The sequence below is a fragment of the Balaenoptera physalus genome (genome assembly GCF_965194825.1).
Source record: "Balaenoptera physalus genome assembly, chromosome: 10".
NCBI lineage: Eukaryota > Metazoa > Chordata > Mammalia > Artiodactyla > Balaenopteridae > Balaenoptera > Balaenoptera physalus.
The window spans coordinates 90,075,945-90,288,526 of record NC_138889.1 but is presented as its reverse complement, the minus strand read 5'-3'; the positions used below and the strand labels follow the sequence as shown (position 1 = coordinate 90,288,526).

The window sequence follows — 212,582 nt, the reverse complement described above, 5'->3', positions numbered from 1 at the left end:
CTGATTTCATTCCCCTGCCCCAAGCTCCTGAGATCACCTAAATCTCATCTCATGCTGTTATCATATTAGCCAACACCTTATCCCATTAAAGTCAGTGCAGTGAAAATTATATCCCCTAGCCAATCCCAACCCTGCCAAATAGAAAGAATGAAGTCTTTACTGCTGGGCCTCTTTCTGTTCCTCAGAAGCCTGTTGGAGATGGACACTAAAATGTTTCCTTGGCCCAACACCCTTCTGAACATGTTCATTTCACCCAGTTCTTATAAGTGGATGGTCCACCGCTTGTTAGTATTATAATTCTTTAAACACCGCCACCCCTTAAAAAATAAGTATATGTAAAGATAATCCCACGTAAGCTCTGATGGAGATATTTTAATTAAATTCCTTTAGTATGTTACTGCTAAACAGTGTTAAATAATTCCTGTAACCACAACAAATAATAGAAATATCTCATTTTCATAACCACCATTTCCTTCACCTCAAGAATTCAAAAAATCCCATTGATACTTCTTTCAGTTTTCTTCAGATACTTTCTACAAAGTCCTTGCTAGTGGATGTCTCCATTTTAATAGTGTGGAAACTAACGCCAAGAGAGTTATTTAAAAGAACATCCCGTCAGTTGTGAGTTAATCTCTGACTTCCTTCCTGGTCTTCAAGCAAGCTCCCAGATCCCTTAGTGATACTAATTCTTTTTGGCAGAATTATGTTTTTCAAACTTCTCTCTTTGGAAATGCTTTCTTAGGGGTGGTCTTGGCTTTAATCTGAGTGGGCTGCAGGGAACGAGGGCAGACACTTAATCATCTATAAGATCAGTACTCTTCGGGAGTGTGAAAAATCCCTAAATTTGCCTTGCATTATCCAGTTGGAAAAGCAGTCACCTGTGGACAGGAACTAATTAAAAACTTTGTATATCAGCAGTTAGTGCAGTGCCCTAGTAAATCAGGGATTATAAGGGAAAATCTCCCTGAGGCTTGCTCTCTCCATTTACTTACTTATTCTGGAACTCGGGTGTACATAGGCTAGTTAATCATACTACTCAGATCATAACCTCTCTTTAGACCATGTAAGGCAGCTTTGTTATTTTATTTCATTTTGATTTAATTTTATTTTTCCTTTATCTCCAAATCCCACTCCCATTCCTCCAACTTCTTTCCACAGAATCTCTCTCTAATATGTTTGATAAATATCCTTGAATATAGTTTTTTTTAAAGTATTCTATTGTTTTGTTTATGTGTTAAACTTTACATGTATGATGCTCAAAAATGTTTTCTGTTTCTTTCTTTTTTTACTGAGTGTTGTGATTGTTAAAATCTTGGATACTACTCCTTGACATTTGGTATTATCTGAATTTCTAATTTTTGTCGATCTAATGGGTATAAAGTGATAACTCATTGTGGTACTATATTTGCATTTCTTGGGTTACTAATAAAGATAAATAGCTCTTTATAAGCTTGTTATGTGATGTCAAAAGACAAAACTAAAACAATTTAGTAACAGGTGTGATGTCCTTTAGTCAAGGGAAAACAATTCATAAGCAGTAGACCACTCTTCCTGCGGGATTTTGGGCAAGAGTGAGTTTTATAGAGCATTAGAAGTGGCAATGCGGAAATGGCATGATTGGCTGGTGTTGCATATCTGACCTTACTGAGAAAGATCAAGGAGAAAGGAAATAACTATAGAGTTATAGAGTTGGCTTGGCATTTGGGATTGGCTGACTGGATATAGTCTGTTTCTGGTCAAGTGGAACATTTATAGGAACACAAAATTTAGGTTTGCTGATATGGCACCCCAGACAGGAGCAGCTCCATCTTGAGCCTAGAAATGTATTTCAATAGTGAAGAGCCCATTTTTAGCTTTTGCCTATTTTTGATTGCATTCTCTGCCATTTTCCTATTGTTTTGCTGTATTTTCTTGTACATTCCAGTTATTAACCCTAGTCAGTTTTAAAACCAATATCTTCTCCCAGTCTGTCACCTGTCCAAGAACATTGTATATAGTTGTGTCATTTTGAACAGAGGTCTTATGTTTTGATGTAGTCAGATCCATCCTTCTTAAGAAACACTGCTCCATGGAGGTTCCTTAAAAAACTAAAAATAGAACTACCATACGACCCAGCAATCCCACTACTGGGCATATACCCTGAGAAAACCATAGTTCAAAAAGAGTCATGTACCAAAATGTTCATTGCAGCTCTATTTACAATAGCCAGGACATGGAAGCAACCTAAGTGTCCATCAACAGATGAATGGATAAAGAAGATGTGGCACATATATACAATGGAGTATTACTCAGCCATAAAAAGAAATGAAATGGAGGTATTTGTAGTGAGGTGGATGGAGTTAGAGTCTGTCATACAGAGTGAAGTAAGTCAGAAAGAGAAAAACAAATACTGTATGCTAACACATATATATGGAATCTAAAAAAAACAAAAATGTTTCTGATGAACCTAGGAGCATAAAAAAATCTACAAACGATAAATGCTGGAGAGGGTGTGGAGAAAAGGGAATCCTCTTGCACTGTTGGTGGGAATGTAAATTGATACAACCACTATGGAGAACAGTATGGAGGTTCCTTAAAAAACTAAAAATAGGGCTTCCCTGGTGGTACAGTGGTTGAGAATCCTCCTGCCAATGCAGGAGACACGGGTTTGAGCCCTGGTCTGGGAAGATCCCACATGCTGCGGAGCAACTGGACCCGTGAGCCACAACTACTGAGCCTGAGTGTCTGGAGCCTGTGCTCGGCAACAAGAGAGGCCGCGATGGTGAGAGGCCTGCTCACCGCGATGAAGAGTGGCCCCCGCTCGCCGCAACTAGAGAAAGCCCTTGCACAGAAACGAAGACCCAACACAGCCAAAAATAAATAAATAAATACATACATTTGAAATTACCTTTCTAAAAATAGAACTACCATACGACCCAGCAATCCCACTACTGGGCATATACCCTGAGAAAACCAAAATTCAAAAAGAGTCATGTACCAAAATGTTCATTGCAGCTCTATTTACAATAGCCAGGACATGGAAGCAACCTAAGTGTCCATCAACAGATGAATGGATAAAGAAGATGTGGCACATATATACAATGGAATATTACTCAGCCATAAAAAGAAACAAAATTGAGTTATTTGTAGTGAGGTGGATGGACCTAGAGTCTGTCATACAGAGTGAAGTAAGTCAGAAAGAGAAAAACAAATACCGTATGCTAACACATACATATGGAATCTAAGAAAAAAAAAAAAAAAGGTCATGAAGAACCTAGGGGCAAGACGGGAATAAAGACACAGACCTACTGGAGAATGGATTTGAGGATATGGGGAGGGGGAAGGGTAATCTGAGACAAAGTGAGAGAGTGGCATTGACATATATACACTACCAAACGTAAAATAGATAGCTAGTAGCCGCATAGCACAGGGAGATCAGCTCGGTGCTTTGTGACCACCTAGAGGGGTGGGATAGGGAGGGTGGGAGGGAGGGAGATGCAAGAGGGAAGAGATATGGGAACATATGTATATGTATAACTGATTCACTTTGTTATACAGCAGAAACTAACACAGCATTGTAAAGCAATTATACTCCAATAAAGATGTTAAAAAAAAAAAGAGCATGCAGGATGAGAGGGGTTGTTGTGACTATTTTCAAAGCAACCACTGCAGTCCCTACATTCCATGCTGGCTCTGACAGTCCATATTGTAACCTGAAGCTCAGAGGTAATCCTGCTTCTCAGTTTGGTTTATGGCCTCTCTGAATTCCCCAGTGAGCTCCTACTGTGCTCCAGGATTTAAAACCTTCCCTGCTCTCAGTTTAGCCCTAATAGAAATCCAGCGTTTCTGCTACCTGATGTCTTCTCAGCCTCCTCCTGGTAACCAAATGCCCCAATTTCCCTCCAGGAACCTGGTGCAGACACAGCTGGTTACAACCCAGTTGCCACCCCCCATTTTTCCTTGCTAGTAGAGCCCTGATTTTTCTAGTTGTTTAGATGTTAGTGTCCTCAGTCCGGGGACATGAGCTTTCTTAGAGCTAAACATATGACCTAGTGCTGGCTGATGACACATCTAGGCAAGTCTCATGAGGGGGCTTCTAGAAATATTTTCTTCCTTGAACAAAAGAAAGAGACTCATAAGAAGAAAGCTCTGTCCCTGCCTTCCTACTTTAGGATCTTGTTGTGTGGAACCAGCTGTGGAAGCTACCCTGTGATCCTGAGGGTAAACCCAAAGGAACCAGACCCCTGACATTATTAAACTTCAGATTTCTCCAACCCAGAACTGCCCACCCTGGATTTCTTGTTATGTGAAATAACAAGCCCCTATAAATACGCGAGTCTGTTACCTAGAGTCAAAAGCGTCCCTCCCCCACTCCTCTGAGTCTATACGGTTCTAGTGATGCCTACTCCACCCCTGACTCCAGAAGGGAACACATAACCCATAACTAAGCAATCAGCACACGCATGCACCTGACCACAGTGGTTACTTCAAAGATGGGCCAGCGACTCTGGCACAGCCAGTGAGGGGTAATGCAGTTTTCCCTGGGACTTTTGGAAAGAGGAATTCACTCTTTTCTCGCTGGACTTAAACACTGACAGGCTACAGCAGCTAGAGTTGCCATGGCTGTTTTGTTACCATTTCACTGACTTGAAGAGTCAACTCAGAGAGGCAGACTCAAGAGAAGAAAGGAAAACTGATCTTGGTAAAAATCATTCGAGTCCTGGATCCAGCCATGCCTGAAGCCCTAATTGTGCATTTTTCAGTTTATTTGACCCACCCTTTTTGGAATAAGCTGTCCTGATGGGACTTTTTCATTTGCAAGGAAAAACTCCTACCTGAGGAAGTATGGATAATCATTATGAAACCATCCACCAAGCTACCACTTTGACTTGAGGGTACTCTCTGGAACTTTAGTCTTAAATCTCTGTTCTTCATCCAAGCTCGTTCACTCCTAGAGATATTTTCTACCACCTGTAGTTATATTGTCTAGCCATTAAGAGTAAGGTCTTGGGACTGGGCCTGGCCCTGACTTCAAATCCAGCTCTGCTACTGATTAGATCTGTGACTTTGGGCAGGTCTTTCAAACTTCTGTGTTCTTTAGCTTTGGCATGTTTGTTTAAAATTAGAATTATAATGGTTCCTGCCTCCTAGGGTTATTGTGAGAATAAAAACAGAAAAATGCATGCAAATTGCTTAGTCGGCGTAATGCCTGGCCCATAGGCACTTACAAATTTTTTTAAAATGAAAAACCTAACCTAGTAAGATAGGCAGAGTAATGACTCCATGAAGATGACCATGTCCCAAACCTCAGAACCTGTGAATACGTTGTTTCATGGCAAAGGGTAATTAAGGTCACAGATGGAACTAAGATTGCTAATCAGGTGTCCTTACAATAGAAAGATTAACCTGGATGATCCAGGTGGGTCCAATGTAATCACAAGCGTTCTTAAAATTAGAAGAGGCAGGCAGAGGAGTTAGTCAAAGTGATGTGATGTAAGAAGGACTCAATCTGCTGTTTCTGGCTTTGAAGATGGAGGAACGGGCTCTGAGCCAAGGGATGTGGGCGGCCTCTGGAAGCTGGAAAAGGCAAGGAAGCAAGTCCTCCCCTGGAGCCTTCAGAAAGGAATGCAGCCCTGTTGACACCTTAACTTTAGCCGGTGAAACCTTCTACTAAGCTTTTCCTCTACGTCTTCCTGTAGTTGCTACCATGGACTCAGCAATGAATGAGAAAGTCATGGCTCTACACTTATGGAGCTTATGGGGTGCATGTTCTGCGGCACCCAGGGTTTTATGAAATCCTATTTGGTAACAAGCATGGGATTTACCAATGAGATTTAGGAGATGTGAGTCAAGGCAGCTATGTGGAGTAGAGACCTATGAAGAAGGAAAGTAGCAGTGGAATATGGGTTGTTAATTGGAATAAAAGCTGAGATAGTAGATGTTTGGAAGTCCATTTAGGACGGAAGTCTTGGGGTTAGACAGGTCTGGCTCCTCTGTGAGGGGCGGACTCAGGGAGAAGGGAGACATCAGTTTTGGCAGGAGGGCTGTGAGAAGGGGACAGGAGGCATGAAAGCCACGCCTTCTATGTGCCAAGCGCCAATGTCTTCAACCCTCACCACAACCTTCCAAGAGATGTTGTTAGGCCCTTTTCATAGAGGAGAAAATCAAGGCTCATAGAAATTAAGCACTAGTTAAATTAAGAAATTTAATTAAGGTAAATTAAAGTATTAATTAGTTTAAGAAATTTCACCAATAAGTATATGGTGAAATGGAATTTTTAAAAATTAATTAATTTTTTTGCCAGCGAAGAACCACAAATCCTCCCTGTTTCTGTGCAGTGTTGACTTAGTTGTTTCAGTGTTCTTTGTACACTGTGCACCTCACATTATAAATTATTTGGTAGCCAGAACTGTCTGGGCTTACTTACTCAGAACAGAGCACCAGGAAGCTTAATGCTTAAGACCATATTTCATCAAATCTTAGATGCCATCAACTGGAACATGCACCATCCTTTCATAACTCATGGAGAAAGAAAACATGTTAGGAATTGTTAAGACTCCCCGATCGAGAGATGTCAAAATGTGGGAAAAAGAAAAAAAAAATGTGGGAAAATGTGCATCTTGGGAGTCCATGAAGAGTGAAAAAAAATTTTTTATGATGATGTTGATGAAGTGTCAAATTCCAGTTTGCTAATCCACCCCCAGGTTTACTCATGATTTAGGTTTCTTATGTTTTAACTCAGATTGTTTTAAAATATTTTAAGTAAATTCCCTTTGGATAATTCTTTTGAAAGTTTTTCATTGTTCAAAATATGGTGCTATTAAGAAATATCTCCACAAACATTTATAATGAACTATACAGTTTTTTATGTGCTAGACATTGTGCTAAGTGTATTACGTGCACTACCCTTTTTGATTTCACATGATCATCTTATGAACAATTAGGTTTTTATTATTGCCATTTGCAGACAAGACAGTTGAGGCTCATAGAAGTTTAGTTCCTTGTCCAAGGGCACCCAACTAGCAAATGGCAGAGATAAGACTCGAGCCTCTGCCTGGGACTTCAGTGCTTGTGCCCTTAATGGCTGCTTTTCATACAAGCAAAAAGGGTGGGGTGGGGGGAAGCCTCTCTTTTCCTTTATAAAAAAATTCTGCAACCATAACCCTTTGCATCATATAATTAATGTCTGCTTTTTCTCAGTCTTTCTGAGCTGCTTACCCAGTTAGCTCTCCAATAAGTGCTTTTACCTCCCAGTACTCATTTGTTCTTGTTCTCTTACGAATCAGTCTCCAGAATTTTAATCATTCTTGGCTCACTTCTCTGACAACCTTACCAAAGACATGTGCTGGAATTGCAGTCAGAAAAGTGCCCTGAAAACTTAAAAAAAAAAAACTTTTATAGTGTATCTGACCTACACAGGAAATTAGAAAACACCACATACTTAACTGGAAAAATACTTGAAATGAAATGAAAAGTGAGTTTTACTGTTATTTAGATTTTTATTAAAAAAATGTTTATCTTTTATCTAAGGCTCGGGGACACTGGAAATGAAGGAGCTGGAAGCTTGTTTTATAGAACTTTAACGATCTTCTCTTATTATGTTATATTACCATTTCCTAAGCCTGTGGTCAAATACAATAGCTTTATTAAAGCTGTGATTCAGTTAGAAAGGGGAATGAATTTTTCTGCCACAGGAGCACTGGTGAGAGATGAGGGAAGATAGGGCCGTTGGGGGAAAGAAAACTTAACAAAGAAACTACACACCCCACAGAGTCTATTCTTCCCTCTAGGAGCCGAGCTTTCCTGAATCCACAGCTCAACAGCCCCAGGGGTACTTATCTTCTAGTCCATTGGGAGAAGGAAAACAAAACAAAACAGAAAGGAGGCCTGGGGGTGCAGTTTGGACATGAGATAAGGCTGCTTGTGTTCTGTGTAAAGTTCTGACGAATGGGCACTGACAATGATTAACACTCACATTTATCCAGCGTTCACTATGGTCCAGGCACTGCACTATGCCCATGTCTTTGTCATACCATCTAATTCCCTCAACAACCCCATAAGGTGGATACTATTATCATTTGCACTTTACAGGGGAAGAAACAAAGTTAGGCCAAGAGAGTAACCTACCTAAGTTCACACTGTAAAGGGTGGAGCCAGGATCTGAATGGATATTTTGACTCCAGAGCCCAGATGTGCACTTGGCCGTGATGTGACACTACACTGCTAAACACGCACCTGCTTTTGCCAGCAGGCAGGCCATCCACCCTGGATGCTAGTTAGCCATGGGGGTCGGGGAGCCTCTAAGAGAATCGATAACCTCAGTGCAGCCTGAGAAAAGAGGGATTTGGAAGGAAATGGTGATGGGGCCTCCTAACCAAAGCAGCACTGGCTCCCTTTGAAGGGAGAGAAATGGAGCAATTTCAAACAGTCGGGGGGAAGATTAGAGGTCAAGACTAAGCCACCGTAGCTAAGCAATGGAGAAATGCAAGCCCGTCATTGCCAAGGTGACAAAATAGAATATCAGGACACATTCAAAACAGCCTCCCATAATTATTATGGAAATCAACTTTTGCTATTTCTGAGACATTTTTGCCAGCTGCGTGAGGGACATATAACATCATGAACAATTACTGATCAACGAGAGGATGAGGAATTGAGACTTGGGCGACTGTATGACCTTGACCAAGTTACTTAACCTCTCTGAGCTCCAGTCCCCTCATTTGTAAAATGGAGATTTTTTTTTTTTAACATCTTTATTGGCGTATAATTGCTTTACAGTGGTGGGTTAGTCTCTGCTGTGTAACAAAGTGAATCAGCTATACGTATACATATATCCCCATATCCCCTCCCTCTTGCGTCTCCCTCCCACCCTCCCTATCCCACCCCTCTAGGTGGTCACAAAGCACCGAGCTGATCTCCCTGTGCTATAAAATAGAGATATTAATAGCATCTACCTCTTAGCGTTCTCGCAAGGATTAAAAGATGATAATGTAGGCAAAGTGCTTGGCGCCAAGCACAGTGCACAGAAAGTGCCTAAAACATGTGAACTCTCACTTCTGCTCTCCTGTCAGTTCACCTGCTATAAAACTGATTCCCATCTGTCTTGAGGGTGATACATCATTTACCCATGAAGAGGGGGTTTGAATACCAACAAATATGTACTGAGTGTCCTCCGTGTCCCAGGGAGAGTGCTGGATGCTAGAGATACAATAGTGCTCTCTTTGGGCCTGGTTTTTGCAAAAAACAAAAACAAAGCAAAACAGGAGGTATTTTCTTTTCTTTTCTTTCTGTGACCACGTCAAACGGCATGCGGGGATCTTAGTTCCCCGACCAGGGATCGAACCCGTGCCCCGGCAGTGGAAGCTTGGAGGCTAAACCACTGGACGGCGAGGGAAGTCTCAGGGAGGTATTTTCTGATGCTCAGAATACATTAGGGCTCCTGCTACGTACTGCCAATACACCCTATACTGTCCCTTTTTTACTTATTATTTGCAATCCTGACTCCCACCGTCTGTAAGCCTCCCTGAAGAAGGGAAAATTCATGCCTTAAGGCGGAATGTTAGTTGATTAGGGGGAGGGCACCGAGGAGGAGTAAGAGGCCCCCAGGAAAGGGGAAGAGCGGGGGTGAAGTCTCAGAGTCAGGGTAGAAGGAGGTGTGTCCAAGAGCTGACAGCCAGCATGGTCCAGTTTGGCTGGAACTCAGAGAGCATGGGATGACTGGCGTCAGGAGAGGTCAGAGCCAGAGGCGGGATTACAGCGGTTTCACAGTCCTGTTGTGGAAACAGTTTCTCAGGTGAGGTCCAGTAATTGGTAGCAGCCTCAGAGCACTGTTAAAAGTCTGGACATTAGGCCTCAGTGATAGAATCCTCCGAGTGTATGTGTGTGTGTGTGTTTGTATAATTCTACCCAGTCAGGGTTCAGTCAGGGAAAACAAAGACTGCTCAATATGTTCCAGGATTAAAGGGTTATAATACAGGAAATTAAAGTTCTACAAAACTGAGGTGAGGGGAGAGGGGACGGTGGAGCAAAGGTCAGAGAAGCAACCAGAGATGAGATTCGGGACACACTGCCCCAAAATATTGGCACCTTGGCATATTGAAGCTCTAAGCTTAAGGAAGTTGAGAAAACAGCAAAGCAGGAAGGGCATCTGACCTCCTGCACTCTTCTTCCTTGAAACAGATCCTAAAACTCCAGGTGGAAGACACCTTCCCTGTCCCAGGAGTCGTATCGCCAGAGATGGGGACTTGGGGGCCAAGAAATCTGTACAAACAAACCCTGATAAACTCACCCTTATCTTCCTAGTTACTTCGTCCCCATTTACCACCCCTCGCCCAAACCCCTCTGTCTTAGCAGTTCTTCACAAATGTATTGTTTCTTTGTCTAACAGATATAAAAACTTTCTGCTCTGGTCACTTCTTCAAGACCTCATTCTCTTGTGAAGGCTCCCTTGTACATGTAAAAATTCAGTACACTTAGTGTGCTTTTCTCCTGTGACTCTGTCTTTGTCAGTTTAATTTTCAGACCCAGCCAGGGACCTTAAGAGTGTTGAGGGAAACTTTTTCCTCACCTACACAGTCTCTGACCATCTGGTCCCACTGCCCCAAAGCAGGAGCTTGTCAAAGGTCTGCCTGCAGATCTCAAGTCTACCCACGAGTGAGCTGGCAACTATCTCAGGGGCAAAAATGGCTTCTCCTCTCCTGCCCTCCAAATACCTGCTTAAGGGCTTCTCACTGGCCATCCTGAACCTGCAACCAGGCAGGGAAGGGGGTCGGGCTTCTCCTCTCTGAGGTACAGAGAGTGTAAGCAAAACATCTCACTGTACGAGAGATGTACTGTGCTTGATCAAATCTAAGATTTATGTGCCACTGAAAAAGGAAAAGTGCTGCTAATTATACGGACACAGTGTCTTCTTGTCATCAACAGTTTGGCAAATCCCCATTTCAAAGAAAAATGGGTTTGTGTGTTTGGGGCAGGGAAGCGCCTCTTATGATTGATTTTTTTTTTTTTTTAGTGATTCAAGAAAAAGTTAATAACCGCCGGCTGCTGTGAACTCTTATTTCCCAGAAGAATGTGCACCTTAGGGACACTGAGGCAGTGCTACAGCCCTCTCACCATCAGGACTGAGAATGCTCACTGGGTGGCAGCAGAAAACTTGCCTCCTGCCCTGCACTGACCGCCTTCATCTGCCTCTCAGTCTTCCTCGAAGTGGTTGTGAGGAAACTGCAGACAGAGCCAAGAGAGCTAAGTGCCCTTGCTTGCTTCAAGGCCAACCTTAAGGGTGTTTTAAAAACTTTTTATTTTTTGTGAAATACATCACACAAACAAAAAAGTAGGCAAAACCACTATCTAGTCATGAAACGGAATGCTGCTAGCACCCCCAGAAACTCCTCCTTGTATCCAGCGCCAATCAAGACTCTTTCCTTCCTCTCTAAAGACAGCCACTATCCTGACTATCCCCACAGACTAGTTTTATCTACTTTGAAGTTGTGTATAAATAGAATCACACAGTAGGTCCTCTTTGGGGTCTGACTCCTCTCCCCCAACGTCACTTGTGAGATTCATCCGTGTTGTGTCGTTATGGTCCATTCATCCTCATTGCTGTTTAGTATTCCATATTCTGGTATCTGGGCATTATAATATAATGTTGAGCATTTGGGCAATTTCCATTTGGGGGCTATAGTGAATAGTGCTGCCATCAACATTGTGGTGGGAGTCTTTTGTGAAGCTGTGTATGCACTTCTCTTGGGTATTTACTAGGAGTGCGACTGAAGGTGGATCCGGCTTTAGTAGAGTTTGCCCAACTTGAAGCGTTGGGTGCAACATAAGCTTCCTTGGTTCCATCCCTCAGAGATCACAACTTTTTCAGAGAAGCTTCCAGCCAAGGACTTGAACTTTGGAAACATTCTATGCAGAAGAAAGTGCCTTTCTTGAGAGCAGATGAGGAAAGGATGGAGCCGGCACATTCTCTCCAGGCAGAAGAAAGAGTTTGGTGCTGGTGAATATAAAAGCACAGGGCTGCACCTGAAGAACTTTCTGCGGGGAAGCTATCTTTTGGGAGGGTCAGTTCTTCCTTTGCCTTATTCAGCCCCTTGTTACCTGGGCAGATACAAAGTTACCAGCTTTAGGAACCTCTATATGCATCCTTGGATTTTGCATCCATGGCAACGCATGCTTTACATACCATTTTATTTCAAACAACGGGGAATTAAACACTTGATGTGAAGCAATCAGGTTTCAGGTTGGGGGGGGAGGGGGAAAGACTGTGTCTCCAAGTGGCAGCTTGTCAGACAGAATGCCTAATGCAATGAGCTTAAGGCAAGGTGTGGCTAGAGAGAGATTCCTTGCTTTGCGTCATACATAAAAATTCTCTCTCACTGCCCAGTTCCCTCAGCCTTCTCCGCCCTTGCACGCTGATTGCATCTCAGAATGTAAACTGTGTACACGCAAACACACAGACCCACACATAGACACACACACACACACACTCATGCACACCGTCAAACAGAAATTCTGGGATGAAGCAGAAAAGTTAGAAAAAAAAAGCCACCTATCTTCAGAATGTAGGACGTTTTGGTGGCTTACTGGAGGGGCAGTGTAGGGCGTGCTCACTAAATCTCTGGTTAATAAATAAATGAATGAAGGCAGCCAGGAGCTCTTCAGAAGAGGAAGGGTGACATTGGCAATCATGTTTCATTCTGTGCATTAGTTTCCCTATTATGACTCTTAATGACTTAATTCTGTGATTATCTTTATGCCCTAATAAAAGCGCTTTTAACAATTAGGGATTGTCGCTCTGAAGTTGTATTTTAAATTAATTAGGCAGTGTGTTTAACAGCTTCCACTGTCTGTTAATGCCAACACACACGAGAGCAGCAGGTGGGGAGGTACGGTCCTGTTTACAGTGACAAGGCTGCCTGTCTCTTTGGTTTTCTTTCTTTTGACTTTTTGTTTTCTACCCCCTCCCCCCACCACCCCCGCCCCACCATCAACATCAAAAGAGAAAGGATGACAGCCTGGTGGAGCTGGCAGGACAATAAATCAACTTCAATGGTGAAAATCATGTTGAAATCACCAGCATGAGAGTTTCACGTATATGAGCTTTACTGGCTCAACAGACAGGAAGCCATCCTCTTCTCTCCCCAGCATTTGGATCAGGAACAGAAGGTCTCAACGCCTTGCCACTTGAAAGGGAATGTTGCATTTGGGGGCAGGTTTTCGTTTTTCTAATAAACAGGCATCAACACACACGCACCCACAAATGTGTGAATGCCTAATATTTAGAAAGTCAAGTCTGGCAGGTGGAAATGAGCCCTTTTGACAAATCTCTATTTATTGTGTTATTTCACCATCAAAGGCTAAAATGCTAACTAGCTTTGTGAATAATTTGTGGATGGGAATGTGATCATTTTTCTAAATCAGCTGGTGGGCTCAGTTCTTTGCACTCCCCACCTAAAAATAAATTCTCTGGCTGATTGTGAACATACCAATACTTACTGCAAGTGCAGCAAACTTATGAGGACCATTAAAGTGACAGGGCATTGGAAAATAGTGACGTGAATGCTGATTTGCATTTATGTCATAAAATAACTTGTCGCCTTCAATTTATCACAGTAACTGGTACCAGAGGAGAATGTATGATGCTTATACTTGGTTCAAAGCCACCTTTCCTCACCTCCCAGTCCCTGCCTCTTCCTCTCCTGAAATAGTCATCGGGGCACTTCTGAAGATAAATGATCTTAGAACCTTTTCTATATCACTGGAATTTGGGAAATGAGATGCGTCATTGTAATCAAAGAAATTAAATCTCATGAATAATCCAATGCAGTATGTACTATTATTATCCCCATATCACAGATGAAGAAATTGAGGCACAAAGAAGCAAAATAATTTGCCCAAGGTCAAGGTCATATAAGCAGGAAGTGGTAGAGCCAGGATTTGTGCCCTGGCAGTAGGACCCCAGAGTCCATGATCTTAATCACTGTGCTATACTGTATGGTTCAGACTATAAGGTCCTTCCTAATATAAATATTTGGAGGGGGGCATAAATACCTTGGGAAAGCATACATCCGCAAGACCTTCAAAACCATAAAAACATACTGAGAATGACACATCATAACCATTTCAAACCAAGAGAGAGACCTGGCCAGGCGTAAGTAAGTTATTCCAACTGGGTTTAGAAAAATAACCAGTGGTTTGTGGTTATTACCAATGCAGTTCAGGCATGACTCTCTTGATGACAGGGGAATGCTTTGAATCCTGTGAAACTATTTCTATAAGCCAACCACAGCGGCACATGACAGATAGTTGCATCTTTATTAGGGAAATTCTTCAGGTCTCTCTCCACTTAGCTGTTATCAGAGCATCTATATATTTCAGTTCTATGAATTATAAGTTAGACTTTTCTTACTGATGAATTCTGAAGTATTTCTCAGTTTGGGTCTCCCATGTTTCAGAGAGCAGGTAAGTTCAGCTTCATCTGACTGGCATATGATCACCCCGAAAGAGTGGGATTTTTTTCAGGCATTTTGCGGTATGTAAATTGTGCTGCGTTTGGTGACAGGCAGATCAAGGTTTAAACCCTCCATCACTACAGTGGAACCTGGGCAACTGAGTTTTTACCCCTCTGAAATTCAGTTTCCTCCTCTGTCAAAAGAAGCTGATGATATTTCCCTGAAGAAGAAGTAAGGTAAGGCAAGTGTGCACATTTAGCTAACATTTGTAGGACACTTTACAGATTATGGCAATGAATTCCAAGCTCTGTAGGTACTCTATCAATACATGCAGTGTGCTGAGTGTCTTTCTTTTTAAATATGTGGTAAAATAGACACAACATAAAATTTACCATTTTAAGTGTACAGTGCAGTGGCATTAAGTACATTTCCATTGTTGTGCAATAAATGTATACATGTTTTAATCTTTCCCAACTGAAACTCCTTTACCCATTAAACAAAAACTCCCCACTTCTCCATCCCTCCAGCCCCTGGCAACCATCATTCTACTTTCTGTCTCCATGAATTTGATTATTTTAGGTACCTTACAAAAGAGGAATCACAAAATATTTATATTTTTATGTCTGACTTCTTTTATAAACTTGGCATAGTGTCTTCAAGGTTCGTTCATGTTGTAGCATGTGTCAGAACTTCCTTCCTTTTTAAGGCTAAATATTTTTCTGTGTTGTGTATATGTCACAGTTGCTTTATCCAGTTATCTGTCGATAGGTGTGCAAATATCTGAGTCCCTGCTTTCAGTTTTGGGGGGTATATACCCAGAAGTGAGATTGCTGGATCACATGATAATTTTATGCTTGATTTTTTGAGGCTGGGTATCTTTTGTATTTATTATTTGGAGCAGAAGAGGTGTTGAGATGTACCTTGGGGGATTCTCAGGTGTGCCTGCAGGACGGCTCCACCATCAGTCCCTAAATTAGTTCAAAGACCCACAAGGCAACTCCATAAAAACAAGGGCATGCTGCTTGGTCCTTTAGGCTCTCTGTTGCCTGCCTTTCCTCCTGTTACAGGTGACAGGTTGCCAGAGCAGGAAAAAGTAATCCCAAAGATATTAGTATGCAAACCAGAGCAGGGAACAATATGGTTTAAAACTGTTTCTCTACTGTTTTGCTATGGATATGTGTCTGAATGTGACACATGGCTCACCTCCACCCCACCCCCTCCTCCCTCTGCTGGAAGAGCTAAGGCAGGCACACTGGGGCGTGTTAACCCTTCCCGAACCAGCATCAAGCACTTACTCAAAGCAGCCCACGTTTCAGCAGCCCTGCCTCCGAGCAGAGCAGTAAGCTAGCTGAGAAGCTGCCAGTCACTTGATGACATCAATTGTTTCGTAACTGACAGACACTGAAAAGTCTCATTATCACCAATAATGGGAGCACCTCATCCATACCACACCTGTCACGGCAGTCAGGCTGGGTCTTAGATATACCCAGAAAAGCCAGCTCTAGCATCGCACACAAGGAGAATCCTGCACTCTGGGGATGCCCCGCCCCATCCAGCCCAGTGCCCATAGGTAAGTTCCAGGAGAAGATCAGAAGTCACCAGAAACCAAACTCATTATTCTTTTGATGTTGCTTTTAACCTGTTGCTGATCTTAGCAGAGAGACGAGCTTTTCAGAGGGAAAAGTGTTGACTCAGTGCAAATGGCAGGAGGTTAGGAGGGAGCACTTTGAGCCGTGAAATAGCAGTTGGTCTTTCAGCGGGCACCTGGCAGAGTCGCCTTCTTAAGTCACCCAGACAGGGCTTTCTAGGAAAATCACTTCTGGCTGCGTTGTCAGGGGGTTTGCTCAATAGAAGAAGTCACTGGAATGGTGTGACAAACATGGGCTTTGGCAGCGGTGGACTGGGGTTTGCATCTGCATGAATCATGTCACGTGGAAAAAGTTACTGCACCTCTCCGTGCCTGTTTCCTCATCAATGAAATGAAGAGGATTTTTTAAAAATCTGCTTTGCTTTGGCCACACTAGTGATGTGGGCTTTGGTAGATCAACTTTAAATGAGCTTTAGTTTCCTTATCTGCAAAGTGGGTAGAATAACTCCTATCTCTAAAGGATTATTGTGAAGATGAGATAAAATGTAGGATAAGTAAATGGTCTATAGTAGGTCCTCATAACTGTCAGCTATTACTATTTCAAGCTACCTTCCATCCTTTTGATGGGAGATGGGGCATAAATAATCAGACTGCACATACAGAAAATAAAATCTGGACTCAAACAGAAAAAATTCTGTTGAGTTTGTCACTGCTGTTTCTGCTGGGATGTTGAGTCTGAGGCCATGCTCTAGAAGGCAGAAGCCTTTCATAATCTGATTCTGTCTGTTAGCAGAGTGTCCTGGTTAAGTGAGGCATCTCTGGAGTAAATTATCAGGGATCAAGTCATGGCACATCAACTTCCAAGCCTTATGATTTTGAACAATTTCTTATTCTCTTTGTATTTCCGTTTCCTTATCTGTAAAATGGGCATGAGACTCGTACCTGCCTTAGAGGTCATGATTAGATTAAATGAGTTGATACATGTGAAATGCTTAGAGTGGTACCCTGCACAAGGTAAAGTGTTTAATAAACACTAGCCATTATTATTACCCGGAAGCTTTCCTATGCAGCTGCCATAGTTAGAGGTGGAACTGGCCCACATGACTTAGGAGAGCTGATAGTACATGTCTCTCCCCAACTCTGTTTTCAGTGACAGCACATTGGTAGCTTGAAATTGGCCATGGTGGGAGTATTGACACCATGGAAACTGGCAAACATTACAAATCAACCTGTCTCCCTCTCTCTACCCAAACCCAAATGTTAAACATTTACCAATACACTGCTGGGTACAGGGAAACCCACAATGCCACTAAGCCTGCCTTTCCACAGCTCCACAGCCAGATCAGAACAAGGAGACCAGGCAGGTCGAAGGCCACACTATGCAATCAACCTGATGGGGAGAGGCAGATACCTTTCTTCACCTGCCCCTGCATTCTTCACTCTTATCTAGCTCTGTGACAATGCTTTAGGTGAGATATCTGTTGTCAGAGAATCTTTCCAGACATTATTTCTACTCCCCCTACTTTTTGAATATTCTTAGGATCTTTAATTGTAAGCAACAGAAAAAAACTCTGGTAAACCTAAGGAAGAGATAGCTTGCTTTGGAAGAGACAGGTCCCAGGCAGCTGCAAAAAGTTCTGATAGCAGGAACTCCTCGACTATCTCACCAGCTTGAAGAAATAGGCTTTAAGCTTTTTATTTTTTTCTTGCTTAAGAAGGAAAGTCTTAAGAGGGAGAATCCAGTGGACTGAGTTTAGATCACATACCCACTTGTTGGCTGTATGGGGACATCTAAATTTAGGACTCAGCAAAATTACCCACAACTGGGTAACTTCCCAGAGTAAACCAGATGCTCTTGAAGAAATGGATGCTTGGGTGGCCACAACCATGACAAATGTTCACGCCATCTTCTTAGTCCTCCTGGTGGGAAATGTTTTGTGGTCCCTTTCTGCAAAGGGGATGGTCAGGCCAACTGAACTTCATGTGCATGGTCTTTCACAGGATGTGGGGACAGCAGAGATGAGTGAAAAATCCCCAGGCCCACCAGACTGAAGAAAATAATAACCTCAAGGGAAGAGCTTCCTGCCTTTAGCTTGGATAATCCCAAAGTTTATTGAGTTCAGGAGAGTGCATTTCACAGAGTGATCTCCATGTGGCATTCTCTGGGGAAAGACCCAAGAATTTAATAGGCCCTTTTCACCTCCAATTTCTCTCATTCCTGCCCAGGGTGATTAATGCGATGATTGCTTTGATGACAGCTCCACAGAATCCCCAGGGATCTGTAATCTTGCCGTGGCATCCTGGGATGATGTGTTTCCTCCCAGGTCCCTGTGCATTTCTATGGGCACCAGCTAAGCACTCGGGAAAGTCTTTTGTAAACCTGTCAGAAGTACTGCTGGGTCTTGCTGTGCCTTTTCTAGTTTGAATCTCTTTTTCCTTCTATTTCTCATGGTGATCAATTTCAGGTGGTTTTAATCTCTTTGGTTCGTTCTTTTTTTTTTTTTTTTTAATAAATTTATTTATTTATTTATGGCTGTGTTGGGTCTTCGTTTCTGTGCGAGGGCTTTCTCCAGTTGCTGCGAGCAGGGGCCACTCTTCATCGCGGTGCGCGGGCCTCTCACTGTCACGGCCTCTCTTGTTGCGGAGCACAGGCTCCAGACACGCAGGCTCAGTAGTTGTGGCTCACGGGCCCAGCCGCTCCGCGGCATGTGGGATCCTCCCAGACCAGGGCCCGAACCCGCGTCCCCTGCACCGGCAGGCAGACTCCCAACCACTGCGCCACCAGGGAAGCCCCGTTCTTTTTTTTTTAAACAACTCTGTAGATGATGACCTTATTTCTTTGACTCTGGATGATCTTCTATCACCAGGTTTCTGTGGCTTTTTTTTTTGAGGAATATGCTGAGAGATTTTTTTCAGGAAAGAATCGGTAATGAACCCCCAAATACATATGGAACCTGCTTTTGATAGAGTGGGTCATGGGAAGGGGGTCAGTGAGTAACCTTCTTGTGAGCTATTGATGTGATAATAACACAGACAACACTGGGTGTCTTTAAGGGAATGATTAAACACGGAATATTTTACCACAGAACCACCTTTGAACTGGGTAGAAATGGGTAGAAAAGGAGCCACTTAATCTGTCTGTGCCTTTACTTCTTTCTTGTGTCCTAGCGGTCAGTTCCTAATATTTCCTGTTTCCTTACTATGTGCTAGGTGTTTTTCTAAGTGCTTTACACATATTAACTCATGAAAGTGTAACTAAGCAGGACCCCATGGGGCCTTCCGGGAACAGACCCCCACCCCTACCACGTCTTCCACCTGCCTCTTATCTGTAGAAAAACTTTGGCCTCCTAAGCTTTCCCTGAGTTCAAAGAATAAATTTAACCAGAGAAGTGAGAAAATGAAGAAAGAAAGGAAAACAGTCAAGCAAGACAAAATAATAATAGGTTAGACATCAAAGTCAAGGACATTTAGTTCTTCCTCAAGGGCTATAGATAATATTCTGAGCCATGTCCTTTGAGCTGTTTTGCAGATACTGAAACCCCCACCAGGTGGAAGAAGTTAACAGTATGCTGCCCACAAGTATGTAGACCCCCTTCTGGTTGGAACCAGAAGGTTGAGGATGTTGAGTCCCGATTACCTCATCACCAACCAATCAGAAGAATTTCCACAAGCTGATCACACACCCCACAACCTCCCTCCCTCACCCTGTCTTTATAAACGTTTCCCTGAAAGCCTTCGGGGAATTTGGGCCTTTTACGCACTAGCTGCCTGTACTCCTTGCTTGGTGCCCTGCAATAAACACTGCACTTTCCTTCACCACAACCCAGTGTCAGTAGATTGGCTTTACTGCACTCAGGCAGGCGGACCCAAGTTTGGTTCGGTAACAAAAGGATGGTCTTATTATCCCTATTTTCAGATGAGGAAACTAAAGGTCAAAGAGTATAAGTAACTGCCCAAGGTGATAGAGCCAAAAAATAGAGGAGCCTGTATTGGAACCAAGAACATCTCCCTGTAGAATCCAGCCTTTTACCACCATGCTAGATAATATGGCTAAGGGACAAAGGCCACGTTATGCATTTCCTGCCCTTGGTGCCTGGCACTCAGCAGGCACCTACCTACCTGCGCAGTCTCAGATCCTGCAATTCTCTTTCTGGGACCACTCTCTCCAATTACACTGACCTTCTTTCATTTCAAGCTCCTTTTCTCAGGGTCTCAAACATGCAATTCCTTCTGATTAAAATGCTCTCTGCTCCCTCTTTTCCCCTCTAACGCTGGCTGACTTCCACTCATTGCTCTGGTCTCTGTTTAAATGCCACATCCCTCAACCTCCAATGTGAGGTTGTTCCCTATTAACAATCTCATAGGACCATGTATTTTGCTGTCAGCTCATTTATTACAGTAATGATTTGCTTAATGTCTGTCTCCTCTACCAGACCCTACACTCCAGAAGATCAGAAACCATGTCTCTCTAGTTTACTGACCTGTTCCCACCATCTAATACTGCCTGACCCAAAGTAAGCAGCCAGGAAATATTTGTGGAATAAATAGATGCCCATTGTCTGCTTTCCAAATAGACGAAAGCTTTGAATAAAACAGGGGAACCAAAGATAGGGCTTAGGATGACAACTCTACTGTTTTAGGAATTTGTACCATTATACCTTATATCCAGGGGATGACATTCAAATCACATAAGGAGCAATCAGAACTTACCGTTGGTCTTAGTGTTGGAGCACTGGTCCAAGAGACTGCCCGCTGTTCCAGGTGTCAACCTGTTAGCGGCTAGATCATGGGAAGGTGTGTGGTGTTGTTCAGGAGAAGGGCTGGGTGCTTGGGCAAGTAGGAGAGACACTCTGGGAACTCCTGGCTGTAGGCATTTATCAACCTAGCTAGAAGTATTTCAATAGTCTAATAACCAACATAACTGTACTGATATATACTGCACATATCTGGGCCATGAGTAATCACTTGAAAATAACCCAACAGGGATTTCACATGAAGCACCAACTTCTGAGTTGCTAAATCTAGAGGCATGACAATAATTCATATGTATGAGTCATGCACCCAGGATCACAGCATTTGAAGAGACACACATTTAATGTGGAGTTGGGTCATGACTGTTATATTATAGGGAGAGTTTGGATGGTCTCAGCTGCAAAGAGATGGAGGAGAAGGGAGCCACAGAGCAACTTTTTTTGGACATCTTTTTTATTAGCTTGATGCCTTCAGAAGTCAAAGATGCTTAACCTCTTCATTCATTAGCATTTTGGATGTTGCTAATAGGTCATTAGAGATGGGCGCACTAAACGGTGAAGCCAAATGCACTGACCCTGGAAATGCAAGGTTGAGATTCACGTGTGTTGGCAAAGGCTTTGTTTTCTTCACAAGGTTGGTAGAGTGTGGTCCTCAGTGGTGATGGCTGGATTTTGCATATTTGGGAGCTGTGGTGGTGGCAGGAAGCTGACTGTAGATGGAAAGTAATTTTCCCTGAAGATACTTGACCTTTCTTTAACCCTAAATGTAACGTGCTGAGGCACTAGCTCTTTTTTTTTTTATACTGCAGGTTCTTATTAGGCATCAATTTTATACACATCAGTGTATACATGTCAATCCCAATCGCCCAATTCAGCACACCACCATCCCCACCCCACCGCAGTTTTCCCCCCTTGGTGTCCATATGTCCATTCTCTACATCTGTGTCTCAACTTCTGCCCTGCAAACCGGCTCATCTGTACCATTTTTCTAGGTTCCACATACATGCATTAATATACGATATTTGTTTTTCTCTTTCTGACTTACTTCACTCTGTATGACAGTCTCTAGATCCATCCACTTCTCAACAAATGACTCAGTTTCGATCCTTTTTATGGCTGAGTAATATTCCATTGTATATATGTACCACAACTTCTTTATCCGTTCGTCTGTCGATGGACACTTAGGTTGCTTCCATGACCTGGCTATTGTAAATAGTGCTGCAATGAACATTGGGGTACATGTGTCTTTTTGAATTATGGTTTTCTCTGGGTATATGCCCAGTAGTGGGATTGCTGGGTCATATGGTAATTCTATTTTTAGTTTTTTAAGGAATCTCCATACTGTTCTCCATAGTGGCTCTATCAATTTACATTCCCACCAACAGTGCAAGAGGGTTCCCTTTTCTCCACACCCTCTCCAGCCTTTGCTGTTTGTAGCTTTTCTGATGATGCCCATTCTAACTGGTGTGAGGTGATACCTCATTGTAGCTTTCATGTGCGTTTCTCTAATAAGTAGTTATGTTGAGCAGCTTTTCATGTGCTTCATGGCCGTCTGTATGTCTTCTTTGGAGAAATGTCTATTTAGGTCTTCTGCCCATTTTTGGATTGGGGTGTTTGTTTCTTTAATATTGAGCTGAATGAGCTGTTTATATATTTTGGAGATTAATCCTTTGTCCGTTGATTCGTTTGCAAATATTTTCTCCCATTCTGAGGGTTGTCTTTTCGTCTTGTTTATGGTTTCCTTTGCTGTGCAAAAGCTTTGAAGTTTCATTAGGTCCCATTTGTTTATTTTTGTTTTTATTTCCATTACTCTAGGAGGTGGATCAAAAAAGATCTTGCTGTGATTTATGTCAAAGAGTGTTCTTCCTATGTTTTCCTCTAAGAGTTTTATAGTGTCCAGTCTTATATTTCGGTCTCTAATCCATTTTGAGTTTATTTTTGTGTATGGTGTTAAGGAGTATTCTAATTTCATTCTTTTACATGTAGCTGTCCAGTTTTCCCAGCACCACTTATTGAAGAGACTGTCTTTTCTCCATTGTATATCTTTGCCTCCTTTGTCATAGATTAGTTGACCATAGGTGCGTGGGTTAATCTCTGGGCTTTCTATCTTGTTCCATTGATCTATGTTTCTGTTTATGTGCCAGTACCATATTGTCTTGATTACTGTAGCTTTGTAATATAGTCTGAAGTCAGGGAGTCTGATTCCTCCAGCTCCATTTTTTTCCCTCAAGACTGCTTTGGCTATTCAGGGTCTTTTGTGTCTCCATACAAATTTTAAGATGATTTGTTCTAGCTCCGTAAAAAATGCCATTGGTAATTTGATAGGGATTGCATTGAATCTGTAGATTGCTTTGGGTAGTATACTCATTTTCACAATGTTGATTCTTCCAATACAAGAACATGGCATATCTCTCCATCTGTTGGTATCATCTTTAATTTCTTTCATCAGTGTCTTATAGTTTTCTGCATACAGGTCTTTTGTCTCCCTAGGTAGGTTTATTCCTAGGTATTTTATTCTTTTTGTTGCAATGGTAAATGGGAGTGTTTCCATAATTTCTCTTTCAGATTTTTCATCATTGGCACTAGCTCTTTTGCCTGCAATGTGGCATCACTTTTGGTGGCTCTGATGCTGACTGAAGGCCAATCTGAGGGATAGATGTTCCAGAGGCAAAGACTGCCCTTTGACACTCTAGCACATGTTATTCTTTTTTAACAATCCCTCCTCACTCCCCTTTCCTCTTGTTCCCAATCTTTTCCTTTCTTCTTCCCTTTTAATCATTTTCCTGGCTTATATCTCAAACTTGCTGTGGCAAACAGAACAGAATTTGTTATTGGCTCCTGGGTCACTTGTTTCATGGATTATTTCAGGTCAAATCCTATTAAAGTAAATGTCTCCACTGTGGGGAAATCTCTCTGAATAACCAAATAGGGCATCTAATCCTTAAGTAAGGGCCAGCTTATTGCAAGCAGGATTTGATAGCAGGGTTTAGAAAGAGCTCAGGTGGACTTTGTTTCCAGCAATAAGGCAAACTACATGACCTAAAAACCTTCCCTTGATAAGACACCTGTAAATGTTTGACAAAATATAACAAACAGCTTCTTAAATGCATATCTGAGCTCATAAAAATGTCCAGAAAATTCCCGGGGTTCCAAAACAAAGAGAGAATCAAAATCAGAGTGATAGGTGTGAACTGAAATTCGTGCTGCTCTGATGGGGTGTGTGTGTGTGTGTGTGTGTGTGTGTGTGTGTGTCTGATCTTTGTAATCAAGTGATTTGGGTTTAATGTGTCCCAGCTTTGGGACGGTGGTGGTGTATTTGGATCTTTCCAAGACCTTCACAAAGCTAAGACCCTCAAAGGAAAACTCTATCCTTCCAGCAAAAGGAGATGTGAGAGGGGATTTTAGCCTGAACTCTGGTTGGGGAAAATAACCAGCCTGGGAAGACTCCTCCTGTCATCATACACGTTTAGTACTTAAATTTACACTACCTTCTAGGACCTCGACTCCCAGGCAAAATAAATAATATAAAAGTGAGCCAGTTTTGCCTCTAACCCTGGGGTGCCTGACACAAGGAAATAAAAACTTCTTGGGGAGGACACATGTTCAACCCAAACAAAATGTGAGTGTCGCAGATAAAAGCCTAGATGAACATGAGCTTACCATCCAGAATTACAAAATACAAAGCTTCTGTGAGTCAGATTGCCAGATTTAGGGAAATAAAACAAAACAAGAAATCTAAGTAACTTTGAATTTCAGATAAACAACAAATAATTTTTAATATAAATATATTCCAAATATTGCTTGCAACATACTAAAAACTTATACTAAAACTAAAGTATACTAATACTAAAAAGTTATTCATTGTTTACCTAAAATTTAAAGTTAGCTGGATGTTCTGTATTTTACTTTGCAACCCTATATGTGTAAAAGTCAGGAGACACACAAATGGTAGGATTAAACTATCCCAGAACTCCAAATACTAGAGTAATCAGATGTATACTTTAAAATAGTTGAATATATTAAATGACTGAATACATCTTGAAAATGTGAGAAAAGAAAATATTTTTAAAATGACTTGGAAGTTTTGAAAAAGAACGAAGTACCACTTTGGAAGAGAGGTTGGCAGTTTCTTACAAAATTAAACATACTCTTACCATAAGGCCCAGCAATTACACTTCTTGGTATTTACCCAAAGGAGCTGAAAACTTATGTCCACAAAAAATCCTGCACATGAATGCACACCACAGCTTTATTTGTAATTGCCAAAACGTGGAAGTAACCAAGATATTCTTCAGTAGATGAATGGATAAATAAACTGTTGTATATTCAGGCAATGGAATATTATTCAGCACTAAAAAGAAATGAGCTATCAAGCCATGAAAATACACAGAGGAAACTTAAATGCTTATTACTAAGGGAAAGAAGTTAATCTGAAAAGGCTACATACTATATGATTCCAAATATATGACATTCTGGAATAGGCAAAACTATGGAGACAGTAAAATGATCAGTAGTTGCCAGGGGTTAGGGGGAAGGAGGAATGAGTAGCTGGAATACGGAGGATTTTTAGGATACTGTCTTAAATGATACTGATCAATGATACTGATACTACTCTGTATGATACCATAATGGTGGATATATTTCATTATATATTTGTCCAAATCCATACAATGTACAATGAACTTTAATGTAAACATGGACTGTGGGTGATGCTGATGTGTTAATGTAGGTTCATCAATTGTAACAAATGAACCACTCTGGTTGGAAACTCTGATTTGGAAATGTTGATGATGGGGAGGCTATGCATATGTGGGGCAGGGGGTATATGGGAAATCTCTGTACCATCTGCTCAATTTTGCTGTGAACCTAAAATTGCTCTAAGAAGGAAAGTTAAAAAAAAAAAGAACCAAATAGGATTTTTGGAAATAAAAATAAAGTCATTGAATTTAAAAAGACGAAACAAAACTTCAGAGATTAATGAAATAGTAGTCTGGACATTGTTGGAGAGAGAATTCATGAACTAGAAGATAGATCTGAGGGAATTACCCAGAGGGCAGCACAGAAAGATTAAGAGATGCAGCATATGTAGGGCTTTCCCTGGTGGCGCAGTGGTTAAGAATCCACCTGCCAATGCAGTGGACACGGGTTCGAGCCCTGGGCCAGGAAGATCCCACAAGCCACAGAGCAACTAAGCCTGTGCACCACAACTACTGAGCCTGAGCTCTAGAGCCCGTGAGCCACAACTACTGAGCCCACGTGCTGCAACTACTGAAGCCTGCACACCTAGAGCCCATGCTCCGCAACAAGAGAAGCCACCACAATGAGAAGCCCCGCACCACAACGAAGAGTAGCCTCCACTCGCCGCAACTAGAGAAAGCCCGCACACAGCAACGAAGACCCAACACAGCCACAAATAAATAAACTTATAAAAACAAAAAAAAGAGAGATGGAGCATATGTAAAAGAACTTGGGCATGGAAGATGGTCTAACACACGCTCAATAATATTTCTAGAAGGAGAGAACAGAAAAATATTAAGAGAGATAAAATATTTGAGAGATAAATATTGAGAGATAATGAGTGAGATTTTTTCTAGACTGAAAAAAAAGAACTCATTACATTTAAAAAACACACCATGTTCCTATCAGAAAAGAAGAAAAGTAAATCCAATACATCATAATGAAATTACAGGACATCAAAGACAAAGAGAAGATATTAAAAGAAACCAATTAGAAAAGACTAATATTTTAAAAAGAGGAATAAAAAATGAAAGAAAGACAAAAGGAAAAAGTATAACCTATTCTTTGGAAATAGACAGATTTGTCTTCAAGTCACTGCCCCACCTCTTCAAGCCGTGTGGGAAGTTTACTTTTTGAGCCTTAGTTTCCACACCTGTAAAGAAAATATTCAATCCAGGGTTATCATTGCTAATTCCATAGCAACCATGCAAAATGCCTAACACAAAGTCTTGTTTGTTAATACTTGTTCAGCAAAAGGAGTTATTAATATTATTGACAGAAGTAATTTCCGAGAGGGCAGACAGCAGAAGCAAGAAGAACTACAATCCTGCAGCCTGTGGAATAAAAAACACAATCACAGAAAGAGAGACAAGATGACAAGGCAGAGGGCTATGTACCAGATGAAGGAACAAGATAAAACCCAAGAAAAACAACTAAATGAAGTAGAGATAGGAAACCTTCCAGTAAAAGGATTCAGAAGGATCCTTTCAGAAGGATGCTTTAGAGAAAGAAGAACAAATAAAACCCAAAGTTAGCAGGAGGAAAGAAATCATAAAGATCAGAGTGGAAATAAATGAAATAGAAACAAAGAAAACAATAGCAAAGATCAATAAAACTAAAAGCTGATTCTTTGAGATAAACAAAATTGATAAGCCATTAGCCAGACTCATCAAGAAAAAGAGGCAGAGGACTCAAATCAATAAAATTAGAAATGAAAACGGAGAAGTTACAACAGACACTGCAGAAATACAAAGCATCCTAAGAGACTACTACAAGCAACTCTATGCCACTAAAATGGACAACCTGGAAGAAATGGACAAATTCTTAGAAAGGTATAACCTTCCAAGACTGAACCAGGAAGAAATAGAAAATATGAACAGACAAATCACAAGTAATGAAATTGAAAGTGTGATTAAAAATGTTCCAACAAACAAAAGTCCAGGACCAGATGGCTTCACAGGTGAATTCCATCAACCATTTAGAGACGAGCTAACAGCCATCCTTCTCAAACTCTTCCAAAGAATTGCAGAGGGAGGAACACTCCCAAACTCATTCTATGAGGCCACCATCACCCTGATACCAAAACCAGACAAAGATACTACAAAAAAAGAAAATTACAGACCAATATCACTGATGAATATAGATGCAAAAATCCTCAACAAAATACTAGCAAACAGAATCCAACAACGTATTAAAAGGGTCATACACCATGATCAAGTGGGATTTATCCCAGGGATGCAGGATTCTTCAATATACACAAATCAATCAATGTGATAAACCATATTAACAAATTGAAGAAGAAAAACCATATGATCATCTCAATAGATACAGAAAAAGCTTTTGACAAAATTCAACACCCATTTATGATAAAAACTTATGATAAATTTATGATAAAAAAGAAAGTGGGCATAGAGGGAACCTATCTCAACATAATAAAGACCATATATGACAAACCCACAGCAAACATCATTCTCAATGGTGAAAAACTGAAAGCATTTCCTCTAAGATCAGGAACGAGACAAGAATGTCCACTCCCACTACTATTATTCAGCATAGTTCTGTAAGTCCTAGCCACGGCAATCAGAGAAGAAAAAGAAATAAAAGGAATACAAATTGGAAAAGAAGAAGTAAAACTGTCACTGTTTGCGGATGACATGATACTATACATAGAGAATCCTAAAGATGCCACCAGAAAACTACTAGAGCTAATCAATGAATTTGGTAAAGTTGCAGGATACAAAATTAATGCACAGAAATCTCTTGCATTCCTATACACTAATGATGAAAAATCTGAAAGAGAAATTAAGGAAACACTCCCATTTACCATTGCAACAAAAAGAATAAAATACCTAGGAATATACCTACCTAGGGAGACAAAAGACCTGTATGCAGAAAACTATGACACTGATGAAAAAGAAATTAAAGATGATACTAACAGATGGAGAGATATACCATGTTCTTGGATTGGAAGAATCAATACTGTGAAAATGACTATACTACCCAAAGCAATCTACAGATTCAATGCAATCCCTATCAAATTACCAATGGCATTTTTTATGGCACTAGAACAAAAAATCTTAAAATTTGTATGGTGACCCAAAGACCCCAAATAGCCAAAGCAGTCTTGAGGGAAAAGAAACGGAGCTGGAGGAATCAGACTCCCTGACTTCAGACTATACTATAAAGCTACAGTAATCAAGACAATATGGTACTGGCACAAAAACAGAAACATAGATCAATGGAACAAGATAGAAAGCCCAGAGATAAACCCACGCACCTATGGTCAGCTAATCTATGACAAAGGAGGCAAAGATATACAATGGAGAAAAGACAGTCTCTTCAATAAGTGGTGCTGGGAAAACTGGATGTAAAAGAATGAAATTAGAACACTCCCTAACACCATACACAAAAATAAACTCAAAATGGATTGGAGACCTAAATGTAAGACCGGACACTATAAAACTCTTAGAGGAAAACATAGGAAGAACACTCTTTGACATAAATCACAGCAAGATCTTTTTTGATCCACCTCCTAGAGTAATGGAAATAAAAACAAAAATAAACAAATGGGACCTAATGAAACTTCAAAGCTTTTGCACAGCAAAGGAAACCATAAACAAGCCGAAAAAACAACCCTCAGAATGGGAGAAGATATTTGCAAACGAATCAATGGACAAAGGATTAATCTCCAAAATATATAAACAGCTCATGCTGCTCAAAATTTAAAAAACAAACAACCCAATCAAAAAATGGGCAGAAGACCAAAATAGACATTTCTCCAAAGAAGACATACAGACGGCCATGAAGCACATGAAAAGCTGCTCAACATAACTACTTATTAGAGAAACGCACATGAAAACTACAATGAGGTATCACCTCACACCAGTTAGAATGGGCATCATCAGAAAAGCTACAAACAGCAAAGGCTGGAGAGGGTGTGGAGAAAAGGGAACCCTCTTGCACTGTTGGTGGGAATGTAAATTGATAGAGCCACTATGGAGAACAGTATGGAGATTCCTTAAAAAACTAAAAATAGAATTACCATATGACCCAGCAATCCCACTACTGGGCATATACCCAGAGAAAACCATAATTCAAAAAGACACATGTACCCCAATGTTCATTGCAGCACTATTTACAATAGCCAGGTCATGGAAGCTACCTAAATGCCCATCGACAGACGAACGGATAAAGAAGTTGTGGTACATATATACAATGGAATATTACTCAGCAATAAAAAGGAACAAAATTGGGTCATTTGTTGAGAGGTGGATGGATCTAGAGACTGTCATACAGAGTGAAGTAAGTCAGAAAGAGAAAAACAAATATATATTAACGCATATATGTGGAACCTAGAAAAATGGTACAGATGAACCGGTTTGCAGGGCAGAAATTGAGGCACAGATGTAGAGAACAAACGTATGGACACCAAGTGGGAAAAGTGGCAGGGTGGTGGTGATGGTGGTGTGATGAATTGAGCGATTGGGATTGACATGTATACACTGATGTGTGTAAAATTGATGACTAATGAGAACCTGCTGTATAAAGAAATAAACAAAATAAAAATTTTAAAAAAAGAAGTAATTTCCCCATGACATGAATTTCTATAGCATATGATATGAATTTCTACCTTCCCATGAACACAATGTCAGGATGACTAATATTTAAATGTATGTCATATTGCAGAAAGAAGGTGGCATCCCTGTTGCAAAAAAGCTTAAACCACCATCACGGGACTCCCTCAACCCTCCAAGACAAACTATAGAGATCAAGCCTCTCTGCAGTCTTGTCAGCAGGACGTCTTCAGGAATACTATGAAAATCCCTCTTTTTGTAGTTTCCTTTTCTGAGACTTCCCTAAAATTCAAAGATAAACACAAGGGCAACTTGTAAGACTTCTTTGACTTCCCCACCTTCAGACCAGTTTACAAAATCTGCTGTGTGGCCCCACAGCACTTTCCTCTCTTATACCATTGATTTTGGTATAAAACAAAAACATTTTGTTTCTGCTAGATTATTTTCCATCTTCCCCACTAAACTCTAAGCTCCTTGAAGGCAGGTACCTTACATATCTTGCTCGCCATTGACTCCACATGACCTAGCATATGACCTGAGACTTTTTAAGGAGGCACCAAAAAAGTTACTGAGTCTTCAGGTAGAGAAAAGCGACTGGAAGTTAGGGATGAAATTCATTTGCAGGGTTGCTGTACATAAGAACATAGCATTTTTCTAGAATTGAAAGGGATTCTAGAGAACATCTAGTCTTCCCATTGTTTTTCCAGATGAGGAAAATGAGGAGTTCATCAATTGGTATGAAAATCCAGGGCTATTAAATGGTGGAAATCAGACCCAAACCCAGTTTTACCAGTTTCCAAATGATGCTGCTTACATTCTATCATGTTGCCTCCAGGACGAGGATCACGGTTGTGTAAGTGAAAGAAGACAGGCAAAAAAGGGCAAATATTGTATGATTCCATTTATATGAAATATTGAGACTAGGCAAGTTCATAGAGATAGAAAGTAGATTAGAAGTTATCAGAGGCTGGGGGAAGGGAGGAATGGGGATATATGGCTTAATGATGACAGAGCCTGTTTGGACTGATGAAAAAATTTTGGAAATAGATAGTGGTATGGTTGCACCACATTCATATCACTGAACTGTACACTTAACAATGGTTAAAATGGCAAATTTTGTGATGTGTATATTTTATCACAACTAAAAAGAAAAAGAAAAAAAGATCATGGCTATGGTCATTCCCTACTCTCCTTGCTTCTTCAGGCCATTTTTAAGATGGGGACAAAGACTTTAACAAGCATTTAAAAAATTACTAAGGGAAAGGTGTAAACAGGCAGAGACAAATGCATGATGTAGGACCATCAAATTAAAAGTGACACTTCTCTATTATTAACCCACAATTTCTCAGCAAAGTAAAATCTGTGGGCTGATACTGGAAAAAGTCCAGTTCCATAAGCTATTTAACTTTTTCTGGATAGGGTGTAATATAACTGTTAAAGCCATAAAAGATACCATATGGCATCAAAGAAAGGGAAAAAAAGAGCTCTTTTTTTGTTGTTGTTATTCAGTGAACAATCAGTTCTCTATTCTCCTAAGAAAAATTAAGGTACCATTAAGAGAAAAAATTCAGAAGTGTCAAGAAGACATATCCAGAATGGAAAGAAAGTTGAATAGATAAATAAAATGAGCATTCCTTTAGCTATATTTGATGGAGTCCTGCAGAGAAAAAAATTGCAGCTAGGCAGCATTGAGACATAGTTTATTAATGCAGTTTCTCCCACAGCAGGACACAGAAAGAGAAATTGGTAAAACAGTCACATTAAAAAATTATGACTCCTACATCTGATCTTTATGAATACACAGAAAAGAAACTGTCCCCTTGAGTCGTCCTTGGGCCATGTTGAGGCAGAGATGCAAAGAATTTTTTTTTCCTTCCAAAGCCACGCAACAGTACTATTTGCTCCCACATGGTAGGAACAGACGGAAAGTTATGTCCTACCCACATTTAGGGGATCTCGAAGGTGTTTATAAAAAGACCCTAGGTGAGATTTTGAGCAGTTCTTCCAATTACGTTTTGAAATATACGTCAGTCTTTTGTTTTTAAAGAGCGTAGAAAATTGAAATCTGCTTGTATTCCCTTTGGGGAAAAAATTATAGCAGTGGTGAGCTGGTTATAAATGGAATTTCCCTAGAATTTTAGAGCTGGAAAGGAGCTTACCAATCACCTAATCCAGTATTTTGCGTAGTGTAGACTATGCCGCACTGATGAGTTATTAAATCAGTTTAGAGGGTCACGACTAGCATTGGGAAGTAGAGGAAGATGAGGAATAGAATAAAATTGAATTGAATATAAAAGTGTGTCGTACAGACTGTTTTGTGGAACTTGTTTCAGTTGAGTACAGTGTGTGTGTGTGTATGTGTGTGTGTGTGTGTGCGCCCGTGCGTGCACGGGTGTGCGCGCATGCTGGGTCACAATGTAAAGTGTGTGTCTTACTATGAGTTCTGGTGACAAAAATAGTAAACTTACCAGTCTAATCAAACACCCCCTGTTCCAGGTAAGATACCTGGAGCCAGAGAGGGAAATGACTTTCCCAAGTCACATGACTCAGAAGTAGCCTGAATCTCTTGACTCGCAGTATCCTTTCCACTTGACTCTAATGATCAAAGTATGCTTGGAGGTGGGTGTCAACTCTTGCCCCGTGATTTCCATCCACCTGGGCAGCTGACATTCTATTTCTTTCTGGAGCAATTCCTGTGCTTCTGGGTCAACCGGAGTCCCCACTCTTTCTTTAATACTCCTGCCAACCTTACACCACAGGGATCAGTGGCTCTGTGGGAGGGGGCAGATGTGTGGAGGGACAAATAATCAGTGCCCAGGCTTGGATGACCCATGGCAGCTGGGGAGCTCAGAAGGTGCACAATTCCACAGCTTACTGCTCCCTGGAGCTGATGAGCCATATGAGAAATAGAATCACAGCCTCCCTGTGAAAAAGAGGGGGCTGCATGTGACAACTCACACAGAGGGCAATCTCAGAAAGGAGACAACCAGCTGACAACTGTGGGCTTTAGGTAATTCCTGCCAGACTCATGCACTCTGGCTGGTTTTCCTGAGCCAAAATAGAAGCATGTAGAAGGTGTTCTATGATTGCAGAGATACAGCAGGATTATGAAAGAGGAGCCGTCCCGGGACTCAAAATGCCTCTGGTTTTGACTTAAGAGAAGAAAATGATCTACCCCACGAATAAACAAACACTCCGTATTGCATTTACCCTGCGCCAGGCACTGTTCTGAGAACGTTACAAATAGTTACTCATTTAATCCACATAATCAACCTCTATGCCTTAAGAGGACTTTCCTAGCTGCAGTGGTAGGCAGAAGGTAGAGAGTGTTGAGAGGTGTTAAAATAATTTGTTTTTCTCCCTGATTCGAAGACAGGAGGGCAAGTACTCTTAATAGAGTTTAGAACTATGTCATTGACAAAGTGAATTAATCAACAGTCAAATCCAGGGAATAAAGGTCAACTGCCTACTTTCTCTTGGCAGAAGGAAATTGGAGGAGGATTGTTCTTCTTGCAAAGATTCATCACTTTTTGATGCTTTCCAGAAGTGGTGATGGATTTGCAATGAGCCATCTACTTTAAAAAAAAATCACGCTCGTATATTTGTAGTATAGCTGCCTGTGGTACAGGGGGTCTGCTTGGGTCCTGAAACCACCCACTCGAGCCCACATAGAGATCAAGCCTGTGCCCCTGGCCATATGATCCAGTGTTTTGCATAGGATCATATGCTAGAATAGGGTTCTCAAGCACTTAAAAATTAGTTTATTACTAATTTCAAAAACTGGACCTCATCTTGGACATTTTTAGATTTGGCTTTGATAATGAAAATTAGTAGAAATTTACTGAAGTGTAAGAAAGGCAAGAGTTTTTTGTTTAAGAGCAATAGGAAGTGAGTTTTTTTAAAGTACCTATGTGTGTCCTTATGTTTTATATGTTAACATTTAAATCCCACAATACTCTGATTGAATCTCCATTTCATAGATGAGGGAACTAAATTAAATGACTTGCTGAAAGCAAATAGGTGAGGGACAGAATTCAGAATATAGTCTGCCTGCAGAACCTCTTACTCTTCTACATCATGCTGCAGCCTGAAAGTTCTTTTTCTTTTTCTTCACCTGAAAAATGATTTGGTCCTAGCAGCATTCACTGACCATGGCAAAACGTTAATTGATCTTTCCATGCCACAGACTACCGATTATCCACAAGGAATAGCAACAGTTAAAATCTCTTCTCTGTAATTAAGTCTTGGTTCCCTTAACAACCCCACCGTGTAATTAAACTTATTTCTCGAACAGGCAGATATGGTTCACTAAAGAATCTGAGAAGAGCCATTTAAATTATGCCTCGTTTCTTGCTCTGGGTTAACCATGGTCAAGTCTGGGCCTGAAACTGAAGTTTAGGAGGAATGTGGAGAATGCAGCTGGCCCAGAATTTACCAGTGCAGAAGTTATATGGGAGTCAGGGTATATTTCCTGTGCATCTGTGAAACTTCTAACTTAGCTCTGCCCATGGTTTTCCTCCACGAACATGTCGGGTAAGCATGCACATTGCTGACTATTTATCCTTTTCTTGGAGCAGCCTCTGCTGATTTGGGCAGGAAATCTCATATAGTTATCAATCATCAGAAATGGAAAATGTTTCTTTTTGAAAGATGTAACTATCAGAGGTTTCACATTAACAATGTCTTGAAAAAGATGTATTTGCCATTATCACCACCCTGTATCATGAAAATATTTGGCTTACACTACAAACTTTATGGACTCTTTTTTGAGCTGGCTTAGCAGAGGCACTGAAACATAAGGATGGTGTTAAATCGTTAAATTACACGCTGTGTTGTAATGCACAGTGAGAAGGGAAACCCACAGAGATTTAATACCATCACGAGTCTATAAAACCCTAGGTTTACAAATGCAAGTCAAATAAAAATCTATTAAAGTAGCCAAAAGTTGCTTTGAGTTAAAGGTCATTAAATAAAAAGAACAGGCAAGATCATTTGGACCCACATATCAAATAAAATGCCAAGATAAAACACCAATGGGTCATAAAAAAAAAAAAAAAAGACACACACTGACTGCCTCTCCTCTCCCCTATGGGTCAAAAAGAAGCTTAAGAAAATACAAAGACATTTCCTGTTTCAAGTCACCAAGAAGTAAGGGTCCAAATGCCATATAATAAGTACTACACACATTCCTGGTCTCACAATGGCTGCTCTGAGGGGACCATGCAATTAGTACTTGGGGGTGGGGTGGGGAACAGTACAATCTCTTAAGAGAGCTAGATGAGTCCAGATGTTGGAGATTATGATCTCCTGGATGCAATGGAATTTATGCTGGGAGATTAAAGAGAAGAATTAATTTATGACTTTCTCTACCTGTATGCAGTATGTGCTCAGCTTATCATCTGTACACATCGTGATGCATGGTACTTACAATGCTGAAAATCAGGTGCAACACATGACCAGAGCAGTTAAGTTTAAAGGGGGGGGGGCATTTGTCATATTTTAGTCTATACATCTGGTTCTATCATATTTGACAAATGATTAATATAGGACTGAATTACAGTGAAATCCTTTTATATCACCGTTTTATTTGCCAGGTAATAGAATACTTTCCGTCCATGTCTCTCTCCACCATCCCGCATGTTCTATGCTGAACTCTGAAATTTCCAGCACTAGGGTTCATTTGAGTGAGCAGGAGAGGGAATCTGCTCTTGTCTTTGTTCAATTCTGCAAGTTCCATGGTCACAGCTGGGATATACATGCGTCCTTTGTTTTAAAAGCACATCCACAAGGGAGAAACCCTAGAGCTTATTCTAAAACCAGGCAGGGCATCAGATACCTCAAACAGTTAAAACCACAGGAATTAAATTCTAAATTTTAAACTCCCTTTTATTGAAATATAAGTTTGTTTAGTATATTTACACCACACTTTATGCACATATATACACATAGAAGGCAAATTTTGTCAAATAAAAAAAGTTTTTCTTAATAAAAAATTAAAATAAAAACAAAGTAAAGTGCATGAAACTTTTTTTTTTTTTTCCTTCTGGGGAACATCATCATTGTCAAAACTATGGACGGTTGGGAAGGGGGAGGAAGAAGAAATTCATTATTTGAATCAATGCATACAGCCGGTCCTGCATTTGTAGCCTTCAGGCCGAAATGACAAGCTGTAAGGAACAAGTCAGACAAATTGCCAGCGTCTGCAGGACTCCCTCCATTCTGCAGGTCCTGCTCCCTTTGTCCTATCGGGAGCGGTTCCCCAGCTCTTAACAGTGATCTCACCATCACGGAGCCGGAACAAAGGGAGAACACAGGAAGGGGGCTCCACCAGCCAATGTCATAGCCCTGCTCCGGGGCCACCAGCGCTGCGTTTGGTAGGAAACTGCAGAATTAGCTCAATGGCTCAAACAGAAGTTTTCCTTTTTCGGAAGGGGAATGAGGGGGCCAAGAAATAGGATGTATCTCCCACAGAGACGGCCACCCGGGGGCCAAACTCCGGCAGCAGCCAGTTTCTTTGGATGCAAACTCCGTGCTGGCACAGGGAAGAATCCTTTTATAGGCTGGGTGGAGGAAATGTTACACTTCTCGCCTCGGTGAGTTCATCCTCCCAGAACTTTGAAAGGACACAGCTTGGGACTGAGAGAAAGGGGCAGGTGGGTAAAGCTGAAGTTTTTAGCCGCCTTCGCGCTCGGGTCTCCGGCTGGGCGTTGGCCGGCTGGTCCCGGGCGGTGGCTGAGGCGACGGCCCTTCCCCCATCATCCATTCCCCAGCCAGGGGTCTCTCTCTCTCCTCCTCCTCCGGGGGATGCTAAGTCCCCGGTCGGCGGCCGTACTTAGCCTTACAGTGCAAAATGTGCTTGGCGAGGAAGTCGAGGCGGCGCTGCAGCAGCTGAGCGTGGGGGTCGGCGAGGGCGGCCAGCTCCGGGAAGCGAGGCTCGTGGTGCTGGTAGAGGCGCAGCAGCCGGGCGGCCGCGTCCTGGCCGCGGTGCAGCTCCAGGACGCGCCGCGCAGTCCGCTCGCGGAACACGCACACTGACTGCAGCAGCGGCTCGTTATACTTGTCCCACATGCCCGCCACCCGGTAGCCGTGCACCAAGCCCGCCTCATTGTCCAGAAAGACCAGCGCCCCGCCGGGGCCGCGGTGCAGGTTGCTCGTGGCGCGCTGCATGACCCGCGGGTCCCACTGCAGGCTGAAGAGGTTGCTGACAAGCCGGTCAAAGTTGGCCGTCAGGTAGTCGAAGAGGATCAAGTCGGTCCATTGCACCAGGTCTACCAGCTCCGCCCGGCTGCGGTTGGTCAGCTCGCCCCCGGTGGCGCGCAGGGGCCGCAGATGGCCGTCCTCAGAGCGCCAGGGCGCGGGCACCACCACGTCCGTGAGGTTGGGCAGCCAGCGAGTCAGGCTCACCACGCTGCCCTCGGTCCAGTGAGCGGCACGAAGCTCCTCCTGCACCTGAGCCCACTGCGCGCCCCGAGCCTCCACCCGGGCCAGTGCCAGCGGCGGCACGTGGCGCTGGAGGCCCAGCAAGCGCGCCAGGTAGTAGGACAGGGCCTCGCCCTGTATCTGCTCGGGGTTGATGCCATAGCGCACGCAGGCGCGGGTGCCGTCGGCGAAGCGGGCCAGCCGGTTGGAGCTGCGCCCGCAGCCCCCGCGCTCCAGGGCCACGACCCGGGCGCCGCGCGCCGCCTCCAGCCAAGACGCCGCCTGGGCCTCCGAGAAGCCCCGGGGCACCTGCTCCTCCAGGCCGCGGCTCCAGAAGACGCCCCCGTGCACCGCGGCGCGTTCCTCAGGCCAGGGCCGTCCGGTTGGCACGTGTCGCCTGCGCTCACCCGGGGGCTGCCCAGGCGGGCCATCTGCGCCCGCCGCCAAGGTGAGCAGCGCTCGGAAAGTTTTCAGGGAGCCGCCGCGGGCGTCCCGCGCCAGGGGCGGGGGCAGAGGGAAGCGAGGCGCGGGCTCCCGGCCGCCGCTCCGGGCCGGGCGCCGCGGGAGTCGGTCTTCCGGCGGCCGGGAGGCGGGCAGCTCGGTCCGCGGCGGCAGAAGCCCGCCCCACAGCGCCAGCAGCGAGCCCAGCGCCAGCAGCCAGAGCCCCGCGGTGGCGGAGGCGCCCCGCATCCTCCTGCCCATGCTCCCCCGGCCGCGCCGGTGCCGCCGCCGCTTCAAGCCGAGCCCAGGAGCCCGGGTCCCGGCGGCGACGCGGGCTCGGCAGCTCGTCGGCTCCGGGGCTCCGGGCGCCGCAGCTCCATCGCTGCCGCGGGGCGCTGCGGGGCTCTGCCCGGCACTGAGAACTCGCCTCGCTGCCGCTTCCCAGCTGCTTTTGTATTTCGCTGTGAGACCCTCCGGCGGGCGCGATTCACAGGCGCCCGGACCACGTGGGAGCGACGGAGGATTCCCCCTCCCCCTCCTCCGCCGCCTCTCCCCGCCCCCTTCCCCTCCTCTTCCCTTTAAAGCGGCGATGGCTCCCTCCAGGCGGGAGAAGTGGTTTCAAGCTCAGTCGGGGACTTAGGGGCCGGGAGCAGGAAGCCAGGCAGGCGGCGCCCGCGCGGGGGCGTCGGAGCGGGCGGCACAGAGCTGGAGTCGCGCTGGGTGGGTGAGACGCGCCGCTGGCTCTCGCGGGGGTTGGAGTGGTCGTGGAGTCCCTTCGCCTGGGCGGCTCCTGGCCTCCAGCAAAGTTCAGACTAACCCCCAGCACGCTCCCGGCGCCGCCAGGGGTGGATTGGGGCAGGTCCCTTTGCCTTCTCCGTTTCCGACGGTGGGTGTGATTCACCCTGCCTTATGTAAACCCCTGGGGAGCTCTCCGAGCCACTGAGGAGGTGACTCCAGCCGGGTTAGAAGAACCATCTGCAGCAAACAACTTTGAACCGACACCTCCTTTCCCGAGCACGCTCACCACACTGGTCACTGAGGGCTGTGCGCTTTGAGGTTGGTCGCCCCGCCTTTCCCGAGGGACTCACCGGGAATTCAGCCTCACTGTGCAAGAACCCTTAGGCAGGTTCCATTCAACAAACTGTCCTCGGTTCTGGTCACAGAGCATTAAAATCCACAGATGAGGTCCCGTGCTCACGGAGCTCACATTCTAGGGAGATGTTCAGGTTGCCAGGAGAGCCTTACAACCCAGGATCCGACTTAGTGCGTAGGAGGGGGCCTTAGAGACCGTTTCTCTACGAAACGATACTATTTTGCCCATGAGGAAACTGAGGCACAGAGATGGGATGGGGCTTGCTCAAGATCCCAGAAGTAACAAGTGGAGAAACTAAAATTCAAATTGGGGTCTCTGGGCAGCATGCCACTTGATTTTCCCTCTATCAAGAAAGTTCACTATTTTTATCAAGTTGCCAGCATTCTCGTTTTTTAAAAACTCACTGTCACTTTATGCCCCAAATGTGATTTTCAATTCAACGAATGAAAAACAAAACAAAAAAAAAACAAAAAAGAACAAACCCATATTGCATTTGACTTACTGGTTTAATGGTTTAAGGGAAGAAGTGGTTGTGGGGAGGGGTGGAGGAGCAAATAATAATAATAATAATAATAAAAATAATAAAAAAGAAAAAGTAAACAGCAAACCACATTGTCTTCCAGCCACTTTTGGATTCAATCCACCAGGAAGGCTCTTGGCTAAGAATCGGCTCTCCCTCTTACCTCTGCGTGAGACCCTCTCCCAGATCTAAACCAAGATTTCCCAGGTGAGACACAAGACGAGGGGTGGGGGGTGGAATCCACCTCTGAAAGCAGGAGTTTGAAATTTGTTTCCTTTCATGTGTTTCTTTTATCTTTACCCCCCCGCCCCCATCAAATGCAACTGGGGGTTTTCAACTTCATCAGCTCATTACCTGGCACTGATTATATTTTTTTCTCCAAAGAATGAACATTTTAAGAAACCCTAAGGTTTGTGACTAAGCAGAGGCATCCGGAGAGCACATCTGGGGACTTCCAGAGCTGACCCAGTGTACCCTCAAGTGCTTCCATATTGGCTGAAGTGTGGGGTCTTTGTTGAATCTCTTCTGCACCCCATGGTGGCTGCCTCATGCCTTTTAATAGATCTTATCTGATGATGAAATTACTATTACTATACTACCTTAATTCATTAAAAGGTACCGTCTTCCTGCTCTGTGCAAGCTCCTTACCCCCATCTTTCCCTACAAGGCAGGGACTATATCTTAACAACTTTCTATTTGTCTTACCACCTAATATAGGATATTGCACTAAACAGGTGCTCAATAAATTGAATTTAGTTTTTTGTCTTTTGGTTTAACTTCTGAGAATTTTTTTTTTTTTGGAATGCATTGCTTTCAGCTTGGGTAAACTGTAAGCAAGATCTCCACCTTGTGGGCATTAAGTAGAATATCATCTAACTAGAAAGAAGTATACATTTTCAGCAGGTCGGTTAATTGTTTAAGTTAAAGTCTGAGACTATTACTTGGCTGCCATGGTCCATGCCATCTCCTGGGGGATATGGGGAAATCCAGAGTAGTTGGTGTCTCTGTCTTTGTAGCTGTTAAAAAAACTATAAGTAACTATAAGGTATAGTTCACTGTAAACTTTGTGAAGAGTCTGCCTTGTCTGTTGTTTTATGGCTGCCTGGCACAATGCCTGGTACTTAGTGGGTGTTCAGTAACAATTTGCTCAATAAATCATTGGAATGTTAATAAGATAAAGCTCTGCAAGTAGCATGTATCAAGGTATTTTTTAAAAAACTGCTTACCCCTAAAAGATACAAAATAAGAGCTTTCATACATAAAAGGAAAAAAAGATTGGTGACGGATCCACATAATGTAAGAGAAGGAAGCACATGATTTTCAATCTGGGAGGGATGACTTCAACTCAGATACCTCAAATCCCAGAATCTTCCAATCACATTACCAGCATTGACAAAGAAACTAAAGCCTTAAAGCAGTCAGCAAGGATCTTACACCTCAGAAGATGGACTGACTCTATTGTAGCTCTTAGCCTGTAGCCACAGGACTGAATGCACTGGGTACCAGAACAGGATGCACTGATAGAAACTTGAACAAATGCATTGAAATGCAGAATTACAGAAAACCGCAGAAATAAAAGAGAAACAAAAAACAAACCCAAAGTAGAATGCAGTTTAAATGCATTATATAAGAGATTTTTTTAGGCAGTGTTTAAAAACACTCCTCTGTTTACCCGTAAGATGAAGACACTCCCATTCGTCTTTACTTCCTGGCCTGAGGACACCCCCCACCTACTGCCACCCCCCTGGGGCTCCTTGGGAGGGCACAGGGCACAGTTGTTCACAATGTGTGACCTCAGGCTGGCCCCTCTGGCAGTTGCTTGGGGATGAGGGAAGGTGCTATTCATCTTTCCCTACATAGGAACCTATTTTCACCTGGAGAACTTTCTTCACAGTCCTCAGAACTTCTCCCTGAGCATCAGCTTCCAATTGCTTCACACTCATCCACAGTCCTGTTTGAAGGATGATCTGCTTCCTAGAACAGTGCCTCCTGGGGAAGAGAGAGGAGGTGGAGTTGAGGGTTGGGTGCAGGGCAGCAGGCTGGGAGTTGGGAGATTTTCCAAGTCTGGTATTTCCTCTTGCTGGCTGTTTTCCTTTCTGGCTAGCTATTTCCCTTCTATGAGTTCCAGTTTCCACATCTGAGAAACAAGGATAATAAATCCTACCTCCCTCACAGGATTGTTGTGAAGTTCCTGTGAGACGTTGATAATAACCACAACATTAGTAGCAAATGCTTACTGAGTGCTTATCATGGGCTTGCCACAGGACTGAGCCCTGCACATGTGTTCTCCTTTTTCCCTCCCGACCAGTAGTCTTGTCCCCACTGTACAGATGGGAAAACCGAAACTTAGCCAGTAGCTGGCCTGAAGTCACACAGCAAGTAAATGGGCGGGCTAAGATTCCAGAATGATGGAGGCCAAACTCTTTGCAAATTGTAAACTACTAGGAAGATGTCAGATATAAAAAGTATTGAATTAAATCAAAGTAGATTCAACTCAGATTAAATTTTGCTTTGAAATATTCTCTGTGGTTGCTATCAAGTGAAATGGTTAAGAGTGTGAACCCTCAAGCCAGATTGTCCAGATTTAAAACTTACCAAGTGTGTGACTCTGAGTAACTTACTTGACCTCTCTGTGCCTCAGTGTCCTCATCTATAAAACACAGTAATAATAGTGCTGTTGGTATTATTGATACTAATTACAATAATATAATATCTGATGATTAACAGTAATTAATTAATAGTGAAAAACCTTACAGCTTATTGTGGTGATTAAATTAGTTCCTGTATTTAAAACTCTTGAAAGACTATCCAAGAGTCCACTATTTTTATAGTTTTTTAAAAAAATTGAAGTATAGTTAATTTACAATTTGTTAGTTTCAAGTGTATAGCAAAGTGATTCAGTTATACATGTATATATCTTCTTTTTCAGATTCTTTTCCATTCTAGCTTATTACAAGATACTGAATAGAGTTCCCTGTGCTATACAGTAGGTCCTGGTTGTTTATCTCTATTATACATAGTAACGTGTATCTGTTAATCCCAAACTCCTAGTTTTTATCATTCCCTCTCCTTCCTGTTTCTCTGCTTCATTGCCCAGATGGGGGTCTCCTTCTTTTCCTGTTGCTCTCCTCCACCAAGCCTCACTTGGGTCTTGAGAGGCATGATACAGGTGGCGACCCTGACCAGTGCACCCTCTTTATGCCCCAGATGAGCATCTTCTCTGAAAATTTTGCTCCCTTCCTTCCCAGCTGGACCGTAGCAGGGTTCCCAGTGCAGCTGTTGTTGAAATCCCAGAGCCTCCAGCCAGCCTTGGGCAGCTGCTTTCCTCTCACTACTCTGCCTCATTCAATCCTAACCTTTCCTGGGTCTTCTGAGTTACAAGCCCCTCCCGAAGATAGAGGCCCCCAAATTCACCCTCTAGATGCTTCTACAAAAGGGAAGAGTGGGAAAGACCATGTCAGGGAGAGGAGTACAATATTCCTTGAAACTGGGTATGACTCCTGCTTTAGCTGTTACTAGCTGTGTGACTTCAGGTAGCTTTCGAGTCTCTCTGGACTGCAGTTTCATTATTTGTGTTTCCTTCTTCTCTACTCTGTCTTTGCCTAGGGTACATTATTTTTCTGCTTGGGGATCTTTTTCCTTTTCCTGGCATCTCTCTATTTTTCCACGATCTGGGTCTCCCAAGAATTGTGTAACTGTCTCATCTTTACACACCTGGTTGTCAGGGGCAGGTAATATATACACCTGGCTCTAGGTAAATCTTGCTGGATAGCTAGAAGGAGGTCTGGAAACATACAGTCTTTGCAATCAACCTGTCTGCCTGAATGGGTCCCAGTTTTAAGAACACACTGTGTTTCTGGAAAGAAAGTCTCACCCTTAATTTATGGTGAGACTAACAGTTATATGATTCTCTTTATTCCATGTAGCTCTCTTTTTGACCTGCTTTTGGAAAAGGTTCCTGTAGCCACTGGTGTTGGAGACCAGAATCTAAAGATTGGAGCACTGGTGAATTAATTTAGTAAATTTTAGAGCAGTTGCTGACACAGTCTCTCAGTCATATATCATCATACCCTAGTTACAGGGTATGATGGTAGAAATTCTGGACTGGGCATTTGGGGACATGAATTTCTTTCTCTACTATAACTTAGTTCAACTGACATTTATCGTTCACGTGCCAAAGGCCAAAGAATTGGGCAAAAGTGATGGCGTCAGATTTCCTCTTGTCCTTCACACCTGCATCAGGAAACATTGGTTGTCTTTTCTTCACCCTTCTCTTTCCCTTCCTTCTTCTTGGCAGGTCTCCATCCTTCTCCCTGTGCCTGGTGCTGGAGGGGAGGCTGAATCCTCATTGGGCTAAATCAGTCACAGTACCTTCAACTCCCTTGCCAGTGTTGGGTTTAGGCATAGGTATATGACACCATTCTGGCTGGTGACACCTGAAGGGAAGTCCACAGGGAGGTTTCTGGAAAAGATGTCTTTGCTGTTACAAAAAGACACAGAAAAATATGGCACTTTTCTTCATGGCTCAGGTCTAGATTTGAGGCCTGGAACTGGGGCCGTCATCATATAACTGCAAGGAGAGCTAAGTGGACACATTGAGGGTGGCAGAGCTGAAAGAGGGAAGGAACCTGGGTCCTTGGTGATGTCACCAAGCTCCTGAATTAATCCGCTCTGGAGCCACCCTGCCTCTGGAGTTCCCTGGTGGTTTAATGCACTCTGAGTTGGGGTTTTTATTCTTTGCAGCCAAAAGATTCCTAAATGATATACCTCTCACATGGGAGCTTGCAAACTGGAAAGAGGGCAAACATATAAACAGAACTCTTCCATCACACCTGTGCTGCTGGGAAGGCAGTGTGTTGTCATCTTTTGGTACATGTGCTCGGCAGCCAGGCTGTCTTGCACTTACCAGCTGTGCTGTCTTGGGAAAGTCACTTAACCTGTTAACTCATCCGATAAATGGATGGTGATAACTGCACCTCCCTCGTAATATTATCGTGTGGATGAAATGCACATTAAGCACTTAGTAAGTGCTCAATAAATATTATCGCTTGCTTTAGCTATTATGGAAATGGAAACCACACAAGAGCCCAGAGGAGGGAGCAACTAATCCTACTAGAGAACGTCAGGAAGGCTTCACCAGGGAGGCAGATGTGAAGCTGGTCTTGAAGGGTAACTGGGGGTTTGCAGGTCAGGGTTTGGGGAGGAAGAACAGTGGGGCAAGCAGAGAGAGCAGCACCTGAGCTCATTTCTACATCTTTCAGGAGCTCAATTTCCTCATCCTTAAAAGCACTTGAGTGTGATGGATTAGCTTAATCCTCTTTTGATAAAAGAAACAAATCTCAGGCCCCCCTCCCTAGATTGAGAAACACCAGATGGGAGACTCTCCACGGCCCCTTTATCACTCACCTATCATGTTTCAACCACCCTGGAGAAATTCACTCGACAAACATTTGCCACTGAAGAAAGTGACTCTCGCTGGCTTCGTTGATTTCTTTGTTCATTGCAGCCCAGAGCCTTACCTGCTGTGTAATTAGCAATGCTGCGCTTCCTCAGCTTCCCCAGGCTCTGTGCATCTCATCAGTCAGATAGATGCTGAAGCTTAATTAAGCTTGTAAAGCTTTCTGATTTCCTTAGATGAAAGGTGGCCCATAAGTACCAGGTTTTATTGTGGTGGCTCCTGCCAAGGGTTATTATAAATAGGACTTAGTGCCACGCGGCTGAGCTCTTAGTGTGATAATGTGTCAAGACCAATCGAGGCTGCCGAGAGCAGAGATATTTTCATAATGGTTCCATCATAGGCGGTGGGTGTTCATGGAAGTGGCTGTGAAGAAAAAAGTATTGCAGGCAGTGAAGCCAGACTAGAGGTGCCTGCAAGTGAAATATCGGCAGCTCCTAGGATCTCCATCATAATCATTAGCTGTGTTAGCCTTGGAGCCATTCTTCTGCCATCTCTTCTAGACCAGGCTCAAAGTCGAATAAAAAATGGCGCTTTAACTCCAAATGAAAATATATTCCTTTGCTGCTTTTTAAAATCCATTTACATTAAAATGGTGGCCAGCAGGTAAGTAATTTATAACTGGGGGCTCACTGCAGCATAGATGGGTGTTGTCAGAATAGGGAGCAGCCTAAATGGGAGACAGAGGCACTTCCAGGCCTGGGAAGAGTCACCACTGTTGGATTGAAGATGGGCTGGAGGAATATGCAAAAACAAGGGGTAACTTAGGGACACTTGCTGGTGGGGAATAGTGAATGGAGAGGTAGCTTCGTATTTCAACAGTGAGGTGGGTGAAAAACCAGGTAGAAGTTCTTCAGTAATGCAGCCCTCGTTAAGAATGTGCTAGCTTCCTGGACTCCGGGTTTCATTGCCTAAAATCAGTTTTCGGCATCCCACAGGCAGACAGTCGATAATACCTGATGATGATGATGGTGATGGTGATGGCAATGGTATAACCCCGTTGTTAGCTGAACTTTCCCTGCTCTTTTGAGATCCAGTTAATCTTGACCCAAATTCCTATTCCATGGCCTGGGAGGGTCCAGAAACTTCCCCTCCATTTCTGAGAGTCCCTGGGCCTTTGTTCCTCAAGCATGTCTCTCTGTGTCCACCTCCTGCTTCCATACTTGTTGCTTTGACTTCAACACACAGTAGTGTGGATGTGAAGTTCAATGCCTTATCCACAGCACCCTCCCGCCCTGTCCCAGAATCCACTTGGGCCAAAGATATGAGTTTAGTGACTTTACTGAAGATCTGGGGGGGCTCCCGGGGTGTGTGTGGGTCACGTAATTGCACAAGGCCTTCGTCCATCTACCTCTCCTTTCCCACCTTTCTCTCTCCCCTTTGTGGAGAAACAGGCAAAATTTCCCTCTTCCTTCATGTAACACAGTGCTGCTTCTATTCAGGCCTCTGTAGGATCTCAGCTTCTTCCTTCGGTCCACAGACTGTCAAGGTTTTTCTTGTGATAAAGTCGGGAACAGAATTCTGGTGGACAACACTGAACGATTCTGAGGTACTTTCTACATGCAGTGCAGTGTGTGAGAGCTTTTCACGCACTCGGTCTAGAAGACCTTCCTCCAACCTGCCTCCCCCGCCCCCGGAGGTATTACTCCTCCATTTCATTGATGGGAAAACCAGAGCATCATGAGAAGTAAGACTTCTCATTGGCCTGGGAGACTTCTGCTAAGTAACAGAAGAGGAATTCCAACTCTGGTCTGTCCAAAGACAGAAGTTATGTTAACTACAGTGCCATGTGACCTCTGGGGCTGGGAAGCACCCTGGCCAGTTAACCAAGGGGCCTCTTACAAGGGACTCGTCTCTTCCTTTGTACTGGCAGATTGTCTTACACCAGACATGTTGGAAACAGGTACTTACATCTCTCCTCATCTCTGCTGTGTGACTGAGCCCAGCCCATCTCCTGGGAGACCTGTCATAGCCCAGAAAGCTCCCCGTGGTAAATATCTTATGTGGGGGTATGAGAGGGATTGGAAAAGAAGTAGGCTGGGCTGGCTGACCTGATAGTCCTGAGGACAGCACTCTCTCTGTCTCAGGACCAGAAAAGTCTGAGTTAAGGTTGACAGTGCAAGAACACTCATCACCTGCTATAATTTCTCCTCTGGTTTCACCTCTCCTGAGAACCGACTCAGAGATTGCCACAGGGAATCAGAGAATTGCCTCTCTGGGACTGGGCGTGTTTGTTATGCACCAGGTGCTGAGACTCGATCCCTGGTTCCTTTTCACTTCACCAGATGAAAAAGGAAGGAAAAACCCTCAGAGGCCATTTCTTGCCTGCTTGAGTTTAAAGAATGGCTGCATTTTAGCGACAATGTGGGCCTGAGGAGTAGCAGGAGAAGGGCTGAAGAATAATGATGGTGATATATTCCTATAGCTCCTTGCAGTTTTGCTGAGTTCTTTCCCGTGCCACTCTGGCCGGATTTTTACAACAACCTGCTAGGGAGGGGTAGTTGGGCAGGTGTTAGTGACTGTTCCTATTTTATGAAGGAGAAAACTGAGTTTCAGAGGGTGTGTGATGAGCCCAAGATGCACAGCTAGTTCCTGGCAGACCTGAAACTTGAAAGCACTTTACCTGACTTCCACATAAGAGCTCTTCAATGGCATTCATACCCTGTTTGCTGAGTTTAATCCACATCTGCAGACTCTGTCACTACCTCCGGTTTTCCACATGGTTACATGTCCATGTTGAATGTATGTTACAATGACCGTTAAAACTCTGGTCAGGATGGCAGAAAAAGGAACCCAGGGGCAATTCCCCAAAAGTTGGAAAATTTAAAAGCCCCTCTCCCCTTTAATGGTGCTTTCTATTTCTCTTATTAGCTGCTATGACAGAAAGGAGGAAGAAAAGAAAAACCAGAAGGGTTGGGGAAAAAAGAGAGAGATTATTTTGAAATCATTTTCTTTGCTTGCCTGGTTCTGTTAATAAACAGAGGATTTAATCAATAGGAGTCAGAGAGAGAAAGAGGCTGGTAATCACCGATCATTGGATTATTTGCGGGGCGGGGGGGAAATGATCATAAAAAAACTCTGAGATGGCAAAGAGGAAATGGTGAGAAACAGAAAGTTTTCTCTTGCTTCTCTGCTCCTATGCATGATACCCTTGCTCACACCGGGCAAAACCAAGCCAAGAGACCAGAGTAGGGTGCTTGACCTTGTTGCCTTACCCCACTGAGAGGGTCATTTAGTTGGGGATGATGTTAGATCTACACTGCTGTTTAGGCTCAGAGAGGGTAGCTAGACTACATAGAAGTTTTCCGCCTTGATTTTCTCTTTCGTAAGAAGGGATATTAGTGCTTGCCTCACAGGAATATTGTAAGAATTAAATGAGAGTATGGGATTAAATAAATATAGCAGATGAGAAGTTCCAGTACAGTTTCTGGCATATAGTAGGCACTCAATAAGGATTAAAAACCACACATTCAGCTACACAGAAACATGTCTGGGAGGACATACGAAGTGATTAACAACATTACTCTTTAAGAAAAGGTCTGTGGGTGGGACGCACTTTTACTTTTTATCGTATACATTTTTACTTTATCCTCCCTAGAGCATTTGGGGAAAGTATGCTGTGTACGTATGAATGGGTGTGTGTGGAGACTTAAGTTAAAAGTTAAGCTCAGACATAGAGTAATAAAGAATGTGAGATTTTGGTACCCCTGTCTTTGTGTGATTGTAAAATCTGTGCTCACTATACTTGAACCAGTTGAGGTGGCTTTTGTGGCAAGCGACAGAAATGGACTGGCGAAGTCAAGAAACAGAAATGGCATTTGATAGAAGGATGCTGGAGTAGTTCCCAGCATCAATGGAGGACCTGAAAATTGGGCATTGGAAAGCACCAGAACTCAGAAACACCAGGTAGGTAAGCAGGAGGGCCTTCTCTCAAAGGTGCACGTATACAATGTCTCAGCTCCAGTCACCTCCCATTTGAGTGTTTACATTCCAGGGAGAGGAAATCTGATTGGTCCGTTTGGAGACAGCCGTTTCCACCATTGGCTCACTGGGCCTTTGCCACGTGACAGGGCAGGGAGTATATAAGGGAGCAGTTCTGTGCTGGACCATAATTCTATAGGTACCTACCTCAATAGTCTGTGCTGTTTAATTTTTGAAAAATTATAATCTTGTGTTACTTTTAAAGTAATATTGAGAAACCTCTAACAATTCATAAGATAAGTAGAGCTATACTGTAAGATCCCAACAGAATGTATTTTATGCATCTTTTATAAGGAGCCAATACAAAGCAAAACCAAGCAGCATCATGTGCCTAGTGATACATCAAAGAGTGACACATTGGCTTTGGGTCTGAATAAATGTTGATTATGATGGCAAACACCCACACAACAAAAACAATACTTATCTTTTTGACTCCAACCGTTAGCAGATCCAAAATTTCCATAAATTCGTCTAGCGCTGTCTAGCTTAGGAAGGGAGTTTGAGACCTTTATCAGGGTAAAGAAAAGTAATAGGGCATTTCTGATTTTTTTTTATCACTAGCTGTTATTTTATGGTGTTTGGGAGGCAGGGAATACAAAGTACACAGAAGGTATGCAGGGTCTACTCCTTGTGTGCGTGTGTGTGTGTGTGTGTGTGTGTGTGTGTGAGAGAGAGAGAGAGAGAGAGAGCGAGAAAGAAAGAGAGAGAGAGAGGTAGTATTTCATTGCTCTGGGGCATAATGATTTAGCCAGTCCTGTATAAGGCAAGCTCAAATCCAGACTACATTTTCTATGCTGACCATCTGTGTTTCCCAGGAAAGAGGAGCCCAGCTGTGGGCCCCAAGAGGTTGAGGAAAAAGTGAGAAGCAGGGTGTGTGGCCAGTCCCGGAGGGTCTGGGGGGGATGCTCTGTGTCCTTGTAGTGCCTTCTGGCAACATCAGCCCCACAGAGGCAGGCTTGGTTCTCTCCCCTCCTGACAGCCCCATAAGCATCCTTCCCAGTGTCAATAAGTCTTCTCTGGCCACTCTTCCCTTCCTTGTGATTTTTTTCTTTTCTGAGGGTGTTGCTGGGGGAGATCATCAGAAACTACTTATTTGAACAGAAGCCTCATCTCTAACAAACGGGGATTGACTGATAACGCATACCATTTACCAAGTCTTGCTAATAAGCCCGGTAGCTCACATATCCTCACCAACCCTTTCAGGTGGGTTTTTATAGATGAGGAAACCACGGTTCAGAGAGTTTGAGTGTGTTGCTCAACTGGCACAGCTCTTAGATGGTGGAGCCAGATGCACACCTGGCTAGTGTGTCTCCAGGTCACCTGGTCCTAACGCCTCCTCCATGTTGGAAAGCCAGCTCAGAAGGGCCCAAGACCCGGCAGCTCTGTCACCCATCACTGGCTACTCTAGGACCAGTCACAGAACTGTTGAGCAGTCTCAGTCTTAACTACAACAAATTGGGAATTATGATATAATATTACTCCCAAAGCCAGCACTATAATAACATAATTTTAAGCCAAGGCTTTGAGTTTGCCCTTTTGGGCATATTTGGGAGACCAAGGCCCCAGGACCTGCCAGGACTGCAAACCCAACTGTGAGAGCCCTGCGAGCAGTGCTCTTTCTAAGATGCCCAGGGAAAGCTTTTCTTCTCTCTTCAGCTTCAGACGCTGGGTGTTCTAACCTCTGAAGTTCCTGGAACAGGACCATTAGGCTTGATAGTTTTATTGGAATTAAAAATATTGTGAATTCACAATGGCCTCTGGCCAAAACGGGAATAAAAATGGTATTGCTTTAGACGATACCATTCACTAATTAAACTAGTAGAGAATGAAGCAACAGAAATACAACAGCGACAAAAATGGGAGTTGTGGGCTTCAGAATACTCCCCTAGCAGGCAGTTGAATTTAAATTTCCATTATTTTGAGTGAATGTGGCCCTAAGGAACCATGTAGGGATGGATTTTTATGTGATTTCAGGGCATTCCATCTCTTGTAGGGCAGTAACTTTGATAAAGCTATAGCATGCTTTCTTGAAAAAAAGTATGAAATATATGTATAACTAGGAAAGAATCCAGGAGGACACAGCTAACTGTTAGCAATGGGTTACCTTGGGGAAAGGAAATTTGGAGAGAAAGGACTTTCTTCTTTTTCTTTTAAAATAATTCTGTGTATTTCTGGTGTGTTTAAATTCATGATACTCAACACATATTTTTTGAACAGACTAGAATGATCAAGGGAATGCTTTAGAGTGAATGATTCATGCTTCATGGCATCAGATTATCAAAAGGCAGATTAGATAGGTTACCATTAAGAAGCTGCTCCAAATGGGCCAGGAGTTAAGATGGGAACTGTCTGAGCTTAGATGGTAGCTGTGGAGATGGAAAGGAAGGGAGAGGGACTTGAGAAGCCAGAAGCCGGGATGTGATGGTTAATTTTATGTGTCGACCTGATTGGGCTAAGGCGCGCCCCCTGATTGGGCTAAGGCGCGCCCCAGATGGCTGGTGAAACATTATTTCTGGGTGTGTCTGTGAGGCTGTTTCTGGAAGAGATTAGCATTTGAATCGGTAGACTGAGTACAGAAGGTCACCCTCACCAATGCAGGTGGGAGAACTTGCTTGCTTGAGCTGGGACATCCTTCTTCTCCTGCCCTTGGACATTGGTGCTCCTGGTTCTTGGACCTTTGGACTCAGATGAAGACTTACACCATTGGCCCCCCTGATTCTCAGGCCTTTGGAGTCAGACTGAATTATACCACTGGATTTCCTGGTTCTCCAGTTTGCAGATGGCAGATCATGGGACTTCTTGGCCTGCATAACCGTATGAGCTAATTCCTATAATAATAATATCTTCCTAGAGTAATTTTATATTATATATATATGTAATTTTATAAATTATATATATATATAATTATATCTATCTGTCTCTTATTGGTTCTGTTTCTCTGGAGAACACAGGGGTGTTACCTGAATTGGCTAAAAGCTTGCAAGGTAGTACTGTTTGGATGAAGATGGAGCCTAGATACTGGTGCTGAGCTATGGAGGGACCTAAAGGGGCTAGAATCCTAATTCTCAGTGCATGGGTGGATGGGTGGATGGATGGACAAATGAATGAGTTCCCTCATAGAAGCTCTTTGCTTTCAGGTTTAGGCCAAACTTCTTTAAAAGCCTACTTAGGTCCTGAGGTTAGGTGGTGATTTCTCATACTCTTCCCCTGACCTCAGCTATTCTTCCCCAAACTACGGAGGGTTAAGGCCTTTCTAAGATCTGGACCATTTCTGGATGCCTCATGGGGTCAGTTAGGTCTTTTATGTTCTAACTATGAGGACGCTTTCCCCCATCCCACCAATGGCTTAGACAATAAAGGAGATTAATTTAAAGCCAAGTAATTAGGAGGTCTTCTGAGCTGGTTTGATTTGGGGGCTCACCAGTGTCATCAAGCACCTGGTCTAGTCTTTCAAGCTTTCTGTTCTGCTGTTTGTACAACATCAGCCTGGCTTCCTCTTGGTGGCAAAATGGATGCAACAGTTCCAGGCTTTACCCTCACATTATACAGGAGATAGAAAAAACTTGCTTTCCCCTAGAAGTTCCTTGAAAAATCTCTCTAGTCTCATGGACTCAAATTGGGTCTTTACTGAGTCCCTTAGGCTAGAGAATGCTGATTGGCTGATTGGCTTAAGTTACCTGAGTCAATCACAGTTATAAGGGTGGTGGTGTCAATCCATCTTCCCCTCTTTCGCCCATGGCCATGGCACAATGGGGGAGGGATGGAAGCGATGTTAGGGGGTCATCAAGTTCTAGTTTGGGATAATGGAGCAGGAATGGCCTGTGTTTGTCAGTGTGTGGTGAGTGGTGGATGGAGTTAAAAGAGGAAAATGGACAGAGGAGGGTGGTGGGTTTTCCACATTGGGAAGCAGGACATTTTCCACTGAGAAGCAGGACAGTGAGTGTGGATGTTTGGGTCCAGTCAAGAGCAGTGCCTCTAGAGCTATGGGTAGGGGCTGTAGAGGAGAATGATTATGAGGGTGCCTGAGAAAACTGGGCACGGAGAACTTAGGGTCTAGGGTGCTAGACAAGGGGCTTCCTGGGCTTTGCTTGGCTCTAAGGGAGTGGGTCAGCCGAGGAGATGCCCACTTCCAAAGGCTATGTTGGCATGAGCAGGAAGCTGGCGGATGGCACCCAGTGGCGTGGAGCGGCGTTACCAGGCAGCATGTGGAGGACCGCGGACCCAGAGCAGCTGTAGGGGCACCGGACAAGTTTATGTAGAGCGCCTGGAGTGTATGGCAAGGAGGGCACGCTCCATCACTGTTACAATGAGTATTTTTACTTTTAATTGTTTAAACTGGTGAGAAGCAGTAGCAGAAATGGAAACAGGAGACTGAGTGATTCAGGACTTCTTCCTGCTTGAAAGTGACAGTTTGGTGAACCTTCTTTTTGGACTCTCTCACCTTAGGGCTGGGAAGGCTCAAGAGTGTGATGGCTGGGATTCCTTCCAATCTGGTGTATGGGAGCTTAAGCAGGATCCAATCTGTCTGAGAAATAAAGACCTATGGCATTACTTGTGTGGCACGAGCGAGCCTGGAGCTGCTCATACAGACAGAACTATAAAATCACATGCACACGTACTTTACATACATGATCCCATTTGAGCCTCACAATACCCTACAAGGTAGTCATTGTTATCACTGTCTGACAGGAGAGAAAAGCCCAACCTGGAGGTGTTCGGTCCACAGCCCAAGCTCCAGAGCTAGGATATGGTAGAGATGGTCTTTGGACCCAGCATCCAGCCCCACCACCTTCCCAACCCCGTCTACCTTCCTTACAGAGCTTAATTTGGCGAGCTATCCCCTCCTCCCCCATGAAGCCATGTGATTCAGGGATATGACCTCACCCTCACCTCCAGGGGAGAGGCTGCTTTTTCCCCTTGACCTAGTTCTGACCATTGATATTCTGCTGATGGGATTTGGAGAGAAGTTTTCTTACTTCCAGAGGAGAGCTATAGGAATAGTTTCCCTCTTGTTCCTCCAGATATTATCACATCTGGATGAGACATTCGGAAGTGCTGCAGAGCCACTTGCTACCCACCTCAGGACTAGGCCAGTACTCAAGATGGCAGAGCCAAGATGGAGAGAATCTGGGTCCCTGATGGTGGGGGGAGTCACTAAATAACCCATCGACACCTCCAGATACTGCTAGTTGCCTTCCTAGGGTCCATTCTGCTCGTCTTCCTTAGTCACAGAAAATCTATATTGATGGATGTAGCAATGTACCCAGATATAAAGCCACATTTTCCAGACTCCCTTATCAATGCAAGTAGCTGATAAACTGATAAGTGGCCCTTTGCCCTGCCCCTCTTTATCTTCCTACTTCCTGGGATGTGGACATGAGGGCTAGAGTGTAGTAGCCATTATGTAATCATGAAGCTAACTTGAGGATGGAAGCCATGTGCTAAAGATGGCAGCACAGAAAGTGTGGGTCCCTGCTGACTGTGGAGCTGCCATACCAGCTTTTGACTGTTTATATCTGGGCTGCTTTTCTGTGGGAGAAATATACACTTCTGTTTTATATAAGCCTCTGTTACTCGTGTTTTCTGTTATATACAGCTGAGTCTAATCCCAGCTGAGAAAACTATATAGTTCTGAATTTCCTGCTGGGTGAGAATTAATTTCCTTAATACCTAAACCGTTTGGAGTTGGGGTTGCTTTTGTGTGCAGTCAATAGCTTCCGAACTGTTTCCTCTTCGAAACCTATACTGTTCACATCTGCGCTACGTAGCCACCTATAACATAGGGCTGTGTTCTTCAATTCTCCATTATTCTTGGGGTGAGAGGTCCTCACGTTAGGATACCCACCACTTTCTATGATGTTTCCTGCCTCTGAGTCCCATCTTTGGGTAATAAATAAGTTCCAGAAAGCCCAAACAAAAAGCAAATGTTCTGGCTAGCTGCTACAGGGGCGGTACAGCACTGGTGGGGAACCCAAGTGGTTTCTTTGGCACTGACCTCAGACTCTCAGAGTAATACCTCCCACCTGAGCAGGGTCTGGCTTTCAATAGCCTCCTCTCTATTCCATCACTTTCCCCACTGCCTGTCCCTCCTCGGTTCCTCTGCCCAGACCATGTGGTCTGCCTCCCACACAAATCCTCAGGGAGAAGAGCTTTTAATAACTGGGGAGGCAACTATTGACTCAGGTTTTGTTTGTCTGCCACTAAGTTCACATTTAATAAATGCAGGATTCTTGGCTTAATAGGCTGGTCATCGTCAAAATGGCAAATTAATTATTCAAAGCTGTGCTTGAGATAGACCAGAGATGTAGCCGAGGTGGCCTCTCTTGTTCCTAATTCACAGTGAACTTTGCATTTCTGGCCAGTCAGTATTTATTTAAAGTATAATAGCTATCTTGTTAAACTCAAGTCTATTAAATCTAAGTGAAGGTCAGGGATTCGTACTGGAGGGTGGGGCAGCTTTTAGTCAGTCTGTGCTGAGAACGTCCCAAACCACCCGCTTCATTGCTCCCATCTTGCTGTGTGGTTGCCAAAGCCAGCTCATAAAGTATGGCTAGATTAATCATCGTTCATTATCCAGGGGCAGAACCACCTACCATCCTTAGCCCAAGAGACTTTCCCTTGGATATAAACCTGTAATGTAATGATAATAATGACAACTACCACTTAGCAAGGCCTATTGTATGCCAAGTGCTTTAGATCCATAATCTCCAATTCTCACAGCAATCCCAATCTACAGATGAGGAAATTGAGGCCTAGAGGGGTTAAATAATCTGCCCAAGGTCACACCTTTGTTAAATGGCAGAGCTAATTGACAAAGAGTTATTTTTGTTAATTAGCTCCAGAGTTTGGGGGTTCAAACACAGGTTATTTGGGTTCTAACACCCATCCTTCTCTTGCTGCAGACTCTGACGCCTTGAACATGTCTTTTTGTGTCCCAGCAGAAGGGTTCTGTCCCTTGCCTCTTGGCTCAGAGCCTGATTGCCTGAGCAGTCTGTTTGACCTTCCACCTACTCTCATTCCCCATTGAAGCCTCCCAGACTTGCTCCACCTTTACATGGCATGTGCACTGCCCTCCTCTGCTCTCTGGGTGCCTCTCTGAGGCTGATGTGAGAGGAGGTCATCCTGACCTACCTTTTTGCATCCCTCCTGTTTCCAACCCTATGTGCAGGACTGCAGGATTTGTCACCACATTCTAATGAGAAGGAACAAAATTCCCAAGGAGAAAAAAAAATTTTAATGTATCTGAGCCACTTTTCTAGATTCTCTGTTTGAGTTTTCCCCACCCTGCCTTGTGAGCCCATCTGAGCTCTTTCAATGTGGGCCTTTGGCTTACAGCTGAGACCCAGCAACCCTCAGTGGAGGGAACATAAGGCACGAACAGCCAACTTCCTGGGGACTTCAGTACAGCTCACAACTTAGGATCCAAGATTCCTTGTTTGGACCCATGGCATGATGTTTTTGAGCAACCAGGCCACATGGTTCAAACCAAGGACCTAATAAAAGGATACTCTGTTCAGCTTCTACTGAAGACAGCCACTTGTTTTATTCATCCATTCACTCCACACATATGTGTTGTATGTCTCTCTTGTATCAGGCACTGATGTAAAGCCTGAGGTCTTTGACTTCATGTGAGATAGTCCTGGAATCCCAAGGGTAGGAGAGAGGAAGGAGCATTGACTGGACAGAGAATTGGTAGACCTGGGTTTGACCAACTCTCCCGGTTTGTCTGGAACTTTCCCAGTTTTAGTACTGCATCCCGGACACCCCTCAGCATCCACGGATGGTTGGTTGCCCTAGTTTGAGTGCCAGTTCTGCCGTCTACTAGTCAGTCAGCAAGGGTATACTTCTTGAGGGCCGACTGTGTGCCAGGCAGTGTTCCACTGCTGTGAGAACAGCGGTGAACAAAGTGGAGTCTGTACTCAAGGGGCCCCCTTTCAGTGCCAGTAAATAATACAAGCAAGGGGCTTCCCTGGTGGCGCAGTGGTTGAGAATCTGCCTGCCAATGCAGGGGACAGGGGTTCGAGCCCTGGTCTGGGAAGATCCCACATGCCACGGAGCAACTGGGCCCGTGAGCCACAATTACTGAGCCTGCGCGTCTGGAGCCTGTGCTCCGCAACAAGAGAGGCCACGATAGTGAGAGGCCCGTGCACCGCGGTGAAGAGTGGCCCCCGCTTGCCGCAACTAGAGAAAGCCCTCGCAGAGAAACGAAGACCCAACACGGCCATAAATAAATTAATTAAAAAAAAAATAATACAAGCAAGATTGCTTTTGGTATTTGAGGTCTTTTGTGTTTCCATACAAATTGTAAAATTTTTTGTTCTAGTTCTGTGAAAAATGCCAAAATGGAGCTGGAAGAATCAGGCTCTCTGACTTCAGACTATACTACAGGGCTGCAGTAATCAAGACAGTATGGTACTGGCACAAAAACAGAAATATAGATCAATGGAACAGGATAGAAAGCCCAGAGGTAAACCCACGCACCTATGGTCACCTAATCTATGACAAAGGAGGCCAGGATATACAATGGAGCAAAGACAGCCTCTTCAATAAGTGGTGCTGGGAAAACTGGACAGCTACATGTAAAAGAATGAAATTAGAACACTCCCTAACACCATACATAAAAATAAACTCAAAATGAATTAAAGACCTAAATGTAAGGCCAGACACTGTAAAACTCTTAGAGGAAAACATAGGCAGAACACTCTGACATAAATTGCAGCAAGATCGTGTTTGACCCACTTCCTAGAGTAATGAGAATAAAAACAAAAATAAACAAATGAGACCTAATTAAACTTAAAAGCTTTTGCACAACAAAGGAAACCATAAACAAGACAAAAAGACAACCCTCATAATGGGAGAAAATATTTGCAAATGAAGGAACTGACAAAGGATTAACCTCCAAAATATACAAACAGCTTATGCAGCTCAATATCAAAAAAAACGAACAACCCAATCAAAAAATGGGCCGAAGATGTAAATAGACATTTCTCCAAAGAAGACATACGGATGGCCAACAAACACATGAAAAAATGTTTAACATCACTAATTATTAGAGAAATGCAAGCCAAAACTGCAGTGAGGTATCACCTCACACGGGTCAGAATGGCCATCATCACAAAATCTACAAACAATAAATGCTGGAGAGGGTGTGGAGAAAAGGGAACCCTCTTGCACTGTTGGTGGAACAGCTATAAACTGATATAGCTCCTATGAAGAACCGTATGGAGGTTCCTTAAAAAACTAAAAATAAAAGTACCATGTGACCCAGCAATCCCACCACTGGGCATATACCCAGAGAAAACCATAATTCAGAAAGACACATGCACCCCAATGTTCATTGCAGCACTATTTACAATAGCCAGGACGTGGAAACAACCTAAATGTCCATCAACAGAAGAATAGATAAAGAAGATGTGGTACATATATACAATGGAATATTATTCAGCCATAAAAAAGAATGAAATGCGGTCATTTGTAGAGATGTGGATGGACCTAGAGACTGTCATACAGAATGAAGTAAGTCAGAAAGAAAAAAACAAATATTGTATATTAATGCATATATGTGGAATCTGAAAAAATTGGTAAAGATGATCTTATTTACAAAGCAGAAATAGGGACATAGACGTAGAGAACAAACATATGGATACCAAGGGGGAAAGGGGGAGTGGGATGAATTGGGAGATTGGGGTTGACATATATACACTACTGATACTATGTATAAAATAGATAACTAATGAGAACCTACTGTATAGCACAGGTGACTCTACTCATTGCTCTGTGGTGACCTAAATGGGAAGGAAATCCAAAAAAGAGGATATATGTATACGTATAGCTGATTCACTTTGCTGTACAGTAGCAACTAATGCAACATTGTAAAGCAACTATACTCCAATAAAAATTTTAAAAAAATACAAGTAAGAGCAAATAAGATAAGGTATGTCTAAAAAGATAAAACAGATACTGTTATGTAGGTTGACTGCTTGGTGGGCGGGGCCGTTTTAGATAGGAAGGTCAGAGAAGGCCTCAGTGGCGGGTGACAATGAACAGACACAGGTAGCCATGTACAGATCTTGTGGGGGAAGATTTCCAAGCAGAAGGATCATCAAGGGCAAAGGCCCTGAGATGGGAACAAATCTGGCCAGGTTTGAGATCAGAAGGATGGTCAGAGTGGATGGGTACAGGGGAGGCGGGAGAGGGAAGGAGGAGGATGTTGGAGGATCAGGCTGGGGTCAGGTGATAGAAGGCCGTGGGCTCTGCACTAGGTATGTGCCCTGGGGGAAATCACTGTCAGAGGAGCAATCAAATGTTCAGAGAGGTCAGGTGGAGCTAGAAAACACAGTTCATAGGGTTGAGGCTAGGTTTCCTAGCTTCCCCCACAAACCTGCTTTCTATGTTGGGTTTTCTATCTTGGTAAGAATATCACCATTCACAGAGTTGTCTGGGCTCAGAACTTTAGTGTCATCTGGGTTCCTGCTTTCCCTTCCACCTCTGTCCACATTCAGTTAGTCTCCCAGTCTTGTCAATTCTATCTTCCCCTCAACCTCACACCTATTTCCATCTCTCCATCCTCCCTGACCTGCTCGGCTAAAATGTCTCATCACCCCTTATCTGCAGCAGTTTCCTGACTGATCTTCTTGCCCTTAATTTCTTCCCCATTATGGTATGTGTTGCCAAAGCTCTTTTTCTAAAACATAAATCCTTGCACTCCATGACCTTGCTTAAGACAATAGTACTCAGCATATTTTCCCAAGCTGCAAACTTTCGCAGAAGCAGACTCTGAGGTGAAGATTTGTATACAGGAAGTTTACTGGAGAGTTTTTTTGGGTGTTTTGATATGGTGAATTACATTAACTAATCTTGTAGTGTTGAACTAACCTTGCATTCTTGAGATAAAATCCACTTGGTCATGATGTATTTAGTATATTATATTTATATTTTATTAGTATTATAGTATATATTATATTTATAATTATAGTCTATTATCCTATTCTGTTATATCATATATATTATATTTTATATAGTACTAAATTCAATTTGCTATTGTTTTGTTAAGGATTTTTCCATCTATGTTCACGGTTTTTATATTTTATAATGTGTTTGTCTGGTTTTGGTAAGAATATATAACAGTGGTCTCCTAAAATGAGGAGAGACTGGATTAGGGATAGAAGTGATACAGCAAGGGACTCCTGTTTTTCATTATAAGACTTTTAGCACTGTCTGATTTTTAATTATTTTGCTCTAGTACATGAAAATCAATTTTTTTAAACACTAAAAAACAAAACCAAACCAAAATTCAAACCTATAATTTTCCATGACTTGATACTGGTGTGGGGTTTTTTGTTTGTTTTATTTTTGTTTCTGTTTTGGAGTGAGTGGTAGAGAAAGGCCTTAGGTGGTTGCAGTTGGGCTGGGTAACAGTTGAAAAGTAGGAGTAGGTAGGCCTGGACTTGAGGCAAGGTAATCATTGCCACATATAAAGCCACTTTCTGTGCCAGGAACTGTGCTGGCCCTTTGCATTACCTGATTTAATCCTGACAAGAGCCTGTATCAGTTAACTATGGTTAACATAACAAACCGTCCCCAAACTTAGCGGTTTAAAACAACAACTGTTTATTTTGCAATAAACAGTAATGCAGCAGTCTCCCTTGCCAGAAGCCAGAGAAGGAGATGGATGGATTAAAGAATGCAGAACTTTTGTGCCTGCGTGGCCCTTCCCTTCCTATAACTGAATGCTAAAAAGATGGTTTAAAAGAGGACAATTTGTACTAAGTAGGTGCATGGGCTCATCTTATCTGTTGATGGTACAAGATACAAAAGGTCATCTCTACAAATGTGATCGGCATTCTACCATTTGAACTGGGCAGTTATTCTTTGGTTTCACTTGGGGTCACTCGTGTGACTGAAGTCATCTGCCTGTGTGGCTCAACCAGGATAGAATGGCCCAAGATGGTGACCATCTGGTGGTCACAACATATATGGTGATTAGCTGGGGCTGCTGGCTGGGGTATCTCTGTTCTCCTCTGTGTGGCCTTCGCAGCAAGATATCTTAGGTTTCTTTGATGGTGGTAGCAGTACTACAAGGGCAAGCCCCAGTAGTGCAAACACTGAGGTTCCATTGGCATCCCATTTGATGATATTCCATCCGTCAAAGTAAATCACATGGCAAAGTCTAGTGTCAATATGAGAGGAGGATATGCACGGGCATGGGTACTGGGAGGAGGAATTCATTGGGGGCATTCGATGTAACAATTTGCTGCAGAATGCTTTGAAGCAAGCATTTATTATTATCCTTATTTTATAATGAGGAAACCAAGTTAAATAGCTTGCCCAAGGTCCTCACTCATGTCTGGCAGGGAACTCTTCTCTCTTCAACTCCGAAGCCCACACCTTAACCATTGTAGTGTCTCCGGTGCCCTGTCTTGACACTGACTTCTTTTGCAGGGTCCATTGTCAGATTATCTGATTGACATGGTGTTGAGTCTTCTAGTCTCAGGTCTGCTGCTGGTCTCTTGTGTGTCTGCCCTCGACCTCAGTGGTCCTCCAAGAACACACACACACACACACACACTCACATGCACTCAAAAGAACAGTATAAACATGATTGACTCATGTTCTCCCTTTGCACATATTCCCTTAAAGGTACTACCTTGTACTTCCCACTCTCACTTCCTTTATGTATGAGGCCTGGAGAGAATGAATGCCCCATTACATCTGCAGAGATGACCCTTTGTATCTTGTACCATCAACAGATGAGATAAGTCCATGTACCTACTTGGTACAAATTGTCCTCTTTTTAATCATCCTTTTGGCATTCAATTACAAGAAGAATATGGCCAAGCAGGCAGAAAAGTTCTGCATTCTTTTTTTTTTTTTTTTTTCATGAAATCTGCAGTTTTTTTTTTTTTAAATTTATTTATTTATTTATTTATGGCTGTGTTGGGTCTTTGTTTCTGTGCTCGGGCTTCCTCTAGTTGTGGCAAGCAGGGGCCACTCTTCATCGCGGTGTGCGGGCCTCTCACTATCGCGGCCTCTCTTGTTGCGGAGCACAGGCTCCAGACGTGCAGGCTCAGTAATTGTGGCTCACGGGCCCAGTTGCTCCACGGCATGTGGGATCTTCCCAGACCAGGGCTCGAACCCGTGTCCCCTGCATTGGCAGGCAGATTCTCAACCACTGCGCCACCAGGGAAGCCCAGTTCTGCATTCTTAAAGCATCCATCTCCTTCTCTGGCTTCTGGCAAGGGAGACTGCTGTGATACTTCTCTCCCACCACTTAGCAGACTGATGGAAACAGGGGAAGCTGAGTCCTCTCACCGTCATTGCCATCAGAAATCTTACAGCATCTGACAGACCGAGACAGATGGCCTCTTACTCAGGGAGGCCTGTTTTGTTGACAGCATCCAGCCTGAAGGCCCCGAGCACTATTTCAGAGTTGTTAATGACAACGTGATTGAGAGGGAAAAGGGGTGGTTTGTCAACTTGGCCTTCACAGGACTATTAAAGTGAAGCAGGAGAGAAAGTGTATTTTGTTTTCAACAAGGTTTCCTTTCCGTCCTACGTGATGAACTCCAAAACATGTCACAGAAACATGGCTTCTTATCATTCCTCCTTTTAGGGCACTTTGAAACGTCAGGAGAGGTGCAGCCAAAGAGCTGAGTGTTAATCCTTACTGACGAGCGTGATGCTGCTCTTTCTGAGATTATTGTTTGTGGTTGACAAAATAATGCCCACTCCTCCCCCCTCTCCCGCTCCTCCCCCCACTCCTCCCCCCTCTCCCGCTCCTCCCCCTCTCCCGCTCCTCCCCCTCTCCTGCTCATCCCCCCCCTCCCGCTCACCCCCCCCTCCCACTCCTCCCCCAGCCCCACAAAGATGTCTGCGTCCTAATCCCTGGAATTTGTGAATATGTTACATTGCATGGCAAAGGGAAATTAAGGTTGCAGATGGAAGTAAGTTTGCTAATCAGCTGATTTTAAAACAGGAAGAGTCTCCTAGATTATCCAGGTGGGCCCAGTGTACTCAAAAGGGTTATTAAGTGTGGAAGAAGGAGGTCAAAAGTCATTCATTGAGAAAGTCTCAACTGGCCATTGCTGGCTTTGAATGTGAAAGGGGAGCATAAGCCAAGGAGTGTGGACAGCCTCTAGTAGGCGGAAAACACAGGAAAAGAATTCTTCCCTATAGCATCCAGAAGGAATGCAGCCCTGCTGACACCTTGCTTTTAGCCCAGTGAGACCCATTTTGGACTTCTGACCTCTAGAAGTGTCAGATAATCAACTGGTGTCATTTTAGGCCACCATGTTTTTGTTAATTTGTTACAGCAGCAATAGGAAACAAATACATACTTTTCATTAGCTCCTTGAATAATAGTGTTTAAAGAGCATCCTGGTTGCATTTATGGAAGACTTCAGCATACATGATAGGAACAGAATACATAACTCATGGTGGGGATATTACCCCACTTCTCATGTTTCTGTAGAAAAACTATGGGAGCCACACTACCTTAATACCAGAGAGACTTATCTGGTTGGTGAGGCTGAATAGCAATTACCAAGCATGCTCTGATCAAGTTTAAGTTTATTTGCTCAAGATTTTGTGGGCTGGCAGTTTGGGCAGGACTCGGTTGAGACTGCTCATCTGCGTTCTATGTGGTATTTGTTGGGTTCGCTCCTGTGTTTGTGGTCACTTGGCATGTTGACTGGGTACTGGCTGATGCTAGCTGATGTCATTCACAGGTCTGGCATTTGTCTCAGGTTTCAACTGGGCCATGGTTTTCATCCACATGGCCTTTCCACTGGAGTAGCTAGCATGGGTTTCCCTCCTTAGCGGTTGGGTTCCAAGAAGGAAAATGCAGAACTCTCTATAGGTCTTGGCTCAGAAATTGCGTAGTGTCATTCTGTTACTTTCTATTGGCCAAAAGAAGTCACAGAAGCAGTTCAGATTTAAAAGAGAGCAGAGAAATAAATTGCGCTTCTTGATGGGAGCCGGGCCAACCCCACAGTGCAAAGTAGCATGCGTGCAGGGATGGGAAGAATTTGTAGCTGTATTTTTCAGCCTTCTATACTCTCTGCTGTTCCTTTCCTGGGCTAGGATACCTGAAGGTGGAACGTGTTCTTCCTTCTGCTTCTGCCTCTTCCGTGCAGTGAGCATACCAGGGCAAGCTCTGCCCTTGAGGGGAGTGGCCTGCTGTTGTCCAGCTGCTGCGACCATGGCTAAGTGCAATTTGGAGAAGAAGGAGCAGAGAACTCACTCAGGCTCAGGGTCAATCCCTAGGAACCAGTTTGGCTAGCCAGCAGGACAACTATTATTAGGACATCTGTCTGACTCCTTTGTATATTTCTCAATTGCTTTAGAACTTGGGGTGGGAAGAAGGCATGATTACCTAATAACTCAAGAACTTTGCAATAACCGAGACTTCCCTGGTGGCACAGTGGTTAAGAATCCGCCTGCCAACGCAAGGGAGGCGGGTTCGACCCCTGGTCCAGGAAGATCCCACATGCCACAGGGCAACTAAACCCATGTACCACAACTACTGAGCCAGCGCTCTAGAGCCCATGAGCCACAACTACTGAGCCCCCGTGCCACAGCTACTGAAGCCCGCGCACCTAGAGCCCACGCTCTGCAACAAGAGAAGCCACTGCAATGAGAAGCCCCGCGCACTGCAACAAAGAGTAGCCCCTGCTCGGCGCAACTAGAGAAAGCCTGCGCACAGCCAAAAATAAAATAAATAAATTAATTAATTAAAAATAATCTTGTTTAGAAAAAAAAAAAAGAACTTAGCAATAACCACCTGAAGGAGATAGAGAAATAACCAGTGACAAGCAGGGGAAAGTTCAGTAAGGACAAAACCAGGCCATCGTTCTAAAAGAGAAAGACAAACAAACACTATCAGTATAAGTGGTAGAGGCACAATGGGGAAGGCTTTCACCATCCTTGTGGACTAACTATAAAATGTCCAACATTTAGGATGTTTAAAAAACACTGACAGAATTCTGGAAAGCATTTGCTGGTTTTGTGTTTCCATTCTGGTTAAGTGTTTTTTGCAGGATAGTTGCTATATGGACAGGTCTCTTGAGACAGCAGTGGAGTATGATATAAACTGGCAGATAGACATTCAAACATTTCCATTCTCTCTAGTTCATCTTCTTAATAGAAAACCCACAGGAGTATATATTGAACATACTCATACACAGACACATTTTCACTCTTGTTGTTGATGCAATTTATAATGGGACACATGAAATGAAGGGTCTCTGGGCGTGGGTGAGACTTTTTCAGTTAGCACTGCATCCAGAAGTCGTTCTCTTCCTACAAAAATGGCAGTGAAAAATCAGAGCGTTACATAGATGCTCTTGTTCTATAGCAGTGGCAGCAGGATGGAGAGAAGGCATTGATGTGTGGCTGCAGGCAGCTTTCTGGTTAGAGCAGATGTAAAGAATTAGTGCACCGTGGTGGAATGAACACGTGCTTTGATTAAAGATGGGCCTGGGTTTTCTACTCCTGGATTTACAGATCACTCAGTCTGAAACCTTGGGAAGGTAATTTCATCTTCTTCTGTCTCCATTTCTTTTAGAAAATGAGGCTCATGATACTCAAATTCACATGACTGTTGCAAGGATTAAATAAGATGCATTTATAACGTCTACTCTTATGTTTAGGGCATTGTATTGTTAGTTGTGCCATAGTGACAGCCACTTGGGAACCAAATTTGCAGGATTGATGGAAGGAGTCATGATTCAAGCCCTGGCACGGATCTGTGCAGTAGCTCACAGGAACCCAGATAGCTAGGGTGGTAGAGATGTGCTTGAAGAAAGGTTGAAGAATTCCAGGTTTTATGGAATGCATTTTTAGCAACTACATAGCAGGAGACAACTTTAGAACTAACATATCCCTTTCCGAGAACTCTCAATTAATGGGTCTGGTCTGAAAAGCATGGACCAGTGTGACCGGGCTAAGGGGATAAGAGGTTGATATAGAATAAGACAACAGCAGACTGAGCAGAGCTGAGCACATGTGTATAGTCAGCTCTCTGGGCTGGTTTTGAGCTGTGCCATGTCCATTGCAGAGGCACAGTTTTGCTTTCCACTGGCTACCCTCCAATCGTTCTTCTCATTGACTTGGCAAGGCTGGTTCCTATTCTATAAACCTCAGCTCTAACAGCTCTTGGAATGTTCTAGTGTAACAGGTAAGTAAGCTGACAAAAATAGGGGCAAGGGCACACTCTCCCACTTGAGCCCCTCAGCTGGTCTCTCATCTACTGGGAAAGACCACTTCCTGGCTCAGCTCTTTCACCCATAAACTGGATTCCTGGTGCCTCTCCCAGCTTTTCTTTCTGCAACCTGCAGTAGTAGCAGGAGGAGGGAGAGATTCAAACCATCTTTCTAAAAACCAACCCTCATATTTCTGGCTGCCTTGTTATTATAGTGATGGCTCCTTGGGGAGAGTGACTTGTATGCTGAAAGTAACTGCTGTCCTGTGAACTGTCTTGACTTTCTCTCTCCCAACAGGAGGGGAAGAGCACCTCTCCTTCCGGGGTATGGAGGCAAGAAAGGCTTCTCTCCTCCTAATCCTCTGTCGCGGCTATAGTGGGGCCAGACTTTACATACTAGACCTCAAGTGTGCAAAACCAGAAGGGAACTTCCTTTATTTTAATAACTGATCTCTTTCTACTCTGAAGCCCCCATAAGAGTAGGGGGAAAAGCACAAAAAAACAAACAGATGTGCCAATGAAGAGATCTCAATATCTTCCAGTTCAAAACCATCCCTGTTGGGTAAATATTCTGATGTTCTGTTTCCTGTCAGGTCTGTTTTTCTCTTTTCAAGAAGTTGCTCTCTGCTGTTTCCCAAGGTGGCATCTGAGGTGGAGGGCAGAGAAGCCGTAGCCATCCTCATGGGGTAAGGGAGGAGCCCTTTATCTGCATGTGGTCCTCTGGGCCACTGTTACCTGAGCCTCTGGCCTCACAGCCTTACTGCTTCAGAACAAAGTCTGGTGTATTTTCTCTCAGCCCATGGAATGCAAGCTCAGCCATCTCCCTGCTGCTATCTCCAACCCTCCTGGGATTTCACTGCTTCTGCCGGTTCTAAGACTTGGTCACATCCACCATCAGGCCCCCAGACCTAGCCAGACCTCCCTGTGACCTCTGCTACAGGATTTCCCCATTTTATGCCTCAGTGAACCCCTGTGGGCAGGCTTCTTAGTTCTTAACTCTCAGCTACATTCACCATCCCTCTCACTGGCCTCTGAGAATGTTCCAGATCTTTTGTGCGCTCTGCTGAAGCTAAGAGAGACTTGGGCCCTGTGTATATAGTCGCTCACTTCTGCCTGATGGTACTCATCCCTCGATGCACAGAGCACTCTTTGGAAATGCCAGGTTTCTCTCACAGGCTTGTGGCTCTCTCAGGTGGTACCTGGGGAAGCAGAGCACCAACGATGGCCTTTCTAGATTTCTCCAAACCTGCCTCGATATCCCACTGCATGCTCACACACAACCCAGCCTGGCGGTTTTGATCTGGGTATGGTGGGGAGTCAGGACTCCATGTCTCACTTGCCCATCCTTCTCTCTTCACCCCTCTTCTCAGCTCCTCCCCCCACAGGAAGTGCTTTCTACTCCTCCTTCTGTCGGACTGGAACTTTCTCCACATCATCCTTTGTTCCTTCTCTTTGGCCCTTGCCCTCCCCTCTCCAGGTCCAAAATGGCAGAAAAGACTATAGGGAAAGAAACAAGACTTCCAACAAGGGGAAATACAGAAAAAAAGGGGACTGCCATCCGAAGCTACATGTCTCCAGGCTCGGCGAAGGGCAACAGAATGGGTGGTAACTCACCCTTCACTGAGCTGCTACGGCACCTTTCGTGGATTTTGAAACTAGGAAGACCGTTAGGAATTTTCTACTGTGATCTAGGAGGAAACCCAGAGAAGTGAAGTGACTTGCCCAAGACTACACCACTAACTAGTTGAACTGGGTCTAGTTTTCATTCTGTTTTGCGACACCACCTCCCTATCACCAGTTAATATCAATGCTAAGATATTGTAAATAAACACAGGAAGGAAGTAGCAATAATAATAGCCAGAGGTCCACGTCTATGGATAAGGAGGAATGTATTAGTTAAGCACTCTCCAGAAGAAACAGAAGTAAAAGAATGTGTGAAAAATATTTTCACACATTTTAATACATATATATATAGTATACATACATATACATATATACATATATGTATACATATATGGGGGGAAGGGGGAGAGAGATTTGCATTAAAGAGCCGGGTCATGTGAACGTGGAGCCTTGGGGAATCCGAAATCTGATGGGGTAACCTGGCAGGTTGGAGACCCAAGGAAGAGTTGCAGTTTGAGTTCAAAGGCAGTCTGCTGGCCGAATTTCTTCTTGCTTGGGGAAAGGGGCAGTCTGTTTTATTCAGGCCTTCAATTGACTGGATGAGTCCCACCCCCACTGTGAAGGGAAATCAGCTTTACTCAGAGTCCACTGATTTAAATGTTTTTTTTTTTAAAAAATATTTATTTATTTAGGCTGCACCAGGTCTTAGTTGCAGCACACGGGATCTTTAGTTGCGGCATGTGGGATCTTTTAGTTGTGATGTGGACTTCTTAGTTGCAGCATGCATGAGGGATCTAGTTCCCCAACCAGAAATCGAACCCAGGCCTCTGCCTTGGGAGCATGGAGTCTTACCCACTGGACCACCAGGGAAGTCCCAAACACCCTCACAGAAACATCCAGACCCAAAACACCTTCACAGAAACACCCAGGATCATGTTTAATCAAGTATCTCAGTACTGTGGCCCAGCCAAATGGACACATAAAATTAACAGTCACAAGGGAGTTATGCTTTTCATCACGAACTAGAGAGATATTGACAAAACCCCATCTCAGTGGGTGACGTTTCCAGAGAGTTAGAGATTACATTGGATTTCAGTTTTAAGTGCCTGATGTGGGTAGCACATCGAGAAATGATGTTGAGGAAGTTGTGTGCCTCCACCTGCTTTACTTAAGTCATGTTTATAAGCGGAAAAAACCAGTTCAAGCGCCCTTTGCCTAAAGGGGGAGTTTTTTGGAGTGTCTTTGAAGCCAACCACAGCAACAAAATGGGACCTTGGGAAACGTCTAAGATCAGGAACCAGAACACAAGCCAGACTTTTCCTGAGTCCCTTGCCTCTGATCTCCTCTTCTCCATTCTTCTTGTTCCCTGGAGACTTGCTTCCTCTGCTTCTTGATTCACGTGGCAGCTGGGACATGTTCAACACACAGGTCCAGTTATCCAAGTGAAGTCATACTTCCTTTTTCTAATTCCTGGGGGAGCTTTGATCAACTCAACTTGGGTGAGTTGCCCAACTCTGATTCAATCAATCATGGTAGAGGACTGAGGGGATGGCTCAGTGACTGCCAGCGGCTCACTGCTGTGGACGAGGAGGGAGTTGAGGGTTTCAACCTGAACTGGGGAGATATTGCCAAAAATGATCCACTCCCCCCATCTCAGTGGGTAAGGATTCCAGGGAGTTGAAGATCACATCCATGAGAATTGGGCTGGGGCTGCCTACCTCTCTCTGGCACTCTGCCCACCCTCCCTTTGAAGGATGCTGGCCTCTGTGACACTTCTCAGTAGCTTGTCAGTAGCAAAGAGAGCCTGTGAGGAACACCAGCCTCCCTCTTGCCTTTAGTTGAGGACACGTTAGGGCTTGTAGCTGCTAACACCTGTGAGAAACTGAGAGTTATGCCAGTGCATTGCCTGAAACAGAATCTCATTCACTATTCAGTTCATGGTTCAAGAAACAAAAATAATATTTAATGAGGAAAATCTTCTTTGCTTAATTATGGTGAATGTCCAGGTCGAATCCAAGTGCTTTGCTTAAGATCAACTGCTCAGGGCTATCAAAAAGCATTTAACCAGAGTGGATGGGCTATTAAAACCCAGACTAGTTAAAATGAGGCACCATCCTCTTTCAGTGATTTATTTCCCCATTGGAAGTGGTAATGTTGGAGCCAGAACAATCCTCTTGTGTTTTGCTCTTCTCTGACCTTCTCTTTAGGCTGATGAGGGATCCCCTAATGAAATCAATACTCCAAGTCTCCCAAAGAGTTACCCACAAGTCTCAGGAATCCCGTTTCCATTTGACCAGTGGTTTAGGAAGATGCTGATGTCCAGACTTCTCTCTCAGAGCTTTTTATTTGATTGATCTGGGTGAGACCTGGGCACTGGTATTTTCTTAAGGCTCCCCAGTGAAGCGTTTCTAATATGCAGTAGGGTTTAGAACAACTGGCTTAAATGCTGAACTTAGTCAAAATGCCAAAAGCCGATGCTCTGGGTGCCCTGAGCGTTCCGCCGTGTTGCACTGTTCTTTCTCATAGTTTTCGTTGAATCCAAATTTATATTCTTCCCCGCTGCCTCTTATTCTCAGAGCCCAGAGCTGCCTCCTAAGAGACAGCATGTGCTGTCAAGCTCCAGAAAGGGCAAAGTTGCAATACCGTGCTCCCCTTGTACTTGGCAGTGAATGAAATGGGAACTATCCCGCAAACGTCCCTAGCTCCCCACCACGTGCATTAGCAAAGATCAGTTTCGAAGGCTCAAGAAAGAGATGAGAATTCAGACCCTGGCGTTCAGACCTTTATCCTGTAGGTAAACAGAGGTGCCAGTAAATCACGGACAGAACACAAGTCAGTGGGAGAATAGTTGATTAAACGTCTCTGTAACTTATGTAGCACCTCTCATCCCAGAGGATCTACAAGCACCAGATAGACTGATGTATGTGCCACTACCCAGCCCCTATATATGTCATTTTCTACTCCGTTGCCTCAGGGGGTGTGGAATGTTTATTGCCTTTGTCATATAGTTACTTCGAAACTGCAGTCATGGTTTAGACGGGAGGCAAAGAAAGGAACTTTTCGCTTCCTTGTCCTTTCAGGGAGGAGAAATCAACTACTCACCAGGAACTCAGAAGCAGTCAGAGTAATCTCCCTGCCCTTTTAGGGCAAAATTTCTTTGGTTTGTGAAGTGCTGCCAGTATTAGAGAATTCCCTGCTTATTCTTCTAAAGTTGGCCACAGTAGGGCAGGCATTGAGATTGAGGGGTGAGCTAGGACAAGATCTAAAGTAAGGGTTACCAGGGCAGAAATGTTTTAGGATCTGCTAGAATCATTGTCTAGGAGAGAATCACTTGAAGGGAGGATTACTTACAAGACTTTAGAACTATTCATGATAACTCTGCTCTTTAAACTTTAGTAATACATGGACCCCTTTGAAAGCAGAAAACAATTTCCACTTCCCTCCTAGGGTATCCTACAATTATAGTGCTTTCAAACTTATTGGTACAGCTCTGATATATGTATAAAACCAAAAACCAAGTTATATTCAAGCAAGTTAAATTCAGTTCAGTAAAATTCAGTTCAATACAAGCTAAAACCAAAAAGCCAACGTGATTCAATTTAACAACATTGATTTAATGGGAAGGATGATGTTTTGCTGAAACCAAATTACCTCTCAGATGAGAACATGATATTGACTGCTGCCTCATTAGTTCTTTTAAGTTTCATATTATTATCCTACAGGGTGCCATGACCCAATTTTCCACCATTTCTCTCTATTTGAATGGCAATGGAAACTCCCTTTGTGCAGTACACTATTAATTTATTTGGCTTTAATTTGGGGTGAGCACCAAGTTTCTGTGCTAAGTCTACATATGTGCCACTGGAACAAACAAGGCCGATGGGACGCTATGGCATGAATGATAATGTCGAGTCGTTAGAATGATGCAGAAGATGGTAAAACTAAATTTTAATACTATGATCAAAAGGAAAGCCCCCAATTAAAAAGTCCTCATAAAAATTTTTAAAGACTCTTTTCAGGGTCTGTGGGAACCACGGACCCCATATTAAAAGACATGCGTCCAAAGTCATTAGGTTTAGGCCAATATTGGGTTTAAAGCTGGAATCAGTGAAAAATTCTGGGAGAAAAGCAAAAGAAAATTAAAAGACAGCACGACAATAAAATTCATTCCTAGTTGGAATCATGGACTTGAGTATGGAATCTTGTCATAGGCATGGCAGAGACTGCTGAATGTCCAAGTGTGTCTGCTGTCTCCTTTTCCCTTTTAGTAAGAGGCTCCCCCTTGACCCCATTCCACAGGTGCTCTCAGGGAACTTGGCTAATCAGCTAGAGGCCACATTTCCCAGCCTCCCTTGAAGTTCCTCATGGTCATGTGAGCAGATTCTTGCTAACAGAAATGGGAGCAGAGGGGTGCAACTTCCACCTCACTCCTTTACAGGGAAATTGCTTGCTTTCCGCTCTCTTTGCCCCTTCACTTCGGCAGGTGCTTGGATGTGACACTGCTGGATCAAAACCAGCCAGGCAGCATCACCCTAAGAGGATCCAGAGGAAGAAAGTAGAAGAACCTGGGTCCCAGGATAACCTCATAGAGCACAGTTTTCCATCTTTCCTGCTTACTGCTATTCTGCTGCATCAGAGAGACATACACCTCTTTGTTGTTTATGCCGCCGTATTTTGGGATCTCTTTGTTAAAGCCTCTGAATCTATACTCTAGCTGATACAGAAAGTGATAGCTTAAGATCCTGTTTCATTCACTCAGCAATATATATTATGCACTTATTATGTGCCAGGAATCAGAGAGGAAAGGATTTATTCGAGGCTGTGTATTTAGTTCGTGGTAGAGCTGGGGCAAAAATCAGGTCTTCTGGCTTTCAGCCCAGAACTCTTGCCATTTCATGCTTCCTCCTCATCTGGCTCTGTGGTTAACGCTCCAACCATTACGATTGATTAGGGGAGGGCCAGTGTTCCCAGAACTGAGTGTGACCTGGTAGGCTTTATTCTCGCATGGCTTGTTTGATTCTTGTTTGTTTGGAGTTTATTTTTTTTAAAGGGAAAGATAAGGATAGTCCAAAACAAATTAGAGGAGTTACTAACCCAGAAGAAATGTGTATTCATCACTGCGGGACCATCCCCACCCCCTGTGTATAGAGGGATGTACAGGGAAGCTCACAGTATTCCAGGGATATGACTTGCCAGCAATAACATCGTTAGAGAAAGGCAGAAGCTGGAGTGAATAGAACTAGCCCATGTTGATGCCGGGGAAGAAAACAAACGGCAGTTGGGTTCAATGCCCCACTTCAGTGTTTCAAAATAGAGTCTGAGGGATGAAAAAAGAAAGGAGCAGAAAACATGATTGAACACGATGGCTTCTCTTCTCCCTCCCCTTAAAAATCCTTCTTTATTGCATCATCTCGTTTTGTTTTCCTCAAGGTATGATCATGATCAGAAACTTTCATCTTCATTCACAATTTTATGGTCCATCTTCTTTAAAACAAGATATTTCCATGGCTGACTTGTTTACCATTGATTCTCTAGTGACCAGAACAGTTAGGCTCTCAAAAGCATTGCTGAGTCAATAAAAGAAGGAATGAATAAATGAATGAATGAGTGAGTGAAGAGGAAATGTGACCACACAGAAAATGAGCTATGTAAATCATGAAACATACACAGTTCTGCTTCTTTGGTGACAGGATAAAGATCATATTTTTTCAATAAAGACAAATTGAGTGTTACCTCTTAGAGAAGTGCTATTATTCCAGAATAACCTTCCTGCCTTACTGATCTCAGAATTTTCATTGTTAAATGCCCCTGTGGTGACCATGAGACTGCTCCTTGCAGACCTCTCCTACAGGGAGGTTGTGTGCTGACGCCACACTTCCTATTCCCAGCCAACGACTGGCAGGGCAGGGATACTCGGGCAGACATGTTCCTGGGAGACCCGGGACTCCACTGACAGCTGACTTTGGCTTGGAGACTCCCTGACAGCTTTGAAGAATCCTCCTTGGACTGCATGGTGGTCTAGGATGTTCCCACCCAACTTTCCTTCTCTCGTTCACTCAGGGACGGGCTCACATTGCAATTGATGGCTCTCCCAGCCTTTTTTGACCCTGTTTCCTCCAACAAATCCTTGCATATTTAATCTCATGTTGGAGCCTGATTCTCAAAGGACTCGGGCTAACACAGTCTCTGAGAATAGCTCTGGGGCCTCTGCTGGTGCGGAGGCTGCCTAACCCCAAGCAACATCCAATTTTGAATCCAATGCCCTCTCTCACAGAGCCACCATCCAATTTTGCCTGCCAGAGCCAGATCCAGCTTAAATCTGGAAACCCTAACGGAAAAGCAGAGGTATAAGGCAAACACTACTTATTAGTCCATACTCTAGATTCAGGCACTGACAAGAAGAGTAAATATCAGAAGACGGCTAGGAAGTTTAATAGGGAAAACAAAGACATAAAAATCTCTTATGAGTTCAGAGCCTTCCTCACCATGGGGGACGATGTCAACTTTGACAAGCAGTAGCATGGTTACTGAATTTTTGGAGGCAAAAGAAGAGAGATTGGACAATTCAAATGAGAGTAGCAGCTCTTGGAATGAAGGCACTTAAACATACATATCTGTTGACTTTGTTTAATTACAGAAGTGGGAGGAAATTGGAGAGGGCATGTTAAAAACTAAATTTCATAGTATGCCTTGGAGAAAGACAACGGATGTGAACATTTGTTCCTGAGGAATGGATTTTCCAGTTCCAACCTGCCGCATCCTCTGGAACACTATTAGCCTGGCAAGGCCCTGAAATTTTTCTCTTTTACTAAAGGTAAAGAAAAGTTTTATCAATTTGTAACACAACAAAAGAAAATGTATTCATTATCTATGGCTGCATAACAAATGATCCCCAAATGTAGTGATATAACAATATGTTTTATATCCCAGTTTCTGTGGGTCAGGAATATGGCAAAGCTTAGCTGGTTCTCTGGCTCAAGGTTGGTCATAAATTGCAATCAAGGTATCATCTGGGATGCTGCCATTTTATTTTTAAAATCTTTATTGGAGTATAATTGCTTTACATTGTTGTGTTAGTTTCTGCTATATAACAAAGTGAATCAGCTATGCATGTACATATATCCCCATATCCCCTCCCTCTTGGGTCTCCCTCCCACCCTCCCTATCCCACCCCTCTAGGTGGACGCAAAGCACCGAGCTGATCTCCCTGTGCTACGTGGCTGCTTCCCACTAGTTATCTATTTTACATTTGGTAGTGTATATATGTCAATGCCACTCTCTCACTTCGTCCCAACTTACCCTTCCCTCTCCCCGTGTCCTCAAGTCCATTCTCTATGTCTGCATCTTTATTCCTGTCCTGCCCCTAGGTTCTTCAGAACCTTTTTTTTTTCTTTAGATTCCATATATATGTGTTAGCATACAGTATTTGTTTTTCTCTTTCTGACTTACTTCACTCTGTATGACAGACTCTAGGTCCATCCACCTCACTGCAAATAACTCAGTTTAGTTTCTTTTTATGGCCGAGTAATATGCCATTGTATATATGTGCCACATCTTCTTTATCCATTCATCTGTGGATGGACACTTAGGTTGCTTCCATGCCCTGTCTATTGTAAGTAGTGCTGCACTGAACATTGTGGTACATGACTTTTTTTGAATTATGGTTTTCTCAGGGTATATGCCCAGTAGTGGGATTGCTGGGTGATATGGTAATTTTTTTTTTCAGTTTTTTAAGGAACCTCCATACTGTTCTCCATAGTGGCTGTATCAATTTACATTCCCACCAACAGTGCAATAGGGTTCCCTTTTCTCCACACCCTCTCCAGCATTTATTGTTTGTAGATTTTTTAACGATGGCCATTCTGACTGGTGTGAGGTGATACCTCATTTTAGTTTTGATTTGCATTTCTCTAATGATTAGTGATGTTGAGCATCCTTTCATGTGTTTCTTGGCAATCTGTATACCTTCTTTGGAGAAATGTTTATTTAGGTCTTCTTACCATTTTTGGATTGGGTTGTTTGTTTTTTTGATATTGAGCTGCATGAGCTGCTTGTATATTTTGGAGATTAATCCTTTGTCAGTTGCTTCATTTGCAAATATTTTCTCCCATTCTGAGGGTTGTTTTTTCGTCTTGTTTATTTTCTGAGGGTTGTTTTTTCATCTTGTTTATGGTTTCCTTTGCTGTGCAAAAGCTTTGAAGTTTCATTAGGTCCCATTTGTTTATTCTTGTTTTTTTATTTCCATTTCTCTAGGAGGTGGGTCAAAAACGATCTTGCTGTGATTTATGTCATAGAGTGTTCTGCCTATGTTTACCTCTAAGAGGTTTATAGTGTCTGGCCTTACATTTAGGTCTTTAATCCATTTTGAGTTTATTTTTGTGTATAGTGTCAGGGAGTGTTCTAATTTCATTCTTTTACATGTAGCTGTCCAGTTTTCCCAGCACCACTTATTGAAGAGGTTATCTTTTCTCCATTGTATATTCTTGTCTCCTTAATCAAAGATAACGTGACCATATGTGTGTGGGTTTATCTCTGGGCTTTCTATCCTGTTCCATTGATCTATATGTCTGTTTTTGTGCCAGTAACATACTGTCTTGATTACTGTAACTTTGTAGTATAGTCTTAAGTCAGGGAGCTTGATTCCTCGACCTCTGTTTTTCTTTCTCAAGATTGCTTTGACTATTTGGGGTCTTTTGTGTTTCCATACAAATTGTGAAATTTTTTGTTCTAGTTCTGTGAACAATGCCATTGGTAGTTTGATAGGGATTGCATTGAATCTGTAGATTGCTTTGGGTAGTATAGTCATTCTGACAATGTTGATTCTTCAAGTCCAAGAACATGATATGTCTCTCCATCAGTTTGTATCATCTTTAATTTCTTTCATCAGTGTCTTATAGTTTTCTGCGTACAGGTCTTTTGTCTCTTTAGGTAGGTTTATTCCTAGGTATTTTATTCTTTTTGTTGCAATGGTAAATGGGAGTGTTTCCTTACTTTCTCTTTCATATTTTTCATCATTAGTGTATAGGAATGCAAGAGATTTCTGTGCATTAATTTTGTATCCTGCAACTTTACCAGATTCATTGATTAGCTCTAGTATTTTTCTGGTAGCATCTTTAGGATTCTCTATGTATAGTATCATGTCATTTGCAAACAGTGACAGTTTTACTTCTTCTTTTCTGATTTAGATTCCTTTTATTTCTTTTTCGTCTCCAATTGCTGTGGCTAAAACTTCCAAAAGTATGTTGAATAATAGTGGTGAGAGTGGGCAACCTTGTCTTGTTCCTGATCTTAGTGGAAATGGTTTCAGTTTTTGACCATTGAGAACGATGTTGGCTGTGGGTTTGTCATATATGGCCTTTATTATGTTGAGGTAAGGTCCCTCTATGCCTAATTTCTGGAGAGTTTTTATTATAAATGGGTGATGAATTTTGTCTAAAGATTTTTCTGCATCTATTGAGATGATCATATAGTTTTTCTCCTTCAATTCGTTAATACGGTGTATCACATTGATTGATTTGCGTATGTTGAAGAATCCTTGCATTCCTGGGATAAACTCCACTTGATCGTGGTGTATGATCCTTTTAATGTGCTGTTGGATTCTGTTTGCTAGTATTTTGTTGAGGATTTTTGCATCTATGTTCATCAACGATATTGACCTCTAGTTTTCTTTTTTGTGACATCTTTGTCTGGTTTTGGTATCAGGGTGATGGTGGCCTTGTAGAATGAGTTTGGGAGTGTTCCTCCCTCTGCTATATTTTGGAAGAGTTTGAGAAGGATAGGTGATAGCTCTTATCTAAATGTTTGTTAGAATTCACCTGTGAATCCTTCTGGTCCTGGGCTTTTGTTTGTTGGAAGATTTTTAATCACAGTTTCAATTTCAGTGCTTGTGATTGGTCTGTTTATATTTTCTATTTCTTCCCTGGTTCAGTCTCAGAACTTTGTGCTCTTCTAAGAATTTGTCCATTTCTTTCACGTTGTCCATTTTATTGGCATATACTTGCTTGTAGTAATCTCTCATGATCCTTTGTATTTCTGCAGTGTCAGTTGTTACTTCTCCTTTTTCATTTCTAATTCTGTTGATTTGATTCTTCTCTCTTTTTTTCTTGATGAGTCTGGCTAATGGTGTACCAATTTTGTTTATCTTCTCAAAGAACCAGCTTTTAGTTTTATTGATCTTTGCTATCGTTTCCTTCATTTCTTTTTCATTCATTTCTGGTCTTATTTTTATGATTTCTTTCCTTCTGCTCACTTTGGGGTTTTTTGGTTCTTCTTTCTCTAATTGCTTTAGGTGTAAGGTTAGGTTGTTTATTTGATATTTTTCTTATTTCTTGAAGTAGGATTGTATTGCTATAAAGTTCCCTCTTAAACTGCTTTTGCTGTATCCCAAAGGTTTTGGGCTATCGTGTTTTCATTGCATTTGTTTCTAGGTATTTTTTGATTTCCTCAGTGACCTGTTGATTATTTAGTAGCATATTGTTTAGCCTCCATGTGTTTGTATTTTTTACAGATTTTTTCCTGTAATTGATATCTAGTCTCATAGCATCATGGTCAGAAAAAATACTTGATATGATTTCAATTTTCTTAAATTTACCAAGGCTTGATTTGTGACCCAAAATATGATCTATCCTGGAGAATGTTCCATAAGCACTTGAGAAGAAAGTATATTCTGTTGTTTTTGGATGGAATGTCCTATAAATGTCAATTAAGTCCATCTTGTTTAATGATTCATTTAAAGCTTATGTTCCCTTATTTATTTTCATTTTGGTTGATCTGTCCATTGGTGAAAGTGGGGTGTTAAAGTCCCCTACTATGATTGTGTTATTGTTGATTTCCCCTTTTATGGCTGTTAACATTTGCCTTATGTATTGAGGTGCTCCTATGTTGGGTGCATAAATATTTACAATTGTTATATCTTCTTCTAGGATCGATCCTTTGATCATTATGTAGTGTCCTTCTTTGTCTCTTGTAATCATCTTTATTTTAAAGTCTATTTTATCTGATATGAGAATTGCTACTCCAGCTTTCTTTTGATTTCCATTTGCATGGAATATCTTTTTCCATCCCCTCACTTTCAGTCTGTATGTGTCCCTAGTTCTGAAGTGGGTCTCTTGTAGACAGCATATATACAGGTCTTGTTTTTATATCCATTCAGCCAGTCTCTGTCTTTTGGTGGGAACATTTAATCCATTTACATTTAAGGTACTTATCGATATGTATGTTCCTATTACCATTTTCTTTCTTTTTGTTATTGTAGGTCTTTTCCTTCTCTTGTGTTTCCTTCCTGGAGAAGTTCCTTTAGCATTTCTTGTAAAGCTGGTTTGATGGTACTGAATTCTCTTAGCTTTTGCTTTTCTGTAAAGGTTTTAATTTCTCCATCAAATCTGAATGAGGGAGATTGGTTCAAGATGGCGGAGTAGAAGGACGTGCGCTCACTCCCTCTTGGGAGAGCACCAGAATCACAACTAACTGCTGAACGATCATCAGCAGGAAGACAGTGGAACTCACCAAAAAAGATACCCCACATCCAAAGACAAAGGAGAAGCCAGAATGAGACGGTAGGAGGGGCACAATCACAATAAAATCAAATCCCATAACTGCTGGGTGGGTGACTCACAAACTGGAGAACACTTATACCACAGAAGCCCACCCACTGGAGTGAAGGTTCTGAGCCCCATGTCAGGCTTCCCAACCCGGGGGTCTGGCAACAGGAGGAGGAAGTCCTAAAGAATCAGAATTTGAAGGTTAGTGGGATTTGACTGCAGGACTTCGACAGGACTGGGGGAAACAGAAAATCCACTCTTGGAGGACACACTCAAAGTAGTGTGCGCATCGGGACCAGGGGAAAGAGCAGTGACCCCATAGGAGACTGAACCAGACCTACCTGCTAGTGTTGGAGGGTCTCCTGCAGAGGCAGGGGATGGCTGTGACTCACTGTGAGGACAAGGACACTGGCAGCAGAGTTCTGGGAAGTGCTCCTTGGTGTGAGCCCTCCAAGAGTCTGCCACTGGCCCCACCAGAGAGCCGGGTAAGCTTGTGTTGAGTCACCTCAGGCCAAACAACCAACAGGGAGGGAACCCAGCCCCACCCATCAGCAGACAAGTGTATTAAAGTTTTACTGAGCTCTGCCCACCAGAGCAACACCCAACTCTACCCCAGTCCCTCCAATCAGGAAACTTGCACAAGCCTCTTAGATAGCCTCATCCACTAGAGGGCAGACAGCAGAAGCAAGAAGAACTACAATCCTGCAGCCTGTGGAACAAAAACCACATTCACAGAAAGATAGACAAGATGAAAAGGCAGAGGCCTATGTACCAGATGAAGAAACAAGATAAAACCCAAGAAAAACAACTAAATGAAGTAGAGATAGGAAACCTTCCAGAAAAAGGATTCAGAATAATGATAGTGAAGATGATCCAGGACCTCGGAAAAAGAATGGAGGCAAAGATCGAGAAGATGCAAAAATGTTCAATGAAGACCTAGAAGAATTAAAGAACAAACACCTAGAAGAATTAAAGAACAAACAAAGAGAGATAAACAATACAATAACTGAAATGAAAAATACACTAGAAGGAATCAATAGCAGAATAACTGAGGCAGAAGAACGGATAAGTGACCTGGAAGGCAGAATGGTGGAATTTACTGCCGTGGAACAGAATAAAGAAAAAAGAATGAAAAGAAATGAAGACAGCCTAAGAGGCCTCTGGAACAACATTAAACGCAACAACATTCGCATTATAGGGGCCCCAACAGGAGAAGAGAGAGAGAAAGGACCTGAGAAAATATTTGAAGAGATTATAGTCGAAAATTTCCCTAACATGGGAAAGGAAATAACCCCCCAAGTCCAGGAAGCACAGAGAGTCCCAGGCAGGATAAACCCAAGAGAGACACGTAGTCATCAAGACACAAGACACGCCGAGACACATAGTAATCAAATTGACAAAAATTAAAGGCAAAGGAAAATTATTGAAAGCAACAAGGGAAATATGACAAATAACATACAAGGGAATTCCCATAATGTTAACAGCTGATTTCTCAGAACAAACTCTACAAGCCAGTAGGGAGTAGCATGATATATTTAAAGTGGTGAAAGGGAAGAACCTACAACCAATATTACTCTACCCAGCAAGGATCTCATTCAGATTCAATGGAGAAATCCAAAGCTTTACAGATAAGCAAAAGCTAAGAGAATTCAGCACCACCAAACCAGCTCTACAACAAATGCTAAAGGACCTTCTCTAAGTAGGAAACACAAGAGAAGAAAAGGACCTACAAAAATAAACCCATAACAATTAAGAAAATGGTAATAGGAACATACATATCAATAAGTACCTTCAATGTGAATGGATTAAATGCTCCAACCAAAAGACACAGGCTCGCTGAATGGATACAAAAACAAGACCCATATATGTGCTGTCTACAAGAGACCCACTTCAGAACTAGGGACACATACAGACTGAAAGTGAGGGGATGGAAAAAGATATTCCATGCAAATGGAAATCAAAAGAAAGCTGGAGTAACAATACTCATATCAGATAAAATAGACATAAAATAAAGAATGTTACAAGAGACAAGGAAGGGCACTACATATGATCAAGGGATCAATCCAAGAAGATATAACGATTATAAATATATATGCACCCAACATAGGAGCACCTCAATACATATGGCAACTGCTAACAGCTATAAAAGAGGAAATTGACAGAAACACAATAATAGTGGGGGACTTTAACACCTCACTTACACCAATGGACAGATCATCCAAGCAGGAGATTAATAAGGAAATACAAGCTTTAAATGACATAATAGACCAGATAGATTTAATTGGTATTTATAGGACATTCCATCCAAACACAGTAGATTACACTTTCTTCTAAAGTGTGCATGGAACATTCTCCAGGATAGGTCACATCTTGGGTCACAAACCAAGCCTCAGTAAATTTAAGAAAATTGAAATCATATCAAGCCTCTTTTCTGACCACAACGCTATGAGGTTAGAAATCAATTACAGGGAAAAAAACATAAAAAACACAAACACATGGAGGCTAAACAATACGTTACTAAATAACCAAGAAATCACTGAAGAAATCAAAGAGGAAATGAAAAAATACCTAGAGACAAATGACAACGAAAACACGATGATCCAAAACCTATGGGATGGAGCAAAAGCAGTTTTGAGGGAAGTTTATAGCAATACAAGCCTACCTCAAGACACAAGAAAAATCTAAAATAAACAATCTAACCTTACACCTAAAGGGACTAGAGAAAGAAGAACAAACAAAACCCAAAGTTAGCAGAAGGAAAGAAATCATAAAGATCAGAGCAGAAATAAATGAAATAGAAACAAAGAAAACAATAGCAAAGATCAATGAAACTAAAAGCTGGTTCTTTGAGAAGATAAACAAAATTGATAAACCATTAGCCAGACTCATCAAGAAAAACTCAAATCATTAAAATTAGAAATGAAAAAGGAGAAGTTACAACAGACACCGCAGAAATACAAAGCATCCTAAGAGACTACTACAAGCAACTCTATGCCACTAAAATGGACAACCTGGAAGAAATGGACAAATTCTTTGAAAGGTATAAACTTCCAAGACTGAACCAGGAAGAAATAGAAAATATGAACAGACTTATCACAAGTAATGAAATTGAAACTGTGATTAAAAATCTTCCAACAAACAAAAGTCCAGGACCAGATGGCTTCACAGGTGAATTCTAACAAACATTTAGAGAAGACCTAACACCCATCCTTCTCAAACTCTTCCAACGAATTGCAGAGGAAGGAACACTCCCAAACTCATTCTATGAGGCCACCGTCACCCTGATACCAAAACCAGACAAAGATACTACAAAAAAAGAAAATTACCGACCAATATCACTGATGAATATAGATGCAGAAATCCTCAACAAAATACTAGCAAACAGAATCCAAGAACACATTAAAAGGATCATACACCATGATTAAGTGAGATTTATCCCAGGGATGCAAGGACTCTTCAATATAGGCAAATCAATCAATGTGACACACATATTAACAAATTGAGGAATAAAAACCATATGATCATCTCAATAGATACAGAAAAAGCTTTTGACAAAATTCAACACCGATTTATGACAAAAACTCTCCAGAAAGTGGGCATAGAGGGAACCTACCTCAGCATAATAAAGGCCATATACGTCAAACCCACAGCAAACATCATTCTCAATGGTGAAAACCTGAAAGCATTTCCTCTAAGGTCAGGAACAAGACAAGGATGTCCACTCTCGCCACAATTATTCAACATAGTTTTGGAAGTCCTAGCCATGGCAATCAGAGAAGAAAAAGAAATAAAAGGAATCCAAATTGGAAAAGAAGAAGTAAAACTGTCACTGTTTGCAGATGACATGATACTGTACATAGAGAATCCTAAAGATGCTACCAGAAAACTACTAGAGTTAATCAATGAATCTGGTAAAGTTGCAGGATACAAAATTAATGCACAGAAATCTCTTACATTCCTGTACACTAATGATGAAAAATCTGAAAGAGAAATTAAGGAAACATTCCCATTTACCATTGCAACAAAAAAAATGAAATACCTAGGAATAAACCTACCTAAGGAGACAAAAAACCTGTACGCAGAAAACTATAAGACACTGATGAAAGAAATTAAAGATGATACCAACAGATGGAGAGATATATCATGTTCTTGGATTGGAAGAATCAATATTGTGAAAATGACTATACTACCGAAAGCAATCTACAGATTCAATGCAATCCCTATGAAATTACCAATGGCATTTTTTACAGAACTAGAACAAAAAGTCTTAAAATTCATATGGAGACACAAAAGACCCCAAATAGCCAAAGCAGTCTTGAGGGAAATAAACGGATCTGGAAGAATCAGACTCCCTGATTTCAGACTATACTACAAAGCTACGGTAATCAAGCCAGTATGGTACTGGCACAAAAACAGAAATATAGATCAATGGAACAGGATAGAAAGCCCAGAGATAAACCCACACGCCTATGGTCAACTAATCTATGACAAAGGAGGCAAGGATATACAACGGGGAAAGACAGGTTCTTCAATAAGTGGTGCTGGGAAAACTGGACAGCTACACGTAAAAGAATGAAATTAGAACACTCCCTAACACCATACACAAAAATAAACTCAAAATGGATTAGAGACCTAAATGTAAGACTGGACAGTATAAAACTCTTAGAGGAAAACATAGGAAGAACACTCTTTGACATAAATCACAGCAAGGTCTTTTTTGATCCACCTCCTAGAGTAATGGAAATAAAAACAAAAATAAACAAATGGGACCTAATGAAACTTAAAAGCTTTTGCAGAGCAAAGGAAACCATAAACAAGATGAAAAGACAACCCTCAGAATGGGAGAAAATATTTGCAAACGAATCAACGGACAAAGGATTAATCTCCAAAATATATAAGCAGCTCATGCAGCTCAATATCAAAAAAACAAACAACCCAATCCACAAATGGGAAGAAGACCTAAATAGACATTTCTCCAAAGAAGCTATACAGATTGCCAAGAAACACATGAAAGGATGCTCAACATCACTAAATATTAGAGAAATGCAAATTAAAGCTACAATGAGGTATCACCTCACACCAGTTAGAATGTGCATCATCAGAAAATCTACAAACAACAAATGCTGGAGAGGGTGTGGAGAAAAGGAAACCCTCTTGCACTGTTGGTGGGAATGTAAATTGATACAGCCACTATGGAGAACAGTATAGAGGTTCCTTAAAAATCTAAAAATAGAATTACCATATGACCCAGCAATCCCACTACTAGGCATATACCCAGAGAAAAGCACAATTCAAAAAAGACACATGCACCGCAATGTTCATTGCAGCACTATTTACAATAGCTGGGTCATAGAAGTAACCTAAATGCCCATCAACAGATGAATGGATAGAGAAGATGTGGTACATATATACGATGGAATATTATTCAGCTGTAAAAAGGAACGAAATTAGGTCAGTTTTAGAGACGTGGTTGGATCTAGAGACTGTCATACATAGTGAAGCAAGTCAGAAAGAGAAAAACAAATATCGTATGTTAACGTATATATGTGGAACCTAGAAAAATGTTACAGATGAACCGGTTTCCAGGGCAGAAATAGAGACACAGATGTAGAGAACAAATGTGTGGATACCAAGGGGTGAAAGTAGCAGGGTGGTGGTGGTGGTGTGATGAATTGGGAGATTGGAATTGACATATATACAGTAATATGTATAAAATGGATAACTAATAAGAACCTGCTGTATAAAAAAGTAAATAAAATAAAATTCCAAAGATAAAAAAAAAAATTCTGAATGAGATCCTTGCCAGGTAGAGTAATCTTTGTTGTAGGTTTTTCCCTTTCATCACACTTTCAGTATGTCCTGCCACTCCCTTCTGGCTTGCATAGTTTCTGCTGAAAGATCAGCTCTTAACCTTTTGGGGATTCCCTTGTATGTTATTTGTTGCTTTTCCCTTGCTGCTTTTAATATTTTTTCTTTTCTTTGTACTTAATTTTTGATAGTTTGATTAATATGTCTTAGCGTGTTTCTCCTTGGATTTATCCTATATGGGACTCTCTGTGCTTCCTGGACTTGATTGACTGTTTCCTTTCCCATATTAGGAGAGTTTTCAACTAAAATCTCTTCAAATATTTTCTCAGTTCCTTTCTTGTTCTCTTCTTCTGGGACCCCTATAATTCGAATGTTGGTGCGTTTAATGTTGTCCCAGAGGTCTCTGAGACTGTCCTCAATTCTCTTCATTCTTTTTTCTTTATTCTGCTCTGTGGTAGTTACTTCCACTATTTTATCTTCTAGGTCACTTATCCGTTCTTCTGCCTTAGTTATTCTGCTATTGATTCCTTCTAGAGAATTTTAAATTTCATTTATTGTGTTGTTCATCATTGTTTGTTTGCTCTTTACTTCTTCTAGGTCCTTGTTAAATGTTTCTTGTATTTTCTCCATTCTATTTCCAAGATTTTGGATCATCTTTACTATCATTACTCTGAATTCTGTTTCAGGTAGACTGCCTATTTCCTCTTCATTTGTTTGTTCTGGTGGGTTTTTACCTTGCTCCTTCATCTGCTGTGTATTTCTCTGTCTTCTCATTTTGCTTAACTTATTGTGTTTGGGAATCTTCTTTTTGCAAGCTGCAGATTCGTAGTTCCCATTGTTTTTGGTGTCTGCCCCCAGTGGCTAAGGTTGGTTCAGTGGGTTGTGTAGGCTTCCTGGTGGAGGGGACTGATGCCTGTGTTCTGTTGGATGAGGCTGGATCTTGTCTTTCTGGTGGGCAGGACCGCATCTGGTGGTGTGTTTGCGGTGTCTGTGAACTTATTACGATTTTAGGCAGCCTGCGATGCTACCATTTTGAAACTCAACTGGGGAAGGATCCACTTCCGTGTGGTTGTTGGCAAGAGTCAGTTCTTTGCGGGCTGCTGCTCTGAGGGTCTTGGTTTCTCAGTGGTTGTTGGCTGGAGGACACCTGTCCTGAGCTCCTTGCCAGGTGAGCCTCTCCATGGGGAAGCTCACAGTGGGTGACATTGGAGTCCATCAGAGTGATCAAGTGATTGGGCCCGAGAGAGGCTACGAGCAAGAAAGGAGTCAGAGTCTTTTGTAACCTAATCTTGGAAGTGACATTTCACCTCCTGCCATATCCTATTCATTAGAAGCAAGTTATTAGGTGCAGCTCACACTCAGGGGGAGGAAATTACACAAGGGTGTGAATACCAAGGGGAAGGGATCTTTGGAAGCCATTTCAGAAGCTGACTACCACACAAAACACAACTGAAGCCTAAATAAAAATAAACTTGACTTGAAGGCATAATGGAAGAATGACATGGAAGAAGGAGAAGAAACCACACCTCCAAGGGTGTGATTCTTTGTAGGGTTTTATTGGTTTTTGCAGAGGATGAATGGTTGGTTGGCATTCAAATAGTACTGGGCAAACTTCTCCACCAAAGTATTAATAACAATGGAAGGTTAGAAATGTACCCATGAGTCCCAAGGCTGTCAGTTTGAAACGGAAAATGACCTTAAGTTTTATGCTTTGTTGCTAAAGTTCATATGAATTGTGTATACTAGGCTATAATATATGGGTTTGTTTGAATATAAAAGTATAAGAACTACTTACTAGGAGCAGAGTTGATTTTCCAAGGCAAGGCACCATGTGGATTTAGTTTGAAGAGCCTGACTAAGATCTCATAGCACCAATTTCTTTTCCGTGGGTCATCCCTGCTGAGTCACAGAGGCCCATTTCCTCTGTGACATGGAGAAGTTAACTACTATCATCTGCTGATAGGAGAAACATGAGAGATGTTGCAATGTCTCTTTATTTTCTGTTTTGTTAGGCATCCAGCCTCTCTGCTTACTAATCCTTGTGTGGTCTACACACCAGCCATGTTAAACACCCACTTTTTCTTCCTTGAGTATCGCAGCTCTTTCTCACCTTGGGTTATGTGAACGTGTAATTCTCTCAGCCTGGACTGTCTTTTCCTGCCTTGTCTCCCTGTGTGATTCCTCCTTACCCTTTTATATTCCCCTTAGGGAGTCAGGGGGTGGTCTTGGAGAAAGAGTGACACTTCATCTGAGTTAAGGGCTGCACCTGCCCTGTGTTCCCGGAGCCATCCTTGTGCACCCTCATTTGATTGTTCGGACAAATAAATCTGTAGTGACTATCTAATATTCAACATTTCCTCCTCTTGATGTAAGCTGCTTAAGGACAGACTCTGACTTTTCTCCTTTATACCCCAGCTGTCGTTAGAAAGTATCCACTGTTTGACATATAGTAGATGTTAAAAAAAATGGCTGTAGACTAAATCAATGGTTCTCAAACTTTTTTGTCTTAAGACCTCTTTATGCTCTTAAAATTTATTGAGATCTCTGAAAAGCTTTTGTTTATATAGATTATAGCTATTGATATTTACCAAATTAGAAACTATAACTAAATAATAAAATATATTAAAATTTTTATTAATTCATTTAAAAATAACCACAAACCTATTACATGTTAACTAAATAACAGAATTTTCCCCTGGCTCTTATATTTTAAAAGCCTGGGCCTTTGGAGGAACCTCAATATCTCAAGGCAGAGATAAAAGATTTGGGAGAAACTGTTATGAGTGCAAAGCATCATTTTTCCTCCAGGAGAAATTCTTCTTGTCCAGGAATAGTTGACCTGGGATTAGGGGGTGTGGGTTGAGAAGAAGTGAAAAGATTGTTGATGTTGGTGGAGCCCTAGATAGGAGCTAAGCCCAGAGATAGGAAAGAGTGGTTATACACACCAAGGGGACCAAGCTCCATTCACTGGTACCATGTAAGAGAGTCCTCCAGACTCACCGACAGAGAGGAGGAGAGAGAGGCTGTGTGTGATGGGTCTCACCAAGTGGTACCTTAGATGGCATACTCCAGTGGGCCTGGGAACAGAAGAATGACTGCAGGCACCCAAATGTGTCAAGCAAGTTGTGGCGAGAGCCCCAGACAAGAGGGAAGGTTGCATCCGGTGTGGATCTGAGTTGCTGACTGCTGTGGCTACCAGCCTGGACTATGAAAAAGACCAAAGCATGGACATTTTTGTAGATTTCTTTAGGGTTATATGGTAGGGGTGAGGTAAGCCCTCCAGAGCTTAGCACTTTATAACCCCTTCAGAACCAGGTCACAACCACGGGGAAAAGGGCAGAAGATGTTGAGTTGATGGAGATAAATATCTGCCATTCAGATCCAAACGGAGCTCAAGATAAAAATTAAGCTGGGTTATAGAAAGTAAAATTATATGTCTTCATTATATGAATTTGTGGACAGAGATTTGTCCTTGCTACCACCATTTTACTGATGAGGAAACTGAAACTTCAAGACAGCAAGGCACTCGCCCAAGGATTAAAGCTAAGTGGCTTGGCTGGGATTCAAACACCAGAGTCCTGGTTCCTAAACATGTATTGTTTTGTCTCTCGGAGGACTAAACTCAAGGCTGGAGGTGTTGTGTCCAAGACCACATGACCATTTGGGGTGGACTTAGACATGGAACCACATCTGTTGACTTCTCAGCCTGTGCCCTTTTCTAAGACAATAGGATTCTGTATTTCGAAGGAATGTGGTGAATTCCTACAGTGAGTTCTGTTATATGTGAATTTCTGTTGACTTCTCTAAAGGTCATGAGAAAAATCTGTTGATCAAGCCTGGGTATTTTAATCCTTTCTTTGCAGACTACTAACTTTGAAATCTTAGAAAAGTGATTTAACCTTTCAACTACTTTTTTTTCGGTGAATGGGACTCACAGTATTTGTCTTCCCACTCCTTAAGTGTGCGCTGTGCATAGTGACTTGCTTCCAAAGATTACAGTATGGAAAGGGGAATTTTACAGTGGAGAAACCTCACAAACACTACCTCATCCAGGTGATCAAGGTCAACATCATCAGTGATAAGTCAAGTTGAGAAAGGAACCCTATGTTGTGCTGACTTGGCTTCTGTGGTTTCTTCCGCCAAACTCATAGCCCCAGTTATAATCATGATAAAAGTGCCAGAAAAATCTCAATTTTGGTCTATAGACTACCAGACCAGTTTTCCTCAGGGTCATCAAAAACAAGGAAAGTATGAGAAACTTTCATAGCCAAGAGGAGCCTAAGGAGAAATGATGACTAAAAGTAACATCCCTGGATGGGATCCTAGAACAAAAGAAGGACATTAGGGAAAAACTCAGGAAGTCTGAATAAAGTATGGATTTTAGTTAATAATAACATATGCATACTAAGTCATTAACTATAATAAATGTACCATACTGATGTAAGATGTCAATAATGAGAAATTGGGTGTGGGGCATATAGGAACTCTCTACACTCTCTTTGCAACTTTCTGCAAATCTAAAACTAATCTAAAATTTAAAAGGGTTTATGTAAAAAAAAGGAAAAAAGGTAGGATATTGGTAAATGAGAAAATAACATTGGCAGTAACACGGAGGTATCCTTGAATATGCTTTATTTTATTAAAAGGAAACTAATTCTCAAACTGAAATTTTTATTGTGGTTAAAATACGTGTAACATAAAATTTACCATCTTAACCATTTTTAAGTGTACAGTTCAGTGGAATTAAATACATTCAAAATGTTTGGCAACCATCACCACCATCCATCTCCAGAACTCTTTTCATCTTGTAAAGCTAAAACACTACACCCATTAAACAGGAACTCCCCATTCCTTCCTCCTCCAGCTCCTGGCAACCACCATCCTACTTTCTGTCTCTATGATTTTGACTAGTCTAAGTATCTTATATAAGTGTACTCATATGGTATTTGTCTTTTTACATCTGATTTATTTCACTTAGTATTATGTCCTCAAAGTTCATTCCTGTTGTAGTATATGTCAGAATTTCCTTCCTTTTTAAGGCTGAATAATACTCCATTGTATGTATAATTGGCCCTCCATATCCACGTGTTTCGCATCCACAGATTCAACTAACCACGGATCAAAAATATTTAAGAAAAAATTCCAGAAATTTCCAAAAAACAAAACTTAAATTGCTGCATGCTGACAACTATTTACATAGCTTTTACATTGTATTAGGTATTATAGGTAATCTTGATATGTCTTAAAGTATGTGGGAGGATGTGTGTAGGTTATATGCAAATATATTTTTGTATGTTCAAACTTATTTGTAATTATTTTTAGAAACAAAGCACTAGTGACATACCTGTGGGTCAAGAAACCCGATTTTCAACTACTGAGGTAGATGGTGTCTATAAAATGCTTTTTGGCAACTCAGCCTTCTTGATTCAGATTGTCAGATGGTGCCTGAGGTTCTTTCCTGAATTCAGTCATTATTTAGTACTCAGTGGGAGTTGTAGCTGGACTTAGCTGATCATTAGCACCACAGGAAAACATATAATTTTTAAAAATGTATTTTGATTAACCCAACATATCCAAACTATTATAATTTCAACATGTAACCAATAGAAAAATACTCATGAGGTCTTTTAATTTTTTAAAATATTAAGTCTGAAATCGGTGTGTATTTTGCACTCACAGCACATCTCACTTTGCAGAGGCCACATTTCAAGTGCTCAATAGCCACATGTGCAGTTCTGTACTATCATTTAGCAAAAGAAAGGGCACTATCACACACACACACACGCATACACACACACGATCATGATCTCTGAATTGTTAAAATGAAATTTAGGTGAATAAAGGAACGAATTACCTGTCCTTGTTTTCCTCGGCCTTCGTTGTGAGCATGTTGGAGGACCATGCCAGTTCACATACGCTGTTTCCCAGTTAGACACTGTGGGGTGGGTTGAGTTGCACCATGGTGTCTGGGACAGCCATGCCCCGACCTGAGTTGACGCCTTCCTTCATTGAGCAGATATCATTGAGGACCTACCTTGTGCTAAGCCCTGCTAGATGCTGGGGATACAATGGTGAGAGTAAAAACCAGATGGGTCCCCTGCAGCTTCCAGTCTACACAAATGAAAGGTTAATTACCAAGGAGCTGAGTGCTCTGTGGTGTGTGCTAAGGGTGGGGCAGGTGCAGGCAATGAGGGAGTGTGTTGTCTGTAGAGAATTTAAAAACAGTAATAAAACTGATGGAAAGTTGGTGTGTTTTTTATTATCACCATGAGCCTGCAATTCTAAACGATATTAGTGATAAAACGCTCCTCACAGGAAGACTTTTAAGCACCCAGATTCCCATGCCCCCCTCTAGCCCACTAAATCAGGATTTCCGGGGGGGTGGCTCAGGCCTCTGAATGTTGAAGGAGCTCCCCAGATGCTATGGACTGAATAATGTTCTCCCCAATTACATATGTTGAAGCCTTCATCCACCCCCCAGTGTGTTGGTGTTTGGAGATGGAACCTCTGAGTGAGAATTAGGTTTAGATGAGGGCCTGAGGGTGAGGCCCTCATGATGGGATTAGTGCCCTTACAAGAAGGGACACCAGAGAGCTTGCAAGATTGTAGCCACCTATGAGCTAAGAGGAGAAGCCTCAGAATGAAACCCACCTTGCTGGCACCTTGACCTTGGACCTCCCAGCCTCCAGGATTGTGAGGAAATAAACATATGTTGGTTTAAGCCCATTAGTCTATGGTATTTTGTCATGGCAGTCTGAGGTGAGGAAGACACCAGGTGAGTCTGAAGTTCATCCAGATTTGGGAGCTCTTAAACTAGACCAGGAATAACCAGTAGGGTTCTTCTGCCATGCTGTCTGGGAAGGACTTTGAGCCCTCAAAGGGAATAAGTGCTCTATCTCACAGAATAGTGATGTTTACCAAGGATGGCAAGGTGGTGGCATGGAGTGAGGGGACTGGGGAAAGTATTTGCCACAAGTGCCATGTATTTGCCATCCTCTAATTCCTTAAAGTTTTAACAGCTTCTTTTCTTACTTCCTTGAGTCCTCTTTTTTCCTTCCTGGCATTGTAGTTTTGATAACAATGTTAACAAATCCTCAAAAAACTTTACACCCTTCCCCTTGACTCACTCACGCTCCTTGGATTTCAAAAACAGATACTGAAGAGCCAAGAGTCACTGTCTACATTTGGGCTTTTCCTTTTGGTGTATCTTGTTTTTTTCCATTTCTTCTCTTCAGAGTTCTGGAATAAGCTTGGGAGTGATTCATCAGTCAAATGTTCTAACTTAAAAACAAAAGAATCTCTGGCATTAGAAATAACAGAAGACAATTAAAATGTAATGTCGAATTCCTTATCTTTTTCATTCATTCAGCTATCTTTTTTTAATAACTATTTATAATTTTATTTACGTAGGAATCTGTTCATAACAATTGATGTAAAAATATGCAATATTTTATTCAGCTATCATTTTTGAGCACCTTCTAGGAGTTGGTCTCCATGTTACTGAGCCTTTGGGAGACAGATAAATAGAAGGTAAAATCTCTGCCCTAGGGAAGCTTCAAGTCAAGCAGGGGAGCCAGATTCCATATCAAATAATTATAATGTGTTGAGGCTATAATGGGAGGTCTAAGGGAGCACAAAAGAGAGCCCATTTCTGTCTGGAGGGTGTGATTAAGGGTTTTCTAGAGTGCTAATCATGCTTCTTCCCCCTGTGGATTCAGTAATTCATTAAACAAATAAATCCTGAGCCCCTTCTATGTGTCAAGCTCTGCTCCAGGCATTTAAGATACATAAGTGAACAAAACAAAGATTCCTGCTCTTATCAAGCTTATATTGTAACAGGGGGATCAAATAGATTGAGGCATCAGAAAGAGACCAGCATATCAGATTTATTAGCTGGTAAAACGGTATGGGAAATTGTGGTTTGGACTTGTGTCTGGAGTCAGTTGCTCCTCCTTTCTGCCCAAGTTCCCTTCCTTCCCACTGTCTTCAGGGGAGATAAAACCTGCCTCATCCTGCCCAGCCTCAGTACTGACCTTAAGAAGGGAAGCCATGGGCCCTTACCCAGATGTGCTTATTGCAGGGATGGAGGAAGGGTCCAGTTAGCCTGAAAGAGAGGGTTTTTCCTAATCTTGGCATTCAGATGAACTACTCCTTCTCACTAGGAGAAGAGTGCAGGAATTGGTGGTGGTGGTGATGGGGCTGGGATGGAGAGAAGGACAGAAGTTTCTGCTTTAGGAAGGAAGGCAAGGAGAGGAGAAGGGCTCCTCCTTTACTTTAGATCTGGAAAAAGTACAGAGATAAGGAATTTGATGATAAGGAATTGTTCACCAGGCAGATAAGAAAGAGGGGGTTTCAGTTCAAGGAACATCATATGCTGAAGCATAGGCTCTGTAAATAAAGCCCCTGTAATGTTGCTATTTTTACATTCATGATATGGATGAAGAAACTGCATTGGACATCTCTTGTGCTCCTGGGCCCACTGTTTTTTCCAGCCATTGCTGCAGTGACCAGCTTGGCATAAGATATAACCTACCTGACTATACCTCATCTAGGCCACACCACACTTTTCTTGCTTTCTGCTGTTGAGGAGGAAAAACTGTTCCTCTGCACCCTTAGGTACTGCGTAGGGTGGCCTGCGAATTAAACCAACAAAGACAGATTAATAAGAGAACAATTTTATTTGCCTGTGGAAGCTAACAATAGAAGTAGCTAGCTTGTTAAATGTTTAAAGTTAGAGGCTTATATACCTAAATTATTAGGGGAAAGGGCAGGAGGAGAAACAGCTTCTATGGGAAGAACAAATAGACTTCTTTAGGAAAGACACAGGAATTTTTAGGAGAACAAATGGGAGATAGGAAAGTTTGTGATAATGTTTGTTTATGCAGGTGTGGGTGGTCTTTTCATCTTTTTATGGCCATGAAACTCCCCTGAGAGGGAATTTATGGCAGCCTCAGTTCCCAGAAATTGCTGCTTTTAGTCAAATGAGGGAAACTCTGAGACGCCTTCTTTCTGCATCTGTTGATTCTCAATTGCTTTTAACTCAAAATAATCCTTATGCCAGAGCGGCCTATTTTAGGGTGGCAGATTCTGATCCCCGCCACTGTCTCAGAACTCTCTGACGCAGCTGCATGGGAAGTCTGCAGGAAACCATCTGGCACTCATGCAGGCGTGATCTGGGCGTGGATGATGGATCCCATTGAGAACTGTCTCCTCTTTTGTCCCTTGGGCATTCCACATAGCCCCCAGAAGGTCCCTATATCGCTGGGCCCAGCTGCCCACAGGACTGGCTAACTCTAGAATACCCCTTGGAATGGCTTTTCCTCTTTTCCTGTTGTACTTCTGTCACTTCCCAATCCTTTCCTTAGGTCATTTCTCAAAAATACCTGCAAAAAGCCCTTGGCCAGGCTCTGCTTTCTGGGGGAACCCAATCTAAGATAGAATCTGCAGTTCAAAAAGGGTAGTGATGTTGCCAAGATGCCACAGATAACATATGGTAGAAAAGGAATTCAAACCTGGGCTTCACTCAAAAACAAGTCCTTTTTTCCTCCATCTCTGCATGTTTTCAGTTGCTAAACTCTACTTGCATTCACTGCTTGAGTCTCCTGGGCCAACAGCTAAAATAAAGTAGGAGTGGAAAAGAATGATATTTTGTAAAGTTTGAAAACATGGAATTTACATCTGGTTTCTCTGGAATTTAGAGAGCCTTTGCCATCAACGGTTAAATTTGGAAAGTTTTTCAAAATACTGGTTTGGGAATGGTTTTCTTAAAATTATTTGATTTGAAATCTATTTCATGTGGTTTTCATAACATATAAGTGGTTTTTAAAGACAGTGTAAGCTGTTTGGCTTTAGACTGGTTTTTGAAACCAGACCACTTAGGCAAAATATTTTTGTAACATTTTTATACTATTTAAAAATTAAAGAATTTTTAATCCAAACAATTAAAAACTCTTTAGAAACCTATTTCTCTGAATACCAAGATTTCTGGAGAAGTTTCACACTATTTAACGTCAAAACATTTAGTCAAAATAGCCTGGATCTGAGACAGATTTCAAAGCTGTATACTTTCAAAATGGCTCATCTAGATAACATCCAACACTCTGTGGACTATTTTATTGTCTCAAAACATTGGTTTCCCATCATATAAATAGGATCCTCAGTAGTAACTTCACATTATTGCAAAATCAGCTATACATTTTTTTAATTAAAACATCTGTGTAATGTGGAAATGGATTGAAATGTTTTCTTTATCAGTAATATGGAAATGATTTTGCAAAACTTTCATCCCTGTCCCCCTCTTTCCCTCCCATTGGGTTATAACCGTGGATTGTACATCACTCAATGGAACCAGCACTTCATGGATTCACCTTGTGCTTCTTCTTTTACAAGTATTATTCCTTGTAATTGTCACAACAGTGCTGTGAGGTGTACACTTTTATTATCCCTTTCACAAAAGAACACCCAGGGTCAAAATGTTTCAAGTAACTAGCCTAAAGTCTTAAAGTTACTGAGGGCAGAACAAGTTTCAGGTCTCATCAGTTTGGTCCACGTCTCAAGTTCTTAACCGTGGTACTTCCTGCCTCATGCCCAGTATTCATAACTTTAACTTACTGAACCAGTCTATCTTGTCTGTATAGTTCCCCTCTTTCTAGTTTCTGTTCCAGTAGTAGATCGCAACCAAAGAATTGCCATGTCCCTGCAATCAGTTGCCAGATATATTACAAGTAATCTACCATCAATAACAAATGCTAATTTGAGTAAATTATGATTTACAGTGAGACATTACAGTGGATTCAGGATGATCTATAAAGTAATATTGTTCCCACGCATTTCTATTCATATATGATTCTTGAGTGGGAACAAGGGGGAAATGGTAGAATTAGAGAAAGAAATGCCATCATCCAGATGAACGTAGCATCTTCAGCGTCTTCCAGGATGCTGGAAGATCCAGGAAGAGGCATCTTCAATTCTTGGTCGTTGGCCAAGAATTGAATGTTCTCTTTACACGTGGTTCCTCTAAGTTTAGGCTGGAGCCGACGGGAGGTAATTTAGAGGCTACCTGAGGGACAGAATGTGGAAGAGTGAGGGTTAGGAGTGGGGGAAAGGAAGTGACACTTCTGCATAATAACAGAAAGGAGTACCTTCTTTTCTATGAGAGATCACTTCATAAATAGAGAATTATACGGAAAAATAAAATATTTCTCCTGCCCCTGATAGGATGACTGTACTGACTCTGAAACTGATGTTTGTTTTTGGAAATGTGAGTAGCTGTGTTTGATTTCAACAGTTAAGAGCTGGATGGTAAGGAGAATTATGAGGTGTGTTTCTCACTTACATTCGTAGACAAATGTCAAAAGATAGCTAGCAAAGACATTCTGGAATAATTTGTGGGCTTTAGGGTGGTGGAGGGCAGTGTTGGATCTTGCTGGAGCTCCCCCAAGTCCCGACCCGGACTAAGGGAGCTCAACTTGGGGATATTGACTGCTGGCAGAGGGATGCTCCTGGAACAAGTATCCTGGAACAAGACCAGTTTCTTTGGATGAGGGTAGGGGTTGGGCCAAAGGTTGTTGGAGAAATTTATGGGAGAGACTGACAGGAGGTGCCTTGATAGACCTGAAGACCAGAAAGGGAGCCTGGGAATGGTGGTGTGCTCACGGGCTGCGCCCCGAAAGCCTTCGAGACAGGCCACTTCAGAAAATTGTTCATTTTCTCTTGAATCCATGACATTTGGCCCTTGCAGATCAGAAAAAAACTGCCCTGGATCCCAAATTGGGCCCTAATTAAAATAATTTGTCATGGACAGATATATCCTAACTGCTGGTTAGGGCTCATGAACCAGAATTAAGCCATTTTGCCTCTGACTTGGTATAAACTTGTTCAATTAAGTGAAGAAGGAAGACAATTATACAAATAATTTTGTCTTCAAATATAGTTTTTCCTGAAAAATTCATTTAATTAAAGCAAAGGATTTTTTTTTTTTACTTGAATTTTCCCCAAACTCTTTTGAGGTTGTGTTAATAAAGCCACTGTCTGTGGGAGGAAGTGCTACTGGGGGGGAGGAGGAGTGGGGGAAGGGCGATTGAGAGTCTGGTGTAGTGGGAAAAATTATAATTTAACAAATAAAATGGCTGGCTCCATGTCTGCATTCCAGGGCACAAGCTGATTGACTTTGTTTTCATTTTCACTATATTTATAATTAATTTCACCATAGAAGTGAGTGAGTCTTTTGTGAAGGAAATCATCTTGATAAGCATTGATGAATCTTTTGGATTGAGAAGGGTAATACACCACTGCCCCCGCCCCCCCCCCCCGCCCCCCCGCCGCCACACACACACACCCCGTCCCTGGCTGAGTTTGGATGGGCAATCGAAAGTTGCTCTAGAGATAAAGTCATAAGAGTTAGGGTTTGGGAAGCTGCCAGCTGGAGCAGAGTGGAGAAGATCTCCCGAGAGGAAAAGACCCAAAGATGAAGGAGACAAGAATCCATCCTAGAGGAATTCCCCACAACAGAGAATGATCCGTTTTAGGGGAGAAATGCCCAATATTAACTTTGGACAATGTATGATTATATCAATATGTATTTTCATCTAGGAAATAGAACAAAGTCAAACAATATGAAAGGATCTAGGATAAATCTAAAATGTTGATTTGGGTCCAACACTTCTTAGCAACATGGTCTTGGGCAGGTGAGTTCCTTAACCTTTCTGTGCTTCCACTTCCCCAACTACAAAAGTAGGACAGTGATGGTACCCACTTCACAGAGTTGTTGAGAAAAGTAACTGAGTTCACATCTGCAAGGGGTTAGGAACAGTATTTGGCCTTTAATAAGTACTTTATAAGCCCCATATTTATATTATTATTATTATTATTATTATTAAGCACTTTAGAGGCACTTTGCTTTCTTGTTTTCTTTTTTTTTTTTTTTTTTTTTACAGGAGAAAAGCACGCACATTTTATTCGATGTTAATTTTTACATGACACGGGGGTGGGGGAGAGATGGTTCCTAGAAAAGAGGACTCGGAGAAGTAGATAGTTCTGAGAGCTTGTATACCACGTTTAACAAAGAGGAATAAATTGTGGAGACATGACAAGACAAAGAAAAAGTGTTCTTAGGCTTCCAGGAACTGCAAACTGTGGGAAGGTAATACAGGTATCCCTCTCCCCACTTTTCAAAAGTTCACTGTACGCCACTAGAAGCACTTCTCTTAACTCCATGTTTTCCACCAGCTACTGCCCCATTTCTTTTATCCCTTTTGCAGCAAAATTCATTACAACATTATTTATCTTCTGTCCCTAATTCCTTTCCTCACACTGTCTCTCGAACCAGTGTTTCTCAAACTTTCTTTTCCATTATGGTCGCCCTAAGGAATCTCTTTGGCCTTTCTAAAAAAATCGCCTCCTCCAACACTTGACATTTAATACCACAGATAAACTATAGAGTTGTTTATGTACTGTATATTTATCTACATTTTATACATAAAAAGAGCAAGATTTTTTCATCCCCCAAGAATCCATTTCTCCTCCCTTGGGAGTGCTATCACCCTCACTGAGAATGCATGTCTTAAATCTACTCCAGCCCTTCTTCGCCTCCACTACACAACGGTTCTTGTTCAAGGTCAGATCACTGACCTCTGTGTTGCTAAATCTGTGGTCAATTCTCAGTCCTCATCTTACTAGACTTCCCACCAGCATTTGCCATGGTTGGTCACTCCCTCTTACTTGATACACTTTCTTCAGTGGCTTCTGGCACACCCCATTCTCGTGGTTTTTCTCCTAGTCACTGGTTGCTCCTTCTCAGTTCCTTGCTGGTTCCTCTCTTCTTGTCTTCCTCTTAATGTTGGAGGACCCCAGGGCTTAGTCCTTGATCCTCTTCCTTACCTATACTCACTCCCTGTGTGATTTCATCAGATATCCTGGCTTTATGATCACCAGAGTACCCATGATTCCTTACTTTATGTCTCCACCAAAAGTCTCTCCAGGACTCCATCCTCATATAATAACCGCTTACTTGATTCCTCCACTCGGGTGTTTAATGGACCTCCCCCTACTAACATATGCAGTATTTAACTTTTGAAATTCTTCCTCCAAACTGCTCTATCCGAGTTCTTCTTCTCCATTTTTCTCACACGCCACCAATCCATTAGCAAATTCTGATATCAAAATAAATCCAGAATGCTCCTTGATATTTACCCAAATGAACTGAAATAAACTTACATCCACACAAAAACCAGCATAGGGATGCTTATAGCAGCTTTATTCACAATTTACGAAACTTGGAAGCAACCAAGATCTCCTTCAGTAGGTGAATGGATAAGTAAACTGTGGTACATCCAGACAATGGAACATTATTCAGCACTAAAAGTAAGTGAGCTATTAAACCATGAAAAAATATGGAAGAAGCATAAAGGAATATTACTAAGCGAGAGAAGCCAGTCTGAAAAGGCTACAGACTATATGATTCCAACTATATGACATTCTGGAAAAGGCAAAACTATGGAGACAATGGAAAGATCACTGCTTGCCAGGGGTTGGGGGGAGAGAGGGATGAATAGGCAGAGCACAGAGCACAGAGGATCTTTAGGGCAGTGAAAGTATCATGTATGATACTACAATGGTGGATACTTGTCACTATGTATTTGTCAAAACCCATGAAATGTACAACACCAAGAGTAAACTCTAATGTAAACTATGGACTTTGGGTGGTAATGATGGGTCAATGAAAGTTCATGGTTGTAACAATGTACCCCTGGGGTGCAGGACATTGACAGAGGGGGAGGCTATACATGTTGGGGAAGGGAGTATATGGGAATTCTCTGTGCTTGCTGCCTAATTTTGCTGTGAACCTAAAATTGCTCTGAAAAAATAAAGTCTATAAAAAAAAATTCAGAATCTGCTGGCAGCTTGGTGAGAGCCACAATCTTACTCTCTCTCCTGAATGACAATAATCACCTTCTAACTGGGCTCCCTGCTATGACCTTGTTTCACTATAATCTATGCTCTTCCTAGCGGCTGAAGGTTCCTGCTAGAGCACAAGTCAGATCACATTACTTCTCTGCTCAGCACCCTCCAGTGACTCCCCATCTGACTCAGAGAAAAACCCAAAGTCCTGACTGTGGCTTTCCAGGCCCTCCTTTCTGACCCCCATTCTTTTAGTCTCCCACTTGTTCACTCTGCTCCAGCCACACTGGTCTCCTTGCTGTTCCTCAGACACACCAGGCACGCTCCTGCCTCATGGCCTTTGCACCAGCTGTTCCCTTCCTGGAAGCCTCTTCTTCCCTGTATCCTTGGGACTCCCTCCCTCACCTCTGCAAGCCTTTGCTCAAATGCTGCCTTCTCAAAGGGGCATTCTTGTCTACCTATTTAAAACTGTAACTCTTGCATCCCCTGCATTCTGAGCTCTTCTGCCTGGTCTATTTTATTCATAGCACATCATTATTTAGCATACTGTATTGTTTACTTACTTTCTAATTTGTTGTGTGGACAAAGAATGTCCACTGCCATTTCAGTAAACAAAAGGTGTGGTGGCCATCAAGCCCTCAGCCACTGCAGCCACCCCCAACCGTGTACACTGAAGGGATTCAGGATGGAGAAAAAAAGGATACTGGCCCTAGATAGCTAAGGTGCATATCAAAGGAATAATTTCAGGAAGCCCATCCTGAAATTATACTCTTGTATCTTCCTCCACATAGGGAAGCACTAAATTCATCCACTTTGGATGTTTGATTTTTCTTTAATTGGCAGTAATCTTTTGATGTTTGACTACCTGTTTTGTTTTGTTTGCAAAAGCTCCTATATATCCTGGCTCCTTTCTTAACTCTTTGGAACAGTCCCTCAGAGCTATCTGAGAGGCTGCATCCTAGGCTTAAGTTCTCAGTAAGTCTGCTGGATAAAACAGAATTTTCAGCTTTTAGGTTGTGCATTTCTTTTTCCGTGGACAGTTTTTTTTTATTTGGTCTCCCCTTGACAAAAGAAAAGGTCCATGAAGACAATGATGTCTGTCTGTTTTGTTCTCTGCTCTATCCCAAGTCACTAGAACAGTGCTTGACATGTATTAGGTGCTCAGTCAAAAGTTATGGATAAATGAGAGTCTCCCTACTGCCTCTGATTCCAGGTCCTTCTGCAGTGTATGCTTCCAGGGATGTTCTGGGCACATACGAGCAAATGATTATAATTTAAGCCAGTTCTTGTATTTTGCTGTGCTGTAATTCTGTTGCTTACAACCTTCAGTAAAAGTCTGCTGCATACAACTTTAACAGTACTTGGAACGGCTGAAGTGATGGGATGTTCAGCGTATGGCAAGTGGGATGGAGAGAAGGAGGTGAGTCAGGGAATGCAGAGAAATAATTCCACGGAAGCACAAACTCAGTAAAGAGGTGACCAGAAGAAACATACGGCCCCAAAGAACCCTTGGCGTCATTTGAATAATGGTACATATTCTTATTGCCTGTTCATTTATTATGCTAGTTGAATGAAAAATGAAAGAGCCACCATCCCACGAAGGCTGGAAGACTTGGTGATATCTAGACAGCAGATGTCTTGATAAGAATTGAAGAATTGCCCCGATTCTTCATTTTATTATGTTGATGTAAGTATAACCAGGGACAAGGTCTCAAATAACGATTCTTCAGGCTTCTGTTTTCTTCTTTTTCCTATTGCTTTTATGAGACTATCTCAGTTCTGGTGGCTGGGACCAAAGGTGTTGGGGGCAGAGGATGGGCCATTGTGGGACTGGCTAAAATTCTTCAGGATCCGTCCTGCTGGTCCAGAGACGGGCTCCACTCTCCTCCCCTCGCTGATGCAGTGATTGAAAACACTAGGACTCAGACTTCAAGGCAGGGCTGGCCTTTTCAGCTGATTTTACAGCAGGGCAAGTATGTTTCCTTCTGGCTGAAATGCCTGGGATTGAAGGTCTGGAACATGTATTAGTGGAGTAATGTCTCGGGAGAAAAAGACAATAACATGGAAATACTGACTGCTATGGCAACAGTTGGAATAATAAACAACATTTTTTCCCCCTAGGAAAATCACAGAGTTTGGCCTTGTGGCAACTTTAGGAAGGGAAATAAGTAATACCCCAAGTTAGATCTTGTGTTTGGCTTGATTTTTTTTCCCCCTGGGTTGAAGAAATTTGCTAAGTGCCTTATTGGGCAAATGGAGGATGTTATACGTCATTCAAAACTCATATGTCTTCCTAGAAAATCTTTTAAACAAAAGGAACTCAGAATGTATGAATTGAAAAGTCAAAATCCCTCCTCCCCCTTCTCATTCTTTCTCTTCTGTGGTAACCACTATGCGAGGAATTGTTATAAAATTTCTGTATACATACAAATGTATTACTAACTGGTTTAGTTTTTTTGGGTTGTTTGTTAGTAAGTGGGTGAGACTTGGTAGGGTGCATTCAGCAATTAGTATAATCCTCCCCTCCATTTCTTGCTTCAAACATACTCTAATGATTTCCCTTCTTGGCATCTCAGATGGTCTCATAGCTTTCCAACCACTAGCAAGTATTCAGAAGTCCAGCCCAGTATAAATTAAAACTTTAATTTCTCATCTAATTCAAAGTTTCTTTCCCCACCACCCTACCAGGACACCTGACTCCAGCGAAGTGCTGACTTGATGGGGAAGGAGGCGTGGCTGTGATATGATCCATTCTTTCCAACTTCTTGCACCATGATGTCCTTTGTGGCCTTTGTCTCCTCCAGTGTGGGGAAGAGGGAATTAGAAAAAAAAAAAGGCACAGTCTTATTTGACTGACACTGTTGTAATCTGTAATGCAGATGCCCAAACGCTGGCTCTTCAGAGACCCCCGTGACCCTTACGCACAGGGAAATCAATCTCTTTTATACCATTTGATGAATTTATAGCTCCCCAAACTTGCACCCTACCCTATCCAGCTTCCCTGGTTATTATGGAAATATATCTGTCAAGGTAGGATGATAGAACATGTTTTATTTAGCTTGATTCATGCTTTAAAAATATTTAAACATAGGGTATGTGAGCCTTCCTTTGTACTCTTGGTCTGGGCCCTGGAAATATTAGGGGTGGTCATGATTCAGCCCGCAGGGAAACTCATGCCTCCATGACGTGCTCAACCTTGGAAGTACAGGCAGGTTCCGCTGCTGTCCTCTCTCCTCTCCAGTATCCCAGGGAGCTTCGTCCAGCCTCCCACCTTTCCGCTTCTTCAGGCTAGAGGTAGGCATTTCTCTCTCACTGTCCATACCCCCAAAACTCGGAGGGCTACCTTTCAGGTTCTTTCAGAACCTTTTGCCCTCTACTTTAGGTAGCAGCACCTGGTGGTGAGCTTGTGAGTTGTTCCCAGGACACATTAAGCTGAAGGATGGGATGTAGCTGATCCTCCTGGCAGACAAACTCAGACTCCGTGAGTGGTTCTCTTGGGGAGCATCTCCCTCAGTCTGAAGGGGAAGGGAGGAAAAACATGACTGTGCTTTCTACTCCTATGGATTCCCTTCAGACGATTTTCTCTACTGGATCTCAACCTTTTCTTATATGACCTGGAGGTGGGTGAGCAGGAGCCACAGTGAAGGGCCTCTCCGGGTACCTCCTGGTAAGACCTGCGTGGATGTGTCTAGAACTTCTCTTTAGGATGTGTGTGTACTCATCACCCAGTTGTGTTCAGCTCTGGGCTTTAGCAGAATTCAAAGGCAATGGGAAAACTCCCACCTAGTAATCTGCTACACATACACATCTACTCATTTTTTGATTATTTATTAAGCCCTCAACTTGCCTTTTTCATTTGGATGACTGTTTATATATTTCTTTAATAGCTACATAACATTTCATATGGTACATGTGGCTGTACCATAATTTATTTAACCATTCTCATATTGATAGTTATTTAGGGGGGTTTTTGATACAACAAGGAACGCTGCAATGAATAATCCTTTAACATATATCCTTGTGCCCTTATGTAAATATTCTTAGAAGTGTGATTGCTAATCCAAAGGGTCCACAGATTTTACATTTTGTTAGGAAGCACATTTTGTTTAATAGGTGGAGCCAAATTACCCTTCAAAAAAACTTTAGCAATTTATACTCTTACTAAAGTGTCTTTCCCTAAACCCTTGCCTACATTGAATATTGTCAAGCTAATCTAATCAGTGACAAATTCTATCTCTTTGCTATTTTAATTTGCTTTTCCCAGATCACTAATGAGGTTGAACACCTTTTCATACATTTACTAGCCATTTGTAATTCTGTGAATCATGTTTGTATCTTTTGATGACTTTTTAATGTTTAGAACTCTGTGTTTTTAGTCATAACTGCTTCACTATAAAATATGTGGCAAATATTTTTTCTCTATCTGTTATCCTTAAGATGCTTTAATCATAAATAGATTCTTGAGACCAAAGGATTATTCTGTTGACTTAAGTTAGTATCTCCAGAAAATAGTAATGAATTACATATTAGTCAACAAATTTGCTATAACAAATTATCCTCAAATTTCTGTAGCTTCATTCAATAAGAAGTTTATTTTTCATTCTTTTTTATAAGATTTATTTATTTAATTTATTTATTTTTGGCTGTGTTGGGTCTTTGTTGCTGCACACGGGCTTTCTCTAGTTGCAGTGAGCGGGGGCTACTCTTCCTTGCGGTGCGCGGGCTTCTTATCGCGGTGGCTCCTCTTGTTGCGGAGCCCAGGCTCTAGGTGCACGGACTTCAGTAGTTGTGGCACACGGGCTCAGTAGTTGTGGCTCGCGGGTTCTAGAGTGCAGGCTCAGTAGTTGTGGCACACGGGCTTAGTTGCTCCTCGGCATGGGGGATCTTCCCAGACCAGGGCTCGAACCTGTGTCCCCTGCATTGGCAGGCGGATTCTTAACCACTGCGCCACCAGGGAAGCCCTATTTTTCATTCTTGCAACACTCCAACATGGGTGTTCCTGTTCGGCTCTTTTCAAAGTGACTCACGGTTCCAGGATCCTTCTGCTTTGTGGCTCTGCGCTCCTCTAGATTCTTGAAGTCTTCTCCATTCAGCTGGCAGATGGGGAAGCAGAGAGCAGAGGATTTCACAGGATGTTTTACAGACCAGGTTTGGAAGTGGCATACATCACTTGCCCTCTTATTCCTTTGGCCAGAGCATAATCATATCATAAAGAAGACTAGAAATGAGATCTAGCTATGAGCCTACAGAAGTCTCTGCTACAATAAGTGGAGCACACCGACATCTCAGCAAATAAACTTCTCCAAATCTCACTGTGCTATTGAAGGAAGTCCAGTGACTCTTGAATAGAGGGCATAGGATGATCCCTACCAAAGAGTTTTCAACAGAGTGCTGTTTGAATGTCAAGGATCATGATTCCATTGAAGTCTTATAACTCTTCCTTATGGAACAAAATTCAAAGTCTCTTCAAAGGGACAAGGGATTCCTCTGAATTCTTTTACAAGAGGAAAAGATAATCTCTCTCTCAATCCTAAAACATTTCTGGAGGTTTCCTTGCCCTTGTTAGACTCAGAGGCTTTGCGTGGGGTGTTTGGGTGGAGGGGCCGGGATCAGGCAGCTCCGGCGAGAGCGGAGGCTAGGGGTCATGAGATGGGGAGGCGGTTGGCTGAGAGCTCACAAGCCAAGCTAGAGCTGGATTGGTGGTGAAATAAATGTTTCAGGGTTGGGGGATCACTGTGGAGGCTGGTGAGGGGTGAGCTTTGGGAATGTAATTCTTGTAAGGGGTGACCTTAATAATAGACAGATTAGGGCAGAGGGAGGAGAAAGTTAAGAACAGCCTGGAACATGGATTTCTGACCCATGTTTAAAATGGGAAGGAGAGGGGCAAATGCTAAGGCTGGTGACGGAAACAGCATTCGGAATTGCTTCCTAAAAGTGCCATGTGAATTTCCAGACAAATAAAACATTTTGTAATCTTCAGCAGCCTTGACCCTAGCACAGCTCTTCCACACCTTGGCCATTGTGATGTTCTCTCAACCCAAGACTTTATGTCATTAGGAAGTAGTGCTTCACCACCTGGACGGCCAACCGCCTGCGGGGGTTATCCTGGGGCTGCTGTTTGGTGCAGGGGCCCTGAAAATATTTGGCTACTCAGAGAAGTGATATATAGACATTCATAACTAGAATGGCAGTGAATGACCTGTGGTCTTGTGACCAATGTTCACATTCAATTAGATGGGCTGTTGAAGTCAGCGAGAGTCATGCCCTCTTCTTTTATAAGGGGTAATTAGTCCCAGGACCAAGCAAAAGAAGACAGCAACTTCTCGCCAAACTCCTCAGGCTCCAGTGATGTTCCTGACCTCGGGCAAGTTACCTCCTCTCCCTAGGACTGTTTTACCATCTGAAAAAATAGGGTAGAGTCTGTGGGGGTGACTTACTCTTCCAGCTGTGACTTTCTAGGAACCTAAATACAGTGTGTGAAACCAGAGTCTTCAGGTGAAGGTGGGTTCTGCCCCAGTGTGATCAGGGTGGTTTTCCCGTTGCTGAGCTCACGTATAACCCAGTAGTCTTTATGATGCCCTAGACTGCTCAAGGGCCTTCAAGTCTTCCTATCACTCACATTGGAAGACAAAGGTGTCCCAGGGGGGTGCTTACTGCTCTGTTCTGGTGGCTTCACTCCCCGGTACCCCTCCACATCCCGATCCCAACACATCACTGATTTCTCTCTTGTGGCTTCTCCCTGTTTGAGTCATCCTTTCAAACAAATCCATGTTGGCGGTGCCCTGGCTTTAAATTTTGTCTTCTCTCTATATCATGGGGTGCCCCATTCTCTCTGAAACTACACACCACCAAAGTTCATGGTTAAGTCCTAACCAGTCTTGCAAAGGCTTAGAGTCCCAGGTGTCCCCATGCAGAGAGAAACTGGACAGTTGTTGTGCGTCACAGCACTTGTTCTTGTTTTGCTGTTTGACCAAACTTCAGAGGGTGGCAGATGGTGGTCAAATGACCTTTAGCTCTGAGAGGCCAAGAATCAGCTCTGTGAGAAGGTGTATTTTTTAAAAATCTATTATTTGCTTGGCTGTGCTGCACGGCATGTGGGATCTTAGTTCCTCCTCGACCAGGGTTTGAACCCACACCCCCTGCAGTGGAAGCGTGGAATCTTAACCACTGGACCACCAGGGAAGTACCAAAGTTATCGTAATATTTTCAGGTCTAGGATATTCCTATCATTACAAAAAAAACAAAAAACAAAAAATCATGATGGGGGCTTCCCTGGTGGTGCAGTGGTTGAGAGTCTGCCTGCCAATGCAGGGGACACAGGTTCGAGCCCCGGTCTGGGAAGATCCCACATGCCGCGGAGCAACTGGGCCCGTGAGCCACAGTTACTGAGCCTGCGCGTCTGGAGCCTGTGCTCCGCAACAAGAGAGGCCGCGATAATGAGAGGCCCGCGCACCGTGATGAAGAGTGGCCCCCGCTTGCCGCAACTAGAGAAAGCCCACGCACAGAAACGAAGACCCAGCACAACCATAAATAAATAAATAAACTCCCCCCCCCCAAAAAAAATCATGATGCACTGTTTGGGGCCTTATATGGGGCTGCGAGTAATCAGGATGATGAACACTGAGACTATTTTTCCTTATGCCACCCAGCCCCTTCTAATTCAACAATCAGGAAAGGCTAGTATTATGAAGGGAAGTGTTACATTGGTTAATTAACTTCTTCAGCATGGCTGGCACATGCTGACACCACTCTCCACTCTGACCAGGTCTTAATTTCCTCCACTTCGTAAAGGCACATCTGGGAAAGAAAAATGAACCTACCAACCCAGAGAGACAATTGTGGGAGAGAAGCTCCTTTGTGGCAAGAGAGAATTTTCTAGAAGAACTTTCTCATTCAGGGAACCCACCCTGGGCTGTGGGCTCGATGAGGGCAGGGTCCATGTCTTAGTCACCATCGTTTCTGGTGCACTTTGGGTGTCAGCATCTGGAATGAGCAGGTGAATCCAGGCCTGCCCCACAATGTCCATGATGGACGCTCCCAGGGCTGAGATGCCCTCTTTGGTAAGTAAAGCCCCACAGTGTTTGCCCTACAATTTGGCTCTTACTGTCCTATTCTGTTGTGTTCTAAATCTCGCCCTGTTTCTTACTGTTGGCACTGAACATGGTTTTTGAGATCCAGCCTTATTCCTAGATGTAAATTATGGTTTCTGACTGCTGTGTAAGATTTCGTTATATATTATACCAAACTCTCTAGAGATGGATATCTAGGTTGCCTCCGACAACTAACTCTAGTTCCCAGCCATCCCCATGCTCAAAGTATTTCCTCATACTTGTCTTCTTCTGAAATGCAATCTGACTTTGTTTAGTGTTTACTTGAATGGCTTCAATCACAAATTCATTGCTTTCTTAGTGTGTAAGTTCCCTTCGAGCAGATAATCATAGTCTCTACCTCTTAGGGTGGTTGGTATAGATGAGATTATGTGTGTGAAGTGCTTAGCACATTATCTGGCAAGCAGAAAATTCTCAGTAGGTGGTATAAGCCTTCCAGAGCCTAGAACACATTAGGACTTTAATAAATAGCAATTACAAGAATGAATGTTTAATTACCTCTGGTGACTTGGGGTCTCCTTCCCCATAAAGCTCAGTCCCAGAACACTTGAAACATGAGGTATTCATTCAGGAGATAGTAATTACGATAGTCACCATTAATCCTCCCAAATTGTTCCCCTTTTACAGATGATAAAACTGAAACTCAGAGAGGTTTTGCATCTTGCTTATGATCATTCAGCATAGTTAGTGGCAGAATTGGGGCTTAAACTGTGGTCTAACTCCAAAGCTTCTATTTTTAACCACCCTGCTGTATCACCACCCCTGGGGAAGTGTGCTTAGATTATTACTATTTCCGCATCAATAGCTTTTATTTTCTCTGTGTGCAGATAACAAAGAATTTAAGATTCAATTAGTGTTTACTGAGACCTCACACGTGCCAGGCCCTGCCAGGGCCATGTTTAAGGGACATTTGTGTAAATTACTGAAAGATGCTCCCTGGGTGGATTCAGCAGTGGGCACATGGCTTGGTGAGTAGAAGCCAGGCTGGATTCTGGCCTCTGCTTGTCCCCTACCCTGGGCACCTCTGTGCAGTACACAAACTGCCCAAGTGTATGCCGTACCCCTGGGAACATACTGCTTGTTTCCCCCGTGCCATGCCCCTGAATCTTCCTCTCCACAACAGTCCTACGGGGCAAATACAATTCTGCTGGACAGATGAAGAGACTGAGGTTCAGAGTTGTGACATTTCAAGGTGACATGGTCTCAAGGCGCAGATCCAATGTTCAAATGGGAGTTCTTTGGCTTCAAATCCAGAGACTGGCTAAATATAAAGCAGAGTGATCGAGTGGGGTCCCATGTAGGAAAGGAAAAGAGATTCAGGAATCACTGGGCAGAACCTGCCAAGTTTGACAACTACTGCTGGGATGATCCTCATGCTTTGATGTAGCTGCCCCCCTGGTGAGTGATGGATGTGGTCCCCCATCAGAACTCCAGAGGAGACGAAGTTCCAGGCAGACTGAAACCACCGTCTGGTGAGCTTAGGGCTGTGGAATGTGAGTGCTTGAAGGCTGTTATGAGCTCCTGGAATAGGCTTCAGGTTTCAGGGCGCACACTGCTTCTTCTGCACGAGGGATTAGTAGATATACGTGCAGGTACAGAGTAGCACATGCTCAGCCGAGGGCCAAGAGATCCTGCCAGTGGCTCAGTGTTGGGTAGTGAGGTGAAGATGAGGCCCCTGGAGAAAGCCAGACTGGGCTTGCCCTCCGGCTGGGCACTTACAAGCCAACCTCTCAGAGCTTTGGCGTCCTCATCTCCTCCCTTATTCCTCTGTGACTTTTCTAGTCCTTTGGAGACTGAGTTTATGATCTCCCTGAAGATACACCCATGCCCCAGAGTCAAATCAGGACCTCTGATTTTAGAATGTTCTACAAAATCATTATCTCAAAGAGGTATCTGCCCCCCTCCCATGTTCATAGGAGCATTATTCACAATAGCCAGGATATGGAAACAACCTAAGTGTCCATTGATGGCTGAATGGATAAAGAAAATTTGAGATATATAAATAAGAAAGTAAAGTGTATATAAATGTGGTATTCATATATATATATATATATATATATATATGAATATTTACTATTCAGCCTTTAAAGAGGAGGAAATTCTGTCATTTGCAGCAACATGGATGAACCTGGAGGGCATTAAGCTAAGTGAAATAAGCCAGACAAGGAAAGACAAATAACTCATAGTATCACTGATATGTGGAATCTTAAAAAAAATTGCCAAACTCAATTTGGCAATAGAGGGTAGAGAGGGGCTGGGGGTGGGGGCAATAGGGAGGGGTTGGTTAAAGGGTACAAACTTTCAGTTACAAGATGAATAAGGTCTGAGGATCTAATGTATAAGATGGTGACTAGAGTTGATAACACTGTATTGTATGATTGAAAAGTGCTAAGGGAATCGAACTTAGATGTTTTCTCTCACACACACAAAAGATAAATACGTGAGGTGCTGGGTGTGCTAATTAACTCTACGGCAGGAATCCTTTGCCAATGTATACGTGTATCAAATCATCACATTGTATACTTTAAATATCTTACAATTTTGTCAATTATATCTTGGTGAAGCTGGGGGGAAAAGAATGTTGTTCTAAAGCACTGGGGATTTTTCTGCCAGTGAAGGAGATGTGTATTTGGATGGGCTATTCTCAAGTTACTCTGTAGGTATCCTTCCCTCTGAAGCTGGGGACTCCCTGCCCCCTTCCCCGCCGCCCCCCCCAAACTGTGTTACGTGCTGGAAATATTGTCGTAACCATTCCTACTTCGAGGAAGTTTACATCTAAAGGGAGGCAGACTAATAAATAAGCATTTATAATCCAGCATAATAAGAGCTAAAATAGGCACTGCAACACTGGGGGGAATCAGAGAAGACTTCCTGGAGGAAGTGATATCTAACCTGAGTCCTGAAGGATGAGTGAAAAGCAGAATGGGAAGAGAGTTCCGGGTGGAAGGCACAGTCTGCGCAAAGATCCAGAGCAAGTCAAAGCCAGCTTGTTTGAGGAACAGAAAGATTGGGAAACAAAAGACCCCACAGTGTTGGTTTGTCTGTTTGGCTACATTCATGCTTTTGGACTTTATTCTGGGGGCCACAGGAGGCCTGGAAGGAATTTGAACAGGGATTAACCTGCTCTGAAGTTGAGAAAGACCACTTTTGCCTGATGCAGAAGACAGCGGGGGTGGGGCAGAGACTGCACGCGGGGAGATTTGTTAGAAGGCTGTTCAGATGTAGGATTATTTAAGGAAACCTAAAAATCCAAGTCTAACTGTGCTCCTCAGGAGAAAAGCCTTCCTCCTCCCACCCCAGAGTAGTCACCTCTGGAATCTTTGGAATCTCTATGATCTTGGAGGCCAGTGAGAGCCCATAGTTTTCCGGGCTCCCAGGCCAGTGCTGTGCTCCAAACCTTCCCCATCCGTTTCCCTTCCAAGAATCAGTCCTTTCCCCCAGCAGCTAATCTTTCCTTCCAACATCCCCACGGCCTCCAGACCGATCATGCGTATTTCTTCCTATGCCCTTTAGTTTCCCTTCTGACTCTCCTCTGATTTTCTCTTGACCTCCCCGGGGCAGACACAGAGATAAATCTGTTGGCTTCTTGGTGGGAGAGTTTAGTCTCGTTTCCAGCTCTGGCAGAGGAAGCAGCTTCACTCTGGCCTGGAACCGTGCCGAGGGGCAGTGAAAGAGCTCTGGAGGTCCCTCAGTACCAAGCATGCATCCCCAAGGAGGATGGAGAGAGGATTCTTCTGTAAAATTTTCCTTTAATAAGTGGTTTCAACGCCATCATAAAATAAGACTTTCCATCGCTTTCCTGCCAAATGTGTTTCATTGGTCTCTAGATGTAGCCTGTGTGGTCTTTTCCTATGGGTGGGCTCTCAGAGTCCCCGCCCATTCTATCTTCTGTGATGAAGGGGAGTAATGATACATAGCATGGCAGGGGCAAGAGCGAGTCCTCCCAGGCACAGTTAGCGCGGCAAAGAACTCTGTCTCCTTACTCCCATTGTCACAGATGTGTTTTGCTGGGCACAGCAGAAATGTCAGTGGAAGAGGGAAAGGTCAGTGCAAACTCAGCACCACTCCAGGAAAAGTAGCTCGCAACACGCTGTTCATAATGAGAAGAGGGATGTGTCTCTCTCAAGACATTTGAGACTCAGAGATTGGGAGAGGTGCTCTGGAACAGCTGAAACTGAGTTCCGAAGAGGTGCTCAGAGATCCAAGTGACAGCTGATGGGAGAAGCCCACGCCTTCACAATGGTTGTGATAGAATTCTAACTCAAAGGATATTGCCTTTCCATAGAGACCTTCATTAAGATGGAAAACAAACAATGCTTTCAAATCTGAGCCCTTAATGGATTAAGCTAAAGAGTCCAACAGCAGTTCAATTTCTGAAAGTCAAGCTATTTTAAGAAGCAATATATTATCCCAAAGAATTTTTCAGTGCCATGACAGAACCTGGATGTCCTATGCACTGACTCACTTCATAATTCAATAAACATTTACTGTTCCAATGAGCATTTGTTTCTTCTCCTTTACCACAAATACATCACGGGAGCAGATCTTTCAAATTGCAGGCATTGACTGGTGATGAAACTGCTTCTCACACAGGCAACTCAATGTAGCATGATCCAGGGCGAGTAGCTACACGAATTTAATTGTGTGTCTTGGAAATTGAATGACCAATTCACTGTGTAAAAAGCTTTATTGCAAAATTTAAAACTATCATAGCTTGGTATGAATTATTAACACTTATAAAAAATTAATGCTGACATATAATAATTTTTACTTATAAAATTATTATGACGTCAGCATTAATTTTTATCATTTTCATAAAACTTTATTTAATAATGGTTAATCGCTTTTACTGAGCCAACCTGGCAAAACAGTTAATGAGATAAAATATGTCAAGTGCTTAGCACACGACATTTAAATAAGCAGGCAAGAAATGATGGTCTCATTTTATCATTGGAAAATTATAATTTTTCCAAAAGATAAAGGCATTTTGAAAAAAACTTGATTTTTTCAGAAGAGGAATAAAAATGGTGCAAGTCTAATTGCTAGTCTGATTATCTAGGAATCATAGTATCCATGAAATTCCAGTCTAGATATTCACTGACACTGTCATTTTGATTGGTTTTGCCCTTTCTTCAATGACTAATAGTATTAGCAACAACTACTGCAACTATTATTATTCTAAATATTAATATTAGTAGTAGTAGTGGTCATAACTGTAGTTGGTGTCGTTTATTTCTGCTTGCCCAGTATCCCAGCCCCCTGATTTTGGAAATATCTAGATTATCCTTTGGATAATTACCCTTCCCCATTGGCTTTGGTCTTCGTTGGGATGTCAAAGTGTACACCTTCCTTTGGAAGGTGACTCAAAGATGGTGGAGCTGTTTCATCCTTACAGCAACACGTTGAAGATACCATCCAATGATTCCTGTGACTTACCTGGGGGCTCTTCTGTCTCCTGTTTCCTAGTTCCTTCCAAAGCTTGGCCATTCAATTTATCCTTTGATTCTGTCAACTATCTCAGAGCTACTCAATATATTTTCTTTTTTTTTTTTTTAAGTTAGCCAGAGATGATTTGCTTTGCTTAATAATCAAAAAACCCTAAATAATAAGGTAATATTAGTAATAGTAGCTCTGATTGACATTGTCATTATTTTCAAAGTCATAGTAGTAATAGCTACCATTTACTTGCTGTGCATTATGTTCTAGGGACTATTCAAAGCATTATCTTATTGCATCCTCATAACAATTCAGTGGATATACACTGTTATTTCCTTTTGCATATGAGAAAACTGTAGGTCGGAGAGATTAAGTAATTTGCCCATAGCTAGCAAGCCGTGCTAGCAAATGTGGCATCTCCAACTCTGGCACCAACACCCTCAATCACTATGCTACTTTTCTATTACATGACTCAGATGGGATGTGCCTGGCAATGTGCTAATCACTTTACGTCAATTACCTCTTATTTTTCACAAAAACAATCATGTCTCAGTATGGGTTCTGATTGCAGCCATACAGATGAGGAAACAGGGGCTCAGATGAGTTAAATGCTTTGTGCAAGGTCACTCAGCTACTAACATTCCAGAGCAAAGCTATCCAGCAAGAAAGGTCTGAGCCTGTCGGCAGAGGGATGAAGAAACAGGCCAGGTCTGTCCAGACTTAACCTCACTTGCTGTTAACAGAACAAAAGAAGCTTTAAAAGATGCTGAGAACCAGGCTGCCTTCCGAGGAGTCCCAGGAGGCTTCAGCGGAAAGGGAAAACTTCCTTGTACTGAGATAACTTTGAAACCCTCATTTCTTGGCCAGTTTTGTTTTGTTTTTTTCTCTTTTCTTCTTTGAAATTCCAGGCCTGATTAGATCATGCTCTGGACTTGAGTCGGCCAAGGGCCATGCTTTAAATCACTGTGATCCTGATGACCTTACAAGAACATCTTAAAAGGATAAATCTATTTGTTTTACACTGAGATAATGGAAAATAAAGCAACTTCTGCCCTCTCCAGGAGACCTTGCTTGCCAAATCGGTTTTTATAACATACTTTTACAGTTGATTTATCTGCTCTGAAAAATGAGATTTAAAAACTCAAAAATAAAGAAGCCCTCAGTGGTGCTTGTGCTAAAACCAGTGGTGAAAGCCAAGAATATCATCGTAGACCCTGTTACCAGAATCGGCAGGTTGATGTGTTTCCATACATGGGAACAAAGGCCTCAAATTCCACTGAGTCTGGAGAGACTTTCAGGGGCTGTATTTTCAGGGCTGTGGCAGGAAATGAATGATGTAGAAGGCACTCGTGTGGCTGCCGTTTGGCCTCACCAGCAACACCAAATCCCACCAGCATTTATGGCCCTCGCTCCCAGACTTCTAGGTCCGCGGGTTGGAAATTCAAAATTTGTGCCCCGAAGGTGGATAAGGCCATTTTAACAGAATTATCTGGCTGGGATGATTTTCTAGAGGATGCTGATGGGGATGGCGTAGGGAGTAATCAAAGTGATGACAGAAGAACAAGTCATTTCTGCTTTGCCTTTTGTAGCAGTTATTTCTAGACCAAACCAACTTTTTTCATACATTTCAGAAGCATGGAAGGATGAGATTGTCATTGGACTACACAAGGGCGCGCCTGCCAGCAGGTGGAGGTCATTGGGCACCATCTTGGAAACTGGCTACCACTTAAGACTGGCTACTGTATAAACCTTAAGGACAAAAGCCCTTAACATGGTCCACAGGGACCAGCTTGCCTCACCAGCCTCCACTCCTTGTTGCTCTCTGGGCTCCATTTCACACTGGTCTTTTTTCAGTTCCTTGCATGTAACATGCTCCATCCCAGTCTGCCTTTGCAAGTGTTGTTCCCTCACCTGGAATGTTAATGTATTACTCTGTGTCATCACTACCTCTTCATCCTTTAAAGCTCAGCTCCAACAACACATCCCCCAGGAAGCCGTCCCTGATCCCCTAGACTAGGTCTGGTCTTCTGGTCCCGTGCACTATATTGCTAATAACTGAGTCATCGATTAATTGATTAATCATTAATTAATACTTACAGGAATGTATGGTCTGACTTGTGCTCTCTGGGTCACCAGCAGGGAGCACAGATCATAAAGTCAGACCCAGATTCCAGGTTTCTTCACTCAGAATGCTGGGTTCATACTCTTCATAACCACTTTTTAATCCCTATTCCTAGGGGGAGAAAAATGACCATTATTGTACCTTGTCCTTATACAAGGCTCTTTTCATTAGTTCTAAAAATAGAGTCATGCTGATTTTCCAGACTAAGCATCTAGCCTATATTTTTGCTTCCAGGCCCCCTACATTAACCACAAGAAAGCACTTTCATTAAAGTATGTTATTTTATTCCCTTATCAATTTGATTCCTATTTGTCAGGAAGTACAGAGTTTTAAAAGTTACCAGCAACACTGTTTGTTACAGGTTTTCTTTGGAGATCAAGCCCTGCTGCTAGAATCCATTGCAGGGAAGAGTTGGAGAAAAGAATTCTCTATTTTTCCCGAGTACTGTGGTTTGGCATACTGGATGAGCCACTTGGAGCAGAGCTCTTAGTCTTCTGCTTTTTTTTCACTCAACTCACACACACACACACACACACTCACTCCTTTGATTTATTCGCTAGGATGATGTAAATGGAAATTACAGAATCATATATGCATGTGTGTGTGTGCACGCGCGTGCTGGCGGGGGAAGTAGGGATGTCTGAGCTGAGCCTAAAATGGAATTCAAATATGTCTGTAGAAGTGGCGGGAGGACCACTTGGAGGTGATTTGCAGGAAGGCTTTCCCACCCCTCCCTGGGAAGGAAGGGGGATGAAGTCAGACATGGCCTGTGTCTTACTCCTGTGGAAAGGAGGCTCCTAAGGGAAAGAAAGAGGAACTGTTTGTATTCTACAACAGACTCCGTGACCCTCGAGGGCACAAGCAGGGCCTTTTGGAGGTCTGGGTGACCCTGTGTGACTCTGAGTGGGGAGCGGGGTCATAGCCCCTCTTCGGAGTGGACTGAACTTGGAAGCACAGCAGCTTGGGAGTAGTGGCAGGTAGCACCTTTGTGTGGACATTGGCATTGAACTAGTGTCAGCAGCGTTCAGAGGCCACATGGTGAGCTCTCAGGGGGCTGTAGATGCAGGCGGCATAGGTGGGGAGGGGAAAAACCCAGTGGCTGCAACTGGATGTGATTTGTGATCACCAGGGAGACACCCCCAGGGGACACCAGGACACAAGAGGCTGAGATCTCATGGGGGCTGATGAGCTCTAAGATCTTACGGAAGAAAGAGCCAGTGATGTGTGGGAATGGCTGTTAACAGTGAGCTTTATCTAGCCATCCACCAGAGAGGCTGAGAAACCCTGATCTGTATAGAATAAACCACTGAAGTTGGAGGCTAAGAGAGACCTTAGGTCATATACTCCAACCCTTCACTTTAATGAGGAGGAAGCAGAACCCAGAGAGAAAGGCAAGCTTTCCAAGGGCAGACAGTTAAGCTGGAGATCTGAGTTCTAGCCTTGCTGTCTCTTGGTACCTAAAGGAGTTTGGAGGAACTAGGTAGATCACTGATAGTTCCCTAAGACCACTGAGACTTGGGGGTGGATTGATGCTAAGAGACAAGCAGGACTTAGGTTGGGTGGTTCCATGTCGTGTGGCTGGAGGGACAGAAGAACGCCAGCATGCCCAAAATATCTCCCCTGATGGCACACCCTGGACTCAGAAATGCCCTCCTTCCAGGTCATTCCTTTGGTTTGAAGGCTTGTGCTTAGCAAAGATGCTTTATTGGGAGAGTTGGACCCCATGAGTAAGCATGGGAGGAGTTGGAGAAGGGAACAGCAGAGATGGCAGGCCTGGGTGAGGCCTGGGAGGGGAGGTCCACGGAGATGCAAGAGAGGTGAGCAGATGCTAAAATGCGGAACGGGTGGAAACGAAGGACCATGACAAAAAATGGGCCACTTCTCGTTTTAACTGGGCCCTGAGCCCGTTTCCCATGCTCCCTCCAGGCAGGTTTCAAGTGGTCCGCTGTGCATCAGTCATGTGCTGGAAAATCCCCTTGCCCTACTTAAGTGGTGTCCTAGCCTGACCTCATGCTTGGGTTCTTGAGCCTTGCTTCACTGAAAAGAGAGAGGGAGAGGAGAGGAGAGAGGAAAACAAAAGAAAGAGGGAATAGAGAATGAGAGCAGAGAGAGGCAGAGAGCAGAGGAGGGGGAGATGTACTGAGACACACAGAGAAAGAGCAGACATGGGCCATAAATTGCTTCCAGGGTGTAAGGAATGACAGACACCCACTTTCAAGACCTTCTGGGGCCACTGTTTAAAAGCATCCAGTTGTCTGGCCGCAGGTGGGCCGCTCACCTGACTCCCATTAGAGCTCCTTGACTCTGGAAACTGGCATGATTTATGGGTCCCTCTGGACTCATGGCCAGACAGCCACCCTTCACCCCTCACATCCTCCCTGACCCCGAGTTGCCCTTCTTCTTGCACATGGTGCAGCAGGTGGATTTGAATTTCTAATGACTGCAGACACCTGTGTTTCCCTGAGGCTCTTGCTGTGGTGATGGAGAACAGACCCTGGCTGTACCCAGGAGGGAGAGCTCAGTGGAGGAAATATGAGAGACAGGCTTGATGGAGGCATGACAGGTCACCGAAAATGTGCACCCTGTTAGATTTCATTAACTGTCTACACTTCCCTGGCTGCATTCCACTGGTCACCTGCCCAGAAACACAATTGGAAACACAAATCTTAAAGGAGATCAATTTTCCAATGACATATGATAGGAAAAAAAGGGTCCGGAGCCAAATCACAGATAAACGGGCCCAATCCACCAGAGGGACATTCACGAGGATCCCGGTGTCAGTGCAGCTCTGGTCCAGCCTGACTTATGGCTGGGAGCCCCACTGTGAAGGAGAAGGGGGTAAAGCAGGTTTGCAGAGCCCAAGAGAGGCATGCACCGACTTGGATTAATGGGGGGCCCCTGCCAGATCCCTCCCACCCTCTAAGTCCTTTGGAGAATAGCATGCTTTCCCTGATGACAGCTCTGTTGCTGTTCATAGAAACTCAAGATTGAAAGTTTAAGGCCCATGGTCAAGCCAGCAGTGCAGAGGGAACAGAAGACTTTGTTACAAGTCCTAAATCCCTCCAGATGCAGCGCAATTCACACTGCTCATCTCCAAGCTGCTTAGCAGAGAGTAACCCCTTCATTCCCAGGGAACGTGGTTTGAAAACCCTCTCAGTCAAGTCAAGCTAAGTCCTTGGTGCCAGCTTTCATGGGTCAGCCGTTCCCTGCTGCTGTTGCTGCTTAAGGGGAAGTAGTCACTGCTAAAACCTTCATGACTCTCCTTTAGAGCCTGTTGGAAGAACTTTTCCTCTATCAATAGTCTAGCCTGTGACCTTAGAGGAGGTAATTTCTGCTTTTTTACAGCCTTACTTCTCTAATTGCAGTGCATAGACCAGCATCACTGGCGTTGTTGGGATCAGTGGCATCATTTGGTCCTTGTTAGAAATGCAGAATCTCAGGTCCCTGTCCCAGTCCTACTGGATCAGAAGAATGCCATGTCAGGGGCTCAGCCTTGGGCCCGGTTGCCTGCAAGTTGGATATTCAGAGGTGGCAGTAGTTGGATTGGCTTTGGTAAGCAGCAGTCCAGGCTGTCGTATCGTGTAACCTCTATCTCTACTGCTTTGAACACTCGTGTGCCCATCATGTCAGGTCATGACAAATACTGGCTAACGTCATTTTTGTCTACTTGGATATTCAATGCCTTTCTCATGGTAGCTGCTTTCTTGTCTACCGTGATCACATTTTCTAGTCATCCTTGGTGCTCACTCCCATATGCCCATCCGCATGCCTCCAATCATTCAGTCCTTTTCATTTCAGGCTCCTGATCAGCCAGTGAGGCCATTTGCTACTGTCCATGAGACTTGATATATTCTCACTTCTGGCCACTTCTTCTCCCACACAGAGCAGAGGACGAGGTGCACCACTCAAAGCTCCACCCACTGGAAAGATTCTCCCTCAGCTCTGTCATTCGAGTCCACTCCATGATGCCTGGAAGACACCCGCCATTCATTCTCAGCTTGTACTCACATTTCAAGGTGTCCCGTCTGTAAACCAACCATGAGATTTTTCTCCTTCAGCTCGTTGTTTTGGGAACCTTCCTAACCATCTGGCCATAGGTACCAGCTGAGAGAGTGGTACTGGGCAGTCATGGCAGGTAGCACGGGAGTCTGGGGTTCACGCCCATGAACCTTTATTGTGCTGTCTGGTCCTGCTTGGGATCCATTTGGGGTGTACCATTTCCATCTCAGAATGGCCTGCTATGGGCCTGTGTGATTTCATGACTTGGAGGGTCTGGTGGAACTCAGCTCATGATTACGTGACATTCCAGGGTCAAATGTCCCATGTCCACCAGAGCCCAGAAATACTCTAGGATATGTTCCTCAAAAAGCACATGCTGCAACTGGCATGGCCTTCATCCAGACCCCAGAAGCCTATGTTGTAATTCTCCCACTGGGGTTTGTTATAAGATCCTTACTGTATCTTTTCCCACCGCTGACACTTCCGACACCAGATTGTCTGCCAGATCATATCCTCCAAGTGGCAGAGCTACTTGTACCGTAGCCTGAACTGACTACAGATTCCTTTCTTGCTCCAGGCCCACACAAAGTTGGCTACCTTTCAGATTTCCGAGTATATGTACTGGAGTAGTATTGCTAGATGTGGAATGTGCAGCCTCCAGAACCCAACCTAAAAGGGAATGACAGACATTATACCTCATTCTAAGGGATAAAAAATGCAGCAATTTGTCTTTTACTTTGGACAGTATTTCTCAGCATGATCTTTGGACCCCTGAAAACTTTACCAATGTGCCATGCCCCGCCGTCTTTCTAGGGTTTATCTCCCACCATCTGAAGTAAGCTGTTTCACCAAGGCCTCCAGTGTGCTAGGCAGCTCTTACTCTCCCTGCTCTGTCATTGATAGAATGGATCGATGTGCTATTCTGAAGGATGTGCAGATGGTCCAGATTTCTTCTGACTATATTGTGACAGCAGAAGAATTAACATAGAACTAGGACAATACCGTAAATACATATTATTGTCCATTCCATGTGAATGTAAATTGTTCCTGATTCTCTTCTCTGATTGGGATAGAAAAGAACTCATTGGCTGCATACCATTTGCCCAAGTCCATAATAATCTGCTCTGGCAAAGGTACCATGAATGGCAAGACAGCCACTATTGGAACTACTTCTCGGCTGAGTATGTGATAGTTGACAGTCATTCTAGAGTATCCATCTGGTTTCTGCAGGGACCTGACTGGTGAATTAAATTGAGATGTGGAGATATGAAGAAGACCACCATGACTGCATCAGTAAGATCCTTACGGGTGGCACTAATCTCCAACTTCCCCCAGGAATGTGATATTGTTTTTGGTTCACTATTTGGGGGAACTGAAGTTTCAGAGGGGAAGGCAATTTCAGAGGCTTTTACTCAGTCTTTCCATTATGATAAACCAAGGATCTCATGTAAGAATTTAAGAGCTGAGTATATCAATCCCAATTGTATATTTGGAGACCAGAAAAATCATCACTGGATGGGTGATCCATGGACCCACTGGACCCACTGTAAGTTGGCCTTTGGCCAAAACTCAATATATTAACTTGCTGCCGTATGCCTCAAACAGGTGGCCATTATGACATTTCAGGTCTCCAGATATTGATGTCATCTCAGACTCTGTGTCCAATAACCCTCAAAATGTATGGGTATTTCTCTTTCCCCAGTCATCTGAGTAAATGGTTGTAGGTATTTGAAGGGAAATATTAAGGGAATCATTAGTATATACTTGCCATGGTGTTGCTGTGTACTTCCTTTTGGGGACCCATCCACCTCTGTAGCCAACAGAGTCTGGGTATGAAAACTGGCTCAGGTCCAGGAATTGAGCGAAGTTCATAACTTCTGTTGAGGTGACCACCTTCAGCCTCCTGCTCATTCATTCTTGTCTTTTTTGATTGTATATATTAAGCAGCACCCTCTTTGTCTGCCTGTGTCTTTTGTCCCTAGGGGATCCCATGTTCTACTAACCATATCCACAGCTCCTTGTGGGTCAAGCCCCCTTGGCTGCCCCTCCAATCTTGTTGGTTGTGATGGTAATTGTGGGGCCCCCTCATTTCTGGTGATTAATAACCATCATCTGGACTCTTTTGCTTTGAGGCCTTATCATTCCCATTGCTATTAGTAAGCCAAGTTCTGTGACATATTTCCTAGAGTCAATCCTAGCCTGTAGAGGAAAGCCACCACTTAATGTCTTAGTGATGCTAATATTCATCCCATCAGCATGTTCTTGATGGCCTTCGTGAATAGTGCGTTCTCTAGATCCTTCCATGGAACAAAATTTCTGATGGATCTTCTGTCCTCATGTAATATATCCAATTCAGCATGCCTAGTTCCCTGAGCCATTTAATCCCACTAGTTTCCATGGTACCTTAGGCATTACCACTTGATCAGTATAGGCTATTTTTTTTTTTTTTTTGATTTATTTCGGCTGTGCTGGGTCTTAGTTGTGGCACGTGGGATCTTCATTGCGGCTTGCAGGATCTTTTTTATTTTTAGTTGCAGCATGCGGACTTTTTAGTTGTGGCATGTGGACTCTTAGTTGTGGCATGCATGGGGGATCTAGTTCCCCAACCAGGGATCGAACCCGGGCCCCCTGCATTGGGAGCTTGGAGTGTTACCCACTGGACTGCCAGGTAAGTCCCAGAATGGGCTTTTTTTTTTTCCATGTTTTTAAGAGTTACCTACTAGCAAATTTGCCCATACCCTAGGGTTCTGGCCAAGGCGTTAAATCCACGTTCCTGAAGAGTACTCCAAAGTAAATGAACTTTTGCTTGTCCATTCTTATGTCCTGTACTCCTTAATCAAGCACCCTCAAAATCCAATCCCATGGGTACTCCCCTGGCTCATGCTGGTACGTTCTACCTAATTCTTGCAGCTCCATTGGGATTCGTCTGTTTCCTTATGTTCTAAACTGGGAATATGCTGGAATTTAACCCTATTTTCTGGCCTGGCAGCCAGGACAGGTCTGGGAGAAAGTCCCGAGGAGGACACCTGTTTTTTTGCAATGGGGAGGCCCATGTTGTATCTTCCCACAGGAAGGAGTTCTAGCTCTTAATAGGGACAGATGAGCCATCTCTGAAGGCTCAGAGGATTCAGGGAAGTCACTGGAACCACAATCTTTGGGGGCGTCCATCCAGATGACTCAATCTCATGTTCAGGAGTTCAGGTTTTCCCAGGCAGGGCACTGGTCTTTGCATAGTAGACTGGCCGTGACAAAGCATTCCACTCTCTTTGAACACTGGTGACTATAAATATCAGAACCTGAGTCTGCTTCTCAGTCCACTCTCCTACTGCAGGAACTACCAAAGAGGACCACTGGCTTTCACACTTAGTATTTAAATTTGTTAATTGCCCTTAGCTTCTCATTATCCCTCTGTAGGCATCAAATCAACTCAGTTAGTAACCAGCTGTTTCTACTGTCCTTAAATGTGCTATTCTTCCATAATGTGCAAAAACCTGAATCTTCATACCAGCCCAGGCATTCCCCTCCACCAGGAGGTCCTTCCAAGTAATCACCTGTGAAATTTTTAGCAATTGGGTTGCCATCTTGTGCCAGGATTATCTATACCTCAGGTACCATTTGGGATGGGGCCTTCCTTGCCAGCTGTGTGGCAAGTGATCTAGAACGCAAACTCCCTCTTATCACCTCTTGTTTTTGATTATTCCCAGTATCAGTTGTGTTGGTTGGTCCCTTTAAGAAGCAGACACCAAGCTAAGTTAGGAGTGCAAGACAGAATTCTTGGTTGTAGAGCCTGTGAAAAATAAAGGGGAGAGAGGCAAGAGTAGGCAGGGAGAGCTTTCAAACTGCTGTGCGGGTCTGACATGGTGAAAAGCCAGGGGAAACACAGAAGGATGCGGTAGGAGACCCTCAGACTGGTACAGCATTCAGGATTTCTTGGTCAGCGCTGTAGGGAACTCTAGTGCAAATATTACCTATAGAGAAGTCCTGCACTGGGTAGAAATGGCCAGGCCCCCATACCCTCACCAACTGGGAATAATGTGGCTTGAGTTCAAATGCTGCAATTAGGTCATTTCTGGGTAGGCTTCAGAGGGTCCACGCATATCCTGACATTGTAATCAAAAATCAATATGTGTGTATTTTTCTAGAATCCATAGCTTTTCACTAAATTTTCAAAGAATTCCCTGATGCCCAGAAGGTAGCGTGACAGTGGTGTGAATTCACTTGGTCATCCCAGCATGTTCTCCTGGCCCCTTTCATGTTCCCTCTTTTCTAAAGAGCTGTGTGCCAGCTGCACTGGCCTCCTTTGTGTTCCTCAAGCACTCTAAACTCATTCCCAACTCAGGGCCTTTGTCTTAGCTGTTCCCTCTGCCTGGGATGCCCTTTCCTCAGATGCATTCAGCTTAAATGTCAGCTTCTCAGAGAGGCCTGCTTGGATTCTGCAAACTAAAGTACCTTCCTCCGTCACTCCCAGCATACTTCTCTGTTTCATTTCTAGCACAGAGCTCTTCCATCTGATCTTCTCTTTGAAGTACAGTTGATTTGCAGTATTGTGTTAATTTCTGCTGTACAGCAAAGTGATTCTGTTATACACATACATACATTCTTTTTTATATTCTTTTCCATTATAGTTTATCACAGGATATTGAATATAGTTTCCTGTACTATACAGTAGGACCTTGTTGTTTATCCATCCTATATATAAGAGTTTGCATCTGCTAATCCCCAAATCCCAATCCATCCCTCCCCCCACCGCTTGGCAACCACAGGTCTGTTCTCTGTGTCTGTGAGTCTTTCTGTTTTGTAGATAAGTTCATTTGTGTCATATTTTAGATTCCACATATAAGTGGTATCATGTGGTATGTCTTTCTCTTTCTGACTTACTTCAGGTAGTATGATAATCTCTAGGTCCATCCATGTTGCTGCAAATGGCATTATTTCATTCTTTCAAAATGTTTTCTTAAGAATAAATGCTTGTCTTCTCTGTCCATTAAAATATTTTCCAATATGTCCCCTTCTTACATTTTTTGTAGCTACTTTATAGACCTATAAATATAGATATAATTATTAATAATCCAGACATGCAAAAAAATTCCAGACAGTAACAGATCCCTATTCACTAGCCTCAAAGATAGACAGATGTTAACGTTTGGCTTCAGTTTCTTCAATTTCTCCTTCATTTGTTTTATTTTTTAGCTAAAATTTCATAGTTCACATTTTGTGACACCCTTCCTTTTCAGTGGTAACTCCTGCCTTGAAGGTAGTGTATGTCATTTCTAACTATGTTTTAGTAGTTTAATGATATGTGTTTCTATTCACAAACAACATATGCTAGTTTTTTAACTGAAATATAGTTGATTTACAATATTGTGTTAGTTTCAGGTGTATAGCAAAGTGATTTGGTTATGTATATACATAACTGAATATATATATATATATATATATATATATATATATACATTCTTTTTTTCAATTTTTTTCCATTATAGGTTATTACAAGGTATTAAATATAGTTCCCTGTGCTATACAGTAAATCCTTGTTGTTTATCTATTTTATATATGGTAATATGTATCTGTTAATCCCATACTCCTAATTTATACCTCCCTCTCCTTCCCCTTTGGTAACCATAAGTTTGTTTTCTATGTCTGGAGTCTATTTCTGTTTTGTAAATAAGTTCATTTGTACTATTTTTTAGATTCCACATGTAAGTCATATCATTTAATATTTGTCTTCCTCTCTCTGACTTATTTCACTTAGTATGATAATCTCCAGGTCCATCCATGTTGCTGCAAATGGCATTATTTCATTCTTTTTTATGGCTGAGTAATATTCCATTGTATATATGTACCACATCTTCTTTATCCATTCATCTATTGAAGGACACTTAGGTTGCTTCCATGTCTTGGCTATTGTAAATAGTGCTGCAATGAACATTAGGGTCCATGTATCTTTTCGAATTAGAGTTTTCATCTTTTGTGGATATATGCCCAGGAATGGGATTGCTGGATCATATGGTAGCTCTATTTTTAGTTTTTAAAGGAACCTCCATACTGTTTTCCATAGTGGCTGCACCAATTTACATTCCCACCAACAGTGCAAGAGGGTTCCCTTTTCTCCACACCCTCTCCAGCATTTATAGTTTGTAGATGTTTTTGTGATGGCCATTCTGACAGGTATCAGGTGATACTTCGTAGTTTTGATTTGCGTTTCTCTAATAATTAGCGATGTTGAGCATCTTTTCATGTGGCTGTTGGCCATCTGTATAACACATGCTATTTTTATATATCCCAAGATGTTATATAAATGTGTGCACACTGTATATATCTGTTGGTAATTTGGACCTATTTAAGTATTTAACACTACTGTTGAGCCACAGAATTAACTCTGGAGCTGTCCTACCTGTGGACTTATTGTTATACATGATAATACAATTCCTTATTGTTTCAGCCACATGAATTGGGCTTGTTGTTATGCACAACTGAAAGCTTCTTCCCTGTGATAGGCTCATTGTATTAACATTTCTCACTGTTGAGTCCTTAAGCTGTGGCTGCCCAGAAGTTTTCATTTGGCTGCAGGTTTACCAGGTGTGTAGACAGTTTTGGTTTCTCCTCTACCCCAGGTTGCCCAATTCAGAAATCTTTTGTAGTAGTAATTTATTGCCGTGTAACAAATTTAGCAGTGCAAAACAACACAATTTATTATCTTGCCTAGTTTCTGAGGGTCAGGGATCTGGGAGCAGCTTAGCTGGGTGGCTCTGGCTAAGGGGACTCTTGTGAGGTCGCAGGCAAGTTGCTGGCTGGGGCTGCAGCCATCGGAAGGGCTGGAGAATTGGCTCCCAAGATCCTTCATGGGACTGTTGTCAGGAAGCTTCGGTTCCTTTCTGTGTGAGACTCTCCATAGTTGACTTCTCCCAGAGTGAATGATCTGAGAGAGAGAGAGAGAGTCCTACATAGCACACCACCATGCACCCACCCACATCTACTGGGTTATCAACTGGGAGTCGTCTTTGCTCCCTCACTTTTCTCCTCAATATACACCATAATCACTGATCCCATCCTCTTTACCTCCTTGGTGCCTCTCAGATCAAGCCACTTCTCTCCATCCTGTTGCATACTGGATGTAGGTGCGGAGAGCTGAGTCTGGGGCACAAGTCTGATCCAGTCACTGGCCCTCAAGTTGTTTTCAATGACCCTGTTAGAATCAAGTTCATGGTTTTGAAGGCCTGCCTGCACCTCTAGCCTCCTTATTACCCGGTCTTCCTCATCTCTTGTCCTCTACTCTCCCTTCCCTCTGTGTTTCTTTAGGTCTGAAGTTCAGTGTCACCTTCTCAGGGAAACTTTTCTGACCTTCAGACCAGACTGGATCCCCTGGTTACACGCTTTTGGAATGTTCCATCTTCACTCATGCTGCTCATCACGTGTGTCCAATGTCTCCTTGCTATCTGGTCTGCAAGTCTGCAAGGTGAGCGACCACACAGGTTTTGTTCACGGCTATACTCCAAGGACCTGAGATGATGTCTGGCACATAGCAGACATGCAATACATTGCACTGAATAAGTGAATGGATGATTTTTACTTGGTATTTGTGCTTTCTCCTTTCCTTCCTTCCATGGAAGGAGACAGGTTACTTTATATGCAAATCCTATTTATCCCAATGAACAATGTGGCAAGATTGAACCAGACATTCAAAGCAAGGACCTTTCAGGGGATTTTGTGGGTCCCGTGTGACAAAGACTTGCTCCTTAACCAAGCTGTAGTCAGTCTTGTGTAAGCCTTTTCTTGACTAGACCCCTCCTTGAGCCTTGTCCTCAAGAGAAAGAATCCCACTAAGTCAGTTTAGTGAGACTCTCCCATCACTGATATCTGATCACCCTTGATATCTGATTCAGTTCCTCATCCCCCACCATCTCCTGGTTGATATCTGATCACCCTGACCTGCCTTCAGCAAGAATCCTGTTAAATCAGATTAGCCAGTATCCCCCCTTATTCTTAACGTTTCCTCTTAGTAGTTTTCCATCCACTGACCCCCCCACCCTGCTCCTTGGTGATAAATCCTCACTTTTCGTTGTTTTATTCAGAGTTGAGCCCAATCTCCCCTGCTTCCTGCAGACACCCATTGCTGCAGTCCCTTGAATAAAGTCTTCCTTACAGTCTTTAACAAACATCAGAATAATTTTTTCTTCAGCACTTGGACTGGGTCCGCTCAGGACAGGCCTCTCGATTTGTCTTTGAACAAATGCACACTCTACCCCTAGACTTCCAACTGGAAGCATAAATATACAAGACAATATATTCTTCACACATGCATTGGCTTCAAATCAATATAGGAACGTAACCTAACTTATATCACCAGACCTGTGGAAAAAGGTACCTACTTAGTTTCATTTTGAAATGAAACTCTAAGAGTAGATGTTCATACATAGTTATAACAACAGTCAACCTTGATTGAGCTACCATTATGTATGCCAGCCTCATTTTAATCTCACCAGAATTATAAGGTAGCTATTACCTCTCTTTTATAGATGAAGAAACTGAGACTCAGAGGGGCCAAGGGACTTGCCCAAGTTCATACAGCCTGTAGGTAGTAGAGCCTTGGGCCCAACACCCTGGGGCCTGCTGCCTTTTTTCTGCCACTGTACTCTGCTGCCTTTCCTTGGAGTTATTCTATGTTTTGGTCCCTTCCTCATCCTAAATGGCTCAAATGCATGTAACTGTTGAGTTAGCCACTTGGATTGGGGTCACAATTTTTGCCAGTGTTCTTTGTAAACCTTTGCAGTTCCGTGGCATAGCAGACATTTTGCTTTAAATTGAAGTTTATAAATACACATATGAAAGTCAAGAATAGGTTTGCCCAAGTGATTCAGGAGCACATTGACTATGAAGGCGGGAAGCGTGCCCACTTTCAGCAATTTCCATGATGAATGACATAGAGCAAGAACAATGTGGTTAAAGAAAGAACGACAGACTCACCTACCCCTTTGCCTGGTTCCCAATGGAAAGGGAGTGGAGCTGAGCCAGCCCTGGAGGTGGAACATTGTTGCTTGTTGTGTAGGTGAACAGCCGGGATTCATTAGGGCTGGAGACTTCCATGGCGCGGCCAGTTAGAGCAGGCTCTGGTGGAAGGACCCTTTGTCTTTTCCACAGACCTACCCTTCTCCATCTCTGGCCTTGGTTGACTTGAACTTTGTGTTTCGTACGCTGATGAAAGCCACACTTACTGACCACACTACTGACCAGTGCTCTGGGACGCCTCTCTCAGGCTTGCAGACCTGTACCGCCCCAGCTCTTTCCTCTGGCTTGCCCTCTGTGTGGTTTCTGCTCAGGTGCTGATCTGAAAAAGTTATAGTTTGGAGATTGGGGAGCTGTTGGCATTCACAAGACAGCCTTCTCTGCGGTTTCTTTCTGTGTATTCACATGCAATCAGCCTCCCACGGCATTGAAAAAGGTTCAGGTTTTTTAGAGTGCCTCATCCTTTCATGTGAAAATTAGAGGGGATTGTGACTTGTAATTAAATGGCTGGCCCTACTCCGTCTACTACAGCCAATTGTTGATTTCTGAGTGTTGATTATAAGTAGATAATTCTTAATTCTAGGTATTGTTCCCTACTTCCCAGCATGGCACTTTGCCTCTTTCACCCATAGCCTTTCTAATGATTTATTCCTCCCAGAAGTGGGTGTAGAAAGTGAGGGCAGGAGGGGGAGAGAATCATAATAAAAATAGCTAATGTTTCCTGAGTACTTAGTATATTTTAGGCACTGTTCTGAGCTCTTTACTCCAACCCTATGGGGGCAGGTACCATTATTCTCTCTACTTAACAGGTGAGAAAACTACAGCCATCATAGGTGAAATAACCTGCCCAGGTGTACATATGTAGTAAGTGGTCCAGCTGGATTCAACACTAGGCAGTATGATCCAGAGCAAGAGCTCTTAAGGCAGAAATAGAAAAAAAGGGAGGGAGGGTCCTACAAATACCCATTGTGCAGCTTATAGCCTAGATTCAACAATTGTCTGTCCCAAACCACTTTCCCCAAACCCAACAGGTACTTGGTGAATTTTTCAGTGTTAACTTATGATGATCAGTGATTCTTAAAAAGTTGGGACTTTGCAGATCCGTTTGAGATTTTGAAGAAGGCCATGGCTCCCTCTTACTCCAAAAACTGCATGCAAAATTTTGCATATCATTTCCAGAGCTTCAAAGGCCATGTGAAACTCTCCTCCCAATAGACCCCATGGAACCTGGGTCAAGAATCCTGACTTAGAATAATACTAAACTTTATCAATATGAAAAACTGATTTGACCATAATGGGAAGAGAAGAAGCTAAATTTGGGTAGGAAAATGGAAATTTGTGTAGAGTTGTATGACCTCAGACAAATTACTGACCTTTTTTGTATCGTAGTCATAGCTTCCCTCTTCCTCTGCCAGCCCAAGTTTATTGTCAAGTTCAACAAGGTAATATCTGATCACTGCTTTCAGTTCCCCAGAAGAATGTGTCCCGCTCCTTTCTGAGAATTCTTTTCCAGGTTCCATAGCCCTAGGAAGTTTGCAAACCCAGATTAGTGATAACAAACTAGTAGGGCCCAATTACTCCTGTGGGCATTCCAAAGATAGATGTGAGGGCCTGTTTCCAGCCCCCTTAGCCTGGAGAAGCAAAGACCTGGCACCAGGGACTTCTTTAGGGAGCTGCCAGCCATGTTCATCACCTGGGGCTCCACCCTAGTGGGGTAAATTGCTGTAGGGAGAGGCTGCTGGGTATGACTCAGGGAGGGTGTGTTTGTGTGTGTATGTGTGTAGGTGAGGGGAGACAAGGGAAGAAGGAAGTAGCATTGTCAGCTGATGGGAGAAACAGATTCCTGAGAGGCTCTAATAACCACAGTTATTTGGAAACTAAGTCACCACCTCCCCACTCCCATCACCAAAGGACTAGAGCTGGTTGACCGGCAACAAAGTAAACCTCTCCTCTTCTACCTTCTTCCCTCCACCCCCTAGGTGTGCTGCCCTTTGGCATTTTCCCCCCTTTTAAGGTTACTTTTGGGGCTTGTTTTAAACAAATTTCACCTGGATAGAGAAGTTGAGGGTGAGGGAGAAGGCCCATACCATGGGATTTCCTTGGGATCAGCCTCAGACTGATAATACAGACAATGATTTATATTTATGGAGCACTGAGAATGAGCTAGACCCTGTGCTAAGGGCTTTATGTATATAATCTCATTAAATTCTCCAAACAGTCTACAAAGTAGATTTGATTATTGTTTCCATGTGACAGATGAGAAGAGTGAGATTCAGAGAGTTAGTGGTGAATCAAGGATTTGACTGCTGTTCACAATCTTTGGGCTGCAATGGGCCCCAGAAGCAGGGCTGGGATTTAGGAATTTCTCCCTGAGAGGAGCACCTGTGTCAGGGCTCCTGCCCATTTAGTCTGTCCTGAGTCCTGGGATTCTACCTTCGCCAAGTTTCTCCCATAATTTTTCCCTTCAACTTCCACGACTGGCTCCTTAGTCCAGGCATTACTCCATAGTCCCAGCTGTTCTCTCTAGGCGGGCCTTGGCCTCCTCCATCCCTCAGTCTGGACACCAGGGTGACTTTTCTTCCTGGGACTTGGCTTTGGGCCCAACATCCCCTGCTCCTAAACTGTCAGAGCCCTCCATTAACTGTAGAATAAAATCCAAACACCATGACCACATGCTTTTTTTCTTGCTCTCTGCCATATCCAAGCTATACAGATTGTTTATCCTCTTGAGTTGGCTTTTGTTCTGAGGCATATATATAAAGAGATATAGATAGATAGATAGATCAAGATATATATATATATATATATATATATATATATGTATATATATAAAAACAGTTTTGATATATAGATAGATCAAGATATATCTATATCTCGATCTATCTGTATATGAAAACTATTTAAAATTCATTTTAATGGTATACATTGCCATGGATCCTTTGGGGAAAAGGATAAATATAAATTATAAACATGCAAATACTCACTTATTTCCCAGTGGCACTGGACAAACTCAGCCCTTTTTCTTAGAAAGACCTCCTCACTCCCTCCATGCACTGAGATCCTACCTCTCTCTCAGGTCCCAGATCAAGCTCCCCCAGCTCAGGGAAGCCTCCCAGTGCTCTGGGCCTGAATGATCACTCCTCTCAACTTTGGTTCTTCATCTGAAGGTACAAACTGGGACCAAGCATGGCTTGAAGCCCCAGTGCTTCCCTGAGTTAGACCTGGGTATGAGTCCTACTTTGCCACTTCTAGCTAAATGACCTTGAACAAGTCATGTAATCTCTGAGTCTTGGTTTCTGCATCCATACTGTGTGGACGATGCCATCTACTGTACATGGTGACTATAATGGCTAAATAAAATTCTGTATACACAGCATTTTAAGGAGCAGTATGCCTGTTGGCTAGGACTATGGCTTCTGGACCCAAGCTGCTTGGGTTCAAACCCTGGCTCTGCCACTTACTGCTTGACCTTGGATGAGCTATTGAACTCTCAAGGACTCAGTTTCCCTATCTGTAAGATGGAGATGATAGATTTTTATTTTTTAATTAATTCATTTATTTATTTTTGGCTACGCCTCGTGGCAGGTGGGATCCTAGTTCCCCAACCAGGGATCGAACCCGCACCCCCTGCAGTGGAAGTGGGGAGTCTTAACCACTGGACTGCCAGTGAAGTTCCAGAGATGATAGGTTTATTGTGAGGAATAAATGAGTTAATACATGTAAGGTACTTAGATGCCTGGCACAGAGAAATTGATTAAAAATGTCAGCTATTATCTTGTAAAGCATCCTTCCTCCTTACTTCAACATGTCATTTGCTATCTCTGTACCTAGACTGAACGTCCTCGGAACGGAGGCAATATCCTGTATGTTCTTTTATCCCTGAGCCCAATACCCTGCCTAGCATGTGTGCAGGGGCTTTTATGCTGCTGAACTTATCATAATGGGCGTCATGGGAAGATGAAGAATTTTCCCAGAAGCCTGTAGAGGCAAAGGATAAGATTTCCAAACTGTGGTCACCTGGAGCAAATGCTCCAGGTAGGAAGGAGACTTGGGGATACAGGTGGAGGGGGAGGCAGGTTGGCTGCTTTTCTCCTCGCATCACCAGGGCGCCCCCTCCCCCTCGAAGGCAGGCTTTTAATCTAGCAGACTCAGTGTGCGCAGTGAAGGCAGGCAGTGGACCTCCCATCCCAGGCTCGGGGGGCAGGTGCTTCAGGCCTCACCTGAGCGGCCCCCAGCCCCGTCGACCTGCGCTCCCATTCAGGGTACTGCGGGCTGCTCCCCTCCCCTCCCCTCACCGCGCTGAGGGAGCCCAGCCTGACCTGGGCTGGCCTCCGTGCCCCGCAGCTTCCCTTCCAGCCACAGCCTGGGGCCTCTCCGCGTGGCCACACCTCCCCGGGCCCCGCAAGGGTTAAGGCAGCCGCGGAGAGGAGAGGTTTGGGCTGACGTCGCTCTGGCTGAAGGTGGTTCCCCTCGGATGAGGATGGGAGAGCCTGGCGAGCTGAAACCCGAGCTCCCGCTCGGCCGCGGCTTGGGGAGGTCCGTGTAAGAGCCGCCTGCCCGCCGGCCGGCCTCCCTCGGTCCCTCCCCGGCAGTCGCTCCGGGCACCACCGCGGAACGATGGAGCTGGGCTGGTGGCCGCAGCTGGGGCTCACTTTCCTGCAGCTCCTTCTCATCTCCTCCTTGCCAAGAGGTACTGTGAGTAGCATTCAGGACCCCCAGGAGGGAACTTTTCCCTCTTGGGGTTTGGTAGGGGGCAGGACTGGGGGGTCCCAGGAGACGGTGTTTGTGTGTATGTGGGTGGTGGCTGGGGGGGGGGGGCTTCTTCTCAGTGATAATCTTGGGGGCTTGGCTGGTGATGCTGGAGTGTCTGTCTTTCTCCCTGAGAATGGGACACTGTTTTCTGTCATCCCAACTTGTGGGACTGAACTGCCTCAGGAGGGGTACCAGCTTCAGTTTTATTTGCTGGTTTTTTATTTTAGCTTTTTAAAGCACAAAATTACCTCCGGGAATCTACCCAGTGTCAGGTACCCCCTCTGACATGCAAAAGCTAAATTTCCCACTGGAAAAAGCCCCCTCAGAGGTGAGCTGGGAGGAAAGAGGAGGAGGAGAGCAGGGCTGGCAGCGAGGGTGTTCCTCTGCGGCATCTTGCTTGATGGAATCTTACAGTTACAGCCCTTCAGAACAGATTCCCAGCATGGGAGATGTACTCCTCAGCATATATACACTTCCTTTCTGATAAGAATGAGAAAGAAGAAGGAAAAGCCGAGGTGAAGAGTGCAAGTCGTTTCTGGGGAAGCACAGTGTTTGTTTAGAAAGAGCTGTGGCTTCTGTGTTTTTCACATGTCATTTTCTGAGCCACAAAACCCATGTCAAATGGGCTCCTGGGGCAAGTGAGGCTGAAACGAGACACAGAGGTCCTGGGAGCCTCTTGACTCAGCAGAAGCAAGGAGAGGGCAGGCTTGTCCTCTGATTGCTCCCCGGCAAGCAGGGAAGGAGGACTTCTTAGGATCGTCTGTCCTATGGCTGGAGAGGCCAGGTGTCAGGAGGTAGGGTGAGACCTCAGGAGATAAGGACCGGTTGAAATGTACACACATGATAAAATAGGGCGACTTTGCAGAGGAGCAGGGAGTGTGTGAGCTTTTGCTACTCTCCTTCTGCGGGGGTTACCTGTCACCTGTGCCGGTTACCTGTCACCTGTGCTGTACTTGAGAGGTGGGTGATCCGTTGCTGCACATAGCTGGCAAGTGCCTGAGAGTGAGACAGAGTAAGCGGGAGTGGTGAGGGTGTAAAATGCGATCACCTACTGTAGAAGGGGAGCTGGACCATGGGGCATATCCCTTCATGATGAACAAAAAGCCAAGATATAAAAAAAGAAAAACCCATTTTGGTGAATACGTCCCATCTACCTGTAGCCTGCCAGCCCCAGGTGAAATCTTCCTTGGTGATTTACTCTCAAGCCGGAGAGAGTGTTTCATTTGAATTTTGCCTCACTGGCATCTGGAACAGCCCAAAGACAATAATGTAGGAAGAAGGAGCCCAGGAGGGGGGAGTCTGATAATCTGTAAACCCAGACACTTGCCCCAGGGGGTAAGTTGGTGAATTTTCCTTAAGGCTTATTCCTGTTCCACCTCTGCCTTTTGGAGCCAAACTTCCAGGGCATGGTGGCCTGAGCCCAACTCCAGAGGAACCTGGTTCCTTCTGGAACACCAGGGCTCCGAGGTCTAGTTTGCTCATCCCTGCATCAGCACGCCCCTGCTTCTTTTTTTCTAACGTGGCAGGTAAGATGGCTGAAACCCAGAAAAGTTAAAAACCAAAGCTCAGCTGCCCCTTTTTTCTTGCCCGGGATCCGAAAAACCCAATTATTCCTGAGCTGAGAATCTCTTTTACCTTTTGCTCTGGAAAAGCTTCAGGGAGGGTACGCGGCGTCTGGGCAGCCGAGCTGCTGACTGAACCAGAGAGCAACTTCACGTGTCTCGCAAGGATATTTCATTGTTGAGCATTCGCATTTAGAGGGAACACGGAGGGATGGAGTGGAGAAGGAAAATATTTCTTCAAGTCGTGAGTGAATGAGTCCACTCCCTGCTGGAGTTCTGAATCTGGCCCTGTCAAAGAAAGCTTAGCAGCATATTTCCTCTAATTACTTTTCTAAAAAGAGCATCTGATGAAATGTAAACATCCACGGGGATGGCACAGCAGACGGTTGTTGCTCATCGACTTGGGACACGTGTCTGAGGATGAAAATCCAAACATCGGGCCAAGTGATAACCCAATATAAACAGCATGTGAGGGGAGAAACCCAACTCCACTGACTTCACCAAATAGCAGTAGCTCTGCCAGCAGGATTCTGCCTAAAAGGAACAACTCATTTAAAAGATGTGACTCTGGGGAGTGAAACCTTAATATGAATAACTTCACAAGTGTTGCTTCCAACAGACATTAGCTGGTGGGGAATGAGCATCAAGGCAGCTGGGGAAGATAATTTGAAGCACAGATATTCAGTGGGCAGGAGAAGCCAACCGAGAAAGGGAATGTGGGAAGAAAGCAAGGGGGAAGGAGTGGCAAGAAAAATTAGATGTTGGTTTATAATGGGATGTGTTAGCAAATTCCAAGGAGAGAGCTATGAAAATTGGGCCTTCTTGGCAGGGCTAGATTTTTGTGGGGACCATGAAGAGGGTGTTCCCCAGATATATATATTCTGAGAACTCCTGGCTTCTCCAACAGGGAAATAATTTGAGGGTGGGATCATTGGTTTAGGGAGCTGGGAGTAACTGTAGAGATCATTTAGTTTGAGTACCTCAAATGCAGAGGACAAGGAGAGTAAACATCTGTGAGCATTTATTATGTGCCCAGTGTTTGAGCCAAAGCAGGGTAGGTGCTGTTTCCAGATGAGGTTTACAGAGGGTCTGTAACCTGTCCAAAGATATACAGGCACAGTTCTGAAAAAGGTAAATGTTTGATCTAGCAATTCCACTTCTGGGTATATACACAAAATAAGTCAAAGCAGGAACTCCAGCAGATATTTGTACACCAGTGTCCACTGCAGCATTGTTCCCAATAGCCAAAAGGTGGGAAAAACCCACGTGTCCATCAATGGATAAACAAAATGTGGTACGTACATACAGTGGAATATTATTCAGGCTTAAAAAGGAGTGAAGTTCTGACACAGCCTACAACATGGATGAACCTTGAAAACATTATGCTAAGGGAAAGAAGCCAGACACAAAAGGACAAATCCTGTATGATTCCATTTATATGAAGTACCTAGAGAAGTCAAATTCATAGAGGCAGAAAGTAGAACAGTGGTTACCAGGGGCTGTGGGGAGGAAAGATTGAGGAGTTAGTGTTTAATGGGTGTAGAGTGTCAGTGAGGGACGATGGAAACATTCTGGAGGTGTATAGTGGTGATGGTTACACAAGCCACTGAACTGTACACTTAAAAGTGATTAAAATGGTAAATTTATGTTATTTACATTTTGCTGTAATCATGATAAAAAAGAAAACGCAAGCAGATTAGCGGAGCCTGGCGTGAGCCCAGACTGTCGAATTCCTGAGCTCAAGCTCGTGTGGTACCTGGCTGACTTAAACTCACGTATCTAACAGCATCATATACTGATGCACATGTGATCATGGCATGGCTTCAGGACACACGTGGCGGGGGGAGGGTTCTTGCTAGCTCCAGTTTGGGTGTCACTGCTGCTCTTTTGGGGGTGACTTTGGCAAAGAGGGAGACTGTAGCACCGAAGGATTGGCAGCCTTTGGGTCAAAGGTCTGCAGAAGTAGCTAGTAGGATACGATGCTTAAAAATGTTTTGAACCTGAATGCCTTGAGGTAGGCTGGGTCCCCTCTCTGGCCTGACACCCTGCCTTTTTAATTCACACGTATGTTCTCTGCTAGTCTCTACTGGCATTTGCATTTTTGACCTCCATTCCTGGGAGGGATGGGGCAGAAATGGAGAGTGAAAGAGAGAGAGTGGAAGGCTGTGTACTGAATGGGGGGAAGCATAAGTGAGAATTTCGTAGCAGACAGGACTTTTAAAAGAAGGAACATAAATATATTTTAACTTGTGTGTTTTGTGGAATGTAATCTCACCTCTATGACCACCAACTCTTTGGTAAAATGTTCTACTCTCAGGAATGCCCTTGAGAGTGAGCTTTTGGTGGAAACTGGGGGTGAGGCTGGGTGTTAGGTTTGGGTCAGTAAGCTAGGGACAAAGCACCTCTGGACCCAGAGGCAGATGTGACCTGGAGCATGTAAGTCCCTTAGAAATATCCAGAAGCCTTAGGGAGGGCTTTGGAATGCTCCTGCCAGGGACCATGTGTTTGACTTAAACTTATATGCATCTGGGTTACCCTGGCTAGACAGCAATGGCTGAGATAATGGCGTCTCATGGCATCTGGAGGACCTAATGACTGGCCTTAAGTCAGAAAATTATTTCCATCTGCCCTACTAGGGGTGGCCAATCCCGACGCACGAGAAAACCTCTCTACCTGCCTCCCCTGAGCCCAGCTCTAGACGCTGCAATTGATCTGGGGTATGTGCAAATTGGGAAAAGTGCCATTTCAGTGATAAGTGAGAGAAGGTGGTGCCCTGCTCCTCCCACATGTGGGAGAACCTGTCACCCTCACTTTGTGGATACTTGAAAGTCATAGGAGCCCAGATCCCTTTCCTCTTATTCTATTTTAAAGGGGAGGGAAAAGCAATGTTTACATTTTCTAATTCCTGAATTCCATGGCAGAGGACCCAGAGGGCAGCTGGAGCTTTGAAAGCTACCACATCAGTGGCAGAAAGTCTATCAGAGTCCAAGCCTGGTCTATGTTTAAGGAGTTCTGTTCGTCAGTCATCATGAGATCTGGGCCAAAGCATTAGGTTTATAATGGAGAGAAAGAAGTAAAATGCAGGAAAAAAAATCAAACCTCATATCTATAAACAAAACCACTCACAGAAGGCAGAGAATTAGTGTTGGCTGGAGGTATTCCACTCTCTTAACCAGTGGGACTTTCTACTACTCCCCCCGCACTGTCCAGCCCACCAACAATGACTCCTTTCATTGTTCTCAGTTGTTATTTGTGATACAGACACAGAGCCCATGTGGGCTGAGAGTGGACTAGGTAGGGCTGCACATCAGATTCTTCACCGGTGATGGTGGAAACACCAATGGTGGAAGCCTCCTTACCTAAGGGACCAGATCCCAAATAATCTACTGAGTTTGTGGTAAATACCAGGCACTCTCCTATATGCTTTACATGTATTTATTTAATCCTCACAACACATCTAGAAGCTAATTAGTAGTGTTATTATCCCTAGTTTACATAGGAGGGAACTGAGAGGTATAGTACTTGCCCAGGTCACAGAGTTGGATGTCCATGATTTGAACCCAGACAGCCTGACCCCATTATGCATGCAATGAAACACTACATAACACTGCCACGGTCAGCAGGGGGTCCAACTATGGTAGATCTGCTGGCCGAATCATAAAGACCATGGTGTTAGTAAAGAATTCTGGTTATCCCTTGGATATTCCAGGAGCTGAGAATGGCCTCAGGGAGGTCATGTGCTCACCACTGTGGGGGCAGAGTGGATGTGAGAGATGAGGGAGAGACCTCAGCAGCCCTAGTGGGACCACGTGGAACCCAAGAGGAGCCATTTTCTAAAGGAAACAGGAGTGTTAAGCAGATTGCAAATCCCGCCAATTTCTGGGGTAGCTGTCCACAGGCTCATGCATCTCATTCTGATTAGATGTGGGAAGTGAGAATTTCTTTGTCCCATGGTCAGCCTTTATAATCAAAATCATGTGTCTGCTTGTGGAGGGACAGAATTAAGGATGAGACCTGCTTCAAGCCTGGCCCTGACACTGTGTAGCGCTGCTCCTTTATGGATTTATTCTGTCATGATCGTCACTGTGTAAACTCTTAGGCTATGGAACAGCAGCAGCAGGCCTGGCATGAGTAAGGGGAAGCGTTTTTTCTTTCTTCTTTTTTTTCGGCATAACACAGTTGATGGATATTGCAGGGGATGGAAATGTAGACTCCCGCCATTAATACTCAGATGGGTTTTGAATGAGGATCAGCTGTCTACTAGACACTAATGTCTTGGGTCCTTTGTCAACTGGTTAAGAGAAGTGGCCCCCTCGGCTGAGCAGCAAACGAAGACACATGTTTCTGTCACCCTTCTGCCTCTGGAGTTGGGGAAATGCCTTTGTTCCTGCAGTGTAGGCATCTTTATCACCGCCCTCTCCGAGGCTCTGGCTGTCTCAGAGGGTTGAGTTAGTCCTTTGGCAGCCAGTGTCAGTGTAAGTAGAAGTCTGGTCAGTTGGTTTGGTGATTGGAAACCCAGGGCTGCTGCTGCCAGAACAGAGTGAGGAACACATTCAGGCAACTTCAGCTCATGGGAAGATGCAGCAATTGTCCTCATAAGCTGAATTTATGATTGGTTACAATAAATTTCTAACCAGTTTTTAATGGAAAACCACTGGGCGAAGGAGGGATGTTGGCCTGGTTTGCTTCAAGTCAAATCATTTGAGGACTCTGAGGAACCAAGGTGTCAATGTTTTTCAAACCCAGTTCCATGTCCACTTACTTCATAGGACTCCTTTGAAGACGATCAGTTAATCCCCTGCATCATGGGATCCCACCTCGGAAGTCAACAGTGATGGTAGAGAACACCTGAGATATCCCAGGACAAGTAGCCTGAGCTTGGCTTCCATCTGGTAGCATCTACTATATTTTTCAATATACCACTTGGCTCACCTGGATGCAAGCAGAAGGGAGGGCTTGCCTGGTATAAAGAATCTTTATTCTTGGTCTGGCTTTCTGCCTCCCAGTGGGTGATTGACTGCCTGCTTCTAAGTGATGTTCCGCCTCCTTTCTGTACAAGCCTGGCTCCCCTGACCAATCAATGGTAGAAAACAACAAGTGAGCAGCTCAAGCCTTTATGGAAATGAGATGCAAACTGCAGTACACAAAGAGCAAAAAATATTCAGCCGTAATGGACCCAATGGATTCCTTCTACTGTAAAATAGAGACCCCAAAAGGTCATCGCAAGAGCCATTTCTAACATCAGTCTTTGACACAAATAACCTGACCCTGGAAATCACACATGCCTCATGTATCCACATTCATGTATTTATTCAGCAGACTTTATCAAGCACCTACCAGGTGCCAGGTGTGATCCTAGGTGCTGGAGACAGGATGATGAATAAAAGGCCTTTTCCTTAAGGCACTTTCTTTCTTTTTTTTTTTTTTGACGTCTTTATTGGAGCAAAATTGCTTTACAATGGTGTGTTAATTTCTGCTTTATAACAAAGTGAACCAGCTATACATATACACTTATCCCCATATCCTCTCCCTCTTGCGTCTCCCTCCCACCCTCCCTATCCCACCCCTCTAGGTGGACGCAAAGCACCGAGCTGATCTCCCTGTGCTATGTGGCTGCTTCCCACTAGCTATCTATTTTACATTTGGTAGTGTAAATATGTCCGTGCCACTCTCTCACTTCATCCCAGCTTACCCTTCCCCCTCCCCATGTCCTCAAGTCCATTCTCTATGACTGCATATTTATTCCTGTCCTGCCCCTAGGTTCTTCAGAACCTTTTTGTTTTTTTGTTTTTTTAGATTCCATATATATGTGTTAGCATATGGTATTTGTTTTTCTCTTTCTGAATTACTTCAGTCTGTATGACAGTCTCTAGGTCCATCCACCTCACTACAAACAACTCAATTTCGTTTCTTTTTATGGCTAAGTAGTATTCCATTGTATATATGTAAGGCACTTTCTTTAAGGTTGAGAGAGCTTATGGTCCAGCCTGGTATTTTCCAAAGTAGGTTTCATGGAATACTAATCCTAAAGGATATTCAACAGAAGTAAACAAAACCTAGGACGTCATGATGGAATTAGTTTGGGGGATGTGGGAATTAACTATGTGCAAAGAATATTATAGACTTGGCAAAGCCCTACAATAAAGAAAGCTGTTATTAGCATTTACAAAGTTGTTTGGCCACAGAACCTTTATTCACATAATACCTTATACCATCCAGTGGAACTAGTGCTTCACCATTTGGAAAACTTAGGTCTCTTGCCCATAATGAATAAAACATTGAAGAATATCTTCACCATTATAGAGGATGGGGTAAGAAGGGAATTTGAAAATCTACAAAACATGAGCTTTTCTTCAGACTTCTGCTGAGAGATGGACGGGAAGTCTGATGTCCTAGTCCCTTCACACTTGCTGAGATGTTGAAAGAACTGTGGAGGTGATCCCGACCACATTGCTGTAAGAAAAGTCCTCACCAACATCGACCTGCATAGTTTACCAAGAAAACTCATTTCTTGTCTATAAGTTGTTTATAGTAATGTGGTTGCCCTGGGATCACTGGTCAAACTGAGGTGTGGGTCTGATTAACGTACCACCTATGATGATGTGGCAGTTCTGGGGAGCGATAAGAGCTGTGACTTGACTTCCCGATTACATTGTATCCCTGGTGACAGTCACACTGTCTCCTCTTCAAAAATAAGGAGAATCCAGGACTTCCCTGGTGGCGCAGTGGTTGAGAATCTAACTGCCAATGCAGGGGACAGGGTTCGAGTCCTGGTCTGGGAAGATCCCACATGCTGCGGAGCAACTAAGCCCGTGCGCCACAACTACTGAGCCTGCGCTCTAGAGCACACAAGCCGCAACTACTGAAGCCTGCGTGCCTAGAGCCTGTGCACCGCAACGAAGAGTAGCCCCCGCTCACTGCAACTAGAGGAAGCCCACGTGCAGCAACGAAGACCCAACGCAGCCAAAAATAAAAATAAAATAAATTTTAAAAAAATTAAAAAAAAAAAACCAATAAGGAGACTATTTGGGCATCCTTCTAGTCCCTGGGGGCACTGAGTCCAAGGTCAGTTCATTACCAATTAACCTCTCCCTTCCCCCCTCTAACACACGCGGGTTTGTCTCCAGTGTTTTTTTAATTTACCCCCCTGTCTGCCAGTTCTAGTATAGCTACCATGACCCTGATTTGCACAACCCGGAAGTGGTCTGGGCTGTTTACGCTGGGGCTGTATCCCATAGAGACAGAACGTGAGTTTGAGCTGTTCATCAACCCCTTGTTTGCTGTTTCTGGGAACAGCTTTATTCCTGCCTTTCCTAAATATTGTTCTTGTTGTCACGCGACACGGCTTCTCCCTTGCCCCTAGCATTGCCTGCCTCCTCTCTCTGCCCAGACTTGCTTCAGAACAGTGGCAATGGATAAGGAATAAAACCAGCTGTTCCTTTTAAGGGCTTCCTGCCTAAGCAGACTTGAGTAACCATATCCTTCTCAGCAAAGAGTCAGCCCTTGCTTGCCATATTTATGGATTTAATTTTTGATATAGACGTCTTAGTATGGATGTGTTCAAGTTTGAATACACATGTACACAGAAAAATAAAAGTGTAGATATGGTTATGTATATACTTATGTGTGTATATGTATGGATATGTATAAACATAGGGTGTAGAGTATTATGGTTTAAAATATGGGCCAGGTTTGAATCTTGCCTTTGTCATTTATGGCTGGTTTTCTTGGCAAGTTACTTAACCTCTTTAATGTGGCTGTACCACCTCTTAGCCTGTACACTGAGGATAATAGTGTCTTTATATAGGTTTATTGTAAGTGTTAAATGAGATAACCTATTTATTTATTTACTTATTTATTTATTTATTTTTAAATTTTTATTGGGGTATAGTTGATTTATAATGTGTTAGTTTCAAGTGTACAGCAAAGTGAATCTGTTATACATATACATATATCAACTCTTTTTTAGATTCTTTTCCCAAATAGGCCATTACAGAGTATTGAGTAGAGTTCCCTGTGCTATACAGTAGGTTCTTATTAGTTATCTATTTTATACATAGTAGTGTGTATATGTCAATCCCAATCTTCCAATTTATCCCTCCCCCTCTTTACCCCTGATAACCATAAGTTTATTTTCTACATCTATAAGTCTCTTCCTATTTTGTAGGTAAGTTCATTTGTAGCCTTTTTTTTTAGATTCCACTTATAAGCGATCTCATATGATATGTCTTTCTCTGTCTGACTTACTTCACTCAGTATGACAATCTCTAGGTGGTCCAGTGGTTAAGACTCCACGCTTTCACTGCAGGGGCACAGGTTCGATCCCTGGTCGGGGAACTAAGATCCTGTATGCTGCGTGGCACGGCCAAAAAAAAAAAAGTAACCTATTTAAAATAGTATAATGCTTTGCAAAAAGAGAGCACTCAGGAAATTAAAGTCATCTTCTACTCCTCTCCTTTCTGCTATTTTTCCCACTAGCACACGTTTCACAAGGAATTAAGAAGGAGAAATATTGGGTGTTCTATCTATAGTAGGATGGAAGTTACATGGTCCCCTTGAAGCCCACTCCACCTTGGTCCACAGTCCTATCCTATTCATCTGTTACTCTATGTCAGGGAAAAAATATTCCTAAAGATTCACCACATGTTTATTTCTTTGAGACTTGCTTTCTCCCCTTGCTTTTATCATGCATCTGCCTTCCAGCCTTAGGGTGAAATGCCTTCCACATGCTGTGACTAAGTTTGTCCATGTTTGAAATATGGCTGGTGGTAGATTCTTGCAGGGGTTTGAGAGGATGATGTCTTGTAGAGTAGGTGATTCTGGGTCAATGATGTTGTCTCCCAAACATGAGATGTTGTTCATGACCATCTGTTGTGATTCAAGGGTAGAGCCAGCCAGGAATCCTCAGGCAAAAAGAAGTTCCCCTTCATCTTGTTCTAGCTTGCAGAACTGGAGAAGGCAATTCTAATGAGGGCTAGCCTGCATGAAGCTGCCGCCAGCTTAGGGCTTAGTGAACCACAGAACATGCCATTGTAAACGCATCACCCTCGCTCAAACTGACATCTGCTCAAACTGCTCTTGGCCATCTGCCTTTGGTAGAAGGAAAATCTGGCTTCTGCCTGGCATCAGTGAACCTGGATGTGAAGACAGTAACACTTACTCTGGAAGCTCTTGGCAAAGGGGCGGGTGTGGTTGACCAAGACCCCCTTATAGCCCTGACACACTCTGACTCAGAAAGAAGGTTTTAAAAGTGTTGAGGATTGAGGAGCAGGTGGGATCATTTGTAGAATTCTTAGGTCTGGGGAAATCCAGAATGGATTTTTAGGGTATAGCTTAAGTTTTATTGTTTTTAACTTAGACATTCTAATACTTTGCTTGATATAATATTTGCTGAGTTCTATTGCCAAGTACATTTAGATGCATTATTAAATTATATTTTTAGTACCCAATGCTAATAAAGAAATAAGATCTATTCAGCTCATATTCCAGTGTTTGAAATAACCCAGAAGCAGCTGTCCTTCAAGGATTTCCAGCACAGTTGTTGAGAATAGTGGCAACCTGGGGCTCTTCCAAGAAGCTAGAGTTTGGGTTTTGTTCCCTTTGCCTATAGATGTAGAATTTCTATTTCTGGAAGACAAGCAGCAGGAGGTGAGGTATGTCCTAGTTAAATAGGTGTCTGAAGAGGCGGTATTAGAAAAAAGAAATCAGGAAATTTAGAAGCAAGGGGGAAGAACCCAGAATGCGATGATATAAGCAAGAACGGACTGCTTGAAAATGCCATGTATGTGTGGGCCTCTGGAGGAGGCATTATTACTCACCCCCTTTGCTCCCTTAGCCATCTGTATTTTAGCTACACGTGATGGTTTTTAAAAAATTTTTTATTGGAGTATAGTTGATTTACAATGTTGTGTTAGTTTCAGGTGTATAGCAAAGGGAATCAGATATATATAATCTCCATTCTTTTTCAGATTCTTTTCCCATGTAGGTTATTACAGAATATCGAGTAGAGTTCCCTGTGCTATACAGTAGGTCCTTGTTAGTTATCTATTTTATACGTAGTAGTGTGTATATGTTAATCCCAATCTCCTAATTTATCACTTCCCCCCACGTTTCCCCTTTGGTAACCATAAGTTTGATTTTGAGATCTGTGAGTCTGTTTCTGTTTTGTAAAAAAGTTCATTTGTATCATTTTTATTAGATTCCACATATAAGTGATATTGTATAATATTTGTCTTTGTCTGATTTACTTCACTTAGTATGATAATCTCTAGGTCCATCCATGTTGCTGCAAATGGCATTATTTCATTCTTTTTTATGACTGAGTAGTATTCCATTGTATATATGTACCACATCTTCTTTATCCATTGATGGTTTTTTATTCTACAGAGAATAATGGTAATACCTCAACAAACATGCGAGTTTTCTTCGAAAGCGCTTTATGCTCATTGCCTCTTTAACTGCAGTGACATGAACAACCCTATCAATCTACATCCATTCTCTTGAGGTTTGGGGGAAATGCCACAGCAAGGTGTCTTGTCTATGATTGTCCAGCAGCATACAAGAGGGACAGATTTGGTATTAGAATTTGGGTGGTCTGATTACCAAGTGTGTTCATTTCACCAATGCTGCATTCTTAATCTGTAAAGTCAAAGTTGTGAACTCTCTAGAATCAAAATACAGTGTTGGAAAGAATAAGACCTTGGCCCCAGAAAGAGCTGGCTTCGAATCTTTCTTCTTTCACCTGAAAGCTGTGCCACCTGGGACAATTTATTTACCCTCTCTGTTCCTCAGTTTCCTCATCTGTTAAATGAAAACAATGATACTTCCTTTGAAGGGTGGCTCTGAGGATTCAGTGAGCTGGTATGTTTGAAAGGTTCAGCTCCCTTTCCGTGGCGGCTGGGACCCAGGGAGAGAGGAGAATGAATGAGGAGTGACAGTGCGGAGCAGCGTGCTTAATAAAGCATGGAGAGGGGAGGGAAGTGAAAAACTGGTTTTTGCTTCCCTACCCCTCCCCATTGTACTAGTGTCAACAAACTAGATTTCTAGGGAATCCATTGTAAGTTTTATCACTGCTGATACCCAAAAGGGGGTGATGGAGGCGTTGACTTTCCAGCTATCATTACCTCGTTAACAAGAGGAGCTGTGAGCAGGGAAAGGCCAAGGTCACTGAAGTTGGGAATCCAGCCAGGCTGGGACTGAGGGTCATGGTGATGGGATGGTTCTCAAAGGCTCAGGAGGAGATATGGAGTCACCAAGGGCCCCAGTAACCGTTCCATCACCCCTGCCTCACAGCATTTCTGTCTGGGATTTGCCTGGCATCTGTCATTGGCCTCATGGAGTGGGTGATCAGACCTTCAGGTGGTTAGGAAGGTTGTGTGTTAGAAATCAATACAGGGAGTTCAGACAGCACGAGAGGAGGCGGGGGAATGAGTGGGGATGAGAGCGGAGCCCAAGCTGCCTAGCTGCAGGACTCTCTGATTCCTACATCTTTTTTCTCCCTCTGGTCTTAGATGGTTTATAAAATGCAGGACAGTAAAACACTCAGTAGAAATTTTCATGAAATGTGGTTAGAGGGGAGGGCTGTGGGGTTTTTGGTGGATGCAAAGGCAGACTTTAACATCAAGGCGGAGCGGGCACATGATGAAAACGCCTTTCTTTGCCACCTTCTGGGGTGGCCTGTGGTCTGACAACTGACATTTCCACCGTATATGGAACAGTCTGACTCATGTTTTCAGCAAGAATTCTCTGACTTTTTTCAGATTTACCTTAACAACTATCATGTCAACATATTTCCTTAAAACCTAGTGTTGAAAGCGTGCCACTTGGAGACAATGCTAAGGAGACACAATTGCTCCCTCTGCCATTCTGTGGAGTTGAGCCCCTGCTGTTTGAGGGATTACGTGTTCTCCATCTTGTCAGCAGTAGAAATACATCAGTGTTGGAGAGCCTTAAAGCAAGCTGCCTGGCTGATGAGGGGCTGTGAAAATAATGCCGATGGCCATGATGACAGCCAACTCTCCCTCACTCGTTTGTTCATTTGTTCACCACATCTGTGAAAGCCAAACTTGTGCCAATCGGTCAGCGTTGTTTTCATCGCCTTGGCATTTGCATGGATAAAACAAGACTGAGCGGTTAAGTGTCTTATGTTTTCCAACGTGAATTCAGGAAAAACCAGAGCTGAACCAATATAACTGGACTCTTCGCTCTGGATAGGAGATACCAGGATGGCTGCCCCAAGCGTGGCAGCTGAGGAAGGGCTTGGGCAAAGCCTATGATACCAAAGTACTCTGCATCTCTTTTTTTATTTGTTTACCCTGATTTTCAAAAGAGGGGAGAGAAGCAGTTGCACATATAGGACAATGATGCAGCAGTTTAAAATCACTTCTGAAGATTACTCAAGGTCAAGAGAAAATGTCTGTGATGAAAGTAAAGAAGAAGAGAAGTTTCTTTTCTTTTAAAAAATATTTATTTATTTATTTGGCTGCACCAGGTCTTCATTGCAGCACGTGGGATCTTTGTTGCCACGTGTGGGATCTTTAGTTGGGACATGTGGAATCTAGTTCCCTGAGCAGGGGTTGAACCCGGGCTCCCTGAATTGGGAGTGCGGAGTCTTAACTGCTGGACCACCAGGGAAGTCCCGAAGCAGCGCAGTTTCTTTTTTTTTTTTTTTTTTAACGTCTTTATTGGAGTATAATTGCTTTACAATGGTGTGTTAGTTTCTGCTGTATAACAAAGTGAATCAGCTATATGTATACATATATCCCCATATCCCCTCCCTCTTGTGTCTCCCTCCCATCCTCCCTATCCCACCCCTCTAGGTGGTCACAAAGCACCGAGCTGATAAAAAAAAAAAAAAAATAGGTTACCAGTTTTGAGAGGTAAGAAGATGATCTACACATCTAGCATTTTCTACATGTGGATATATATGTCCACTGAAAGAAAACAATTGAAAGATAGACAATATAATATTAAGGTTATTTCTGAATACTTCTTACTCCTTTATGTATGATCTTATTATTTGAAGCTTTCACAAGGAATCTTTTACATTAAAATATGGAGTGTTTTATATAGAAAAAAATAAGTATTTTGTCCAATGGAAGAGTTAGAGATGAATGAATGTATATGGTGCCTGGAACTTTGTAAGTTCAATTTTGCTATGTGACTATGGGCATGTGCTTGACCTTTTGGTGCCTTGGTTGATCCCAAAGTGGTGCTCTATGAGTTCTTGGTGCTTAATTTGTGCTTGTTTCCTGGGAAGCACTGACAGGATAAAACTCATTTGCAGCTTAATAACTCTTTGTTCTCAAACATGGAAGACAAAGTAACAGTTGCTCAACTACAGCAGCCCCTGAAACTAGAGGTTGTCCTGGCCTGTTTCCAGGCTAAGGAAGCAGCAGGCTGTTCACCCCCTCCCTAAACCTGGAATTCTGCGGGCCTCCCTTCCCTCTCAGAACTCCCTAAAAAACGTCTTTGGCATTTCTCTTTGCTTCTTCCCTACTTAGCTCTTTTCATCACTGGTAAAGTGAAGAGGTTAGAGTAGCTTATTTTAAATTACAAGAAAATGTATTACCTACCTCACTGGGTCATCTTGAAAATTAAATTGCATAAACAATATAAAAGCCCTTTAGCTAAACAAATGCTAATGTGATTTAGCATGCATATAGGAAAACGTTCAGTAGCTTCTCCTGCTGTTGGTATTTCTTTAAATCCTCATTTCTGGAACCTACCTTTAGCATCATATTGAAATCCCCTGAAATTTGTACGGCTGAAGCCAAATGACCAATGTGCCCTTTGTCCATTTAATTCTGATAAATGGAGAAGGAAAAGTCCATGAGATCACTTTTGTCTGCTTAGTGTATTTTCAAATCTCTTCAGCTGATCAACTTTAAATATTTCTCATAGAATATTTCACTGACCTGTTTATTTCTTACATATATGTTTCGGGGGCACTCTCCTGTCTCTGTTCCAGCGAGGGGAGAAAGAAGGGTGATGGACTTACCAGACCAGAGGAGCCGAGTCAACAAAAGCATTAAAACCGTCCCCTCCTCCATCACTTCCATATTCCTGAGAAGTGGTCTTATCTTGGCAAATAGATTTTTATTTGTGATTTTACTTAAACCCCCTTAACCCTGCGAGTCCTGTAGATTTGGTGCTAATGTCCCTGCATGACCATCCACTTGTTCTCATAGCATCCTACATGTCTTCATCACAATGAGTGATCGTGTGTTTGTGGGATCCTTTACCCAATGTCTACTCCTCTACAAAACTGTGAGTTCCATGGGGCCAGTAACGGTGCCTGTTCTCTCCATTGCATCCCAGTACCCAGCCTCCTACCTGGGATGCAGCAGGCACTCAATAAATACTTGTGGGATGAAACAATGAATTCATCAGTTCACCCACACCCTTAGCACTGTGCTCAATGGGAAAGCTGAGGACCAGAGTGGTTAAATGACTGGCTGTGGGTTAACCTTTCTTTTGAGAAGACACAGTTTGTTAATTCCCTGTGGATACTGTAACATATTACCACAGACTTAGTGACTTAAAACAGCGCAAGTGTATTTTCGTACCATTCTGGAGCTCAGGGGTCTGAAATGAGTCTTAGGAAGCCAAAATCTAGGTGAAGGCAGGCCTGTGTTCCTTCAGGATGCTCTAAGGGAGAATCTGTTTCCTTGCCTCATTCAGCTGCGAGAGGCTGCCTGCATTCTTTGGATTGTGGTCCCTTCTTCCATCTTGAAAACACATCACTCCTGTCTGTCCAGTGCTTCTGTCCTCACACCTCTGTTTCTGACTCTGACCCTCCTGCCTCCCTCTTATAAGGATCCTTGGGATTTCATGGGTCCCACCTAGACAAGCCAGCATTCTCTACCCATTTCAAGATCCTTAAATTAGTCACATCTGCAGAATTCCTTTTGTCCTGTAAGGTAACATTTTCATGGGTCCTGGAGGTTAGGATATGGACATCTTTGGGGCTACCACACAGAGTCCTTGGAAAGGAGCCAGCTGGCTGACTTGGCAGACAGGATAGAAATGGGTTTCCCTGAGATCATTCCCTTTGGCTAAGATGATACGATACTCTGGACCTTACCTATAAAATTATTGTAATGCGTTAGGGAGGGCAGAGGTGGGCTTGCTCATTGAAGTAAAGAGAAATGCCATTGAAGGCATTTTAGGGAATTAATTTCCCAGGTAAAGGGAGGCCCGCAGTATTCCATGGCTGGGCCAGACGTGGACTAACCAGCTGCTTAGGGAAAACAGGCTTTGCCCTCTACGGGAGTAGAGCAGACCTTACTTGGCCTCCCATATTTTATTACAAGGCTTATAAAAGCTGCAAACAACGTTTATTCTGTCAGTGTCCCCCAGGAGTCATTAGTACTTGTAAATTCTTAGAAAACCTAGAAGGATGGAGTGCTTGCCCTCAGGTGGGCAGGGGGAGGGGTAAGACATGAGCCACACCCCGCAGGCATATTGGATGTTCAGAGAGTGGAGAAATCATACAGCTGGACAAGGCAGGGGCTGGCGCCAAGGAATTGAGACCCAAGTTGGGTAACCTGGACTAACTGTTCTAGACCCTTCACCATGGGAGGGAAAGTGCCCCGGTTCTGATATCAGCAAATTATGGGGCGGAGCCAGCTCTCCTGGCTCATAGCTCCGAGCTGGACCACTGGATGGAAATATTTGACTGTTGAAAGGAGGGTAGCTCTAGAGTGGAGGCTGTTTCATTCAACAAGTATTTATCCAGCACCTCTTGCATTCCAGGCCCTTCCCTAGCTGCGGTGAACAAGTTAGGTGTTGTTCCTACCAGCTTATGGTCACGTAAGGGAGACAGATGATATGCAAGTAAATGGAAACATAGAAAGGGATTATAAATTGTGGTAAGGGCCATGAAAGGAAACAACTGGGGTGCTGTGATAGAGAATACTATGGAAGGAAGGGCAGAGGCACAAACTTCAGATGAGAAAGTCAGCGAGGACCGTTCTGAACACGTGTCATTTACACTAAGGGCCAACGTTTTGACAGAGGCAGTGGGGAAAGCAAATGTGAAGGCCCTGGGATGAGCAAGACCTTGATGGTTTTGAGAAATAAAAGGTGGGAAATAGTGGTCAAGGAAAGGTTGCAGGGCTCAGGAGAGAGCAGCTCTCAAAGGCCTTGGGGGCCATAGCAGAGCACTTAGGGTTTGCTCCAAATGCAGCGGGGAAATAACCTAAGCATTTAATTAATTTATTTATTTTTTATTTATTTGGTTGCACCAGGTCTTAGTTTTGTCAGGCAGGCTCCTTAGTTGCGGCTTGCAGGCTCCTTAGTTACAGCTTGCTGGCTCCTTGGTTGTGGCATGTGAACTCTTAGTTGCAGTGTGCATGTGGGATCTAATTCCCTGACCAGGGATCGAACCCAGGCCCCCTGCATTGGGAGTGTGGAGTCTTAACCACTGCGCCACCAGGAAAGTCCCAACATGAGCATTTTATGTAAGGAGTTGATATGTGGTACATTCAAAAACTTAGATCCTTGAGAAATATGGATGTCAGTAGTGTTTTTCTTCTTAAGCTACTAGTTATCGAATGTTTGTTATATACTGGGCACTGTGTTAAGCTCTTTATATACATAATCTTATCTAGTCCTTTCAGCTGGCTACTGAGTTAGATAAAATGTACTCATTTCATTGGATGATAAACTGAGACTGAGTGAGTAAAGTAACTTAGCCAAGGTCATATACCCAATAAGTGGCAAAGGTGGGATTCCAAACCCAGGTCTGTCTGACTCCAATGCTTAAGCCTTTAAACACTTTTTTTCCTCTCACTAGTTTTTTGATATTAAAAAACTATGATAAAAATAACAAAATTTTCTACATTAGCCATTTTGAGTATACAGTTCAGTGGCACAATATTTGTCTTTCTGTGTCTGGCTTCTTTTACTTAGCATGTTTGCAAGGTTCATCCATATTGTAATTTGTATCAGCATCTCGTTCTTTTTCATGGCTGAATAATATTCCACATTCAGAATAATATTTTATGCATATACCATGTTTTGCTTATTCACTCATCTCTTGATGGACATTTGGGTTGTTTCTACCTTTTGGCTGCTGTGAATAATGCTGCAGTGAGCACTGGTATACAAGTATCTGTTTGAGTTTCTGTTTTTGATTTTTGGGGTATATGCCTGGGAGTAGAATTGCTGGGTCATACAATAATTCAATGTTTAGCTTTTGAAGGAACTGCCAAACTGGTTTCTACAGAAGCTGCATCATTTTACATTCCCATGAGCAATATACAAGGGCTCCAGTTTCTCTACATCTTTGTCAACGCTTGTTGTTTTCCTTTTTTTTTTTTTTTTCTTTCTTTGGATTATAGCCATCCTAATGTGTGTAAGGTGTTATCTTGTTGTGGCTTTGATTTTCAATTCCCTAATGACTTGTGATGCTGAGCATCTTTTCATGTGTTTATTGACTGTTTGTATATCTTCTTTGGAGAAATGTCAGTTCATGTCATTTGCCCTTTTTAAAATTGGGTTGTTTGTCTTTTTGTGGTTGAGTTGTAAGGGTCGTTTATATATTCTGGATATTAAATCCTTATCAGACATATGATTTGCAAAATTTCCCCCCATTTTGTAGGTTGTCCTTTGACTTTCCTTTGTTGCACAAAAGTTTTTAATTTTGATGAATCCAATTTATCTGTTTTTCTTTTGTCGTTCTTGGTGTCATATCTAAGAATCCAAGATCATAACAAATCTAAGATCATGGAGATTTACTCCTATGTTTTCTTCTACTTTCTTTTACTTTTAACCATTAAGTTCTCTTCTAGATTTTTTTAAAAATTAAATTTATTTATTTGTTTTTGGCTGCATTGGGTCTGTTGCTCGGTGCAGGCTTTCTCTAGTTGCTGCGAGCGGGGGCTACTCTTCGTTGCGGTACACGGGCTTCTCATTGCAGTGGCTTCTCTTGTTGTGGAGCACGGGCTCTAGGTGCGCGTGCTTCAGTAGTACTGGCGTGTGGGCTCAGTAGTTCTGGCTCGTGGGCTCTAGAGCACAGGCTCAGTAGATGTGGCACATGGGCTTAGTTGCTCTGCGGCATGTGGGATCTTCCCGGACCAGGGATCAAACCCGTGTCCCCTGCATTGGCAGGCGGATTCTTAACCACTGCACCACCAGGGAACTCCTCTCTTCTAGATTTTAGAAGTTATTCACTTCATCCAGCCAAATTAGAAACATGAGAAGCTCAGCTAAGTAAGTCCTGGTGTCTGTCCTGGAGGGGCTCACAGAATAGAACGGGAAACAAAATCTCAGTAGTGACAATATTATGGTGGTCTGTGCTGGTTGTTCCCAAATGCCAGTGTGAGGATCTCTGCTGCCCCACCAGTGTTTGTAGAAAAGAAAAGAGGAATTTTTTCATAAAACTACATGTATTCAACCTAAGGAACTGTCCCTTATTATGCAAGTGGTTCCTTTCTATGATGCTAGAATGTTCTTATGACAGAAGGCTGAGAGAAGATGGTGAGCGTTTCTTTAAATTGCTCTACTTGGCAAATTAAGAATGATCGGTTCTCTGTCAGACTTCCAAATTTAGGGGAGGAAAACAGAAAACTAAACTATGAAATTCAAGAGGTTAAAAGCCACCACAGATATTCGGGTTGGTTTATATGGGCCTGCAAGGCATGTTGGGTATCCCTCCCTGGGGTTTTTAGGGAAGCCTTCACAGGGTAGCCAGATTCACTTTCTTCCTCAAATATCTGACCTATTTCTGCTTCAATCGTCATCTTTGTGCAAAATTTTTAGGAATAGACAGTTGGGGCAGGAAGAAGAGCAAATCAAAGCTAGGTCTGTTTCTTAGCCTGGATTCCTCTGAGCAGCCTCCGACTGATTCCTCTTATAGTTTTTGCCAAATGATTTTTCTTTTTCATTACCTAAGGTATATTTTAAAAAAGACAGAAAGAAAGAAATTCCACCCAGAAAGGAATACTTTTTTTCTCATGGGAAAGAATGCTCAGTTGTTTTTAGGGACTGAATGAAGTTCTGCCAATGAGTTCACTCTTGTAGAACGTTGAAATTCTCCCAAACATACTAATTAAGATGCCTTTTGTCTTTCCTGTTGGTTTTAGCTTTGAAGATACCATGAAAATGGCATGTTGCAAAATCGAGGAGCCAAGTTTGGAGGAAATGATGTGGTTCCTGCTTGGCATTCAGCCTTGCACTTGATAGACCTAGTCTAGAGAGTGGTCACCAAACTTTCCTGATGGCCCAAGTGCCTGGGCTGTACTGTACAGTTGTGCAGTTTAATGGTTCCTTCTGGAATTGCGCAGTGCACAAACTGTGTAGCTGTAAGCCTTGGCCTGATGTACCCCAGCAAAAATAGAAATGAGCACAGACACTCAGGAAACGTATGCTTGTGTATAAGTTATTTATGTGTATGTGTGTCAATCCACTTGGATTATATATTGATAAAACATGATTTCTTTTTTTGATTAAAAAATAAAAATGAATAGCAGTTTTAACAAATTTCATCTGTGCCCCAGTGGATGGTTTTGAACGTCCTTCAGGCAGGGTGACACGTTTGTAGGGCAAGGTTGCTTCTTAGCGGTAAGGTACTTGTGGGTCTTACCTGTTCCTGCCAGGCTCTCCATCTCACCTTCTGGCTTCTGTTTCAGAGTACACAGTCATTAATGAAGACTGCCCCGGAGCTGAGTGGAACATCATGTGTCGGGAGTGTTGTGAGTACGATCAGGTTACATGTGCCTGCCCTGGAAAGAAAGAAGTGGTGGGCTATACCATCCCTTGCTGCAGGAACGAGGAGAATGAATGTGACTCCTGCCTGATTCACCCAGGTGAGTGTGCAATGGGAGACCTCAGGTTGCCTTCATGTTTTCTGAGGTCAGTAATAGGAGCACGCCGAACACGTGAATTCTGACAGGTAGACATCAGGAGGCTGCGATGCCTTGATGATTAAAAGTGGCATAATTCGACCCACTCTAACTACAGGCAAAGGAATTGGAGGAGTTAGTACCCTTTTCAGCGTTAAACTTATAAAGCTGTAGATTTATCTACTTAGTCATTCATTTAACAAATAGACTGAGCAGCTCCTTTATACCATGACAGGTAGTGGGAATACAGTGATTTTTAAAAAGACACATTCCTGGCACTTCCAGAGCTTGCAGCTTACTGGGGGCTATGGAGGAGTAAACAGGTGGCTGTAATGCAGCATGGTAGGTGCTGTGATAGAGAAGCATGGGTACCATGGGAGCCTGGATGGGGAAGTGGGAGGATGACTTATTAGAGGAGGTGATATGTGTGCTGAAGATGGAGGCAGCAAACTGAAAAGCATGAAGGGGAGCCAGTCGAGAGGTCAGGCCATAGAGAATAGCATGTGATAAGGCCCTGTGGCAAGAGAAAGCATGGAGTTTAGGGAATTGCAAGTAGCTCAGTCTGCCTGGAGGGTGTGTGTGTGTGTGTGTGTGTGTGTGTGTGTGTGTGTGTGTGTGTGTGTGATGAGAAACATGGAAAGAGATAGACAGACCAAAGATTGAGAGAACAATCTGAAGGAGAGAACAGAGGGGCTCCAGGACAAAGGGCTTTGGAGGCTGTAGTATGATGTTTAGGCTAGATCCTGAAGATATTTGGTAACATTGGAGATCTTTTCATTACAAAGGTAAAAGCTGATTTTCTTTTCAAATGCAGTATGGAGAAAGGATTGGGAGAAGGCCACAATTGGAGGCAGGGGAGGAATAATGGAGACCTTGATGAACAGAAGCCCTATGGATGGAGAGAGGTGGAGGGATTTGAGAGAGATTAGAGACCGGAGTTGACGACAATTTGGGATTGGTAGGATGGGGAAGGGAAGGGCAGAGCAGAAGTCGAGGATGGTGCTCTGGCCCTGAGTTGGACATTTGGGAGGCGGTCGCAGTAATACGAGAGCATCCTAGGGTGAGATGGGACCTTCCCAGGTCACGGTGCCTATTCCTTTGCCTTTACATCAGGCTAGACCTGCCTTCTCCCAAACCCCCAATTCCCTGGCCCCCACCATAGAGGGGGCAGTGATTGTCCTTCTTCACTGAAGTGAAGATCAGTGTGGACACTGAACTTCACTCTTAAGGTATTTCCAGCGTGATTAGCGACTCACTGCATGTTTTCTTGGTGCTTTCATATCTGCTGCCTTGTAAATCTGACTTTTACCGGGGGCATCTGACCTTTTCTCTTCCAGGCCTGATCAAAAGGAGGAGGTAGAGAATTTCAAATACACTTTCCTCAGACTGAAGACTAAAAGGGTGTCAAAAATGTGCCTTGGGAACTTCTCTCATTTCTTCCTCTCCCCTTATTTTACAAACACAGAGAATGATGCTTATTATTACCAGGAACTTTCTTTTGAGGAAAGCTACAGAAGAGGAGAGAAAACAGGGCTCAAGTACGCAGGTGTTACATCTAAACCATCTTCCTTCTCGGCAGAGAGTAAGGCTGAGCTTTAAAATAGAAGTGACCTCAGTATAACCTTTGCACATTTTTTAAAAAAATTATTTATTTATTTATTTATGGCTGTGTTGGGTCTTCGTTTCTGTGCGAGGGTTTTCTCTAGTTGCGGCAAGTGGGGGCCACTCTTCATCGTGGTGCGCGGGCCTCTCACTATCGCGGCCTCTCTTGTTGCGGAGCACAGGCTCCAGACGCGCAGGCTCAGTAATTGTGGCTCACGGGCCTAGTTGCTCCGCGGCATGTGGGATCTTCCCAGACCAGGGCTGGAACCCGTGTCCCCTGCATTAGCAGGCAGATTCTAAACCACTGCGCCACCAGGGAAGCCCCTAACCTTTGCACATTTGATCCAGAAAAGAAACCCACTGTTCCAATTCCCTGATGGTGAGAATGGTTTGTAGGGAAATAGTTGAGTAGTGCCTCCAAATCTTCTAAGGAAATTTTGAGAGCTAAGCCAGGGTCTCCTGACTAGGGGTCCTTGGCAGGGATGCTGAAGTCTTTGAACAATTTTCAATATTTTCCAAAGCCTAGCGATTACTGTTGTTATGAGGGTGGGGCTTTGGTTTAATGAGCTGGCATGAGGTCGTGGAATAAATAAGAGACCTTCATAGGCAGTGCTGTGTGCTTCCTACTGCATCATATAGAAGGGCATCAACATCTGCCATGCCTGCACCCAACATCTTATTACATCATACAGGAGGCACCCAATATTACCATGTCGAATGGTGCTAGGAAGGATCTTTCAAACTGAGTAGTGAAGAACTGTCCCATATCAACCATCTGGTTGCCCTGAAAGGAAAGGCTAGAGAAAGGCTTTTTAAAAAAAAAAAGATTTTCAAAAATAGTGAATTGGTGTCCTAGCAGTCCCTACTGGTGATCAAAGAGGTTTCTCTGTGTGTGTGTCATTATGAACTGAGGCATTTTTATTTATTTATGTGATTTAATCCATTTCAGTCATTATTTATTTTAATGCACACATCCCATCTTATAACACTGGGTGCCCCTTTATGTCTTTCTGTGTTCTTCTGACGTGACCACACTGTTTTTGAAGACTTCTTGATTTCTCGCATGACAAGATATTTTAGCCTCTTCTTGTATATTTTCTGCCCCAGATCTGGAATCAGCCACTTCTCAAAGGAACTTTGGTCTGAGACCACAATCTGGTCACTTGAGGTGTTCCTTGCTATTGGACTGTCATTGTTACAAGGTTTTGTTTGTATGTTTTTTTTAAGTGGATGGAGCTGGGAAACATGTATTTTTTAAAATGAATTTTTGCTGCTACTCAAGTTCAAATGTAATATTCCAAGGTTGTTAATTAACTTCTTTGATTTTATATTCGTATGTCTTTTCTCTCATGGTGAAAATCCTGTTTCCTGATAATATTAACCTAATCACTTACTTGCTTTATCTTATAATTGTACAAAACAACAACAGCACCATTGGTATTAGTAATAAGACCACTGATGAGAGTGGTTTTTATTCACCTTAGAATATATCTCACTAAGTATATAGAGTCAAAATACTATGTTTTAAAGCCAATTGATGTAGTTCTTTTATCTGTGGTGTTATACCATCTACTTGATGTGTAGTTAGGTTTATTGTTTCTATCTGTTTTCTATATTTGACAATACAAGCAAATATGTGTGTGCATTTCTGTATCTCTCCCCTTCTTGCACAAAAGACAGCATGCCATAAACACTGCTAACTGCCTTGCTTTTTTGTCTTAACAATATATGCAGGAGATCACTCACTGACAGTAATAAGGCTGGTTGTTTTTTTTCCATTTCTTTTTACAGTTGCGTATAACTGCATCATGTGGATTACCATAGTTCATGAGTATTTGGGTTATTTCTAGCTTTTTGCTGTTATAAATACTACTATAGTGAATAGCCTCAGGCATTCATCAGCTAGTATTTTTGCAGCATATCTTTGGGGTAGATTCCTGGAAGAAGAATTGCTGCATCAAAGGGAAGTGCATATGTCATTTTGCCAGCCTTTGCCAGATTCTCCTCCATGCATTTGGCATTCACAGCAGCCGTACATGAGAGTACCGTTTTCCCGAAGTCTTGCGACAGAATGTGTTGTTTTGGAATTTTGTCAGTCTCAAAGGTGCGAAATGGGATCTCAGCCTGGTTTAAGAATTTCTATCACTTCTATCCTTATGCTGGACAGCGATTCTTTCTCTTGTGATGGCAGTAATTGCACAAGGATCGATGTCCAGGGGCGTGGTGGTGGGGATGGCAGTGCTGACGTCCAGCAGTGGCCAGCGGCACTGGGGCCCTCAATGGAGCAAGGTGGCTGTGTATTTAGTGCGTTTCTAGGCTGTGTAGCTTGGACCTCGGTCCTCTAACCCTTCTGGCAATACCGTGAACTACTTAGCGTCTTTTTAACACAGACTTGTTCATCTTAATCACCAGGCTGGTTTCTGTGGCTTGCACCTAATGGCCTGGATGTTACTGTGCTGAGAGTTGGCAGGGGCGTAGAGGGCGGACTCTGAGTCCCTTGGCCTCCTTGGTGGCACAGTGGGTCGGAAATCGAACGGGAATGTGGCACATGGGCGAAGATGGCCTTTAAAAGACCATCTTTTAAAGCGGTCTTTTAAAGGACCCCTGGGACCCAGTTATGGGCCATATGAAATTTGATGAATCATATTAGCAATTCTTTTCTGGTCGGAAGAGACACTGGGAGAGGGAAGCAAAGTCAGGATGGTGTGCAGAGAGAGAGCTACAAGTCTCTGTCCTACAGAAATCACACATATGTACACTGCATGTATACACTACAGGCCAATGAAAACCTAATTTTAGCCAAAAGCAAAAAAGTATGCTATTAGCTCAAGGAAATGCTGGTTATCTTGAACAGTTCAGAAGCCTGGATTATTCATCCATTCAACCATCCATCTATCCATTTATTTATTCGCTCAAATCTCAATAATATTTCTGGAACTCTCATTATGTGCCAGATACTGTATTAAGTGGGGGTGGATATAATGTTGAACATGGTGCAGTCGCTGACTTCAGTCTGTACAGGAAAACAGACAGTAGGCAGTTAAAACTGAGCATGCTATATGCTATGGTGGGGATAAGCCAAGAGGAGGTATGGGAATGCAGAATAATAATAATAGTTCATGTTTTGGGGGTACTTGCTATGTGCCAGGCCCTTTACATGTGTGAATTTAATTTCTAAAACAACTTTATGGGGTAGGCACGTTTTTTAACCCTGGGTTTACAGATGAGGACATTGAGGTACAGAGAGCTTAAGCAATTTGCTCAAGGACACACAGCTGGACAGTGGAGGCGCCAGAACTTAGTGCTCCGTTTTAATAAGTGGGATTGGATTATCTCTACCTTTCCTCACTGTCCCCCACCCCTCAGGAGACCATGTTTTAAAAATAACCCTCGACTAGGGTCTGCTCAACCCTCTCTGGTGTGGCCTGCTGGTCGGGGGGAGCCTGACACCTTCCAGGGTGAGCCCATTATTAGGCATTAAGGTTGTTTCTGACGGCACACTCTGGTTATAGAAGTATATGCCATAGAAGAATATTTAATGGAATGGGAAGATGGTTACTATCTATTATTAAATTAAAAGGTGAGTTATTAAAAACAGAATGTACAGTATATAGTATAAGCCTAATTTTTAAAAAATGTGTTCATGTATAGAGAGGGAATTACTGATCATTTTCTCTGGGTGATGGAATTTTTGGTGTTTTTAATTGAATTCTTTTTGCTTGTCTGAATTTTCTAAATATTCCATAATAAACATGTAATATTTTTATAAAGAGAAGAAATACCCTGTATTGATGGATTCTACCTTTTACTACAGGTTATTTCATTTTGCATTAAAACGTCAGCCACAAATGAAACAAGCCAGACACAAAAGGCCATATATTGTATGATTCCATTCATATGAAATGACTGGTAGATTACTGGTTGCCAGGGATTAGGGCCGAGGGTGGGGATTGGCGAATGGGGAGTGACTGCTAATGAGTATGGGGTCTTTTGTGGGGAAGGTGATGAAATGTTCTAAAGTTAGAGAATAGTGATGGTTATGCAACTCTGGGGTATGTTAGAACCCACTGAATTGTACACTTTAAAAGAGGGAATTTTATGGTATGTGAATTATCTCCACGTAGGCTTTTTAAAAACTAAGGCATTAGAACCAAAATGTGCAATCAGTCTGGAAGCTTATTACTAAATATTTTTGATATCTCATAGTACTTTTCAGGTTACTGATGTTACGTGAGATATGGCACCCTTGTAAAACGTGAAAAATTTACAGCCAGCAAGAGGGTTTTCCTTCAGTACAAACAACAGTGTAATTTAGATTTGGTTTTCATATAGTAATAGGCATTTGCTGTCAATTAGTCTTAAATTTGGAGGTATTTTCATCAATGTTATTTGCTTTATAAAACATAGCGATTACAAAATAATTTTAAATAGCATTGTGTTTTATTGAAACTTAAAGTTCATAATTATGACCAGAAATGGAATTTAAAAAAAAAAAGCCATCAGCCACTAACTAGGAAGATGGTTCAGACCACCCTCCTAAACTCCTCAGTCTGAATTCTGGTGCCTCTAGCGTCTGCCTAGGAATGAGCATTTTTTCCTAAGGGCTTTGGCACCTTTCTAGGTCCAGATGCCCTTAGTTGAGACAAGGTCCTGGGAAGGTCCATAGTTTCTCTCTCGTGCAGCCGATCAGAACCTGCATGTGCTTAATCTAACACCCTTCTGCTTGGAAAAATTTCAGGTTGTACCATCTTTGAAAACTGCAAGACGTGCCGAAACGGCTCGTGGGGGGGTACTCTGGACGACTTCTACGTGAAGGGCATCTACTGTGCAGAGTGCCACGCGGGCTGGTACGGAGGAGACTGCATGCGTGAGTAGACCCTGACATAGCTCCGTCTCTAGCGTGTGCTCCTTTAAAGTCTCAGCTTTACCATGGACTAAGGTTTATCTTGTTGGACTCTGAGTTCTGGAAAGTTGGTGGCCGGAGGGCTTTCTAGGTAAGGCTGTAAAAAGCAAAGATGTGTTTCCATCTTTTGGGTGTGGATTGTGGACTTCTGTTTGGAATTGGCCACGGGAGGTTTCTGTCTGCTCTTAAATCTTCCACTCTCTCCGAAATGAAGCCAATGCATTCTGCACAGAGCATGCCTCATGTCCACTGAGAAGCAATTGTGTGTTGTCATTGGTCAGCAAGCAGTGAATAAGGCTTCAAAAATGCTAAGTCTGTAGTGCATTTAACATATGAATTTCTATTGGAAGCCTTCTTGAATCCTGAGTTAAATTCCTAGAACCCACATCAAATTGTCAGCATGCCACTTTTCCCAGGAAAGGGATTCTTTCTGGGTTCTGCTTGATCTCCAAGAATTACTAAAATCTTTATTAGGGTTCCCCTCTGAGTCAATAATCCTTTGAAAATGGAGTGGAAATCTAACCTGTCTCAGTTTAAGATTCGTCTCTGCAGCAACTGAGAGTCAGTATCTGGAGCAATGTACAAACTGTCATTATTTCGTTAAGCCTATTTTACACGTTTCCTATTTGAATCAGGAGCCGTCAGGATGGTCTTAGAGTCTAAGTAATTTTACTCTTATGAACGATATTTCCCGTCTGCAGAAATAGAGGATGGAGTGCTATTGGTGTTCTTTGCTTGATCAAACCTGTCGCAAAATGCAAGAGTCTAGGGCAAAGGGTGAGGAAGATACCTAAGTCTATGTGATTTCAGACCCCTTATTCCCAACCACAGTACTCACCTACCTCCCAGTGGTGAGTTCTTCCTAATAGCTCTGTTTTCTCTGCAAAGCAGGATATGAAATCTCTAATGATAGCAGAGTAGAAGGGAAGCTGAGGCTTGAGAGTACCAAAGTTTTGGGACAGCCACGTGATGAATGAGGAAATGCACCAGCTAGCGATAATTTAAAGCATGTCCAAGCAAGGCTGAGGACCCAGTTGAAGCTGGAACTCCTGTGTAGGTGATGCAGCCAGGACAGGTGGTTGATGCTCTCTAGCAGCATGGTAGCAGAGATGAATAAAAGCAGTCATTTGGTTGATCCAAGAGTTGGCTGAGACATGATTGTCCAGGGATCCAGGTTGGGTAGGACATGAAACCAAAAAGAACCTGTTAAACAGAATAGGGACTGGAGGTCTCAATGAGATGGAAAAGCAGGCTTAGTGATAATAAAGCAATGGAACATGTAGATGGAAGAGGTATTGTGGTCAGAGAACAGAATTTCTAAGTTGAAGCTTTCAGGGGTGGTGGTGATAATGTGTTCATATAGATTAGTCAGTTTTTGCTGCGTAACAAACAACCTCAAAAGGACAGTTGTGTACTTTTCTCTATCCTGGGTCTGTGAGTTGGCTGGGGTTTAACTGGTTTCAGCTGGGTTGGCCTGGGTTGAACTCTAGGGTTCAGGGCTCAGACCAAAGGGGCAACTTGGGGTGTGGTCTTCTCATAGTGGGTCACAGAAGCACAAGAGGCCAAGCCAAACACACAGCCACATTTAAGGCCTCTGCTCACATCACGTTCACTCATATTCCAAGGAAGTCACATGGCTAATCCTCAAATCAGTCAAGTATGAGAGTATATTCCATCCCAAGGGGAAGGGTACAAATATTTCCTAAACAATACTCTAAACACTCTGTGTGAGTAAGTGGGTTTGTTTAGCGGACAAGGCAGAGAAGGGGAAGAATATTTGCATGCAGGAGGTCAAAGACAGAAGGACTGCATTTGCCCAAAGAAATCCTGTATGTGTGTCTTTCCAAATGGTACCTATTGGTTGAGTCCTGGGTTTAGCCTCAGTGTAAGAGCTGACTGTGTATGGAGTCTGATTGGTTGGATTAGTGATGGTGTCCATGTGTAGGATCAAAGCCTTCTCAAGGACAGCAGAACTGGCTCAGGGCAACTGGTCATCACCACTAGGCAGGCAAAGCGGAGCACACATGCCCCCATTCATTAAAAAAAAAATTTAATGAATAAATCTACCCATAACCATTCAAAAAATATTTCTTGAATGGATGCTTCCAGGTGCAACGATGAGCAAGACAGATGTAGTCACTGCCATCTTAGAGCTTGAAAATTAGAGAGGAGAGACCAAAAAACAAAACAAAACAAAACAAAAACAAAAACAAAATAAGAGTGTGGTCAATGCTATGAAACAAACAAAGTAATGGTCATACTCCTGTCTCATTCTGTGTTGGTTCAGTTATGCTTGTTCAATTCCGTGATGTTTGTTCTGGAAGCCTCATTCCATATAGTGTATGTTACCTGATCCCTGTCTTCATTCCACCCAGTTATGGATATTATCTGATCACAGCCACATGCACGAAGGAAGCATTTCTTATGGATCACTGGGCTGGTCACCAGGGAATACAATGAACCCTCCATGAGTTTATAGTACATTCGTGGAAACAGGGCTTGACCCTAAGAAGACATCAATAGGATGTTATTAGGTTCTTATCACCTACAGCTCATACTGGCACTAAATAAATGTGAAGGGAATTCATACGAGGAAGAATTCATTTCAGTATTTGTTGAATGCCTGCTCAGTGCTGGGCACCATGCTGCCTGCCTCTGTTAAGGGGCAGCTGAGCACTTGGGTGGTCTGTGCACAGCTGGGGCACAGTGTGGAAGCCAGGTGGCAGTGCAAGCATTTTCCCAGTAGATGGCGCCCAAGCGATCCTTTCAGGCCCTTTAATCCTGGAGGAGGAAGGCTTCCTGCTGAGCACCATTGTAGAGCCCTGGAATTTTTTCCTGAGTGCCATATAGAACCTTAGAAGGAAAGAGGAGTGCAAATGCCAGAAAGTATCAGCCTCTTTTATATTTGAGTTATAGAGCATTCAGTACTGAGCAGTCGTGGTAGCACCTTTATTTGCTCACCGTCCTTGACAATGCTTGTCACAGTTGGTATTAACCTAACTACTTAGAGTCTTAAAATCCATTAGGTGATTGATTGATTCATAACCATTGACAAGTTCCATTAACCAAGAGAATTGGAGAAGGGCTGGAGGTCACTGAGCCCAGGAGACAACTTTCTTCACATCTTCCTGGCCAGGAAATGTTGGTTTAGTAATCTCAGAATATTCAGGCTAAGAAGCTGATTCCTTCTTTCTCCAACTTTCTATTTTGAAAAGTTTTAAATACACAGAAAGTTGAAAGAATACTTCATTCATCCTTTACCTGGATTTACCCATTATTATCATTTTCCCACATTTGGCCTGCTCTCTCTTCTTCTGCACTATGGATTCATGAATTTTCTTTTTTTTCCCCACGTTTCATAGCGCTACCATCATTTTTTAATGCTCAAATTGTCCCAGAATTGGCCACCGAAGACCCTTTAAGCCCACTTCATCACATCATTCTCTGAGCACTTCCTTGCTTCTTGGCCACTGTGCCGCCCCACCCTCTCCCAAAATGTTTCAAGTTCACCTTGATTGTTTACATACAGGTCCTGGAACCAGCCATTTCTCCACGAATCCTGGTTCCTTTTGTGGGGAATGGTATTTAGGAACTGTGATCTGGTGCTGGCCATGAGAGACACTGATCTCTAAAGTCAAAATCAAGGCTTCCTTTCAAAGCTTCTTAAACAGGAAAGTTGAGTTCTTAAGTGGAACCACTCTGCTGACTTCCAGAGTGCAGTTTATTTAACTTGGCCTTCAGACCAAGTTCCTAAGCCACCAAATGAGATGAGCGTGAGAGGGCCCGAGAGCCACCCGGATGCCACACTTCTAGGTAGCACTGAAGTGATGCCAACCCTTCGGGCCCCAAAGGATCTAGGGGAGGTAAGAAGGTTAGGAAAGCAACCGAGATGAGAGAGGATTTATGGGGAGAGATTATAGGCCCTTAACACTGTTTTCTTTTCTTAGTTATAGATAGAAGCAGAGGAGCAGAGGAACTGACCATCAGCTGTGACCAAAAATGTTTGTGGGGCTGGAATATCAGGCTGGTCCTTGAGCCATAACCAGGAATGATCAAGAGCAAATGAGAAAGAGAGAGAGGGAGAGGGAGACAGGAAGGGAAGAGAGAAGGAGGGTGGAGAGGGAGAGAGGGAGGGAGGAAAGGAGGGAAGAAAAGAAGGAAGGAGGGAGAGCGGGAGGGAGAGGGGGAGGGAGAGAAAAGGCTCACAAATCTGTGTGTGACTGATTTACTGATTGAAGGAGCCGTCCTCCTGGGAGAGCATAGAGTCACCTGGGTGGAGTTACTGAAGACGGGCTCAGCTTCCTCTGGGCTTTTGTGTCGCGACACTTCCAGGAAAGGAACAATGCCCAATTAGGAACAAATTGGGGATGGCATTATGTGGTAGTTAACAGCTGGGCTTGGAACCATTAGGACCTGGATTTTAATCTCTCCCGTGACTTTGGGCAAAGTTACCCAATCTTTGTAAATCTCAGTTTCCTCATTTACAAAATGGGGAAAATAATAGGGCCCCCTCAGAGGATTTTTGTGAGGGTTAACTGATGTGCTGTCTATAAAATTCCTTAATATGGAGTCTGGTATATAGTAAGTGCTCAATAAATGGTAGTTGCTATTGGTATTATTACTAAACCAGAGCCTTGAAGGGAGCTCTTTTTCTTTTTCTTTGTTGCGAAGGAAATCAATGTAGGGCCAGAGAGGAAAAAATAATAAAACAGAACTTCCCAAGGGACAAGAGAATATACACTGGCCATGAGGAGGTTATCTTCTCAGGACCATTGGTATGGGGGGAGGGGCTTCAAAAATGGTTTGATTGGGCAGGGAGATGTTCGATTTAATCTGGCATAGTCATTCATTCAGTTAACAATTAATTAAGCACCTACTCGATGCATACAAAGGTGTGAGCAAGACAGACAAGGTCCCTGCTCTCACAGAACTGTGTCATGGAGGAGACAAACATTTAAACCACCATTATAAAGTATCAGATTGGTTGGGATTATAGGCCAAATCACAGGATGAGCCATGAAGTCGTTCCTGGACATCTAATGAAGACCTGAGCCCCTGACAAAAGCCATCACTTAGCACTTATTTTGAACCAGCTATTGTTCTAAGTACCTTCATGTACAAACTCATTAATTCTCATCACAGCCTTTTATAGGTGAAGGCATTGAGGCACAGAGGGGCTGAGTAACTTTCCTGCTTGCTGTCATGCAGCTGGTAAGTGGCAAAGCCAAGATGCCAATTCAGAGGTTGGGCCCCAGGGCCCAGTCTCTCATCCTCTATACTAAACCACCTCTTGATGTGAGAGGCCCGTGAGGTCCTCACTCCGAGTGCCTGTCTGAGGGCCTAGCAGGTCAGGGTAAGATGAACCAAATCACATGGAAGGTGTGAGCTTCCTTCCGGCTCCTGGTCCTTCCCATGTCCTCATCCAGGCTTTTGTGCTGCCATCACTGTCCGAGCTCCTGTGCCTACAGACTTTAGGGCTTCAGCCGATGATGTAAAGAGGCTCCTAGGAGCCCTGGAGCGGTGGGTCAGAACCTGGGCTGTCACCTGTGATTCTTGTACCAAATTTGTGTCTCAGATCCAGACAAGACTCGAGACGCGACAGTATTAGTTGCCATTTACTGAGGATTTCTGTGTACCAGGCACTTTGCTAAATGCTTTACATACAATATCTATCTCATTTAATCCTCAAACAAATAATAACTTATCAACAACAACAACATGGTAGTAGGTACTCCTATTATGCTTATTTCCACATGAGGGAACCTTGGCTTGGAAAATCTAGAGAACTTGTCTCGGGTCACACAGCTAGGAAAATCTGAACTGAGATTAGGACCTGGTCGGGCTTCCAGGCTGCCCCTTAACCACTGTGAGTCCTGTCTCCTGAGTGCTAGTTGAAGGAGGAAGGAAAGTGCAAGTGGCTTTTTAGGTCAGAATGCTTTCTTTACTCCTTCCCCCGCCCCCATCCAAGAGGAAAGATTAAAGAAAAAAAAAAAACACTGCTTCTCGGAAGTATGTTGTGTCTCTCTCCTGCCCCTCCCTCCTTGCTCCCCCAGCTGGAGATAACAAGACTTGTCTGAATGCTGGGGGTGTTCTTTTTTGCTGGGAACCTTCCAGCTCTCTTTCTAGTTTAGAAATTCATGAAGGTTTCCTTTCAGCTCTGTAGAGGCAGAGTCTATCCGGCTCTCTCTCTTGTCTGGGTTTGTAGCCATGGGGAAAGATGGGGGAGGGGGCGGCCTTGGAGATGAGTCCAGGATTCGAGATCCCAGGGGACACTCTGGCTTGGCTGGCAAAATTCCCTGCACACACATGCACGTGCACACACACACACACACACGCACACATACACACACCCTCTTCCCCTGCAGCAAGACATGGTCAGGGAATCAGAGCACTTCGTCTGGGCCATTGCCTCTCTGGTCTTTCAGACTCAGGACCACCTGCTTGGTTGGCCAGCCGTACTTCCTTGGCGGGGACGCTCACCTGTGTTCAGTGTTCTGCCCTAGACAGAGGGTGCAGTGAGTCTGCCCTGCGCCTGGGCCCTCGGACTCGGACGCCCACGTGGAGGTGGGAGTCGCTTGGTGTGAGGAGGGAGCAGAGCTCCTTCTCCTTTTCCTGGTGCCCAATACCCTCCCCCCAGAGCACATTTCTGAGAAGTGGCCTCTTTGTCTCTGGCTGCTTGGAACTTGTCCCCGCTCTTGGGACCGACTCTGCCCTCCCCTCTGGAGTGAGAAGGAAAACATCATGAAGGACCGAGGCGTCACATGTGGCTGGGAATCCTGGCTGCTTCTGAAGGACAGCCCCTGGGCCCCAGGAACGAGTGGTCTTGCATTTCACGTGGCCGGGGGCCAGCCCCCCGGGGTGGGTGGGGCTCCCGGCCCTCCGGAGGCCTCATGAGACCCTGGGGCTGGCCAAAGACCGCGTGGTCTTGCCAAGAAGACTTGCCTGGGGAGGGGCACCAGCTCCCCGTGGACCTGAGGGGTGGGAGGGCAGTGACACTGCTGTCTGATTCCAGGGAAGAAACCAGAAGCAGGCTGGCGGCATCTGCTGCTGATTCTGACTTGGGGTCCCTGCAGGAGGTTTGCTGTGGAGCTGGGATTTAACACCTTGTGGTTGGGAGGCTGCCAGTCGCAGAGGGGCGGAGACTGTGCAGGAAGGTTTCTTTTTTTGTCTCTCACACCCAATGTATCACTTCCGTAGCCGGGCAGCAGATGGGCGGATGGGGGCGATGAGGAGTGTGAGGTATGCAGGAAGAAAGCACGTGCACTTCCGAAAGTTGGGGGCTGGGGCAGAGATTCAATGTATTTGGGGGACGGGTGGTGGTGGAAGAATCCTGCTGCTTCAAAACGGAGTGGGAGAAGGCTGGGTCAGGAAACCCTACGACAGTTTAATGCACTAGCAGAGACCCAGCCTTGGTACGAGACAGATCCAAGTTCAAATCCCTGCTCTGCCACCAACTAGCAACAGCTAACATTTGCTGAGTTTTCTGCTAACTGCTTTCCATGTGAGTAATCCGATTCAAGTCTCACAAAACGTATGTAGTAGGTGCTAGTTTTACTCCCATTTGGCTCAGGTCTGCTGAGGTTCTGCGAGATGAAGAAACTTGCCCAAGGCCACGCAGCCCGTGACACTAAGGCTGAGACTCAAACCGATGACAGTGGGACTCCGAAGTCCCGTCGTAACCACTGCCCTGCAGTTAGAACAGTCGTCTGCAGTCTTCCTACTTCCTGGCCATCCAGCTGTGGGGAAGTCACCTAACTTCTCCCATCCTTAGTGTTCCTGTCTGGGGACTGGGGAGATGAATATCGTTCTCCCAGGTTTCTTGTGAGGATTAAACAAGAGAATTTGTGTAAGTCTTTTAGCCAGTCCCTGGCCTGTCACAATGTCACCATTCATTCATTCAACAGCTCTTTATTGAGTACGTGTTATATGCCAGTTTCCATTCTAGGTGTACAAGCTAGAGAAGTCCCAGCTCTACCAAAGGGAGTAAGCAAATAAGCTCGATAATTTCAGATAGTGATGAGTGTTATGAAGAAAACAACATCGAGTAAAAGGCAGTGACTGTAGAAACGTGAAGGTCCATTTTAGCTGGGTGGTCCAGGAAGTCCTCTTTGAAGAAGCAGCTGTTGAGCTTAATTCCCAAAGGAAGGAGATGTGGAAGAAGATGAACCTTGTAGGTTAAGGGAGCAGTGGGTGCAAGGCTTGGAGCTGGGACAGAAAGGAGGCCGTGTGGCTGGAGCTGCATGAGGAGCAGATGGGTGGTGGTAGAAACCGGGCAGAGGGCAGGGCTGGGCGGTCCGTGAGGCAGGGCCGCGGGTGCTGTGGGAAGGTGAGGCACGGTGGCCAGCCTTTGGAGGGTCGAGTCGAGAGAGTAATGTGATCTAATTTATTTATTTAAAGGGTGGCTTTGGCTGCTATGCGGAGAATGGAAAGTTGGGAGACAAGGATGGATGCGAGGAGGTTGGAATTGCAGAGAGTGAGAATGGAGGCCTGGCCCAGACAAAAGCCCCACGTGGAAAGTGGTGGAAGATGTTTCCCATGTGGAGCCGGGCAGCAGCAATAAACATCCTAATGAGGAGATGACTCATGCTGCCTAGCAGTCAGTTTTGCAAAAGTCACAAGCTTCAGACCTCACAGCTTGTCAAAAGCAGAGTTTGGGCTGTATTCCTAACACTGTAGAAATATTACTAACATCCTGCCGTGAGGCACCATCCACTGATGTTCATATTTTTCTTTTGAGCAATGAGAATTTATTTGGGGAGGTTATTGAAGATAACCGCATGTCCAGAATTTATGAGGTCAAACTGGGTTCTGTGTAGAACAGAGTTAAATACACTTTTTCTGTAAAGGGGCAGATGGTAAATATTTTCATTTCTGTGGATTCTACTGTCTTTTTTTGCAACTACTCAACTCTGTCATTATAGCTGGAAACTGACCTTAGACAATGCATTAAAAATGGGTGTGGCTCTGTGCCAATAAAACTTTATTTAAAAAACAGGCAGGAAGCCGGATTTGGCCCATGGATCATAGTTTGCCAACTCTGGTAGAAAATATAGTTTATTTACATGACCCAGATAACTTTTTTTCCTTTAACACCAATTCAAGACATTTCCCCCAAGCTCTTTTGTAAAACTAAGGTGCATCTTACACATCTCTGCTTAACACTAGAAGATATGATATAATTTAATGGAGACTCTGTGCCATGGTTTTCAAATCTTGGGGATTCCTTGGAGGTAACTCAGGAGACCAAGGTGATAGTGAGAGGGAGGGCTTGGGGCCCCAGCTTCTGCTTCAACCAGGAGCCCCTCTTGGATCCATTTTTAAAAATTAAATTGGTGGTCTTCATAAGAGTTTGTCTGAAAAAAAAAAAGGGCTTGAGAGGTAGAAAAAAATTGAAAACCACTAACCCAGTCCAAATGGTCAGAGTTCATGTCCCCCTGCAGGTGTCGTGCATTAGAGAGGTGTTGATCACATAGTTGCTCATAGAACAAATTAATACATACATTTTCTAAATGGATGGAGGGGGGTCAGGAAGGAGTTGCCTTGGGGTTATATTTGTGGGGTAGAGAATGTGCAGGGAACACAGACCAAAGGGTCTTATGCAGATTTAGACTCCGGACAAAGGCCACAGTGTCCCATGTAGAGCTGCAGGGAGGGCCTGCTTTCTGAGCCCGGTAAGGTGGCAGCAGCAGGCTGGCATGTGGCAGTCTTGGAGAGGCAGGTGAGAGAGTGGCTTGGACTTTACATTCAGACACAGGTTTAAATCTCTGCTTTGTCACTTAGTAGCTAGACAAGTTATTTATTTAATCTCTGGTTATCCATTTTTCCATCTGGAAAACTGGAATGATACTACTTCTCTTCTCAAGCTGTTGGGTGGATTAAATGAATTAACAATTCACTGCCAATTGCCTAGCACATTGCCAGGTGCTTGAGAAATAGAAATATCCTTCTACATTCTGTTCTCAAGGGTGTGGGATGAGCTCAGCGGCTTTGAGACCTTTTACCATCTCTTTCCTGTTGACTCCAATTTCCATGCCCCAATCTTCTCTTCTTAGGATGTGGCCAGGTTCTACGAGTCCCAAAGGGTCAGATTTTGTTGGAGAGCTACCCCCTGAATGCTCACTGCGAATGGACCATTCACGCCAAACCTGGGTTTGTCATCCAGCTAAGGTAAGGGGCTGGGGTCAGAATTAGGGAGTCTGAGGTTATAAGGGAACACAGTAACAGGACCAAAGGTCCTGGATCCTAGTGACCAAGGGCTAATTATCAGAACTTCATTTTTAAAAGCAGAAAATGTATATTAGAATCTTTTCCTTTACCTCTCAGTGATTTTGTGGGATAAGGCCTGGGTAGCTACGGTCAACTAGATGTTTGTCATTCACTGCCCGAGGACAGTGAGACTCGGGTGATGGTGACCCAAGGCTAATACCAGCACAGCAGAACACCGAGAGCAATCTTTCCCCCAGCCCCCAGATCTTGATCACGTCTTCCTGTTCACTCAGTACTGGACTAGACTCTATGGGAGGGAAGGGAAGAAATAAGGACAGGTCTAACCTTTAAGGAATTTGCACTCTAGGTTGGGGTTTATGCTCATCACATCTCCTTTCGTTGCTGTCCTCAGAAGACAACCACCACCCCTGCAACCGATAAACTGATTGTTTCACATGCGTGGAAGATAAGCTGAACAAAGCTTATGGAGCTCTGGGGTCCTCACAAATGTGCCTAATTGATGCCATAGTCCAAAGTATAGACCCAGGTTTATTGTAACTATAGATCAATAACACGAGTGCATCCTGTTTTGTGAGAACTCCTCACTGCTGCATCCAGGTGCCTGAAACAGGACCCGGTACACACCACAGGTGCTTGGTGGACTCTTGTTGCATAAATAAAGCTGAAAGAACTGCTCCCTGCCGCCAGGGTATCTTCTCTCCCCTGGCAGGCACTCTGCTCTTCCTCTCTAGGGAAGCAGAGTGACCCACTCACCCCCTGGGACATCTAGGGACATTGTCCACCTAGCTCTTCCCTTTTCTAACCAGTGGGGAGATTGGCGGTGATGGAAATCTCTAATCTTCTAGGGCACAGGCTTTCAGTAGGTATTTTCTGGATGGATCAATGCACATGGAGGTTACCACATGCCAGCTGGCTCCTCGATGGTGCTCTGTCCTTCAGGAGGGGCAACACGATACCCGCTTTGGAAGGATCCAGCAAATCAGGTCCCCTTCTCAATCCTCCTCATCAAAGCTGCCCTTTAGTAGCTGGTCTTCTTGCTCCCTCAGGCCCTGGGGTTAGGAGTAAGGTTCGTTAAGTGGACTTTCCTGGAGGAAGGTTAATTCAAGGAGCAAGTGAGAGGCCACAGGGTTCTGCTGAATGGGCTCCAGGCGGGGTCTGGCAGGATGATAAGGGCAGGTGTTAAATGCCACATGTTAATTTTTCAGCAGCTCAGGGACCAGGACCAGTGGGTCCCCTCAGGGGCCTCTAAAGAGCTTCTCCGAGATACAGGATACAAAATAAATCCCCTCCCCCCAACCCCGCCAAACAAATATCCAAAATGGTGGAAGGATTGAGAAGCACATCACCTGCCCGGGAAAGGGCCCTAGGAAGGATTGGAAATATGTAGCTTTCTTTCCTGCCAGTCAAACCTGGACCTGCTGGCCAGGGATACTAATAAGGACATAAATACTCTGAAGCCTAGTGTTCAGCCCAAAAGCTGGCAGTCATCCCTGATGCCCCCCTTTTCCATCACCTACCACAGCCGGGTCATCACAAAATCTACTTCCTTACTTGTAAAATAATCTCAAGTCCATCCACACTGTCTCTATTGCCAACATTCTACTTTAAACCACCACCATGTCTCACCTGGATTCTCTCGTGGCCTCCTGACTGGCTTCCCTGCGTCCACTCTTGCTAGCTCTGCCATTTCCTATCTTCAGAGTGACTGGAGTGATCCTTTAAAATCCTCAGTAAAATAATTGTCGTGTTGTTGAAACCTTCCAGTGGCTTCCTCACAGGCTTGGAATAAAATGTGAACTCCTCACCATACAGGATGTCTCCTGCTGCCCTCTCTGACCTCAGTTCCTACCACTCTCCCCTGTACACACCACCTTGCAGCATCCCTGACTTCTTTCAGTTCCTCAGATATGCTCATGACTACCTTAAGGCCTTTGCGCTTACAGATTCCCCTGCCTGGACCGCTCTTCCCCATGACCTTCACGTGGCTGGCTCCATTTCATCACTTAAGTGTCTGCCCAGATGTCACGTGTGCAGAGAAGTCTTCCTTGACCATGTGTGTAGAAAGCTTACCCTCCCAGTCACTCTCTGTGCTCTTACCTGGTTTATTTTCTTCTTAGGACTTAACATTCTCTGGAATTCCTTTGTTTTCTGGTTTCCTTGCTTATTGTCTGTCCCCCAGATCAGAACTCCATGAGGGCAGGCACTGTGTCTACTTGGGACACTGCTGTACTTTCAGCACCTAGAACAGCGTCTGACACACTGCAGACCTGCCACAAATGTGTTGAATAAGTGAACAAATGAATGAATGTAAATACAAGTTGCAATGCCTCATGTTTCAGTTTCAGAAAAAGCTGTGATCTCTGTTGGGTGGTGGCCTTGTCCCCCCTCCTACCCTTTTTAGAGTAAGATACCAAAGCCCAGAGAAGGAAGTGATTGCTCAAGGCCCACAGTGAGTTGGTGGTGGCATCTGGATAAGAAGTCAGATCCTTACATGCTACAGCATGTTTCACAAACTATGATTAATAAGACTTACACTCCCTAGCAAAAGATTTTGTGATAAAAATTTTTGAAAAACACTAGGCATACTCAGTGATTGGGTTTCTTTTTTAGTAAGACCTTTAAGTGTATTTAGAATATCCTGATTGTTCTCTAACTCTGGCACTTGAAGTTTTTACCCAAGGTGGTAGAAATAGCACAGGTCCCAACTTCTCAGGTCATAGTTCTGAGCTCTTCTGTCTATTCCCAATTTCTCCAAAATGTGAGGGACAAGATACAGATGTACATTTTGTGAACTTGATACTTAGGCATTCCCTTGGGAATCTTCTACAAAATGTCTTTTCCTCTCTTGCCCTGGGATGTGACTGCCTCTTTTCTTATCTCTTGGAAATGGGAGCTTAAGGTTACCTTCTGCTTTTTTGATCTGCTGCACCCCAGTATTTGCAAACCCAAGACCCCTTTAAGGTAATCACAGATATATCAGATCTCTTTCAATTCTGAAATTTTGATATGGTGCTACTTTTTCTACTTTTTGGGGCAAGAATTGTTACCAAGAGAATAATTATCTTCTGATCCTTCCATCAGAGAGAAGAGTGTGCAGAGTTTTTTCCTTTACTTGGTCTTGCAAGACAACATACTCTTTTCCACTCTCCAATTGTAAAATTATGATAGAGTATCCATTCTGTCAGCTATTCAGCAGTATTTGTTTATTGTCTCTATATGCCATGCTCTGCGTTAGGCACTAAGCAAACAGTGGTGGAATAAGACAGATGTCACACTCTACCCTCGAGGAATTTGCAGTCAAGGGGAGGAGACAGGCATGCACACACACTCACGAAGTCAAGGAGGTAAATATGAGAAATTAAAATGTATCTACGCATTATGAAGAAAACAACGGATCTCCTTTAGAAAGAGTTGTCAGGGAAGCCTCTTTGAGGAGAGACTATTTAAGCTGAGACCCGAGGATAGGAAAGAACCAGCCACGCAGCCTGGGGGGAGAAGTGCTCCTGGAAGGGGAGCCAGCGTGTGCAGAGATTCTCTGAATGGACTGTGGCGCCCCTCTCACCTGGGCACGTGCGTACACACACCTGCACACAGAATACCTACCTACACACGTTAAAAGAAACGTATCTGACCTCAAGTCCTCCAGGACCATTGTCCTATCACATCAGGCCAATGGCATCAGTCTTCAAGAGACCTGTTTATCCTCTGGCCTTGAACTTGCCCAGGGGTGTAAGGACTATCCGGGGCCCACCTGTTTCCTGCTGTCACCCTCTCCACCCACAGGGTTGTCATGTTGAGCCTGGAGTTTGACTACATGTGCCAGTATGACTATGTTGAGGTCCGTGACGGGGACAGCAGCGACAGTCAGATCATCAGGCGTTTCTGTGGCAACGAGAGGCCAGCTCCCATCCGAAGCACGGGCCCCTCGCTCCACGTCCTCTTCCACTCAGATGGCTCCAAGAACTTTGACGGCTTCCATGCCATCTTTGAGGAGATCACAGGTAAAGGCCAGGGAGACAAATGTCGCATTTTATGGCTGTGCTCCAGACAAACATTCCTTTCTGTGTACCCCCCTTCTCCCTGCCCAGCCTTGTTAAAACCCAGCGTGCTGTGTTCTCCGAAGCAACCTGCACATTAAGAAGGTAGAGAGAGATGGCAAGGGATATTTCAGAAACGCTCACTAGGACCAGAGCTAAGAATTATTAACTCCCCTGTTTAGATGCTGCAGCACAGAGAGACCAGGTAATTTGTCTGTGGTTGCATAGCTCTGGGGATGGAACCAGGAATCTGTACAGTTTGGCTCTAGAGCTTCTATTAGGGGCTCTCATGGTTAAGAGCATTAGCTTTGGTCCCTAGCAGATTAAGCCGTGTGGCTTGGACAAGTTCTACTTCTCTGGGCCTCATGTTCCTAATCAGTGAATAAGGGCATAACCCTAGATCCTGCTCCATTAAGGAGGTGCTGGAAGACAGAACAGATGAAGAGCTTAGCCCAGTGTCTGGTACAGAGGAAGCCCTCAGTAGCCGCCTTGCCCCAGGCATGCCCTGAGCCTCCCTTTGTCATCTTTCAAATAGGTGTTCAAAGTCTTAAACTACATAGGAAATGCCACTTACTTTATGAGTAACTCTGAGTCTGACTTCACCTCCTGTTCTGTTCATATTAGGAAGTAGGATCTGGCCAGAATGAACAAAAAGTGCTCAGTCCTCAGAGATTGGATTGCATCAGGTTTTACAAAATAAACTCTAGCTGGAAGTTCTATTTTTTTAATACTGAATTTTAAAAATTGCGATTGACCATTATAGCTTCCTTCTGGAAGGTGCGATACAGAACTCTCAGGAAGGGAGGCGGGCAGTAGTGGCATCAGCCCTGTCCTTTCAGCAAGACCGGCAGACAACCCACCCTCCCCAGCGTCCTCCCGCGGAGAATGGTCCCACAGGAGCTCTCAGCAGTTGCTCCTGTGTGACTGCCTCCTTCCGGGATGTCTGTCTCCTCTGCAGCTGCTCAGAGCCTGGGAGTTCTAGAAGCTTTGCTGCTGTGGTGTGGTCGGCCTGTGGCCGAATCCTTGCCCCTCGGTGACGCCCTACCAGCTGAGGCTGAGATACATCGGGGGGTGTTTATGGCAGTCAGCGGTTGGGGGCAGCAGTGGCTCGCCAGCGTGTGACCCTGTGACTGAGGGGAGAGTTAGGAGGGTCTCTTCTTCAACCTCCCCTGCAGAACTCTGGAAACTCTGGTCTCTGTTGTCAAACAGTCAGACAGAGCTCTTCCCGTTCCTCAAACACCCGAAGTGTCCCGCCTGTGCTCAAGTTATTCCCTCTGACTAAAGCCACCTCCCAACTCCTGCTCATCAAGTCCCACCCTTCGAGGCCCTATCAGATTTCTCCTCCCCTGTTAAGCCTTTTCCCTTGTTCTGATGGGCTGTGGCTTTGCCTTTTTTTGAATGTCTTCTAGCACTTTCTCTCTCTTCTGACACTAACTGAATCATGCTTCAGTTTATGGTCACTGCCTACTCTTCTTGGAAAGGCTCTGATCTGGTGAGCGGGCCCTCCTGTTCATCTTTGTATCCCTCCTGCCTTACACAGAGCAAGCACTCAATTTGGGTTTGCTGAACTTGGCCGAGTGATATATTTCTAAACCAGGGTAAAAGAATGTGGAATTGGTGGGTAACAAGCAGACTGGTGTTTCCCAAAGTGTTCTCTGTAGAAAAATAGTCCCCCGGACACTCTGTAAAATGCAGTCTCTCAGGTCAGAGAAGCCTGTGAAAGGTGGAACATTATGTGCATTCTTAGAAATTCACAATGCCCCTTAGAATGTGGAATGTTCAGGGAAGTTCTGCAGTAGAGAATCTGGTTAATTATCATTTAACACCAGTAGCATTTCCCCACCATATCTGAGATCATAACTCTCAGTATCTCAAGGGACTACTGTTTACAGAATGCGTGTTTGAAAATTCTTGAGTACACTTTCACCAGTGTCATGAAGATCATCTTCCGGTTCCTTTCCCCCAGTATCCCGGATACTGAGCTTCCTTGAAAAAAAAAGATGATCTAGTACCCAAGGCTGCTGTCTCCCACGGAGCCCCTACAGGAGAGGGTGAAGCACGCCTCTGCTTTAATTGTGTGGTGCGCCTGTGTGTTGTCTCAGACTCTAAGTGTCTGGAGCATACTTCTGGGGCCTTGGAAAACATCAAATAACATCAGGAACATTTGATTAATGAGCAGCTGTTTTAGGCAACCTCAAACAATGGTAACATGATATCAATAAAAGGAGTTAAAAAATTGCAGGAGGACTAAAAAACAAGTGAAAGACTGGAGGCGTGAAGAAACTGACTCACTGCACAGGGGCACTGAGAGAAATTGCCTTTTCTCTTACAGCATGTTCCTCGTCGCCTTGTTTCCATGATGGCACTTGCCTTCTTGACAACACCGGATCTTACAAGTGTGCCTGCCTGGCAGGCTACACCGGGCAGCACTGTGAAAATCGTGAGTTTGCCTCCGGAGTGGGAGTTAAGGTGTCACACGGGGCTGGCGTGGAGAGGGTTTGGGGAGCTTGCCAGGGGTGTTGTCCCCTGCTGTCTACCATGGTTCCTCTAAGATGGTGGATAATGTGGGCTTTCCCATTGAGTGGATCTCAAGAGGGCTGGGCTACCTTTGAGTCAGGATGTCTGGAATCACCCAGTTTTGTCCTCAACTGCTGCAAATACCTCTCAAAAAGATACGCCTTCAGTGGCCTTGAATAATATTCTGAGCTCAAACACGGTGAGAAAGTGTCAACTGTAGAAAGCCACCATCATACACCCACCTGAGGCCCAGAGTCTGAACTCCCTCTCCATCCCATGATCCAAATTTTGGAGTCATGCCAGCTGTGGAATTCCACACATCGTTCTCTAGGACGGCTCCCCTTCTGCTGTCACCACTCAAGTCCCACCTCCTGCCTGAGCTGTATCCTGGCTGTCCCACTGAGTCACCCACACTCTGCAGTTATTGCAGACAGAAGTCAGAAGCAAGAACCATAGTAGTATTACCAAACCAAACTTGGGTCTGCTCGCCCACGTGCAGTGAAGCCAATCTACTGACGCTGGGTTGTGGTGAAGGAAAGTGCAGCATTTATTGTAGGGCACCCTTCAAGGAGTCCAGGACAGCTAGGGCTAGGAAAAGCAGGAACTCCCCGAAGGGTTTCAGCAAAGCATTTTTTTTTTTAATCAGTCATCAATTTTATACACATCACTGTATACATGTCAATCCCAATCGCCCAATTCAGCACACCATTATCCCCACCCCACCGCAGTTTTCCCCACTTGGTGTCCATATGTCCATTCTCTACATCTGTGTCTCAGCTTCTGCCCTGCAACCCGGTTCATCTGTACCATTTTTCTAGGTTCCATATACATGCGTTAATATACGATATTTGCTTTTCTCTTTCTGACTTACTTCACTCTGTATGACAGTCTCTAGATCCATCCACGTCTCAACAAATGACTCAATTTCGTTCCTTTTTATGGCTGAGTAATATTCCATCGTATATATGTACCACAACTTCTTTATCCATTCGTCTGTCGATGGGCATTTAGGTTGCTTCCATGACCTGGCTATTGTAAATAGTGCTGCAGTGAACATTGGGGTGCATGTGTCTTTTTGAATTACCGTTTTCTCTGGGTATATGCCCAGTAGTGGGATTCAGCAAAGCATTTTTAAAGGCCAGGTGAGGGGGGGGGCGGTCACAGGGTATGTGATCAGCTCACGCACAATTCTCTGATCAGTTGATGGTGAGGTAACAGAGTGGTGTCAGAGGGATTAACATTATCAGTCCTTAGGTGCCAGTAGGTCTGGGGGCTACATGCCCATGATCATCAAGTAGTTAATTTCTTCCACTAGGTGGTGGTTTTAGCATCTGTAAAACAACTCAGGAAATGTGCACCGGATACTATTATCTAGGTACTTCAGAAAGGAGCTACAGCAGAGGGTAGGGGGGAGGGGCCTGACCCGGGAAGGGTCCATAGCGTCTTGATCAGTTACAGTAGCCCTCACTAACCCTGGTTCAACCAAACAGCAGAAATAAGAAGAAACAAAGAAATAACTCACTCAGAAGCAGGTAGAAGTTTCTAATTCATGTTCTTGAAAGGCAGATCATCACTCTTCTCTGATATTAGACTCAAACTTTTGCCAGAGGAGAGAAACTAGAACATGTATCTGATAGGGCAAATCCATTGCCCTGGGGAAGGGTACAAACGCTGACCACTGCCTATGGCAGCATCAGGTGACATCCAGCCCAGTGGTGCAGTACCCAGGACTGTGCCATTGGCAGAGAGGAACTTAAACGCTATGACTAGAAATCACCTATCAAGGGTCTCTGGTAACCAAGACCCTGTGTGTGTCCTAACAGAAGTTTGAGACTTAAAACAGGTGCCACAAACTGCAGCTATCAGCATGGAATGAGACGTTTGGAAGAAGAAGAGGAATCAAAATTTGGGGAAAGTCAAGGAGGGCAGCTAATGACCTAGGCAGGGTTCCCCTGAAGCAAATCCTGACATGCCAATGTGTGTGGACATGCCCCCAGGAGAAGCTGGTAAGGGAGTGGGGAAGCTGGGCCAGAAGGGAAGGAAGCCAAGCAGAGTCATGATTTCAGGCAAAATCCCAGCCTTAGTGTTAACAGGCAGTGGAATCTGGAATGTGAAGTACATCTCAGACTGTGTCCTGGCTTTAATGCAAGGCAGCTGGGCTTTCATAGCCCAACTGCAATCGGTGATTGGCTAAGGGCTGCCTTGGGCGAGCAGGACATGCTTAAGTTTCTACGCGTGTGCCAGAGTGGTTCCAATAACCCTTGAGCAGTGGAAGAGTAGGTAGGTACAGGCCATTGGAAGTAAAACAGTATAGACTGGGCGGGGGAGAGAAGGTAAAGGGCATCCCAGGACAGAGCGCCAGCAGTGTTTGCTACCATCACTTCTGACTAGCGTGCACAGGTAACTTTGGGGTCATCCTATATATAAGGGGCCTGGTCTGACAGCATTCTATAAAGTTCATGCATTTTTTTCAATTAATTTCTTGAACTTGCCTTGCTAACAGTGTAGACAGAAGCCAGTTTCGGTAGTGTGTCCTTGAGTGTACATTTCATTCTACTCAAAGCACTCCTTGCTTTGGGGTGGCACAGCTGACCTGAGTGTGATTATGCCGGATTCTTAGAAAATGATGTTCTGCTTTGTGGTTCCTGCCTCGTTTAAGTTCACTGGGTTGTGTGCAAGGTGGAGAAGAGAAATGTTGCTTTCCCTTTGTTTCAAGAATTTGTATATAGAGTGATTCTGGAGTCTTGACAATGGCAAATCCTGAGCTCTACCCTTTAGATGCAGAGGGGGGACAAAAAAGGAAGGCTTGAATTCTTGGTGAACTAACTGTATGATATTAGAGCTTTGATAAACAAAGGTAAAATTGGAGCGAAGTAAAACAGCACCAAATTAGTCAAAATGCCTTTAAGAAGCTGGGTCAAATCATGGCGGGGGTGGGGGTGGGTGGAGGTGGGGGGAAGGAAATTGGTCTAAAAGTTGTGAGTAAAATATTTATGAGTAGCTTTTGAGCCACAAAAGGATTTCTCATCATTGTTATTCTATCCAGCAAAAAACCAAACCAAAACAAAACAATTAAACATGACGAAAAAGAATGTAAAATATGTCATTATGAACTGATTCATAGCTTGGTTCAAAACCTGTCTCAAATCACTTTTGGTCTCAAATCACTTTCGGTCTCAAAACATCAGCGTAGATGGACAAGAGAATTCTTCCTAGCTACTTTACAAAATGTTGTTCAAAAACCGTGATTCCCTTAGTACCCTATAGTTGTGACTGGGTGAAGATATTGGTGGTGGATATCTGATATGCCATTTGCTGGCATCAGTGTAGGGGATCAAATGTTTGATTATTTTCTGTAAGATTTAGGTCTGTTTTTCCTTTTAGGAAATTCAGCATGAATTCCAAGTAACTCAGTGAGGGAATGATCACAATTGGCTGTGGCAGTTTACCTTGTAATTTCTGAACAAATGTTAACCATTTTCCCAGAGCAGTCTATCATCTAGAAAAGAAAAAAAGAAAAAAAAGAAAAAGCTTTACTTTATTATTTTTCTCATGAGTATATCAAAAAACCGAACAAACCTCCCTGGAGGAAATTCTTTCAAAATTAATAAGAAACTGAAGCATTCTGGGATTCTTCAAATTCTAAATTGTCCAAATTGGACTAGGCATATGTTTTACAAAAAATGGCTTTAAAAGCGCCAAAGCCAACATTAATGAGAATTCCATCTTTTGTTTATGTAGTACCAAATCTGATGAGGGGAAACCACTTCATAGTTGCTGCTTTAATGCACTGCTCTCCTAAAGGTTTTGTGGAAACGTAGATGATCCTTTAAGCAAATGAAGGATTTGAAGTACAGGGTGCAAGACACCGATCTTGGTCCAATTCAAAACCAGAGGCCAGAATTCCTCATTTCCCACATTGTTCACCATCTCTCTGACACCGTTCTCACCACCTGGCTTGATGAGACTCCAGATGATGGACTGATGAGCTGTGGTTACCATCCTGTCTCATTATCAGGTCCTCCCAGAGGGCTTCCCTTCCCAGGTAAAGCCCACCTGTCTCTCTTTTCTAGAGAGTCCCGATTGACTGTCTCTTGATATGAGCTGTTCTCTTTATTTTCTTTGTGTATGTATATGTCGATGAGTGGGAGTGGAATAGAAATAGATTTTCTACTAAACTACAGAAGAAATATATACTTGTAAAAATAATCAAACAGTACAGAGGTGTATAAAATAAAAAGAGAACGTTGTTTTCCCTGACCAATCCCGGTTCCCAGGGGAACCACTGTTAACAACTAGGTGAGTATCCTTCCAGACTTTTTTCTACGACATGCAAACCTAGGTTGTCTATATGTTTTCAACTGGGGGAGATTTTGTCCCCTGCTCCCACCCCTAGTGGACTTTTGGCAAACTGGAAACTTTATTGGTTGTCATCATAGCAAGGGGGGAGAGTGCAACTGACATTTGGTGGGTAGAGGCCAGGGGTGCTGCAAAACATCCTGCGATACACAGGACAGCCTCCCCGACAAAGAGTTACCTGGCCCAACGATCAGTAGTGCCAAGGTCGAGAAACCCTGTTTTAAACAAAAGTGGATTAAAGTATACATACAATTTTTCAACTTTTTATTTTCCGTGCTCATATCATAGATATTTTTTCCAGGTCATTCCTTGTTGGTCTCCCTCATGGGGGAAAAAAAATGACTGCTGAGGACTCCATTGTATGGGTGTCTATACAATCATATAATCACTCCACCCCTTAAGATGGACTTGCTATCACGTTTAATATTTTTACTATTATGAAGAAAGCTGCAATGAAGAGCCTAACATATGTTTCTTTGCTCACATGTAGAGGTATTTTTGTAAGATACATTCCTAGATGTTGAACTGTTAGTCCAAAGGGTACACGTATTTATACTTTGGAGAGTTGTTGTCAAAATGGCCACCAAAAGGTTTTACCAGATCACAAGATGAACCATTTTAAATGCCAGTCCTCAAAATAAGAATCAGAACTTGCAGGTCAGAAGCCAGGGTCTATTCTTGTCAAGCTGGAAATGGATTTATTTTCGAAGGAATTCTGTGGGTCTGAGGGGAGATGTCTCGTTCAGATTTTGTGTTGTAGTAGATGAAGAATAAGATACTGTCAACACAGGTTTGCCCTGTTCGGTTAGGGAGAGGGTGCAAGAGCCCTGAGGACAATCTTCAAGGACGGCTACCCCAGCCTTCTCCTCAAATTGTTTTCCAAGGAGCAACAACCTTCCCCTGCTCCCAGGTGACCTCCTCTGAGAACAAAAAGAGGGGAGTGGCCCCTCCTCGGCTTTGGGGCCAAGCTAACCTCCTGCCAGCACCCTCCGTTACCCCAACCTCCCTGGGCCACCATGTAAGAAACTGGGGCCCCTTTTCTTCCCTCTGAAATTTCCTGTTTCTTTGTATGGAACACGAGGACAAAATAAGTTCTTGAGTAAATGGTCGGAATCTTGTTTTGAAAAAGTGGAGAGCGAGGGATTCATTGCCCCGCTCCAGTTTCCATGTTGCCTTTGTTCATCTGGCCCAGTTGACGGTGCCGGGGTCTCCCCCCTGCATCCTAATGAAGGGTGATGAAACGGGCTAAATCTTGGGGCACAATGCTCATACTGCGGGCTCTGACGCGCCTTTGAACAACACGAATCGGCTTCCACCAATTAAAGAAAAATGGTGTCTCTGGGGTTTTGGAGCATCAGAATGTTTTCCACTAGCCTGTCCCAAGGACTGGGAAGAAAAGAGCCCAGGATGAGAGGCACACTTTATACTTCAGCTTCAAAGGGCCAACCCGCGTTTCTCATCAGAATAAGTGATTGGGAACTTCGGGGTTTTCAAGGAGACGTTAACACTGATGCAGTGAGGATGTACTGAGACCCCTAGTGGGTCACAATCGCCTCTCCCATCACAGATAAATAATGTGCCTCAGGTTTGGTGGAATTAATGCAAATTCTTGTAAGATCTCTTAGGGGAGGTATGGTAAAAATGGAATTATTTTACTGGCTTTTTTACAGTTCTAAAGGCCTATTTCATCCTTAACATGTGGAAGACAGGTGCACCTTTGTTCACAGTGAGATGATGCAACCCTGGGTGAAGAGCTTGGACGCTGGTCAGAAAGACTTTGGTTTGGTTCTAAGCCTGCAATTTACCAGCCCAGTAAATGTCGAGCAAGTCATTCATCTCCTATGAGCCTCAGTTTTGCCACTTATAAATTCCAGGAAAATATTATCTAATTCTTCTTAGGGGTGATGGCAGGGATGGAACGAGGTGATCCATATAAGACACTTATATATTGATATTGATGTTATTATATTGAATAATAGAAGCGGCTATTCTTATTACTACTTTTGGCCCCATGTGGCCATTTAAAAGTTTGGCAGAAAGCAGGGATTCTCTAGACAAGGGGTTAGGGTAACAGCACTAGTTTCTACAAACTAGATGATCATGACAAACCTTTCTTAGAGTCCTAGGGTTTAAGAAAATTCTTACAAGACTTTCTAAGTTTTCTCTGTGAACTCTTCCTCCTGAATCATTGCCAGATGCTAAGTATTGCTACCATTACACCAGTATCCAGGCAAGAAAGATCGGGTTTTAAAGGACAAGTAGATACTGCCAGTGCCATTGTCATAAAGGAACCCTGGACCCCAGGAGAAGACATGCACGTTGCCATGATGGATGGGGAGTCTTTGTAGCCAGAACAGCCAGGAAGGGGCTGTTAGAAGTGATAAGTGGAGTAATGTCAGGGGGAACTAGATTGGGAAACTCCAGAGCAGGTTGCCCCAAACATCATGTTATCTAGTCAGCCTCCTTTTTCTCTCATGGGACTTTTTAGTAGTCACTCATTTAACATGGGGTGGGCTGTACGTCAATCCACTGTGGTTATGCAGGAAACCAAAGCTCTAGAGCATCCCTTACATATTTTATTAGAGTAACAGGGTAGAAAAGAGAATACACAGTCTGGCCTGAGAGGGTATGAGGGGTATAGGGATAACCCCATGGAAAACAGTCCCGGGGAATCCGTAGTTGTTACCCACCAGCACTTGGTAACCCAGAGCCTTCAGAGAGTGGAGGAGCCTGGAAAGATGATTAGCTAGTGGACTGCTTACTTCTTACACATCCCCTATACCTGAGCCTCCCATCTCCTTTACTTCCCTAACATGGAGATGAATCTCTGCCATCCTTCTTAGCATGTTTAGAGGGATGCTGTCTCATTTGGATTTAGATCTGGAAAGCCAAAGAGGTCACTGAACACAGTAGAAGCTGCCCTTGTATAGTTATCAAGGGATTTGTTTGTTTGCTTTTATAATTTAGGGGAAAAGTTTCCTTTTCATTTGGATCATTCCTTGTTGGTAAATCTGAGTCTACATAGACCCAGTGACATTTCAGTGTTAACTCTGCTGGGCTCCATGCGCCTGTGGCCTCTTAACCAAGGCATTGCCTCTTCTCATTCAGAGTAAGATGATTGGGGCTGGTATATAAGGGATGCATTTTGCTAGTCAGTAATTGTTTTAGTTATGGATGGCATTCCCGCCAAATAATAAGAGGACAGGTCAGGCCTCCTAAACAACTCTCCAGCCTGACTGTCTCCAAGAGTTTGGGGTGGAGTGCCCATGAGTGTGGAATGGGCCACGTCCACCATTGTTTTACTAAGACTTTGCTTCCACTTGCCTGCTCCTTGTTGGGGCCCCCTCGGCTTTTGCTTTGGCAGACGAGGTCACTGAGGCAGGACTCAATGCAAGGGGTGGATTTTATTTTGGTTTTGGGTTAAGAGGTAACTCATTAGAGCTGGGATGGACTGTATGCCCATGCAGGGAAGTGGGGGGAAGATGCAAAGAGTAGAAGAACTTGAGAGCAAAGCAGAATTAACTTCTGATGGAAACAAACATCCCTGCTGTCACAGACCCTGAGACTGACTCCAGCCCCTTGACAAAGGCTACAGAGTTCCCACTTTTCCTTAAAGCCTCCTGCCTTGTGGGGTGTTCACTACCTGTCCCTCACCCTGCTTCAGCAGGTGAAAGCTTCCTCTCTGCAAAACGCAAGACATCCTTATGGGTATCCAAGTATTAAAAATTACAACAGTAGTTATTCTCACGATTCTCAATATAGGTCAAGCTCTGTGCTTTATGTGACACTGTCTCATTTCATTGTCACGACATCCCCCTGGGGTAGGAACTATTATCCTCCCCACTTTGCAGATTCATCCAGCCAGACATTTTTGAGTGTCTGTTAGGTACCAGGCACTGAGGAGATAAGGCAGGGCTCTTTGGTATATTTTCTGCCTTCATTAGGCAGAACTGTAAAACAATTCCAACCTTAGCCTTTTTCTGGTGCAGAGGAGAGTGGTCATGCCGTACATCTCCCAGCGACAACTTTTTCTAGAAAGGCCTTTGGTAATGGTGATGGTGGTGAGAATTACTAAGTTGGCAGGATCTCTTAGGACTCACATGTTCTCAGAAGCTCAGGACTCCTCCGCAAGGTCATTCTCTTCATCCCCAAGGCTAAACAGAATAGTATTGCCTTGTTTGGGCCATTTTCATTGGGATGTATTTTATATTTGAAAAGTTGACCATGAATGCCATGGGGGACATTTCCCCTGGTAGTTTAGTGTTATTACCCCACCCCACCCCCAGTCCCCACCCCAGGAGCTGACTCAGAAACCTTCTGAGATTTGTGGGAGCCCTAAGAGGACGTACCGAGCACATCGGCTAGGTAGAAGATGGCTAAGTTTCTATAGTTACGTAGGTTGCCGTCGGCTCTACCAAATGAGGATGTGTGAGGTTCATTTTTTTGTTTTGTTTTTTTTCAATTAATTTTTATTGGAGTATAGTTGCTTTACAATGTTGTGTTAGTTTTTGCTGTACGGCAAAGTGAATCAGCTGTACGTATACACATATCCCCTCTTTTTGGGTTTCCTTCCCATTTAGGTCACCCTCAGAGCATTGAGTAGAGTTCCCTGTGCTATACAGTGGGTTCTCATCAGCTATCTGTTTTATACATAGTAGTGTATATACGTCAATCCCAATCTCCCAATTCATCCCACCCCCACAAAAAGACCAGAACTTTCTGAGGATTTTTTGAAGCTGACCCATCTCTTAGGCACAGGGAGTTTCAGCTGTCTAATGAAATAGGCCATCCAAATACCAGAAAAGTGGTATCCAAAAGACACAGTGTACCCAAAGCCAAGGACAATACTGATTAAGATCAAATAGCTAATTGTAAGCCTCAGCCTCCAAATTGCTGCCAGATGAACAAATAGCAGTGTGTGCAGTCCAAGTATAATTTCACATGGATAGTCTCATTCACAACTTTGGAAGGCTGGAAAACATCAGGGCGGCAGGGTTCCATTGGCTGGACAGGGATAAAAAGGGTTTTCAGTGGGGGGTTATATCACGAGTTGGTATCATTATTCCTGGTTGGGGAAGACCTTTGTGGAAGTAAAAGATATTGGGTCCAGAGGCACCAGACTCAGATATTAGCTGAATAGGAAGAAGTGAGGAAGAGATGCGAGCCTGTCTAATGGTTGTCTCTGGGTGTTGGTCTCAGATTAAGTTGGGTTTCCAGGATGAAGGAAGTCCCAATGAGAAAGTTAATGCCTTTCCCAAACAGAACTTTAATTCTGTCACAAATTATTCCCTTGACTTTTTGACGAGTGAGAATGGGTAGATACCATGAGTATGTTAAGAATTGAGACTAACACCCCAGCTCACACTGCCAGCTAGATAATGGGGTAATGAATATTGTTGACTTTGGATCTTTTCCCTTGCTGGAGCTCTCAAGATAATCTTACAGCTCTGAGACCCAGCTCCTGTTAAAGAGACAGAGTAGTCCTCTTAGTTTTTTGCTCAGGTGGCTCTCTGGCTACCCTAAATATATCATTAATATAAAATTAGAGGGAAAAAGTATGCTTTTTTTAGGTGCAGTTTTATAAATCACATCAAACCATTCCTGAAAGCAAGCAGGGTATAAATGATAATTAAAGTAAAACAATTTAGAAGTGGGACAAGAACAAGCGACGGAGAACACTAGGTGGTGCAAGAAAATTAATCAGCGAAATGGACAGCCGACAGCACTTCACCAGTCTTTCTCTACAGAGAGACTTACAGGGCTTCCAAAAGGCAAAGCGGTGATCGGATTCTTTGGTTCTTAGGGGCTTTTTCTAGATGTTGTCTCCAAATTTGAACTTAAGACCAAAGGAAAAGACAAATATTCTTGAAGTCTGGTATATCATAGTGAAATTCTAGACTCATTCATAAGAAGATAGTTTGTGAACAGGGATATACTGGTAGAGAGCAATATAATGGAGCAAGAGGTCTGTTTTCTTGCCACAGCTGGAACTGCTTCCTGAGTTTTGTGATTATTTGGGGGAATGGGAAAGTGGGTCTACTCCCTAAATTAGGGATGAAGAGTGTGAACGTCCTTTTGTTATAGTCAATATAGTTGATCTGACAAGAGGGCACAAAAAAGTGGTATTATTTGTGTGCACCAAAAAGCTACTTTTCCTTAAAATGTCTCTACATTATCCTGACATACTCCCTGACATCTTCATCATTGTGTCCACTTCTTATAGACCTTCTGGACCTGGTCATATTAGCTACTTTATATTGGGTATGAATCTTCGTGTACCAATCAGGGGGAGAAAAAGATACAACTTTATTTGCTTTAAATCAACTTAAATTCAAATCAAAGATCCATAATTCAGTCCCGTGAGATGTTCTATACCCCAGGGTTGTAAAAAGGTCCCTGGCTTTCCAAAGACAGCACCAAATCAGCAGGGAGAATCCTTGGATGGTGGATTCTGCGTCTACACTGTTTAGCTTAGGGAAGTCCATTGTCTTAGAGCACCTGATCCCTTCAGGTCAAAACAGCCCTGCTGGTGGGGGTGGGGGTGGGATGCTGGAGCCTGAGAATATCTGTGGAGGCTGGAGAACCTCTGATGAGATTGAGACCCTCTGATGAGATTGGAGACCCTCTGATGAGATTGGAGACCCTCTGATGAGATTGGAGACCCTCTGATGAGATGCAGCCTTTCTAGTTGCAGTCATCCTCACCAAGATCTCCCAGGAGTGCTGAAAGGCAAACAGGGCCCTATGCCCAGGGCTGAGATAACAACCTCTCTCGGGTCTCATCACCTCCCAGGAGTGTCGCCCTAGGGAGGCATGAGGGGCTCTGGTACTCAGGGATAAGAAAACAGCAGAGTTGTCTTAGCTTAGTTTCTCCCTCAAACCAGACCCTGAGCCACATTTGGGTCCAAATGATTTATTAAAGGAAGTACTCTCAGGATCAACCAGTAAGGGAATTGCAGAAGCAAAATAGGAAAGAGGAAAAAAACCAAGCACGAGTGATTTCAGCTGAACTCCCAGACTCAGCCTGATCCTGTGGGGTGCTGGGAAGTGTAAATTACACCTCGAGAAACAGGAGTTGGGCTTTTGTATTTCCACACCCATCAGTCACTGGCTACAGCCAACCCTGGAATGAGCATGAGGGAACAAAAATCTAGGCATTTTTTTAGCTCTTCATATGGGCAAGATGGTGCCCATGCCCAAGGGGCAGTCCTGTGAAGGTGGCAGGTGCCAGCTCTCAGCAGCAAAGCACACAGGTAGAAGTTGAGTTGGTAAAAGGATACAAGGAGACCTGGATGGGGCACCAGTAGTGATCACTACAAGAACCATCCCAAAGCCATTGCATCTCCTCTGTAAAGTGGTATCACAGCGAACTGCCTAATACTGTTGCCCTGAGAAAAAAAGAAAATGAGGGAAGGTCTTTCTTTAAATGTTTATCTGAAACAGTATCCCATAGAAATGCATCCCAAGTACTATTTTGTTCGAAAGATAGCCTGTAAAGTCATGCTAAACTTGATGTGTTCATATCCCTGGGCCGAGTCCCAAAAGTAACAGGACAATGTGCTATTTATTACTAATTATGTAATATTTTACTTAGCAAAAAGCAAGAGCTTGATGCTCCTTCACACCAGAGATGCAGATGTTTTAAATTCTCATTTGGCTTTGTGTAAAAACATCCATTCTACTGAGGAGAAATGAAATCCAAAGTTCTTGAAAAATCAAATAAAAAAAATCATGAGTCTGTTCAGTGGGGAGATACAAAGGTTTCTAAACAGAGAACCCACAGGGGTAAAAGAGAGGGAGTTTGGAAATCTAACCCTGGGGAGATGCTTTTTTGAGATGCAGACGCTCTATGAACCCAACAGGTAGAAGTCTAAACAGGGAGAGAAAAGGATGGATAGAGGAAGTCCTAGAATTCTCTTCAAAAGCATCATAGGAGAGGGTACAGAAGGAAGAGAGAATAATGCCCAGTAGATGTTTGATATAGGAATATAATTTTAAGGCTTCATTACACAGGATTAAAATAGATGAATGTACAGAGACCATGGTTGGTACCCAGAAGTCTGAATCAACACACTGGACCCAGATCTGGAAGCCCATCGCATTACCAAGAAGCCAAAAAATATTGCTTTATACTTGAATAGGCCCAATAATGGGCCTTTAGATTCCTTTATGGGTTTTTCTTTAAGGTGTATGAATTTGGGGAATTGATTTTTAAATGCAGTAGGGTGCTTTGTAAATAAAGGCAAAAAAGGGAATTAGAGACTATGTGTAGTTTAAATTACTCCTCAAAACCAACCCAGCCAGAAAAGTGTTATTATCTCGTTTTATAGATGAGAAAAGCAAGTCTTGGAGAAATTAATTAATTTTCCCAGGCCCTGGTTTATTAAGTGGAAGAATGAATACATTTTAGCCTTTATCCCTTCCACCCGCAAACAGACATTTGTTGAACACCTACTGTGTGCTTATTCTGGACACTGAGGACCAAATGATTATTTAAGCCTATAGCTATCTAGATCCTGGAGAACATTGTTTTTCCACCAGAGTCTAGTGACAAAACTCATTTAAACTCATTTAAATCTGAGTTCATGGAAAGTTGGATTAGTCTGTGATTATGCAAGATGGTAAAGAGATTTGCATGTGTTGGAGAGGGTATGGGAACACACACACAAAAAAAGGCATGAAGACTTAATGCTAGTTTTATAGGCTTAGTGGGGAGGACCCAAACCGTTTTGCCTGATACTTTAAAAAATAATAACAATAGAAACAACAACAAAAATAATAACAAACTTTTATGGCTGCATTTTCTGATTATAAAACTTCTAAAAAAAGTAGAAAGAAGCAAAAAGCATTCTCAGCGTTACAAGCCAGAGATAATGACTGTAATTATTTTAAAGGATGTCTTTCCAGTCTTTTAACCCTTTGGCTCCTTAAATTGTTTTTCTTTGGTTTTGGTTTTGAACAGTTTTATATGATATGTCTATGTGTGGTTTTCTTCATATTTATCTGGTTTGGGACTTTGTAAATCTGTAGGTTGACATCTTTCATCAGAAAAATTTCAATTATTATCTCTTTACATATTGGTTTTGCTCCATTCTCTCTCTTTTCTTCTGGGATGCCAATTACACGTATTTCTTAACCTCCTCACTGTATCCTTACATTTTTCACCTTTTTGACTCTTGGGGTTTGTTCTGAATCTTTTCTTTGAAGTTATCTTTCAGTTTGTTACTCCCCTTACACTGTATCCGGTTTGCTATTAAACTCAGCCACTGAATTTTTACTTTATGTCATTATAACTTTTTGGGTACTAGATTTCTCCTTTGGCTATTTTTTAAGGTTTTCAGTTTTCTACCAAAGTTCTCAATTTTGTCTTTTATTTCCTTGAATATATTCCATCTATTTATTTTTCAGTAGTGTCAGACAACTACATTATCTGAATCCTTTATGAATCTGTTTCTAATGTCTGCATTTCTCTTGAATTTCAGCCGTATAGTCTCACCTCCCATTGAACCCTCACTTGGAAGCATCATTCAGCTCAACCCTGGTGACATTTCATGAGCATAACTTAAAACCAAATAAATAGTTCTCCATTCTAAGATTTTAGCAAGTTTAAGGTGCACTGTTGATTTAATTATAGCTGTTCTGGGGATTGGGAGTAAAGAAATATTACAGGAAATGTAGGCATATGACCTGATTTCAGACACATCACGTTATAAAGGAATAGGCATTTAAGAATTATAGAAATATGGCAGAATTCCTCAGCCGTGGGCAGACCTGTTTGGATATCTTGAGTCCGTTTCCCTTTAAATCTTCCTTTAAAGCCTCTTCAGGGAGAGGAACAAAGAACCTGAATTGTCCTGAGGCTTTATTACCTCCAAGAGCTCGAGAACTCTCCATTGTTCCTGCCAGTTAAACCCACATGAAATGTAACAGAAATAGGATCCATGAGAATCTAGGAGATCGTGGAGTGGGAGCCTACTGAGCCAGGAAGCTACTTACTTCTAAAATGCAACAATTAGGCTTACAGTAGAAGCCTCTTCTTTTCTTCTGCTGAGACTGATGCGGCTAGAGGCTAGTTCGTTTTCTTTCAGTATTCCAGGACGGGTCTTTAGTATAACCCAATCGTTCTTGGCCATGAGCTCTAGCAAGCAAAACTCAAAATGGATGAGGAGCTACACTTGAGTTACACAAATCACAGCCCTTTGATATAGCCTAACTGGCCACAGATTTAAGTGTCTGCCAGAGCCAGGCAGCTGGTCGGTGGAGGCCTGTGGCCGAGGCAAGGCTGTGGTCCAGTCCAGGCAGGGAGCTCCTCCCCACACCAGCTGATTCTTGCCGTGTGAGAATACAGACCTAGGGTTTCCTGAACTGAATTTTGTCAGAAGCCAGGAACACAGATTTCTATGAGAAATGCCCTGATTTTTATGTTGACAGTGAATTCCATTTTCTAAAACTTGCAGGTATAACACATGTTTTGAGATGACTGAAGTCTGTGGGCTCTTGCTGGTTGTTTCTGGGCTACATGTTCAGCACTGAATGAGTCTGTACTGTAAGAAGGTGGCCCCATCACTGAAGCAATATGGAATGCTTGCTCTCGCATCATAGAGGGATTCCTGGAAATATAAGCACTGGGGGACTTTCTGAGTCCACTTGAAGCTTCAGAAATGTGCATTGCCCTCACTATACCATTTCAGTATTTTTTTAAACAGCTCACTCAGTGAGGTCCTTTTTTGACACTTAAAATGGGGCTTTGGAGTCAACCCTCAGGGAAACTGCTCAAAGTACATAGCCCAAAACACACAGAGTGTCATTGAGATCATCTGTCGTGTGATCTACAGGCAGTCTTAGAGCAGACAAACCAGAAACTTGGACAATATTAGCAACCTTGCCAAATTGCACAGAGGAATATTCATTAATTTTTAGTTCTCAAATATTGTAGAAGTATTATATGAATGGACATTAATTTCTTGCCTGGAGGTAAGCAAGTAAGTTGTTTGAAAGGTAACTGGGACATTTATGGGAAGTAAAGCATGTCCAGTGCGTAATTGTATTGTGTGGGGACAGTTTTATAGGAATGAACCTGTGTCTTAGAAAAAATGATTAAAAAGAGACTAGGGAGGCTGATAGAGTGATTGGTACCCAAACTCAGTAATTAAAGGTTGAATTCTTCAGGGGACTTACTCTGTGTCCTTAGGCTATTAAATTCAGTAATTTGCCATAATCTTTTTGAGAAAAATATGTTATCTAGCTGATAGAATATTTCCAGGATATATCTAATATCCTGTTCAGTGCTTAGAATAGCTGGTGATGCCAATTTTACTCTAAGTAGCTGTGCAACATGAATTAGAGAATAGAGATATCTTTGTAATGAATATTGTTAAATGTTTAGATGGAACGTTATATTTGGAGATCAAGGGAATTTGTTGTATCTCTGAATTTATATTGTCCTCTAGTGTTTTTTAATTACAACTTCTAACACACTAATGTTCCAGCAGATGAAATATAAAATCTAAATTTATATATGTACTCGTTTCGAATCTGTTCTACTTTCTGGGTACAACACAAATAGGAAACTGAATAGTCTGGTTTAATTGCCTAAGCTTTAGGGAACGAAGGAGATGATATTACGACACTGAAAACCAATAACCCTTGTATACTGATCATAAAAACTTAGGCAAAATGTGTATTTTATCCAGGCCTGGCCATCTCCCACAGTTTGAGAAACAAATGAACATGATTATATGAGAGACCGTTGTAGTGTCAAATTTATTTGTATATGGGGTGAAACACTTCTCAATTTAAGAATAAATCGTAAAAGCAAGGGGAAGATATGTCTAATGCATGCATTTTTCTATTATGAGTTTTCTCTTGGTAATTCCTTTGAGTACCATTGTTAGCAGGTTCTGTATCACTGCGTTTTTAATTCAATGAGACTTGAAAATATTTGATGCTAAAATGGAATGCTTCAGACTATTAATAGCTCTCCTTTTCTTTCCACTTTCAGTCCTTGAAGAAAGAAACTGCTCAGACCCTGGGGACCCAGTCAATGGGTACAAGAAAATTACAGGAGGCCCTGGGCTCATCAATGGGCGCTATGCAAAAATTGGCACCGTCTTGACCTTCTTTTGTAACAACTCCTATGTTCTTAGCGGCAATGAGATGAGAACTTGCCAGCAGAATGGAGAGTGGTCGGGGAAGCAACCCATCTGCATAAAAGGTAACTTTTGAATATTTTTGAAGTCTGTAGAAATAGATGGAGTTGCTGGACATTTTGGTAGCTCTCATACACGTTTCTGAGCCACTGGAAAAATGCCTTCCCTCTTAGGTTCTCACTGGAACCATACATCACTCTCAGGTTGGAAATCATCCATAAAACATTTGCTTCTTTTTTGAACGGCCAAAGGACCTGCTTATCCTAATCACAATGTCTTGATGTGATCAAGAAGAGTGATGTAGTTAACAGAGCAGTTTAGGAAAGATGACAAGGCTGAGTTTTTTTTTTTTAATTTATTTTATTTATGGCTGTGTTGGGTCTTCGTTTCTGTGCGAGGGCTTTCTCCAGTTGTGGCAAGCGGGGGGGCCACTCTTTATCGCGGTGCGCGGGCCTCTCGCTATCGCGGCCTCTCTTGTTGCGGAGCACAGGCTCCAGACGCGCAGGCTCAGCAATTGTGGCTCACGGGCCCAGCCGCTCCGCGGCATGTGGGATCTTCCCAGACCAGGGCTCGAACCCGTGTCCCCTGCATTGGCAGGCGGATTCTCAACCACTGCGCCACCAGGGAAGCCCAAGGCTGAGTTTTATACGTGCAAACCCAAGCATAGATTTGAAGCAATTAAAATGCATTTATATGGCTACATTTATCTACTCTCTATGCAATATTAAATTAGTGCAAGAAATGAAAGAACACAATAGACACATCATCCCTGCCAGCCTATGTGGAGGGAGGTTTGAGATGTTAAGATGTTGAAAAGCATCTTAAAAAGACAGTAAACCCTTGAACATTCAAAGGAGAGTTATAGAACAAACGAGTGGTGTATATTCCGAGAAGGAGTGAAATAGAGACAAATGCGTGTAGCAGAGAGCACTGGGACCTGTCTGGGAAGCAGGGAAGGATTTATAGAGGTAAAGAGGAGTTGGGATGATATTCCAGTTAGAAGACAAAGGGAAGGTGATGTAGGCAGAAGTGAAAGAATCATGGTAAACAAAAAGTGAATCAATCCTGGAATCTGGGAGGTAAATTTTAAAAGGTAGTTGGAGACCAGAACAAATGGAACGTTGCATAGGGAAGTTTGGACCTTACCCCCCTTGGGAGTGGGCATGCATAGTTTCTTGCTGAGTTGATTCACTAGTTGCTCCAGGTCGACAGCCCCTCTCCTTTTGGTGGCAGGTCACAGTTATCTAGCTGTTTCCTGGGAAGAAAAGCATATCCTTGGCCTAGATTATCCAGATAATTGCTTCAATCCTCCACTTTCCCTTCTGAGTGTTTGTCAACAACCTGAATCATGGGAAAAGGAATGAAAGAAAGGTTTGTGAAAGGAAGAAATCACTTTAGACTTTAGCCAGGAGCAAGCTTCATCCTCACCAGCACAGACTCTGATTCTTGATTTCATTAAGTATGGAAACGGTGTTTCATACGTCCTTGGAGATTTTTGTCAACTCTTCTCTTACAAATTAATACAAGCAGAGTTCCCTAGGTTGCTAATTAGACGAATGTTGGCTGCTTGATTGGGAAAGTGAGATGGGAAGGATTCCTTTTCACTTGTGAAGAAAGAGAAACTTCAAAAAAATTAAACTGGGCTTTGAGTTGCCCTCAAAGGGTCATTAGGGGCCTTAGTTGCAGAGACATGGAGGAATCAGTTACTCAAGATTTATTGATGGTTAACACGGCTGTCTGGTTTTAAATGAGAACCTTGTGATTCACTCTGCTGGGCTCTATTTTAGAACCTTGACCTTGGCTTTTATTCTGTATTGATTAAGTTCGCCAATACTATTTATGTGAACAGATAATCCTAATCTATTAATTACCATTGTTTCATATCACCTGGGGGGAGCAGCTCTGCAGAGGTGTTTATTCTACTGGGGTTCTTCAGAGGGGGTTGCCAATTTAGATAAAACTCAGCATGCTCTTTTGCTAAGCGAGCTGTCCAAGTTTGGCTAACGTGTCTTACCTCTGAAAGCCTGGGGAATGTGCACTGGTCTCCAGAAAGGGTGGTCAGGTACGAATCTGAACTGAATGGTGTGAACAGTTAATATGGAAAAGGATTATGCAGCACTGTCTTTTTTTTTTTTTTTTTTCCTAGCCTGTCGAGAACCAAAGATCTCAGATCTGGTGAGACGGAGAGTTCTTCCAATGCAGGTTCAGTCAAGGTGAGGTTGAAACACCTGAATTCTGCTTTAAAGGCGAATGAACGTTCCTCTCCCACCCCCTTTCCCCACTGGTGTTTGGCCAAAGACGGTCTGAGGTTTCTTAGGGACACTCAGTGCTGACTGGCCAAGGAAGAATAAGGCTCATTAGATGGAGGCTTATTAGCCAGCTGCCTTTAGCCAAGAGGTAGCAACTGTTGGAAGATGCACAGATTTCATTGGATTGTGGGAAAGTAAGTGCTGGTGGGAAGCCAGACTTTAAGATGGTCTTTGAGGAACTGGATTTTAATACTCGAGTCTTCCTGAAATTACTACGTATTTATTATGCAGCCAGCTGTGGCTTAGGAAGATGTTCTTGGTAGTGACCAAGCAGATGAGGCAGGCTGGTGGGGCCAGGAACCGGAGATGAATGACTTGCCCCTGATGAGGGATGTGAGGCCTCAGGGACACCCACCCAGCTTTTTTCCTGGAAAGACAGAGGTGGGGACCCCTGGTGGCAGCTACTGAACCTTACGCCCATGGCTCCAGAAGGAACCTGCTTCCACTGGATTTCAGCGAGGCTTAGTGCCTGGTTTCCTTCAGTTCCCTGCTTAGTTTTTACCCGGCAGAGAGACCTTCCAAGACCATCCTTTTAAAAATAGCAACCCCGCCTCCACCCTGACCGCTGAGCTGACTTCTTTAGCCAGCGCTCTCTGGCCTTTACAGAGCTCTCCAGTTTTCACCTTGGCATCCATCTCCACCTGTTGTCCTACCGACATTTTGTTCATTTATTTGTTCAATTTCTGTCTCCCTGTACCCCACCAAAAAAATGTGAAAGTTATAAGTGCAGGAACATTTTCTGTTTGGTTCATGCTAAGCTTCTAGTTCCTAGAACGGTGCCTGCCATGTGGTGGACACCCCCTAAATATTGAATGAATGAGTGAATGAATGAATGAATGAATGGATTGGATCAGTTGGTTCAAGACCTGCTGTCATCTCTCTTTAGCACTGGGTATTCTTGGGCAAATTCCTAAGCTTGCTGAGCCTTTAGTTCCTCTTTTGCAAAGTAAGGGTAATCACAATAACATTTGTCTCTGGGGACTGTTAAGGATTAAATGCAAGGCAAATAGCTAGCATTTACTGGGTGTTTGCTCTGTGCCCGTTACACTTCTGAGTTCTTTACATATATTAGCTCATTTAATCTTCACTACAACCTCTGAGGTAAGTATTATTATTACCGTTTCATTTTAGGTTTTATTACTTTTTATTACAGATGGGTAAACTGAGGCTCTGAGAGGGTGAGGAACTTGCCCAAGGTCACATTGCTAGAGGAAGGAGCAAACCCAGGATGCAAATCCAGGGTCTTCAGGGTCTGCTCCCTGATGCATGAAGCTTGAACTAAGCCTTATATAAAGGCCTTAAAAACGCCTTGCACCTATGAACACCTGTAAGCAGTATCTATTGCTTTTAGAAATGGTAACAATGAATCCCAGTGACTGGAACTGACCCCAAACAAGTGATCTGAAATATTCAAAGATCAGGATATTCCTTCATCTCTCACTCTGCCTCTGGCTCTCTCATTCCATTTCCCTTTCGGACAAGGCATTTCCTTGGGGACAGTGGCAGTGGAATCCAGTATTTCTACCCACCCTCCTTTCTGATCTTTGTGATTTACCTGGGGCTGGACTCTCCAGTAAGTATTCTTCCCAAGGAGACATCTTGGAGAGGAGGCCCAGAGCTGTTAAAAAAGACCACCACCGGGCTTTGCATTTTGTAAAGCGGTTGTAATGGGGGGTTAGGTGACAAGGTGCCAGGTGTCTCATGTAGATGAGAAAGCAAGCCTAAAACTTGGTTGTAAATATCTTTCTGGAAGATATGCTGCTGGAATGGGGATATGATGGTCTCCAGCAGCCAGGCTCACCCAGGAACCCCCAAAGGCAACGCAAACCTTCAACGGCCAAAAGCTGTGTTTGTTTGCAAGTCCAGAAGTTCCCTGAACTGCAGACCTGTTTCTAAACATGAGCTAAAGATTTGTTGGATGAAATCAGCGTGGATGGAATGTTTGCTCTGAGCACAGCACGGTACAGACACATGAAACAGATTTCTTACGATGGATTGACACAGCAGGGACACCAGGGTGGGAACCATGACTGCCCTGTGTTGCCTGGGGTACTGTCTTAGCTTCCTGTGTGCCCTTCAGCACTCCCACCTACCTCTCTGGGCTTCCTTCCTCCATTCATTAAATGGGATGAAAACACTGATTCCTAAAGGAACTCTAACTTGTCAGTTAATAGTCATTATGCACTGATATAAAACGAGCACAAGTTGTGTAGTGTGCATACCTCTCTCCCAAGAATCCCAGAGTGGTCTCTGGGTGCTTCAACTTCAGGGCTCATTTAAAAGACCTTTTCCCATTCGCACACAACGCTCCTTATTTCTCCCAATCAATGTGCTCTGAGAGAAGGTTTTATTCTCTGAGGTGGACTAATTACATCTGCTAATTGCTAAATCAAGCTGCTGTATCAACACAGTTCGGTTTGAATCAATTCCTAATACTGCCCCATTATGATAATGGTTAGAGAAAAGCAGCCGCCTGGATTTCTCCCCTTGAAATTAACTTCCTTTCTTATTTAATTTCACTATTAATTTTTGTGTGTGTGCATGTGTAGCGTAGCTTTGGATAGCAGCTATTATGTCAGATATTATGCTCTTTGGTTAAAATCCAGGGCAGCTGGAGGCATGCCAGAAATGGAAATGGAGGAATAAATTGAAGGTTGAAGTGTGCAAGAAGATCTGCTCAGTGGCAGAAGAGGCGTTCATGTGTGTGTGTGTGTGTGTGTGTGTGTGTGTGTATGAGAGAGAGAGAGAGAGAGGTGTGAGGGGAGAAAGGGAGAGAGAGACACACACAGAGGATGAGATAGATAGCTGTTTTCCCTTCCTCTATAACCAAATATCTACGTGGGGATTTGCTTGGATACTAAAGGAGCCACAATGACTGTCTCTGGCCCTCCTCTCTCTCCGGGCCGGGTGCTCCGATGTAGGGAGACACCATTACACCAGCTATACTCATCAGCCTTCAGCAAGCAGAAGCTGCAGGACGCCTCTACCAAGAAGCCAGCCCTTCCCTTTGGAGACCTGCCCCCTGGGTACCAATATCTGCACACCCAGATCCAGTATGAGTGCATCTCACCCTTCTACCGCCGCCTGGGCAGCAGCCGGAGGACATGTCTGAGGACTGGGAAGTGGAGTGGGCGTGCCCCGTCCTGCATCCCTAGTGAGTCAATGCCTGTCCTTGGTCTAGAGCAGCTTAGATCTCCCATTGCTGCCTATGAAAAGCCACTGACCCTATTGAAGACTTTTTTGGGAAAAACTCCTTGTCCAAAAGAATGGCCCTCTAACACTTTCCCTAGCTTGGCGAAGTCTGAAATTCCACAGTTAGAGCTTCCTTCCTTTGGCTTAAACTTATTACCCAGGAGAAATGAACTCGTTAAATCTAAGACGAAGTTTTTGGGAAGGGGGGCATACTTTTTGTGGATAATTTTTTCATATTTACTTGGAGAAAAGGGACAGAGCAGTTATTAAACACCAAGTGACGAAGGGGTTAAAGGTGCTAGAGGGCTTCTGGTGATATCACCTTGGTTACCCTGTCTAACCCAGTTTTCATTCTCATCACCCAATGGTATTAATTAGGTTATTGTTATTAATTAGATTATGAGGTATTAATTACAAGGTTATAATGATGATTACTGCGGTAATACACGGAAGTGTCTGGAATAGGGTCTTGCACATACTAAGCTACTCCCATCCTCTTTGTCAAAGAAGAATATGGCTTAGTTTGAGGTGGTCATCTTTATAACAATAATCATGATATTTTGAATCTAACTGTTTATATATATCATCTCATCCACTCTCCTCAAGAACCCTAGGAGACAGTTGTGATTACTGTATCCATTTTGCAGGCAGGAAGACTGAGGCTGTAAGAGATTAGGCAACTTGCCCAGTAAGTGGCTGGGATGGTAAGCCTCCAGTCGTAATCCTAGACTTTATAGTCAACCACGTCAAGGTGGTTGATTAATGTTTAAAGGGAAAAGAAAAACGGGTTAGATGCTCTGTGGTCTTGACATCCGTAGGGTCCACCTTTCCAGATTTGTGCTCTGTTGGTTGACTGACACATTCCCCTTTGGATGGGAAGGTCTGAGTTTACATTACTGAGCTGGTGCTTTCTCCATAGTCTGTGGGAAAACTGAGAACGTCACTGCTCCGAAGACCCAGAGGGCGCGCTGGCCGTGGCAGGCTGCCATCTACAGGAGGGCCGGCGGGGTGCACGGGAGCAGCCTGCACAAGGACACGTGGTTCCTGGTCTGCAGCGGTGCCCTGGTCAATGAGCGCACCGTGGTGGTGTCTGCCCACTGCGTCACCGACCTGGGGAGGGTCACCGTGATCAAGACGGCAGACCTCAAAGTCGTCCTGGGGAAATTCTACAGGGATGATGACCGGGAAGAGAAAAGCACCCAGAGCTTGCGGGTGAGACAGGGCTGCAGCCTGGAAACCGGGCCTCTGGCTCAGCAACTCCCAGTACTGGGCGAGCAGTGACTGTGTCAGTCCTGTCGCTTTAGCACTTTAGCATCCAGCCCAGAGCCTGGAAATATTAGGCGCATAGTAGGTGGCTAATATATATTGACAGATACTAGAAAGGGGCATCTAGAAAGACTATGGAGTCTTTCACCCCTAAAATTGTTTTAAAAATAAGATAGTAACAAATATCTTCTATCATTGGGGTCATCAAAAGGTAACCACCTCTTATGTTTAGGACACTGTGCTAGGTAGGCTTTGAGGAAAAATAGAGACTCCTAAAAAATTTGTAATAGTCTTCTCTTTCCCTGCCTGCCTCCCTCCCTCTCTTCCATCCACCCACTCACCCATCCAGCTCATCCATCTGTCCATCCATCCATCCATCCATTCGACCATCCATCCATCCATTGTTGAGTTCCCACAGCATGCCATTCGCTGGGAGTACATACAGAACTGAATAAGGCATGGTTTTTGCCCTGAAGAGTCCACAGGCTAGGGGAAGAGACAGACCAGTATATCGTGACTAGTCCAACACAATAGAATCCCTGAGTAAATGAGCCCAAATATAGTTGAAAGAATAGAACACATCCATAAGAATGTTACGGCCTATCACAGATGTCAGCTCCTGGAGGCCCCCGTCAAAGAAGATGATCAGCAAGGATGGGGACAATCAGGGGAGACTTTGTGGAAAAGTCTTGTGGACCACCCTGGGTGTAGCTCTATCTTACTGGCTTGAGGGTAAACGCAATGTTTACAGTGGACCAGATGTTGCAAACTGGTAGCCTCTAGGGGTTTGTGTTTTGATAGTGCTAACATATATTTTTTTAATCAGTTATTTGCTAACATTTCAAAACCAGGAGGTTTCAGCCAGAGGTCTGGAGTCTATTCTCTGGCAAAATGAGCACTTCTGCATGGCAGTGGTCAGCCGGAGCAAAGTGGCAGCTGCCCCCTCTGCATGGGGCATGCACTCCCGTTCTCTGAAACCTCACCTGTCCACTCAACTTATTTAAAACAACCTGCCATATGTATATGTATAACTGATTCGCTTTGTTATAAAGCAGAAACTAACACACCATTGTAAAGCAATTATACTCCAATAAAGATGTTAAAAACAAAAAAACAAAAAAATCAACCTGCCAGCCAGGCGGGCATTTCAGTTTGCAATCCTGGAAATAGAGCAGTTGCTTTCTATGATCCCTTGAGGAAAGTATCTCTGTATAATTGTAGCTGTCTCTTAGACATTTTCTCCCAATAATTCAGCCCCGGGGCTTGCCTGTTCCTGTCACTATGAAGTTGGCTGCTGACAATTGCTGTCCATTCCTTACCTTGGTAGATTTCTGCAATCATCCTGCATCCCAACTACGACCCCATCCTGCTGGATGCGGACATCGCCGTCCTGAAGCTCCTGGACAAGGCTCGCATCAGCACCCGCGTCCAGCCCATCTGCCTGGCGGCCCCTCGGGACCTCAGCACCTCCTTCCAGGAGTCCCGCGTCACCGTGGCAGGCTGGAATGTCCTGGCCGACGTGAGGAGCCCCGGCTTCAAGAATGACACGCTGCGCTCGGGGGTGGTCAGCGTGGCGGACTCGCTGCTGTGCGAGGAGCAGCACGAGGAGCACGGCATCCCGGTGAGCGTCACAGACAACATGTTCTGTGCCGGCTGGGACCGCACTGCCCCCTCTGATATCTGCACAGCAGAGACGGGGGGCATCGCCGCTGTGTTCTTCCCGGGACGGGCGTCCCCTGAGCCCCGCTGGCATCTGGTGGGGCTGGTCAGCTGGAGCTATGACAAAACATGCAGCCACAGCCTCTACACAGCCTTCACCAAAGTGCTGCCTTTCAAAGACTGGATCGAGAGAAACATGAAATGAGCCTCAGGCCCATCAAGAAGCACTTCCGTGCATCCTTCCCTACGTGTGTTGCCCGAGGCATTGTGGACCTGAAGTGTGATTCTGCCCATGAATTTGGCTGTGTCAGGGCTTCTGATTTCAAAACCAGTGGAGGGCGAGTCGAGCTTAACTTTCTGGTAGGCCACTGCCTCCCTGACTGCTGGGACCATTTGGAAGATACCAGGGCTGCTTGCAAGAACTCAGTTTCTTCAAAATAGACTACATGAACAGCAAAGAAATCCTCCCCATTCAACCGACCCAGTGGCCTTCCCCACCTGCCCTTCAGTGGTGCGAATGCCATGGTCAGCTCTGGTCGAGAGAGCGTTGACTGGCTTCATCAGGTCTTCTCCAAGGCCCCAGCCAGATAGAGTTCCAAAGAGCCGCCTGCAGGACAGTCCCGGACAGTGGAGCCTGGCTGCGGCGTTGTTGTCCGTGCACACTGCCACGTCACGAGGTGGTCCTTTTCCTTCCCAATCCCCTGTACACACTTTAATAAAACAAGGGTTGGCTTCTGACCCACGGAACGAATGTGCCATGGCTCTGATTCCTGCATGCAGCCTCTTTGAGCTACATGTGTTGGGACCAATGGCTGGGTGGCAGCCCTTTAAAATAGATCCTAGATTATCATTCCCAAATAATGCGTATAGCAAAGCCGATGCCATCTTTTCAATACCAGTGCTTGCAGCTTGCTGGGCCTTCAGGTGGGGGAGAGGAAGGATGGGCACCATCAGATAAGGCACAAACAGAGGAAAATACCAGGAATTTGAGGACTTCTAGTGTCCCCTCTTGTTCTCATGTTCTAGATGGTCTTTTCCTCACCTCCTGAGGCCTGAGAACCAAGGGTTGGTACATTCACCTCCTACAGACCCCAGCAGAAACATTACTCTTTCCTCCACTTATCAGAGAAAACTTTGACCCCAAGGACTTTAGCCCCAAGGCGGGAGGTCACATCTGTCTCCCAACCTGCCTCCTCATCTCTGTGTCTTTACATAATTCCCTGAGCCAGAAGAGAATTTCTGGTACTTTCTCTTTTGGTCAGGCTTTCTTGGGGCTTTCCGTAGGTCACGTCGTCCTCCTTTCACCCATCCGCTGCATCCTCATGGCCTAATCTCAGGGCAACGTATTACTTATCAACTTCTGAGTAACAAACGTCCAACACGTAGTGGTTAAGCTGGAATATTGGATTTGACCAATATTTATCAGGCTGCTCGAAGGGTTTTATTCTTGCTGTTTTTAAGCCTAGAAAGTTTGGATCTCGAGAGGTGTAATGTAAGTCGGATCAAAAAGATCTAAATTCAAATTCCTGTCTTTCAACCTTTTTTTTTTTTTTTTCGTTTCTTTATTTAATTCATTAATTTATATGTTTTATGTTTGGCTGTGTTGGGTCTTCGTTTCTGTGCGAGGGCTTTCTCCAGTTGCGGCGAGCGGGGGCCACTCTTCATCACGGTGCGCGGGCCTCTCTCTGTCGCGGCCTCTCTTGTTGCGAAGCACAGGCTCCAGACGCGCAGGCTCAGTAGTTGTGGCTCACGGGCTTAGTTGCTCCGCGGCATGTGGGATCTTCCCAGACCAGGGCTCGAACCCGTGTCCCCTGCACTGGCAGGCAGATTCTTAACCACTATGCCACCAGGGAAGCCCTCAACTTCTTTTAAGTGATCTTGGGCAAGTCACCTAACCTCTCTACCTCAGTTTGTCATTTGTTAGGTTGGCATGCTAAACTCTGTCTTTTGTGGTAGCTGTGATGATTAAATGAGCTACTGTGTAAAGCAATGAACATAGTACCTGGCATACAGTTTGGTGCCTATAATAACTGGCAGGGGCAGGGCTGTCCAGCGGGGCACAGCTCCCTAAAGCCTCCACATCTGCCACTTCTCACCTGGCTGTCCATGCTCATACTTTCCGTTCTTTAACTCGTCCTGACCCCTCACCTGGACCATCACGTTCCCTATTTTCTTGACACTCTCTTTACTATTTAGTGTCATTTTCCATCTTTGCCTCACCACTCAGATTTGGTTCATGTTTATGTCATCTCAGCTATGACTTTGTTCCCTTTAGAAGCTGAATCTGGCCCCCAGTCCTGGTGACACCACCTGGGGCTGCTTAGTTAATAGCCTCACGGCCACTTGCCACTCGCCCTAGATCTTTCTACCCCAGCACTGCTCTCACAGGCTGCAAGCACTCAACCAGACTAAACTAAGACTCCAGGTCAGGACGAGAGAGTCAGACACGAGCCTGTCCCTTGGCCATACCCGGCACTGGAGGAATCTCTTCCATCTCCCTTCATCACATGGCCCTTTGGTCTTAGGATAGAACTCCAAGGATGAGGAATCTCTTCTTAGCTGGAAATCTGGGGTGTATATCAGTGAGGGTTCTTTAAGAGATTCAGAACTTATAAGGGTCATCTAGAATAAGGGGTTATGATGGCCACATACAATTGTGGGCACCCGTGACAAAGTCTTTTACAGGTTGTTGCCTTTGCATCTGATGTTGGATCTGGATTCAACCGGCCAGTCGTTGGGAAGGAAAGCTGGGTGTGAAATTGGCAGAGCAAGGACAAACTGGGACCCACGAGGACAAATGGAAACCTATGTTTGTCTCTTGCTGTCCCCAACCTCGATGATTTCAGTGACCTGCACACACACACACCTGGTCCAGGGCACTCGGAGAAGCCGGAAGAGGATTTCCAGCAGGTACGGGAGGAGCTGTGGGCCTGGGTGGTGTCCCGTGCCAGCAAAAGGTGAACAAGCGGATCAGTGACGTTGTGTATGAGCTGCCACGGTGCCCGATGCTCTTTACCAATTTCCAGAGCACGGAGACAGCTGTTGCTTCACTCTCCTTTTCAAATCTCATGTAAGTTTCTCTTGTGCCCGCTCTCACCTGGAGCCATACAGGGAAGGGAACTCTGCAAACATAGTTCCAGCCTCTAAGTTGACACGGAACAAAAGTCATCACAAGTCATCGAAGATTAATGCGTGAAATATTAATGTGGTTGTCAACTGGGGACTCCTCTGTGGAGAGCTGGAGAAGGCTCCTGATTCATCCAGAATGGTTTGGCTCTAATTTCTTTTGTAGTGTTTTTTCATTTTGTTTTATACACATGAAGCCCCTGACATCTGACATTCTATCGGGGAGGCCTTGGTGCCTAGGAGCTGGCCTGGCACTCACAGCAAAGCTGTGGTGTTCTCCTGTTGAAGATCAATCGTTTCACAGGATGCCAGTATCAGTCAAGATCATTCTGTGACTCTGATGGATCAAGACAGAAGCAAGACTGCTTTATAACTTGTCTATGAAGAGACAAAAGCAAGGTTGTTATTCAAACCAAAAAATACCAACTATCCCCCTCTCCTGGTTAAGAGGAGTGACTGCGACTTCTTTACCAATTACAGTGTTAGCCTCTATTCTTCCTTCCTTCTAGATAAGATTTATAAAGATAGCCAATTATAGAATTGTCCCCACTTAACTGTTAGCATGCAATCCAGAACAAAACCCCACTTCCTCGGAACCTCCCCCAAATCACCTACTAGAAGCCCAAATCCTATAAGAAGTTCATTCTAATACTCCCTTGATGAAATACCCCACATTTCCCCATGATGTGCCTTCTCTTTCATTTCAAGGAGCAATAAATCCAGCTTGTTCAACTATAGGTGTATTTCTGGTGGTCTTTGGCTGTAAGGCATTGAAAAATATATAGACACACACATATACATATAGGTGTACAAGTAAGAATCTTGCCTAAGTCATATAGATTTTACTTAAATTTCCATACTCTACGTTAACATTTATATGATGCATAAAATTTAAGTAAACTCAATATGATTTAAGCCAGATTCTTGCTTTCCTTAGGAGTGTCCAGGTTTACATATCAAGTGGACTTTCAAGAATTACTGAGTAGTCAACCCATATTGCTTTCTCTTACATAAACTCCAACAGGAATCAAGAGCAAGGGGCACTCCAAATAGGCCAGTGTTTTCAGTTGACTTGTCACTCACAGGGTAGTTAGAACTTCAGTCGAGTCTCTGGAGTGGTGGATGGGAAGGAAGTAGGATATTGTAAATATAGAAAGAGCTTGGAAAGCACATAAGATTAAACATGGAGGGGAACTGGCTTAAAGAAGGGCCAATTCTTTCCCAACATGAATCCTTTATTACAATGACAGGCCAGGTTGGCCAGCCAAGGCAAGGCCAGCCAAGGTGAGGCCAATTGGTGGTGGATCTCAAATGCTAGGATCAATAATTTGGCTTCTTATTGCCTATTTGCAAACATCAAGCCCATGTTGATGTCTCCAGGAGAGTGAAAGGATAGAAGTGGAATTCTAGAAAGGCCCATCAGGCTGGCTGTGCTAGACAGAGACAGTGGTTAGAAGACCCAGCTTGATCTCAATACCAGCTCTGTCACTTACATGCTGTGACCTTGAGCATGACATTCAATCCCTATCCCACAGTTGTTCCATCTGCAAATGGGAGCGAAATGATATGAGGAGTCGGTGAGTTAATGTGTATGTGAGTGAAGTATGTAGAACAGCATCTGACCCACTGCGCTCTATAAATATTGGCCACTATTATGATGGTTGTTGTTTCATTGCTGTTCTTGAAGGAGGGGGAGACTGGAGATGGAGAAACCAGTTATAAGAGACATTATGAGGGGTGGAGAGAGGAAGAGAGGATTTAGAATGCTGTTGCGGTACACGCATGTGGAAATAAGTTTGGCAGTCTGTGGGGTGAGCTTGACAACAGGGAAGGGTGGGCAGAAATAAATGGGCGCCACAGGTTAGAAGAACCAAGAGAGTTGAGAGCAAAACGCAATGGGACTATGTAAGTGGAAGTAGTCTGGATAAATTTCTAAGAAAAAGTGCCAGAGCTTGCAGTGATTTTTTACACATTTCCCCATCTGCATGTATGTATGTGTACGTGTTTGCTGGGGAGTTTGGGGGGGGACGGTGTACAGGCTGGACTTTTTTTTTTATAAATTTATTTATTTATTTATGGCTGTGTTGGGTCTTCGTTTCTGTGCAAGGGCTTTCTCTAGTTGCGGCGAGCGGGGGCCACTCTTCATCGCGGTGCGCGGGCCTCTCACTATCGCGGCCTCTCTTGTTGCGGAGCACAGGCCCCAGACGCGCAGGTTCAGTAGTTGTGGCTCACGGGCCCAGTTGCTCTGTGGCATGTGGGATCCTCCCAGACCAGGGCTCGAACCCGCGTCCCCCGCATTGGCAGGCAGACTCTCAACCCCTGCGCCACCAGGGAAGCCCCAGGCTGGGCTTTTAGAAAGGGATCAGGTGCAGCTGAACTAGTAGGAAATTTGCAGCCATCTTATCAACTCCTTCCCAGCGTGAAACCTGTTGTTCTTTGGAGTTATGGGTATGAGGTTTGAATATGAATATTTACAGTTCTTTGGGACTTAAGAATTTTCATGCTTTCAAATTCATCACCTACTCAGAACTTAATGGGCCTTCCACAGTTACCTCCTACATCAGAATATTAGTTGATAAAATCTCTTGCATCCTGAATTCAATCAAGGATTGTGAGTTCATTGATTTTCTGCCTGTCATTTATCCATCAGCGAAAATTGATTGAGTGTTAAGGATTGAAATACTAAAGGGGGACAACATAGGCTTGGTGCTTGCCCTCAGTCATATAATCCCAGAAATACATGAATAATCAGAAATCATGGTGACTACTAGGAAGGAACATACAGCATCTTGTAAAGCTGTATAACAAGGGTAACCGATTTAATCTGGATGGGGCGGGATAAAAGGTTGGCCTTCCTGAGGAAGTGATGGCTGAGTTGGGAAGGAGTTGACTAACGAATGGAGGCTGGGGAGTGGGGAAGAGCATTCCAAGCAGAGATGAGCATGTGCAAGGACGTTGAGAGGAGGGCTCTTGGCATATTTGCAGAACTAGAGAACCAATAAGGCTCTCTAAAAGCGTGGGAAAGCGTGAGGAGGGGAGCGCTGTGATGGGAGGCTGCAGATGGAGTTCCGGTGTGTATGGCCACCTGGGCAGCTGGGAGAATTAGGTGAGAAGGCACTGCTAGGACCACACTATGTATGTCAAACCCCATGAACTCCTAGAAATGTGCACTAGGAACTATCAATGAGGCCATCAACTCGTCAACTATAGCCTTTGGCTTTGACTTTGGATTTTTCTGTTGTCCTTCTAACCTGGACATGAATGAAGACCTTGAGTCTCACGGCAATAACGCAACTGCATATTGTTGTAATGGAGAAATATCTTAAATGAGTATGAGATAAGCTAAAAGAAGAAGGCTGACAGTCAATGCAAGAGGCAAAGAAGTGAGACACTTATAGCTTCCCTCCTGCCTTATTTTTTCTCCTTCTTTAGTATCCTGTGAACATTTTGAGTGAAATACTTTTTGGATCCCTAGGGCTTGGGGAAGTTTATCTTTTTAGGGCTGTTGGAAAGACAAGAGCATTTTGGAGTGGTTTGGTAGCAATTTGTGGTCTCTTTTTGCTTTTCTTGGCAGTAGGACCTGCTTTCCCTGGCAGGGCTCTGCCCGGATGTGCTGTTGAGGCCCAGCATTTTAAGAAGAACGTCTCAATGGCTGAGGTTTTTAGGGCTCACTTCACGTTTGTATTCCAATTCACCGAGTGTTTATCCAGAAGCTTGTGGACCAGACACGATGGAGAGCTTTGTCAACAAAGAAGAAAAAAAGTCAGCAGATAAAATTAGGGAATAGCTTTCTCGGGTGAAGAATAATATTAGAGATTGAATTCTCAGAGGAAAAAAAAAAAGTGTTATATTCCTGAACTTATGGTTTCTAGGAAAAGATAACTCCAAACAAAAGAGAAAAAAAGAACGTTATTAATCCTTATTTAGAAAGGGGACAGGGTGTTACAAATAAAACAGTATCCAGGTGCTAATAAATGAAACCTCCAAGTGAATTGGGACCCTTCTAATTTACCGTTTTTACCCAAAAACATAATTCAGCCTTTGATTTAAAAAAAAATATCTCTGAATCTAGAATCTCAACTTAGAAGTAAATTACCTGGTAGCTATCTTTCTCTTTCTTTTAATAAGGAAAATAACTTTATAAGAAAAATACTTTTGGGATTTGATAGCAAAGCCTCTCTCAGAAGTACTAAGTGATTTCATAAAAGAAATGAATACAGATATTAGAACCAGAATCACATCACTGGATTTTCTGAGGTCACCAGAGCCTAGCTTGGGTCCTTGATTTGGTCCTTTAGCCAAATCATTTAGCATTTAACCACAGTAAGCTGGCATCAAGCAACGAAATCTCCCACAAAGATAAAAAAATCTCTCCATCCTTTTGACCATCATAAAGATATCACTACTGAATATTGTCCCAGCAGAACAAAGGGAAAGGAAAGATGCATAACTGGCATTCTTTGCCATGATTAGAAGAAACTGGGAGTAGAAATGAAAATACCAGCAATCACTCTCAAAAAGTATTTCTACTTTATACGGAATCAAGCTACTAAAAAAGAGACAGTCACTCTAATTCAAAATTGTATGGTTTTTATGCTGGGCGTAAAGAATTTGCACCAACCCTGACATTTAGCCTCAAGCCATTTCCTAGAAGAAGATGCTGACATCTGGGAATGATAAACCAGGAACTCAGAATTCACCTTTCTCCATTGTGTCCTTACCTCTTTCATCTTTGCGAAGTAAATGGAATGAATTCACACTCCTTCCATTAGAATTCGTCAGGCAATAAGTGTAGCTAACAAATGTTTTAGTCTTCCTGAGCCTTCTACTTAATGGTGGAGACCATCTACTAGGTGGTTTCTGCCTGAAGAATGGATTACATTTAGACCAAGTTCTCAGTCTGAACTGAGATTTCTCTGAAGTGACATCTCTTTTCTCATCAGCGTAGAGAGTCAGGTAAAAATAGAACTCCCTTGCTTCTCTTTTGCTTATGTGTGTTAACAAGAAAAGAGTGAATGAACTCAACTTGTATCTTACTGCTCCAAACACCCCTGCGAGGGATGATTCCCTTTATTTTCTATTCAGTGACCACGCTGGACAGACAGAGCTCCAGGCAGGCTCATCTGTAGCTGTCCTGTGTTGTTGGATCCGAAGTGTTACCACTATTATCACTTCTGAGTGATGACAGCATGGCAGCCAGGAGGCTGACATAATAAAGATGACAGTAGCTATTGCAGTGTGCCAGGAACTGTGCTAGTGCTTTATGTGACATCACCTCCTTTAGTTCTCCTCTGAGCCCGGGGGATGGGGTCATTACTAGTCCCATCAATACCCAGAAGGTTAAGTGACTTACGTTCATTCAAAATGAAAAGAGGGAAAGATGGATTCCCTTTGAAACTCACTGCTCCAAATGTGGTTGAGATGAATGGTTCCCAGGTCAGTCTAATTCTGAAGGCCATGTTATAACTTCTACAGAGACCACCTTTGCATTCGCTTTTTCTTTTTAATTAACATCTTTATTGGAGTATAATTGCTTCACAATGTTGTGTTAGTTGCTGCTGTATAACAAAGTGAATCAGCTATATGTGTACATATATCCCCATATCTCCTCCCTCTTGCGTCTCCCTCCCACCCTCCCTATCCCACCCCTCTAGGTGGTCACAAAACACCAAGCTGATCTCCCTGTGCTATGTGGCTGCTTCCCACTAGCTATCTATTTTACATTTGGTAGTGTATATATGTCCATGCCACTCTCTCACTTTGTTCCAGCTTACCCTTCCCCCTCCCCGTGTCCTCAAGTCCATTCTCTACGTCTGCGTATTTATTCCTGTCCTGCCCCTAGGTTCTTCAGAACCTTTTTTTTTTTTTTTTAGATTCCAAATATATGTGTTAGCACACAGTATTTGTTTTTCTCTTTCTGACTTCACTCTGTATGACAAACTCTAGGTCCATTTACCTCACTACAAATAACTCAATCTCGTTTCTTTTTATGGCCGAGTAATATGCCATTGTATATATGTGCCACAACTTCTTTATCCATTCATCTGTGGATGGACACTTAGGTTGCTTCCATGCCCTGGCTATTGTAAATAGAGCTGCAATGAACATTGTGGTACATGACTCTTTTTGAATTATGGTTTTCTCAGGGTATATGCCCAGTAGTGGGATTGCTGGGTCATATGGTAGTTCTATTTTTAGTTTTTTAAGGAACCTCCATACTGTTCTCCATAGTGGCTGTATCAATTTACATTCCCACCAACAGTGCAAGAGGGTTCCCTTTTCTCCACACCCCCTCTCCAGCATTTGTTGTTTGTTGATTTTTTTGATGATGACCATTCTGACCGGTGTGAG

The 212,582-nt window shown here is 43.5% G+C and overlaps 2 protein-coding genes across 6 annotated transcripts; one reads left to right on the top strand and one right to left on the bottom strand.

The window, feature by feature from the left end:
• Positions 1 to 31,762: 31,762 nt before the first annotated feature.
• On the bottom strand, positions 31,763 to 38,349 carry FJX1 (four-jointed box kinase 1). Its single transcript, XM_082410537.1, has one exon. The coding sequence runs from the start codon at positions 38,198 to 38,200 to the stop codon at positions 36,887 to 36,889; it is 1,314 nt and encodes a 437-aa protein (XP_082266663.1). The 5' UTR covers positions 38,201 to 38,349; the 3' UTR covers positions 31,763 to 36,886.
• PAMR1 (peptidase domain containing associated with muscle regeneration 1) lies at positions 37,839 to 203,856 on the top strand. 5 transcript variants are annotated; one of them, XM_082410473.1, is made up of 12 exons: positions 37,839 to 37,946; positions 39,656 to 39,759; positions 154,674 to 154,850; positions 161,227 to 161,355; positions 171,444 to 171,558; positions 175,402 to 175,619; positions 177,988 to 178,095; positions 194,532 to 194,744; positions 196,826 to 196,892; positions 199,910 to 200,142; positions 201,100 to 201,392; positions 202,774 to 203,856. In XM_082410473.1, the coding sequence occupies exons 3-12, from the start codon at positions 154,721 to 154,723 to the stop codon at positions 203,308 to 203,310; spliced, it is 2,043 nt and encodes a 680-aa protein (XP_082266599.1). In that variant the 5' UTR covers positions 37,839 to 37,946; positions 39,656 to 39,759; positions 154,674 to 154,720; the 3' UTR covers positions 203,311 to 203,856. The 5 variants fall into 5 exon arrangements, with proteins under 5 accessions (XP_082266599.1, XP_082266600.1, XP_082266598.1 ...); XM_082410474.1 differs by lacking the exon at positions 37,839 to 37,946 and adding an exon at positions 38,885 to 38,995; XM_082410472.1 differs by lacking the exon at positions 37,839 to 37,946 and having other exon boundaries at positions 39,098 to 39,759.
• Positions 203,857 to 212,582: the final 8,726 nt, after the last annotated feature.

Coding starts and splice junctions, on each gene's coding strand:
- FJX1 (XM_082410537.1), bottom strand. CDS start 38,200: ATGGGCAGGAGGATGCGGGGCGCCTCCGCCACCGCGGGGCTCTGGCTG.
- PAMR1 (XM_082410471.1), top strand. CDS start 133,343: ATGGAGCTGGGCTGGTGGCCGCAGCTGGGGCTCACTTTCCTGCAGCTC. Junction 171,559..175,401: donor GGGTTTGTCATCCAGCTAAG/GTAAGGGGCTGG, acceptor CTCCACCCACAG/GGTTGTCATGTTGAGCCTGG. Junction 175,620..177,987: donor CATCTTTGAGGAGATCACAG/GTAAAGGCCAGG, acceptor TTTCTCTTACAG/CATGTTCCTCGTCGCCTTGT.